The 251,475-nt window shown below is 43.9% G+C and overlaps 5 protein-coding genes and 1 non-coding gene across 15 annotated transcripts; 3 read left to right on the top strand and 3 right to left on the bottom strand.

Moving 5' to 3' along the window:
• The first annotated feature begins 51,941 nt into the window (after nt 1–51,941).
• Nucleotides 51,942–57,255, top strand: TOR1B (torsin family 1 member B). 2 transcript variants are annotated; one of them, XM_063082012.1, is made up of 5 exons: nt 51,942–52,143; nt 52,739–53,004; nt 54,351–54,526; nt 54,970–55,097; nt 55,418–57,255. In XM_063082012.1, the coding sequence occupies exons 1-5, from the start codon at nt 51,942–51,944 to the stop codon at nt 55,657–55,659; spliced, it is 1,014 nt and encodes a 337-aa protein (XP_062938082.1). In that variant the 3' UTR covers nt 55,660–57,255. The 2 variants fall into 2 exon arrangements, with proteins under 2 accessions (XP_062938082.1, XP_062938083.1); XM_063082013.1 differs by lacking the exon at nt 55,418–57,255 and having other exon boundaries at nt 54,897–55,062.
• A 2,572-nt stretch (nt 57,256–59,827) lies between these two features.
• Nucleotides 59,828–67,385, bottom strand: TOR1A (torsin family 1 member A). The gene is made up of 5 exons (XM_063082239.1): nt 67,171–67,385; nt 66,247–66,512; nt 64,042–64,217; nt 63,817–63,944; nt 59,828–60,433 (listed from the first exon to the last, which is right to left on the bottom strand). Exons 1-5 carry the CDS (start codon nt 67,349–67,351, stop codon nt 60,183–60,185), a joined length of 1,002 nt encoding a protein of 333 aa, XP_062938309.1. The 5' UTR covers nt 67,352–67,385; the 3' UTR covers nt 59,828–60,182.
• Nucleotides 67,386–69,211: 1,826 nt separating this feature from the next.
• C17H9orf78 (chromosome 17 C9orf78 homolog) lies at nt 69,212–74,448 on the bottom strand. Its single transcript, XM_063082426.1, has 9 exons — nt 74,289–74,448; nt 73,895–73,954; nt 72,916–72,967; nt 72,711–72,781; nt 72,105–72,182; nt 71,349–71,546; nt 70,477–70,613; nt 70,269–70,367; nt 69,212–69,830 (listed from the first exon to the last, which is right to left on the bottom strand). The coding sequence occupies exons 1-9, from the start codon at nt 74,369–74,371 to the stop codon at nt 69,739–69,741; spliced, it is 870 nt and encodes a 289-aa protein (XP_062938496.1). The 5' UTR covers nt 74,372–74,448; the 3' UTR covers nt 69,212–69,738.
• A 134-nt stretch (nt 74,449–74,582) lies between these two features.
• USP20 (ubiquitin specific peptidase 20) lies at nt 74,583–113,062 on the top strand. Of its 5 annotated transcripts, XM_063081770.1 has the most exons (26): nt 74,674–74,788; nt 86,752–86,862; nt 88,794–88,890; nt 92,723–92,776; nt 93,595–93,657; nt 94,039–94,170; nt 95,127–95,223; nt 95,719–95,788; nt 97,372–97,485; nt 98,962–99,040; nt 101,832–102,279; nt 102,837–102,977; nt 103,301–103,416; nt 103,613–103,785; nt 104,434–104,528; nt 106,630–106,663; nt 106,829–106,874; nt 107,615–107,795; nt 107,886–108,012; nt 108,356–108,525; nt 108,611–108,692; nt 109,588–109,696; nt 110,653–110,755; nt 112,005–112,076; nt 112,568–112,744; nt 112,903–113,062. In XM_063081770.1, the coding sequence occupies exons 3-25, from the start codon at nt 88,810–88,812 to the stop codon at nt 112,726–112,728; spliced, it is 2,748 nt and encodes a 915-aa protein (XP_062937840.1). In that variant the 5' UTR covers nt 74,674–74,788; nt 86,752–86,862; nt 88,794–88,809; the 3' UTR covers nt 112,729–112,744; nt 112,903–113,062. The 5 variants fall into 5 exon arrangements, with proteins under 5 accessions (XP_062937837.1, XP_062937840.1, XP_062937836.1 ...); XM_063081767.1 differs by lacking the exon at nt 74,674–74,788 and adding an exon at nt 74,583–74,667 and having other exon boundaries at nt 112,568–113,062; XM_063081766.1 differs by having other exon boundaries at nt 112,568–113,062.
• A 4,539-nt stretch (nt 113,063–117,601) lies between these two features.
• FNBP1 (formin binding protein 1) lies at nt 117,602–244,341 on the bottom strand. Of its 5 annotated transcripts, XM_063081787.1 has the most exons (17): nt 244,173–244,341; nt 200,325–200,440; nt 191,863–191,919; nt 191,029–191,176; nt 177,445–177,507; nt 176,521–176,625; nt 151,383–151,511; nt 150,328–150,474; nt 144,522–144,719; nt 143,421–143,603; nt 136,886–136,900; nt 132,755–132,864; nt 128,286–128,418; nt 126,721–126,842; nt 126,267–126,406; nt 124,386–124,544; nt 117,602–120,556 (listed from the first exon to the last, which is right to left on the bottom strand). In XM_063081787.1, the coding sequence occupies exons 1-17, from the start codon at nt 244,194–244,196 to the stop codon at nt 120,549–120,551; spliced, it is 1,857 nt and encodes a 618-aa protein (XP_062937857.1). In that variant the 5' UTR covers nt 244,197–244,341; the 3' UTR covers nt 117,602–120,548. The 5 variants fall into 5 exon arrangements, with proteins under 5 accessions (XP_062937857.1, XP_062937855.1, XP_062937856.1 ...); XM_063081785.1 differs by lacking the exon at nt 117,602–120,556 and having other exon boundaries at nt 121,202–124,544; XM_063081786.1 differs by lacking the exon at nt 117,602–120,556 and having other exon boundaries at nt 121,202–124,544; nt 126,267–126,403.
• TRNAI-GAU (transfer RNA isoleucine (anticodon GAU)) lies at nt 159,316–159,390 on the top strand. The gene has a single exon. It is a non-coding gene; the product is annotated as a tRNA-Ile (tRNA).
• Nucleotides 244,342–251,475: the final 7,134 nt, after the last annotated feature.

Here is a 251,475-nt window from a genome sequence, read left to right as displayed (position 1 = left end):
TAGGCTGGACACTGGAACAGCCATGCCTACATTGACATGACTGTGCTGTTTGTGGTAGGCTGAAAAATGCCGCCCACCCCAGACATCCACATTCCAATCCTTAGAACTTATGAATATGATTTTTTATCTTTTAATTCTATTTTTTTTGTTAATTAATTATTATTATTATTACTTTACATTCTAAGATGTTGCAGAGCAATTAGGGGCAGGGGAAGAGGAAGAGGGGGAGGGAGATAGGGTGGGAGGAAGAGGAGGGGGCATAGTCGAGGCCCATGGCATCCCCATCATTCCGGCAGGGGAGCCCAGGGGGCTTCCAGTGGCGGCTCAGTCATGGCTTGACTGGATGTAGACTTTGGGGTGGTGTGGCTGAGGCCCTCAGCAACCCCCGCCAACCTGGGAGCCCGGGACGCTTCTGGCGACCGTCTGGTGATCGTGGCTTGGCTGCATGCGGATATCGGATGTCAAGGGATGTGGCTAAGGCCCTCGGTCCCCCGCCACCCCTGCTTGGGACCCCGAGGGGCTCCCAGTCCTTCTAGGTTATATAGGTGTTCTTTGGCGGTGTTAGACCTTTACTGGTTACTATCTGAACTTCGTCTCTGATCTGTGGGCTTTTTATTTTTTCTTTCAGTTTCGTGTTGGATTATTCACTGTTCTCTCCACTTAAACTCTGCACTGGAACTAATTTGTTGTCCTTTGGTTACTTCTAAAATGGAGGAACTTTCTGTAGGAACCAGCATTTGAGCCCTTGGTTGAGCTAAATTGCTGCTTTGCTGCTGATTCCCTGGGGAAGGCGTTTTGTGCCGCTCAGGTTTTAATTGTTGACCTTGTAATCACTTCTGGGTCTTGTGAGGTCTGGTACACCTGGGTTGTGCGGAAACTCTGGTCTGGGCCTGAGTCTTTTCAGCAAGCAGCCTCCCCTGCAGTTCTATATTCCTGACCAGTCTCCACTGAGTGGGCCTGTGCTGATTGGGGCAGATCAGCTGTGCATGCTGTGCCCCAGTGTTATACTGGTGGGCCCGTCTCCCCTACCACCTGTGCTCCAAACACTTCCCATGAGACGGGCCATGTGCTGGTCCCATGTGGTGACTCGCTGGCCTCTGAGTGGCTCCTTTTTTCAGTTGTCTGTGGCCCCTTGCTCCTATGTGTGTCCGCAGGAACCCTGCTAGTGGTCTTGCTAGCCTGGGGGCCACCAAGGCCCTCTTCTCCCCTGCCACCTCCAAGCAACTTCATAGGAAGGGCACAGATGCAGCTTTTGCCAGCTCTGTGTGCTCGCCAGGGCCAGCCTTGAAGTGGTCGAGCTCAAAATGGTCAGATCAGTTCTTTCTTTCTCTCATTGTGGCTTCTCCTGCCTTCATGAACTCCGTGTCTCTCTCTTTTTCTTCCCCGAGCTCTAGCAGCCCCAGCTTGGCTGTCGTTGCTTTTTGATGGTTGTAAATTGGTGGATTGTGGGAGAGAGTGACACTGGGGACCATTTATTCTGCCATCTTGACCGGACGTCTCCAACTTATGAATATGTTACTTTACGTGGCAAAAGGGCCTTTGCAGATAGAATTTAGTAAGGATCCTGAGGTGGGGATTATCCTAGATTATCTGGCTGAGCCCCATGTAATCACAGGGACCCTTCTAAGAGGGAGGCAGTAGAATTACAGAAAAGATATAAAAACAGAAGTAGAATTAAGAGAGAAGATGTTCAGGACAGAGCAGAGATAAAAGAAAAGAAAGCATGCTATGCCGATAGCTTTGAAAAGGAGGAGGCTTCGCGAGCCAAGGAGTGCGGGCCCTAGAAGCTGGCAAAGCGGAGGAGACCGATTCTCCCCTGCGGACCCCAAAGGAAGCAGCCTGGCCCACACTCTTTTTTCTTCCTTTGGTGGCTGGCACTTTGATATCAGCCTAGTGAGACCCATTTCAGACTCAAACCTCCAGAAATGTAAGGTGACAAAATTGTATTATTTTAAGCCATTAAATTTGTGGTGATTTGTCACAGCGGCATTAGGAAACCAGCACACTATTCTATTCCACTGTTGTCTTTCGCTTGGGTTGGCTTTTCTGGGAAACTCTCAGGCAAATGGTTTGATTGTTGATTACAAGATCTTCCTGAAAGATGCATCAACTCTTCAGTAGAAAGCATCAGCAGGTTTGAGCCCTGAGATTCTTTGAATCCCTCATCTCAAAATCCTCACCTCACTATGTCCCGCCCCTTCTCCAGGTTCTGGGTGGGACCTCGGCAAAGGCAGGGATCTCATACATGGCTCTTGCTCATTTCGTTTGGCCAACACTTTGGCTTTGCTACGGGATGCCCTGGGGAAGTGGGGACGAGAGAAAAATCAGTTTCCCATGCCTGCTCCACTCTTGGGCCTGACCAGGTCCTCAGGGACAGCACCTGCCCAGAGGGACAGCAGTGTTCACTTGGCCCATGCCCCAAAGCAGCAGAGATGGAGGGAAAGACTGGACAGAGCCAGACTCAGCTGGCGTTGAATCCCAGAGCCAGCCCTCCAGGGCAGCTGTAAAACACAGGTGACTGTCAGTCCCCGTAGCAGTTGTGGGAACTAAAAAGAACCGTGCCTGCAAGACATAACTGTGAAGCACCAGGCACACAGTAGGCCATCCATCAGTATGAGCCTCTGAGCCTCAGTTTCCTCCTCAAAATGGGGATAATGATCCTACCTAGCGGGGTTGTCAGAGGGGAAACTCCGAGAAAACCCTGCCCTTGCAGCTGGGGACAGTGTGTGTGGGTGGGGTGGGGAGGGCAGTTTCTTGCTTGTTTGCTATGTGCCAAGCATCCTTTTATCTAGACGAAGATGTGCTTGATAAACCAACACCCATGTTTCTAGAACACGGGGCTGCTGAGCTGGGCTATCCTGGCCCTACAAGATAAAAGGTAGGTCACCATAAGCGATGGGACATGGAAAGTATGGGACGTCCTGAAACGTGTTTTATCTCTGGCTACATGTCAGAAGAGCTGTGCAGGCGGGCTCCTTGCTGATACTCCTGTCTGAGAATGGAGGACGCCTGCCTCACCTGCCCCCAGCTTGGCGGAACCTCTAGGGGTAGCTGTCTTCCTTGTCAAAAAGCTCCATTATGAGGTTAGGGTCTGGCAGCTGTACCACCCCCAGAACTGTGGCCCAGGCAAAGCCTGAGGGGGGCCCCTCAGTGTCTGTCGCTCTCTGGACTGCGGGAGTGGTTGTTTTTCTGAAACAAGAAGATAGAAACCTTCCCAGCAGAGGCTTGGAAAACCAGCCTGGGCAAAGGGCAGACTATTACCTGCTGTCACCTTGAACCAAAAATAAGAGGGACTTTGTAGGGAAATTCTCATGACTGATGTGCGTGACTTCACAGTAGGAATCCTTCCCTCACCCTCTGCTGAAATGAACCAGTTAAGCCAAGGCCTGGCAAGAAGGAGTAAACCTACTCTGATCTTTGGCCAAGAATTTCCCTAAAGGTGCCCTCAATCAAGGGAAGCAGCTGCTGTTGCTTTGGGTGGTGTTGGGGACAGTGATGTTACTCTTCTCTTAGCTTCAGTTTCTTTGCCTGTAAAATGGGACAGGATTCTTTGCCTGCAGAATGGGATTTTCTTGTAAAAGGGAGACTAGGGATGGTGTGTGCAAAGCACTGGGGAGTGGGGGACACTGAGGCCCACGGGAACCATAGCAGGGTGTGCACAAAAATGAGGGCCAGAGAAGCTCCTGGAAATATTTTATATCTTAACCTGGGTGATGGTTACACAGGTGGATACACATGTAAAAATTCACTGAGAAGTGTCTTTAAACCTTGTTACTTTACCGTATTTCTTTTTTCATTCACAAAAGTAAGTTCTCCCCATCACAATTCTACAACCCTGAGCAAAGAGGAGCTGCTGTGTCTACAGTCACCATGTAGCTTATTCCAGCTCCTCTCCTTGGCATTTCCTGAGGATCAGAAACCGAGCTCTTCAAGCTAGTTAATTTCTGCAACATCAGAGGAGGATTAGAGAGAGCAGGAAGTGGCCCCACCTCAGCTGATGGTTCCTGACCTGCTGGAGTATTGCCAGGCTTTCTGCAGCCAGGGATGGGGAAATAAATGCACAATGATTAAAAAAAAAAAAAAAGACTGTATCTGAAGCAAGCTTTTAAGTCAGACTTGTACTGTAGTCATCACTGTGGCATCAAGCCTCATTTAAGAAGCAGTGTTTACGAAATGCGGTTTGCGGTCTGCAGACACAGCGCTGCACAAACATAGGTCAGTGAGTGCTTTCAGATGGCTCCGCAGCCCCTCCTGGGGCAGAGGCCCACCAGGTGGGAGCCCCTGGACTCCCTCAGAATGAGCAATTCAAGGAAGGACTGCTGTTTTTGTCTGCCAGCTTATCTCTCCCTCCCATCTTCTTCTGGGAAATCATATCCTTTTTTTCCAGGAACTCTATTGACTGTAATTCTGAAGGGGGTGCCAAAAGGAGAACTCCATCCTTTTGGTGTGTGGTGGCCACGTGACCCAGGCCAGCCAATTACAAAGGGTCTGGCATCTGGCCATGGTGATTGGTCGAAGCAGAGCCAATCAGAGACCTTCCCTGGGAGTTTCTATTCTGACACTGATAGAGAGCTCCCTGTTGGCTCTGGGACCTGGCTGTTGGCCTGAAGCTGTGAGGCCATGCCCCCTCCCCACATGACGGGAGTCTGTATCCAGGAAGAGGGAAGGAGGCCCCAGCCTCTGAGTCACCCAGGCTTACAAGTCTAGGGGTTTCCTTTTTTGCTTAAACAAAACACCAGTCAAATTACATCCTTGTTTTGCTCCAAACCCTGCAGTGGCTCCCATGTCACTCCAAGTAAAAGCCTAAGTCCGGACAATGGCCCATGGCCCTGTCCTCTCTGGTCCCCATTTTCTCTCTGAACTCCTCTTTTATTCCTTCCCCTCATTCACTGGGCCCAGCCACTCAGCCCTCCTTACCAGTCCTCAGTCATATTGAACACAGTCCTGCCTCTGGGCCTGTGCTCTGCCAGGAATACTCTTCCCCCAGGTATCCGCTGGGCTGACACACTATCTCCTCCAAATCTTTGCTTAAATCTCACCTTCTCAGTGAGGCTCACCCCGACCACCTCATCACTCTGCAGTCTGCCCCACCCACACACTCCTGAGGCCACCCCCTGCCTCTACTTTTCTTTCCATAGCATGTATCACCCATGACACACCATCTAGCTTATTTATTATCCTTACTGCCTAAAACCTGGCTTCCTAGGGTAGGGGTCTTGGTTCACTGATGGACCATGGGCACCAGTACCAGGCCTGGCCATATACCCACATCCACAATTTGCTGAGTTAAGTTGATCCGAGCTAATTCAATTTGGATTTTCTTTTCCTAATAACCAAAAGAACTTAGACCGAGATAAATGAAAATCTCCACTCCTCTTCCAGCAGTTTGGCTCTGGATCCTGACTCCTGCCTGTCTACTTCCTGGAACACCCAGGGGAGCCTGGCTGACTGTTTCCTGATGGGGAGAGAGCCAGGGAAGAAGCCTGTGTGTCTCTAAGTGGGACTGGCTGCCGGGCAGGCTGAGACCAGAACAAGACAACTGGGGTGTTGCCTCAAGGCACCAGCCTTTGGTAACCATTCAGTTAGGTCTGGAAAGGACGGTGCCTTTTAAATTTAGTTTGCATGTTGACAGCACAAGCACCCATCAGTCAGTGTAGAAACACGGAAGCTGGCATTTGCATGGTATAATGGTTAGGACTGGAAACTGCCCCATCAGTAAACCTGGCCCCCCATGCCCAGCCTGGCCCCAGATACCCATTCCTGAGACAGCCAAGATGGCCTTCAGGAATGACACCAGCCTTCTTAAGGACAGCAGCCAGATGGGGTGATGGCCACAGGGTCACTGGGCACAGACATCATTGGATTTAAGGCAGGTATGACTAGTTGACCCATTTTAGAGATGTGAGGCCTGAGGCCCGGGTTGACAGTTGTACTTGCTCTGGTCCCACAGCTGGCCTTTGGAAGAGGTGGACATCGCTGTCACAGAGGCAGCACTGCTCTAGTTGTGGGCCCAGGGGCTGATGCCCGTGGCTCCTTGTACGTGGCAAGCACTCAAGAGACGGCAGCCTTTAATGTCTGACGTCAGTTTCCCTCCGTTCTCTAATTTCATGACTTTTGGACTCAGGAAATGCCATGTGAGCTCTTCCCCTCTTGGGAATGAAGAAAAGCAGGGCTGCTCAGCTGTGAAGTCCAGTGGTACGAAAAGACTGGATATCCACACAGTGGATTATTACTCAGCCATAAAAAGGAACGGTGTCCTGATCCATCTACAACATGGACAAGCCTGGAAGACATTATGCTAAGAATGAAGCCAGACACAAAGGTCACATATTTTATGATTCCATTTTTATGAAATATCGAGAATAAGTAAACCCATCGAGATAGAAGGCAGATGGGTGGTTGCCGGGGGTAGGAGGAGGGAGGAATAGGTGTGACTGCTGAATGCATGTGAGGTTTCCTTCTGGGATGATGAGAGAGTTCTGGAGATGGATCGTGGTGCTGGTTGCACAATGTTGTGACTGTACTAATGACACTGAATTGTACACTTTAAAATGGTTAGTTTTATGTTAAAAAGAAAAAAGAAAAGCCTCTAGAACCCCTGTCTTGTTCGCGGCTGTATTTACAGTTCCCGACATGGTGTGTGCACAGAGCCATGCTCAGTAAATATTTGTTGAAAGACGGGTCGCCTGAATGTGTGCATGCGACACTGGTGAGTTCCCGGGGCCGGCTGCGGTGCCGTCTTCTTCTGTCTCTGGAGAGACAAACACGCTGGCAGCTGCCAGAGCTCCGACAGCAGGCAGCCCCTGACGGAGCCCATCTGCTGCTCCCCGGACTCCGGGTACTGATGTGCAGAGCTGCAGTCAGGCAGGGGGCATTTCCTGGATGCAGCTCTGGGACAGGACCCAGATGATGGGAGAGGCAGATCGGCAGGAGGGAGAGGGGAAATGTTTGTCTCAGCACAAACCACTGCCATGACATTTCCAGGGAAGCTTCTGTCTCCTTGAGTGTGGCTCCCGGCAGAGGCTGCAGAGTCAGGGGGAGCCAAGAGCCCCCATGCCCAGACTGCCCAGGCACCAACCAGGCCCCCGTGGAGGAGCCCCACACCCACACGCACGCTGCCCACGGGTGCCGCTTTCCGTGGGCTGCAGCGCAGCTGGGCGATTCTGGTGCACAGCTCTCAAACACATCAGGGACCCATTTCCTAGGAGTCCTGAGGCTTTGCATCCCTTGGATCGGGTTCAGCTGGTGATGGCTCCTGGGACAGCTGGCAGGAAGATGAGAACCCCTCCCACTTCTTCAGCTGCCTCCAGGACCCCAAACAACCTCGGTTCTTCTAAAAGGCACCACCCCCTTTCCCTCGGGGCCTTGGTCATGAGATGGTATTTTATGACTGTTCTTTTACTAATCATCCAAGTATGCCAGATGCTGAAATCGTCAAGGGGACGAAATGTGCGCTTCCTCCTTTACCTCTGAGGCGAAGGTCGTCTCTGCAAGTCCCTGATGGTCCGTCTCAATTGCAGCCTGGCCAGGCAGGGGGGCCTCACCACTCACAGTAACAGTAACAGCAGCAGCAACAGCCATCTGTTCGGCACCTCCTCTGGGCCAGGCACCCTTTAGGTGCTTGGTGTATAAACTCGGCTTGTTGTATCTTCAGCATCATCTCCTTGTGTTGTAGAGCATTATCAGGCCCATTTTACAGATAGAGAAATAGGCTCCGGGCTATGAATAGCCTTATCAAAGGTCACAGATCTGGACAGAGGTAGAGCTATTCTCAAGCCAGAGCCTGAGCTCTTGACCCCCCCCCCCCCCCCCCCCCCGGCAGAGCTGAGGTTTGAATTCAGGCCAGCTGTTCCCTTCTTGCACAACTTTTCGTTATTCAGAATTCCTTATGCTGAGCTGGATCTGGCCACCGAGAATACGCACATTCCCTTCTCCGGCCCACTGCCCGTCAGCAACTGGAGGACACCACCAGGGACACCTTGAATCTTGTCTTCTGGGCAAAACAACTGCCACCCATGAGCTCGTGCTGGAGCTCATGCTTTCCAGCCCCTGCGACCATCACCAGATCATTCCAGTTTCTAAAGGTCCCTCTTAAGAGGAGCCATGCCCCATGTGCCACTGGCCCAGATCAGACCAGAGGGGACCACCATCCCTTGCTGAAGACCCCTGACTGCTACAAGCATAGGAAGAATGGTGACTCCAAGCAGGTCTGGCCACATAGTTTGTGGAGCCCGGTGCAAAATGAACATGCAAAGTGAAACGCAGAGTCCCATGTTTGAAAGCGAGAAGGGTTTTCCAGGCAGGGGCTGCAAACCATTAAACCAAATGTGGGGCCCTTCTAAGCAGGAGGCCCCAAGTGACTGCACGAAGCTGGCCCTTATTCTGAGCTCAGGGTGACTCAACATAAGGCAAGTAAGGAAGGCATCTCCTAATTAAAACCAACACAAAGATAACATCAGAAATAGCTAAAGACACGATCAGAGCTTGATAGGGCCTTTTATCCTCTCTGCCTAAAATACTGGATGCCAACAATTTATTATGAATAATAACATGAGCAATAATAGCGGCTAGCATTTTTTTGTGCTTCATCTGAGCCAAGCACCATGCAATTTCTTTTTTTTTAAATAACACTTTTATAACACTTATCATGTGCCTGGGAGATATTAAACTTATTTAATTTTCATATCAACCAGGTGACTTAGGGACGATTACTATTCCCATTTGACAGATGAGAAAGCTGAGGTATTGTTTTAGTCTGTTTTGTTTTGCTATAACAGAACTACCTGAGACTGGGTAATTTATAAAGAACAGAGGTTTATTTGGCTTATGATTCTGGGACAGCTGCACCTGGCACGGGCCTCAGGCTGCTTCTACTCATGGTGGAAAGCAGCAGGCAGCCGGTGGGTACAAGCAGATCACATGGTGAGAGGAAGCAGGAGAGAGAGAGAAGAGGTGCCAGGGTCTTTTAAACCAGCTCCTGCGGGAACTAATAGAGCAAGAACTCACTCATTAATCCTCCCTCCCCCAGGGAGAATATTAATACATTCATAAGGGATCTGCCCCAATGACTCAATCAGTTTCCAATATGGCCACATTGGGGATCAAATTTCCACATGAGTTTTGGAGGGGACAACGCATCCAAACTGCATCATTCCACCCCTGGCCCCCCAAAACTCATGTCCCTCTCACATGCAAAATACAATCATTCCATTCCAACAGCCCAAAAGTCTTAGCTTGCTCCAGCACCAACTTAAAAGTCCGAAGTCCAAAGTCTCATCTGAGACCAAAAGCAAAAATCCTTCCAGCTGTGAACCTGTAAAAACAAAACCAAATTTATCTACTGCCAAGATACAATGGTGGAACTGGCATTGGGTACACGTTCCCATTCCGAAAGGGAGGAATCGGCCAGAAGAAAGGAGAAAAAGGTCCCAAACAAGTCCGAAACCCAGCAGGGCAGACATTATGTCTTAAACCTCCAAAATAATCTTCTTTGACTCCAAGTCCTGCATCCTGGGCACAAATGGGCATCTGGGCCCCCAAAGCATCAGGCAGCCTCACTCCCACAGCTCTGCCAGGCACAGCCCAGTGGGCTGTGCTGGTGCCTGCAACTTTTCCAGGCCTGCATTGCACATTACCAGTGGCCCTACAGTTCTGGGGTCCTGGTGGCAGCCCCTCTGCCTTGGCTCTACTAGACATTTCCATGGTGGAGGCTCCCTGTAGGGGCTCTGACCCCACTTTCCTGCTCAGCATTGCTCTAGTAGATGGCCTTTGAGGTGGCTCCACCCCTGCGACAGGTCTCTGCCCGGGCCCTCAGGCTTTTTCATACATTCTCTGGAATCTGGGTGGAGGCTGCCATGCCTCCACTGCTCTTGTGTCTTGCCGGCCTGCAAACTTAACACCAGGTGGATGCCACAAAGGTTTCAGGCTTAAATTCTCCAGAGCTGCTGCACGAACCACACTTGGGGGGGCCATTTGAGGCAGGGCTGTTCCAGCCAGAGTAGCTGGGATGGAGGACGTAGGTTCCCAAAGGCAGCTGTGCCCCAGGTCTGTCCTCTGGAACAACTCAGTCCTTCTAGGCCTCAGGGCCCATGATGGGCAGGGCACCCTTCCAGACTTCTCAAATGCCTTTAGCATTTTTCTCTCATTGTCTTGGCTCTTAGCATCTGGCTGCCACATCACCAAACTAATGGCTTTAGCAACCAGTTTATCTGCTTCACCCTGTGTTTTTCTCCTGCTATCCACTTCTCTAACACATGGCCAGGTTGCAAATTTTCCAAATCTTTATGCTCTGCTTCCCTTTTAAATGTTGGCTTTACATTATGTCTTTGCCACCATAACTCAGAGTAGGCTGTTAAAAGTAACCATGCAGCTTCCTTAATACTTTGCTGCTTGGAAATTTCTTTTGCCCAACATTCTAGCTCACAACTCTTAAGTCCCACCTTCCACAAAGTCCAAGGGCATGGACACAATGCAGCCAAGGTCTTTGCTATGGTATAGCAAGGGTGATCTTTTTTCCAATTCCTGATAAGTTCCTCATTTCTATCCGAGACCTCATCATCTGCATGGTCTTTGCTGTCCATATTTCTATCAGCATTCTGGTCACAACCATTTAACCAGTCTCTAAAATCTTCCAAACTTTCCCTCATCTTTATGTATTCTTCTAAGTCCTCCAAACTCCTCCAATGTTTGCCCATTACCCAGTTCCAAAGCTGCATCCACATTTTCAGGTATCTGTATAGCAACACCCCACTCCTGGTACCAATTTTCTGTTTTAGTCTGTTTTGTGTTGCTATAACAGGACTACCTGAGACTGGGTAATTTATAAAGAACAGAACAATTTATATAATTTACAAATTATATAAATTAATAATTTATTTGGCTTATGATTCTGGGACAGCTGCATCTGGCACTGACCTCAGGCTGCTTTGGGTACAAGCAGATCACGTGGTGAGAGGAAGCAAGAAAGAGAGAGAGAGGAGATGCCGGGGTCTTTTAAACAACCAGCTCCCACAGGAACTAATAGAGCGAGAACTCACTCATTAATCCCCCCTCCCCCAGGGAGAGCATTAAGCCATTCATGAGGGATCTGCCCCAATGATTCAATCAGTTTCCAACACTGCCACATTGGGAATCAAATTTCCACATGAGTTTTGAAGGGGACAACACATCCAAACTCGATCAGGTATGGAGCAGTTGAGTAATTTGCCCAAGCACAACACTAGTAAGTGGTCTCACAGCAACCTTTGGAGTGAGTGGTCACAGCAGTCACAGAGGATTCCTGAGGTTCAGGGAGGAGAATAAGCCACAGTACAGTAATCACAAGTGGAGGACTCAAATCCAGAGCCATGCAGTTGCACAGCCTATGCTCCGAGCCCCTTTTGCAGCATGGCCCTCACCAAAGACCCTGGTAACATGCCTGTAGGGAGCCAAATAGTGTTCCCCCAAAAGATATGTCTGAGTATTAACCCCTGGTACCTGTGAATGTGACCTTATTTGGAAATAGAATCTTCATTAGGTAGGGTTCTCTAGAGAAGCAGAACCAACACACACACACACACACACACACACACACACACACACACAGACACACACACACACACATATCTCCTTTTATGTGAAAATTATATAAAAGTAGACTTATTATCATTCATAATTGGTTCATGTGATTACAGGGGTTGAGAATTCCCATGATCTGCTGTCTGCAAGCTGGAGGCCCCAGAAAGCCAGTGGCAGAACTCAATCCAAATCCAAAGGCCTGGGAATTAGGAGAGCCGATGATGTACATTCCAGCCTGAGGGCAGGAGAAGATGAGATGAGATATCCCAGCTCAAGCAGTGAGGCAGGAAAAAAGGGGCGAGTTCCTTCCTCCTCTGCGTTTTGTCCTGCTCAGGCCCTCAGCCGTTGGATGAGGCCTGCAATGGAGAAGATGCTCTGCTGCACTCACAGATTCAAGTGCTGATCTCATCTGGAAACACGCTCACAGACACACCCCGGAATAATGTTTAATCTGGGTACCCTATGGCCAAGCAAATTGACACATAAAATTCACCATCACAAGTCTGTTCCTTGTCAGCTTGGCACTCATACACACCTCCTAAACCATACTTAATCTCCAACAAAGACAGCAGCAATGTCATAATTCCACCTAACATGACACGACTCTCCTGCACGCATCTGAATATGCACTGATCCCTTCCCCAGAAGAGGAGGCAACATCCCTGAGTGACGTTTACTCTCCTCCTTAATATCCTGTGGTTTGAATATTACGATACAAAATCAGTCCATCTTCTGTAACATGATAAGGGAATAAGAGAGATAAGAAAACAAAGACACACATACGCACATCTATAGCAAAGTAAGGAGGAAACGCTAACAACAATTACAGTCCTTCTCTCTATAACTGGTCACATGGTCATGGCTGGCGTTTATAACTACTTTCATCTACTACCCATTCTGTATTTCCTGTGCCTTCAGCAAGCACCTTAGCTGGTCGTGGTTCTTTACCTGGTGGGGTGACCCAGTCCTTCATTCCTGAAGGGTCTGGCTACCAACAGTCCTACCCAGGTTAGGCTGCTATCGTTTTCCTTTGACCTTAATCACAGGGTATGGTGATACTCAGAGATGCGCTAAAGCAGCTCCTGCATTCCAGACATTGCCTTTCTTACCTCCATCGTGCAGTAGCAGTTCAACTTCCCCTCAGTATTCAGCCACCCAAGCCAGCACTGTAACTCCTTTCTCGGCCTGGCGATTCAGAGAAATGAGGAGCCCAAAGTGTTGGTGACAGTCTTAACTTCCAACTCAATGGAATCATCGTTGTGCCTCCTGGTGGCAACATTCCTCCTTCGGCAACTAAGACCTCTAGGCCAGCAGAGCACAGTAACAGGAATGAGAAGAAAAATTCAGCTAGTGGGTCACTAGGGGTGATGGTGAGTAGCGCCACTCCCATTGCTGCCCCTTGATTTCTGGGCCTGTGAACCTGGCTATCAGAGCAATATCACCATAGGTTGGGTGCTGATGCAGAGCAGAGACAACTTTCTGGAGAACTTTGTCCCAGCCCGACAAGCTGGTGCTGTAACTGAGTCTTCAAAAGGCCCTTCCACCATTCTATCAAGCCAGCAGCTTCAGGATGATGGGCAACAAGGTAAGACCAGTGAATTCCACGAGTCTTTCTTTGGCTGTGAAGTGAGTTCCTTGATCAGAAACAATGCTGCATGGAATACCAAGATGGTGGATACAGCATTCTGTAAGTCCAGGGATGGTAGTTAAAAGGCAGAAGCATCATGTGTAGGGAAGGCAAATCCATATCCAGAGTAAGTGTCTATTCCAGTAAGAACAAAGCACCTCCCTTTCCACGACGGAAATGGTCCAGTGTAATCAACCTACCACCATGTAACTGGCTGATCACCCCAGGGAATGGTGCCATATTGGGGGCTCAGTGTTAGTCTCTGTTACTGGCAGATTGGACAGTCAGCAGTGGCCCAAACCAGGTTGGCGTTGCTGAGTGGATGCCTATGTTGCTGAGCCCATGTGTCACCTCTGTCCCTGCCACCATGGCCACTTTGTTCATGAGCCCATTGGAGGATGAGTGGCTGGAGCAGGAGGCTGAGCAGTACGCACAGAATGGGTCATCCTGTCCACTTGAGTATTCAAATCCTCCTCTGCTGAGGTCATCCTTTGGTGAGCACTCACATGGGACACAAATATCTTCACTTTTTTTAACATTTAGAGCGGTCTATCCACATACCTCTTTCCCAAATTTCTTTGTCGCCAGTGTTCCAATCATGTTCCTTCCAAGCCCCTGAACTTCTGGCCAAACCATTGGCCACAGCCCATGAATTGGTGGCATACAATTGCACCTCTGGCCATTTCACCTTCCAAACAAAATGCATAACCAGGTGCCCTGCTCAAAGATCATAATGGGCAGCTCAGGTTGCCCATGGTAACTTGGTGGCCCATGGTCAAGTGTTCAGCCTCTGCTAAGGCCACTAGCAGGCCAAGAGCTGTCTCTCAAAAGGAGAGTAGTTATCTGTGGAGAATGGTAGAGCCTTGCTCTGAAATTCTAAAGGCCTGTCCTGCGATTCACCTGTAGGGGCCTGCCAGCGCTCCAGACAGCATCCCTACCTGACACTGACACCTCAAGCACCACTGGATCTGCTGGATCGTGTGGCCAAGCAGCAGAGCAGCTTGCACAGCAGCCTGGACCTGTTGCAGTGCCTTCTCCCCTTCTGGACCCCACTCAGTACTAGCAGCTTTTTGGTTCCCTCAGTAAATGGGCTGAAGTAACATGCCCGAATGAGGAATATGTTGCCTCCAAAATCTAAATAGGCCCCTCTTTCTTGGTTGTGGGAGGAGTCAGATGCAACAATTTATCCTTCGCCTTAGAAGGGACATCTGGATATACCCCACACCACTGGACTCCAAAAAATTTTACTGAGGTACAAGGCTACAAGGCCCCTGAGTTTTAGTTGAATTTATTTCCAACTCTGACGTGCAAATGTCTTACCAATAAGTCTAGGAGTACTTGTTTCTTCATGCTCACTAGCTCTAAACAGCATAATGTCATCAGTGTAACAAACCAGTGTGGTATCTTGTGGAAGGGAAAGATCCCTGGGAACTAAGTTATGACATGGGGCTGAAGAGTTCATATGTCCCTGAGGTAGGATAGTGAGGCTAGTCTTGCAAGCTGAAAGCAAACTGCTTCTGGTGGGTCTAATGGACAGGGATGGGGAAAAAAACATTTGCCAGAGGGCCAGCCCGTGGCTCACTTGGGAGAGAGTGGTGCTGATAACACCAAGGCCACAGGTTTGGATCCCATATAGGGATGGCTGGTTTGCTCACTTGGGAGAGCGTGGTGCTGACAACACCAAGTCAAGGGTTAAGATCCCCTTACCAGTCATCTTTAAAAAAAAAAATTTCCAGAGCACTGGCTGCATACCAGGTACCAGGGGTGTGTTAATTTGCTCAAGCAATGAAACCACATCTGGGCAGTGCAGTTCTATACAAAGAAATGGGCTAATGTCACTTAATTTTCACTGTGCAATAAAGTGTTCTAGGACTTATGCCTTTCTGGTTTGCTATTTTTTTTTTAAGACATGTGATAGAAAGGTCACAGATGTGATTAGATTCTCAGATGAAGCACATGCCTATCAATTGAGACCCCAACACTTGTGAATCAAGATGCTGAAGCCACCTTTGAGGTAAAGTCCAAATCATGAGCTGATTTCGAGCAATTTGGTTTTAAAGGTCGAAAGAACAGCAAAAATTCCTCTTCCCATCTGTGATAATAATGTCAAACTAGGGGTTGAGTTTTATAGTTTGAAAGTGCTTATTTTCTGTGACAGCCTTGTGCATTAAATCTTCTTACCTACTTTTGGAGAAGGAGAAACTGAGACCTGGAGAGGCCAAGAAACCTGCCCACGATGGCCTAGCAGCTGAGAAGCAAGGAGGAGCACAAGCCCTGAGCCAGTGCCTGGTTACTGTCAGGCGCCACCACTTCCTAGCTGAGCTCCATAGTGAGCCTCACTTCCTCCATCTCTAAAATGGGTGTGATAATGGACCTTCCTTCTAGGATTACTGAGATAATCCAGGTAGCACAGAATGGTGCCTGGCATTAAATGTAAACCATCAATGCTTTTGGTATTGCTGCTGTTATTTTAACAATGGAGATTCAACCAGGCCAGTTTCATTCCAGAGGCAAAGCTTTTATGCAGAGGACATGCTTTTATCCAGTCCAACCAGCTAGAAATGAGCACACCAACATTCACTCTGGGAGATTCGACAAATACACAGCAGCCACCTAGGTCACACGAGGACGTTGACTCATCCGCCCCCCTTGCATCTAAAATCAGATGGGTGTGTAACAGGTGAGGACAGAAGCACAGAAGAGAAATGGGGGCTTTGGGTGGGTCCCCCAGGAACCCGATTGGCTGGTTGGAAGCCAGAGGGAGTACTGGACAAGGCCCAGAAGATAAAGAATGGGTGGACTGGACAGCAGGCTCCATACAGAAGCAGACGCATCTCCCCAGAGAAGCAGCCCCAGGCAGTTCCCATGTGCTGGGGCAGTAGCTCCTCACCTGGTCCCACCACCATGGCCACAACTGATGGGACAGGGGAGACCACCTGACCCCAGGAAGCTAGTGTTGAGCCTGGTCAGCAGCCAAGGAAATCAACAGCCTGGCGAGGGCCCTGCCCCAACAGGCCCTCCCCTGGTGTGAACTGAAGGTGCCCAGCAGGAGACGGAAAGGCGGCGCAGCTGAGAGGAGACTGGGCTCGGGCTGAGCGCAAGGGACACACGTGCCTAGCGATGACCAAGAGCCCCTCGGGAAATCCACTTTGGATCCTGATGGGCCCTGGGGTCCCCACTAGTGTCCCGTGCCCCGTGAGGCTTTGGACCCAGAGCATCCTCACAGTGATCCCCTTTATCCTGGGGTCCTCAGTGCACTTTTGCCCCAGCAAAGCAAAGAGACTAAGGAACTGCCGCAAACCAGGGCTAGTTTGTGCCACCTGCCACCTGCTCTGTTGGATGTTCGGGTCTTGTTTGTCCTCTGGGTACTGCAGGGTAAGAGGACATTTTCTATGCAAGCCTCTCACTGCTTCCCTGTCTCCCCCAGACCCTAACCCCACCACCATGAAGGCCTCCCTGCTCTCCCCTGGCCCCAAGAGCCTGCTCCTCCGTGGCGCAGAGAACACTGTGGACCCAGAGGAGCCCCTGTCACCAGCAGCCCCCACCTCGCTGAGTGTTTCCTGCCAGGCATAAGACCTGGCCAAAGAGAACAGGCTCTTCCCCACCAGACAGGGTAGCAGACAGACAATCCTTCAGCGTGGGCTAGAACACAAGCTGGGCAATAAAACTAATGATAGTAATTATTATATAACAATATTAATGATAATAATAGCTAACATTACTGCCAAACACTGTGCCCAGTGCTTTCTAAGCTCATTGTCTTCTTGTAGCAATCCTAGGAGGTGGGTCTGTTATTATCCTCATTTTAGAGATGAGGAAATTGAGGTTCAGAGGAGCATTGTGAGTCAGCCAATGTCTGTGCTAAACCACGGTGATGTATGTGAGACTCGGCTGGGAAGGGGCTATTGCCCAGAGCAGGGTGTGGGAGACCCACCGAGTTGATCTCCCAAGCTGAGCCTACCTGGTTGCTCTGACCTCACCCAGGGTCTCTGCTTCCCAATCTGGACTATCTCAGAACCACAGTAAATGAGCACATGCACTATAATCAGCTGCTCAGTCCAGGGCACAGGGCTGGGGACTGGTGTCCCTGAAGGGTTCTGGAGCCTGGAGAGGACCAACTATGTCCCTTGCTATCGCCCCACCCTCACTCCCCACCCCAGGCACAAGCTGCAGCCAGGGACCTGGGCAGCCCAGCTTGACAAGTCCTAGGAGGCCCTGACCCACCTACCTCATCATCAGCAACCCACCCAGCCCTCGGGGACAGCATGGCTTTTAACGTCTGAATTGCACAACATCACCCTAGAGGAGAAAATGCTTCCTCCTCCTGGCTGAACGCCGTCTTTGCACCCAGTCTTCAGAAGTTCCCCAGCTCTGTGCACATGAAACTACACACCTGGAGCAGGTGGAAAGAGCACGTCTATGATGAGAAAGCCAGGGCAAGTCCTTGCAGAAAACAGGATGCAGGAAGCCCCGGGAGAACAGCCATGAGTGTGGAAGGCGGGGCCCAGCAGAGGTGTCCCAGGGGCTGGTTTGGACTCTCTCTCTTCTAGGCAGTCTCCTCTGAGCCAGCTTTGACCCTCCCTCCCACCTCTTACCCTGTCCCCAGGCGCCTCAGCCTGAGCTCATCAGGCAATGACTTCAGCGATGTCACACCAGAGGCCTTGGCTGGCTTGACATCCAAGGGGCTTCAGGCTTCTTGCTTTCTCCTGTCTTGCATGCATGACTCAGGCTGGGACACACCAGACTGTGGTCAGAGTGGTGAGGCTCTCCGTTTTTGCACAATCGCTTTCCTCACTCAAACCGCAGGCCATGTGGGGCCCCTCCTCTGCCTCTCGACCTGCGGCCAGGGTTCAGACGCTGGGCAGACAAAGACCCTCTCTGCCCAGGGTCAGGACCAACCCTCAGGAAATTGCCGCAGTGAGGAAAGCTTTCTCCAGAGGCACGTACTAGTCTTGCATTGCTGGGTTCCCTCAGAGCTCCTCTGTCATCCCTGCCCCCACTCATCCTTCCCCCTCCTGCCTCCCCCACCCACTCCCCCCTTTTCCTCCTCTGCAAACAAATAAGTGACCTCATAGCCAAATTCAGCTCGTTAGTGATGGGACATATGATTTTTTCCGAACGGGGGCTGTATTTCTGAAAATGAAAGCCTGATGATACATCATGTGTTCATTCATTCATTCTTCATTCATTCATTCAGGGAGAGGCAGTAGAGCGGTTAAGAGCACGGGTTCAGGGGTCAGACAACCTGTGGGTGGGTCCCCGCTCCACCCCTTGCTACCTTTGCCACCATGCATGGGCCAGTGGCTTCTCCATCATTCCTCTGTTCCCGCATCTGGGCTGTGGTTCATACTCGCGAGGACTGGCAGGACGCTCAGTGCATGAGGATCCAGCTCGGGGCAAGATGATGATTAGCTGAGGTGCTGAGCACCGAGGGAGCTGGCACTTTTCTGAGAACAGGAGGGAGCCTTCGGGGAGTCTCGTGCAGGGCAGTGACAGGATCAGGTCTCTGGCTGCTGGGGGGAGGGGGCGAGAGAGGAAAGGGGAGGAGCTAGGGGACAAGAGAGGAGAGGGGACAAGTGAGGATCTGGTGCTGTTGCCCAGATGAGAGGTGATAGAGACAGGGAAGCAAGAAGACACATGTCAGTAAAGTCAGAGCGGTTACCTCCAGGCCAAGGAAGGGTTTTGACTGGGGTAGAATATGAGGGAACTTTCTGGAAAAATTACGGTGTCTCCATTGGGTGTTAGTTACAGGGCTATCTACATAGGTAAATAATTCACTGAGCTGTGAACTTAAGTTTGTGCATTTTACTGTAGGTGAATTGTATGTCAATAAAAAAATAACATAAAATTCCAATGTTGAGGTCTTTGACTTGAACAGGGGAGGTGCTATGTACTGTGATGGGAAGCCTGGAAGAAGCACTGATTTGGGAGAAGAGATTAAGAATTCAGTTCTGTGCTTAACCAGTTGCTGTGCATTTAAGTTGTTCCCAGTGCACTCCCAGTGTAAGCTGTGCTGACATGAGCATTTTTGTGCATTCAGAAGTGGAATTTCTGGGTCAACATGTAGGCCTGTCTTTAAGACCTTTGATTCACATTGCTCGCAAGGTTTTATCAATTTACTCTCCTACCACCATTCATTCATTTGTTCATTCATTCATTCACTAAGCGCCAACTATGTGCCACACCCTGTTCTGGGTACTAGGGACTCAGTAGTAAACAAGACAGGGAGGTCGCTGCCTGGCCCCTCCACGGAGCTTACAGGGTAAAGTGTGGGGTAGCGGGAAGAGGGACCCTCTTATTCAGAGGCATCTTTCCAACCCTAAAGAGGTGCACAGACTGGAAACACTTGCCCACAACCTTGGCATGTAACCAAGGACCCTGGAAGGAGGTTCAGGCACCCCAAAAGAGATGGAGAAAAGCTCCCTGCCCTGCTGTCTGCCTGTCTTAGTCAGCTCAGGCTGCCATAACAAATGGCCAAAAACTGGGTGCTGAACCAACAGGAATTTATTTCTCGCATTTCTGGAGGCTAGAAGTGCAATATCCAGGTGCTCTCTCACTGTGTCCTCACATGGTGGGGAGAGAGGGGGAAGCAAGCTTTCTGTGTCTGTTTTTCCGAGGGTGCTAATCCCATCATGAGGGCCCCACCCTCACAACTTCAGCTAACCTAATTGAAAGAAAGTGAGCCGAGATGCCGGGTACTGTTCAAGCTTTATTAAAGAAGGAAATCTGCTGGGCTGTGCTCAGAGTGGCAGGCAGCCCAGGGCTGCCCTGAAAAGGGGACAGCACCAGGTGTGGGGGTGGTAGAGCTTATATAGTGCACCAAGGGCTGGCTGATACCATCAAGGAGGGGCATTATGCTAATGTGGATTGGGGTGGAGAACTGCGTCCTTGTGGAAGCAAAAGGGGTTTCTGTTTAAGTCAGGAGGCTTCTTGTAAAGGGGGGGAGGAGGAGGTGGGCGGCACCATTTTGTACTTGGGCTTGTCTAAAGTGGCGCTGGTTATGTTGCAGACCTATTATTCCTGCCTTTTAAGTATAGGAAAAAGGGTGGAGGTCTCATTCTTCTGAAGGTACTTCCTGCTGGAGATGGGCGAAGATATGGAAAAAATAAAATATTTATGTCGGTGGGTAAAACCATTAGGTGGTGGGGTATTGGTTTCATGTGGGGAGGCTGTATTCCTCTGGGGAAGGGTCGCTGGTTCTAAGGGGCTGATATCCTCCTTGCAGGGACAATTCAGTGACCTTTTGGTTGGTGAAAGCCTGTATACATTCCTGCAAGAAAGTAGAGAAACACCAAAAGAGACAGGGACCAAAAAGTAGGATGAGGCACAGTTAGGGGCCCTAGTAGGGGCATAGGCCAGGGTATCCAAAGGTTCAGTGAAATGGTTTAAGCAGTTTTGGATCACCCTGGACTCATTTATGCAATAATGGCATTCCTCCCCCAAGAAGAGGCAGGTGCCTTCCTTCTCAGCTGTAAGGAAGTAAAGGACCTGACGGTTCTGTAAAGCAACTGTTGACTGTCGCGAGTGAGATGACCTGTCACTGGAGGGAGGAGATGCTGTCTATGCTTAGTTTTTCTGAGAGTTTTTGATAGAATGGAGAGGCAGTAGCAGGGTCCGCTATGCCAGTTCCAGTTGCAGGAAGGATCCCTGCCCCAAATAAAAGGTACAATTAGTGCCCTACGGGAGTGGGGGGCTCTTCCTGAAGGGGGGGCAAAGTTAGTCCCAGTCCCGTCTCCATCTCTCCATCTGTCTGGAGGGTGATGTCAGGGATGAGCCAAAAGAATATGCAAGAAGTCACATTAGGGGACAGGCAACAGGATAATGTAGTTTTACAAAGGAAATATATCCCAGTTTTAGGGCGTGGATGAGGAGGGTAAGTGAGTGGTAGCGTTTGGTGTTAGTGAGGCAGAGTGTGGGCACAACGCTGACAGTCCCCACTGAGGTGACATTAGAGGAAAGTGAAGAGACATTTGTGGAAACGTTGCAGGCTGCATTGACAGGGAGGGCGGTGACCACAAAAAGTTTCTCGCAAAGTGGGAGACAGATGAGTCACTCAGGGACCATTCTGATTTGCTAAGGACTGCATCATCCCTGAGGACCTGGAACCTCCATGTTCCAGGTAAGGGGGAGCATTGAGGTAGAAGGAAAAAGAAGGGAAGGATGAGAAGGGTTAGGGAGCCAAAAGAATTTAAAGGGGACATTTGTGGAATATACTAAAAAGCATGTGTACTTCACAGGGCCTGGTTTTCCAAAGTCTTGCAGTTTCAAATACTGACCTTGTGGAGGACTGGAAATTTTCCTCAGGCTATAAGTCTCTGGTGTAATATAAAGATTTGTGGCACAGCAAGGTTACTGGCTCAGGGACAGACTAGTTACTGATTGTTATGTAAAGATACTGAGAAATGCTGTAAGAAGGAATGTTTGCTAAGATCAAGCTGTTGTTGATAGGAACATTTAATTGTTACTGGGATGTCATCTGGCTTGTTTCACTGAAAGTTACCAGCCTATATTGTTAAACTATAAACCCACCTATGTCTCTTCCTGTAACTTCCTGGTCTGGAAAATAAATGCAAGAAGAGAACCCCAATTTGGGGTTAATTTCCCGAGGAAGGGATGCCTCTTGCTTGAGTGTACCCAAGGGAAGTTAACCACTTTGGGGCTTCTCACTGCTCAGAAGATATGGGCTCTGAGTAATCCTTTGCATCTCCATCACCCAGGAGAAGAGGGGTGACAAATCCGTGGGGGGCAAAGCCACACAAAGGAACAGACATTGCCACAGTGAAATTATTAAGAAGCATCCTACTGATAGGAGGTAAAGAAGTGCCAGGAGAAATCTTCCTATAATGTTATAATGTTTTGGGGCAGCTGCTGCCAATCCTGTAGCAGGTACTAGAAGAGATAGTGTAATAGTAGCTCTTGTGTGAAGGACGTGACGCGGGCCTGCAGGAGTGAGAGGATAATCGCTGGGGGAAAGATCATCCTTCTTCAGGGACTGGGGGAAGACTGGAGGTCCTGGAGATTTTCAGTTTTGTGGATCCTAAAATGGTTGAAGTGTGAGGAGATGTTGGGTTGGGGGTTGAGCAGAGGGACCCCTCTGGCTTGGTGTCAACAAATTTTTGGGTAAAGTCTCAGGTGCTAGTTTTACCAAGGACAAGTGATACCAGGGGGCCTTTCCTAGTACTTTTACTGCCATAGGGGTGGCAAGAAGTACCGTACAAGGCCCTTCCCAACATGGCGAGAGAGGCTTTGGGATTCGGGTTTTAATATACACTTGCTGTCCCGGGCTCAGTTTAAAGTCTGAGAGGGTGTTGGGGAAAGGGTGAGGTAATAGAAGGTTGGCCTGTTCCCTAAGAAGATCCCTAATGAGTGAAAGAGTAGGGAGATTCTGGCCTAAAGGCGATGAGCTGGCAGGGAGAGGTGTGGGAGTGAAGGGCCGACCGTACATAAGTTTGAGGGAGCTGAGGCCTGTGGGCTTTCGGGGGGCAGCCCACAGGTGAGTGACTGGTGGGGAGGCCAAAACAAGGGATGATTTCTGAGGTGAGAGCATGTGTTACTGCTGTAGCATCCTCTGATGCGCAGGGAAAAGCCTCAATCCAACCCGAAAAGGTATCTACTAAGGTTAGAAGATAGCGTGTCCTTTTGTGGGAGAGTAATATAAGGGCCGAGGAAGGCGTAGTAGGGGTTCACAGCCTGTATGAACTGAATTATGGAAATCTAAAAAGATTTGCTCAGCTTCTGTGGTAGGGAGGATGTAGCGACCAGCCAGAGTATACCAGTTGTCCTTTCTCTGTGCCCCCAACTGTTGGAGGGGTTGTATGTCTTGGGGTGTGTATTGGGATAAGGGCGTATGGGCCATGACAAGGACCTGAGCAGGAGAGGAAGAGTCGGGGGTGGGGGGCTGGTGATTGAACAGCCTGTTTTGTGGTTAGATCTACCAGTTTGTTTCCCTGAGCTATGGGGTCATTGGAGGTTTGGTGTCCTCTGCAGTGTATAACCCCAGCCTCCTTTGGGAGTTGTGCAGCCTCTATAGCTTGTGTTAGATTTACTGTGGCATAACCTGCCCAGGGGGCAGTCGTGGAGGTGGCACTCGCATCTATGAACCGTGTAATGGGATGCAGGGAAATGTGTGGAAAAGGATTAAGAAAGAGGTCTAAGGCCTCCATGCAATTGTGTTCTAAGGGTCATGAGTGTTTTGGGATGAGAGTGGCTGGATATAAGGGACGGCAAGGTTTAAAGGAGAACTGGGAGTTTTCAGTGAAAGTAAAGTGAATAAGTTGTAGGCAGGAAAGGGAGAAAATTGACTTGGCCTTATGGCTGAGAAGGCCTTGACTGTTTGCTGTTTAAAAGTTAGTTTAGAGCTTTCTTGTGCTAAAAGGGCAGCTGCCGCCAAGGCCCGTAAACAGGGGCCCATTCTCGAGATGTGGCGTCTGGTTGTTTAGAGAGGTTTGCAACTGGGGAGAAAATATCTCCTGCCTTTTGTCCCAAAACCCCGACTGCCAATCTTTGGCATATAGGATAAAAGGATGAGATGGGTTTGAGAGGGATAGAGCTGGGGCTGCAAGGAGAGTGGCTTTTAATCACTGGAACAGAGAACAAATGGGCTTTGTGGAATCTAAGGGAATGGCAGAATCCCCTTTGGCTGTCCCATAAAGTGGCTTTGCTGGCACATCAAAGTTAGGAATCCATAGGTGAAGATGCCCTGCAAGTCCCAAGAAAGAAAGGATTTCATCCTTTGTGGTAGGAGTAGGGAGTTCAGAAATTAGAACTCTTGAACTGAGGGAGAAGAAATCTGGGCCTTGCTGGGGGACATTCGATATCCCCTGGAGGCCAGGAAATTAAGGAGAGTGACAGTGCGGGCCTGTGAATCCTCATAGGAGGGGTTACAAAGGAGGAGGTCATCCACATATTGTATTAAAGTGCTAGAGGTTGGGAGGGGGTTCAGATAAGTCTTGAGCTAAGGTCTGGTTGAAAAAGTGGGGGCTATCCCGAAACCCCTGAAGTAGTACTGTCCAAGTAAGTTGTTGGGAACGACACGTGTCAGGATCAGTCCTGTACTAAATGGTATGAATGACACGTGTCAGGATCAGTCCTGTACTAAACAGCTTGAGCCATTAGGCTTTATAACCAGAAGGATGGGTGTATTGGAAGGCAAGTGGGTAGGCCGTGAGAGATGAGAAGAAAAGAGTTTGTGTACGACGGGTTTTAAGCCTATTAGGCGTTTGTTAGCGATGGGGTACTGTGGGACATTAGGGAACAAAGAGAGGTTCAGCAATTTAACAAAGACAGGGGAATGGCTCGTAGCAATGGAGGGAGAAGAAGCATCCCATACCAGGGATTAACCTTGTCCAAGGGAGAGGGGAAGGTGGAAGCCCCAGGGCCCAGGTCTGGGTGCAGCCTGTAGCAGGAGTATTGTAGCTAGAGTTAAGGTGTTTAGGGTAAGAGTAGCTTTGACTTTGAAAAGAATGTCCCATCTCAGTAAGGGGGCTGGGCATTGAGGCATTTTTAAGAATTTGTATGTGAATTGGGTGTGATGGAGGGTGCAGGAAAGGGCTTGAGTGATCGGTGGGTGGTATTCTGATCCTGTGACCCCCTACTATTGTGGTAGAGGACGGGGTTGTTGGTCCTGCATACTTAGGAAGGGAAAACTAAATGGCCCCTGTATCAATGGCAAAAGAGATCGGCTTACCTGCTACAAGGCCAGTTACCCTGGGCTCACTGATCTCCGTGGGGGCCTCCAGCCCTGGGCATTGTCCGTCCTCCTCCTGGGCAAAGCCAAGAAGCTCTGGTAGGGATGGCTGTGAAGCCAAAGGCTGTAGGTTGGGGACTGGGCCACTCCCTCTCTGGCGAGTGGCATAGTCAATCCCCCAGTGACCTGGCCATTTGCAGTGAGGACAGGTTACAACAGGCCCATGCCAAGGGGCCCGGTTGACTGCATTTGAAGCAGTTCCTGGCTGGCTTGCCCCTAGAGTGTGTGAGCCTCGGATGGCATTAGCCAGGAGCCGGTATTTGGCCTGATCTCTTTTATAGTTTTTTTAATATCAGAGGCTGATTGGGTAATGAAATGAGAGTGTAAAAGGGCCATGCCTGCAGGGGAGTTTGGATCTATACATGTGTGTTCATGTAAAACCTCAGAGAGGCTTAGGAACTCACTGGGATTTTCAGTGGCTCTCTGTGTGATTTCTCTAAGCTTGTCATAATTGACTGACTTGTGAGTAGCCTTTTGGAGGCCGTGAAGTAGGTGTGTGATCATGTTATCCTGGAGATCCCAATCCCCGTGGCTGGCCTGGTAGTTCCAATTTGGGTCCATGCAGGGAACAGCAATGGCTCCCACAGGCCACCTATTATTTTGAGCATGTACCTGAGATGCCATCCAGACCTGCTCCCTGTACATGGACTCAGACAATTCCTTCCATCCCAGCCACTTCACAGAAGGGATACAAAAAGCTGGAGCTGAGGCAGGGTTGTTACCTGATGAAGGTGGAGAAGGGGAGGAGTTGGGCTGAGGACGAGCATCTGGAGTCCATGTGTGGGGACGAGAGAGAAATGTGGAGGGCTGACGGACCAGAAGATTGGTCCAAATCTGGAAGGAGAGGTCGAGCATGAGCTAGGAGAATTTGAGACATAGGACAGTTTTGACAGAGAGAAGAATGCTTTCAGAGATAGGAGAAGGCCCGAGCAAGGAACCTCTACAGCTTTTGCCATTTTGGTGAGTGTCTAAATCGAGTGCTGTCTTGTGGCCACTGGGATCCATTGTAACGAGGCATTTGAGTTTTAATGTCTCCCTGGAGGCTGAGAAATTGGCCAGGAGACGGCCCAGAGGCATAAAGTGGCCCAGAGGCGTAGAGCACGGAGTACAGTAGAAAATGAGACATTTAGGTTCAATGTCTCCCTGGAGGCAAAGAAATTGGCCAGGAGATGGCTCAAGGGCATAGAGAGTGTTGGTTTGGATTGTGAGGATCCCCTGTAGAGGGTGAGAAAGGGCAGTCAGTCCTGGTAGAAGAGTGCCAGCAAAAGGCATCCCCTTTGGTGCCCACCTTCTTTTCGAGAGAAAAGCCAATGACCAACCAGAGGAGCATCCTCCAATAGCTGGGGGGCACGAGAAGAGTTCCCTTGGCCAGATGCCTGGGCTTCGTAGAGACCAAAGTCATAGAGTAGTCAGGGGAACTGTAGATGTAAGCAGGATAGACCCACTGACTCATCCTGAATTGAGGCCGGTGTTGGATCTGTTGGTCTGAAATGGCAAAACTAGAGTCCCGGAGGCATCCGGTTTTGGCAGGTCCAGGAAGGGTGGCTGAGGGCCAATCACCCCGAGAGAGGGGATCGTCCACAATGTAGGCCAAAACCCTTCCCGGGTTTTGGCACCGTAATGAAAGAAAGTGAGGCAAGATGCCGGGTCCCATTCAAGCTTTATTAAAGAAAGAAATCTGCTGGGCTGTGCTCAGAGTGGCAGGCAGCCCAGGGCTGCCCTGAAAAGGGGACAGCACCAGGTGTGGGGGTGGTAAAGCTTATATAGTGCACCAAGGGCTGGCTGATACCATCAAGGAGGGTCATTACGCTAATGTGGATCGGGGTGGAGAACTGCGTCCTTGTGGAAGCAAAAGGGGTTTCTGTTTAAGTCAGGAGGCTTCTCCGAAAGGGAAGGGGGAAGGGGAGGGGGAGAGGTGGGCGGCGCCATCTCATACTTGGGCTTGTCTAAAGTGGCACTGGTTATGTTGCAGATCTATTACTAATCACCTCCCAAAGGCCCATCTCCAATACCATTGCATTGGGCTTAGGAGTTCAACATATGAATTCTGGGGGGACATGGTTCAGTCTGTTAAAGGAAATTCCAGGTTCCACTGCCTAAATCTGGGTTCTTGGTGTCTGTTCTTGGTGAACAAAGAATTGGGTGAGACACGCCAGAGGTGAAATGCAAAGAGCAGTTTTATTTAGCAAAGTGAGAATACACTCTGGAGAGGAAGGAGCAGGCTCGAGCAAGAGAGTGGCTCAAGAGCCCCAACAGATACATTCCTGGGGGTTTAAGTCCTCTTAGCTGGATTCGTGTCATTTGGTCATTGGCTGAGCCCTGAGTGTAGTCTCTGTTGATTGGCACCCTAGTTTGTGAGAGCTCATTTGTCCAACCAAATGGTGCCCAACATGGGGGTGGAGCTCCCTGTCTGGAATTGTCTGTCCTGTGGCTGGCTGCTTTGCACATGTGCATGCCTATGTCCTCGGGGAACCAGTTGCCCCATCTGCAAATAACCAGGTTTCCTCCTCCTGCTCTTGTCTCTATCTAGCTTCCTGCCTCAACTCCATAGCAATGCCCCAATGTGTGTCTGCCCTGCCCACATTCCCCTCCCTCTCAGAACTGCAGCCCACACCAGCAAAGGGAGGCCAAGCTCCATGTGAGTTTCCAAGTGCTATCCAAGAGACATTTAATGAGCCTGTGTGCCAGGCATGGAACTGGGTGTGGGGTACAGTAGTGAACAAAGAAGTGGGGCCCCTGCCCACCCCCTTCCCCACAGCTGGAGGGATGAGGCACAACTAGTGGGAGCCATCCACCAGAAGCAGGTTCATTCTGCCCAGTAACTGTTCTGGAATGTCCTTCAAGCCCCCTTTCCCAGATAGGGAAGAGAGAACTGGTTCCTTTGAAGTTATCAGAGCTCAGTTCCATAAACTTGCAGTCTCTTTTGTTAGTAAAACACTTCTTAAGATGAGATCATTTAATCATTTGTGTGTTAGATGCAATTCACAACTACTCCCCCCACCAACCCCACCTAGGCCCACTGCCTCGTGTCCCTGGAAGGCAGGGGGTCTCCCTCCAAGTCTATGGCCTGCTGACCTGTCCTGTGGTCAAGGGATTCATCTCTATGTAATGACATGGACAGATGGCCAAATATTGTCACTTTTTTTTTTTTTTTTTTGGTGGCTAGCCAGTGTGAGGATCCAAACCCATGACCTTTGTGTTATAAGGCTGTGCTCTAATCACCTGAGCTAACTGGCTAGCTCCCATTGTCACATTTCTTAAAAGACAATAGCTACTGTATCAATCCCTTTTTTGTAAAAACAAAAGCAAACATGCACACATAAGTACAGCTGCACATTTGTAGAAACACAGAGAAAGGTCTGGAAGGAGGAGCACCCAGGGCAGTGAGAGTGTTCATCTCAGGGGACAAGGACCAGTGAAGGCAGGTGGGAGACCTTCTCTCTCTAACGGACACACATCTGCATTGCTGGAAACTTTCATCACGGGCTCATATTCCACACCATGCAGCCTTGCTTTATGTATGAGTTAGGATTCTCCAGAGAAACAGCCCACAGGAGAGAGAGAGACGAGGGTACTGAAAGGAAAAACCCTGGCCCGAGTGCAAAAATAAAACACACCAGCAGACAAGGGCTCAAGCACAGTGCATCAGGCAGGCAAAACCTGAGCGCGCCGCTGCCCTCTGGAGACTGGGAGCAGCAGCAGGGAGAGTCGGGTGGGCCTTTTATATCCAGCCAGGCTGAGCTGGACGGTTCCTATTGGCTAAGAAGGAAGGGGAGGGGAGCCAGCGGGGGTTAAGCTGAGCTGGGACTTTCCTATAGGTGGGGAAATTCACGTGGCGGGAAGGTGACTGGTCGTGATGGAAATGGGGGAGGGGGGGTTGTGGTCCTCTGAAGATGTGCTCTTCTAGGGACCCCAAACCTTCCGCAGCCATTTTGAGTGTTCTTCCTGTCCACCAGCTGCCATCTTAGGCTGACACCGGTCAAAACATCATCGCCTAACAGGTACTTCAGAAAGTTCGTGAAAAAACAGAATCAAAGATAACACACGGGCTGGTGATCGGCAGCAGCCCGAGCAAGGCTCCCACCCCGGTTAGTACCTGCGCTCCATTGCTCAGTGCCTTTCAAGACATACCTGATGTCTGAAGTGGGAGACAAGGCGACTGGGGACACCGCGGCGGCGCAGGGCGCCCGGCCGAGCAGGGCTCCCCGAGCTGCATGTCGTTTGCTCTCGGCTCTGGCGCCCACCTGCATCCGCCTTGCGCCGTCCTGGGCTCGGACCTCCTGGCATGGCCTGAGGGACTGCGGGTGCTGCCCCGTGCAGAACCGGACATTCATGACAGGGGTGCCATTTGGAGCACAGCGGCTGACAGGACAGGGCCCGCGATGGGACCCGAGGCGTGGGGTCTGCAGAGCAAGCCGCAGAGCAGGCGCTTCAGGCCGTGGCTCCCAGACTCAGCCGACCTGGGGTGCAGGGCCGCGGTGTGGCAGGTTCCCGGACCCCGCTTTCCTCACCTACCGAGCCCGGGGCATGGAAGCTCGGCCCTGCCGAGGACGCCACCTCGTCTCCCCCACAAGATGCGGGCGGTGTCGCTGCTGGCCTGTCCTGAGGGTCACACGGCGCTGTCCCAGGCGCCGTCTGGGGCAGGTTCCCACGAGACTAGCAGTTTTCATTAATTTCGGTTCAATTCAGTTTAGCTTCCCGGGACAACAAAATGCAAGACTGAATCCTTGAGTGGATTATGGATTTAAAAATTACTCTAAAGGACATTTTGGGGGTAATGGGAAAGACTTGAGTGTGGACTGCATAATAGATAATATTATTGCACTGTATTTAAAGGGGGTATGATAATGGTATTGTGGTTTTGCAGGAGATGTCCTTAACGTTAGGAGATACGATGGAGGGGTTAGGGTTAACGTTTAATAATCTCTGCAAAGTACTTTCAAATGGGTCAGTTAAAAAAAAAAAAAAAAAAAAGAAAAGAGAAAAAGGAGAGAAAGAGGGGCCAGTGTGGGAAAGCACTGACTTTTGGTGACTCCAGGTGAAGGATACGTGGTTGTCCATCACAGTATCCTTTCTACTCTTCTGTGGATGCAATTATTTTCCACAAATAAAATGCTATCAATTTTCTCAAAAGGACATTCCTGCTTCGTTGTTGGGAACTCCTCTCCGCTTCTCTCCCTTCCCCTGCGTCGCTCTCAGGATCTGCTGTTGTGGATTAAACAGATGCTGTGGGCTAGCCCGGGAGCCTGGCACGCTTCACAGTGCTGTTCCCAGGGAGAACTGCTACAAGCAAACTTTCAGCACCCCACGCCACCCCGGTTGGCTGGCACAGCCTGGATGCTGGGTCAGAAACAGGTCACTGGGGCCAGCCCGTGGCTCACTTGGAAGAGCCTGGTGCTGACAACACCAAGTCAAGGGTTAAGATCCCCTTCCTGGTCATCTTTAGAAAACAAACAGACAAACAAAAGAACAGGTGACTGTGGCCATTGCTGACCACCGCCCTCCAGCCTCAACCAGAAGACCCTCTGAGCAATTTCCCCAAGCAAAGTGCACACTTTGACTAGAACAATAAGTATCTCCACCTCATTGAGACTAGCTTCATCGAACCACCTTAGTTTAGTCTAGAATCATGCCTCTCAAAATTTGGGGAGATGGACACAGTACGCTTTGATTCTTTTTTGTGTGTGTGTGGCTGGCCAGTACCGGGTGGACACAGTACCCTCGGAGACTCTGTTAATACTACAGAACTTCTCCCATAAAACACACGCATTTTGCATGTCATGTCAAGGGACTAACAGCAGTTGTGAAGTCCACCCACTGGGCCCAGGTTACAATTTGCTAGGCTAGACAAAAATTGGAAACAAGCTAAATGTCCATCAGCTGGTGAGGGGATAGAAAAATTGTGACATAACCTTACAACGGAGTACTACTCAGCAGTGAAAAGGAGCCATCTTCAGACACATGCTACAGCATAGACGAACCTCAGAAATATCATGCTCAGGGAAAGGAGACAGACACGAGAGATGTCACATTGTACAGTCTGTTTATATGAAATATCCAGAAAAGGCAAAACTCTGAAGACAGAAGGTGTATTAGTGGTTGCCTGGGTTGGGAGCTGGGGGGTGGGGACAGGAATTAACAGTAAGTTGCATGACGTATACTGGGTTGATGAAAACGTTTTAAAACTGATTTGTGGTGGAGGTTGCACTACAGTATGTTTGTAAATTGACCAAAAATCACTTGAAAAGGGTGAATTATATGCTATGCATATATGCCTCAATAATGTTATTTTTAAAGTTCACTGGGCTAGAACATGTTGACTGATTTTTTAAAAAATATATATAATGTCACAGAACTTTATGTTTGAAAGGCTAGCCTGTGTCCGGCAAGCACATAGGGCCTCATAATTCAAACCCACATGACCTTGTCCCAGCCCTCGTCTTTGCCTTTGAATCCTCACCATGCACGTGCTCTGCCTCGACTGGGCCGGAAGTCCCTCTGGGAAGGGGTGGTGTCCTTTTTTGCTCACCATTGTATCCCAGGGCCAGCACAGAGCCAGCACAGGGCAGCTGCTTGCTAAATACTTGTCTACGGAATTAAAGAAGGAATGAATGATGTCATCTCCTTCTTTGAAAAGTGGCAGGGCTTCTAGCTGCTCCTTTTACAGGTCATCAACGTCTAACCACTTTCTTTTCCACCACTGGGTACCTGGGAATATCTTTATCCCTTACGAGAACACTAAGCTCTGTTCACCATGTTTCTGGTTTGAAACTTCAGCCTTGCTCCCTGGAATTGCTTACCTTAGAAGAGTTTGGGCCTTAGGGTCTACTGTTCCTACTATTTTTTCCAAAGCCAGGGCTTCGTGTATGTAATCTCATTTAATCCTTGCAACGGTCCTATGGAATAGGTACTATTATTACCCCTAGTTTACAGATCATAAAACTGAGGCCTAGAGAGGTTAAGACAGGCACCCAGAGTCAGAAAGCTGGTCAGGAGCAAAGGCAGGATGTGAACTCAGAGCCTTTATGCCAAAGCCCAGGCACTTCACACTACAGTTCAGACTAACCACGGATCATTCCAGCGTCCAGAAGGTGCACACACCTTTGGGCCATTCAGTGGACAGGAGTGGAATGATATCAGTTAGACGCTGGGATGGAAAGTGGAATCTCTGAACTCCTGTGACACCTGTTTTAAGCCTAACAGCTGCATCTTGGGTAATTTCAAGGACAAAAAAAAAAGGGTGCTTTATCAACACCTGTGAGTGGTATTTCTCTTTCAACTAGGGGTTCTTTTGATACCTGGCTGCTGTTTTCTTACCTCTTCTTGCCTCTCACCTTCTCAAATAAATTCTCTTCCTCTGCTTCTCTTTGTAAAAATTTATTCTTCCTGGGGTCAAGTTGCTGGAGGAATCCCACATCCCTCGTGCAGAGCTCTGTATTCTAACCCTGGGTCCTGGCCCCATCTAGTGGCTAGACTTGGGAAGTACCAGCCTCCGTCTGACCAGCTGGACGTGAGTCAGAGTTTGGGGGAGATCAGTGCTTTCTAGACTTTCTCTCATGCACAGAAACAGCAAGGCTCTTCAGGGTACCAGAGGCCAGATTCTCCAGAGGTGTTTAAGCTGCACTTACGGAGGCCTTAACTCTTTCTTTAAAGTATAAACTACATCATCACATATAGGGGAAGTGATGTAACACCTGTTTACTCCCCACCTGGATTTAGTAAATGCTGTATTTGCTTCAGATTCCCGTATCTGTGATAAAACTAATGCTGAAATAAAGTAAAGGGGTAACCGGGGTCCTGAGGCGTGGAGCTGGGGGAAGCCACACCCATCCGCAACCAGGTAAAGAGCACAGCAGAAACACCATTTCCACGTGGGCAGCCGTCCACAGCCACCACAATGGCCACGGCTGACTCAAAAGCGGCTAGTCTCTATAGCAGCAGTCACAGCCACCGTGCAGATGGCACGCCAGACTCTCAACTGCATTGACACAAGGAGAGGCACCAGTGGAGACCAAAAAAAAAAAAAAAAAAGAGGTCCTCTCTCTCCACAAAGCACACTCCAGAGTAACAGAAGAAGCATCTGATTTACGATAATAGGGGAGGACTTGATCACACCTGTCTCAGTCCTGGACAGACCATCTAGGCAACAACCAACAGAGGAACAGTTCATCTGTCAGATGGAGAGAGGGTTAACAAATCTATGGTTATTAGAGGGGGAAGGGAGAGACTGGATAAAGGACATAAAGAATAAGTATGATTTATAGCAATGAATATGCTAACAAAAAATGTAAAATATATTAAAAAAACAAACAAAAAAACCCCAAAAGTTTCCAGGCCCATCTCTTTGGCCTTCCTCTCCAAAAGTCATCTGCACGCCTAAGCTGAAGTATGTCAGTTCCTTCTCATGTCTCCTTGTGCATATGCGTGGGTTCCTATAGGGCAGGACTCTACACCCACCTTGCCATGAATGGGTTACAGGTGGGCAGATGAGAAGGGCCTGGGGCAGCCAGAACTGTGGGACGTCACCTCCTCCAGCAGTTTCCTCCACTAACACCAGTAAGCTGTACTAACACTTTCATTTTCTACATGTGCCGTTATGTGATAAAGGCTTAAAGAGTGAAATGTCTGGGTTGCAAGGCACACACATCTTCATCTTCACCAGACGTTGCCAAACTGGTCTTGCCTTTTATCTTAACTCTCCGGCTTCAGGGGCTCTTGCTGCCCAAAGAAACTTGGGTAACTGACACCCCCTGGGTATGTAGCTTAGGACTCAAGAGCATCCAGCCATTGATTCATTTCATAAATATTTTTTGACATCTGTTGTGCCTTGAGTAATAAAGTCCTTTGTCTCTGACCCAGGAGGCTCGTGTTTTTGCCAGCCTCTATGAGACTGGCAGGCTGCCCTGTGAGCTTGCAATCAGGTGAAATCTCAGACTCTTCCCAGTTCTTGACAAGACACCCCCCTTTTCCCAACAACAGCAAAGCACTTCCCCAAGCCCTGGAGGGTACAAAAGAGGAGGGTCAGCCTTGGCCTCTTTGGAGGGGCTCACGGCCAAAAGAGGAGCTTTGGCACCACACCCTGCTTTTTTCTCAGTAGCGTCTGTCAGCATCTGGAATTATCACAGCAGTGTATTTGTCCCTTTGTCTGTCTACCACAGCCCCATGAGAGGAGGTGCCTGGTGGTCTTGTTTGCCCACGCACAGTGCCTGGCAGATTGAGGGGTGCTCAGAGAGCACCGCATGAGTGAGTGAACGAACAAACTTAGATGTTGAAACCAGGACTGCAGAGGGAGAACAGCCTGGCAGGTGTAGAGACTTTACAGTGAGGAGAGTGGGAGGTCAGATGGTTCACTGTGTACATGCTGATGTCCCTACGGAGTGGGCACCGCACTGTTGCCTGCACTGATGGAGAAAGGGGGAATCTGACCCACAGAAGCCAACGCATGTGAGGTGGATCTATACTAGGTTCCGTTTGTGGGGACTGCCCTTCACTCGTGCCATAGTGATGGAGGCAGCCGTGTTTGTTCTGTGTGATGCTGCCCCCACCCACGCCACAGATGACTGGATCAACGGGTGCCTGAGCCAAGCTGGGTCAGTCAATTCCTTTCCCAGAGACTTTGGGATCGGAATTGTGTGTGAGAGAGAGCAAGGATGGTCTGCGGGTGTCTGCACCAGCACACGTAAAGCCAGACACTCACTCGACTTCCTGGCGGAGGCAGAGGCTGCTGCTGTGCAGAGAAGAACGGAGCGGATCCACAGACAGAAGGCGATGAGAGAGAAGGAGGCAGACAGGTGGCACTTCCTTGGACCTGAGGATCCAGCTGCCTTTTTCTGCTTCATCCAGCTCTAATGTTTTACTTGAAAACTAAAGTCCCTATGGATGTGATTTATAAACCACCTTCTCCAACCTTGCATTTAGACCTCAGTGATGTGTGATCAAATTTGAGCAGCAGATTTCCTTTCGCCATTATATTTTGCTTATTAAGTGGGTTGGAAACCCTTGAGTCTAAGTCCATTGGTAGGTCAAAGGGGATGCGTGGGTCTCAGGGGGAGAAGACGCTAGCTTGGATTAACCAGGTTCTGCAGAGAATTCGCATGTGAACCACTGAGACTTGACTGAAAATAAATAATGGCGAAGGTGACACGGCCTATAATGGCTGTTATGGTCTGAGTGTTTGTTCCCTCCAAAGTTCACATGGAAGCTGGATCTCCAATGTGGCAGTGTTGAAAGCTGGGGCCTTTAGGAGGTGATTGGATCATGAGAACTATGCCCTCATGAATGGATGAATCCATTCAGAGATTAATAGTTTAATGATTTAGTGGGTTATCGGGGAGTAGATAACCTGGGGCTTCACAAGGAGAGGAAGAAAGCATGTGGAAATGGACTAATACAGTGGCATAGCTGGGTTTCAGATCAATTATTCCCAAGTCCAATTCCCAAATTCCAATTTCCAATTTGGGAAATTCCCAAATTTCCGATTGAAGGAAAAACAAACGTCAAATTTATGGTGAAGCTTGCGTGGAAGAATAGTGAAATCACTGATGCTTTACGAAAACTTTATGGAGACAATGCCCCCAAGGAATCAGCAGTTTATAAATAGATAATTTGTTTTAAGAAGAAATGAAGGGCCGACCCCGTGGCGCACTCGGGACAGTGCGGCGCTGGGAGCGCAGCAGCGCTCCAGCCGTGGGTTCAGATCCTATATACAGATGGCCGGTGCACTCGTGGTGTGGCTGGTCACAAAAAAGACAAAAAAAAAAAAGAAGAAGAAATGAAGGGCTGCCGGTTAGCTCAGTCGGTTAGAGTGTGATGTTACAACCCCAGGGTCAAGGGTTCGGATCCCTGTACCAGCCACCCACCCTCCCCTGCCCCCCCAAAAAGAAGGGATGAGAACATGTTGAAATTCACAGCCGCCTACCATCTACAACAATTTGAAGGGAAGAAAGGTCATCTTGTTTGTGCCCTAATTGAAGAGAACTGACGATTAATGGCAGAAACAATAGCCAACACCATAGACAACTGGTTCAGCTGACACAATTCTGACCGAAAAATTCAAGTTGAGCAAACTTTCTACTTGATGGGTGCCCAAACTCTTGCACCCAGATCAGCTGCCGCCAAGAGCAGAGCTTTCCATGGAAAGTTTAAACAAGTGGGACCAAGATCCTGAAGCATTTCTTTGAAGAGTTGTAACGGGAAATGAAACACGACTACCAATCCTGAAGACAAAGGACCATCAAAGCCATGGCTCCCAAGAGGTGGAAGTGGTCCAGTCAAAGCAAAAGTGGACTGGTCAAGAGCAAAGGTCATGGAAGCTGTTTTGGGGGATGCTCAAGGCATTTTGCTTGTTGGCTTTCTGGAGCGTCAAAGAACAACATCTGCTTATTATGAAAGTATTTTGAGAAAGTCAGCCAAAGCTTTAGCAGAAACATGCCCTGGGAAGCTGCAGCAGAGAGTCCTTCTCCACCACAGCCAGGCAACTGTGCTTCCCTCTCATGAAACAAGGGCAGTTTTGGGAGAGTTTTGATGGAAACCGTTAGGCATCCAACTCACAGTCCTGATTTGGCTACTTCTCACTTCTTTTTGTTTCCTAATCTTAAAACATCTTTAAAGGACATCCATTTTTCTTCAGTTAATAATGTAAAAAAGACTGCCCTGATGTGGTTAAATTCCCAGGACACTCAGTTCTTTAGGGATGGACCACATGGCTGGTATCATCACTGACAAAAGTGTCATGAACTTAATGGAGCTTATGTTGAGAAATAAAGTTTACATTTTTAATTTTTATCCTTTAATTCCATTTTCCCAAGAGCTTTTTGAAGACCACTTGTATTTCAACAATATTGTATTTATAATGAATTCTCCATGGGGCAGCAGGTCAGTGCCAGGTGAGGTTGGTGGAACTTAGAGGCAAGAAGCTTGGAGGGATTGTAAAAGTGAAGTGGAAGAATATTTGCCTGTATTTCCCCCACAACAGCTCTGATCACACTTGACTGTAATTGCTGGGGACTTGCCCTGGCCACCACCTCACTAGATGGACGCACCGGGGGGTGGTGCTAAGTTTTTCTTATCAACTGTTGAATCCCAGCGAGGACTTGGAGGCCCTCAACCACTAGGAGATGGGTGAGTGCCCTTCCAACATGAGTACAACAGACCATGGTGACCCAGAGTTCAAGGAGAGGACTCTGGAAGTCCAGGTCCTCCCCATACCCTGCGTGTCTGTCTCTCCACATTCACACCCCAGACCGTGACAACTTGTTTACTAGTCTGTCCTGCCCAAGCCTCTGCTGAGGTGCCCTCTGCACTCATCATCTCAAATGACCCTCAGGCCACTCTGCAGACAGGGCCTTTTCATCCACCCATGCTGCAAATGAGGAAACTGAGGCCAAGAGAGGTGGAGTAACCTGCCCAGGGTCATGTTTATGGTCATGACAGAGGCGGAATTTGAGCCCAGGCCATTTGTCTTCTGCCTGTTGGGCTGCTGGAGGAGACAGAGGGGCAGGAGAGTGGGGCGGGAGCCCAGACGGGGCCTCCCACAGGCCTGGGCATCCCCTGGCTCCCCAGCTTTGTGCTGTAGGAACTTCTTCGGGCAGGTTCTTTAGCCTCTCTGCTTCTCACTTTCTTTGCCTGTAAAATGGGGATTTCCGCTGCTACCTCACACAGTCGCTTTAGAATTAAATGTGATAATAACTGTAATGTACCCACAACCTGGCATTTAGCAAGCTCTTAAACAAAATAATACATAATATATAGTGACAGTATCTAAAATATATGTAATAGTCTATAAAAAAGCATACTTATCTACAGTGACAGAAAGCAGATCGGTGGTTGGGAGGGGAGAGATGAGAGAATGACAAAATGCCATGAGGACTGTTTGGGGGTGGTTTGGTGGGTGTACGCATCTGTCAAAACATATTCAGCTGTACACTTTCAATACGTGCCGTTTGTTCTCCTATGTCAATTATACCTCAGCAAGGCTGTTTGATAGCACATGCACTATTCTACAACCATTAAGATTTCACAGAAACAAGCTGTGTGTTACTGGTACACAGAATAGCAAACGAGAAAAGGAGAACTACTACCATGGACCCCGCGAGAGCCCATCTGAATAACATAGACACGAAGATTTGGAGCCAAACAGGGCTTCATATAAACTGCTGGCATTTTAACTTCTCCAGGCGTTTGCACTTTTTCTGTTGTCATTATTCTTTCGTGTGTGACCATCCTAAGGTGACACATAGCAGCGGCAGGGTCGGGATTTGAACTCGTCCCTGTGTCGAGACCTGCAGCTCGCCAGCGCCCTCTGGTGCCTCCCTCGGGTGGGCACCGGCAGCCTGCCAGCCTGGGCGCTCCCGGGTCTGTCCGCGCGCTGACACCCGCTCCTGCAGTCCTCAAGTCCGCCGCCGTGGGAGGCAGGTGCGGACCGGGGGCGCTGTCTCTGGTCCTGAAAACCCCAGCCCGCCGCGAAACCAAAGTGCAGAGCCCTATCCGCAGACGAATCACCCTTCCAAGGCGTTCCTGGTTCCTCTGTCAATTTATGACGGCCTCCCTGGAGGAGTCCGGCGGGTGGTTTTGAATGTTTCGTGATTACGGTTTAAACGTCGTAGGCAATTCTCCAAAACAGCAATGATAGAAAGAGTCAAGGAGAGCGGGGATGGGCGGGGGAGAGGGGGTGGGAAGAAGGTGCTGGCCTTCTAGTGACAGCCACCAAGGCTCGGACAATTCATCAAAGCAACTATACAGTCTTAAAATAGAATGTGGGCCTAAATAGACAGAACCACCCTCCCCATAAGATTTGTAACAAAAGTTAATACGAATGGAGTTAGTAGTTCTAATGGCAGGTTGGACCCGAGAGCCCTATCAGTGCTAGCAAGATGGCAGAACTCATACACAATAGCTTCAGAGTTGTCCTACAAGAGCGATGGCACCTTACGATGTCTAAGGAAAATATGACACTCCCTCAGCTGCCTGAAGGACAGTGTTACAGCTATTAATCAAAAAGAAAAACCACAGGCCCTTCCCTCCACTTGATTTATTGTCTGCAGTAGTAAATTGTCTAGTTATGTCTTATAGACTTCAAAGTGTTGGGAAGGAAGTTCTCATTTAAGGGCAATTTATCTTAATATCCTATAAATTATACTAATTTTGTCAATTTGAAGTATATGTTGTTATATAAAAATTTTTAACTTTTTTTTTAAAGAGAGGGAATGGGGCACAAAATTGTCAGATCATCATGTAATGGGGGAGGGGCAATTTCTGGGGCTCAGGTATGTCTAGATGACCCAGAGAGCTCTCAGTGAAGGGTTTTGAGGCCTTTTTCCTTTGCTATCTTCCCACCCTCCATGGATTCCAGTGGCAAACTTTGAGATAAATGATCAAATGACAAATCAAGCAATTTTCACACTTTTAAGAGGACAAAATGTTATACAAGTACGTAGAGTAGCAAAACCAGTGGTTGCTACCCCGCCCATGGCTAGTTGATCCAAGGTCAATCTGACCCAGGTTAGGCCAACCAAATCATCTCTCCGTGCACTTGAAATTGGACACAAGCACGCAGGTATGGGAAGTTACCAAACCTGATCCACCTGTAGGCAGTGCAGTGCCCATATAACAGGTCCCCAAACTCCTGCCATTGACTCCTACACACCCTACCCCTGCACCCTCCTCCCCCCAAGATGTGGTCATTCAGCATTTTTTATGTTTTCATGAGTCACTCTGTATTACACTAATAAGCCCTAGAATAACCCAAGTCAGGGTCACCTTCTGTTGTTTGGAAATGAGAGCCTCATGATAGAGCGACTGGTACCTGGGAGAGTGGGAGACAAGCAACAGATGCTCAGGAAAATGCAGGAATTTGAAATTGATTACTGCACCCATGTGGAGACAAATGCAGGGAGTCACCCCCTTCCTCCCCATCCTTCTTCCAGGAGAAGCTAGTAGCAAAATCTACGGTGAGCAAATACCAGCTGGACCCCCTGGGGACCAGGTGCACATTGAGGGTGAACTCCAGGGCCCTGGGAAGCTGCTGCTTCAGACCTATGTAAGAGGATGAGAGAGGCCAAGACCCCTCTTCCCACCACCACCATCATGGAAGGTGATAGAGTTTGGAGTCTGGAAGCTATTTGAGTCATGGGGGTGGATCCCTCATGAATGGATTAATGCTCTCTCTAGGGGGTGGGGGGACTGAATGAGATCTCACTCTATTAGTTCCTGCAAGAGCTGGTTGTTTAAAGGAACCTGGCACCTCCTCTCTCTCTCTCTCTCTCTCTCTCTCACCCTCTCACCATGTGATGTGTTCATACCCACCGGCTGCCTGCCACTTTCCACCATGAGTAGAAGCAGCCTGAGGCCCGTACCAAATTCAGTTGTCCCAGAATCGTAAGCCAAATAAAACTCTCTTCTTTATAAATTACCCAGTTTCAGGTATTCAGCTATAGCAACACAAAATGGACTAATACAGAAGGGCAGTGGCTCCTAACATACATGCAAATCTTGACACCTTGCCTCAGAGACTCCCAGGCCTTTCTGTGAAAAATCACCTGGAAAAATCTCCTACTGCATCCAAAAGGCCAAGACCCTTGGCAAACTAGTTCAGAGGTGGATTTTATGGATGCTAGACTACGTCATGGTTTAATGCCATTTTTCCAGGCCCCTGACAGAGAAAAAGTGACATGCAGACAATGGATGGAGGCTATCTGGGGGACCTGGAGGACTTGGCAGATCTGGAACTCTAGACCTGCAGAAATGTCCCCACAGCTGTGCTTTCCCTGCATCCACCTGTAGCCTGTGGCTCATCCAGATCCCAGATTCGGCCTCAGCATGGCCATGGTGAAGGGTGAAATGTAGGATCTGCGCAGGAAAGAGGAACTGTGGGAATCCACTATTTTACACAATCGGGCAATCCAGGGGGATGTAAGCTATAAATGTTGAAAGTTATTACTGACCAAGGAGAGCAGGTGGAATTGAGGGCTGTGGGGATGTGCAGGAGAGTCTGCGTTCAGAGGCCAGCTCAGGGGCTCAGGTGGCTGGGGGTTAGGCAGCTTTTGGGGCTGGTTAATGTACACATGGACCAAACGCCAACCCTGTCACATGACATCAAAGGGCCCTTGGCATAGGTAAAGCTGGAGCTGCACACTGAAGGAAGTGATCCCCCAGGGGACACACAGGTTTTCCAAGTACACAGCATGAATAACGTAAAGGGAATCAATTTTCAGGTCTTCAGCTTTCACTGAACTCTTTCCTAAAATTGAACTGCCTCCTCTTTTCCAATCTACTCTTTTCTCACTTTACAGAGGAAAGGTCAGCTCTCAACCACCCCAGCTCTGACACCCACAAGAGGGGATCAGCAAAGCCTCCTTCAACCAAGGCCCTTACCCACCCCCCAGCCAACTCACCAATGGACATATTGATTATTGATCAAAGTTTTAAAAAGCATATCTGCTGTGTTTGCAAGTTGCAATCATTGTAGTGATGACTCAATCCAGAATTTTAACATTGGGAGGCTCGTGGCCATAGGAACTTTAAAATTTTGTTTTTGAATTTTTAATTGTGGTAAAATGCATATAACATAAAGTTTGCCATCTTAACCATTTCTAAGCGTGCAGTTCAACAAGGTTAAGTACATTCTGAATATCTCCAGAACTCTTCTCATGCTCCAAACCGGAACTCTGCACCCAGGAAACACTCAGTCCCATTCCCTGTCCCCTACCTCCTGGCATCCATCATTATAATTTCTATCTCTATGAATTTGACTATTCTGGGGACCTCATAGAAGTGGAATCATACAATAGTTGCCTTTCTATGACTGGTTTATTTCCCTTAGCATAATGATCAGAGGAATTTTTGACATACTTTAAAATTCCACTATATTCAGTTATGTGTTGCTTAACGACAGAGATTTATTCTGAGAAATGCATCGTTAGGCAATTTTGTCATTGTGCAAAACATCTTACGGTGTACTTACACAACTCAAGATGGTAGGCCCTGCTGCACGCCTGGGCTATTATGGTATAGCCTATTGCTCCGACCACTGTTGTAAATGCAATTTGTCATTGACCAAAATGTCATTATGCAGTGCATGACTGTATTTCTACTTTTGTTGCAGAGATACACAACAGGTGGTCATTAAAAGATTGTTTTATTGCTTCATGTATCAACTTGAAATGTGTAAAGGGATGCCTAATTTTTCAAAATTGTTTTAGGGAAAAAAATTGCTGAAGACTATTGGCTTAAAGGAAGGCTTTCAAACACTGAGAAGTATGAATGGCCGGGCTGATCCTGTGCCCGTCCCCCTGTCCCCTGACTGTACCGCCCTCTCCCATTGCCCATAGACCCCTCTCCCTCACTGCGAGCTAGAGATTGGCAGAGGACAAGCTGATCTTAAGTACCTTCCTGGCTGCACACAGTGGGCTTGGCATGGTGGGTGGGAGCAGCCACGATCAAAACAAAAAGAAGTTCTTGGATGCCAGGGGGAACCAGGGTGGGGGCAAAAAAAGCTTTAGAGACCAAGAAGGTGGGATTATCACAGCAAGCTTGGACTTCCCAAATGTCCCTGCATACAAGACACATCTGAGGGTTCTTGTTCAATACCCCAAATCCCTGCCCTCGCCCTGACCTCTGAATCAGTCTCCTGGGGAGACTGAGGGAGGAGCTGAGACTCTGTGCGTGCTGCAAGCACCCAGGTGAAACCTGGCATCAGGTGAGTCTGGGAAAGCCTTGGTCAGTGGGAGCCAACCCCAAGGCAGAGGTTCCTAGAGTCTGAGTAAGTGGGACAGGAGCACCTGGGACCACAGGAAGCAGTGTCTAAGGAGGCTGAGGGTTCCACCTGTGACAATCCCTCGGCTGAGTGGCTCCCTCTTGCCTCCAGGCCCAGAAGGGCTCTGTGCCTCTCCTCAGTCCACAGCTGATCAGCAGCAGTGGTGGTAAGAGTAACAGGAAGAATGAAACAAAGAGAACCAACGTTAGTGAGCCTGTGCCCAGCGCTCTCTCTTCACGGTCTCGTAGAATTCTCACAAGGTGGTTGGTGTGGATTGTGTCCCCCAAGGTTTATGTATTAGCAGCTCGATCCCCACTGTGACTGTTAAGAGGGTGGGAAATCCTATACGGGAATTGAGAGGTGGGGCCTTGAAGAGGTGATTAGATTCTGAGGACCATGCCTAGTGAATGGATTAATAATGGTGGTCAGGGACTTGGTTCTGAGGACTTTAAAAGGAGAGCAGACACTCTCTCTGCTCTGCCATTTTCTGCCATGTGAGACCTCTGCAGGGCTGTAAGGCCACCCTCAAAAAAGACCTTCACCAGATGTGTTTTTTTGGACTTCCCAGCCTCTGGAACTGAAAGGAATAAATTTCATTTTCTTATAAATTACCCAGTTCCAGGTATTTTGTTATAAGCAACAGAAACAGACTCATATAGTGGTACAATAAGAAATAAATTTGGTCTTTGAGTCTGGTTCCTGGCACAGAGCTCCTAAAACCCCTGGAATTTCCAGAGTGACCGGAGTGTCCTTTGTTATTCATATGAGCCCCTTTCGAGATCCAGATCCGTCTGAGTTTATACTCCTGCAATGACTTGGGGTGAGAGCCCTAGAGAACATTAGGACCAGAACTTTCAGCCTCACCCACCGACCTCTGGGGAGGGAGAGGGGGCTGGAGATTGGCGTCTATGAAAACTGGAACAGTAAGATTCGGAGAGCTCCTGGGCTGGATGTGCTGGGAGGGAGGGTGCCCAGGGACAGCATGGAAGCTCCGTGCCCCTCCCCGATACCCTGCCCTGAGCATCTCTTCCATTTGCTTGTTCCTGAGTTGTATCCTTTATAGTAAACCAGTAATAGTAAGTAAATTGCCTTCCGGAGTCCTGTGAGTCATCCTAGTGAATTATCAGACCTGAGTGGGAGGTCATGAAAACCCCTGATGTTTAGCTGGTTGGTCAGAAGTACAGGTGGCATCTGAAGTGGGGCACTCTAGTGGGACTGAGCTTTAACCTGTGGGGTCTGCACTAACTCCAGATAGTTGGTACCTGGAAAACCAGAGGGAGGATCAGAGAGTTGGTGTCAGAGAATCAGACACCCTGTGCAGCAAGTACTATATATATATCCCATTTTACAGGAGAGAAAACTGAGGTTACTAAAATATTTCTTGAAATTGCTCCATTGCAAACACCCTGATTCAGGCCACCACCATTCCCTGCCTGGACCACTGTTGCAGCCTCCAGAGTGAACCTTTCCAAATGAGGTGGGTTCATCTCTCCCCTGCTTAAAGGCTTCTCACAGCTTCCCGTGGCTCATAAGGAAATGACCACAATTCCCAAGCTGACCCGCAGGCCCCACCCGAGCCGCAGCCCCGCCAGCCTCGCTGTGTCAGCCCCTGCAGCTGCTCCGCTGGCAGGCCCTGCCTCCCCGGTACCTGTCCTGTCCACTCCCACTCATCCGCTGGGGCCGGTGGGACGGGCTCGTCCTCCAGGAAGCCTCTGTGTCCCCCCAACTCCCTGTAGCTCTCCTTCAAAGTCCACCCTCACAGGAATTATGGGGCCGTTTGCCTAATGTCACCTCCCATCCTGAATGAGGTGGGGCCCCTCCGTCTTGGGCCCAGAGAAGACTCTTGGTAAATGTGGGTCGAGAGAAGGAAGCTTGGAGCGTCACCCTGTTTGTTCAAGGTGAGAGACTGACATTTGTCTACAGTAACAAGGCAAACTGTCTTTTTAAAAACAAAAACAAAAACAAAACAAAAAATAATATATTGCTTTAAAGCAACTGAGTATCAATCTGTTAAAAATTAAAATAAACAAGGCTAACATAAAAATAAAATAAACAAAAATTAAATAAGAATTAAAGTAAAATATCCAGGAGCTGGCTGGTTAGCTCAGTAGGTTAGAGCCTGGTGCTGATAAAACCAGGGTCCAGGGTTCAGTCCCCGTACCTGCCAGCCACCAAAGAAACAAAGAAAAATACTCATCAGTTAAAATAAACATGGACTAAATGCAAACAAATATAAAACCAAGGTAGGCTATGAATTAGATAAAGAAAAGAAAAAAAAAATTCACTGTCGGGGACGTAGAAACCGAAAGGCCCAACCAACAGGATTTGGAAAGAGTGGTTTTTGACAAACGGTCACAGTCCAGACCATGGCCGGTCACTGGCTGTCCCTCTGCTGTGAAAGCCTGTGGACTGTGGGTAGGTTGCAGACAGGTAACTAACCCCTGGACGGCCCGACCAGCTGCAAACCACCTGTGCGAGCGGCTGCTCTGCGACTCCTGCTCGGAAACCTCGGCGCGTGCTGGAGAGAACGCGCCCGCCCTGCCCCCTCCCCGTCCTGCTGTCATCCGTGTCAACAGTCGAGGACACCCCACGTGTGGCGTGGGCAATGCGGGCGGCGGGAACCGCGATCGGAAGAATCCCGCGGCGCTTCTGCACCGGGGGCCCTGGGACTTCTGAGGGTCCCTGCAAGTGCAGATTTCCCAGCTGTGACCCTGAAATGGGACCGACCAGATCTGCAATGGCAGAAGAGCCCCCAAGCCTCCCAGGACGACGCGGGGCGCGGGCGGCCTCGGTGGCCGCGTTTCTTTCGTCCCCCGCCGAGTAGCCCCACCGGGGGTGCCGGTGTGCCCGGGGGCTCGGCCGGGGAGAGAACGAAGCCGAGGTCACCGCAGCGCCCCCGCACGCGCCCAGGGGACACGAGCTCCGCACTGAAGCCGCTGCGTGCGTCTGGTCTAAGGCTGCTGCCCCAAGCCCCGAGGCTCAGAGAGGGTGCGTGACCTGCCCCGGGTCACACAGGAAACATGACAGAGCCGGAATGTGCACCCAGGTGTCTGCTTCTGGAGCCAGCATTTTGCAAGATTCTCTGCCCAACAGAAGGGAGTGTGTTCCTCACAAATATTTGTTTAACACCTGCTGTGGACACTCTGCACCGGGTGAATGTGACAACACCCTGCCCTCGAAGTTATGTGCACTTGAGCGAATAAGGAAACGAACTCTGTTATGGAGTGTGGGAAACCCAGAGAGGCGGAGGGGATGTGGGGAGGGGGGGACACCTGCTAAAGGCAGCCAGTTAAGGGGAAAAGGCCAGGCCTGGAGCCCTGGAAGATTGCCCCGTTGAACCTGGGTTCAGTTGTATCATCCGAGGGAGTGTCTTAGCCTCTCCCCGTAGGTCCCTCACCTGTAAACTGAAACACCTGTCTCACAGGGCATCACAAGGACAACGCCTGCACAATTTTAGGTGCTCATTCAATGTGAGTTCCTTTCCTTTATAAGGAAGTAAAGGCCTGAGGAAAGGCATGTGCAGAAAAGGGGGTTTCCTGTGAGACCCAGACGTCCTTAAACAGGACATCCTGACATTTGTGTGGACTGTCCTTCCTGGTGGGGACAGGCCTTTGCTCTTCAGGGGCTTAAGCATCCCTGGCCCCTAGATCAGCGCCCACCCTCTTCGAGAGTCTTCTATCCTTGAACTCTAAACACATTCAATTCTTTATTGAGCATGTACTGGGCACAGTTCTATGAATTAGAGATAAAGAGGACAAAAGCCAAGGTCCCTGCCCTCCTGAAGCTCTCAGGCCAGTGGGAGAGATGGACAATTAACAAGGAGACAGGAGAGGTGGTGCCTGGGGGTTACCTGAGATTGGGTGGAGGGATTTGAGCTGAGGCCCGCAAGCTTTTAGCCAGGTGGGCTTCGGAGGCAGGAGAGAGAAGGGGGCTGTGGGCCTGAGAACCAGCGGGTACCTAGGATGGGAAAAGGTCTGAGCAGAAGGCAGGGCACATCATGTAGGGCTGTGAGATCCGAGGAAGAAGGGTGGAGTTCTTCCTAAGGGCTTTGGGAAGCCATCGACAGGTTCAAAGTGGGAGTGACAGGATCCAGTTTGTTGTAAAAAGACCACATGTATCTGTTGTAGGGAGAATGGCATCAGAGAGGACAAGAATGGACACAGGGACCACCTACGGGGCTACTGTGATCATCCATGTGACAGACGATGGTGGCTTGGATAGGGGAGGTGGCCATGGAGATGGAGACCACCGAACAGTTGCTGGAGATGTTTTGGGGATGGGGCAATGACCTGCTGGTGGATTAGAAGTGGAGGGTGGGAGAGAAAAGAACCAGGACAACCCCTAGGTTTGGAGCTGAGCAATGGTGGAAGATGGTTCTACTGTCTGGGATAGGGACCACTGAGGGAGGGACGTGTTTGGAGAAAACAGTCAAGACTTCTATTTTGACTGTGTGGATGTGGAGCTGTCTGGTGAATGGCCAAGTGGCGCTGTCCAGTGTGCGGCCAGTTACAGGGGCTGGAGGGAGAAAGCTGGGGGCCTCTCGCCCAGGGAGAGGAGATAGAGAAAGGTCTGAGGACTAGGACTAGGTCTAGGACTGCTCCTAAGGGCCACTGAGGATTGTGGAGTGGGGACATAGGGAAGCCGCAGCAGCTGAGGAGGAAGCCAGCCAGCCAGAGAACCAGGCTCCAGATCAATAGCAAAGTCCTCCCCTAGCAGCTGCTAATCCAGGAAGGAGTTTCAACCACTTCCAATAAATAGCATAAAGCTGACGGGCAGGATGAAGGATAAATGCCTGATCGTCAGGCTATGACTTGGGGCAGGAGTCTTTACATATTTTTGCTCACACATTAGGTTGACATTAACAATTTTCATCATAAGTTTAAATGGTCACGAAAGACACAATTTCCTGTCTGTTGTAAGGATCAACATTTTATGATACCACTGCGTCACTGATCTTCTAGGTGTACTCAATAGAATCTAAGTGACATAGCAATTTTAGCTGCCATCATCCATTTATAATGTACATGAACAAGTCAGATATTTACAATCTTTTTGTACTTGAACCCATATTTCCATTCCCCTCCCCCATCAAATGTCATCCTAATGAAATGTATCTTTTTGCATAACAGTCTTTTATTGGTCATCCTATCTTATTTCTCTGCAACAAAGATATGCATATACTATAAACTAAAATTTAATTTGAAATTTTTTCTGGTAATCACAAAGCCTTAAGTGTTAAAACATTTCTTTTGGATTATTTTTAGCATACAATTGCTTAAAACAACATAAATGTGTTACAAGTTTTGTATGAATAATTACTAAACAAAGAATTACAATTTTATGGAAAATTATGTCTTAATGTAGTAGATGGGGTTCTCTCTCTTTTTCCTTTCCATTTACTTCATAGATCCACAGGGGGAAATTACTAAGTGAGTTTTACTGTTTCCAAGGAGCCAGAGGCCAGCGGAAAAGAGGAGATGAGAAGAGAGAGGTTGAGTTTCTGGAACTGTGATCCTTAGAGCGACCCATTCTTCGTGCCCTTGGGAAGTCCTCACCTATTCCCGGGGGTTCACTTGCCCCAGGCTGAAGATGGCTGGCCTTGGGCAGGGAAAGGGCCACCACAATGGTTGCCACCCCCACCCCCTAAAAGTGGAGCTGTGGCAGCACCTCTCCCAGGGCCATTTGACAGGTTTTATCCACCAGGGCATAAATGAATGGGCAACCTGGCTACCAGCTCCCCATTATCTGCCTAATCTAATCAGTTCTCCACCTGGCTCTGAGGACAGAGAGGCTGCCTCAGGTTAGTCCAACGTGTTCCCTGGGGTGCAGCTATGAGAGAGGAAGGGGAGCTCTGTGGTCTCTAGGGGCTTTTCAGTGTGGGGGTAGAGTAGGGAGGGGAAATCGGAGGTCGGGATTATCTAAATCACAGAATCTGATTCCTTCTTTCTCTTCCTAGGTGAGTGGCGCTAGACATGTGATGTCATCTCTCTTGGCCTCAGTTTCCCCATCTGTAAAGTTGGGATCACAACAGTCCCTTCTTCTTGGAGTCGTTGGGGATACCTATGAGCTGAGGCGTGTAGAGCACTTAGTACTGCATACAGTAAGAGCTCAGCAAGAGCCACTTGCTCTGTCACCTCCTTTGACCTTCTCAATAGTCCTGTGAAGTTCACAAGTCAGGAGAGACTATTCAGGCCACTAGTATCGGAAAGGAAATGTTTGTTGCCTGTAAGGACTGTTAAGGTGCTGGAACGATTCCATGAATGGTCCTTAGATCTGAAATAACAAAAAGCTCACTAACTGGCATTTATGACTGTAATGATAACACACAATAGCGTTATCACTAACAGTGTCCTGCAAGAAACAAGTGGATTAGTGCTATGGTTTGAATGTTTGTGTCCCCTCCAAAACTCATGTTGAAACTCAGTCCTCATTGTGGTGGTATGAAGAGGCAGGGGCTTTGGGAGGTGTGTTAGTCTGTTTTGTGTTGCTACAACAGAAACACCTGAGACTGGGTAACTTATAAAGAACAGAGGTTTATTTGGCTTACGATTCTGGGACAGCTGCATCTGGCACGGGCCTCAGGCTGATTCCACTCATGGTGGAAAGCAGCAGGCAGCGGTGGGTACAAACAGATCACATGGCAAGAGGAAGCAAGAGAGAGAGATAGAGGAAGTGCCAGGTCCCTTTAAGCAACCAGCTCTCATGGGAACTAATAGAGCGAGAACTCACTCATTAATCCCCCCTCCCCCAGAGAGAGCATTAATCCATTCATGAGGGATCCGCCCCATGACTCAATCAGTTTCCAACACTGCCACACTGGGGATCAAATTTCCACATGAGTTCTGGTAGGACTAAGCATCCAAACTCCATCAGGAGGTAATTAGGCCATGAGGGGTCTGCCGTTATGAATGGGATTGGCTGTCTTGTAAATGGGCTTGAGGGAACTAGCTAGGCCTTTTTTGCCTTTCCATTGCCTGACATGAGAGGACACAGTGTTCCTCCCCTCTGGAGGACAACACAGCAACAAGGTGCCATCTCGGAAGCAGAGAGCAAAGAGAAGTGCCTTGACCTTGGACTTCCTAGCCTCTAGAACTGTGAGAAACAAATTTCTATTGTTTATAAATTGCTCAGTCTGTGCTATTTTGTTATAGCAGCATGAACAGACTAAGACAATTGGCATCAGAACAATGGAGTGCATCAGAGTGCTCATCCCCCCTTCCCCAGGGTGCTCCCCACCTTCTCAACCACAGCAGCCCATCCTTAGTCACCCATCCTCTCTCCACTTCCAGAATAACTCTCAAATGCCCTTTCCTCCCTCCTTCCCACTGCCTCTGCTCCACTTCAGGCCACCATCTTCTCTCTCCCGGAATACTGCTCCAGGCTTGGAACCAGTATTCCCTCCATAGTCTTGGCACCTCCAACCCCAGTACATGGCCAGGGTGGTCTGAACAATCCCTGCCAAAAGCTCTACCATGGCCCCAAAGGCCTCTCTCTAGCATGGGTCAGGCCTTGATGGTCTGGCCCCTGCCCTGCACTCCAGTCTGCCCTATCCCATCTTCACCTCATACCCCAGCAGACTGAGCCACATGGGGCTGGCTCCCTATGTGCCTGGCTCTCACTCCCCGTCCATTGTATGTGCTAACCCCTGCCTGCAGTGTTCAGCCTGACCACCTTCACGCCTCCCCTCCTTACTTGCCCCAATCTTCTTGGGTAATTTTTATTCATTCTTTAGGCCACAACTGAGCTATGGAGGAGAGGAGAGTCTTCCCCATCCCCAGGTCAGGTGAGATGCCTCCTCTGTGGGTTCCACATCACAGCCCTGGCCACACTGATGTAAACTGTCTGCTTGCTTTTCTGTCTTCTGCACTAGACTTAGAACTCTGCAAGGGCAGGGATCATGTCTGTCCTATATCCTGCTGTATTCCCAGCATATAGCACCGGGTCTGACGTGGAGCCAGTTTTCATTAAATAGTTATTGCTATATCAGCTGATGGATGAATTCAACAAATTTTGTCAAAGCCTAGGCCAAGGTTACGTGGACCACCACAATAGCTTCCTCACTAGCACCCTACCCTTTTTCTTTCCCTTGTGAACCCAGCAGCTAGAATGATCTCTGACCTGACCATGTTGCTTCCCTCTTTAAAACCTTCTGAGCTTCCCTATAACTGCCCAGAACAGAGGTCAAACTCCTTCCAGCACTTGCAAGGTCTCCGTCTTCCATTTTCTGCCTAGTTCTCCACCCTCATCTCTCACCACCCTTCGCCATGTGAAATACTTTGGGTTCCCCAAACTGTCTGTTGACCTAAAAAGAAACTGAGGCCCAGTATATATAGCAAGGATTTATTGAGCCAAAATGACTATTGCAAAGGGGAGACACATAGTCAGGTTACCCCGAGAATTATATTCCTAAGAGGGCCAGCAGCACTTGGCATTTTATAATCACAAAAAGGGGAGAAATCGAAGGAGAGAGGGAGGACAGCCCTCCTAACCACTCCGTCAGGTTTTCTATTGGTTGTGCATGACATACACTTGGGGTTGTCACCAAGTTACATCCTACATGCAGGGATCTAAGGCAAGGGTTACAAGAAGCATCTTAGTTTATGGCTTTCTGGAACCATTATGTTTGCTTCTCAGTAAAACGGTCCAGGCCAGGTGGCCACGACTGCTGTCACCCCAGATCTCCTAACACACAGCAGTTCAGCTGACCTGCTCTGCACTCTCGCCGGGCGAACCCCGTTACTCCCCAGCTCGGACCACAGCCTTGCGCGCCCCGCGGCCCTGACTGCCCCAGCCGCTCAGCCACGGTCCCGGCCCCTCGTCTGACTCCCGCGCAGCCCACGGGCTCTGAGGGGCCAGCTCTGCCTCCCCCTCTGCCATCCGCCACACGCGTGAGCCCGCGGAACGAAAGGATGAACTTCCGGGTTTGCCTGGGCACGCCCGGCAGGTGGGCAGAGCTGAGAAACGCTCACTTTAGCTCCGGGAGAAGGGAGGGGAGAGATGACAAAGCAAAGTATGGGGGCTCTGAGACGCTCTTAAGAAAACAAAACGGTAAAAGCTAGAGGTGGGTTCCGGGGACGCTGAGAACCACTAAGACACCTTCGTGCCACTCACAAAGATGGCGGCTCACAGCCCCGCCTCTCCGACCCTCACCAACATGGCCGCCCCGGAGGTGGGGAGGTCGGCGAGGCGGAAGTGACGCAGGGAAACCGGAAGTTCATGTTGCTTCCCGGGCTCCCGGCGCACGGGCTGCAAGGCGGGCGATGCGGCGGGCGGGGCGGCTCCGGGGCGCCGGGGCGCTGCTGCCGCTGCTGCTGGCGGCCCGAGCGGCGGCGGCGTTCGAACCCGTCAGCGTGGGCATCGCCCTCGGGGCCGCGTCGGCTCTCACCGGCTACCTGTCATACACGGACTTCTTCTGCCGCTTCTCCGAGTGCTGCCGCAAGGAGCAGCCGCTCAACGCGTCGGGTACGGCGGGCGCGCGGCAGCCGGTCGGTGTCACTGTGCTCGGGGGTGGGCGGGAGGGCGGACGGGGCAGCGTGCGAGTCGTTCGCGGGAACACTGCGAGCAGTGCCTTCGGAAGCGGTCTCCAGATGGCGGGCCCGGCCCGAGTACGTTTCTGAATGTTCGCGATCCTTGGGATTACAGCGAGAAGAAACGGAAAGGAGCCCGGCCAGGCCCTGTGTGTCACCCCTCTTAAGCAGTTTTCAGACGTGCAGCGTCCGCCCAGAAGGCACACATTTGGCCCTTGGTTTTCTTACAAGCCAGCAGGGGTGGCTGGGGAAGTAGCATGGAGCTCAGTCAAGAGAGGCTTCGTGCTTGGAGGAATAAGCACTGTTAGCTTCCTTCTCAGACACTTAAGTGTTAAGGAGGAGCTCCACATCATGCGTTTATGTGGAAGTGGCAGCATTTGGTTCTGCCTCAGTGTTGGGCCTGGGGGTTGGCAGACCCTGCTGGATCACTCGCTAATCTGCCTCTCACGTTGGCCAGCTGGGAAAGTGCTGCTTTTCTGGTGCACTTTTAACGTGTGTTTTTCTCTTTGTTCTGGGGCTGGCTCCTGCAGCCCTCAAGCTGGACTTGGACGAGAAGCTGTTTGGACAGCATCTGGCCACGGAAGTGATTCTCAAGGCAGTGACTGGCTTCAGGAACAACAAAAATCCCAAGAAACCACTGACCCTTTCCTTACACGGCTGGGCTGGCACAGGCAAGAATTTTGTCAGCCAAATTCTGGCTGAAAATCTTCATTCAAAAGGCCTGAAGAGTAACTTTGTCCACCTGTTTGTATCAACTCTGCACTTCCCTCATGAGCAGAAGATAAAACTGTACCAGGCAAGAGAACCCACTCTTATCTGGTCCCAGGCCACTTGGACTGGTCTGGGCCACCTGCTCACTAACTCTGGCCTCCGCTTCTCTTTTCTTTGCATTGCAAGAGCACCAGGCAGCACTGCGTTAAGGCGCACTTAGTCCCAGGTGGTTACAAAGCTCTTCTACAACTTTTTTCAAAAGTAGATTCCAAAATAATCCAGTGGGTAGGGGATGTTACTTCCATTAAAAGATGGAGCCAGGAGAGGCAAGGTGACTTGCTCCTTACAATCTTTGTGACCTTGTGGCAGAGCAGAAACTTGAACTCAAATCTCCCAGATCCCAGTTTACATAGTAACCACATTGTGCAGTGAACGAACACACTTGACATTCCCAGCAGAGCACTTGGTGTTAGGTGGGGCAGTCTTACACAATTTGCTTGTGCATGGCTTCATTTAATGCTCCCCATCTATGGTGCAGCCTCCGCTTTGCATCTTGCAACAGTAGACCACAGAATTTTTTCTCCTAAGTACCTTTGATTCCCTTTGTTTCTCTCATCCCTCGAGGCTCCGGCATTGTTTTCTTCAAAGAAAGCTTCAAAGAACTGAACCTGGAGACTGTTTCTCCTTTTGAGATATTCTTCCCACATTTAACTTCTATTAAGTTGTTCAGTAGGGTTAATTCTCATTTAAATGAATGTCATCCTTGTCAAGGTTAGTACTCCTACTGTTAGGTGGAGACTGATATAAGAAACAGAAACTTAACAAGGAAGTGAAAGTGATTATTTGCCACAGACTGTAAGGCAGGGCAGAGTGCCAAAAAGAAGGAATAATGTTCTTGTTTTCCAAATTCTTTCATATAGCTCTAGAAATATAGTAAGATAGATGAGGGTGGCCCTGGGGAAGCTGCATGGTCATGGCATTTCATGTTTTGGGGTTGAGGGTTTGTTGCTTGGGTGTCTTTTTGTTTGTTTCCGGACAGCACTGGAACAAATGCTTTTCACGAAGTGTCCTCTGGGCCAGCTCCTTTGTTTGTTGCACCAGAGCAAGGCATTGGCCTTGAGCTCTGTGCAGGTCTTATCTAGTTCCTTATTTCTCAGTGTGTTTGGTGATATTAACTAGAGATTTCAATCCACAGTGAGAGGAAAGCTATGGATGGGTTAACAATGAATGATAAATATTCATGTATCTTGTACCTCTTATACCTTTGAGAAAGCTGTTTACCCAGTGGATGGAGGTGGGAGCAGTTTCTGAGAGTTCTTTGTTAAGCACCCGCGCGAGTGGCTCTTCTGTCTTTGGGAACGTGAGGAGCGTTTCAGCCCCTGGGTGCACCCCTGGAGACTCCACATCCTATTTCTTTTACGGTTGATCTAGGACCAGTTACAGGAGTGGATCCGTGGCAATGTGAGTGCATGTGCCAGCTCGCTTTTCATATTTGACGAGATGGATAAGTTGCACCCTGGGGTCATCGACGCAATCAAACCATTTCTCGACTACTACGAGCAGGTTGATGGGGTGTCTTACCGAAAGGCCATCTTCATCTTTCTCAGGTCAGCAGGTGGCAGTTTCTTGGTGCACAGCCCTTAACTCTCCCAGTGCTAGAGTGAGGTCCTGGTGACCACCAGCATTGTGTTTACCAGGGACAAAAGTGCCAGCCTGGCAAAAGTCACTTCCTTACTTTTTATACTTCTCGGTTGCCTATGTCAGCATGGCACAGAACGTGGGCAAGGGAAGTGAGCTAAAGAAATAACCGCTGATAACAGGCAGTTTTATTAATTGCATGTTGTTTCTGAGGGTTATGATAAGTCATAGCATTATCCAGTAAGTTCTGAAGAAAAAGATTTTAAGTTCCTTGAGGGCAGACACTTTTTCTGTCTAGTAGCACTTAGTAAATATTCCTTGATTATGAACGAACCTCAGAGAAGGAGCATTTCCTGATGAGACACAGAAGTCTTCATGGTGACTGTAATCTTCGTTTCTCTGGCAAACTCAGCAACGCGGGCGGGGACCTCATAACTAAGACGGCTCTCGACTTTTGGCGGGCAGGAAGAAAGAGGGAAGACATTCAGCTGAAGGACCTGGAACCCGTGCTGTCTGTCGGAGTCTTCAATAATAAACACAGTGAGTCCACCAGGGTGGGGACGCCCTTAGCTCTGCCAGCAGACAGCTGCCTTCTCTTTCATTGAGTGTTTCCCAAAGCTGCAGTATCTGCTTGCCTCTGGCTTTGCTGAAGTAGGGAATTCTCTTATGGCATTCCATTCTAGAAACGAGTTAGCAGGTGTCTGGCTGAGTCTTACATCAGGATTGTGGCACACTGACAGAGAATATTTTGAGGGATAAGGACAGGAAGGATGTGCTGTAGGTTGGGATTGGGAGCTCCTGTAAGAGTTTGGCCAGGAGATAGTGAGGGGCAGGAAACCCAGCTGTGTCTTGTTTTGCAGGTGGCCTGTGGCACAGTGGACTGATTGATAGAAACCTCATCGATTACTTTATCCCCTTCCTGCCCCTGGAGTACAGACATGTGAAAATGTGTGTGAGGGCAGAAATGAGGGCCCGCGGCTCTGCTGTAGATGAAGACATTGTCACAAAGGTGACAGAGGAAATGACCTTTTTCCCCAAAGATGAGAAAATCTACTCAGACAAGGGCTGCAAGACTGTGCAGTCGCGGCTAGATTTCCACTGAGCTCTTGTCCAGATGGGGTAAGGGCAGCTGAGAAGGTCAGCACACCAGGGCCTTGACTTTTGGAAGCACCTTGAAGACCTCTTTGGGGTTTTGCATATTTGCACCTGTGGACTTTCAGGATATTGACGATTCCAAGACTTGCCTTTTGAAAAGATGCTCATCTGTCAAGTGCACTTTCATTTTGCAGCACGACAGCAGTCCAGCTGTTAATTGCAGTTGAAGATGAACTTGTAAAATCCCCTTTACACTTACCGATACTGCCTGGACAAAAGTGCCTGAAAACAGCTGTGTGTGGGAGGCCCGAGGATTGTTTCTGACCCATAGTATTCATATCTCAGGAGCTGCTGTTACGACTCCGGGGCTCAAGGGGCCACTGCAGTCTGGAGCATTAGGCTTTCACCTGCCAAAAACATCTTCTACTCTGTTTCTTTTTCTTGCACAGATAGCATTCACTGACTTGAAGTATTTTCAGTTAAAATCAGGGGTGCCTGCAGGTGTGGACAGTATCCCGGGGGAGGACGTGGCCCTGCACATTGAGCACTCTTGACCTGGGGTGAGCTGTCTGCATGTGGGATGGGGTCTCCATCCGAGGCCTCAGCGGCAGCCTGGGACACATGAACCCTTTCCATTTGTCCATTTGCTCTGGCTACTGGTCACAGCCCTGGCCGTGGACTTCCCTCGCCCATCTCTCACTGTATCCGTCCCAGCCTTCTTCACACCACATCTTCTCCTGAACTTCAGTCACTACTAGGTTTCCCCCTAACCCATGTCATCACTAGAGTCAAATCAGAATGAGACTGTTGGCTTTGAATCTGAGTCCTGGGTTCCCGTGGAGAAATGTTTGTCTGTTACACTTTATACGTGGGTCAGTCTCTTGCTTTACTCCACAGAACTGTTTGAAATCTGTAGGACACATGCATTCTCCATGGATGACATGTGCCCAGACTGAGCAGGCAGCTTGCAGATTCTGCACTGCCCAAGAAGGGGAAGTATCGTACACTAGAAATACTAGAATTTTCAAAGATACATATATTTTTTATAATGTTTTTACTTCTGAATCTTAGACAATAGAAATATAGGACATTGCTTATTTTAGAACATGGGAAGGACACAAAATATAATAACTGCTTATTGCTTTCTCCGATAATCTTAAGTGGTGTGAATTTTATTGTTAAATACGTGGTAATATGTGGTCACAATTGTAAATCGAACAAGGTCAGTGGCTGGTCCTGGGTGTCATCCAGTAATGACAGCCTGTGTGGCAGCACCAGGCTTGTCTGCCCTGATCCTTGGGAAATGAGACTTAGACTCTACTGTGATTTATTCTGTGACTGTCCCATGGTTGCAACACAACTGCAGACATGTAATTAGAACAGTGTGCAGCATTTTGATATGAAAATGTGTTAGAATGAATTTGACATGGAAATGCTTTACAGTGTATCATGCGTAGCCTTTAAAAAACACCAGGGAGAGGCTTAAAATTTTTAGTACATATTCTTAAATTTGAGCTACATTATATTTCTTTTATAACCCTTTGGTTGTGTGGTCAAGAGGAGACAAGATTTTGTTTACAGTGATGCAATAAACTCAACACGTGTTGGCCACCTTTGGACTGCTAATACTCATTTATACCTTGAAAAGGCCACGGTTGACTGTGGCCCATCTCCCACACCCCCCTCATAAGATGTGGACAAGAGCTTGAATTGCCCACAGAATATAAAATAATGAAGCTTAACTTTTATCATGTGAGATGTCACTAGCATCTTTTTTCCTATTTATTTGGTAACAAAGTTTGCATTCAGAGTAAAGCTCAGGTGTCGTTAGACTTACAGCACCCTGGACATGCAGGGTGGCAGTCTTTGCATAACATAGAAGCAGTATCTATATTAAAGGCTGTTATCCCCAAACAAATATGAAGTTAAATTGAATCAGGTGAGGGTTATTTTCATCAGAAAGAGATGGACAGCTAGCAAATACATTCTCCTAAAATTATTGTAGGCGGGAAATTGAGGCACTGGGAAAATCTGACTCACTGCTGACATCCTGAACCCGGGCTCGGTCACTGCTGACATCCTGAACCCGGGCTCGGTCACTGCTGACATCCTGAACCCGGGCTCGGTCACTGCTGACATCCTGAACCCGGGCTCGGTCACTGCTGACATCCTGAACCCGGGCTCGGTCACTGCTGACATCCTGAACCCGGGCTCGGTCACTGCTGACATCCTGAACCCGGGCTCGGTCACTGCTGACATCCTGAACCCGGGCTCGGTCACTGCTGACATCCTGAACCCGGGCTCGGTCACTGCTGACATCCTGAACCCGGGCTCAGGTGACGAGACCTCACTGCTGAGTCTTCCCACCCAGAATTGGTAAACAATGAAATCCTCGCTATGTTAATCAGGTCTCAGCTTAATCCCACTTAACCTGGCATCTTTTCTCTTGTCAGTGACTTAAAACCGACCCTCTTCACAGGACTAAGGATTAGCTGACTTTCTAGAAAGTTCAAACCCTCACCATCACCCCGCCCACTCCCTCCGTTTCTCAACTGCAGGTACTCTAGTCCTAGGAGACTGACTTTCTAGGTTTAGTTCTCAGCCTGATGCTTTTCTACTGTACCCCTAACTGCCTCATGTACTAAGACTGAACTTTCCAAAATTCAGTCAGGGGACCTGTGTTCCCTAATTAGGGACTCCTAGGTGCTGGGCCTGCCATCTTCAAATGAATTATTAGACCTAATCTGGGACTCCTGGGGACATGACTGACAACAGACAATTCAGCTCAAAACTGAGAACTTCCTGACACTTGGAGCCATCCTTGGGAGGCGTGGGCCTCCCTAACAAATAAGGGACGCCTGTACAGGCCAGATAGCCGTGAGGCAGAGCGTCCCCCTTAGCCCAGCAGCTGGGCTCCCCTTCTATGCCTGCTAAACTCCACCCCTGCAAGTGCACTGCCCGGCAGCCACGCCCCATGGGAGCCCTGCCCCGTTTGTAGGCACATGGCGTGTTGCATAGAACAAGATACATTTAGTCTCCTACAGTTCTGTACTCCTGCCTGGCATCTCAGCTGGACTTGAACTCCATGGCTGCGTGTCTGGAGCTCCATGAACCCTGGCAACAGAATGTGATACCACATGCATGGGCGAGGAGCCAGAGCTGTCTGAGGGTCTTCAGAGTCCCTCCGTTAGGCTTCCTTTCATTCCAACCTTGACTGCATCTGCTAGGTCTGCACTCACAGCTTAAGCTCATATGGCCTGCAGGAGAGGGTGTTTTTCCCTCTTAAATATTGCATTCACATGTCCAAGCTCCAGAATTCCACCCCTGTACCAGCCAGCCGCCACCAAAAAAAAATGTATTCACAAATTACATGAAATTTTATTGTAAAATGGTAGCTTTTTGTATTTATAAATAAAAACAGTGTTCTCAGCCTGCTCAGAAGGGGCAGCTAAGCTTTTCTAGAAGGTTTTGGGAGTTCTGATTTAACATAACAAAAACCAGGGAGAAAAGAAGTTTGTTTTTGTTTTTAAAAGACAACTGGTAAGGGGATCTTAACCCTTGACTTGGTGTTGTCAGCACCACGCTCTCCCAAGTGAGCTAATCGGCCATCCCTATATAGGGATCTGAACCTGTGGCCTTGGTGTTATGAGCACCACACTCTCCCAAGTGAGCAATGGGCTGGCCCTTGAAGTTTTTTTTTAAATGTGGGAAATTCACCACTCAACAATTCAGAATCCAGTACAGAGAGCGCATGGCTCATTCGCGAATGGGAAGTAGAGAGGGGCCTCCCCTGCAAAGTGGATGACTGGCCAGTGACATGCTGGAAACACTTTTCTTTCAGGACTCTGGTTCTGACAAATGCCACAGTGTTACTACGACCACTCCCATGGTTCACACTGTTATAAAGATGCAAACCTTCGGAAAGCCCTTTTCAGGCTTATCTGCTTCCTGAGCACTCCACTTACATACTTCTGTTATCCAAATACGTCATTGCCCCTGGCGGCGTGGCTCTGGTCCTCCTGAGACAGATCTGGCTACTGCTCTAGCCTCTGCCCCTAGTGATGCCACCTAGAGAATAAATGCCAAGGATTGTGCTTGGGCTTTTCTGCAGTAAAGACATATCACAGCATATATCATAATGATGGGAACTTAAAAAAACACACAAAGCCAACAGCTTAGAATCTGAGAGGTTTCTCATAATGTTAAAAACCATTTTAAATAAAGTCACATTTTTAGTAAAACTTATGCATCCTTCCTTGAAACAGAAACACTTGAAATTAAAACATAATTTTAAAAAATTCATGAGCCCTGGCATGAGTGGGCTGGGAGCTAGCTACTTCCTCCTCTGAAGGCTGGGGAGGCTGCATGGCTGTGTCCGTGGTCCCGATGCCCAGGAGGATTCCTGTCACATCAAACAGGAAACATTCATTATTTTACTCCTCTTCTGGGGAAAGAAGCTGGGGGCGGAGGCCTGGAAAAGGACTGAGTGTTGAGTTTCTTCACCAACTCAAAGCAATGACTCTTGGGCTATCAATCATCGTAGTAATAATCCAACTTAGTGAACACAGTTTTGCAGCCTTTATCAGAGAAAACTCTCTCCTCTTTGGGGAAAAACGTCATCTCCTCAGCCACTCTGCTCACAATGTCCTCATCGACCTCATAGCCCCGGGACTGCATTTCCACACGGATGCACATTTTCAGGTGTTTGTACTCCAGGGGGAGGAAGGGAACAAAATAATCAATGAGATTCCGGTCAATTAAGCTGCTGTGCCAGAAGCCACCTGCAAAAAAGAAAACAGGTGCTGTTTACTGCACCCATCCACCCAACCAACACACACCACCTGGGTGTCGACTCGGTCCAGGCCCGCGCCGGGTGCTGGAGGTGGAGCCGTGCACCCTGCCCTAGGGGAGCTCCTGAGCCAGCGAGGGAGGCAGATGATAACCACTGAGCTCACTGATAAACGTCTGTAAGTTGTGATACTTCTATGATGGCAAAGAGCAGAGGACATGACAGTGGAAAGCGACACCTTCTTCACACGATGGTTAGGGGAGGCCTCTCAAGGTGTGACTTAGGGGTAGAGTTGGGAGAGAGTGTGCCTGGGGCTGGGGGGAACGGGCAGAGAAGCACAGTGGGAAGGAAGCGGATTCACAGGGGCAGAGTTTCAGAGAAAGCCAAGGGTGAGGGCAGGTCTCAAGGGACGGCTCTCCCAGCCACTCCCTTCCTTGCGGGAATGTTCCACTCACTAGAGTTTCAGCAGCTGGGAAGAACCACAGGACAGAAACCTACTGCTGCTACCAGTGCGTCTAAGCCATACGGAGCAGCCCGTGGGACCCCAAACTAGAATCCTCGAGGGCACTCGCGTGGGAAGGCAATGGGATGACATGCCATAAGGGCATCGCCTTGGCCATGTGTTCTTACCCCCTGATGAGGACTGGCTCTGCACCTGCCCAACCCACCCCTCCCAGGTTCCTGGAACTCTTGACCCAGGACACGTTCCCTCCTCTGAGATGACACAGCATCCGCTGGATCACCCATGAGCCCACAAGTTGTCTTCAGGTGAATGTTTCCTGCCTGCTTTGCCATTTAATTCCTGTGACTTGGCTTCCTAACACAAGCTGCTTAAATAATGGGGTTTATACTTTTCATTCCCACACAAGCTCACTGGGACAGCTCATTCTTGAAGGCCTGGTCTGTGCCAGGCATGCCCTGGGCACTTGGGATACAGCAGAGCCAGACAGACACAGATGCAGCCCTTGTGGGTTTACTGTTTTGGGTGAGGAGACACTCAACAAGCCAGTGAATTAGCAGCATGGGGTAGTGCTGGCGGCGTGAATGCTGCCCAGCAGAACAGGTGGGGAGAGCAGAGGCTAAGCAGTAAGCGTGCTCAGGCACGGCCCGGCTGGGCAGGTGACCTCTGAGCAGAGCCTGAAGGACAAGGACCCAACCACATAAGACCCGAGAAGCGTGCCAGCAGAACAAGTGCTCTCAGATGTTCTTGTGGCTTTAAAAACCTCTTGTGCTGACTCCCAGACTTATACCCTCAGCCTCCCTGCAGCTCCACCGGAACAGCCAATCCTCTGCTCACACCCTTGTGTGGGGGCCCCAAATGCTCCCTGAATGGGCCCTTCCCCACAGCCCTGCCCACCTGTCCCCCCTGTAAATGGCAGGGCCACTCCAAATGCTCAAGCCCCTCATTCCTACATATGGCACTGCAGAAAATCTTACGGTTTCTACCTTCAGAATACATCCAGAATCCAACCACGCCTCACCACCCCACAGCCACCACACTGGTCTCCCTGCCCCTTCCCCCCCTTAGGCTATTCAGCAGCAGCCAGGTAAGTCAAACCAAGTCAGCTCATGTCACCGCCTGCTTAAAACCCACAAGGGGCTCTGTCTTTTACATGCAATAAAGCACAAGGCCTCAGTGTGGCCCACCAGGCCTTCCATGATCTGCTCCCCAGCCCCAAATCTCACCCCGTTTCTCTCATGTGTTCATCCCAGACCAGCCCCAGTGACCCCAAGTCCACGCCCACCTCAGGGCCCTTGTACGTGCTTTTCCCTCTGATGGAATGCTTTTCCCTCAGACATCCACGTGGCTCACTCCCTGGGTTCAGCTCAAATGCCACTCTCACAGGGAGCCTTCCCTGACCACTCTCCTTAAGAGTACAGCCTAACCTTGTCACCCCCAAACCCTTTCTTGGTTTGTCCATTGGGGGCAACAAAGATAAAAATGTGTGTGTGTGTGTGTGCGCATGTGCGTGTATCTCCCCCCATCTGATATGTGTGTGTGTGTGCGCGCGTGTGCGTGTATCTCCCCCCATCTGATGTGTGTGTGTGCGCGCGTGTATCTCCCCCATCTGATATGTGTGTGTGCGTGCGCACGTGCGTGTATCTCCCCCCATCTGATGTGTGTGTGTGTGTGCGCGTGCGTGTATCTCCCCCCATCTGATACCTGTTTTTTATTTATTATTATGAAGATGTAACTCCATGAAGGCAAGAATTTCTGTTTTGTTCACTGCTGTGTCCCAGTTCCTGGACCAGTGCCTGACACCTAGTAGGTAATAAATATTTGTTAAACAAATGTTCCACCACCTGCCTGAGGCCCAGTCAGTAAGCAGACAAGCCAGGTCTGTGGGACCCCAAGCTTGCGCCCTGGAATTCCTCTGTGACCTCCACAGTGTGGGTTCCAGGCAGCTGGCCTCATCTGCCGCAGCATTTCTCTGTTGCATATGTTCATGTTTTTTGGCATGCTGAGAGACCGTTCAACATATTACAAAATACTTGCCTTTCCTCAGTAATATTCCATTTGCACAGATTTAAAAAAAACCGAAAAACCCCTACTGTTCACATAACATGAATTTCTTGGCAAGACTGTTTTGAATGAGATCTTTTGTTCCGTCACCTCAAGAACATGAGCAAAGACTGGAACATCCAACCTGTGTGAGCTACGGGTGTCAGCCAGTGAGTCAGCCCCCACCAAGATGGCTTTCCCCTTCCCAGGGTTCAGGATCCAAGGCCTGCGTGACAGTCCCAGGAGGGGCAGTGAGCTAAAAGTTAAAACCTCAGGTTCAGGAATCAGAAATACCAAACAGACTGCATGGCCCTGGGAACGCTGCTACATCTCTCTGAGCCTCCGTTTCCTCATCTGTAAGATAGGGATGATAACAGTTTCTAACCTACAAGGTCATGGTAACAATTAAATGAAATATGCAGGGGCAGTGTTTCACAAAGTGCCCGGTACAGAGTAAGGGCCCAAACACGGTTTGCCTCTTATTCTCAGGTACAGAACGTCAGAGTTGCAGGGCAACGCAGAGAAAGGAAGGGACCTGACAGGTCACCTCCTCCCCTGAGCTGCTCACAGCAATCTGCCTTGTTCAACCACCTGTTTTTCTTCTACAGGAAAATCATACAGCCGAAGAAAACGGGGAACTAATTTTCAAGATCTCAATCAATAATTTCCCTTTAAAACAGCGCTTCTCAAACTTTAGTGTTCGTGAAAGTCACCTGGAGTTTAACACAGATTCCCCTCAGGAATTGTGCCTCAGAAAGGGACTGAGGATCTGCATTTCTACCCAGCTCCCAGGTGATGGTGACGGTGACGCTATAACACTTAGGGAGCAGGATTATGACCAAGATGGGGCTAGCTGTGGATGGCCTACTTACTGTTCTTGTTATTGAAGACTGACACGGACAAGGCGTGCTCCATGTCTTTGAGCTTGATTTCTTCCCTCTGCCTTCCATTCCTCCAGAAATCTAAAGCCACGTCTGTGATCCGTTCTGCTCCAGCATTGCTGCAAAACAATTCCAGTGAGTAAGGTCTGGGTTTTCTCTCGGAGCTCACCGGCTTGGGCTCAGAGCTCTTCAGTTGTGTCCCAGTCCTGCCCATACCTGAGAAATATGAAGATGGCTTTCTGGTACGAGACCCCGTCCACCAGGTCATAGTAGTCGAGGAAAGGTTTGATGGCATCTATAAGGCCAGCATGCATCTTATCCATTTCGTCAAATATGAAGATGGACCTCGCACAGGCACTCACGTTGCCCCGAATCCACATCTGTAACTGATCCTGAATTACCAGGGGAAAATGTCAAGACAAAGATCTCAGCAAGCACAACTGAAACAACTTTTACTGCTAAGAAAAGGATTGCTCTTACCAAGTGCTATGTGCTCAGCACTGTGCTGAGAACCTTCCACACATGCTCTTTTGCTTCTCATAACAACCCCCTGTAGTGGGCATTATCATACCCACTTTCCAGACGAGGAAACTGAGGCAGAAAGAGCTTAATCAACTCGCTCAAGATTATAAAATTTGTATGTGGCACAGCTGGGATCTGAACCCGGCCCTGATTGATTCCAAAGCCCCACACTTGAATTATAATTCCTGTGCTGTGAGATGCCACATCACTGCTGTTAGCGAGTTGCTGGTCTTTGTCATCACAATGGCGATGTTAATACATATGCTGTGTACACCAATCTTCTTGGAAGAAGGCAGAGACCAAGTGACCTACTCTCTCATTCAATCCACAGAATAGCCTGGAGTAGCAGCCCTGACTTTCAGGTGGGAGGAGGAGTGGAAGCAGGCTCCCTGACGCAGGGCACTGGGCCCACGAGTTCACCTGCTTTGAGGTGAGTGTGATGAGTGACACTCCTGAGTTTCTCACACAACGCCTGGAGGCTTCTGAAATAAATTTGCCTAACCAGAAGTAGTTCATAAAAACATATTTAAGTACTTTTTATAATACTAAGCAATCAAGATAAAGAGTAAAGACCCTTTGAAGCCTTTTAATCAGAAAATTGAACTATGGTTCATACGTGATCTATAGATATTTTTCTCTCACAGAGGTGGGGAAATTAGCTATTGGTTTTCTAAGGAAGACTCTGGAAGTTACAGTGTAGGTCTCAACTTATCATTTTGGATTTTACTTGGCTACTATGCCCACAGTTACAGTGTTCCATCTTTGTACTAATCTGAGCAGTAATTCTGCTCTCTAGGTATGAACTAGCCTCAATTTACAGAGGAGGATCCTTACAAGAGCTGAAGTGGCTTGCCTGAGGACACAAGGCGAGTGACTGTTTAAACAAGGACTTACTCAGATCTGTGAGGTTCCAACAGCCAAGGTTTTCCACTCTGTTACCGTGACTTATATGAAATAACTGAGAACACGTATTAAGTGTTCACTATGGGCAAGACACTACTCTAAGCACTACTCACAGGACGTTTTACTGTGACCTCCCCAGTCCCATCAAGGTGGTTACAGATAAAGATACTGAGGCACAGAGAGGTTAAGTAACTTGCTCAAATCCACAGTTATTAAGTTAATAGAGTGTAAATCCTAACTAGGATAACTGACTCATCCTGATTTTCTTAAAACTGTCCCGATTTTAGCACTGAAAGTCCAGCATCCTGGGAACCCCTGGACAGTTGGTGACCTTGATGCTCACCCAGGAGGAAGGAAAATGTGTTCACATGGGTGAGGGATAAATATCTCACTGTTTTGCCCACCTTGTAGGTCTGTTACGCAGATCCTAAAAGGCAATAGTTAACATGTATTTGAACACTCACGTGCCAGGCATCGTTACACACTTGACAGACAGAGCTCGTTGAATTCTCACAAGCACTGTTTTGTAATGAAGAACCTGAGTCTCAGAGAGGTCAGGTGAGTTTCCCAAGACTACACAGCTAGTAGGTGGGAGAGTTAGGACTCAAATCCAGGTGTGTTTGCCACCAAAGCCCAGGCTGTTAATTGTTGCAAACTGCTTTTACAGTTTAAGTTAAACCTAGGCCTCTCTACCAATGTTTCCTCTTTCACAAAATGAGTGAGATTTCTTCATCTTTAAGTTGAATTTTATTATGTCTATCTCTACAACTCTATTACCTCACTGAGTGTCACTAGGCCTGTTTTCAGAAAGCTTCACAAAGCTTTGATGCTTCGTGCATCTCAAGCCCTCTGTAACTGCCACACCTGTCAAAGGGGGACTGACATACGGAGCCATTTTCAGACTCATTCATTTCAGCAAGGAATTCCCAAATGCCATCCCATGACAAACCCCAAACCCAGCGTCATCCAGGAAGGATTCCAAACTTCTGTCCTTGCCTTATACAGAGTGATGTTCGAGGCATGTGGAAAATGCAGCGTGGCCACAAACAAGTGGACATAGTCACTGTTCAGACCACCCTCATAAATATTCTCCGCGATGATCTTGCTGACAAAATTTTTGCCAGTGCCCGTCCACCCGTGTAGGGAGAGGGTGAGAGGTTTCTTGGGCTTCGGGTTGCTTATGAAACCAGACACAGCATTTAAGATGACTTTCTTTGCAAGATGCTGTCCAAAGAGCTTGGTGTCCAGATCCTTCTGCAGCGCTGGGAAAGACAAAGCCAGTCAGGAGAGGGGCAGAAAGAGCTGGCGAAATTTAGCTACGCGTGCAGGCTCATGCGAAAGCCGGCAAAGCCAGCTAAGCCCTCTTCAAGCACCTTGTGAAAGGCCGAGGTGCCCAGGGCTCTCAGCACCTGGCCCAGAGGGCAACGGTGGTCCAGGAAGCCCTCTGCCAGCTGCTCCTGCCTGTTCTAAAGCCCTGGCCCGGCTCCTTCCTGAAACGGCCCTTGGCTCCAGTATTGCTGCCCCCACTTTGCACCCCTAACCCCTCTCTGCTCCTCCCACCCCGAGGCAGGGCAGGGAAGGGGCGCAGTTGGGCCAGCCTTGGTCTGCCCCGCGAGTCTCCCCAACATCCTTCCTGTTTCCAGCTGGGAAGGAGGCAGAACTCTCTCCGGAGGACGTTTACAACCGGTCTACACCTCCAGCTTCTGAGTGGAGCCTGCAGCTCGTCCCAGGTCTCCGGCCAAAGTCCGGCCCGTGTGTGGTCGTGGCCGGGGCGCCAGGCCCCATCTGCAGCCCGGGCCGCTCGGCTTCCTGGGTCGGGCCCCGGCCGGTCTCAGCTCTGCTCAGGCCCGGCCCCCCTGGGACCTGACCCCCCACCCCAGCCCAGCCCAGCTCCAGCGCCGGTCCCCAGACCCCTCCTACCCTCTCGGCTGAGGCTCCGCTTCTGGCCGCAGCACTCGGCAAAGAGGCAATAGAGACGCGGGTAGGAGATGTAGCTGGTGAGGACGCCGGCCAGGGCCAGTCCCAGGCTGATGGGCTCCAGCGCCCGCACCACCAACGGCGCCAGCAGCAGCAGGCCCACCGTAGCCCGGCCCGGCTTCATGCCCCGACCCGCGCCGCCCGGCAAGTTCTCGCGCTGGACGGGGACCCGCGCTACCGCCAGGCCCGCGCTTCCGGTTCCTCCCCGTCGTGGGCGCCATCTTTGTCGGGGGCAGCCTCCTCCCGGGGTCGGCGGCCGCCATCTTTACTAGGGGCAGAGCCTTTGCTTGCTTGGTTCTGCGAAGCTGCTGTTGGCAACGCTTTTTGTTTTGTTTTTTTAGATAATAAATTTTATTATTTAGAACAGTTTAGATTTACAGAAAAATCTAGAAGCTACTACGGAGAGTTCCCATATACCATTCCCTGCACATAATTTCCCCTATTCTTAAAATCTCACATTAGTATGCTACATTTGTTTCAATTGAGTCATTAATTGCCATATTATTATTAACTAAAGCCCATAGTATTAAGATTTCCTTCCTTTTTTTAAAAAAAAGATGACCGGTATGGGGATCTTAACCCTTGACTTGGTGTTGTCAGCACCACGCTCTCCCAAGTGAGCCACCGGCGGGCCCAAGATTTCCTTCCTTTTACTTAATGTATTTTTCTGCTCCAGGATTCCATCCAGGAGACCACATATCGTTTAATTGTGTGTCTCCTTAGCCGACTCCTGTGACACTTTCTCAGACTTTCCTTATTTTTGATGACCTTGGTAGTTTTGAGGAGTACTGATCAAATCTTTGAAGGATGACCCTCTATTGGAATTTGTCTGCTTTCCTCATGACTAGACTAGGGTTATGGGTTTTTGGAAGGAAGATTACAGAAGTAAAGTGCTAAGATCTGGGTGGTAGGTGTGCTCTTTGCTACTGAGTTGTCATTTCTTTCAGGCCATCTCATCTGACAAAGAAATGTCTGTGTATATACTGATCAGTGTATGTACAGATATCTATAAATATTTCTGTATGTAACAATCTGTACCTATATTAGGGTCAACATGAGTTCATACTGTCATCTCCAACTCCAGTCCATTAAATGGATCATTTGAACCTCCTCCCCTTGCTTATCTGTAAATTCCAAATAGTGAGAAATCTGGCTCCCACCATCTGGCAGCCATTTGTAAGATGGGCAGAAGGCTACCCTTTCTCCAGCGAAGGAAACTCTGGCAAGCAGTAACTGAGCATCAACCACTATTTCCCCATCCACCCCATAAATATTTGTTGTGTTACTATGTGCCAGGGGATGTGCTAGACCCTCAGTATTCATCTTGGTTACCATCGTACTGCATCATGGGCACCTGATAAATGCCTAAATATTCTGGAAACATTTTTTAAGGTTCAACTTTTTCATACTGTATTTAAAAAAAGTTTTGAGCACCGATTATAAGCCAAGCACTACATATGACCTCTAATCCTTACAATACTGGAGGTAGGGATCATTCATTCATTTGAGCATTGTCTATGTCAGGTTGTGGGCTCTGCCCTGGGGATTCAAACAAAAAAAGCAGCACAAATGGTTCCTGCCTCCCTGACCTTGCATTCTAGTGGAGGAAAAATCTTTTTCATTTTAGATGAGAAAACTGAGGCTCAGAGGGAAAGGGATTTGTCTAAGGACACAATTTGTAAGCTGTGAGCAGAGATCAGATCTGACTCCAGAGCCAAACCTCTGTAACCACAATACCTGCTCTAAGTCAGCCCAGAAGTCAACTGACCTGCTCTGTCCTTAGCCTGACCCATGTACATGCCTCACAAAAAATGACAGCACAGGTGGGAAGGTACCTGACAGCTAGAAGGTTGGAGCATGTCTATATCTTTTGAACTAAATGAGAAAATCTATCTCAGTAATTCAGTTTTACATTTGAGCTACCCAACCCTTGGACTCTGAAAACATTAAGTGATGTTGGTGTAAGGAAACACAATACACACAATTAGGTTGGATTCATTTAGTATTTAAAAATTAAATTCTAAGTGATAAGAAATGTAGTTTTTGCTTTTTCATTTTTAATGAAAAGAAACAGATATCTTTGCAAAAGTCATAAAATGCCAGTATCCCTTTGATCCAGTATCTTGGATTTTTCTGCTATCAGCTGGACCTGCTCTAAACAATAAGGATGCATTTCTGAGCCCTGTTTCAAATATCTGAAAAAGACATGATGGCATATACAATAATAAAAACACAATCTAAAGGGCATTATCACACCATGAACACACAGCTCTTTCCTCCTGACCCAGAACAAATACTGAGAGAAAGTTAACATATTTACAAACAAGTTTTAATAATGCTCACAGGAACAGAGTTCATCTCCAAGTAGGAAAACTGCACATTGTTTTGTTTCAAAATGTTAGTCTGTTTTTGGAACTGTCTGCTAGTAAATGAGCAGGCTTCTCTCCAGGAAGCCTTTTCTCATGGGAGGGAGGGTAGGGAAGGTGCTATTTACATCACACTGTGCACACCTCAGTACCGCCTGTTCATCTTCTTGAACTTCTCATAGTGGTAGTCATCAGTGGCCTTCTCGTTAGCAGGACGTTTGCGGTTAGGAGGGGACCCTGAAAAGGAAAAGACCAGGAAAGGCTCTTTGCCATGCCGAAACCACCACCAGACTACTCCACACAGGCAAGGACCAAGCCTGTCTCATTCCCCACTGGAGTCCCAGCACCTAACCCCGTGCACAAGAACATACAAAGACCTCGGTAAATACCTGTTACTTGTAAATAACTTCTAGTTTTGCTTATTATAAAGTTTCTAATTCTAGAGGCTCTACTATGCTTGACAGCCTAGTGAACCCTGAGAGGTAGTTTCTATTAATATACCCATTTTATAGATGAGGAAACTGAGGCTTGGAGAGGGGAATGCACATGGTCATGGTCCAGTGTGTGGCCCTGGCCCCAAAGCCCAAGCTCAGCCCCTTACCGACCCCATCCTGCCTCCATTGGCCCCTGAGCACTGACTGCTTGGGGCAGCCCAGAGGCCTCTGCTGTACTCACGCTCAGGTTCTGGCTTCTCTGTGTCACCCACTCTTAAGGGCCGGGCTTTGGGCTCTTCTTTGTTTCTCCGTATGGGGGCATTGAGCTCCTCATGATAAACTGGACCAAAAGAGATAGGCAACACATCAGACAGAATATGGAGTTCCTGGGGACCTCAACCCAATGAGGTGGGGGGCCAGGGCAGACTTGCTTTCCCAGAGATGCTTACATCTGTTGTGCTGTACATAATTCACAGCCATGTTGGTAGGCACAAAGGATGTCTCACTATCTTTCTTCTTGTTCTGCTGCTCTGCCAGCAGACGGGCCTTGGCATCCTCCGTGGAAATGATATTTTTAATTTTAGCACTATGGGAAGAAAGGAGCCACACCACACATTAGATCACAGTACCTTTGGTACTCACACAGAATTGACTGGTGAGGCTGGCAGCCCACCATTGCTTAAGGAAATCATCTGTCATGGGGCACTGCTCTCCACAGTTTATCAAGCTCCCTTACAGTCACATTCTTTTGGAGAGCAGGACTTATTCTCCTCTCCTGATGAAGAGGAAATCAAGCCTCAAAGAAGTAAAGTGAATTGCCTAAGGCTCAAAGCTAGTAAGGCCGGAAAAGAGCTGATGACTCAGAAGTCTCCCAATTCTCTGCTACATCCAAAGATGATTTTGACCATTGTGTTTCTTCCATAACAATCCCCCTTTAAAGCAGATATTTTGTAGTTAAAATGAAAGGAGGATCATTGGGAGAGGTGGTCAGTGAGCCATCAACATGGTTCCTGCTAGAAGAAAAGAGAAAAACAAAGGGCCTGATTAGAACAGCTGGGGAGCTGTGAACAAGGGCTAAAGAAACACTTCTGCTCTCAGTGGTCAGGGTCTCTTAAGACTCTTCAACTACTCTGATCAAGCCTTCAGAGACACTTCTTTGGACAACCTGCCAGAGAGAATACAATTTATGTGTGAGAATACAGTTTTGGGTTTCCAAACAGACAGGTAAAAAATGGTCCCAGTGACTTTTAAATGGAAAGCAGAGTGCTGTTCCTTTTGCCTAGGGGGCAGAAAGAGGCAGGACCACGAGTCTGAAACGTACTCAATGCCCAGGTCCACTTCGGGGATGCCGCTCAGCATCTGGTTGGAAAGCATCTCCTCAGTCTTCTTTGCTGAGGAAACACGGATATTTTCTGGAAGTTCATAAAGACAGTCCTCTGCATTCTTTGGCTTGACTTTCTGTTCCTCATGTTCCACAATCCCTTTTCTCTTCTTTAACTCTGTCTCAATGTACTTCATCCTGAAATGAAAAACTCACAGGCCTCAGAGAGGGGCAGGAAGCTCACCATAGGCATCTTCTAATTAGTGGTTCCCGACACTGGCCCACAGACTGGTGAAGATCTATTAGGAAATTTTCATCAGTTCATGGAAAAATGAGAAAAGTAAAAATAACTTGAATTTTCTTTATAAAGTTAGAAAATTTCAACCTAAAGCATCAACCTATATAATAAGATTATATCCTACTAATCTATTGGAGTTATGATATATAAGGTTCTCTGAACACATAAAGATGGTAGTTTAATAGCCTTATTAGCAAAATAAAAAGTGTGCAATTCCATGTTTATCCCTGTAATGTTGTGGGGAAATATTACTGGCCAAGGAATCTAAAATCCCAGGAACCACGCTTCTAAACAACGATTAAGAGGTTTTCAAAGTTCTCAAGCCTGGGAGGTGGAGAGAGAAGGGCCAACATTGACATCTTCTAGAAAACTCTAGAAATGTCATATGTAACTAAACCTCTTGGACTCTATCCGGCTGGAGCCCAGCCCCAATTGCTCACAGCCAGAGGGACACCTACATGTCTGCGTCCTCGTCCCTGCGGTTGGTTTCTGCAGAAAATGATGTCCCCAGGTGGAGGTCTTCTTCTTCGCTGATCCTGAAGGAAGACAACAGTGAGGCAGAGCTTTAAAGTCAAAACTCAATGAGGCTGGATTTTATGTTATAAGAATAGAGCAAGGACACAGCAAAAAAGTATAATATCCTGTCTATGGTTGGTAAAAAAAAGAAATATATGATATGTAAACAGAGAAAACTCTAGAAATAAGTGGCCAAACTGTTGGCCTATGGGGATACCTCTGGGAAATGAGTGACTACTTTAATTTTTTAAACTTTTTAATTGTTTGAATGTATTATTTTTGTAACTGTGTTTCCACACAAAACTTTCACATAGGTTTGCAAGACAATAAACAACACATCTTTATAAAAGGCATCTTTCCACTTGCTCTAAGCTAATTTTTAGAGTTTTCATTCTCTTTCCCTTTAAACAACATATTCTTTGCAAAGCACAAAGTCCACTTCAAGATTTTCTATTCAAGCTGCTGCTGTAGGCTGGAGCCCTGTGAGGACACACAGACCCAGGCAGGGGCTAAAGGCGAATTTACATCTCACCATGTCTTGCACTTACTTATCTTTGCCCCTTTCTTTCAGTTTCTTCATGTCCACCATACCGCCTGTCTTCATCTGAAAGGGATCGTCCTACGGAAAGCAAACACAGCTTAGGGGAAGCATCTATATAATTGGCAGTGGAATTTATTTTTTTTTTAAGGAAACACAATCACCCACTGAGTGGCCACATCCTCCTACTGTCCTGGGAAGACCCAATAACTTACCACTAGAGTGGTCTCTTCTTGTACCTTCTCTCCCACCAGTAGGGCCACAGCACTGAGCAAAACCCAAAAAGGAAGAGAGAGAGAGAGAGAGAGAGAGAGAAATGGCACAATTCAGAGATGAAGAGGCACACTCAAGAGGTTTGTAGGTTGCAACATTAGTGCAATAGGGAGATTTGAGGGGTAGGCGCAAAGTCAGCTGGAAAAGCCTAAGGAATATAACAGAGCTCAGCAAACACTGTAGATGGTGAGTGAAGTGGCACACTTTCCTGTAAAGCCATTTGACATTATCTTGGCCTGGAAATCTCATTTCTAAATTTTGCCATCAGGGAAAATGCAGCTAAAGACAACTGTAAGAGAGTATCTGTTGCAGCCTTATTTGATGGTGAAAATTTACAAAAGGATCTACATGTCCCAAAATAGGGGATTTGTTAACAAATTATGGTTCATACATCTAGTGGAATACTATGCAGCCACTAAAAAGGTTTTCTGAAAAATATTCCACAGTATGGGTGCATGCCCACAATGTTATAACGAGTTGAAAACAGTAGGAAATAAAAGTATATATAAAGTTGCTCACAATCTTTATAAAAGAGATAAAGGAAACAGATTAGAAAAAAATATTTCATGTTAATACTGGTTATGTCTGGATGGGTACTGTTTATTTTCTTGATTATACTTGTAAAATTTTCTAAAGTTTTAATAATCAATGTACATTCCACAATTAATCAGATACAAGAAAAACAGAAGTTAGTGACCACCTGTTTCTGTACCTCTGGAGCACACCCCAAGACCACACAGCTCGGGGCATGTCCTGATTAAACGTTTGCAAAAAAAGCTAGTCTCCTCTTCGGGCAGTGGAAAGTGTACAGTGTGTCAAGAGAAGAGGCCATGTCTGAGGAGAGATTTGTGACAGCGACCCGGGCGGGGGAGTGTCTCTGTCATCCCCACCTTCTCCTCCTCCTCCCCCCGCGGTACCCACCTCACCCCATTGGGCCTCTTCCTCAGGTTCTGCACCTCTCGGGTCTCTTCCAGTTTTAATCTGAAAGAAAGTAACGCATAGACTGAGAGATCCTTCGCGGAACCCAGAGCCAACAAGCAGCAGACACCTTCGAGGGCACCACTGCCTCGCTGCTGAGCCGCAGGCACAGTGGTCCAGGGGGTGACCCTGCGCCTAGACCCAACCAGAGTCAGATCCACGGCGCATCCCGGGCGCACCTCCCTCAACCGTGCGGCGGCCTCATGCCCAACAACCTCAATTTCTTCGTCCGCAGAAAAAAACACCTCCGCTCACAGTTCATAGTGTCAGAGAGGCGCCCGGCCGGTGGTGAGCCCCTCGAGCCGGTCTCTCCTTTTCTCTCCCGCCCTAAACTCACCGAACCTCTTCTGAGTCCTGCTCATCCTCCTCCGACTCCGAGTCGGCCCGGCGCCGACGGAAAGTCTTCCCGGTGACCGGCATAGCAGTGCCAGCCCGCAGTCCAGCCGTCGCGCCGCGGCGCTGCGTCCCTGATTACTTCCGGCGCGCGTTGGTGCGATCAGAGCGCCGGCGCCGCCCGGCCGCGCCCCCGGCACGCACGGTCCCGTGGCCCCGCCCCGCCCCGTGGCCACGCCCCCACCTCCGTGGCGTCGGCCTCTTACGATTGGATAGCTGAGGGGGAGGGGGCGGGGCGCGGCCGGCCGGGCCCCACGACCCTTCGCGGCGCCGCTGAGGGCGCGCTTGAGTGACAGGCGGCGGCGGCGCGGTTGTGACGGCAGGTGAGTTCCGGGCCGCCGCCGGCTGCTTCAGGGGGCCGGGCTTCCCGAGCAGGGGCGACCCCAGCTCCTCTCCGGGCCCGCGGGGTCTGGCCCTGCCAGGTGCGCCATCTGCCGCAGCCAGGTGAGCGGAGCCTGGGAAGCCCTGGCCGCCGCCGCCCCTCTCCCTTCCCCCGGTCAGCGCCCCACCCTCTAGGGCCCCGACGCCCCGCTTCGAGCTCCCCCAGGGCCTCGCGGCCTCTGCGGAGCAGGGGCCTCCCGTTTATTTCTGCCGGGGCCTGTCTCAGCGTTGAAAGCTTGCGCGTGGCGTCTCGGGGCGCTAACTGATTTCCTCCGACTTCTGGGCCCTGATGTGCATTTTTTCTTTAGGGACAAAAGATGACCGCTTCTAAGCGGCGGTGGATGAAAGCCCCAGCGCCGACCGCCGCTCTGATAATGGCCTCCAGCCACTTCTCCCGGGGAGAGGCGCGTCTGGTGTTTTGCAGCCTCGGGAGGGTTTGAGGCCAGAGGGCTCCTTCTCGGATGCTTGCCGGCCGCCTCCCCGGACCTCCACGGGTCTTGTTTTTTTTTTTTTTTTTGTCCTTTTGTCAGGAGGACTGTCCCTCTGCGTTCCCCCCCAGCCACCCCGAAGATGCTGGGAGGATAAAGTTTATTTGAAAAACGGGTGTCAGCAAGCTCTTAGGAAATAACTAAATGCGTAAATAATGGCTCGTAGAGTCTTTAACAAAGCCTTAAGTAATAGTAGTTTTCCTTTTCTCAATATGGATCGGCTCTTTCCTTTGAAAGAAGTGCCAGTTATTAAGCGCTTACTGTGGGGCAGGCACTGGGCTGAGCATTATCTCACTGAATTCTCCGCACAATCCTACGAAATAGAGTCAATCATTTTTCATTTCCAAGTGAGGATACCGAGACACAGAGAGGCAATACGTGTTTCAGGGTACACAGCTGAAAGGTGGAGCAGGGATCATTCGATCTCTTGTGCATGTTTGCACAGTACCTGGCACAGTATGAGGTCGGTAAATGTTTGCCGCCCTCTGTTATTACATCTTATAGTCTGGAGGGGAGGGGCTAATGTAGTCTGTATTTGGTTCCCTCTTCTGGAAGATCATTTTGAAGGAGGGCAGCATTTCCGGAATGCCTTACTTTTCTCTGAGATTGTTGTTCTTTTCCTTGGACGGGGACAAATAGACTCAGGACTTCTTGGAACCGCCTTGTGGCTTTGGTTAAAAGCTGTACGTTAAAAGTCTCAAAGTCTTGCCCTTTGCAGATTGTTCAGCCAAACCCGGATGCACATGGCATTCATGTCCCTGACAGCTGAAGGAGAGGCTCCTTGGGAATTGTTGGAAGAACCCAGGGAGTCAAGTCTGCAGCTCTTGCACTGTGAGATGGCTCTGAATTTGCCCATTCAGCAGCCCTCCCACCAGGGGGGCACTGGCCACCACTAAGGAAAGGCCAGAAGGTCAGGGACCTTATCTCATCTGAAGTCCCGGGGAGGAGCATCTGGTACAAATGAGCTGCCCCCACCCCATCCCATCTTTGCTCTGTGAAGCCAGAGTACCCAGTGATACCCAGCACCTGCACTGTGGCAGATCTAATTGAGTCTTGTTTAGCAAAAGTGATGCAGAAAAAGTGCCAGCAGTGAATCTGGTATGGGTGGTTGGGTTGAGGAACTACAGTCCCTCTAAGTCTCGCTGCGCCTTTTCTTGGGGGGGGGGGCGGGGGGCAGAGGATGAGACTACTCTCAGAGGGAGATTCCAGGAAATTTAGGTTCTATGCAGATAAAAGATGAGTCTTAGGTTTTGGTTTTGTTTGGAAGTTTGGTTGCTTAAGGAAATGTACAAGTTTGGCCTGGGTTTGGGCTGCTTTGCTGGGTGGATTTGGGATCCAGCAAAGTGATAAGGTTCGCAGCCCAGCCACAGTAAGTATTCAATAAATGCTTGTTGGGCCAGTTTATTTATTCAGCAGATATATACTGAGCATCTCCTGTATGAAGCAGACACTGTTCTAGGTGCTTGAAATAGGGTATTTCAGAAAGTTCATGGAAAAATAGAATTAAAAGATAACACACATCTCTATGAATTTTTTGAAGTACCTTTGTATGTCAGCAAAAGAGACAAAAGATCCCTGATCTAGTGGAGTTTATGTTCTAATAACTTAATAAAGTTCGTAAAGTATGTTAGAAGATAAGTGCTATAGAAAAGAGAAAAAATAGAGCAAGGCAAGAGAATCAGCAGTAGGAGGGAGGATTGAGTTGCAGATTGTGATTTGGTTGGTATATGACAAATGAAGCAGTAGGTCCTGGGTTCACATCCCAGTTCCACCAGCTTGCCATGTGACTCTGGGCAGGAACTTTCCCATCTCTGGACTCTTTCTCCACTGGAGTCCCTGCTGTGCCATTTACTGGCAGTATGACCTTTGGCATGAACCTCTCTGACCCTCAACTGCTTAGTGGTCTTAGAGGTTGTTAGGCCTCACTTTCGTTCTTCTTCTTTTTTTTTTTTACAAAAGCATTTATTCAGAGTGTATACTCTGAGCACAAGTCCCAATAGTGGAGTATATAACAGTGATGGAAGAGCCAAGCTTTTCAACTTATGACAATAACAAACAAAAATCCAGCTGGTTCACATTAGCATGAAAAGAGGACACTTGAAGAAGACATGAAAGTTGACAACAAATATTTAAAGACATAGAAAAGTGACAGTTCTCTTTAGCTCTGGAGAGCAGAAATGGATCAATACATAGAAATTTCAGGAAAGCCAATTTCCATTTATTATAAAGACTTTGAAACAGTAAGAGCTGTCACCTGGGAAGAGGGTGATTTTATCATTAATAACTATGCTCAAACTAGGTTTGAATGACCAACAGAGTAGAGCCCCACCGTAGGAGGAAGACGCATGATTCCTAAACCTCTGAGCTCTGCAGCTCAGTAGCTGTGTGACCTCAGCCAGTTAATCCTCCTCTTTTGAGATGGAGGTGGAGTCAGCTTGTAGCGTTGCCATCTCCCAGGTGGTTGTGAGGATCCAGTGGAGTCACATGGGTGGGAGCTCATGACCAAGCAGTTAGGGTCGGTTCCAGTACTTGGGGCCCTTTGGGGGCAGCAGGGGACAAGGTGGGTAGGGCTGGAGAGTGGATGAGGAGAGTTGGAGGTGTTTGGGGAGCAGGGCTTGTCAAGGCAGGGGGAGGCCTGAGGGATCTCCTTTGTGTCAGAAGGATGGTGGACTCAGGGAAGAGGTGGGGTGTGTTTGGAATTTAGGGAGAATGGAGTTGTTTGGAGGTAGAATGGAGAGAGTAGAGCAGGGCGGAAGGAAGGGTTCATGTTCTGAGGGGCAGAGGGACACGTGGAGGGGTACGGGCACACATGTGCAGGGATGGGTGTGTGGGGATCAGTGTGGGCAGGGCTCGTGGGCATCCTTGCATGGGTAGGAGGCTCAGCAGAGTCACCTTCCCCATCCTGAGGAGCTGACTGATTCCTCTTTGGGAGGAGGAGGATGTAGCCAGAACCTCTGGGAAAATGAATGACAGGCACTTGAGGCAGCCAGTCCAGATGTGCTGCCTGACCATCCCTCTCCAGGCCCTGCTCCTCAGCTTTGCCCCTGTGGTGGGTGGCACTTTCCTCCTCACTCAGGCATGGGGTCGGGGGTGCCTGCCCTTAATCAGGGTGAGCAGGAATGGTGGGCCCTTTGCTGGATGTGCCAGACTGCCTTCTCTCTTCTGCACTTGTGCCCCAAGAGAGGAGGGTCTGGTGGGTCAGGAGGGAGGGGTGTGACCCGCCAGCTGTGGGACAGGCACCTCGCAGACTCAGCACAGTAGGTCCAGCTGCTCTCAAAGGGGTCTGAACCCAGGGTCTCGTTCTTTCAGCAGCACAGGGATCTTTTCCTTTTAGCCTTTATTAAATGCCTGCTATACGCACTCCATTTATTTGCACAGAAGCATGGGTGCGAAGGGCAGTGGATGCAGACACGACCTGTTCACTTTCAGCTGTGTCACTTTCTTGTTGTGTGATCTCAGGCAAGTGGCTTTGGTCTCAGAGCTTCTGCTCTTCCTCTATAAGATGAGAAACAGCTGTCCTTGCCTGAGAGGGATGGGTGACGCTGGGCACTGTGCCCCACTCAGAGTAGGTCCTGGATCCTGTGCCTGGGTTTCATTTTCCAAAAGACTCCCTCCCTGCTCCCATCTCAGATGAGAGAAAGGGAATCTCTTTTAAAACTTTTTTCTTTCTTCGTGGCTGCCTGGTAAGGGTATCTGAACCCTTCACCTTGGTGTTTTAACATTGCGCTCTAACCAACTGAGCTAACCAGCCAGCTGCTAAAAACTCCATTTTGAAAGAAATCAAACTTAAAGAAAAATTACAAGAATAACACAATGAACTCCCATTTGCCCATCACCTAGATTCACCAGTTATTAACCTTGTGCCTTATTTGCTGTAACTCTCTTTTTCTACACACTTAATGTCATCATAATTATTATTACTGCTGGTGCATGTAACAGTAAGCTGCAGACACATATCTCACATATCTCAGGGGGAATTGTCTAAGGATGAGAATATTATGTCACAGAACTAGAGAATGATTTTCATCCTCAGAAGCTTTAATGTTGATGTAATACTGTGTTCATTCTCCTGGGCTGCTGTAACAAAGTACCACAACTGGGTGGCTTCAACAACAGAAACTTATTTTCTCACAGTGCTGGAGGCTAGAAGTCTAAGATCAAGATGCCAGTGGGTTAGGTTTCTTCCGAGGACTCTCTCCTTGACTTGCAGATGGCTGACTTCTCAGCTGTGTCCTCACGTGGTCTTTTCTCTGTGTGTGTGCATCCTGGCGCCTCTCTGTGCGTCCACATTTCATCTCATAAGGATACAGTCAGATTAGATTAGGGCCTACCCTAAAGATCTCATTTTAACTTAATTTTATCTTTAAAGACCTTATCCAAATACAATTACATTCTGAGGTACTGGTGGTTAGGATTTCAACCTAAGATTTTGGAGGGGAAACACAATTCAGACCGTAACAAATGCTGTTATCTAACGTGTAGTCCATATTCAAATTTGCCAATTGTCTCAGTAATGTTCTTTACGGCATTGTCCCCCTTGGTCACTGATCCAGTTTTGTCATGTCTCTTTAGTGTCATGTCTCTTTAGCATGTTTTATCTGGGGCAGTTTCTAAGCCTCTGTTGACACAGAAACTTTTCAAGTCGCTGGAAAGCAGAGGTGCTTAGCAAAGGTTAGGGTTCACAGGTGCCAGCTGCCTCAGAACAGGAAAGCTGTCCAAGGCTCTGCTCTAGTCCAGGGGGTTGCCTTTCCTGGCTTTTTCTTTCCTGTCAAAAGCACTAGGAAGTGAGCTTGGATCTTAAAAAGTAGCTTGGGAGGATCAGAGCTACCATGTCTCAGTCACCTGCTGTGTGTCCGACTAGGTCAACAATGCACCTTTTTTTTTTTTTGTAAAGATGACCGGTAAGGGGATCTTAACCCATGGCTTTGGTGTTGTCAGCACCATGCTCTCCCAAGTGAGCTAACCGGCCATCCCTATATAGGGATCCAAACCTGCGGCCTTGATATTATCAGCACCACACTCTCCCAAGTGAGCCATGGGCCAGCCCTCAGCACTGCACCTTTGATTTGCTGGGCTGGTCAGCCTGCGGGCTCTGAGGGAGGGGTCCTTCTGTCTGAGCTCAGGCATGTGACTTCCATTCCTACCAGTTTCAGTTTCCTGATCTATAAATACAGCCAGAGACACAAATTATAGTACCAAACATTTTTTGAGCCTTCTTGCCATGCAGAACAATAGAAAATCTGAGCCACCCTGAAAGTCCACTGACCAGAAGTCATTATGCCAAGTGTTTCCTGTGTGTTGGCCTATTCATCCTCTCAGTAAGCCTGGTTGCTGTCATTCTTTCCATTTTATGGATGAGGAAACTGAGGATTGATGATTTCTCTAAAGTCACAAACTTGCTAGTGACAGAGTGAACTGTTGAACCTAGGGCTAGCTGTCTCTGTCACTGCCTTACGTAATTACAAGCATCTTCTTGATTTTTATTTCATTTTATGTTTGTCTCTTTTCCAGCTTCTACAGAGGTGTATATCAATTTTATTACAACCAAACAAAAATATCTGTTTCTATTTTCAGGACAGGTAGGAGAAGATGAAAAATTTTAATCCAATCTAAAGGTACATAAAGCAAAAATGGATATTAAGAGCAAGTCTTGGACCAAATGAGTCACGTGGAAAGGTGTGCTTTTAAGCTGTCCAGATAGCAGCTCAGGTGTTTCCTCTTTTGGGGTCCTGGGACCACTCGGGTACTGCTGCCCCTTTTCTGAAAACCTGTTTGAGTGACTAGACTTCGAGTGTCTCATTCACACTATGTGCCTGGCAGAGAAGACTGGGGAGCTCTGGGTGACAGAGGCTGTGTCCCCCAGACTGCCCTCAGGGGTTCTGGGGAAGAGCAATGTACCAAGGAATCCAGGTACATGCTCTTTTTATTTTCTTATTTTGAAAACTAAAAGTAATTAAAGGTAAACTATTAGGTAAACTATTAGGTTATTTATTACAAAAGCAACACAAGTTCATTGTAGAAAATGCAAATAAGCAAAAAAGGAGGAAGTAAAATCCATCCCATCCTCCAGAGGTGGTGACAGTGTTCTTTCTCTGGGTGTAAAACACAACATTATTTCACCAAAATGGGTTTTACTAAAATGGTGTCATGTAACTTTTTACTTTTGATTTGTTCAGCAAATAATTACTGAGAAGTTACTGTGTCCTAGGTGCTGTTTTAGGTATTTGGGACACAGAGTGAGCACGAGGGACATCCCTGCCCTCAGGGGGCCTACATTTTTAAACATTTTTTTGGCAGCTGGCTGATACAGGGATTAAACCCCAGACCTTGGTGTTACAGCATCATGCTCTAACCAACTGAGCTGACCGTCAAGCTCACTTCAGAGGAGACGGACAAGAAAATGGATAAGTGACCAAAATGATGACAGCCTGCCAAATAAGGGCCGGGGCAGACAGAAGGCCTTCCTTGGAAGAGGGGATAATGGCCTAGGATGGGACTGGGTTCAACAGGGTGGCCAGGCTGTTCAGGGGACAGTGAAGCTGAGACCTGTAGGATGAGAGAGGACAGAGATACAGTGACCAGCATCTTTCCTGGTCATTGAGTATTTCATGTCATGATAGTCTCCCCTGCCATCTTTTTCAAATCTTTTTAGTAGTGTCATACTAAACCTTTCTGCAACTCTTTTTAAAATTATTTTTGTGAGTTGTGGTAAAATACACATAATATAAAATTTACCATCTTAACCATTTTTAAGTGTACAGTTAAGTGGCATTAAGTACATTCACGTCGTTGTGCAGCCATCACTACCATCCATTTCCAGAACTCTTTATCTTGCAAAAGTGAGCCCCATTATACAACTCTCTATTCCCTGCTTCCCCCAGCCCTTGGCAACCACCATTCTACTTTCAGTCTATAAATCTGACTACTCGAGGGACTTCATATAAGTGGAATCAGACAGTATCTGCCTTTTCACAAAGAGGCTTCTTTCACTGAACATAATGTCCTCAAGGCTCATCCATGTTATAGCATGTGTCAGAATTTCCTTCCTTTTTTAGGCTGAATAATATTCCGTTGTATGGATAGACCACATTTTGTCTATCCGTTCATTCCTCAGTAGGCACTTAGGTTGCTTCTATGTCTTGGCTGTTGCAAATAATGCTGCTGTGAACATGGGTGTACAAATATCTCTTCAAATCCCTGCTTTCAGTGCTTTTGGGTACATACCCAGAAGTGGAATTATTAATAGTATGGTAATTACACTTTACAACTTTTCAGGTACCACCACACTGTTTTCCATAGCAGCTGTATCATTTTACATTCCCATCAGCACTGCACAAGGGTTCCGATTTGTCCGTTGCCAGCATGCACTTCTTGTGGTGGCTGTCCTAATGGGTGTGAGGTGGCGTGGCTTGTTTTATTACTCGGTGTTGTTCTGAGATTTCTCAATGGTGATGATAAGTCTCAGTCATTTGTATAAAGTGTGATTATGTTTTTTCAGTATTTTAAATCACCTGTATGGAGGTTTAATTTATATCCAATAAAATGTAGCCTTATGAGAGTTTTGTCAAATGGTGCCTCTTTGCAATCAATCTCCCTCTCCCCATCCTAGCTCTAGGCAACCATTGAACTGCCTTCTGTCACTATAGATTAGTTTGCTTTTTCTAAAATTTTATATAAATGGAATCATGTACTATATATTTTTGGAGGGGGGTGCTGGCTTCTTTCGCTCAGCATCACTATTTTGAGATTCATCCATATTATGTGTATCAGTAGTTTGTTACCTTTGATTGATGAGTAATATTAGTTTGTATGGATATACCACAATTTGTCCATTCAACAAGTTGATGGTTATTTGGGTTGTTTTCAGTTTTTGTCTATTCTGATTTAAAATGCTTTTGATCTACTTTACATAATTTATATACAACAAAATGCATACACTTTAAAGATATAGTTCTTAAGATTTGATAGACATATAGAGCTGATTAAACCACACCGTAATCAAGATCTAGGACATTCCAATACCACAGAAAGTTCCCTCTTGCCTCTTTGCAGTGTATCCCCACCCTTTGCCTCAGGTACCTGATCCAATTTCTATTCACCATGGGTTAGTTTTGTCTGTCATATAACATGACTTTTTGCTCAGTTTAATGTTTCTGGAATTTATCCGTATTGTGCATATCGGCAGTTCTTTCTTATTGCTGTCTAGTACTCCATTATGTGAGTATACAGGTGGTTTGCTTTATTCTCCTGTAGGGCATTTGGGTTGTTTCCAATTTTGGGCTCTTATTGCATAAAGCTGCTATGAATGTATGTAATTCTTTGTGTAGACATATGTTTTTATGTTTTAATATCTAAGAATGGAATTACAATATCATATTGATAGGTGTGAATTTAACTTTGTGGAAAACTGCCGAACTGTTTTCCAAAGCTTTTTATACCGTTTTACATTCCCATCAGAATATATGAGAATTCCTTCCCATTTTCAGCAATGCTTGGTATTGTGGGTCTTTTAGTTTTAGGTCTTCTGGGGGTGTAAGGTGTTTTCTCATGATTTTAACTTGCATTTCTCTGATGACTAATGATGTTAAGCTTGTTTTCATGTGCTTGTTAACCTTTCGTAATTGATGAAGTAATTGTTCAATCATTTGCCCATTTAAAAAAACTGGGTCATTTATTCTTTTGGGGGCTATAAGAGTTCTTTTATATATTTTGGATACAGCCCTTTGTCAGATATGAGTAGTGTGGACATTTTCTCCCAGTCTGTGGCTTGCCTTTTCTTTCTTTTTTTGCAGCTAGCTGGTGTGGGGGTCTGAACCTTTGACCGTGGTGTTATAACACCATGCTCTAACCAGCTGAACTGTCTGGCCAGCCTGGCTTTTTCATTTTCTTAACAGTGTCTTTTGAAAAGAAAAATGTTTTACTTTGACAAAGTCCAGTTTATCAGTGTTTCTTTTTGTAATTAATGCCTTTTGTGCCCTTTGCCTACTTTAAAGTTGTGAAGATTTTTTCCTGTATTTTACTCCAGAAGTTTTAGGGTTTTACTTCCTTTTTTTTTTTTAAAGTCTGTGATCCATTTCTGGTTAATTTTTATGTGTGATAGGAGGTAGGGGTTGGTGTTCATTTTTTTTTCCATGTGAAAATCATTCTAATATCATTTTCTGAAAAAGTCATCTTTTGCCCATTGAATTACATCAGTACCTTTGTTGAAAGTCAATTGGTCATATTCGTGCAGGTCTAATTCTAGACTGTCTGTTCTGTTTTGTTGAGTTGTATGTCTGTGTTTGAGCCAATGCCACACTGTCTTGATTATTGTAGCTTTATAAAAAGTCTTTTTTTTTTTTTTTTTAAAGATGACCGGTAAGGGGATCTTAACCCTTGACTTGGTGTTGTCAACACCACGCTCTCCCAAGTGAGCTAACCAGCCATCCCTATATAGGGATCCAAACCCATGGCCTTGTTGTTATCAGCACCACACTCTCCTAAGTGAGCCACGGGCTGGCCCTTATAAAGAGTCTTGAAGTCAGGTGGTATAAGTCTTCCAACTTTGTTATTTTTCAAAATTGTTTTGGATATTGTAGCTCTTTTGTGTTTCTGTACATATTTTAGAATCAACCTGACAATACCTACAAAAAAGCCTGCCAGAATTTTGACTAAGATTGCCTTGAATCTGTAGACAGTTCGGGAAGAATGGACGTCTTAACAATATTGAGTCTGCTAATCCATGAACATGGTATATCTCTCCATTTATTCAGATCTAATATAATTTAATGAATAGGAAGATTCAATACTCATCATCATTTTTTTCCTGAATTTATTTATTTGTTTTTTGCAGTTGGCCAGTATGGGAATCCAAACCCTTGATCTTGGTGCTATCAGCACTGCATTCTAACCAACATCATCATTTTTAGTGTTTGTGTGATACAACAGTGTGTTGCGTCATTATTTATCCAATTGCCTGTTGTTCACTTAGATTATGTCCAGTTTCCCCCTGGTGTAACAGTGAATATCTTTGTTATTCTGTCTTTGCACACAACCTTGACTATTTACTTAGAATAAATCTGGAGCCAAGTTAACCCTCTTGACTGTTCTTTTCTATTTGCCTTATTTATTTATTTATTTTTTTGGTGGCTGGCTGGAGAAGGAGCTATTTGCCTTTTTTAAACTGTTGGTGATTTGTGTGCAGTTGGATATGGAATGTCAGTGATCCAGGCTTGCTTTCAGGAGTCCCAACAGCATGGTGACTTAGAACAGGGGGCAAACTATGGCAATGGGCTAGGTTTGTTTCATATGGCCCATGAACTAAGCATTTTTTTTTTTTTTTTTTTTGGTGGCTAGCCAGTATGGGGATCTGAACCCTTGACCTTGGTGTTATCAGCACCATGCTCTCCCTAAGAATTTTTTAAAATATATTATTTTTAAAGGATTAGGGGGAGAAAAAAGACTGTGTGCCAAAGGTTGATGTGGCCTGTAAAATCTAAGATATTTACTTCCTGTCCCTTTGAAAAAGTTTCCCAACCCCAATTTACTAGCCAAGTTCCTTAGTTACTTAAGCTCCAATTCTGTTTCTTCATCTGTAAGATGGGGATAGTGAGAGTACATTGACGGTTATTAGCCACAGGGCTTTGTTTTTCTCTCTGAATTCCCAGGAACTTAAGTCCAATTGCACTTGTGAATCAAGAGTGGGCCTGTCACCATCATCCTGGTCCTGGGCATCAAGGTCATAACCGGGCTCCCCAGCTGTCCCGCTAGAGAGATGTGGCACATACCAGAGACACTAAAAAACTACGTACTGCAGCTTAAAATAGCATAGGACTAGCGCCAACCCAGGGCACTTGGCCTGAGCAGAAACTGAAAAAACTAAAAACCTGGCTTCAAGTTAGGAGGTTTGGAATTTAGAACCTTGAACCCCATCATTGTCATGTGACTGTTTTAAATGTTAGCGTCTAATTGCCTCTCCCTCTTTGAACTGCCCACGTCTGGGAGACTGTGTCCTGTCAAGAAGGGGGGTAGTTGTGACATGTTGATCAACCTGGGTGTGCCTGTAGCCTGGGGTTGCTTAAGGCTTGTGGGCCAGGGGTTTTGAGCAGCACAGGATCCTTGTAAGGCTCAAAGGATGATCTGAGGGGCCCAGTGGCATGTGTAAAAGGGGCTGGGCCTTCCTGTCTGGAGGGTTGACGGACTGTGGTAGCTTGAGGAGGCAATAGAAAGAGGCTCTGCGGCCCACTCCTGCAGACCCTTGAAGGTTTCCTCTCCAGGGGATCATAAAGGTAATGTCCCAGCATTTGACTAGTGGAGGGTCAGCAGCCCCTGGGAGGGGCGACCGCATTTACCACTTCTGCCTAAGCCTTCTGTAGCTGTCCTGGAAGTGGTGTGTTTTTGTTGTACCTGGGGGTGCGACTTGGGGGTGTGTCTAGCCAGATATCCCAAATATCCCAAAATTCATTTGCCCCTCCTAGGAGGAATTCTGGCCTACTTTTAGCCTCTAAGAGTGATTTTAAAACAACAGAACTGAATGAAATGTGCTCATTCATCCCTCAGGTTCCTTGCCAGAGGCTTCCACTCCCTCCAGACCACCCAGCTCATCACTCACAGTTGTCTGAGGAGAATGCGGATGCTGGCTGCCTCCTGCGGGCGCTGCTGTGCCAAGAGGTAGGCCCACAGCCTGCTCCCCAAAGGACCAAGGAGCAAGTAGGCATTTTTCTCCTTAGGTGAAATAATGGAATTTGGCTATGGGGTTGTTTATTTTTCATGTCCTTATCTCTTAGAAAAACCTACGTGGATGAAATGTGATTTCATGTGTGTCTGGGATTTGCTACAAAAGCAGGAGGATGTAGGAGGTCAGGATGAAGCAAGATGGGCCATGATTGTTCACTTGTGAAGCTGGGTGCACGAGAGTACACTATACTCTTCTGCCTACCTTTTTTTTTTCCCTTTGGCAGCTGGCCAGGACAGGGATCAAACACTTGATAGCACTGCACTCTGAGCTAACCAGCCAGGCCCTCGGTTCTGCCAGCATTTGCATGTTTAAATTTTCTATAAATTAAAAAGAGAGAGCAAGTCAATGGGGTGCTAAGAGTCTGACCAACTTGGGTTTCAGCCTTAATTCTATCCTTCCTATCTGTGAGACCTCAAACAAGAAGGAACCTCTATTTCCTTGTCTGTGAAATGGAGCTAATCACAGATACCTCAAAGATTGCCAGGAGAGCTTTTAATGAAATAATGCATGGAAAGCACTCAGCCTGTTACTTGACACCTAACCAGTGCCAGTAACTCGTGTTCTGGCTGGGAGTTTGGGCCAGTTGACCCCTGGCTGACCATTTGGGGTGGGTAGTAGGATCAGAGGAGGAGCCCGGGGTCCACCTCCTGAATTGGGTGGACATACAGCCTCCATCTTTGATTGAACTGCTCTTGGCTCCATCTTTGGTTGGTTTGGACCTTTCTTGGCAGCAGTTTGGAGCTAGTATCAGCAGTCAGATTCCTCGATATGATATTGCTAAAATATCAGGTAGCTGAAGCATTTATTTAGTTACTTATTTTTAAATATTTCCTTTTGAAATAATTATAGATTCACAGGAAGTGGCAAAAATGTACCAGAAGATCCCAAGTACCCTTCACCCGGTTTCCTCAGGGATAACCCATCTTTGATATGTCTGTGATACAACCAGGAAAGTGACGTCGGTACAGATATCACAGAGCTTATTTAGATTTCACCAGTTCTATAGGCACTTATTTGTGTCTTCAGTTCTATGCAGTCTTGACACACAGTTAGATTCACCACACAATCAAGGTACAGAGCAGTTCGCCACCATTGAGGAGTGTGTATTATTTAAACAAAGGCAACAAAGCTATTTTTTTTTTCATTACTTGAAACCTATTACCCAGATATACCACTGTTGACATTTTGTTGAACACTTTTCCTGACTGTGCTCTAAGCTGTTCGCCTGCCCTTCTCTCCGACTCTCCTTGTTCTCAGACTGTTTGGAGGCAGTGCCACTTTGCCTGCCTGTTCTGCTGTTCCAGTAGGTGGAGGTCTCACAGGCAGTGAGAGAAGTGGCCTGCGGGGTTCGTGGTCTCAGGTCTTGCTTGCTCACAGAAGACCGGAGTCAGCATCTGCCGCTTGCTCTTTGAACCCAGCCTTCCCATGCTGCCCCTTGTCCACCTGCCCCCCTTGGGTAGAGTCATCTCCAAGACATGATTTGGCCTCCTTCTAAAAAGCATCCACAGTTCTGGATTCTCTGGCGTGCAGCTCCCTGACTGTAGGCAAGACTTGCATCTTCCCTACCAGGGATTCTAATCATCACCCCTCACACTCGGCCAGGGGTTCTCCCTGCGTGAGACCCTGGGCCAGTCATCTGACATACCTTGTCTCCAGGAATCCTCAGAGCAACCCATGGGGGCAGCTATTATCTTCTCAGACAAGGAGTGTGATGCTCAGAGAGGTTAAGTGGCTTCCCTGGTCACTGGCTGGTGTGTGGCAGAGCCAGGACATGGGGCCAAAGTTGTTCACTTAACCACTAGCCTCCCCCGCCTCCCACCAGCAGTGGCCACTGTTAACCCAGGATTCCTGTGTCTTCTTGTAGGTGATTCCAGGCCAGAATGGGAGACTCCAGGGACCTTTGTCCTCACCTTGACTCCATAGGGGAAGTGACCAAGGAGGACTTGCTGCTCAAATCTAAGGTAAAGGTCAGACCTTACAGGGCTGCGGCATTCCTGGGTAGGCCATTTCGGAAGCAGTGGAAGAGCTGGCCCTGACGGTCTCCACTTAGGCTCTGCATAGATGAGGGTGCTGGCGGCCATCTGGGAGGCCTCCTTCCGGGGCTGCATCCAAACAACTATTAATTATAGCCTAGACCAGGCTGTTTGGGAGCCACTAATGCTCTCTGTCCATTAGCTGTTTGGGGAGGGGGTGCACTGAGGCAGGGAGTGCAGGCTGCTTTCAGAGCCCATAGGCATTTTTGCAGCCAGACCCGAGGAGGCTCAGGGAGGCCTGTGCGGGAAGGCGGGCCTCTTCTCTGAGTGGGAGGATGTGTTGTGTCATCCTGTTTTTGTTAAGTTGAACTTTTTTGAAAAGGTAGCACTTTCTTGTGGTTCAGAAATGGAACAACGTAAGAAAGTAAGAGTCGAAGTCCCCTCCCACCCCATGCCCACCCTTCCCATCCACCCTTAGGTAGCCACTTATATTAATTTGTTTTGTATCTTTTCAGAGTTTCTTTATACGAAATCCAGTAGATACAGTCACTTTTAATTTTGCCCTTTCTTACATAAATGCTGGCATACTGTTGAAGCTGTTTTGTACCTTGCTTTATCCACATAATGATGTATCTTGGAGCTCTTTCGACCTCAGTACGTAGATACAGCTTTTTCCTTCTTTGTCCTGAAGTTGCATCATGTTCCATTGTGTGGGCATAACTGACCCTCTGTGGGCTCCTTGCAGCCTCTCGCCGGTACAAGCGATGCTGCAATGAGTGGCCTCGTAGAGATCTCATCGTGGACATGGGCAGAACCATGCATGGGGCACATTGCCAGCAGTGGGATGATTGGGTCGGATTCCTAGACATATTACCAGGTCTCCTTTCCAGGCACCTAAGGCTGGTCATTTGGCCTCACTGTGTCGGTAGGTCCTTGGTGGGCTTTGGCCTGAGATGGTTTAGTCATGGGCCTGGTGGGAGTGTCCATAGCTGTTTTTGTTTATTTTATTTTTTGGTAGTTCGCCAGTACAGAGATGGAACCCTGGACCTTGGTGCTATCAGCACCACACTCTAACTAATTGAGATAAGTTGCCACCCCCATAGCTGCTTTTGAAGTGATGCCAAATCTCATGTAGCATGAAGGAGGGACAGAATGAGGCTCGGGTGCATTTGCATGGTTGGATGCTGGGGTTTTTCCCGAGTCTGCACCAAGGAATAAGTGAGACCGACCTGGAGAGTTTCTCCTCAAAGAAGACAGGAATTAGAGGAATCTGAGAGCAGGGAGGAGATGAACCAGGTGAGAGGAGGGATGTAGAGCACTGGCAGATGTGGGCTGGGACCGGCAGCCTCTGAGAAGCGTGTTAGTGCCCCAGGAGCAGGGAGACCGAGAGTGTGGGGCAGCTCCGGGCCTGCGCGTCAGAGTCTTCAGCACCTGTCTAGGTATCCAGAAAGTTATAAAGTAAAACCAGCGCTGTTTTAAGATACTCATAAGGGGCAAGGATATGAGCAGGCAGCTCACAATGAAGGAAATGCAAATAGCCACGAAACTTGGGAAAGGTTGCTTAACTTCGCTGGTGGTCAAGGATGTTGCCCATTTTTCAGATGGGCAGAAACAGAGACTGATCACATTCAGAGCTGACAGTTATGGAGAAAAATGGACCCCTCACTTTGTGGTGGGGCTGGGAATCCCTGTAACCTTTAGAGAAGCAATTCCACTCTGCGAATTTATCCAGTAGAGATGTAAGTACCACTTAAAAGTTACAGCAGTATTTATGAGCATTACTTGTAAAAGGGAAAAACTGGTGACAGTCTGAATATCCATCAAGAAGAGAATGGTGGCTAAATTATAGTGTGTCCATAGTGTGGGACACTGTGCAGTTACTGCAAAGCATGAGGTGTGGTCTCTATGTACAAACTTAGAAGGATGACCATGCATAGGTGACAAAAGCATGTTACAGAGAAATATGTATTGTATGTCTTATTTTTACTGAAAATCACCCCCCTGAGATCTGTGCCTGTATGTTTGTATAAGGAGAATGTATGGAGGGACAGATTCAAATCATTACAGTGTATCTGAGGGATCTTCAAAAAGTTCATGGAAAGATTAATATTATCTTTTTTTTTTCTGCCCCCCTTATTGCACAGCCTTCTCCTCTCTGTGTCTGTCTTTGAAAGATTAATATTATGTTTTAATTCTATTTTTCCACAAACTTTTTGAAGCACATGTATATGTATTATATATTATATACTGTACTTTAACTCATATGCAGTATGTACATATATCATTTGAATTGTTACAGCAAGCATACAATACTTTTATAATTCAAATGACTGAAAGGAAAAAAAACATCTGGGAAGATGGAGTGAATTGTGAAATCAGAAAATGTAAATTCAGAAAGGTCATGGGCTGTGGCTTTTGAGTCTGCTGTGCAGACTGACTGGTCTCTTGTCACCCGACAGCATCCTTGATGGGAGACAGACCCTAAATCACAGAGTGTGGGTCTCAGCTCTGTTGTACGGGATGAGCTGCTTCCCCTCAAGCCTATTGAGAGTTCTGTGTTCAGCCTTTTTATAGATACAGCCAGAACCTGGGTTTAGTGAGAATGAGAGGTTTCTGTGGAGGCCTGGGAGCTGACATGGCCACCCTCGGGGGAAACTAGCCTTTCTTGGTGACAGATTTGATGACCTTCCTTCTTTGGGGCCCAAGCTCCTTGGCTTCACCTTTTGATCATGTTCTATGTCAGGGGTATGAACCTCTGAGTCCCTGTTTCTCATCTGTGAAAAGGGGATCTTGGGGGACCTGCCGCACAGACTGGTGGGGATCACATAAGCAATGTGGAAAGGACTTAGCTGGATACTTGGTTCCCTGTAATCCCTCACCAGGTGTCAGCTGTCACTCTGATTAAGCCTGGTGATACAGCTGCTGTCAGAGACTATTATTTAGAACTCTTCTTCCAACTGATGGAAGCATATCAGGTGTTGTAGGATCTCAGTTGGCAGTTGCTGTGACAAAGAGACCCTGAAATACAGTGACTTGAATGAGATAGAAGTGTGTTTTTCTCTCATAGAGCAGACCAGAGGTAGGTAGGCCTGGTAGGGCACTCTGCTGTTCTCAACACATGGCTTCCATCTCTGAGTCCAAGGTGGTTGCCTCAGCTCCTGCCATCACATCTACATTCCTGCCAATGGTAAGAAGAGAAAGAGCAGGGGTAGCACACAGCTCAGAAGTGGAACGTGTCACTTTAGTTGTCATCTCGTTGACTAGAACTGAACCATACGATCACAGTGGTAGCTGGGAAACATAGTCTTTAGCTGGCTGGCTATGTGCTCAGCTAAAATTCATGCATTCTATTATTAGAGCAAGAAGGGGAGAAAGGATGCTGGTAGACAAGGAGCAGGCTCTGTCATCCAGAGCACTGGAAACCCAGGGGTGTTTTGTGGTCGACAGATATATTCATCTAATTTGTACCAGGCCCTGTGAATTCCCAGGGGTGGACAAAATGGTCCACCCCACCTCATGGAGCCCACAGTCTAAGCGGGGAGACAAGCTTAAATAAGTACAATAAAGGAAGAATAAAAGAGGTGATGAGAGAGTATATTATGGGGTCTGTTTGTTGAAGTTTTAAAAGATTTTATTTGAAAATGTTTTTACAGGCGCATGATAAAAAAACATTCAAAGTCAAGTGTAAAGTGCCTCTGGGGACCTAATTTAGATGGGTGGGCCACCTTAGACCCTCAGCGATGAGTAAGCACCAGCCAGGAGTGTGGCGCCCAGCCCCCCAGGGCTGCTCTCACTTACTCTCTCTCTCTGACTCCTGCAGGGAACGTGTCAGTCATGTGGTGTCAGCGGGCCCAACCTGTGGGCCTGTCTCCAGGTAAAGGACCCTGCAGCCATTGTGGGTGTGAGCTTGGTTTAGACTCTGGGCTGGGAATGTCTGTCCCCAGTGGGCACTGTGGGAAGCCTTGGTCAGGGGCACAGGGCATCAGAGTCAGCGAGTCCATCAACAATGGCAAGAGAACAGAGCAGGGAGGAGAAGGCTCTGGGCTGAATGATCCTGTTTTCCTAAGAGACTGAGTTCTGTATTCGCATTGGCACATGTGTGGTGACAGACATCTTGGCTGTGAGCCCTGGCCCTGCTTCTAGCGTCAATCTCTCCCTGAGCCAGTCTTGTCTCTTCCCTGGGCCCCTGTTCCCCCATCTGTGGAGTAGGGGCCATAGCACTGAGTTATCTGTGCTATGGCCCCTACTGTCTCACCATTCTTGTTTTGTATACCTGATGTCCATTCAGCATCTGCCAGTAGAAAATGGCTACGAGCCCCAGGATCCCCCACCAAAAATGTGGTTCCTGATAACTAGAAAGAAGCTGGGTTTTGGTGGAGGGAGAGGGTCTGGACCCCAAGCAGCCAGGCCCCACTACAACCCTTCCTGGGCTTCTAGCAGGACAGCAGTAGCCCAGGACGCACTGTCCCTCTCCCTTGGAGGGCAGGGGCAGCATTTATGGTGGCCATCCCTGCCCAACATGAACTTCAGGGGTATAGTCCTGTGTTCCTTTAGGATGGCAGAGCCTCAATCCCTTTTGGGTTCTGTTGGGTAGAGATAGGGAACACTGACTTTGGGTGGAGTCAGAGAATCGTTGCATTGACACTGTCCTCTTGGCCAGCCCCAGTCCACTCTGCTTCCCTCTTTCCCCAGGTCGCCTGCCCCTATGTTGGCTGCGGAGAATCCTTTGCTGACCATAGCACCATTCATGCCCAGGTGAGTGTGGCAGCCAAGAACATGGGCTCTACAGTCAGACAGCCTGGGGTTCAACTGCAGCTCCAGCTGCTTGCTCTGGGCCTCACAGGCTCCAGCTGCTTGCTCCGGGCCTCAAAGGCTGGGGCTATATAATGGGGGTAATCATAGCAGTGTTGCTGCAAAGAAGTGAGAGGATGCAGGTAAAACACTTTGACATGCACCTGTTGGATATATGGTAACTCTAGGTGTTCCCGGCTGGTGGAAGAGCAAAAACTGACCTTCCAGCCTCTGTCCTGATGGGGCCTCTTTCTGAGGTTGGAGAGCAGAGGCAGCTCCAGTGCAGGTTTGGGGCACCTGTTAGGCCAGTGTATTCTTGACCTTATTTTGGATTTTACCCTCTAGGCCAAAAACCACAACTTGACAGTGAACCTGACCACGTTCCGGGTGTGGTGTTATGCCTGTGAAAAGGAAGTGTTCCTGGAGCATCGGCAGGCGGCCCCCCTGCCAGGCTCCTTGCCCAAGTTCTCAGAGCAGGTAAGCGGGCGCAGTGGTGACACTGTGTTGAGGATGGGGGCAGTGTGACCCGAGTATAGGTGGAACATGGGTCAGTGGGTCCCAGACATAGTCTGTTCTTGGGTCAGTGTGTTTTCAGGTGACTTTGAGGAGCTCATGTCAGCAAATGCTCACTGAGCCCAGCTGTGTGCCCAGGGCTCTGTGAGGAGGTAAGGTGACGCAGAGGTGACTCAGAGTAGGGCCTCCCTTAAGGAGCTCATGGGACGTGGGGCGGCTATAAGTGCAGAGGATGGGATGGGTCCTGGGCTGTGTAGACCCTTCCAGGTCTCATGGGGAGGGCAGAACAGGGTCGCAGATGGCCCCTGGCAATCCCAGATCTAAAACATATCCTAAGGGATTTGCAGTAGTCACTGCAGTGTGCTTCTCTGTGGGAAATACCCAGAAACCACCTGGTGATGTGTCAACCAGAGAAGGGCCCTCAGAGCAGCAGGGTACTGTGCAGCTCTCATCCCCGTTTAGACAGTCACATGATAGGTGCTCAGTACATGTGTGAACATGGTGGATGTTGTGAAACAAAAAACAGGCTATAAAACAACCCACACAATATCCCACTTTTATGTGTATATGTGTATTAACAGTTAAAAGTCTACATATATTCATGTAGACTTTTAACAGTGTTTCTGTCAGTGGTGTTTTAATTTACATGTCTGTTTTTTCCCAAATTTATCATAAGTAACAAATCATAAGTACCATGCGCTAACCAATTGTGCCACTGGAGCTCCTAACATAAATCATTAGCATTCATTATTGCAAATAAAAAATATGTTGGGGAGTTTCCAGGGCGAAGCTACCAATCCCAGTCTTTCCACAATGTCCTCTGCTCAGGTGGGTGGCTTGGTCCAGGCTCAGGGCTATGGGGCTGGGCTTCCCTCCCTCCCCATCCTCCTGGCTTTCCTCACTCTGGGTCTTTAACACAGGACTCTCCGCCACCCTGCCACCCTCTGAAAGCTGTCCCTATTGCTGTGGCTGACGAGGGAGAGTCTGAGTCAGAGGACGATGACCTGAAACCTCGAGGTAATGGTCCCAGGACAGGGAAGCTGTTGGGCCAGGCGGGGCCTCTGTTAGAGGTGGGAAGTTCTGGGGTCTTTGTCTCTGCTTGCACCAGCTGCCACAGGCATGGAAGGGCAGGGTGACAGATAACCTGTGCTGCGAGCCGGCCTCCCTTAGAGGGCCAGCCAGCCCACTCAGCTGAGGTTCTAGACACTTGGCTATGCTCATCCCCTCTCTCAGCAACGTGACCTTGAGCAGGCTAGCCCCTCCCTGCATGCGCTTCTCGTCTGTATGGTGGGGACAGAGGGCCTGGCTGCATGGGGGCGAAGGAGTCCATCTATTTAATACTGTAGCTGTCATGAGCAAGAACCACATTCACTTCCTTGGAAGATTTCCATGTCCTTCTTTGGGTGGGTCCTGGGGTTGAGGGCCACATCTCAGCTCCAAGTGTGACCTGTGAGGTTTCCTCACCAGCACAGGGCACTCACCTCTCCCTCCCCTGATGTGTTTGTTTCCCAGGCCTCACAGGCATGAAGAACGTTGGGAATTCTTGCTACATGAATGCTGCCCTGCAGGCCCTGTCCAACTGGTAGGTCGTCACGTACCTGAGGGGTAGGGGCTGGGAGCTGTCCTGGCAAAGCCCTGGAAACAGCAGCAGCAGCCCCCAACCCATGTTGGATGTGTTGCCTGCAGACATGTGTACAGGATACACATGAAAATTCCTAAAAATCGCTCATGCCCTTTGACCCAGCAATCCCCCCAGTCGGGATTTATCCTAAAGAGATAACCAGAGATGTTGAGAAAGTTGTGTATATGTGTAAGGAGGTTCATCAGTCTTTTGTTTTTATTTATTCATTTTTTTGGCAGCTGGCCCATACAGGGATCCAACCCCTTGGCCTTGGTGTTATCAGCACCACACTCCTCTCCCAAGTGTGCTAACTGGCCAGCCCCTCATCACTCTTGTTCATTGGAAACAATTTAAAGGCCTATTTGCAAGGGAGTAGAAATTCATTGTTGCCCAGCCTTACAGCGAGTGCAGGAAGAAAAGATGCAAGGCAATGTTTTTGAAATAGGGAGGGGTTCAGAGTCTGAGAAGTAGGCAAAAAAGGAGACTATAAAGCTCTATATGGTGTGGTCCCGTTTTTAGGGGAAATGTTGTTCTCCATTGAGGATACACTGTCAACTCCATGAGGCCAGGGACATTTCCCATGCCTGACACAGGGTCTCCAACCTAGTAGGGATTCAGTATATCCCTGAGGGAAGGAGGGAGGGAAGGAATGGGTGTGTGTGCATAGAAAAGTCTGGAAGGACAAGTCTCAAAATGTTCAAAGTAGCTATCTTCAGGTGGCAGGATGAAGGTCAATTATTATTGTTTGCTTATCTATATTTTATAATTTTTTGACAATAAATGTATATTTTTTATGTAATAAGGTAACTTTTAAAAACACAAGTGAAGAGTAAGTGGGGAAGACACCTTCAGGCCCAGGAAGGTTTCTGCACCATGGGCCAGTGGGAGGAGCAGGAGCTGCTTCCTCTTGTGTATGCCGCAGCTGTCCCCTGGCCTCACGGCCCTCCAGTGGAAAGCTTACATCTGCCCCAGGGGAAAAGGGAGGTCCATTCATTTCTCAGGGCTGCCATAGCAAAGTACCACAGACTGGGCGGCTTCAGCAACAGAAATTTATTTCTCACACTTCTAGAGGCTGGGAGTCTAAAATCAAGGTGTCAGCAGGGCTGGTTCCTTCTGAAGCCTCTTCCTTGGCTTGTAGATGGCTGGCCACTCCTTGAGTCCTCACATGGTCTTCCCTCTGTGTGCATGTGTGTCTGGTGTTTCCAAATTTCCTCCTTTTATAAGGACATCAGTCAGATTGGATTAGGGTCCACCCTAATGGCCTCATTGTAACTTAACTACCTCTTTAAAGACTCTGTCTCCAAATATAGTCACATGCTAAAGTACTGGGTGTTAGGATTTCCACATATGGATTTTGGGGGGACACAGTGCAGCCCATATAGGTGGGATCCTTCTAGTCATCTGCAGGCATTTCTAGATCCTGGGGGCCTCTGTGCATCCGCACGAGCACTCAGGGCTTTTGCTTTTCTACCCAGCTCTTCCTAAACAATGCCACATCCCTCTTCTTTTCTCTTCTGTCCTGGCCCCCTCTCCCTGCCCCCCAGCCCTCCACTGACCCAGTTCTTCTTGGAGTGTGGAGGCCTGGTGCGCACAGACAAGAAGCCAGCCCTGTGCAAGAGTTACCAGAAGCTGGTCTCTGAGGTCTGGCACAAGAAACGGTGAGTGACCGAGTCCCTGACCTCGGGCAGGTTTGTGTGTAGCTTTTCTGTCAGCCCCCTTGATGGAGCACTTCGTGGATTCAGCCCCAAGCTGAACACGTGCCTTTACTTTTCCCATGTAACGCTTACAGCAAGCCTGCTTTCAAATGGGGAAACTGAGGTACAGAGAGCTCCAAGTGTCTTACTCAAGGTCACATGAAAGGTGAGCTAGAATTTGAAGATGTCTATGCTGAGGGACGTGCTGTGACCGGTCCTGGGTCTCAGCCATGAGAGAGAGAGAGAGAGAGAGAGAGAGAGGGAGGGAGGGAGGGAGGGAGGGAGGGAGGGAGAGAGAGAGAGAGAGAGAGAGTGTGTGTGTGTGTGATGACTGTGTGTGTGTGTGTGTGTGTGTGTATGTGTATGATGACTGTGTGTGTGTGTGTGTGTGTGTGGTGACTGTGTGTGTGTGTGTGTGTGTGTGTGTGTGTGTGGTGACTGTGTGTGTGTGTGTGTGTGTGTGTGTGTGTATGTGTGTGTGTGTGTGTGTGTTCGCTCATAAGAGGGTGGCTGTTGCTGACTGGCAGAGGCTTCTGGCTCAGTGTGATGTGAAGTGAAAGACCGGAAGCTTGGGGTCAATCTGTTTCTCCAGGAAAAGTCAAAGTTGGGAATAATATTTTTATTTTATTTATTTATTTTTTTTTTTTAAAGATGACCGGTAAGGGGATCTTAACCCTTGACTTGGTGTTGTCAGCACCACGCTCAGCCAGTGAGCGAACCGGCCATCCGTATATGGGATCCGAACCTGAGGCCTTGGTGTTATCAGCACCACACTCTCCCGAGTGAGCCACGGGCCGGCCCGGGAATAATATTTTTAATTTAATTTTTTTTACGTAGTTCTTTCCTGGTAAGGTTGGGAATAATTTAAAGTGAGTGCATAGAAATGTATTAAGTGTAGAAGCTGATTTAAAAACAGTATGACATAATATAATTCCTATAGTGTAACAAGCCACGTTTGTTTAAGTATATACCTGTATGTACTTTTGTATATGTGTCTGTATTTTCACAGAAAGATCTGGAAATCTTAATGCAAGTTATCTCTGGGTGGTTGCATTAGTGGTGGTGTTTCTTTGTTGTGCTTTTGTGAAATTTTAGATTTCTCAATAATGGACATGTGTTGCATTTGAAATGAGAAAAACCACAGTAAATGTTTTAGAATGAAAACTCGTAATGTGTGAAGTGGGCTTGTCATGGACAAGCGGGAAATGATGCCATCCTGGTGAGCGCTCTCGTCCTGGACCAAGGCAGCCATGACTTGACATTTTCCTTCTTGACTGTAGTGACATGTGAGCTTGTTGGGGCTCCTGGCCTGGTGGCACCTCCCAAGATTTTGGGAGATGCCTCTGAGTCTGGTCCAGCCATCCTGGCTGCCTGCCTGCTTCTCAGGATTGAGCAGCTCAAGATAGGCCACCTGTACTAACAGGTGTGGTCTTCCTACAGGCCAAGCTACGTGATCCCCACCAGCCTGTCTCACGGGATCAAGTTGGTCAACCCAATGTTCCGAGGCTATGCCCAGCAGGTAGGCCATCTGAGCTGCCCAGGGGACACCCAGGGCGGTTACCTACCAGGCCTGGCTTTGAAGCCAAAACCAGAGTGGAAAACAGCAGCAGCAGCTGAGTGTTGCTGAGGGATCACATGGCCCAGGCTGTCATGGCCTAAGCCCTTCGCATGTGGGAGGACGTGGGAGCCTCTCAGCAACCTTCTGGTGTTTAACCCCATCTTATTTATTTCTTTTTCAAAATGAAAGAAGGAAAATTTTATTAATTAACTTAAGAGAAAAAAAACTCACACACTTGCTTTAACCCCACTTTATAGATGGGGAGACTGAGGCTCGGGGCCATGTCGCGTTCCCAAATCACATAGCAGGTGAATGATGAAGGGGAAATTTGGACTCAGGCAGCCTCGCTGCAGTATCCATGCCCCTCAGTTCTGCATTCAGAGCAGCACATGGTTTCTTGTTCCCCAAACCACAGGCAGAGTTGTACCTTTATTAAAGTAAAAGTTTTTATTAAAAACTTTAATCCAGAGAATCCCCTCAAAACCAACCGTATCTTTCTGTGTTATAAAATTGCAAGACCAGGACGAAGCAAGTGCAGCTGCATGTGCCTCTTTTTTTTTTTTTTTTTTTTTCCTGACTGGTAAGGGGATTGCAACCCTCGGCACGGTGTTGTCCGCACCACGCTCACCCAGTGAGTGCACCAGCCATCCCTATATAGGATCCGAACTCGCAGCCTCGGTGCTAACAGCACTGCACTCTCCCGAGTGAGCCACGGGGCCAGCCCTGCGTGTGCCTCTTTGCCCCCAGCTGAGGCTCCTGTGGTCCCGTCCTGTCCCAGACTGCCGTGTGGCAGGAGCGTCCCCACTGGCTGGCAGAGGAGCTGGGCTCCCAAGTGTGGGGTTTGCATGTAGAACAGCAGTCATTCAGAGGATGCCTCTGACTCTCTCCTCCTGTCCCTGTCTCTGCCCGCCATCCTGTCCCAGGTTGAGGGCTGCTAGGCACTCTTCTGCTCACACCTGTGCTTGGAGGAACACCAGGCTTCTGCCTAAGAAGCCCAGTGACACCTGAGCACCCTTCTTTTTTGGGGAGTGACAACATCCACAGTGATCCAAATTCACAGTAGCCATTTATTACATGACGTGCCACAGCAGTATGGCCCTGTTTAATCCTTACAGTACTCTCATGCGGTGGGCACTGTCATCATCCCCATGTTACAGGGAAGGAGGTGAGTCTCAGAGAGGTCCCATGCCTCACTCAGGTCACATAGCACAGAGTGGCAGGGATGGTTTTCGGGCCTAGCTGAGCATGTCTCTCATTGTACTGCTGCCCTCAGCTCTGGGTGAGGACACCATTACATAAGGCCACACGGCTGCTGCATGACATCCATCTGGACTCCAGGAGAAGCATTCCTTTCTCTGACTCTTGGACATAATGCAGGGGCTGTTTCTGAGTCTGAAACGCAGAGGCAGCTGTGGTCCTCTCTTAATGGCAAAGGATGCTTTCGTGCTTCTGCATGGATTGAGATTTTGGTGAGGAACACATAGTACTTCTGTTAAAAGGAAGGCCCAGAGGGAGAAGTAGGTGGCATATTGAAGACCTGTTTCTTTTTTTTTTTTTTTTTTATTTTTTATTTTTTATTTTTATTTTTTTTATGAAGACCTGTTTCTTGAAAGGACCTTTCAGTGTGTCCTGATGTGACATAAGCCAGTGGTCAGTTCCTCTGATCTTGGAGTCTGACACTTTGCCTGAGGAAATCTGCCCTGAGCCCTCCCTTCCCTCTGCTAGGACCGAGAGAGACAGGCTCCTCCCTGTTATTTGTGGTGTGGAGCTGGCTCCGGCTGCTGCATGACCCCTGCCCCCTCTGGGTCAGGACTTGGGCCGGGGGTGCTGCTTCTGACACCTGGGTCAGGAACTGGCAGGGGTGGGGCTGGACTTGGAATCCAGGTTCTCCTCTGGTGGCCCAGCACTACTCCAAGTGTTCCCAGCTATTGGGGTTGGCTGCTGTCGCTATCCTCTGGCCTTCCAGAGCACCTCCTGCACAAGTGCGTGGCTCAGCTGGGCCCAGTGGATGAATCAGCCAGAACCCTGCTGCCCTGGCTTCCTGCTGGCCTGGTGACCTGGTCCTAGAGTGGTCAGAAAAAAACTGTCACTACTGTGACTTGAGACCCAGTCCTCCTGAAAAGGCAGCTTGGTCCCGGTTATGCCCAGGCCTGCAGGAAGGTGAGGTCCTGCCTCCAGGGCCTGTGCTTGTGTCACAGTGTCATAGTGGCAAGGGAAAGTGTGGGCACCCACAGCTGAGGGGACAAGGGAGGGCATGTGGGGGCTGGTGGCAGGATGGGAGAGCAGGGATAGCCCAGGGAAGGGGCAGGCACAGAGGTGGCCTGGCCTGTGGGGAGCGCACAGCTCAGCTGAGCCCTGTCAGAGTCAGGCCCCCTCATCCCTCCCCAGGCTCCTGCCTGCCCCCACCGGCCTCTGCTTTAGAGAGCAAGGTACCTGGAGAGGCTGAACATGCCACCTCCTCTCTCCCCGCCCACACTGAGCTCGATGCAGTCGCAGGTGACTCCGAGCACGAGCTGGGGAGTTGGATGGACCTAGGTGTGCATCTGGCTCTGCCACCTTATGGCTGTGTGTCTTGGGAGGAGTTCCTTAGCCTCTTTGAGCCTCAGTGTCCTCTTTGGTAGAATGGGGATTAGGACAGGAGTGCCATGGGAAGCTGCTGCAAGGGACCGGGGACCTGCCAGGCACTGGCTGGCTTCCTCGATGGCGGCAGCAGTGGGCACTTGAGGCTGGTTTCTCCTGTCCCCTGCTCCAGGACACCCAGGAGTTCCTGCGCTGCCTTATGGATCAGCTGCATGAAGAGCTCAAGGAGCCAGTGGTGCCAGCGGTGGCAGCACTAACAGAGGCTCGGGACTCGGACTCAAGCGACACAGATGAGAAACGGGAGGGCGACCGGAGCCCATCAGAGGACGAGTTCCTGTCCTGTGATTCAAACAGCGACCGGGGTGAGGGTGATGGGCAGAGTCATGGCGGGGGCACTTCGCAGGCCGAGACAGAGCTGCTGATTCCAGACGAGGCAGGCCGCGCCATCTCCGAGAAGGAGCGGATGAAGGACCGCAAGTTCTCCTGGGGCCAGCAGCGCACGAACTCAGAGCAAGTGGACGAGGATGCTGATGTGGACACCGCCATGGCCACCCTTTACAACCAGCCCACGGAGTCTCAGCCACCATCACCACGGTCCCCCAGCCCCTGCCGGACACCAGGTATCAGACGGCTGGGAGCTGTGCAGGACAGCTGGGAGGAGTCACATCCTCGTTTGTCTAGTACCTACTGGGTACCAAATGCCAGCACGCAGTAGCCCACCCTAGGGGTGGGTTCCACCACTAGACTCAGGATACAGGTGAGAGGTCAGCCTCAGAGAGGCTGAGTGATGTGTCCAGGTTCACTTAGCTAATAAGGCTGGAGCCCAATTCTGAGTCCTGCCGCAGAGCCCTGAGCTCTCAGCTGGAAATCTAAGGGATGACACCATCCTGGTATGTTTGTTGGGGCCAGGGTTGGGCACAGGACAGAAGATACACATTGGGTTCAGGCTGGCTCAGTTGGTTAGAATGTGGTATTAATCTCACCAAGGTCAAGGGTTCTGAGCCCCATACTGGCCAGCTGCCAAAAGCAAAACCTGTCCCCATTGGGTTCAGGGCGTAGTCCCACGAGGAGATGCTGACAGGTCCTCTTCTGGCCTGGGCCCCAGAGCTGGCATGAGGACTCCCAGCCTGGCTGCCTTGGCTGCTGTGACCCAGCACAGTCCCCTCTCTGCCCCCAGAGCCAGACAATGATGCCCACCTACGCAGCTCCTCTCGCCCCTGCAGCCCTGTCCACTACCGCGAGGGCCATGCCAAGCTGTCCAGTAGCCCTCCTCGTGCCAGCCCCGTGAGGATGGGGCCATCGTATGTGCTCAAGAAAGGTGCGGAGGTGCGGCGGGAGGGCAGACCAGCTCGGGCCAAGCTCGGAACCATGCCCGTGGCTGCCGTTTCCAGCACTTGTTGCCAGGGGCTGGGCTGTGTGCCCTTCATGCAGTGTCTCTGAGCCCTTATAGCACCCCTGAGCAGTGAGTGGGCGAGCCCCATTTTACAGTGGATGATGACAAGGGTCAAGGAGGTGAAGTGCATACCCAGTCATATGACCCAAAGATTCCACCCCACTTCCTGGCAGAGGAAGCCCAGGTGCCTATTCCCTGCCCCAACCAGGCAGGCGGAGGCTGAGCCTAGTCCTGTGCTGTGCCCCCAGCCCAGGTACTGAGCACTGGGAGCCGGAGGCGGAAGGAGCAGCGCTACCGCAGTGTCATCTCGGACATCTTCGACGGCTCCATCCTCAGCCTCGTGCAGTGTCTCACCTGTGACCGGGTGGGTACCCCCGGAATAGGGGGTGGGGCGGGCTCTCCACCTGGTGCTCCCTGCCTCTCTCCAGGGGAGGGCCATGGTTGTAGGGCTACCCTGTCCAGGGCCTGGGGAGCTGGCACCCTGCCCCTGACTTTCCAGCTGGGGTTTGGAGTGCAGATGCTGCCAGAGATGGGCACCAGGCTGACCTTCAACCCCACAGGTGTCCACCACAGTTGAGACATTCCAGGACTTGTCACTACCCATTCCTGGCAAGGAGGATTTGGCCAAGCTCCACTCGGCCATCTACCAGAACGTGCCAGCCAAGCCTGGCGCCTGTGGGGACAGTTACACCGCCCAGGGCTGGCTGGCCTTCATTGTGGAGTACATCCGACGGTATGCCCACATTCCTGTCTACCTTCCCAGCAGCCAGAGACACAAGTGGGGTCCTGTCCTGGCTCTCTTGGGCAGAGACAGACCACGCAACAAAGCACAAGCATTTGCAGGGACCAGGGGAGTCCAGAAGGGAGCTGGGGGCTGATGGATGCATAGGAGCTTGCTTAATTTGGGAGGAGGGGTCCTTGGCCACTTTGGGAGAGCCTGGATCAGATGGTCACATGGAGATGGAGGGCAGGTGACAGTGGGGAGACTGACGAAGTGGCAGGTGGAAGGGAAGGTGACAGAACACAGCCTGGCCCTGGCAGAAGAGCAGCGGGCAGCATTCCCAGCCCCTGCTGCCTGCCACAATGCCTTCTCCACTTACCTGACACCAGGAACCTGTATGGCCACCAGGAGGAGGGGACAGCATACTGTGCCCCTCACAGATGAGGAAGGCGAGGCTTGGGAGAGGTGATGTCATTCGCCCGAGGACAGGGAGGTGTCTGGCTCCAGGCCTCTGCCCCCTACCCACCATGCCAAGCTGCCTCTCTGGTCCTTCAGTGTCCTTTTGGGGCTCAGGCCTGGACAGACCTCAGCCACAGTTCCCCCAAGTCTTTTTCTTGCCCAGGCCCTGGCAGCACCCCAGTGTCCCCTTTCTGTCTCTAGGTTTGTGGTGTCCTGTACCCCCAGCTGGTTTTGGGGGCCTGTAGTCACCCTGGAAGACTGCCTTGCTGCCTTTTTTGCTGCTGATGAGCTGAAGGGTGAGTGGCCTGGCTTGAGTGGGCGGGGTTGCTGGGGGGAGGCTCGTGTGCAGACCCCCACTGCCCAGGCCTCAGGCCAGTGTGCAACCCAGGGCTTTTAGGACACACAGCTAGACTTTGCTTCCAAAGTTAAACCCATAAGATTCCCACTCCTGCCACCTGCCAAGGTGAGCCTGGACTCTGTGTTCTCCCAACCCAACTGCCTTATGACTCATGGGATTAATTTATTTTTATTTTTTACCAATTTGGTGGGCAAAAATGATCAGTGCTTTAATTTTGCATTTCTTTGATGGTAGATGAGTTTGATCATTTTTCATTAAGTATATTGGCTGTTTGTATTTCTCTTTTCAAAACTTCCCATTACTATGCTTTTCGTATTTTTCTGCTGTTTGACATCTTATTAATCTTTGGGGAAACTTTTTTTCCCGTTTTCAATGTGCTAAAATATAACATAAAATTTACCACTGAACCATTTCTAATGTGATTTTTAAGGAAGTATACAATCCAGTGGCATTAAGTACGTTCACATTGCTGTGGAGTCATCACCACTGTCTATCTCCAGAATGTTTTCATCTTGCAAAACTGAAACGCTGTATCCATTAAACGGTTCTCTATGCCCCCTCCCCAAGCCCCTGGCAGCCACACAGCTCTACTTTCCCTCTCTGTGAATCTGACTACTATAGGGGCCTCACATAAGTGGACTCATAATGCTTGCCTTTTGGTGACTGATTTACTGAGCATGATGTCCTCAAGTTTCATCCATGTTGTAGTGTATGTCAGAATTTCCGTCCACTTTTAATCTGCATAATATTCCGTTGTATGGATAGACCACATTTTGTCTGTCCATCCTTTCAGACATCAGTGGACGCTTGGGTTGCCTCGGTGTTTGAGCTATTGTGAATCACGCGCTGTGACCATGGGTGTGCAGAGATCTCTTCTCTCAGCCCTGCTAGGCATGTACCCAGATGAGGGAGTGCCAGATCACGTGGCAGTTCTATTTCTAATTTTTCGAGGAACTTCCTTACGGTGTTCCATTGTATGTGTGGATTCCCGCCAATAGTGCGAGGGTTCCAATTTCTGCACGTCCTCCCCAGCACTTGCTGTTTTCTGTTGTTTTTTTACAGTAGCAAACCCAGTGGGTGTGAGGTGGTATCTCGTTACCGTTTTGATTTGTGTTTTCCTAGTGACCAGTCGTGAGGAGCACCTTTTTGTGTGCTTGTTGGCCATTTGTGTATCTTCTTTGGAGAAATGTCAGTTCATGTCCTTTGCCCATTTTGTAATAGGGTTATTTTGTTGTTGCTCTTGTTGAGCTGTGGGAGTTCTTTATATATTCTGGATATTAACCCCTTATCAGATACATGATTTGTAAGTATTTTGTCTGATTCTGTGGATTGCTTTTCATTGTGTTGATTGTGGCCTTTGACTCACAGAAGTTTTTAATTTTGATTTAGTCCACTTTATCTGCTTTTACTTTGATTGCCTGTGCCTTTGGTATTGTATCCAAGAAGTGACTGCCAAATTCAGAATCATGGTTTTTCTCTATGTTTTGTCGCGAGTTTAATAGTTTTAGCTCCTACATTTAGGTCTTTGATCCATGTTGAGTTAATTTTCATATGTGGTATAAGGTAAGGAAGAGACTCTTTTTTTTTTTTTTTTTTTTAAAGATGACCGGTAAGGGGATCTTAACCCTTGACTTGGTGTTGTCAGCACCACGCTCACCCAGTGAGCTAACCGGCCATCCCTATATGGGATCCGAACCCGTGGCCTTGGTATTATCAGCACTGCACTCTCCCGCGTGAGCCACAGGCTGGCCCAGGAAGAGACTCTTTATACATTAAAGATTTTAATACATTTTCTGTGTTTAATGTTGCATCTCCCTCCCATTTTGCCTTTTAATTTTGTTTCTGATGGTGTCTGTAGAGGAGTTTAAGTGTTTCTAGGATCAAATATATCCCTTTTCCTTTTTATGATCCTGTCTTTGGGGTCCATCCAGAGTCTTCCCTCCCTTCAGGACCTGCTGGGTTTTATTTCTTATGCATGAATCATTATATTCACTTTTTCTGTCCCTGCTAACCCCTGGCCCTTTGTTTTGCTGCTCTAGGTGACAACATGTACAGCTGTGAGCGGTGTAAGAAGTAAGTGTGTGCAACCCGGGGTCCCTCCTAAGTGTCCATTTCCCCCTATTTTCCCTGGCCTCCTCCAGAGGCCCTGACCCCATAAGTGGCCAGGTGGGAGGGCTGCTCGCCTGGGTCCACCCCTCCGCTGGACACTGACATCACTGGCTCGTGCTTCGTCCCCAGGCTGCGCAACGGCGTGAAGTACTGTAAGGTCCTGCGGCTGCCTGAGGTGAGTGGAGCGGCCTTGGCAGGCTGCTCCCCGACTCTGCGCTGAGGCCCCGTGGAGATTCTGTTGCTTTGGCTGAGAGGCATCCTGGGAAGGGCACAGGGTGCAGTTTTCAGTTTGTAACTCTCTCGGCATGTTTTGTGAGTGCCCAGCGGGAAGCAGGCATGGGAGCCACTGAGAGTGCCACCTTGAGTGAGACTGATGTGGCCCCTGTGGAGATCAGAGTGGCAGGAGGGCAGTCATCCCGTCCAGGGCTGTTGGGAAGTAAGTGGGGGGAGTGGGGAAGGAACAGAGGGCAAACTCAGCAGGGATGGGTTTGGCTGAACCAGTGGAGGCCATGTGGCTGGAGCAAGAGAGTGGCCCGAGACACGGGCTCCTGGGATGGTCCTGCGCGGGTTTGGGGACCTTGTGGAGAAGCCTTCTAAAGTCAGTGCCCACAGACTGGTTGTCAGAGTTCTTTGGACATTGAAGTTGAAGGGCTGGTGACAGCATCAGCTTCCCGTACAGACCTACCCAGCTCGCAGGCCAGTCTCCCTCAGTGGCAGAGCCTGTAAGTGATCCATGTGCCTTATGGTGAGCCTGGTCTGGCTTCCATGTGGAATTATTTGATTTGTTCAGATGGAGTTGGTGGGCATGACCCCATCAGCTGGTCTAGGCCTCTTTGCAAGGCCTCAGCTGTGAGGTTTCTTGTTGTTTCTGCCTACATGAACCTGGAGTGACTGGTGCCTCCCACTCCCCCTCAGATCCTGTGCATTCACCTGAAGCGCTTTCGGCACGAGGTGATGTACTCCTTCAAGATCAGCAGCCATGTCTCCTTCCCCCTCGAGGGACTTGACCTGCGCCCCTTCCTTGCCAAGGAGTGCACGTCCCAGATCACCACCTACGACCTGCTCTCAGTCATCTGCCACCACGGCACGGCAGGCAGTGAGTCTGGCCAACCACCCTGATGGGCGCCGCCTCCCCCCACCATCCTCTCTCCCAGGTTCCTGTAACCTGCCTGCTGTGCCCCCGCAGGTGGGCACTACGTTGCCTACTGCCAGAATGTGATCAATGGGCAGTGGTACGAGTTTGACGACCAGTACGTCACTGAGGTCCACGAGACCGTGGTGCAGAACGCTGAGGCCTATGTGCTCTTCTACAGGTAGGTGCCATGGGGTCCGGCTGGACAACAGGGAGTGTCACCTGACCCTTGCCCTGTGACCTGGTGGGCCTGGGCATCCTGCTGCTGGAAGGGTTTTAAGCCAGGGGAGTGAGGATTTGTATTTTTAACAAAGCCCTCTGGCTGCTGTGGCGAAACCAGGAAGTCAGGCTGGAGATGCTGCAGCAGTCCCCGTGGGGGGAGTGGTGTGGCTGCTGAGATGCAGGGGTCACTGAGGGGTTCAGGAAAGGCACTGGCAGTCTGGGTGGCCCCGGTCACACCACGGTGGGGGGAGGCTCTGCACATGCCCCGGACATGGCACATCTGCTTGCCCCACCTGCCCAAGGAAGAGCAGTGAGGAGGCCGTGCGGGAGCGGCAGCAGGTGGTGTCCCTGGCCGCCATGCGGGAGCCCAGCCTTCTGCGGTTCTACGTGTCCCGCGAGTGGCTCAACAAGTTCAACACCTTCGCGGAGCCAGGGCCCATCACCAACCACACCTTCCTCTGCTCCCATGGAGGTGAGGCACCCTTGCCGTGGCAGGAGTGCGGGGTAGGTGCAGGTGGGCGGGCCCTGGCACTCCCTCCCTGTGCCTTCCTCCGCAGGCATCCCGCCCAATAAGTACCACTACATCGACGACCTGGTGGTCATCCTACCCCAGAACGTCTGGGAGCATCTCTACAACAGGTAAGGTGTCCTGGAGGCCAGCCTGCCTCTATGCTGGCCGGGGCTTGGTGGGCAGGAAGGAGGTGGGAGAAGGATGCCACAGGACCCCTGCCATCCCCCAGCCAGGCAGCCCTGCCTTTGGTTGTCTCATTGGTAAAAACACATGGCATTTGTGGGAATACAGTTAGATCCTTCTAGTCACAAAGGACAGAAACGGGCTTGAGCAAAAATGGGAAGTCCTGGGCACTGTGGGCTTGGGCTAGCATGATGGTGGAAGCTGCTGTGGCCTGGGGGCCTCCAGGGTCAAGTCTGTCAACACCAAGAGCAGGTGGCTCTCCCAGGTCTGGGTCACTCTGCGGCTAGGTGGGTAGGCTCTGCCACAGCCACCGGCGTGGCCAGACAGTTTGGGAAGGAGGGACCCGTAAGGGGTCGCTGCCCTGGCATCACTGGCCTGGCTCTGCTGTGTCCAGTAGCAAGACAGGAACAGATCACCTGGCCCAGCTGCCAGGGGTAGGTCAGAAATGCACAGGGAGATGTGTCCCCACATCCTGTTAGGGTTCCCCAGGCTTGAAACACATACTGTGCTATCTGCAGCCTCCCCATAACATTGTCCTCAGGGTCTGTCTGAGGAAGCTCTTGGCCAGCACAGCTCCTACCCCATAGCAGGGACAGGAAGTGAGCACCAATCTGTCCTTCATCCATGAGCAGGTGCTCTGTAGGGTCTTGTGCACATGCAGGAGCCCTTGCCAGCTCTGTGGCACCTACAGTCCAGTGAGGACACCAGATGGGGACACAAGCCATGCAACAGGGTGCTGAGGGGCACCCCACGGGCAGGGCTGGGGTGTGGCTGCTACCTCTTTTCCCTGGGGCCCGCCCCTCAGGGCTGGTGTTTCTCTCCCTGCTGCTCTGGGTGCAGGTTTGGGGGCGGCCCCGCCGTGAACCATCTGTACGTGTGCTCCATCTGCCAGGTGGAGATCGAGGCACTGGCTAAGCGCAGGAGGATTGAGATCGACACCTTCATTAAGGTGCACTGGTGGGGAGGGTGGTGGCTCTGGACACATGGGGACCTGGGACAAAAGAGCCGAGTGCAATTAGGAAGAACGCTCTTCTTCAGCAGTGTTCTGTGGGAGGCCAGCATGGTCAGAGGACTTTTCCTGGCAGGAGGGGTTGGGTTTAGTAAATTCAGGCTCATCTCCTTGGTGTACCATTGAGCACCTGCTAAAGGAATAGGGTAGATGTATTTTCTCAACCTTGGCTCTGCTGTTTTGGGCTGAGTAATTCTTTATTGTGGGGGCTGTCCTGCACATTGTTGGATGTTTATCAGCGTCCCTGGCCTCCACCCACTAGATGCCAGTGACAACCCAAATCACCTTCAGGCATTGCCCCCTGGGGGCAGAGTCTGCCCAGCTGAGAATTGCTGGGCTCCACAAACTGAGTGGGAAGGTGCCAAGATAAGCAGGAAGAGACAAAAGCAAGCTGCAGAGCAGGACCCACAGGGCAGTGCCATTTAGAAAATGGCCTCTGCAGCAGGAGCCACATGAGGGCAAGGCTCCCAATCACACTCCCTCCCTGCAGTGCTGCTTATAATGGGGGGATGCAGGGACCACCTGACATTCAGCAGCAGAGGGCCAGGCAAGAGACACTAAGGAACTCCTGTACTTTGTGGTCATTGAAAAAAGATGCTGTCAGAATAGTTCAAAATGTGAGCAAGTAGCCATGTCCTGCTAAGTGGGGAAAGTAGCACCTACCGTGTGATGTCAGCTGGGCTAGAAGACAGTTCCTGAAAAGAGATTCACCAGAGCGCTACCGGCGGTCGTCTCTGAGTGGTGGGATTGTTCATTTCTTTGACATTGTCTGGGTGTTCTCGGTTTTCTACTGTGAGTGTCTAGTATGTTTGTAGGGGTCAGGGGTGAGGACTGGGCGGGGGCGTTTGTGCTGATGGGAGGTGCGAGGCTGACCTGCCCTCGCCCCACCTGCACAGCTGAACAAGGCGTTCCAGGCTGAGGAGTCGCCAGGTGTCATCTACTGCATCAGCATGCAGTGGTTCCGTGAGTGGGAAGCCTTCGTCAAGGGGAAGGACAATGGTAAGTCAAGCAGCCCTGGTGCCTGGCACTTAGCCTGCCCACAGCAGCGGCTGCTGACAGATGAGCATGCTGCGCAGTGGCCCCTGGATCCCCGCAGGGTGCCCAGGGTCTGTGCCTGCGGCAGGTCTTCGGTGCCACTTCTCTGCAGTGAGCAGAGGACACAGTGCTCTTGCAGTCCCAAGCTGCCTGCTCTCCAGAGCCCGGCCTCCCCGCTGCGGGGAGTGACAGGAAGCCATTGCTCTGCCCTGCCCGCTCCACTTCCTGCTGGCGCCCAGGGCAGGCTGTGCTTCCTCCTGCAAGGCCCTTTACTCAGAGGTGTCCGTTGCCCTAAACGATAGATTGTAGTTGATAGATGGGTGTGGCCTCTCAGGAAAGGACCCCCTAGCTTTACAGAGGTGGGAATAGGCCCCATCTCCAGGGATCTCCCAGGGTCCCCCCAGTCCCCAGCAAAGAGCAGCATAGCCGGGCTTTGGCCTGGATGTGGCCATCCTCAAACCTCACATTTGGGCTCCCAGACTGGCACTTGGGGGCCTGGCAGGGTGAGCAGAGCCAGTGGGTTTTGTGCACTGGACATTTGCCCTTCATTTGGAGTGCAAGCACCACTACTGCTTGGGAAGGGAAGGGCCCTCGCTGCCATCCAGCCCCTGCAGGTCAGGGAGGGTGCTGGGGTCATCCAGCGGTGTCTCTAGTGTAGGCCAAGGCAGTCAGGGGAGGCTGTGGTTGAGAACACGGCTCTGGCTTCCTAGCCCTGGTGCGACTCTGGCTTTGCCTCTGCCAGCTCTGCCCTGGGCAGTTTACTTAACCTGTTCTAAGCCTCGGTTTCCATCTCCGTAAAGTTCTCGTCTCACATGCTTCCCGGGGATTAAACAAGACAAGATGACACGTGGGGAGGGGCTCAGTGAGCAGCAGCTGTGGGTGGAGATCAGGGCATTGCCCACCTGCCACCGGCTCCTGCCACCACCATTCTGGAGCCAGAAGCTGTTGAGTGCATCCTAGAGATTACCTCCGCCCATCTAAGGGTGCCGTAAACCCCTCCTCACTGTGGGACTGACACGGGGGGCGTTTGGTGCTCCAAGGGCCTCACCTGTTAATGACTTCACGCTGACCCCAAGGCCCAGGGCAGCCTCTGCAGGACTGCAGGTGTTGAGTCTTGCTTGAGGTGGCTCTGCTGTCTGGAGGGTGGGGGTTGTGGCAGAGGCTATGGTGGGAGAAGCCCACAGGCACTGAGCCTGAGCTGCATCCATTCCAGAGCCCCCCGGGCCCATTGACAACAGCAGGATCGTGCAGGTCAAAGGAAGTGGCCACGTCCAACTGAAGCAGGGTGAGTTTCACCCGGCTCTGGCCCTGGCCCCTGGGCCAGGCCAGGCTCCCCACTGCTTCTCCTGGCTGTAGGCTGCTGCCAACTCCCGGTCCTTCTTGGAGCCCCCTTGCCCCTGTCTTAGAGTTGGTCAAGTCAAGGCCCAACAGCTGGCCTCTGTGTGGGTCCTCCAGGCCTCCCACCTCCTACCTCTCACACTACCCGCCTCTTCCACCTTCTGATGGCCTTGTCGTGCCCCTTACATCAACCCTATCCCCTGGGAAACAAGGGACAGCAGCCAGAGTTGTGTCCTCTGGGGCCCTCAGCAGAATGACATTTCTCTGGAAAATCCTGAGATTTCCGTCTGACGGCTTTGCATAGAAGCCCGTGCTTGCTGTTCCTGCCCTTGGGGGCCTGGCCATCTGGAGCCCCCACTGCTCAGGGTGGACCCCACTCCTCCTCACAGCGAGGTGAGCCACGGCCCCTGGCCCAGGTGTGCCTCTTGTGCCCTGCAGGAGCTGACTACGGGCAGATTTCCGAAGAGACCTGGATTTACCTGAACAACCTGTATGGAGGTGGCCCCGAGATCGCCATCCGACAGAGCGTGGCCCAGCTCCAGGACATGGAGAACCTGCATGGGGAGCAGAAAATCGAAGCTGAGACCCGGGCTGTGTGACATGGGGGGCCAGTCTGTGAGTCACCTGGCTGGGTCCCCTCCTCCCTCTCCAGAGACCCTCTTGTGTCCTTCTGCGTGTCCGAAGAGCGTGTCCCTGAGCACACCTTCCACGAGGCTGCAAGGAAGAAGCCTGTCAGTGGCCTCGTCTTGCTGAGTGCCTGGGTGTTCCCACAGGGCCAGCATCTGTCCCTCCTCCCTGCAGAGGCTGCACTTGTGCCCAGAAGAGAGGCCGCCGCTGGGGACACCCAGATGTGTAAAGAGGCAGAACAGTGGGTTCGGTCACAGTGAGTAACGCTGCAGCTAGGAAATACATTCACTTCGGCTTTTTCAATGACCAAGACTCTGACATGAATTTGGGTCTTTGTCCTGGTAGTGCCCACATCAGTCACTCTCATTGTTGTGTCCCCCACGTCTGCCCTCCTGCTAGCTCAGGCCCAGCGTCTGTCCTTGGAGCCTGATGCCACCCCTCATCAGAGGCTGTGGCCTGGGCCAGAGGTCAGGAGCAACTGCTGCTGCACAGGCATTTGCCACTGTGCAGGTGGCCCAGCACCCCAGAGACATGCCAAGGGATGTGGTCAGAGGTGGCCAGTGGAGTGGCTGACCGCTCGGGCCGTGAGGTGCCCCTGCTTGTCCTTTCTGATGGCCATGCTTCACCCCACACTTCCTGTCACCAGAAAGGTTCCTCAAGCCCTGGGCTGCTCTCAGTGCTCTTCCTGCGGCCTGAAGACTCTGGACTTCCGAGGGGGTTTGGGTTTGTCAGTAGGGGGTGTTTCTAGGGGTGGCTGGCCCCCTTGCCCCGGTCCACTGAGCCCGCTGTGGATTGGCTGTAAGTTGCAGCCAAGCATTCGTCCTCGTGGAATATCTGTTGAGCCCCCACCAGGGTCCCAGGTGATGGAACAGAAATACCTCACATTGCTGTCATTTGCTGCTAGAGCAGCTTCCCTGGGGGCCCGTACTAGAGAGAACATACTTTCCCTTTCTCTCCACACTTGAGCTGTGTAAAGCCCCTGCCCCAGGGAGGTGCGTGCTGGGGACAGCTCTTATGAGTGGATCCCTGGAAGTGTCTCAGAGCAAGGCCACAGCTGGGGCACTGGGACCTGCTGAGCACATCGAGGCTGAGTCTGGATGAAGGAGCTAGGTCGAGGTGCTTACTTCATCCACGTCAAAGCAGATGGTGGGCAGGGGGAAGATGTCCTAGGGTCCCCCGAACTACTGTTGCCTTCAGTCTCCTAAAAGGAGACAGTGGTAGAAGTTCCAGCAGGCAGTTGTAGCAGAGGCTGAAGCCTCACTTCTGGGATCTTGTTTGACCTGGCTCCTGTCCCTCCCCGCCGAGGCAGGCAGCACGTGGAGTGAAGCCACAGCCGCTGCTGGAGCTGCTTGCTGTTGGCCTCGGTCCTTTGCAGGTAGCCCCACATTGCACTGCTGGTCTTGCCCCATGTCTGCACGGTCTAGTTTCTGTGCAGAATGTCATAATAAACACAGATGCACTCCCTGCAGCCCACGCTGTTGTCTCTGAATTCACTGCAGTTAATTTTGTCACTGGAGGGAAAGTGGAGCTCTGCCTGCCATGGGGGAAGGCCTATCTTTTGCCTCACAGGCCACAGAGCCATAGCAATTCATGTTACAAATGGCTGGGCACGGGCAGGGGTGTCAGCATGTCCTTCTGGAACCAGAGACCATCTGGAGGTTGCCTGAGGGAAGCGGAAGAGGAGGCCGAGCTGCTCACGATGCCTGTCGGCGCGTCCTTCCTTCCTGGAACCAGCCCAGGCTAGTGTATGCCATGGGTGGTCCCCACAGGCACCATGCCACCTGGCCGGACGCAGCAAGCAGGGACTGCCTCCCCCCGGATCCTAGGCTGCAGGCGGGGATGGCCCTTTCCACGCAGAGGCTGGTGGCTCCAGCTCAGCACCGTGGCTTTGGTGCCACACTGTGAGCTCCCTGATGTTCAGTGACACTAGTGTTTCCTACCCGTGTGTTTTGTGGGGTCAGTTTTTACTTTTGGGGCTTTGTTGGGGAAGACAAGAAATTGAGCTTTTTGTATACTGTGAAATCCCATCAAACATGAGTGTACAGAAGGGTGTCCAACGTGAAGAGTCAATGAACGGTGGCTCAGTGCCCACCCCAGGTACACAGCATGACCGGGTCCCACAGAAACCCCTTGGGGCCCTCCAGACCAGCCTGCCACCTCGCCCCACCCCAGAGCTATTTCCTTGCCTGCATTTCACTCGTCCCTCCCTTCTCTTTACAGTTACACCACGTGTGTGTGTGTGTGTGTGCATGTGTCTGTAAGCGATATATTTAGCTTTGCTCACATACATATGTGGAATCCCATGGTATTTTGTGGTTGACCTTTCTTATTTAACATGGAAGGTGAGAATGAGAAAGTTTTGTCTGGAGGATTTATCTCAGGTTTGGAGACATTCATTTCTTGTACTACAGGAAGGTGAGAGAAATAGGAAGGTGCCACTTTGCCTTAAAATGCTTGCTTTATATTTTTTCTTAAAATACCCAGCTTTTAGGGGCTCAAACTTAGATGCTGGAATCTGAAGACAAAACATGAGTCTGTGGTTGTTTACCTCAAACCAAGTGGAGACAGGAAGTGCTCAGTGGCCAGGGAGGCCGGCCAAGTCTTCTTTGCCCAGTGTGCTGTCCTCACGGTTGCTGAGCCTGGGAATGGCTCTGGCAGCACCTTTTAGAGGAACCAGAAAGCCACCCCCACAGAGTGGGGGAGTTTGTGTGCCACCTGCCGCCTGTATGTGCAGGTCTTTCCATCTGCCCGTGGCTCTGCTCACAGACCTGCCAGGTGCAGCCACCCTTAGGAAGACTGTCCTTTCCTACCCTTGTTCTCTTTTCAATTCGGTGCAAACAAACTACCCAGGAAGTCTTTCACTACCTAATTTAGAGCCCCCAAAAGCCTTGGGGGAACCCCACCTCCGTCCGGCTCCTCCCTGCTACAACTTTACCTGCAGAAAGAGAAACGTGCTCGCCGTGGCAAGGGCGAGATGGTGCAGAAGAAATGAACACCTTTAAGGGCAGGTATGAAAAAGCAATAAACCTTTTGGACCAAGTATGTTCTGGAAAGCTGTCCCAGGGATGTGTTGGGATGCAGTCTCCAGGGCTTTGACACCAAAGACCAGCCCGGACGAGGAGTGTTAGGAGAGCGGGAGCTGGGGATGGGGTTCTGAAGGACTCGGGCAGGGCTCGGCCTGCCGTGGTGAGGACATGCAGACAGTGAGGGGCAGGTGGGTGCTGCGCCTGTCCTGGAACTGCCCTGAGGAGCCTTCCCCACTCCCCAGCTGCTTCCGGGGGCGCACCTGACCCCGCCTCTGCCCTACTCCATTCCCAGCCACCCCTTAGGGACGCTCCCTGCTCTGTCCTCTCCCACGCTCTGCCTTCTGCTCCCACTAGGGGTCGCCACCGCCTCCACTGCCTCAGGCCTGGGCGAGGGAGGCCCAGGGCAGGTGGGGGTGGCCAGGGGTGCCTGGGATGGGCTGGAATTTCCAAACCTACTGGAGGAGCCTGACCCACAGGTCTGCATCCTCACCGGAGTCTCTGAGTCAGAAGTTTCCTGCTGTTTGAATCTGAGACTTCCCAGTGCACAGAAAATGAATTGTGTGGCAACACAGCTCCTCGTTGCTTCCGCTGTCTCCAAGCCACGTGGAATGGTGGCCCAAACCGAGGAAGCCCAGAGAGGTGGGGTCATGCGCCCCAAGTCAGCGAACACGCAGCTGCAGGCTCCTCAGCCGGGGCTGGAGAGGCTCTTCAGGGGAGGAAAGTCCTAGGGGAGACAGGTGGGAACATCCCAGCTCTTACCCACAGACTGTCAGAGACTGAAATATGACAAAGTCCAGGAAGAACATGCTGGAAATACTCTTCCTAAGTCAATCTTTTGCCGACAACCTGGACAGAGGGTTTCAGTTAGGACAATAACAGATCCGCCTTGTTCTCTTGTACCACACTGTCTCTTACCGAGAACCATGAATTCTTGAGGGTTTGGAAGCTTTGGCTCCCTAATCCCATGCTCCCCAGGTGCTAATGGCAACCGCCTTTGCTGAGGAGTTGGCGGGTGAAGACCTCGCTTTAAAAGCCAGTCAGGTGCACTTGTGAAAGGCTAAGCCTGACCTCTGACGACCTCACCTCCCAGCCCTCAGCAAGTGAGCTGACGACACTTGGCATTAGCAGTGCTGCCCTGCCCACACCTGATGTAGCTGCTGCTGTTTCACTGCCTGGACAACTATCTTCCTGAAACAGTTCTAGAAAACCTTAGGAAACAGAGGTGGGGACACAAACCAATCATAGCTTCCCCCAGAAGCCTGGGCTGAAGTTTTCAGAGCTGGCCTGCAAACAGGGCCTCCCAATGCACACATCCAATGGGTGCCGGGCACAAAGCCCCTGCCCTTTAAAGTTGTCCTGAAACAGCCCGATGCTGCCTGCAGTGTCACAGAAACTGGTGGTGAGCCAAGCTCCCGAGAGCATGGGCTTGAGCGCTTGTGACACCTGATCATCAATGAAACTCCAACACGCTCCGATTTCATCACCTCCCCTGTTTCCCCAACCTCCATGCAATAGGGTCCCTGAAAAGCTAGAGTAGCTGCCAACTGAATTTGCTTGCAAAAAATTCTTAGTCATGAGGAGCCTCCCAAATCCTTGGACTGAATCAACCTGAATTTCACATCACCAGTGTCTGGCCAGGGCGGGTGTGGTGGGGTAGTTGCAAGCCTCTCCCTGAGCAGACTTGGGTTTACACGGCCAATTAGTGCGGACCAGAGGCCAGATCCCAGCCCGGGGGGACAACTGCTGACGACACAACTGCTTCCATCACTAGGGTCACCTCTTCATGCAACAAAACAGTCTTGTGATACTGTGCCAGAAGTTATACTTTTATTTAACATTTAGAGGATTAACATATAATTACAAGGTCCACATAAGCCTTCCAATGGAAGCACATTATTTGGTTTAATTCCATCTCCAGAGACAAATGGGCGATTCCAGGACCTTTACCATGGTAATGAGCCTTTACAACAATGAAATGCCTCCAAAGTTTAGAATTAGTGCAACACACACACACGAAAGTTTAAAGGTGCTTAACATCAGGTTAAAATAGAATTTTGGATTATTTTTTAAATAAATTTTTGGATGATATAAGCACAGGAGGCAGAGCCAATATGAAACATAAAATCAGAATTTCTGGAACAATACTTAGCATTAACGTAACATGTTGTGTAAACTTTCTTCTATAGTTACAGATGTTACCAAAAGACATTAGAGGCCTTTGTGCTGAGCTGGTTATAGACAAGCTACTGGCTCATCTCCGAGATGAGCACGGTAAAAACCCAAAGGAAAATCCCATTACGGCTTTCTATGCCACCTTATTTTTTCCCATCCTGCAAAGGAACAAATGGCAAATGACAAGTCCCTCCCTCTCATTTTGTTCGTAAGTCATTTTCAGGGCAGGCTCTTTTAAAACTAGTCATACTCACAACACAACGTTCTAGCACTGGTGGAGAAATGGCAGGCAGCAGACACGGGGCAGGAGTGCGCAGCTCATGGGGAATCCCATGTTTCTACTCTGTGTGAACCGCTCCATAATGACATATAAGTGATCTCACAGTGGGAGTCCCAGAGTAAATGATACACCTCAACTGTCGTGTAATAACTTTAATAAGCCCAGCTGCCGCAGCACTGCTCTTCCCACAGAGCCACACAGACCGGCGGCGAAGTAGACACCAAGGGTAAACATCTAAAAGCACTCATTATCCATTCTTTTTTGGACACAGGTGGCAGAGAAGGGGGAAAAGGTGCAGGGGATACAAGAGGATACAAGCACGTCCTATACTGGGTTTAACAGACATAAAAAGAACAAATTACTGCAGCTTAAACCTTTTCCCCTATGTTGCAAGAAATTAATCTATCCTGACCCATAATATGAAAGATGCAATGCACATGCATTACCAAGGCTCTAAAATCAGATTTTAAAAAACCATTTAGCATCCTTGTGGAGAGTGGTTAGCTTGACTCGGCAAAGTTCAGAAGTTCCTGGAGATAGACCTGGTGGCCCCACTGACAGAGGAGCCCTTTGTGGAGCTGCTGGGACTGCCCTATTGACCATGCACCTGTTGGTTTGCAGGGACGGAGGTGAGGCCCTGACTCCTCTCACCCGTTAGCGTCCTGACTTCAGTTTCATCTGCCAAGCCGGTCCTCTTGCGTGACTGATGAGGGTGCCACAGTCGGGTCACCCGCTGCAGGGAACGGAAGCCCGTTGCTCACGTGTCAGTCCTGAGGCTCTCCAGCAGGTAGTTTTCAGACCCCTGGGCTTAGCCTCACTTCCGGGGAAGGAAGAGTGAGAGAAAGCTCATGCTCACTGCTTTGTAAACCTGAAGCCGCTTCCTCTTCAACGGCTTGCCCTTGGCGTTCCCTTGCTTGGTGGTTTCTAGCCACCAAGGGTTGACCGAGCTGCTCCTGAAGGGTGGTGTGTGGTCAACCCTGGTTTGCTGAGGAGTCGCTTTCTAATCTCCACATGTGGGATGAACCATGAACAAAGGCCCAACTTAGGACCTGTCGTTTCCATCCTGTCCCTTTGGCTCCTATAAGACTTTGTCTTAGATTCATAAATGTCAAGAACTGAGGATGCTTGAGGTGGCCACATAGTTACCAAAAGCCAAACAGAAGGATAAAGATGGCTGACCTCATCCCTAGCCTTCTGCTGGCGATCTCGCTTGTAGAAACTCACAGCCAATTATTTCTCTTGACTGATTCTGCACCAAATAAAAAGAGAAGCTGCACCGCTCCAAGGCGCGAGTGGCCACAGGCTACGTGACCTCGGCTTTCCCTCAAAGACCCATAAGGGGAAGGAAACTTAGCTCAAAAAGCAAACTCGATTAGTTTCGCATGGCCTGAAGAACACGTGACAAAACACAGAAGCTGTGGCCGCAGGATCACTTGAAGGACCACAAGAGGCACAGGGTCTTTGGTGATGAAAGCACTAAAATCCTAAGATGCTACTCTTGGGATTCATGGAAAGAGGAGGAAGTTTCACTTTGCAATGAGCTAGTGCAGATGCGAGATGCTCATTCAGAAAGCACCACGATCTGCAGTTCTCATGGACTGGGAAATGGTGGGGTGGGGATGTTCCTCACGGAAGGTGGACACAGGCAAGACAGCAGGGCTGGCCCACAAGCCAGTGTGACTGCCCAGGCCACTGGAGACAGGGCTCCAAACAATGTGGGTGTGTGCACACCCCAGTGCGTGCCACGACGCTGTCAGGCTGAGAAAACACTGAAAGGGTCAGTGCTTAGCATGAGGTGCGAGCCCACAACCAGAAAAGGCTCAGGGACTACTTCACAGCCTCAGGCACAGAGGAAGTGTTTCCACCGTGACAATCACGTCACGACGGTTGGGTGCTCAGTCCACCTGGTGTGCGTCTGACCCTCCTTGTCCAGATTCTTAGTCTCCCCAGGAGACCAGGGGTGAAGTTTTCACAAAAGGCACAGTGTGAAATGCAGAAGGACGGGCCAGGACGAGCCCCGGGTGGACTGAGGGCCCGGGAGGAGCAGGGCGGGGTGGGCACGGGGTCCTGCTGTCTTCACGGCCTGCACAGGTGGAGGTGGGGAGAGAACTGTCCCCCACCGGGTGGCCGGCCTGGGCCACGCGCGGAGCGGAGCCACGAGTAGCATGCTGCGAAAGGAAGAGAAAGCAAGAGGCAGGCGGCTGTGCGGGCTGCCACCGGCCGCAGGAGCAGTCTGTCGGCAGCAGGGCGCAGCAGGCCAGACCCACAGGCTTCTCCTCGAAGGCTCCCGAGGCTCTCGCTCCACACACCACCTTTAGGAATCTACAACATAAAAAGAAAGAGAAAGAAAAACTCTCTGTTAGAGAAGGCAGCAGGTTAGAGGCGGGCCTTTTGCTCTTGGCTGCAAACTGCACCGCCCTGGGGGGCAGGGAGGGGGTGGGGGAGAGGAGGGGGTTTTTAGAGCAATTGGTTACTGCAGGGCACGTCTGAGATAAGGAACTTTCACGGCTTCATCTCCCATCTAGTCTTTACTCGAGGGTCACCCACCCCAACACATCTAATAAATTTCGTTTTGAGAGAAAGAAAGATATGGCTCAGTTTCCCAGAATGGTGCAAGAAACACAAAGATGGATTCTCTCAGCTTGAAGCTCTTGGTTCTTTAGGAATAAAATGTAAAATCTTTGATGAATAGTAAGACTTGTCATTCTGTTCATTCAGCAATAAACAGTGAAAGTTCTTCATCTTGAAGAGGTAGAAAATAAACAAGAGAAACACGCTTTTCAAGCCCTTAAGTACACACAGGATAAGAAACAGGGAAGATGTCACCATTTGGGGGGCAGGGGGTAGAATTTTTAAAAAGCGTTTGGCTAGAAAATTCCCCATGACTGAAGATGAAAGAGTTAAATACTCATATTACACAGAATAATTTTCTTGGAAAGGTGAAAAATCACTTAAAATACACAACACTGAGAAAAATATAAGTTTATTAAAGAGGCAAATATGAGGGTACAACTAAAAGATGCCAGACAGATTCTTTTCTTTTAGGATAAGAACAGAAAGAAACAATCACGTTGGCTGTATTCAAACGAAACTTACTCAGAACCCAAGTGTCTATAATAAACTCAAGTGTGGAGCAGCCGGCAGGGGACTGAGCTGCCAGCGTAGCTGCTTCCCCAGCAGTTATAGAAACAAAAAGATGAGTAGGCAGCAGATAACCAATGAAACACACAGGTAAAAGAGAAAAAGGTTAAAACAGCCAATTCAAGTAATCCTTTTAGTTTTAAAATTGCAGTATATACAAATATATTCTGTGGGGGGGAATTATGGACATGTTTAACAGAAAGCAATTTTAAAAAACAAAAACAAAACTGCAAAAGAAGAAAGTCATAATTCAGTTGACCGATTGGAAGGTACTCTATCTAAATATTTTGGCAATTCTTAAATAAGCACATCGTAGACACCATGCACGCACACGCAAAATGCACCGCCGTTATTAAAAATAGAACAACTGCTTTGCGTTATGGACATCAGAAAGCAGCAGCCCTGCCCAAATCAGATGGATTTAAGGAGGGTGGTGATTGGGGGTGGTGGTGGATAGATTTATAAACAAAGTAGGGAGGAAAGGCTTCTACATACACATTATTAACCTCCCAGTGTATCTTTTCAATAAAAGAAAACTTTATAAATAGGTGAGATTTTGCTTTTTTTATTTCAACAGTGAACTGTTGGAAGAAAAAACAAAGTATACTCTGGTGGAAATGGAAATCCCTGATTGGGAATTGTTTCAGTGTTTTCTAACACTTCATGCATTGACTAGATGGAACTGCAACTACAAAATACCTTTCACTGTTTAGTCAATATTACATAGACTCATCCGCTTAGGTACCGAAGCGTACAACCTAATGATCATAAATTTAAAATAATGATCCTATATAAATGCGTCCAAACTGAAGCCCTCCCCATGCCCCGCAAAACCAGCTGAGACATTTTCTGAATCAAATTTGCACAACTCTAAAGAAACATAACCCACAACTGCAAAGAACACCAGGCTTTAAAAAGGCTAATATTGTCTTGCCCCATTTCAGACTTTTTCAGTGTTTAGTTTGTCCCCTCCAGTAGTTCACAGTCTGGAAATGAGTTCATCATGGGATAGAAAGGATATTTTTTTGTCTTAGGTCTCCCATTCACTTGGTTACACGCATAAAGCGGGCAAACTCCTACTGCTCATTAAAACAGATCCCCGTGGTTTAAGGCTCAGCTGAGTTTCCTGCTGTAATATTTACAAGGCAGAACTGAACCAATCCCCCTGAAGAGGCCTGGGGTCAGGATGAGAAGCTTTATCAATACTATGTCAGCAAAGGTACTCAAAAGAAATTTGAATTACAAAGTTAATATATATTTAAAGTATTAGGCTGACCAAGGTCAGCTTCCTGCTTTTGATATTGCACCGTGTGAGATGTAGCCTCTGGGAGCTGGGTGAAGCGTACATGTGACCTCTCTATACTGTCTTTGCAATTTCCTGACAGTCTGTCATTTTTTCAAAATCAAAAGTGTTCTTTAAAAAATCAAGCTGTGATTAAGTAAAGATAACTAACTTCCATTTTAGTGGCCTTTGTGAAATTTAAGCAAACTTGCTGCTAGCATCTTGAAACACAGCAACAAGCACCCATAACTCCTGCCAGGTTCTAGGCCCTGGGTGTGCTGCTGTCATTTTTAAAATCAGCTCTAAGTTGACTTGAATTTACAAAATGAGCTCACAATATAGGGGCAAGGAGCTAACTTCCTACTTAAAAGTGGAAAGGACATTAATAATTTTCAATGTCAAATAAAAAGAGAATCTTAATGGGATGCCTTCATTCTGGCCCATTTACAGCTGGTTCTCTGTGATCTCGGGTTAGATTCTCACGGTGAAGACAAACACTGGGCTTGGTAACCAGCTATGCATGTGACCAACTTCACTATCCACCCTCCCACATCGGTGCCAATTTAAAAATGCAAATTCCCATGTGGCCCAGATTTCTTTAAAGAGGGTGAGACATTTTATTTTATTCTGGCTACAGTTAATCGTATAAAATGAGCCAGAAATTCTACAACAATTTCCAGTAAATTCAGACTTTGGGTCTTAAAGAGGCCAATGATTTAAAAAAAAAAAAAAAAAAAAATCCCCCCTTTAAAGACTGATGTGCAGAGGTCTGTGTCTGTGTGTGGAAGCCGTTGTCCCCACACCAACCTCTATTTATAGCCCCACCTGGGCAAGTGTGAACTGAATACAGCTCCCCTTGCCACAAAACCTCCAACAGAAACAGAACTGAGCGTGAGAAAATTACAGCCAAGGGAGCTGAGGCGTGGATGGGCCTTGTTTCATACAACCTGGTCTAAACAGCATTCGCACATCTGGTCGTCATCTCGGTGGAGGCTGGAGGATCAGTAATGTCACATAAAAATCAACTGGTTAATTGACCAAACTTTTCCAGGTTTCAATCGGTTGTTTGAGATCATATAGACATAGCAGGATAATCATGAAGATCTAACAATGATGTCAACCATATTTAAATAAAAATACACCCTTTTGGTACCAATATAAGAATCTTTCTTACTTTACTCAAGGAGGGGAAGATTTTATTTCTTATGACTTCTTCCCAAGTGAATGATTGTAAAATTTAACAAACTAGCACAGTTCAATTTATTAAGTTACAAAAAGTAACACCCTAACCTAGTTCAATTATGGTGGATGCTGGACATAAACAAGAGAACTGAAGTCTTCTGAACCCCCATGATGTGTGAGGACTTTTTAATTCAGAAATATTGATTAGAAGCTAGAATGCAACTTTTTTTTTTTATCTGCAGATGCTGCCAAAAGAAGAAATGTTTATCAGATTTTGAATGACACAGTTGCAAATTGGCAGTTGGCAGCTTTCCACGTAAAATTTCATCAGCAAGTGAACCTTGATTATAGTCAAAACTAGACAAGGAAATTCGGGTGTGCGACGCCCGCGAGTCCACGGTGACACTGCACGAGACGCGCACTGTGGTGCTCTCCGTCCAGTCTGTTGAAGGACTGCCTGTAACAGTCACAGTTGTGGGGACAAACAACTCCAATTTTTTTTTTTAAGTTTTTTTTTTAAGTGGTATTAAATATAAGTCTTAGCACCTTTGGTGTTTTTGTCCAAATAGACTTCGACGTAGGAGGTGGGGACGTAACCTTCTTCGTCTTCGCTTCTCCGAATGCGGGTCCACCCGTCACCTCTGTCTTCCTCTATGACAAACAATGTTTCTCCTTCAACTACAGAAATGGTTCCTTCATTGTGACCTGAAGAAGCAATATCAGAAGAGTTTAAGGTTTCTTGTCAAGTCCAGGTAGAGAACAGACAGAGACCTCTGTGATGTAAGAGGGTGGCAGAAGCTGAGCTGCCTACCAAATCCATCTCCCTTGGACCTGTCGGCCTCATTGCTCTGGAACTTTCTCTGCCACCCGGAAGCTTCCAGGCCCTCACCTTCTGTCTGTCTGAGGAGCCTTCCCTAGTACTGCAGGGGCCTCTTTTCCCCCCTTCCCAGGACGGCAAGCATCTCCCCCAGGGTGGGGCTTCGGTCCCCTGCCCCGCTCTTCCTCTGTGTCCCTTGGAGTGAGAACACCCCGAGGCTTCACGTGCATGTCTCTAGACTGTCCTCGTGTCACTTTCCCCATTCGGGCACTTCTCACAGCTAAGGGCCACCTTCCCGCCACCTGCCGCACACTCCCACCTCGAGGCTGCCCTGGCACCTGAGATGCAACGCGGGTGAACCTGAACTCATGGGTCTTCCTCCCAAACTAGATCCTCCCCCTACTCTCCCGCATCATTGGACATCTCGATTGTCCCACGAGTGAAACTTTGGGAACCATCTTTGATGTCCTCTCCTCTTTGTTCCCGACTTCCAACCAGCCCTGCGTCTGAGCAGTTGGTCAAGCGCAGCGTTTCTATGCACATTCCTTAACCGAGGCCCCCAAGACCATTCGCAAAGATAATTTCAAAGGACTAGTCCCCGCTCCCCAAAGAGTTTTCTGAAAGGCAGGTTATCAGGGAGCCATTAACAGCGGTCACACGGCTGGTGGGGGGGACAGCTTAGGTATGAGGTAAAACTGGGGACATTTAATGTGGTTCTGCTTGCTTGTCACAGTGAACATCTATTCTATTAAAGGCTCTGAAAAGTCCTGTAGTAAGAAAATTGATAAAATCCATTCATCCCAGGACTTCCCAGACTTCCCAGAGCTGTGACAGCTTTGTTCCGAGCATCCCTGTTAACGTCCTGCAGGACACTGTTTCACGGTTCGTCGGTTTAGAAGCACTCGGCTAGGCTCTACCGATTCTTTGTTTTCAAGTTGCTCCTACACATCTGACAATAAGTCTCCTAAGCTCCTAAGGAACAGCTGTGACCACGTCGATGACCTGCTCAGATACTTTCAATAGCTCCTCAATGTTTGCCAAATCAAATCCAAATCCAAATGCGTCTCTCCCCTCCCCTCCCCCACGGGCACATATTCCACTGCTACCACCTGTGGCATAAAGCTCCAGCCACACAAACCCATGCTTTCCTCACCTCCGCGTCTGGAGACACCCATGGCTCTGATACGTCTCAGCAAGGAAGGGCTCTCATTTTCCTGCGGACACCCCCGTCCCTTGCACCCGTCTCTGCTAAACACTGCAAGCTGCCCTCTCCTCGGTTTCCCTACGGGCAGGAGCCACTCCACACCACCCGTGTCCCACCCCTTCAGTGGCCTCTACAAGACAGCTCTATAAATATTAAACGATGGATGAAATGGTCATTATTCCACACCATTCACCGCAGTTACGCTCTTTGATAGTTGTTAAGTTACAGGGATCAACAGTCAAAATATACAGCCACACACACACCAAATAATAATAATGCTGTAAAACAAAAGAGTAATATAGAAAGATCTGGAAGGATTCTACAGAAAGTTCTGATCCCAGAAAGAGAAGAGAGACTGGGACTCAGTTTACACAAGGCAGGGCACCAGGCTGACATGAAGCATCACCTTCAAACGTGTAGAGAGCTTTGCAAGTCCCTATGGCAGGGAGGGGTTCCTCGTCATCAAAGTCGTCATCAAAATCCGGGGCCAGCACCTTCACCTCGCTCTCCTGACTTTGCTCCTCTGTGTAACTGCCATCTGGGCTGCTCAAGAAAGGAAGACACACAGCAACTATAGCGACTGACACCAAGGAGGAGTCGGATTCGGTCCCTGTACCCACAAAGTGCTTGCAACCCCTGCGTGTTGTAATTAGACCATCTTAAGTCACCCCACGTGCTCAGATCACCATCCCATGTTGAACTATACATTTGCACCATGGGAAAAATCAGAGGACAATTGTAACAGGCATTTTGGTATCTAACAAGTGCCCTATGCTCAGTTACAGATTCCAGCATTTAGAAATAAATGCAAAGCAAATTTGCTCCTTTGGCAGAAAGCAGGCGCTGTACAGATACTGTACCTCTCCCGGTCCTGAGCGCAGTTGTTGACTGTCGGTGGGTTTTGGCTGTCGTACATCCCACTCTGTCGGCGGGCCTGTTCACTCCGCGCTGGGAGTCTGCCTTCAACCTCAGCCAGCCAGGCCTGCAAACGAAAGCAATGGAAGACTCCAGCCTACACCCATCTGAAGGCCAGACCAGCGAATCTTAAAGCCCCAAACTCAGGGGCTGCTCACCGGTCACTGAAGCCCATGTGAGCATGTCCACATGGGGCAGAGCATCCACTTTATCTGCATTCGACCATATAAATGTGCTCAGAGGCAACTGCCTCAATTTCACCCAAAGCTGGAGAAGTAGAAGCAAACTCGTATTTACATAATTATCTACAATGTAACAGAAATGTGGACTGTGTTATACTCTTGGGCTTTCAGCCGCATGATCTTGGACAAGTCACTTATATTTCCCTGGGGTTCCAAATATTCTGTGACCATGAGGTTACCCCAGGAAACTGTAGGTCCTGCTGCACTTGAGCAGTGACTCAGTTTGAAAGTCGCACTTCCCATGATTTAGGTGTGTAACCTTTTTTTTTTTAAATAGTGATGAAACTTGTACAAAGGAAATCAAAGTGGATAAGATGATCTTCAGCAACATTTGAAATAGTGTAAAGATGGCAAAGGAAAAAAATGATCAGAAAAGGACCTTTCTAGGTTCTAAAAGCTCAACTGAACATGAAAAATTTACTGACCAGTTCTAAAAAGAGTGAAAAAGCCATATTTGACCCTTCATTGACAGAAACGGTCTAAATTAATAATGAGTTACTAATTTGTTGCTCCACGCTCTGTAGTCTTTATTTATTTATTTATTATTATTTTTTTAAAGATGGCCGCTAAGGGGATCTTAACCCTTGACTTGCTGTTGTCAGCACCACGCTCAGCCAGTGAGCCAACCAGCCATCCCTATATGGGATCCGAACCCGCGGCCTTGGTGTCGTCAGCACCGCACTGTCCCAGTGAGCCACAGGCCGGCCCCCGCTCTGTAGTCTTTAAATTTGGGAGGGAGCAGAAGGAAGCCTTTTTTGTTCATAACCTTTGAATGCTCCCCTCTCTCCTTAAAACATTTCTGTTTCTGTTCATTTCTCATTTGTGCTTCCTACTGCTTTTCACATATATAACCTTTTCATAATGGGTCCTCTGAAAGAACTATAACATGTTTCAGTTGATTTTTTAATTGCCTTTTCGACTCACTAAGGTGATTGATGACTCTGCGCCCACAATTGTATTAACGTGAGATAAAGTAGCACCAACTTAAGTGAAACACTTACATTAAAAAGCCACACTGTATACAAATACAACTTTAAACTGTCAGTTTTAAGAGACATGATTAAAATAGGATATGCTGAAAAGCAGAACGTTCAATGGATGACAGTGTAGTTTTCCTTTTACCATAGACCGCGGAACGGCCTGACGTTCCCAGCCGTAGCTCTCCCAGTGAAAGAACTGCTGGCGTTCTACAACACCACGCACGGAATGACACCTGTCCGTCTTTCTGTTTGTCTCCAACAGAGCTTCTCAATTGCAACTTTTCATACCTCAAATTTCTGGGCCTCTAGTCGCAGTTTTTCTACGTTTTGGCTGACTTCTGTTAATTTGTGATCCAAACTGGCTGGGTCTCCCATCTGAGGATTCTTTAGGTAGACGTCTTTCATTTTTGTTATGGCATCTCTGGGAAAAAGAACGAGCAGAACATGATAAAAATTTCTGTTGTCAGCACATTATACTCTCCTGTCACTCTGAAAAACATGTGAATGGAAACGGGGGGTGATCACATCTGAGTGTGGGTTTGAAGGGACCACTGGAGCCAGCTGTCATTCTAAAAATTCTCTGTAAGAATTCTGCTGCCAAGGTATGTGTAGTCCAGAGATCTATTTTCAAATTTCAGTTGCCTTTTCTGAATGGTCTTCAGCAAATAAGAAACAAATTAATCCTGCCCCTCCCTTTGCCCCAAACAATAATAAAAACAAACAAGACCCAGGTATTTCCGTGTGTACATTCTTCATGCAAACCAAAGCGACGACTGGCATCTGGGGTCCTGTGGGCTGCGATATGCTCACCTCATGAAGAAGCACAGGTAAGTGCTTTGGAAATGTCACTGCATACCATTTCAGCTGTTAAGAAACTGAATCCACAGCTGGTATCCACGAGAGGCAGGCAACAGAACCCTCAAACTACACACGCTACACCCTTCCTGAAATCGTGTTTTGGAAGCAGCCCACGGCAGCCTGAGGGAGGCATCGCTGGGCAAGTCTGCAGGCCTGTTTGGGAGCTGTCTTTAGGATCAAAGAGCTCTACTAACTTTAACCCTAAGCTTCCAGATACTTTCGGTAGGCTTCCAGTTGTTAGCTCTGCCAGGGGTAAGAAGCCAACTTTAATAAGTGACCACAAACCAACAGATGTATTTTGAGTCATGGGAGATAGTTAAAGTGCAAATAGAGCAAGAACAGAAAGAGAGTTTCCATGAGTTCTCACCGCCCCCCTCTACTTGCACTTGAGCCCACACATTCTGCCTCCCCCTGTTGTCAGTGATAACCTCCAGCCCTCCCCAGGGCCGAGCAGAGCCCGAGCTCATGTGGACTCCCAGCCCCTGACCTTGATCCTTTTCCTTCCTTTCTCTTTTTTCTCCAGAGCGTGTGCCACTTTCCAACATTACATAATTCATTTATTATTATGCTCATTGTTTACTGTGTCTCCACTATAATTGAAGCTCTTGGAGGAAGCTCTACAAGCGCAAGTTATTTTGTTAACTTGATGTATCCTAAATGTCAGGACAGGACCCGGCATATAGTAGATGCGCAATAGATATTTGTTAAACAAATAAATGTTCTTACAACAAATAAGCTGTAATGTTGTCCACCCTCATTACATCTTTACAAAATCCCTCTTTTGTCTTCATGGCTCACACCTCCAGCTGCTGCCCTTATTTCTCAGCAAAACTTCTCAAAAGAGTTGTCTAAATGCGTTATCTTCAGCCTCCCTCCTCCCAGTCTCTCCTGATTAACCTGTCCAAAAGTTTATCAGTTTTATTGATCTTTCTAGGGAACCAACTTGTTTGTTTTATAATTCTTTTTTTTCATTTATTTATGATGTGTAAAATGGTATGTATTTATCATGTACAAGAGGATGCCTCGAAGTATGTATTCACTGTGGAATGGCTGAACTAGGTAGTTAACAAATGCAGTGCCTCACGTAGTTATCACTTCTGTGGTGAGAACACTTCATACCCACTCTCCCAGTATTTTTCAAGAATACAATATATAGTCATTAACTATAGCCACTGTGCTGCGTAATAGATTAAGGAACCAACTTTTGGATCTGTCGATTCTCTGTGTTAAGCTGTATATTTCTAAATTGAATTAATGTACACTGTTTCTTTTATCATTTCCTTTCTTCTATTTTCTTTGAGTTTAATTTGCTGTTCTTTTTCTAGCTTCCTGAGATGGATCCTTGGCTCACTGAATTTTAACTTTGTTTTTAACATGCATCAAGAGCTGTACATTTTTCTTTATAACCATGTTTTAATGACATCCCAGAAACTTAATATGTAGGATGTATGTTAAAGTTCAGTTCTGTTTCATATACTTTCTAATATCTACTATGATTTCTTCTTTATTCTATGGGTTATTTACATCTACATTTCTTAATTTCTAAATTTCTGTTATTGGTATCCAGCTTAATTGCAGAGTCCAAATAACATACCTAGAATGATATCTCTCCTTTCACGTTTGTTGAGATTGACTTTATGAAACCAGGATATGCTCAATTTTTGGAAAAAAAATTTTTTTTCTGTTTTTCTCTTTTGGAAATGTTTTTATATGGGCTTGAAAAGGATGTGTATCCTGCAATTGTCAGAGATATACATACATATTAATTAGGTGAACTTCACTAATTGTATTATTCGAATCTTCTATACTGACGTCCTTTGAGCAGTTTCTTTTTTTTTGCCTGAAAGTCAGTCCCGTCATACCAGTTTTCTTTTGGTTGGCATTTGCACGGAATATCTTCTCTTCCATGCTTTTACTTTCAGCCTTTCTATACCTTATGAGTTAGATGCATCTTTTGCAGATGGCACACAGGTGGAATTTTTTTTGTTTTCTGTCCAGTCTGAGAATCTCTGTCTTTTAGTTGGAAGAACTAGTCTGCTTACATTCAACATATTGATCCATTTTACTTATAAACATTTATATGCCAAGCACTATTCTAAGCATGTTACATACAAACAGGGCATATTGATCCTCTTTTAAAGATGAGGAAACCATGCATGAAGGGGTTAAGGACCGCATCCAAAGTCCAGAGTAGTAAGTGTTGGAGCAGGCTATGGGCCCAGAGTGTCTGGTACTTGGCATTTGAAATCTACCATCCTACCTCGTGCTTTTGATTTGTCCTGCCTGTTCTATATTTTTTTCTCTCCTTTCTTGTGTTTTTGGATTGATACTTAAAAAAAAATTTTTTTTCCCAGATCATGACACTTTTCTACTCAGTCTTTTTATTTATTTTCTATTCTTCCTGCACAAAATAAAAGTTGTATCAGGACAGAGGTTTTTGTATGTTTTGTTCATTGCTTTATCCTCAGTGCCTAGAATACTTCCTTGTACACAGTACATGCTCAATAAACAGTCATTAAGTGAATGGTTGAATACGATTTGCCTTATTACCAGCAAGGGCTGTCATAAAGGTTAAAAAGTTAAACACGTTCCATGACCATGACTCAAGTGACACAGAAATTTGTTTTACATGATATGGGACCACTAGAGAGAAAGAGTAGGTCTGCTTTGTCTGTCAACAACCTCTAAAATGTCATTTCAGATACGAGAGTCATAACTTCTTACTCCTGTAGAAAATATAACTGCTCATTTATTAAACAGCACAAAGTTTACAATACCTTTTTTATGTTTGTTCTCACAGGTAATAACAACTACAAAGTAAAATTTCCATTTCATAAAGTATACTTTCTTTTTTCTTTTTTGTTTTGGTGGCTGGCCGGTATGGGGATCTGAACTCATCACCTTGGTTAGGCTGCACTCTAACCAAATGAGCTAACCAGCCAGCCCATAAAGTATACTTGTAATACAAAACTAGAATGAAGTTAATTATATGTGTTCCTATTTTTTATACATTGTAACAATGTTTATAAAATGACCTACTTTTTTCAAGAGTTGCTCTACCTTGGGTAAAAGAAGTTTAAAAAAAAAAACGAACCACCTTTCTTTGCATGTACTTAAAATGTAATGCCTTACTAATTTTGTTTGTTTGTTGCATAACCAAATTTTAACTCAGCTTTAATATAACTATCTTATGCAGGATCACTGTTTGGCATATCTACAGAGCACAAAATCTCAACTTATCTTTTAAGTTCAGATCTCAAACAAATGACTCACCTCATTCACTCAGGGAGAACCCATCAGGTGAGAGACCACTGATAAAGTGGCTTTTCAATCCGCATTATTAGCAAACATCTTCTAAATGATGTGAAAGCATTATAGGTTATAAATGTGGGAAGGGAAGCTCAAACGAGAGGAGACAGCGAATCTTTTTTTACTTTGTTTCTTGCATGAGCACTAACCTACCATCTCTAAGATGAAACTTACAGAACATTCAGGAAACTGGGAACCGCTGCAGTGGGAGCTTCCTGCACATCCTTCTCAAGAGTGAGTGAACATTGGCACCTCTGAGGGTATGTGTAAGACACACTGTAATTCGTTTTCTGGATACCATCAATACACTCTTTAAAAAGAAAAGACTTGAGAACTAATTCTCTCTTCTTCATGTGCATAAGAAGCTCACCTGTTCACTCATGATAATAGAGGTAATCATAAGTACTTTTCTCCCAAATAAAGCCTATTTGTAAAACGGTATCTCACAGGCTACAATAAAGCAATCCAGTAGACTATGACAAAATGACAAAATGCACTGCTGAAATAATCCCTTTCAAATCTATTTTAGGATCTCCCATTTCTCCAAACTGAACTTGAAGTTCTTAATAAGTCATATCGATCCACTCTACCTTTGATCCACCTCCTTTTGAATTTCTTTATTTAATTCATCGACTTTCTGTTGTAGCTTTTTCCTCCTTTGTTCAGGTGGGAGGTTGCTAAAATCCTCTGGTGTTGCACCCTGCAAATGCAAATGTAAATGAGAAGACAGAAAGTTCCACCCTTGAGAGAAGATCCCGAGCCAAGCCTTCAGACAGAGGGGATGCAGACGTGGCTTCATGAAATAAATTAAGCTCTTTCCCACCGCACCCAGCTGCGTTGCAAAAATTGATGCATGCAAACTGCAAAGGTCCCACAACCCATTCCATATTCCATTACCGTGGCCAAAATGCCTCTGAAAAGGCAAGGAGCAATGCTGCAGGAAGGAGAGAGAGGAAGAAATACTTCTGACTCCAAAGAGAATCCATGAAAAACAAATATTGACACAGATTCTTCATTTTTCTACAAAGGGTTACCATCAATGTCTGTGGCAACACTGAAAGTTTAAGGAAGTTTATGATTCCTTAATATAAACCCATCAAATGCTTCGTGTCGAAGGTACTTTTTTTCCTAGTCTGAGTATTCCTTCCTGTCTCTTCACAGAAGGCTGAGGCTGAAAGTTTTCATCCTTGTGAAATGACAGATGGGACATCGTGTTCCTCAGAGAATGTGGATGAAAAGAACATTTAAAAAATATATATATCATCCTCTGTCCCCCACCCCCCACCCTTCCCTCTAAAAGTCTGGTTCCTACTTTTGAGCACCTTTAGGGTAGTATCTGAGAATTCAGATAGAATGCCCTCCCTGACCTCAAAATCAACTTCGCACATGTATGAAATCAAACTCCCCTGTTTTTAATATCGGAAGAAGTATGTTTTGATATCTTGATTCCCTTTTCAGAACAATTGCTATTGTTCCTTTGTGCATGTGCTTTAAGCAGAAAACGTCAACAGTGCGTTTCCAGACTCTGACATTCGCTTACTTGTTAGAAAGTTGTGGTATCAAGGGCTTTTACTTAAGTGAGGCTATTTTCATAAAGAAAGAGAAATTTATTCAAACAACCAGGGATAAGCCAAGGAATTTAGAAATGAGATCTTACTTTAAAGCCTCAATTCTTTTAAAACAAGGGCAAGACTGGCTTGAGGGTAGGTGGAAAGGGACCCAGATACTGTAATTCCAGAATCATGTTGAAATTTGCCAAGCAGCTTACACGGGGGCTTGTGACTGGGGTTCCTAGGCTGATTATGACAAAATGCCAGGCTGAAAAAAGACCACACAAACAGTTTATCACAAATAGCTTTCGGCTAATGTCCTCAAAGACAAGCCAGTAAGACACGCTGACTGCTTGTGTGTGTGTGTGCGTGTGTGTGTGCGTGTGTGTGTGTGCGTGTGCGTGTGCATGTGTGTGTGTGTGCATGTGTGTGTGTGTGCATGTGTGTGTGTGTGCGTGCGTGCATGTGTGTGTGTGTGTGTCTCCATCTGTGTGTGCATGTGGCGTGTGTGGAGAGATAAGATCTGAGTGAAACCAAGGTGGGAGTACCTATTCCTAATGCCAAACCAAGGAAGTTTAATTTGACTCTAAAACTGAGAAGCAAAACCAATCTTCAGTGTAAAAATAGATTAAAAATGTCTTTTCTTTTTCATATGCTACAGTGTTACAATATTTGAAACTGTAATTATTATCTGCTTTTCAGTTTCTTCAATGCAATCGTTGAGCTAGAAAGAAAATACTTTGTGCTCATGCTGAATTTACTTAAAGCAGATCAATATGTATTCTAGAGTTGAGTTTTTTTTTTAAAGCTGGAATGCAACAAAACACCATGCATGATATAGCACTTCAGAAGTCAGGAAATCTAGTGAGTGGTCAGTGTTAATTCTGTTAATATTTACTGAACCTTACTATGTGCTATGAGTCCAATAGAACTTTCTACGATGATGGGAATGTTCTATAGCTGCACTTGAAATGTGGTAGTGCAACTATGAAACTGCATTTCTAGAATTTATTCAATTTTAAATAATTAAAATTTAAATAGCCAGATGTGGTGAATGGCTACCATACGGAACTGTACAGCTCTAGGGTGTGGACAGGTATGAGATTTACATCACTGCATAAACAGCTGCAAAGAAATCTGTAAGTAAAACACACTGTACTGATACCCTAAACAACAACAACAAAAATACAACACTGATTATTTATAAAAGCTAAAACAAATAATAAACAAATGAATTATCTTCAATTGATCAGAAGTTAGTCTAATTGGCCATTTAGGTCCTTTTCCATTGACATGCTGTGCTCCTGTGTTGTTATCTAAAAACTAATCTCACTAACTATGTCTCAAACCAAGTTCACATTGCCTTTGCAGGTTCAGGTCAACAGCTTCTTACAGACCCAAAGAAATTTAAGTTCTCTGGAAATACTTCAAAAGGCCATTTCATCTAATTAGCCTTTTAAAGCTTGAATTCTTCTAAGCAATACTCTGACCTATGATTCATTTTGTCATGAAGGAATTTTTATTTCTAGTTCTGAGTCAGAATAGATTTTTCTGAAATCTTTGGTGTGGCCCAGTTTACAAAGAGACTGGCCACCCCAGGTAGAACTGGTATTGGATGAGTGGGTCCTGTGCGTATGTGTATGTTTATAATGGCTGGAGTTCTGTAAGATAATCTTGTTTTATATTTCAATGGAATCAGACACTTACTCCTAGGCAACTCCCCATAAAGAGCACAAGCCCCATGTAAAACTGCTTTTGGGGATTCTCTTTTTCCTTTTACACCCAAGCCATCTTTGTGAGACACTTCACTTTTTTCTTTTTTTCTTTCTTTTGGAGGCTGGCCAGTACGGGGATCTGAACTCATGACCTTGGTGTTAAAACACCACGTTCTAACCAGCTGAGCTAACCGGCCAGCCCCTTCACATCTGTATTGACTTCAAAGTAGTGGTATAAAGCAACAATTCAATACCAAGTTGGTAAAATCATTTATATCTAAAACAGAAAGACTTCCTAAAAATACTACCTTTGCTGCAAGCACCCAGCCAAAGAATGAATGAATATAGAGTAAGAAAGAAACCCTGGTATCTAAGAAAGACTCCTAGTCAATTGATCCAGTTTCTTTCAAATCTCTTTCCTCATTGTAGAGACCTTAATCAATGACTATTCTCAAGATTTTATTTCACAGCTTAAGAAATGTTTAATAAAATATTGTTTTTCATTAGGGTTGGTTCAGTTGCCAAATTCTGAGTCAGGTTGAAAAAATTACGTATGTACATATATATAAATGTATATATAAAAGTCACCATAAAATACTATCCTAGGTTATCAACAGCAGTGCACGTGGGCTGATCTCACTCCTAGTTGGATTGTCTCAGTTCATCCCTGTCGGTTATTTTAGGACATTCTCAGCTGTGGCATTTGAGAAGACTGTGTAACTTTTATAAATATTTGAAGTATAGTTAGGGGTTATGTTGGTTAAGAGTTTCTTTTAATAAATGTAATAATTAGTTTGGTTACTAGGGCTACATAATTAAGTAGAAACAACACAGAGGACTAAGTAAGTAATTCTAAAAAGGCTTAGGAGGCTCTTTTCACTGTCCATAAAATCATCTGTGGCCTCTCGAATCAGCTATGCACAAAGCACCAACATATGTAGCCAGCACCTGAAAGATTTCATAATTTCCAGTTCTCACAGGTTGCCTTAAACCCGGGCAGCTGCTGCAGGCTGCTATCATTCCTGCATCTGTCCTTCAGGTTTCTAGTATTTTTCACCTACTTCTACAGCTCCCAGAGAGGAGCATTTTTCAACTATTAAATTTACTTTTATTCAAACTGATCCAATAAATAACCCCTAATACTTAACATTTATGTTCATATTTATATAGACAGTTTATCAACATGTGTCATCCTCTTAAGGCCCCAATAATAAAACCAAATCATCAGTTAAGTGTTAATTTTCTTAGCAACTTGAAAAGGTTAAGATCACTTCTATTATATTCCAGATCTTTGTATTCCAAAGGTCTAATAAAGAAACACCAACAAAAACACACACAAGAAAAACACAAATCAACAGTTAACTCTGAAGATAGGTTGTGCATGGCACAGCACCCACAAAACACACACCAAAGCACCTGATTAGACTCAGGACATGCATGGAATAATTGTGCTTACCAGCTTGAGAGAAAGCTTCATGTAAAAATTGAAGAGGTAACAGGGGGAAAGAGAAAGAGAGAGAGAAAAAAAAACAACATCACATCAGAAGAAGAGGAACTCGGTCAGTTCCACTGTACTAACATAACATATAAATTCACCTGTCGATTTGTGAAAATGGCTTGCAGCGGATCTGTGCAAAAGTTCACAAGAGGGGCTGATCCCTAGTGAAACTTTTCGTAGGCTGCCACATTGCCAGAGCAAAGACAAGGACAGAAAAGGAGAGTTTTGTTACAGTTCTGTATTGGTCCCCTCAGCCTAGATGTCAACTAAGGCAAGCTTGCAGTCGGAGGCATGTAATGACCATGGAAGATAAAAATAATCACACACCCTTTGTTCACCAAGTTTCGCATGGAAAGTTTTACAAAGACTTAAAAAAGTCTGAACACCAATTACTTCCACAACACGCAAGTAATATTTTTATCTCAAGAAGCTCTAATCAATATGAACACTGGCATTTCTTAAAGGCATTAGGGCAAACTCTGAAATTGGTGAATGGTAACCAAGGACTAGAAGTTGCTCTAAGAAACTACCTGCAGGAGGCAGGAGGCAGGAGGCCCCTCGGTGCCCAGGTGGGGGCAGAAGGCCGATGCTTTGTCCCACCTGAGCACCAAGAGCCTGCCTGCTCAGTGGGGGGCGTCTCAAGACCAAGGCTTTCTATTGAACTCTGAGCCCTACCCACACGGGTTACATGGCATTTGAAGAATTATCAAGAGCTGCTGCTCTTGAAAGTTACCAGTAGGAAATAGGTAGCCAACTGTCTCAACCACCAAGGAGTGCTCCTTGCTGTGGATTACCTGATAACCATCAGGCCACAGCAGCTGCAATCCTGCTGGGCGTGGAGGTGAGAAAGGCATGGTGATTACTGGACCTAAAACAGGTTAATAGGCATCTCGAAATTAGAAAAAGAAACGCTTGGTTTTTCATCAACAGGTGAGACCTGCTCTGTGGCTATAAAGCAGGATTCTGAGAGTTCGGTGCATATTACTTAGCTGCTACCAATCCTAAAAGTTCAGGCAACTGGCAATAGGATCCAAAAATAGTTTGGAGACAAAATACCAAAGAAAGTGCCCTTCCATTTTAAATTGGAGGGGGAGGTTTAAGAATTTCTTAACCAGATTTAAAAAACTCAATTCTTAGCTTAAGATTGATTCAAAGTTGATATTTCTTTGTAAATAGGCAACAACCTTTCAAAGAAATTGTCCCTATGAGGAAAAAGGAGACTTTTAAAGAAAGAAATAGCGAGACAAACTTTCGAGGGGGAACAGAAAGGTGTATGCAGTCACATTCATGACTGTTCTGATGTGGACAGTTTCTTTGAACTAGTTCAGCCCTCCTGTGAACTTTAGCAAAGACTTACTCATCGTGATTTGAGTTCGTTGTGCATACAGACAACACTTATGGTGCACAGCAGAAAACCTTCCAAATATCTTACCTACAAAGCACACTATACAGATATTTTCTCACGCATTATTGTCTAAACATTCCTAATTCAAAGAACAAACATTTGAACTGGGTACACTATTTTCTCTCTATTTGGCTACTTCCGTTACTCAAAGTTATGTTCTTAAGCATTCTAAAAACAGAATTCTAATATCAAAATATTGTATAGGAAGATTACCACTTCATAATAAGAAGTTATCAGGATTAGACATAAACCCAAAACATATAGGAAATATCGGATTCTCAGGCAAATTCAATTTTCCGAAGTGGACAGTGATGGATAATCTACAAGAAGCACCGTCACGGTAAATGGAATTCTTTTTAATGATTACAAACTGGTTTTTGGTCTTAGCCAGCCAGCCAATGAGGTCACTTACAATTAGAAAGGTAATCATTGGCGAAAAGAATAATTTTAAGGATTTCATTCAGTGCATTGCTAGACACCTGAAGAACTAAAAAGCTGTCAGTTTCAGGCAACAAAGAGCCTTGGGAGCCACAAGCATCAATAACACATGAGGGGACACAACTAGCGGGTCCATGTGTTATTGGACAGTCACAGGCACTAACCTCAAGTAAAAAGAAAGGGGACAGTAAAAATAAATATGTAAGTAAATATTTAAGGAAAATCATTTTACTACTCTATGAAATTGCTCATGATTCACTGATTTTGTTTTGTTCTCCAAGTTTTATGGCATTAACTCCCATATAGATCTACTTGCCACGAACGTGGATGTCAATAATCGTGCTACACAACAGCTCTGTACAGCGTTGTTCTCCTGTGACCACACTTTGCAGCCATGTTTTATGCGCAAAATTCTGCTGTAAAATCATAGCCAGTGACATCTCAGACAGCAGTCACAATCCCTTTAGAGATTTTACCAGAAGTAGAATGAAAAGTGGGGAGGGAAGAGGTGGGAACGAGCTCAACCCACTGATGATATCAGGAAGTTTGATGATTATTAGGAAGTTTTGTTCCTTTTTTCACGCAAGTTTTTTGGATGGAGTAGCCTAGAGTTGAATTCATGTGATTAGACTTTTCTTCCAGTGTCCAGTTCTCTCAATTGAGAATTTCATTTCATGTTGTGGAAGCATGACAGTGCATTTGGGTCCCCAGTCTTGGTGGGGTTAGTGGCTGTGCCATGACTGTATGACCTGCCCATCACAGGTAGACTTACAACATAGTCCCTAGCCTCAAAGGCATACGTGGGTTTCCCTATAGTCCTCTTCATGAGTTCTTTGTGAAAACAGAAAGACTGAGTCTGCCAATAATCAGCAAGAAAACAAGATAAAATAAATAAAATTAAAGTAACAATAGATTGTAACATCTGACAAACAACTCGTAAGGACTTTCAAATTTTTTTGATTAAGTTTGATGGTATTTTTGCATACAGTTAACTCTAAACTATAGGAAAAAATATGTCCATATTTTGGATATAGAAGTCCCTTGCACGGGCTAGAAAGAGAAATCTTAAGACAGTAAAATTACAGTTTATAGACTGCAAAATTGAGAACATACAATCTAATCTCATTTTTCTTTGACTTAAGTAAGGATGAAATAATGGTTAATGCTCTGGTGGCATACCAATCTTTAAAGATGTTCAGTAAAACAACATTTTCATATAAATGTCAATGGCTTACAACAAAAAATATTTTATCCTATTTAATTATTTAGAACAACATCAGTTATGCTAAGAAATGTTTACTCAGGATTTACACACTCTCGTAATTAAAACAAATTATTGAAATCTAAGTCTGAAAGCTGCAAGACATTAAAAGCCTTATTAAAATCACAAATTTGTTACTCTCCTAGAATGCTTTTTCTAACTAAATTATCTTTGAAATAATAGTCTTAAGTTAAAAAGTAAAATAAATAAAATGGTAGCAAGGACTGTATCATTTTGGTCATGGAGTCTATAAACCACACACCTTCCATGTTGAGATTGCTTTAAAATTGAATTTATTTCCCCAAACTTTATATTTGTTGTTTTGAATTTCCCAATCTTACTTCTATGATGTATTTCCTTTTTCTTTTTCTTTTTTGTACTGCTAATTTCTAGAAGGAAGAATATCAAATCTGACCCTCACTAAGAACAGACTGACCCAGAATGAGGGAGGCAAAAATATTTTTCTGTTTCTTTACTAACGCTTCTAGTCTGTGTGTGTGTCTGTGTGTGTGTGTGTGTGTGTGTGTGTGTCCGTGTGTGTATGTGTGTGTGTATGTGTGTGTGGTTTACTCTCAGGAAAACACACTCACCATTTAGGAATTTTTTTAAAACAAAAATTTGCTGAGTACATATTTGAGGAGTTAAAATAAAATTCATTTTGCTGATTATGGTAAAAAAAGGGTTTTCCTCTAAATCATCAAAATAACCAGTTTCCCATTTCATTGTTTCTTTGTCTTTAGGTATTGTACTTTTTTCTAAACATTTTTTTGTACATATTGATTAATGAAATTCTTTGGTCTTTTCCTAAATATTTAATACCATGAAACACAGATTCAGAAACCATTTGCAACCAATGGACCATGCAATCTTGAGAGAAGACTAGAACAAACACACAAACAAATGGTGAACAATCATGAATATTCGACATATTTCACCATGAGAGTCCAAAAGACAAATGCAGGATGTTTACTATAAATATAATAAATGAGTGCCTGGTAAAGGTTTTGGAAGAGGCAGAGATGGGTTAACTGACTTACAATTAATATAAAACTTTACAGTCTAGCAAAAACACCCTGGGTCCTGTGTTGGGACATTCTTTGATGGACAGTGAGTGGAGTTCTTTTTTTTTTTTTTTTAAAGATGACCGGTAAAGGGATCTCAACCCTTGACTTGGTGTTGTCAGCACCACGCTCTCCCATGAGCGAGGGCCACGTGCCAGCCCGTGAGTGGAGTTCTGAAAGGCAGCCCAATCGAACCAGGAAGCTGCCGACTCCTTAGCAAGTCCTAACAGCAGAGCTTAACATAATCCACCATCCACTTTTGAAGCTATACTCAGCCTTCTAACAATGGATCTCTTGACAGGTTTAGGAAATTATGTTCCTAATTCTTAAACTAATATGCTAGGTAGCCTTAAAATAAGACAATTTCCAAAGACTAAAAAGAGTAAGCCTTACTGAAGGTAAAGAGAGGAAAAAAAAAAAAAAAAAAAAAAAAAAAGATAATGTAACCAACTGTATTCTTTGCATAAAAATTTGAGATTCTTTTATTAAAGGAACTCTGCATATAAAAAAACATTTTTGTCCCTTGTTTTTAAAGGTAACAAGCTAGTTATATATATTTACGTTCCTTTTTGCACAGACTACTTTTTGTAGTCTCAAAGAAATATGATTGTTGGGTTAACAATGACTGCTGTTACTCTTACTGGTAACCAGCTGTTGATTCCAAATCTGAGGAAACCTCTCTTCTAGTTAATTGGTTACGTTTTAAAATCTCCTCCCATGTCAATGTCAGCTGAGACTCGAGACTAAAAAACAAAACTTGGGAACTTTTAGTTTAGAACTAATGCTGGGCTTGCCTTTACCTGCAAATGTAGCTTAAGAGCCTAAAAGCTGGCATCCAATTTTGGCTTTAGGAATAACTTCACTATCAGGCACTGTATGTAAAAGAGCAACCCAACTCCAGTTGACTGGAGATTCCAGGAGAAGGGAAAAGTAAAAATTATGTTTGTGCAAGAAAGCATTCCACTGCAACTATATTGCAACTCCCACAGGACAGAATTTTTTTTTTTAAAGATGACCGGTAAGGGGATCTTAACCCTTGGCTTGGTGTTGTCAGCACCACGCTCTCCCAAGCAAGCCAACCGGCCGTCCCTATATAGGGATCCGAACCCGTGGCCTTGGTGTTATCAGCACCGCACTCTCCCTAGTGAGCCACAGGCCGGCCCCCACAGGACAGAATTTTAAAAAGCTTATTGGATGTGTTCATGTACTAAGTATCTTTTTGATTCTTGATTGCTACATATTATTATTCATTCTAAAAGATATTTTGGGAAGGCTTAGACTAGACTGACCATTTAGATTTATTCGGGAGTCTACAAATTACTTTATTCCAGTCTTTTTCTATAAACCAAACTAGTATCTACTCTGGATACTAGTATCTACATTGGATACTACACTGGATACATTGGCTGCATCGATTCCATCACACTGTGACTTAAGCACATGCAGTCTTAATTAGAATGGCAAACTTGAGTCTCACAACATCCACTTACGAGTCACATATCATGACAGATTTTCCGTGAGTGTCGATGTCACAGACTCTCATAAAGCACACTCCCTAGCTTTAAATCCTGGCTCTACTATCTTCCTAACTTCATCATTTTATGCCTCAATTTCCTTAACAGTAAAATAAGGCAATGTTGGCACCTAGGCTTCGTAGGGTGGTTGCAAAAAAGTGAGTGAGCACACAGCGTAAAGCCTGGCACATAGCAAGCACTCGGTAAGTGTCAGCTACTGTTATCTCACTCTTTAAAGAGAAATACCGCATGAGACCTTCTCCAGGCAACAGAGATTTTATCAACATCTTATAATTTCACTAAAATATCTAGTGAAACCACTGTGACTTACGACATTTCCCATTCGAACCCTGAGGTCTAGCTCCCCGAGAAGTATCTGCATCACACTCACATTGTTTCAGTAATTATTAAGCAAATATTTTTGACTCTACAGGCACTTACAATTCCTCATCTCACATGTCGCTAGTTTGAGAACGAGAATCTAAGTTTCCTTTTTTGGTAAGATCAAGGTAAAAAATTAATAACTTGGATGCTTTAAAGAGAAAGTTTGGGAAACTCCTTCCCAAATGTACTACAGACAAAAAAATCTCTGGGCTGGCTGGGTTTTTTTCCTTCTCTTCATCCTGCTTTCTTCTTTCTTTCTTCCTCTTTCTGTCTTCTTTCTAGCTGTAATGAATCATAAGTTCTTTTTTCTTTTTTTTTCCTTACGTTATGGGAAAACACAATGGATTCATTCACAAACAAAATAAATTATGCAGAACAAAACATGCAACAAAAGCGCGCAAGAGAGACAGGATTCCAGAGCAGAACTTACCCCACGCTTTAGGCTCCTGAAGCAGTGGATTTTGGGTTTGGAGGTCATGAACTCGTTGAAGCGATGGGAGAGGGGTTCCTTTTGCTGCTTGGGAGACTGGGGGCCGTTGGGAACAGCAGAGGGTGAGGCAGAGGCAGGGGGAGGAGGGGGAGGCTGATGGGGGGATGTTAAAAGGGACACAAGCTACGTGTAAGAGATGGAGCAGTGACAGAGTAAAAACCAGAAACAAGAAGATAAGACACAAAACAAAAATAAGCATCAAATAATATTTGAAATACAAAGCAAGTAAAACACAAACAATTAAATATTTAGGCCATGGTCCAAAAGAAAACATGTAGAATATGTTAAATGAAGAATAGGATGAAAGTGGGAGGTTTAGTAAGTAATGCAACAGGAGAGCAAGAAATACTTGACAAGAAGCTCATGCAGACTTTCCCATGCAAAGTACAGCTCTAATTAGTTATTCTAAACCAGTTCAAGTCAGAAGGGTAAATATTTCTATGCCACCTAAACTGACACAGCTTGATGGGAGAAAATGAAAGACCTTAAATGCTAAGCAAGACAATCTTTTTAAATTAAACATCAAATCATTCTAAGGTTAAGGCAGTAATGCTGCCTTGATCACATTTTATTGTCCCAGGTTAATGCTGCCATGCACCTAAGTATCACACTATAAAAAGGAAATGAAAAATGTTTATGGATACACATGTTAATATGAATTCAAAACCAAGTCATTAACCCATGGCAATTAGATGGGCCAATAAATTGTTACAGAAATTCTGCGCTATGTCCTCACTATCCACCGAGGTAGCCAGCAGTCTAGATTTAGGAGTGAAAGACATGTTGCAAAACGGCTGAGAGGTCAGTAAACTGTTAGTGTGGGTGACACGGTACAAGTGATAATGCATCTGAAATAAGACAAAGGGCCATGGCAAAGGAACCACCACCAAAAAGAAATACTGTTTTAAAAGAAAGGAGCACACTAACTTCTTCTTGCATTCTGAAACTATAGGTTTAAGATCTTTTTTTAAGACTAAAAGATAAAGTAAAAATCTCCACAGTTTATAAAATTCATTTCACACTGGCTCCAACCATCAGTACCTTATTTTTTTTGATGAACGGCCATAACTTTCCTTTGGATTTGCCACCAAATTTGAGCTCTGGTTTGCCTTCTCCTTTAGAATTTGAAAGGCTGTTATCTGACACAGTGCGCTTCATTGGTTGAGTGTAATCTTCAAATTCAATGTCTCCGGGAGGTTCAAACCCAGATTTATAAGCTTCTATTACCAGCTGTGAATCCTGAAATTATACCCATGGACACATAAATACATTCAAATTCACGAAAATGTTTTTTACACAATGAATTATGATGGACCACATACAGATCACATTTTAAGGAAATTATATTGATTGATATTAGATTTTTTCTAGTAACATTTTTATCACTAGAAAAAATAAGTACACAGTTGACCCTTGAACAACTCATGGGTTAGAGGTGCTGATGCCCTCTCCCCCTGCCACAGAGTCAAAAATTTATGTACAACTTTTGACTCCCCCAAAACTTAACTACTAATAGCCTACTGTTGACTGGAAGCCTTACCTGTAACATACATGTTGTTAATACATATTTTGTATGTTATACGTATTATACACTATATTCTTACAACAAAATAAGCTAAAGAAAAAAGGTAATTGAGAAAATCATAAGGAAGAGGAAATACATTTACAGTACTGTACGTATATTTATTGGGGAAAAATATGCGTGCATATAAGTGGACCCACGCAGTTCAAACCCACACTGTTCGAGGGTCAACTGTAATTTGTAAAGCTATATCTCTTGTTGAGATTTGAAGACGCTTTCTTTCTCTTTTTCTCTTCTTTTCCCAGCTTTATCAACTGAACAAGATACTTTCAATATCCATTTTTCTACATTTGGAGAAACAAATATTAGTTAAGAACTAGTTTGTTAGAAAGCAGAAAAATCAATGGGCAATGATGATGCAATTCCTTTGAAAAACAGTAATACAAAAGTCTGTTTCCCATCAGAAGTTCTTAAAGCAATTCAGCGTATACAAAGTGAGAGCAAAGAGGAGGTGAGCTCTCTAATTTCTTGGATCACAGTGGTTCAAAGATATTAATTTACTGCTTAATTTTCCTTTATGTATATTTGTTCATAGTCTCCTGCTAGAATGTAAAGTCTCTTCTCTTTTTTCTCTACTGTATTACTAGTACCTAGATGCTGCTAGGTACTCATAATGGTGTACAATGATGCTTCCTGAATAAATCAATAAACTGAATGCACACTTTATGGTTTGTACTCTCCTAGGAACTTTGGATTCAACAACTTCTTAGGGAGCCAGAGTCAGGTGGTAGAGACAAATGCATAATGAAATTACAACCAGAGTGTTGTGGATACACAGATCAATTGATCAACAGATAATTACAAAAACACATGTGACTGTGATAACAATCTAACTCAATGATCATCTGATATTTTAAATACTACTGGAAAAGACAACTTGAAAAACTTCAGGTTCTTAATATGAAATCACATTTTAATTAGCCATAGCCATTTTATTTATTTATTTATTTATTTATTTATTATTTATTTATTTATTTTCGTCTTTTTTCGTGACCAGTAAGGGGATCGCAACCCTTGGCTTGGTGTCGCCCGCACCGCGCTCAGCCAGTGAGCGCACGGGCCATCCCTATACAGGATCCGAACCCATGGCGGGAGTGCCGCTGCGCTCCCAAGAGCTGCACTCTCCCGAGTGTGCCACGGGGCCGGCCCAGCCATAGCCATTTTAGCTAATACTTAATTTGTAGGTGTGCCACATACTGCTGATTGTCTTCCAATAGCCAATCACCCTTCCTTCTCAGTAATAAGAATGGATTTTAAGTTGGGTACATTGCCTCTCAGCTGAAAGGCTTGATTGCCTCGCCTTTGTTCAGTAAGAGGTGGCCACATGACCAAGTTTTTCCCTCTGAGATGTAGTCAGAAGTATAGTGTGCAATTTTAGGAAGTCTCTTTAAAGCAATGGCATGGGCCCTTCCCCATATTCTGCTCTCTGGAATCCGGATGTGATGGTCGGAGCCCCAGGAGCCATACTGGACCACGAGTTTAAGGTCACATCATCAAAAGCAGTGAACTGGAAGGAGTCTGGGTCCATGAGGACGTATGAGGGACCCTCTACCTCTAGACATCTTTTACAGGAGAGAAAAAATTCACCACCTTGTTTAAGACACTATTGTTCTTGCTATATGAAGCTAAACCTATATTAGCAGATTCAGTTCCATAATCATTTTTAGTGCGCCAGTGAGTACATTGATTTATTCTAGTAAAAATATGATAATTTGGTCTAAATGGAAACTAACCTTACATAAATAAAACAGTTTTCACTTTTACGTCATCATGTGATATAGAAAATGCACTTTAAGAGAGATAGCCATGTCCAGTGTGTTGGAGGGTGAGTAACAGAGCCAGGAGCTTCCTATCCCCCCATCCCATTTAAATAATTGTTAAACCACCTCCTTCAAGTCTTCACTCAAATGTGACTTCCTGAAATAACACCTCATCCCCAACCCCACCCCACACAGGCCCTTCCTATTATCACCCTGTCCTTTATCTCTTCCAAAATCTCACCGTGTTTTCAACTCTAAAAAATGTTCTCATTTCTTTTATTACTGTCTGTCTCCCCTTTAAAACAGAGCCTGGCACTTGTGAATGAGTAAGTGGATTCAAATTGTGCCAGAAACTGTGCTTGTTTAGAAATAAAAAGAACAGGGTGGTGGGGTTTAGAGGAAAGAACACAGACTTTGGAGCCACATGGACAGATTCTCTGTGTAACCCTGGACAAGACTGTAACCACTCTGAGTTTAGGGTGAAGACAACAGGCCTGGAATGAAGCAGGTGTTCAGTACATACTCAGTGAACCACTTTATAAAAGTACTGTCAACTTTTCTCAAAACGAAGTTTTAAAAAAGGATATAAATAACAGCAATTAAACACAAATATGCAGCGATAAAGAGGGTACAATGAAATGAAAGCTACAATAAAAACACCTAAGATCAAAGCAGCAAGACTGTAGTGAATGCTGCCAAGAACAGAATCTGAAAAGATAATCTTGAAAAACACACGTAAAACACAGCAGGAATGTTTGGAAAGATGAAGCAAATGTACAAGGAAAAATGTCGATTAGGATTAAGAAAGATCTGACCTTTTAATTATCGAAGAAGATACAGCAAAACGAAACATTTGTTCATTAAAATAAAGATCTAAAGGGAGTGAGCCAGGCAGTTATCTGTGGGAAGAATATTCCAGGCAGAGGAGAGAGCAAGGTAGGCGTGTGCCTGGAACTCTCAAGGAACACCAAGGAGGCCATTGTGGCTAGAACACCGCGGAGAACAGAGGACAGGGGACGTCAGAAAAATAAACGGGAGGACAGAGGGGAGGGCGCTCCAGATGGTTTAGGGCTTTGCAGTTCCAGATGACGGGGACACCCCTGGAGGGTCCTGAGCAGGGGAGGGACATGATCTGATCTTTAAAAGGATCTCTCTGGCCCTCTCGTCTGTCTCTGTGTTAACAATGTAGGGCGTGGGGGTGGGGTAAGCGCCAAGGGGAGGAGGCTAGTTAGATGCCTTTTGCAGTGGTCCAGACTGCTCCTGCCTCATCCAGGATGAGGGAGGCCTTGGGATCAGGAGTGGAACAGTGGAGGAGGCGAGAGCTGGTTGGCCTCTGAATGTATTTTGAAGGTGTAAATTAATATGGGTGTGAGAAAAAGGGAGATATCACGGAAGACTCCAAGATTTGAGCAACTGGAAGGATGGAAAGGCCATTAGTGGAGACACTGAAGACTATGGGAAGCAGGTTGGGTGAGGAAGAGCAGGAGCTGCGTTTTGGATGTGTTAAGTCCGAGGAACAGCCACTTGGCATCTGAATACATGCACCTGCAGTGTGGGGCAGAGGCCCCAGCTGGAAACGTAACATGTGTAAGTTAGTACTGAGATGGGACCAGAGTCCACCAACCACTTAAAGACGTGAATATGGCAAGTAAAGAGGTCCAAGATCTAAGCCCTGGAGTACTCCAAAGTTAAACGGTAGGAAGAAGAAAAAGAATAAGAAAAGGAGGCAGACCGCTGAGAAGGGAAAAAGCCACCACCGTGCGAGTTCCTGGATCCAATGTGGCGGAGACGCAGGTAGGAGGGAGGTCTGGTGGGAATCAGTACCGCTAACAGTTCAAGTCAGATGAAGAAGACTTAGAACAGACCCTTGGATTTAACAACATGAAGATCATGGGTGAAAAAGAATTATCAGTGATATAGTGAAAAACTAGGCTCCCGTAATGGGAGGAAAAAATCCTATAGGTCTAGTTGGCTCACAATTTCCCAACTGAAACTGATAAAGGGGAAACCATCATTTAGATATAAACTTGTGAAACTGTAAAGTTTTCAAGGAAAAAGAAATTTCCAAGACTTTAATATAAAAAATTAAAATCAAGCTTTCAGATTTTAATCAATGTTAGAAGTCCATGAGGCCAAAAGAAAGGCCAGCATTCATGTAGAGGTGACCTTGCTTTTGAAAGCATAACTTATAAACCCCACTAGAAGTCTCTCCCTTTAAAAGATTCCCCTCGTGTAATTTATTGGTAACTATTGAAATTTTAAATAGGGTGAACAGAGAAAGGCTCACTGAGACTATTTCTTCTGTGATGCTCGAAACAGATAAAGAAAACCATCAAATAAAAATTCCAGCTCAAGAAAAAGATGGTCTAATCGCCTCTGGAAGAAAACTTACTGGTATGATGTAGTGTGGGGAGTGGGAAGGAAGTACCAGTAATCCAGGAGCATCAGTCATTTTTCCCTAAAAAGTTAGGTGAAATCACCGATACCCATTAGCTGTATAGGTATCAACGAAACAGGGAGGAGGAATCCTAAAATCAGAACAAAACAAAACACCTGCTACCTGGAACCTTTCCCTCCTTCAAATATTTACCATTTAACATGGAAGCATGTGTGCACATTGGACCGACAAAAACTTTTTACACAGACAGCCTTAAATGTTTGTACATATCAAATGTTCTTAGAGCAATGAAGAATTTGCATGCTGACAACCAGGAGATCTAGTTGCAAGGGAAAGACTGCTTCAGTCCCTTCCTTGGACTCATATTTTAAGAAGCCCTTATGACAGAATATTTATGGCATAACTTTTATGTTAAATATTTGTTTTTGCAAGTTAATAACAATTTGTAAAAGCCTATGCTGGTGTCCTAATTGATATTTTTGTTGAGGGCAATAGGTTTCTAGGAAAGGAATTCAAACAGATAATACAGGTGGTATTCTCAAATGGAGATTTTGCCCACCAGGGGACATTTGGCAATGTCTGGAGACACTTTTGATTGTCACAACTAGGAGAGTGCTTAACTGGCATCTGCTGGGTAGAAGTCAGGGATACTGCTAAACATCCTACAATGCACTGGACAATCCCCCACAATAAAGAATTATCTGGCCTAAAAGGTCAATAGTGCTCTGAAGAAACTGTCTCAGAGGAAACACTTCCCAAATGAAGGTAACACCACCAATATCAAAAGGCTTTGCCTTTTTCCAGAAATCAATCAGATCCAAAGTTGGGAGGGTTACTCAGGCAACTCACAAGAACACCCTTCAATTTAATTCTGTAATATCTCAGACAATTTACTTCTGAAGTGTTTTTTGCAAAAGGAATTAGCTAAATCCAAAACAGAGGGCTTAACAAAAGAACTCTCAAGTGGTGCTGCTGTTGAAAAGTACTGCGACCACCGAAATCCCTACCACGAGATGACTAACTGAGGTCACTGGGGAAGGGGCAGGTGGAGAAGTCATGGAACCACAAACACTCAGTTGTAAATTAAGCACAAACTACAGCACTTACATTGTTCTGATCGATTGATTCAGCGGCCTTTACTATTCCATCCAAGCACTTCCCGATAATTGGGATCACCTGCCGATCGACCTCTGCATACGTCTTCATTGACTCTCCCATTCTCACAATCCTCCTTTCCTCCATCTCTTGTATTTTCTGCAACATTAGATTTTTTGTAAAATAAATTTGGCCTGCTATTATTTAAGGAAGTTGTTTTTCAGCACCATTGTTACCTCTAATAAATTTTCTAGGAGGGAAAAGGCATTAGACTTTGACCCAGCTGTATGCAGAGTTTATAAATTGTTTGGCTCCCAAATGTATGCTTTACACAATTCCATTTCAACATCAATGAGAACCCCAAACTCAGAATTTTATTGTTAATACTATTTGCTAATACACTTCAAACATTTTCTCCATCTTTGATCCACTACTTTGCCTTTTACAAAAAGCATAGTATTTGGTTATTTGTCACAACTTAATACAGTTGAGATATAACTAGTGCACCTTCCTTCTACAATTTGAAAGTTCTTGTTTACCACGTGTGCAGATGCCAAGAAGCAAATATTTATTTTTTTCTACAAATGAACTTGAAATTGTAAAAGATTCCCCAAATGGGGAACATGTATATATCTTTTGTCATACCATTTTTGACAACCTAAAGTAGCCAAAAGAAAATAATCCAAAGGAAAGAACTGTTGTTTTTTTCAAACCTACAACTGTATGAATGTTTCATTGACTCCTAAAATAAAGTTAGCATTTTTGTAACCAGGACAGTTGTTTAAGCAAAGAGAGCATTAACCTAAGAATCACAGATCAAGACTGGCAAAAAAATAGTTGCAGGTACAAACTGAGGAAGTTTATGAAGGCCACTGATAGATCTTGAGATTAATATTATATTTCATTTTATTGCTAGTCGGTGCTGGGTCTAGACTACTTTAAAAATTATTTAGTGGAAATTTGGAATTATATAAACACCTAGAATACAAACCCAGCAGTCATGATTCAGCAGCAATGTGTTTGTAAGCAAAGCAGAACATGAAATCTGAGCAATTTGAATGACTTACCTGAAAGATGTTAGGTATGTGAGTGTGGTAATACTCATGCTGCTCGTGGTTGAATTTCTGGAGGATTGATGAGTAGTCTGCTTTGCTGTCCTCTGCCATTTGGTGACGTATTTGAGCTTGTTGTCGGGCCTTAGGACAAAAATGAGAGTACCCCCACGTTTATACATCATAAATAAAAGCCTAGGCATAATAGATAAAAACCTAGAACTACACACTGGGGAGACTAGGAGCCAAATTTACCTCAAAAGTATTGTATGTAGCAGGTGCTGTTTTGGGGGGTGGGTGCCACTGTCCTGTACGGGGATCCAAACCCTTGACACTGGTGTTACAACACGGCACTCTTTAACCAACTGAGCTAACTGGCCAGCCCTAGATGCTACTTTTTAAAAATCGTTTTGAATTTGAATTTACTTTAGGTAAGGGACGTGTAGCTTGTCACGGATCCCACCGCTCTCTGTTGTCGTCACTTGGCACGCACTTTCTAGTTTGACACAAGGGCCACCACCCTCTACTGTCTGCACTTTGGACAGTTCACATATCTATGTTACCCGGATGGCCCTTGTGGGAGCCTCAGCTCGTACATATAATATGTTCTTTTTGAGTAGGGGAGGATTGAACCAAACTTTTTTTATCTGATTCTCAATGGGGTTCACAAACTAAAAAGACATATGAAACACTGATCTAACTGGAACTTTCTAAAACTCTTTATTATGTTTACTTTTAGTCTATACTTTAAAGAAGCAGTAAGTATGGCACCCTCTTTATGCTTTTTATGGTTTTTTGGGTGCAATTTTGTATTTTACTGCATTACTTTTCACCTAAAAAAATCAATAAAACATAAATTTGTTTCTTTCTTCTAATTTATATTTTGGTTAATCACATACCTAAAAACATTGAGGAGGGGGAAATTATGGACAAGATGCTGAATTGATTTTAAAGCTCAAACAAGAATGTCTGTAAACTCTAAAGTCATCCACAAACATAAGAGATTGTACACCGTTAATACCACCTAAGATTCATGTAGCACTTTGGCAGTGTCTTGATGAACGTTATCTCATGAATCTCTTCTACAATCTGAGGTCCACACAGGGCCACCTACGCCCTGCCAGATGAAGATATGGCTCGATCCTCAGATGACTCGGCAAACTCACTACATTGAGCCAAAAACACAGCAGGGAAAGGACCATGTTCCAACCTAACCAAGGCAACTTTTTGTTTGTTGCTTATTTTTGTTCTGTCTTACTGAACCAATATTATAGAAAACCAAGTCCTAAGAGTGACAGAAAAAAAGAAAGCACATGGACACGCTCAGAGGTAAACACCAAGGAGAAACGCTGAAGTGGTCTGTCCCGTTCTGTCTGACGGTAACATCCAGCATCAGGTTTTTATCATCTTAACGTTCTTTGTCGGTTTCCTGCCTGTGTGACTTGGACCTTCACCCCGATTCTCACTTCCTCGACTCGTCTGACTCATGTGTGTATTGGTGAAAGCCCAAGGTGGTAATTCACAGTTGCTTTCTTCATTTGCTTCCCTATTCATACATAAACACTTCCCAAATGAAGGTAACAATATCAATATTTCCAAACGAATTTCCTTATTATCTGAGGTGTTTTAGTTTCTTCAGGCCTTTAGGTATCTCAGCACCATTTTAGCCGCTTCTCATCTGCTGTCGGTTTATTCCGCCTGCTACATTCTTCCCCTGTGTTGGGGGCCTGCTGACTCCCCTCCTGTCCGTAAGCCTTGGCTTCCGTCTCTCACTGCGTCCACTAGAGAATATATCCGTCTAGTCCCCTAAATGTTAAGCACCCAACTACCCTCAAAAATCCAGCCCTTCCAATCTACAGTCGCCCTCCTTTGTTTAAATAACGGCTTTGCCACCTACATGCATTCCATCTGTTCCCCTAACGTCTCCAACACAGAAACCCCATGAACTCCTTCAATGCCTACAGTTTCATCATTTATCACTCTGTTATAAACATGAAAAAAACCCAAGGAAATTCCCGTATAGACCTCAAATTTCTAACATATTCTCTATTTCATTCACAAACCTTCCTCAGAAAGTCTCACAAAAATCCAAGGGGGGATTTCTTCATCTCTTCCGTAAAGAGCAGTAACAAGTGACAAGATAGAGAACTCTCTTATTAATTTTGGAGATTCTTAGTAAGTTTTTAGAATAGCTTAAGTTCTGAAACAGAGATCAGAATGTCATCATTATATATAATGTGTAAGAATGTACGTATACACACACACATACCACCACGAGTAGATAAACGCATCCTGACAATAACTCCACTCATAGCAACTGTACAATATTTTACTCATGAGAGCTGGTGTCCATCAGCATTTGATTGGAACGGGCTGTGATCCTTTCCCTCCCAGCTTCTCAGAATCCCTAATAATGTTTTAGCTTTGGCTGTATAATTGCTTTTGTATTAATTCTTAATTTCATGATGGCTTTACCCTGTTTATATGCAGTAATCCTGAAACAAAACTAGGGACCACTAGATATAAACTGTGGAAGAAGTTGAAATAAGAAATAACATGTCTATAATCTAGCCTGGAAAGTTAGCTTTCTAGAAGAAAATAAACCAGACAGACATACTTCAGAGGGAACAGGTCTACCTCTTATGTTAAAGAAGCATCATCTTTCAGGGAGTTTTTCTCGAATGCAAAAGCTTGGACATAGATTACAAAAGTCTATCTGTCTCTACAGTCCGTCCATCTTCTCTCTCTGTCTCTGTCTCTCACGCACTAAAATGATATGGGAACAGTTAAAAGCAGCAAGATAGTGCCATAAATCAAATTCTGCAAAGCCGCAGCGGGAAGACAGGACTGTCTTTTTCTCAGTCCCAGCATCCAGCTGCTTTGAATTAATATCCACTTCTGAATCTCAGGCCTAGGAATATGCCATTGTTCCAACCAAGTTTTACTGCGGAAAATTTATCTTTGTTTAGTAAGCAGTTATGTTTATTTTACAATGGAATTTAAGAGCCTTTCTCCAAAACTAGCATTGAGTCAGTTACTCATTACTACAAATATACTTTAAAAAACATTTTTAGGGCTGGCCCGTGGCTCACTCGGGAGAGTGTGGTGCTGATGACACCAAGGCCACGGGTTCAGATCCCTATATAGGGATGGCTGGTTAGCTCGCGTGGGAGAGCGTGGTGCTGACAACACCAAGTCAAGGGTTAAAATCCCCTTACCAGTCATCTTTAAGAAAAAAAAAAATTTTTTTTTTAAAGAATTTTCAAAAACTTATCTGGAATAAACGTTATGAAACTAAATATTTTAGAAAATGTATCTCCTAATATCTAAGGCTAAATGAAAATTATGAGCATCACGATTTCTCATTTCTTTTTAGGTCAGTCCAAAAATAGCAACTATTATCTCAAAGAAGTACACACAGCATTCCCATTTTAAACCACAGTTATTTCTTTTAATTAAATTAAATTTCCAATTCTAAGAATAAAAGACTGCGTTTTATAGCAACATTACTGTGGGGGAAGAAAGAGGAACAGAAAGTTGGGTTGTTTTTTTTTTTTATTTTAAATGGGTCAGAGTTACAGAATTTAGAGGTAATATTCTAAAAAGTCCAGAATGACTACAGTGCCTGAGGTGGTACATTACTGACATCTTCGAATAAAATCTAGACCACTTTTGTTGTAAATCAGAAAGACAGGCTTTAAATTTCAGGTTTTCTCTGACAAGCCCTCGGGAATCTCCCCAAATAAATCCAAATAGGCCTAAGTGCGCACTGCTTACGCATGACTTCACTTCTTGGTAATTCTGAACATGGTCCATTCTCAGTGTCCTTATGGAAGTAAAGCTGTGCTAACTAAAAGGTCAGAGCTGCAGTTTCTAAATCAAGAAAACAATATTTTAAAAACTGAACTGCAGCCCAATACTTTAAAATCCTAATGGGTTTAAAGACAAAAATACTGTAATCCATTTAGTTGGCTCAATGTAGATTATTAACATGGCCAAAATATGTAGCTATTTCCTGTTTAATTCAGCCTGCTGGCTGAGTCTTGATTGTCATAAGCAGAGAAAACTCACTCACTTTCATATAGGGAGCACGGTAGATTTGCTTACCAAGTTGTACCATAGCACCTTTTTTCAAGGTTGCCTATGGCTTTTGACTTTTTAACAAAATAAACAAATATAAATTGGTTCCATTTATATAGTGACTGAATAAATAGATAATGAGATTTCGTAATTTTTTGAACATGGCCTCAGACCTCTCAGAATTTTATACACTGCTATTCCTTGGATGAAAAAACTAGTTAATGCAGCAGTGTTCAGAGCTTTTGGAAAGTCATTTTTCCTTGGTTAAAAGGATATAACAAATTATAAATGCCCATCTTTTATTACCAAAAGTCTGGGGAGAACAATGAGGAATATTCTACCATTATCAATAGTAGCCCAAACAACAGTGAATGTTCTCTGGAGCAATTGCACGTTCAGTGTTTTATTTCATCATTGTCATAAGAAAGCTGTATTTGAGGCTGGATGGAAACGAGGGCTCAGTGTAGATTTTATTCCCATTCCTCCAAGAATGTGCTATTTTGCAGCACGAATAGGATGCCTGCAACTACTGCCCAATAACCAGCAACTTGCAGCAGCTCCGCTCAGCTGGCAGGTGGCCTGAAGCCCTCACAGGGCTGGAGGCACAGCAGGAACCCAGCAGGGCACTTGGCTCTTGTTTCTCAGCCCTCCTCAAACTACCTGAGCCACTGACATAATATTGTAGGTAAAATCAAGCTTGTAATGTAACAACCCGGGTTATCTGACCACCTTTCACCATCTTTAGTTCTTTTTTGTCCTGATTACAAAAACCTGTTTGCTGTAAATAATTCAAATTTACAGTTGTATGGTTTAAAAAGTAAAAGCTCCTGCACACTGCACCTCCTGGTAATCACAAGAGCTTTCTGACGTTTGGATGTGTCCAGACAAATGAGCAGCAGCAGAAGTATTTTCATAGCACACAAGTGAGGTAGACACCACTGTGCAGATGATCAACTTTCTAGGTCTTTTTGAGACAGAAAAAATACAAATACCTGAAACGTTGAGAATCCCTGAAAACCCTAATTGGTATACTACATTTCTCTAAGATTTGTCAATTATTAGGAGTAAAACTGGTTTTATCCTAATCTTTGATCCAGCAATTCAACTTCTAGAAACTTATCCTAATGAAATAATTTTAAATGTTCACAAAAGATAGTCATCATAGTATTGTTTATAATAGCTGATAATTCAAAATAATAACTTGAAACAAATGCCCGGTAATTTGATGGGTTAAATATTATGTCATACCCTTGATGGATTAATCTTTAGCCTATTTAAAAACATGTAAAAGAATAGTTGATGATAAGGGAAAGTGGAAACTATATATAATTTTTAAAAATTTTGAGAGGTTTCAAAACAGTATTTATAGAATAATTCCATTATTGTAAAAATGAAACACTTGAAAAGAGTGATTAAGGAATATTTCATTTTGCCAAAAAGATTAGTAAAAGAGACAAATTCTGATGCTGAATTCCAGAGACAGTGAAAGATTGAAGAGTTATGGCTTGCTTTTGAGGTCCAGTAAGGAAAAAAAGCTCTGAAAAGCTAATGTAGTAGGAGGGATATGAACAAGAAGGGATGAAAAAGCTCTTTGTCTCAAGCAATGTTGTTGTATGATAAATGGCATTGTTTAAATTTCCCAGCAAACTGTTGCATCTAGAATACATTTTCAAGTACAAGACTAAGAATGCATTTAAAAATTCCTATTCAAGACAGAGTGCTGCAAGTTTTTGTTGGAGACTTCCAGGCCGGGGACTTGCCAAAACAATAAGTCTGTCTTTGATAAATTATAAGGGCAGCTAAAATACAAAGCAGAGAAAAACTTCAAAATAAGTTAACCAAAGAAATGTGCTTGAAACATTCCAGCAATTTCCTGACTTTTTTTTTTTTAAACAATCTTACAAATTTCTAGCCCCGGTAATGTAGGTTACTTTGGTGTTTGGTCACTGAAATAGAAGGAGAGAATACAGAAAGATAGCAAATGAGACCAGCATCTCAATCCCACACGGGCCATTCACTTGCTAAACAGTTGTAAGAAAAAGCCTTCTGTGTCCCTATACCCTGGTTGCCTTATTTGAAAAGTGGAATTTGAAATATCTATTTACTCATGGTGAGTGACAATTTCTGCTAAAGAAGCAGCCAATGCTGATGTCGTTTATCTTGAAATTGGCATACCTCCATGGTAGGCTGGTGAAAACAAATTTGGTATGAGCTCAGAGATCTTAATAAGTTATAAATCATGCTCCCCAAGACTTGGCCCTCTTCTACTCCCCGGTTTGTAATGTACTGTCATTGGCAAGAGACTTGAGTTTTTTGTTATGGTGGGCTTGAAACTGATTATTCCTTTCCCTTCCCCTCTCTCTTTAACTTCAACCCAGAACATGACACTCACGAGGTTTCATATATGTAGAACTAAAGACCATGGCCTGGATTCAGGCTAGAAGTTAATATCCATATGATTACCATTCTCCATTGCTGTGAAGTTATTATGAAGAACAGAAATAGTTAAAGCACTCTGTCAATGCAGTTCTAGAAAAGATATATTCCTTAGCAGAGTAAAAAAAAAGTTATTCATATCGCACAACCCAGGGGAAAGAAACAAAATACCATACTACTATTTCTGAAGAAATCTGAAGTTTTTGGTGGTCGGTTAGCAGCTGTTCATCCTCAGTCTCCAAGTCACAATAGATGTTTAATCAAGAAGGTTTAATACTGAAAATTTTACACATGTTATTCAGTGATACACTGCCAATGAGGTCAAGACATGAGACTATGAGCCCTTCTTCCATCTTAACCTCAGTGTTAACTTCATCTGCTTTCTTTAAGCTGGGCAATGCCTAGCAAAATGTCTCCTAGTAACCAGAGAAGATGGTGAGGGAGCTTGTTTAGGTCTCAGGCTATGGAGTGGAGTGGGGGGTTTTGTTTGTCCTCTGAAAAACAAAACCGTAAGCCTGTGCATACTGTACAGATGGTGCAAGAATCCCTAAGCCAAGAAATTAACATAAAAATCTGTTCCAGGTTGACTGGCAGAAACAATATAAAACCTTGCTGGGGGGATATCTCCACAATCCTGCTTTTATAAGCTTCTCAGAGAAAAAACAATCTCTGTTGAAGGTATGCTCATACAAAAAAGATAATAATAATAATAATAAATGCACAAGAAATAAACCACAATGAGAACTGACACATAGAGAGAAAAATTATCACCATAAGAACGTGAGCTAAAAGAAAAATTCGAAAAATATACATATAAGAAAAGAATATTTAAAATGATTAAGGAAATAGAAACAATAGAAATCACAAGGAAATAATAAGAACTATAAATACAGATCAGGCACATCTGAAAAAGAATCAAATGGAACTTCTAGAAATGAAAAATGCAGTCACTGAAATTGAAAAACTCGATAGATGAGTTAAATAACAGAATAATTAAAGAGAACTCATGAAATAGCTGACAAAGTTGCACAGAATGTAACAGATAGAGATCAAGAAATGAAATGTATGAAAAAGAACTTAAGAGGCATGGGGAACAGAATGAGAAGTTTCACACACACCTAATATGAGTCCCAGAACCAATGATATTAATAACAACAGGTAATATCTGAAGAGTTAATACCTGAGGGCTTTCCTATATTTATGAAAGGAACAAATCCTCCAGGAACCACAAGCAGAGTAAATTAAAAATTTAAAGTTTATATTTTGAAAGATCATAGTGATGCCACAAAACACCAAAGGCAAAGGCAAGGGAAGAAAATCAAATATCTACAAAGGCATGCAACTGAACAGACAAGAGGGACAACTGACAATGGAAGACAGTGGAATGATATTTTCAAAATGTTTAGAGAAAATAATTATCAGGATTGGGGCTGGCTGGTTAGCTCATTTGGTTAGAGCGTGGTGCTGATAACACCAAGGCCAAGGGTTTGGATCCCCTTACCAGCCAGCTGCAAAAAGAAAAAGAAAAAAAGAAAAAGAAAGAAAGAAAGAAAGAAAAGAAATATCAGTTTAGAATTCTATATCTAGCTAAACTATCATGGGTAAAGACATTTCAGATAAAGAAATAATTTACCACTCACAGACCCTCACGGAAGAAAATCAAAAGAACCTAGCACCGAGGAAGAAGGAAATTTAACTCAGAAAGGAGTGATATGCAAGAAGTAACACCACTTGCCCTGCTTATCACATGGCTACAGCTGTGGACAGGCAGTGAACAATGGCTGCCCATCTTAGATGGGACCTGTTCCTTCCAGTCCAGTATAGTCCCCACCTCTTCTTATTGGGCCTTTTGCTAATTGTTATTTGTCATCTTACTCCAACCTACCAGTTTCACTCACATCTATTACGTCCTGAGGCAAGAACAGTGGTTAACAGGAGGGAGCTCAGTTAATACAATCCACTCGTAAAGACATATGATAAACTGGCAAGAGCACTGAACTTGAGGCACAGAAACATGCATCAGTCCTGGCTGTCCCATATCCAGCAGGGCCACATTAGGCTAATGGTAATTTAACATTTTATAGCCTCACTCTTTTCTTCTATAAAGGGATAAAAGAATTATGAAGAGGATTAAAAACTCTCTGGAAAACATAAAATACTTTTCCAGTGTACATTTTTTGAGGAGTAGGTTCAGTAGCATTTCACCAGGGTCATATTCATCCCATCTGGCTTTTAATATCCTTCATAAACTATTCCCATGTCACCTCTCCAGCAAGATCCTACTGAGTCCCCTGTGCTATCAGGCAGGTCAGCATCAGCAACATGTCTCCCTCGCTGCCCCAGGTGAAATCCTTGCCACCTCAGCTGCTTTCTTTCTGCTCCATTTTTTCATTTTCTACCCATCCTTCATATTCTAGCCCTAATTCTTCCTTCCTATCCCAGCATCCTTAATCTGCACACATCTGTCTCAGATGCAGAATTCATGAGCAACCCTTGAGTTCCTAGTGTTTGCTGACCATAGGATCAAGTGACTTCACATGTGATGTACCTTATTATCATTTTTTAATTGTTATTGTTCTGATTGTTGTCAGCACTCAGTTGGGCATGTTACATACAATACTCTATCTTATTACAGGGATCCAAACCTGTGACCTTGGTGTTATAAGGCTGCATTCTAACCAACTGAGCGAACCAGCCAGCCTCTTATTTTCCAATTAACTCAAGTTTTCCTTGCCTCTCCATTGCATCATCATCTGATGACTGGGGCCCTCATGAAAGGTACCTGTTATAATCCTATTGGTGGCATGTGCTCTTTGTTGAATACATGTTCCTGTTGAATGCCTAGATGCCTGGAATGTTCAAAAAATACTCAGTCGATTAATAGTAGATTGAGAAGAACTGAGAAGGGAGAAGCCAGAAGTAATCCAAGAAGGACACAAACAGGCAAAATACAGAAGACACTAACAGTGTCAACCAATTAACTGCAGTCCAAAATAGGCCAGTACTTTACAAAGATGACATACCACTACTAAAACATCACAACCAGCTTTTGAGATGTATAATCGTATCCTCATTTTACAGAACAGGAAACAGGCTCAGAGATTAAGTAAACTGCCTCATATCATACCATTAGTAAGTGGTAGAACCAAGATTTGAACCCACCTCAATGTAATAGAAAGGTTAGGAACAAACTCTTGGCCATGAGCTAGGCCACTTACTATCAGTGAAAATTAAAATACTTTATTAAATGAGTTACCGTATGAAAGCATTTAGAACAGTTCAGGGTACATAGTAAGTGCTAAGTGTTTAAAGCCTGTCTCTCTCTCTCTCTCTCTCTCTCTCTCTCTCACACACACACACACACACACACACACACACACACAAATAAATGTCTCAGGGAATTCATTTCTATCTTCGGATCTAGGGTATAAGAATGACCTATCATCTTACTCTGCTCTGCTGCTATTTTGCACATTAACTTACAGGCTTGTGAATGATTGTGCTTTTAAGAGTAAATATAAACTCTACAGACATGACTGCTTACAAGATAGATACAAACAAGAAAATAACAAAAGTGTCTTTTCTAGAATCTTTGATTTGAACAATGATCTACTTATAAAAGAATAATTACAGCAACAATATCTATTTTTTGACATTCCCTTTTAAATTCTATATGTTTTCTGGTTTTTTTTTTTTTAAATAAAAAGCATTTTAAACTTTTTAAGTTTAAAAGATTAAGCTGCAGTTGCAAAATTTATTTCCTGCATTCATACCAACCACTTCCTCTTTTAAAAAAAATTTTGTTTTTTAAGTTGTTACAGTGAACAATTCCTTCAGATAACTGGAGGCAGACTTTCTATATAAGACAGAAATGTGGGGAAAGCACTAAAGATTAACATGTTCAATAAAGATGTCAACCTAGTAGTTACAGCAATGGCAAACAAAAAATTTCATAGTACAATTCCTTATTCGTACAATAACTAAAGTAGTCATCTTGCGAGAGACTGTTTCCCCAAATGGTAAAAAAATGTAATGCTCTGTTACTCAGCTGGCTTCATTGAGGATAGAACCAAGCCCATCCTGCCTGAGCTCCAGGGAGTCAGCAGCACAGATTCAAACTGAAGAAAACTTCCTAAACTACTAAATTTAATTTGTTTTCTTGAGATAATTACCAAACTGGTAATCATCCAAAGTAAATTCCTTTATTCTTGCTTAAAACTGGCATAGATTCCTTACTGTAATTTTATTTTTCTCTTTAAAATATTCTATTATATAATATAGAACACATTAAAAAGTACATGTTTACTATATTGTAATTTTAAAAACATGAAATTTCATCTTTTATCACATACTTCTTAGAATTCCACCTTAATTCATAAATGACTCAGGATTTCCCTTTCTACTTCACAATAGAGTAATCTGTGTAGAATTAAAAAGCTAATAACATTCAAATATTTTTAGAAGTCATAACAACATACAAAAATGGAAAGCAAACTCCCAAGAAACTAATATGCCATTCAGTGCTCATGGTCAGGATTTTAATTTAATTTGACTTTTAAAACATTTCCTGGAATCGGGTTATACAATAAAAATTGTGATTAAGCCAGAAATAAGGAAACCTCTCACATTATATAGAGAACTCTTCTGGCTAGTCCACACTCATAATTGCAATGAATCTGAATGAAGAAGCCCTGTTAATTTTTCATAGTAAGCAATTGCCCATAAATTGAGAATCTACAGTAAAAGAATCATATAAGTGAAATGAAACTAGAACTACAAGAAAAGGAAGAAATTGATACTGGAGTTTAAAAAACATAACTTGAACTCAACTAACAATTTCTGCAGCTGTTGGTAACCACTAACTGCAGTTTCTGTTAAACAATATCCTATTTTGCGTTTAGAAATTATGTAAGAGCCAACAGTCACAAGGCAAGGGTGAATTAGAGAAAGGGAATTATTCATTGCCTGACATGGATGAACTCAGTTTAATGCATGCATTTACAAAACACTGTTCTCTCTGTTCAGAAATATTAGTTCACATTCCATTCATTTTGATAACCTTTTCCTTTTTCATACCAATACCACACTAAACCAGCTGCAGCACTATCAGAACACAAGGACTAGGCACTGCCTGCCACCCGGGTTTGTCTACCATGGTATTACTCCAAAGCAGAGTGACAGACAAATCCTGATTTTAAAGTCTATGTCATCAAAATGCCATTCAAGAGTTGTGTAGGGGGCAAATGGGAAAATTCACAATATAGTAAACTAAGTATTAGGAAGAAAACGAAAGGCAAGTACCATGAAGTTAAGAATTGTGTTGTTATATGTTGGTATCTAAGCCACCCCCACACCTCACCAGCAGACAGTCAATGAATAATGGGTGAATAAACGAGTGAATGAATGTGAACATTTCACAACTTAGGAATTCCATCAACAAGTTAAATTTTTAAAAAGAATAAGACCATGAAGCCATTATTCCATTAGAATTCCCTTAAATTAAAAATAAATAAATAAATAAGTTTGGGGTAACTCATTTTGGGTCTATGGGAAACTAGAAAGACAAATTCAGATTTTAGTTGAATAAAGAGCTGTACCAAGCAGATGTAAACTGCAAGAAAAAAAATTGTTAGAAACATTTTTATAAAATAAATTAATGGTTACTTAGAATTCTGATTCTTATCTTCAAAAACAATCTCCAAACTACATAAGATTGGGCTGTTGACTCTTAAAAAATAGTCTCCTAAAAGACTGCCTCTTCAATAAATGGTGCTGGGAAAACTGGACATCCATATGTAAAAGAATGAAACTAGACTGGTACCTCTTGCTAGATATATATCAAAGTCAACTCAAAATGGATTAAAGACTTAAATATGAGTCCTGAAGCTATAAAACTCCTGAAAGAAAACATAGGGGAAACACTTCAGGAAGCAGGACTGGGCAAAGTTTTTATGAGTAAGACCCCAAAAGCTGGTACCAGCCAGCCACCAAAAACCCCCCTCCAAAAAAACAACAACAAAAAAGACCCCAAAAGCACAGGCAACAAAAGCAAAAATAAGCAAATGGGATTACACCAAACTAAAAAGCTTCTGCACAGCAAAATAAACAATTAACAGAGGAAAAAGACAACCTACAAAAAGGGAGAAAATATTTGCAAACTATGCTTCTGACAAGGGATTAGTATCCAGAATATACAAGGAACTCAAATAACCTAACAGTAAAAAAATGAGTAACTGGATTAAAAAATGGACAGAGGAACTGAAAAGGCATTTCTCAAAGGAAGGTATACAAATGGCCAACAGACAATTGAACAAATGTTCAACGTCACTAAGCATCAGGGAAATGCAAGTCAAAACCACATTGAGATATCATTTCACCCCAGTTAGATGGGCTACTATCAAAAAGACAGAGAATAACAAATGCTGACAAGGATGTGGAGAAAGGGGAACTCTCCTGCACTGTTGGTGGGACTGTAAGTTAGCGCAGCCATTATGGAAAATAGTATGGAGGTTCCTCAGACAGCTAGAGATAGAACTGCTACATGATCCAGCAACCCCTCTTCTGGGTGTATACCCAAAGGAAAGGAAATCATCATGTTGAAGGGATACCTGCACTCCCATGTTTATTACAACTCTATTTACAACAGCCAAGATAGGGAACCAGCCTAAATGTCCATTGACAAGTGACTGGGTAAGTAAAATGTGGCATATATACACAATGGAATACTACTCTGCCATAAAAAAGAATGAAATTCTGCCATTTGGATGAACTTAGGGAAAATTACATTAAGTGAAATAAGTCGGGCACGGAAAGAGAAATACTGCACGTCCTCACTTATAAGTGGGAGCTAAAAAAAATTAAGAAAGAAAGAAAGAAAGATACATCAATCACAATAACTTGTTGAATTTTAAAAAGGAGAGAACAGAACTGAGGCCAACAGAAGTGCAAAAGGGGGAGGGGGGACTGATTACATTATGTAATGTTGAAAATACTAATTATCCTGATTTAAGCATCACATTGCACACAGGCATTAATATTCAATGCTGTACCCCACAAATATGTACAATGAATTATGTTTCAATAAAAAAATTAAAAATTAAAAAAAAAAAGAAAGTCTCCAATTTCTCCACACACTACACTCCAAATCCACACACACACACAAACCATGGAGTGCACATGCATAGTTTAATTGCTCAAGGTGACAATGAACAATGTCCTTTCATGCCAGGTCAATTCTGATGGCTTGGGGCTTCTCAGAGATGTGGCCACAGACAGGCCAGGCTCTTCATACTCCTAAGTGTGATCCTTATAAACTTGGAAACTCATATTCTGGTTGTCAGGGCCTTTTCCAATTGCATAATAATATTTTAATAGCAACGAAGAAAAATTTTAAATAAAAGATCACCCACATATCAATTAAAGGTATTCAAAAAGGGTTTATTGGGATAAGTAAAGATTTTTAAAATAGGACACAAAAAACAGTAAGCATAAAAGATTGATAAACTGGACTTCATGAAAATTGATAACTTCTGTTCATAAAAAGAAACCAGACACAAAATTATACTGTATACTGTATAATTACGCACACACACATACACTCATATAAGAACACCTACAAGTCAGAAAAAAAGAGGTTATTCAATGGTAGATAATGGTGTATGAAAAGATGCTTAACATCATTTCTCAATCAAGGAAATATAAATGCAAACTACAACCACCACAAGATTCCATTTCATGCCCATCAGAACGGCTAAAATAAAATGACTGACAATACCAAGTGTTGGTGAGGATGAGGAACAACTGTTGAAGGGAGCATCGATTGATACCACCACTTTGTCAAGCTTTTTGACAGCATCTACCAATGCTAGACACATGCCTATCATCCAGCAATTCCACTCCTACATGTATACCCAAGAAAAATGAGAGACTATGTCCATTAAGAGACATGTGTAAGAATTTTCATAGTAGCTTTGTTTGTAATAGCTCCAAACTGGAAACAACCTCATCAACAGGAAGATGGATAAGCAAATTATGGTACAGCCACAAAATGGAATGTCACATGACAACTAAAAATGGACTATAGGAAATACCACCACATGCAACAAAAATACGAATCTCGCAAACAGTGTTGAGTTAAAGAAGCCAGACACAAAAGAACATGTACTGTATAATTTCTATGAAGTACAGAAATAGGTAAAACTAATACAAGTATAGGATAGAGGTCAGAATAATAGTTACCTTTGGGGTAGAGGCAGTATTTAAGGGAGCCTGATGGGGTCCTAAAAAGGTCCCCCATTCTGATTGGTGATTATATTATTTCATGAATAATGAAAAATTCATTGAGATGTCCACTTAAGATGTGGCCACTTCACTTTATGCAAATTACACATCAATAAAAACCTATTTTAAAAAGGTCCAGAAGGAAGCCATTAAGGGGTAAATGTAATTACCTTTGAAGAGGGTCTGGAAAGGCAAAAAATACTTTAGTTTTATCTCAGTGTTTTAACTTGTTTCTTTGCGTTTTCTTTTTTTTTTTTAAACAAGAGAATCCTATATCTGTGTAAGACACACAGAGTTTAATTTTCCCATGTTCCCTTGCAGTCCTTTTTTGACTTCTCAATATTACAAAACAGACAGGCTATCTTTTCCACCTCATTAAAAGGGGGGAGCATCTGTTTTTACCTTCAACTTAAGCACGTGGGTTATGAGCCACCAGATGACCAATTCTAGCATATATTGGTTCTTTTACAAACCCAGAACTCCAAATCACTCAGACTTGTATGAAGTCTTCAAACTCAAAACTCTCTGACAGCAGCATCTTGGCCAAGGAAAAGAGACTGCATAGTTCCCTGCGTTTTCATTGCCAATAAAAACCATTCCATTAAACGTATTTCCTTTCCTCATTGTTCCTCTATGGAGCATGGCATCCTCATGACATCCAAATACAGACTCTTGCCCGGAGACAAAACTGCCAGTTTTTTATTATGTCTCCTTTACTTTTAGTTAAACTGGGTGACTCAAGGATAACAGATATCCTCTTGTAAGGTAACTACTAAACATCTGACCACACACTGGCATCTAACACTAAGCAAAAGCCTACTGCTGTCCCAGGGTAGACCTGGACCAATGTAGGTGATTTGAACACAGTGCTTGTGAAAAGTGTGGTCTCAGCCCGTATGTGCAACCATTTTTTTTTTTGGCAGCTGGCCCTAAGGGGATCTGAACCCTTGACCTTGGTGTTATCAACACTGTGCTCTAACAAACTGAGCTAACCAGGCAGTCTGGAACATTTGACTCTTCAAAAAGAAAAGAAGAAAAATCAGGCTCATACCCAGATCTTAAATAGTTCAGAAACTGCTTACAGTTCACATCAAGTGTATCGTCAAGCACAGAACACTATTTAGACAAATCCATGCTACAGCCATGATGTCTTTGTAAACACAGGCATATCATTCCAAGTGTTGTGTGGCTGACTGCTAGGAAAAGGAGGATGAGCTATTTCGAATACAATTAGATAATTTAATCATTTGCGGAAACTGGGGAAAAGACATTTGTTTTAGAGTCAAAGGCTGTCAGAAATCATAATGGGAAATTAGATTAAATAGCGATAAGAACTGAGACACTGCCTCCATTGAGAATGACATTGACATAAGGCTTCATAGCAATAAAGTAGAAAACAGACATAACATTCAAACTACTGCATGTTTTGGGAAATTATAGTGTTTGAAGTGACATATGAAGGAAAATAACTTAAGAATTTCAATGTTTAGACACTGCTCTTTCAGCTTTAATATTTGTGATGCCCAAGTCAGATCATTTATCATATCCTTGGGGAGGAGATAAATGGTAGTATCATAAAAACAACAAAAGATGCTCTTAGTATAAGAAAAAACACTGCATCTTTGAAAATATTAAAGTAATTGAGGATAGCAATTCAATCTGGCGTACATATCAAAAGTCTTAAAATTGCCTTTGGATCCAGCAATTGCACTTTTGTTAAGTTAGCTGCCTTGGATCCAACCCACGAGAGAAAAACAAAAAAAAAAATTCATCCTGGAAATTTCTGAACCACAAAGGTCCAGAACTTATGAGCATGTGTGGACCCCAAACCTTAAGTTGAAGATTTAGACCAATGCATTTCTGGCTTAGAAGGGACCCCAGGTAATGCCAGCTTCTTGGAGAAGCCACGTTAAACCTGGGCCTCAATCACCATAGAAATTCCAAGGAAATCACATTCATAATCACACAGTCTGCTGTGGGCCTCATATGTTTCTCTGCTGTGATTTGTACATTCTTATATGACCGGAATATGGGGAATGATGTTAGTAGAACACAGAAGTCTTGCTGGTCTGTATGCAATTTTTCACAGCACATTCATATTTGGAAGCAATCTTGGGCAAGCTTTCTGACAACAGCAAGCCTTAGCAATATCATGAAGATGTTAAGAAAAAGGCTAAAAACCTATAGAATTGCAAGTAGCAGCTGGCTTTGCGCCTTCAGAAAGTACTACAATCTCCACTATGTTGAACTATCTGGAGAAGCTGGGACTATGAATGAAAAAATTGGGAAGATATTTCCTCCTGTATTACAATAATAGATAAATGCAGAAAGCTACAACCTGGATCAGATTTTTAATTTTGATGAAAGTACTCTCTATCAGCAGTGTATGTTCTCACGGACCCACATCACCAAGGAGGGAAGGCAAGGAACTCTGATGCTCTGTGCAATGCAGGGGAAGAAGAGGGAAAGAAACAGAAAAAGTGAGCCCAATAGAAGATGCAAAATAAGATGGTACCCATGAATCCAACCTCTCCAGGGGAAAGACAAAGATTGTCGGGCTGGATTAAAACAGAAATCATCCATATTTCATTTGCAAGAGACGAATCTAAACATGAAGACAAATGAAAGTGAAAAGCCAAAGTATGGGGAAGGTTTGCCAGGCAAACATTAACCTAAAGAGATCTGGTCTATATCACGTAAAATAGCCTTTGGAACAAAGCATGACTGGGAAAAAAGAGGACCACTGTGTATGGATGAAAAATTAAATCACACTGAAGATATGACAAATCTGAACTCTGTTTAACAGAATAACTTAATAAAAGCAAAATTGGCAGAAAATGATAAAGCTTCCACTATTATCATCATAAGAGTTAACTTATGGATTTCTGGCCACACCCCATAAATGGTTTAGAATCCCTTTTACATATTAACTTAATTAATATTCACACCAATCCTCTTCCTCTATTTTACAGACAAGGAAAGTAAGGCACAAGGAAGTTGCACCTCTCTCTCAGAAAATGTTAGAACAAGTTGACAAAAAATTAATGATAGGAGGATTTGAATAACACAGTCAACAAGCTTGACTTAATGAAAACATCAGAGTCTACAACTGAGAACTGGAGGATACACACTCTTTTCAACTAATTCTAGAACATTTATAAAAACGAACTGCGTACTAGGCCATAAGACAAGTCTCGACATATATAGAAGACTCAGGCTCATAGAGACTTCCTAGGACCACAATGCAATTAAATGAGAAGCCAGTAACGAAGAGATTAGTTTAAGATGTCACACATTTGGAATTTAAGTCCATGCTTCTAAATAAGTCCTAGGTGAGAGATTAAATACTAAAAGAGATGAAAAGTATCTGGAAATGAACAATAATGATACTACTACATACGAAAAATGGTGAGATGCAGATAAAACAGTACTTCCGTGGGAAATTTGTAATCTTAATGCTTATATTAGAAAAGGAGGAAGGCTGAGGTAAGCATCTGAAGAAAGATCTTTTTTAAAGGGCAATAGAATAAATCCTAAGACAATGACAGAAGAAGGAGACCAGGGAGAGGAAGGGGAGGCGGGGGAAGGCTGCAGGGGTAGATGGGGGAGGAGGAGGAATAAATAAAAACAGAAAAGAGAGGCTCCACAGAGATAAATTTTGGTTCTCAGGTTCTTAGAAAATACTAATAAAAACAACTTTAAAAAAACCGATCCAGAAAAAAATGAAAAAACAAAGTATAAATGATACTAGGAATTAATGGGGGGCATATTAATATTTTCTCTTCAGCCTCTGGACTGTTTACCTTATTCCTTGCTGCAGTGTTCCCAAGTAACAGCAGAGATAGAGTTACCCTTTCTAAACTAGTGGCTGTCACTTCAAGCATTGGAGGTGTCGTGCTGGTAAACCTGTCAAGGTCTGAAAAATCTGCTGGAAAAGATACAATAGATTCCATTTGGTCTCTCTTTGGAGCTAAGCTCCATATGCTGTCTATATTGTTACGATTAAGAGAAAAATAGACAGAGAAAAGTTGGATATTCCAATATTCTTTGGTTTTGTAGTTCTGTTTAATCTGCTGCTCTTATGGCCAGGTTTCTTTTTACATCATGACACTGGATTTGAGAACTTCGAGTTTCCAAATAAAGTAGTATTAATGGCCATTATCATTAATGGCCTTATTGGAACAGTCCTCTCAGAGTTGTGGTTGTAGAGCTGCTCTCTTACCTCATCATCGATTGGCACACTGTATTTTTTTCATTTTTTATTGTAACTCTCCTATGCCATTAAAATAATTGGGATCCTGTGATGATGGGAATCAGAAGAATTTTTGCCTTTATGTGCAGGAAACATCAACTTCAGAGAGTTCCAGAAGACAGTGAACAGTCTCAGAGTCTCATTCCTATGCACAGAGTTTCTCAAGAGGATGGAGCTAGTTATCTGTTGTCTGTAGCCCCGTTTGATAATGGAAGATTATACAGTGAAGAGACAATCTCTGGCAAGTTTTTCGTAAAAAAATGTTTCAGTGCCTAGTCTGGAAAATTACAGTTTCGGTTTGAAACTTTAAAATATATGTTCCCCATATCTGTGTTCTTCATTTTCATAATGAAGCACATTGCTATGTAGTTGTGTGCATATCAATATAGTTATAGGAAGTTCCAGTCCACAGTCCATCTAAAGGACCAAACTGCCTTACACATCTCAAGGAATTCAGCTGATGAAATCATCTGAACTTATCAAGGAATAAAATCCTAATGTTCTAGAGACTTTATTTTCACATATTTGTTAAAAGCTGGATGATATTATGAAAATGTCTTCAAGAAATTATTTAAGTATATAGATCAGCGCTTCTAACAGGTAAAATACTGAAATAAGCTGCCTGTGATAGGTGCAGATTATATTTTTAAGTTTTGTAGAACACTGCAAAATAACCAGAGAAAATATGTGTAATATATGGAACAAGTATGTTGATACAAATTTGGTGGGACTTGAATAAATATTTGAGAAAAGATCTGGTTCACTTATACTCCATATACTATATTATCATAGCACTAGGTGCCTTGTATTTTAAATCTGTGACAAACCATGACAAATTTTTACAGAGAAAGTATTGTAAAATGAAGAATCTATGTATTTCTAAAGGCTGCATTGCTGTAAATTTAATTGTTAAAGTTCTGCTGAGTTTAGAGTTTTGAAGGCATTCTCTCTTCAATTAAGAAATTTTTATAATTGAATGATTTAAATTGGAGAGATATTAAAATAAAATGTTTATATATGTTAAAAAACGAAACTTTCCCACAAAGAAGTATTATAAAATATTTAAGGGATAGTTAATTTCATCTTATACATATTGTTTCAAAAAAAAGAGCAAACACTCTAAAACTCCTAAGTAAAGCACAGTAGAACAGACAAGAAAGGAAAATTATAGACAAATTTCAATGAATATAGACCATTTTAATGAAAAATCTTAAGTAAAACATTAACAAAAAAATTTAACTACGTATAAAAAATATTACATCATAATCTAGTTGAGTTTGTCCCAGGAACACTAACTTGGTTCAGTGTAAGAAAATTGATTTATGTCATGTGCCACATTAATGAATTAAAGGAAGCAGAAAAAATATTTAATGATATTCAATAGCAAGTCAAGCTTTTAAAAAAATCTCTTGGAAAAAATAGGAAAAGAAGGAAAATCCTTTAATCCAATAAAGGGGATATTAAAATCATTCACATAAAATGGAGAGACATTTGAAGCACTCTCTTTGTCATCAAGAACAAGATAAGGAAGTCTACAAGGACTCTTTCTGCTCAGCACAGTGGAGGTCACAGCCAGCAGAGTAAGATAAGAAAAACAAATAAAAGGCATATTGATGGGAAAAGAAGAAATAAAACTATTACCTGCTGGTATGTGCCAATATGACTGTCTCTACAGAAAAAACAAAATAGAAATAAAAAGAGAGTTGAGGAAGGCACCTGGCTCTAATATTAATATAAAAATGTCATGTGTCCTATACTCCACATGAATTAAGTCTCAAAAACATAGCGTTGAATTAAAAAAAAAAAAAATCAGAAGGAAATGAACAAAAGTATGATTTTATTTATATAAAGGTAAAAAAGAGAAAAAACTATAAAATTTATTTTTGGCAATACATCCACAAGCTATAAGAATAGCAAGGGAATGATTAATGGCCATTTCAGGATAAAGTTTACCTGTGGGTGGGGATAAGGAGAAGGGATACAGTCAGCGACCGGGCCTTCCAAGGCACCACTACGGTTCCACTCCTTAAGACAGGTTGTAGATAAACAGGTGCTCCTTTTGTTATTATTCTTTACACTGTCCATCTATAGTATGCATTTTGTTTTAAAGAAAAGTCTCCGGCTCTCAGCCCCATTCGTTGGCGCGGTACGCGGAGCTCCGGGGTCCGCTCCCTGCCGGCTAAGCGGGTCCTTATCCTGTGTCCTGCCGAGGACCCGTTGGCGGCCTGCTGGAGCCTGTGCACCCTTCTTGAACTAATGGCTTTTAACGCATAGACGAGAACACTTGATTTACAAAGGAAACCGGCTCCTTTCCAAGCCGGTTGCCTTTGCGGTGTGGCGCTATGTGTATATCTTTATTAAAGTGCGTTGAACAGCAAGACTGGCGGCGAAATCTGTTTCCTTCTTGAAAGCTCAGCATCATTCGTCGAAACTTTAATTCACTGTACTTTCAATCTTTTGGTGGGAAGGTGTTTTGAATTATTGCACTGATTTTCTCTGTCCTCGTCCTGGAATGCACGTTATTCGTGTTTGGACCTCTGGAACTGATTTATTTCCTGAACTTCTCTCTCCTGTTTTTATGTTCTTGCTCTTATTTTGTATTTTGGGAAATGGTCTTGACATTGTCTTTCAACTCTCCAATTTTTGTTCTTGTTTCTACTATTATATATTTCCAAGTATGTTGCTTTTCTCTGTTCCTTTCTTTTAACCAGTTCTTCGTATTTTCACTCGCAGAGTCATTACCTATACAATTATTTTGTGTTTCAGTGGAGAGCTATGCATCTTCTACAGCATACCCTTCCAGCTTATCAGATTCTAGCCCTGTTCATTCACTTTGAGCTGTTTAGCAACTTTTTGTACGTTGCAGGTTACTGATAGAAGTAAATCTTTCCTTTTTAAAAATTAATATTTTTTTTTTACATTCTAAGATGTTGTGGAGCAGTTGTGGGGAGGAGGACAGGGGAAAGGGAAGGGAAATAGCATGGGAGAACGAGGAAGAAGGGGGACCTGGTGGAGGCCATTGGCACCCCCCTCATTCCTGCAGGGGAGACCAGGGGTCTTCCAGCCGCAGCTGGGTTGTTGCTGTGCTAGAGACAGTTGTCAAGGGGCATGGCTGAAGCCCTGGGCCCTCCACTGCCCTGCCTTGGGGTGATGTGCCTGAGACCTAGGCGCCCCCTCCTCCCTGGCTTGGGAGCCCAGGGAGGGGGCTTCTGATCCTTTTAGGTTTTATGGATGTTCTTTGGTGATGTTAGACCTTTACTGGTTAATGTCAAACCTTGTCTCTGATCTGTGGGTATTTTGTTTTTTCTTTCAGTTTTGTGTTGGATTATTCGCTGTTCCCACTGCTTAAACTCTGCACTGTAACTATTTTGTTGTCCTTTGGTTACTTCTAAAATGAGGGAACTTCCTAAATTAACCAGAACTTGAGCCCCGTGGTTGAGCTAAATTGCTGCTTTGCTGCTGATTCTCTGGGGAAGGCTTTTTGTGCAGTTCAGGTTTTAGTTGTTGACCTTGTAAGCGCATCTGGGTCTTGTGAGGTCTGGTACACTTGGGGTGTGTGGATGCTCTGGTCTGGGCCTGAGTCTTTTCAGTAAACTGCACCCCCTGCAGTTCTATATTCCTGACAGCCTACACTGAGTGGGCCTGTGCTAATTGGAGGACAGATCAGCTGTCCGTGCTGTGCCCCAGTGTTCTCCTGGTGGGCCCATCTCCCCCACCGCCCACACTCCAAACACTTCCCAATGGACAGGTCATGCGCAAGTCCCTTGCGATGACTCACCAGCCTCCGAGTGGCTCCTTTTTTCAGCTGTCTGTGGCGCCTCACTCCCATGTAGATCCATGGGAACCCTCTTAGTGGTCCTACTGGCCGGGGGGCCACCAAGGCCCTCTTCTCCCCTGCTGCCTCCAAGCGACTTCATACAAGGGCACAGCTGCGGCTTTTGCCAGCTCTTGCTCTGTGTGCTCACCAGCTCCAGCCTTGAAGCCGCTGGGGCTCAAAATGGTGGGAGCAATCCTTTTTCTCATCATGGCTTCTCCTGCCTTCATGCACTCTGTAGGTCTCTCCTCCTCTTACTCTGAGCTCTAGTGGCCCCAGCTTGGCTGTCATTGCTTTTTAATAGTTGTGAATTGGTTGATTTGTGGGTGAGAGTGACTCTGGAGACCATCTATTCTGCTGTCCTTTTTTATTTTTCAAAGATGACCGGTAAGGGGATCTTAACTCTTGACTTGGTGTTGTCAGCACCACAGTCTCCCATGAGAGCTAACTGGCCATCCATATATATGGATCTGAACCCGTGGCCTTGGTGTTATCAGCACCACATTCTCCCAAGTGAGCCACAGGCCGGCCCTTATTCTGCCATCTTGACCAGAAGCCTCTAAATCTGTCCTTTCTGGTAGTGATTGTAATTAACTCCTCTCCCTCCTGGGGATCAGTCTCCATTTTCATTTCACTTCCATATTCCTTTACTCCATATAAATTTATACTGTTTTGATGCTTCCTTTGAACAGATTTTAAAATCTAATCGGTACCCTTTATCATATGAATAAAATAAATTCCTTAACATATCTTTGTCATATAAAAAATAAAAATAAAAAAAAAACAAAGAAAAGTCTCCGAAAGGTAAATACCAAGGCATTAACAATAGTTGGAATTTTTTTTTTTTTTTTGGAGGTTGGCTGGTGTAAGAGTTGGATTTTTAAATGTCTTTTCCCCCTTCGGCTGTTTGTACTTTCAGATATTTCTACAATGAGCATAAATAGTTTTTATAATAAGAAAAGTCCATAAAAGTAATTTCTTTTTTAAAAAAATCCTTAAATGAATAAATAGCACTCCAGTGCTGGCTGGTTAGCTCAGCTGGTTAGAGCACAGCCTTATAACTCCAACGTCATGGGTTCAGATCCCCGCGCTGACCAGCCACACACACAAAGCACTCCAATTTTACATTTAGGATAATAAAATATTTGATGAAGAATACATACACTTGTGCCATATCTATATGACAGATATACTGTTCACCTCATTTAAACTAAAATGTTTTTAAAAATAAACTTTGGCTCAATCTAACTTATTTTAATTGAATAATGTTTTAAATACTTTGGGAAGTTGGCTATTTAACGGGAACTTATGGTGAATTCATGGTAGTTATGGCTACTTTATCAGCAAATTAATATGTCTTTTGGTAAAGTAAATATCCCCACTTCAGAACAAATACAGATCTTGAGTATTTTAATATATTAAATAATTTTAGAGAAAGGCATACTAATATATAGCTAGTCTTTAGTTGAGGAATTTGGCAGATTTGGGCAAACACTGATTCACACTGTGTCCCAGCTAAACTAATCTCCAATTAATCTGGCAAAAGGGAAAGAAATCCATGAAAACACAGGGCTTTGCCCCATGTGAAAGCATGAGGCTGTGAATATCCAAATAGCCCTGGGCAGTGATGAATGAATACTTTTATGTAACAGCCTAATTCTGTTTACTCTATATTGTTGACTTTTATAAAAAGAAAATTCAACTTCTAGGGAAAAATCACATATTGAGCCACGGGGAGATACAGTACCAGCTTTATAATATTCCTAATTGCCAATACAAGTCCATTTGGAGAAGAGCTATTGAGAGGGCTTAGAAATGCAAGCCTTCCACGACAACCTCGCGGTTACCAACCTGAATGAATCAATCAGAAGTTAGGCAAGCCATATGAGACTCTTTATCTTTTTAAAGGAACCATTATAAGCAGCCAAGCTCTTCCAGATGGCGCTGAACCGTCCGTTTCGGCTCTCAAGAAATTGACTTTCTCTTTGAAAAGCCATTAAAAAAGAGCCACAGCCTCCTGAAACCACCCTCCTACGATCTGTTCACGGTCTGAGTCTCCATGTTATCATTCTGGTAACTAAACAAATAAACTCTTCAAATCCCAACACCGAAGATTCCCCAGATTTTAGCATCTGGTCCCCACAATGGCTGACATAAAATGAAAACGATCTCCAGTCAAATGCCCTTTTGTGGCTATATCACAAAGGGAAGTTGGGGACAGGATGTCTGCAGGGGCAGTCTGTGATGGACACTTACAGGGAAATGAAAGAAAGCCTTTCATTTTCCCTTACCTTTTCCACATCTGCTTTCGTAACATTGATGTCCGCGTCCATTTTCTCAAAGTACTGCTGTGCCCTGTCAGCCTCTTTGCAGTCCCTCTCAAATCGTCTTTTACTCTAAAAGCAGAGGAGAGGAAAGTAATTATTTATGTGCACTCCACAAAAATGTACAAGGAAATGTTAAAATAAAAAAAAAATTTTTTTTTTTTTTTTTTGTCTTTTTCGTGACCGGCTCTCAGCCAGTGAGTGCACCGGTCATTCCTATATAGGATCCGAACCTGCGGCGGGAGCGTCGCTGCGCTCCCAGCGCCGCACTCTCCCGAGTGCGCCACGGGCTCGGCCCATAAAAAAAAATTTTTTAAGCAATTATTTATGAAAACATGAGAGTCCTATGAGAAGATATAATTTCATCTAAATCCCTCAATGAACATTCTTTTCTGAACTGATTTGTTATATGTCATAATTTCAGGAAGTTATTTTATTTATTTATTTATTTTTAAAGATGACCGATAAGGGGATCTTAACTTTTGACTTGGTGTTGTCAGCACCACGCTCTTCCAAGTGAGCTAACCGGCCATCCCTATATGGGATCCGAACCCGTGGCCTTGATGTTATCAGCACCACACTCCCCCGAGTAAGCCAGGGGCCGGCCCCAGGAAGTTATTTTAAAACCTGCATTTGTTTTAATCAAAGCTGTCTAATCTCTGTTCTTTCCATATGATTTTTAGAAAAACACTCTACTTGAGCTCTTTTGGCTCAACATTTTACTCTAGATAATGGTTGTAGAAACAAATTAAATTCAAATGAGAAAAATCTATGATGCTTCTTTAGTGCTTTTGTTTTTATGTTTTTTACTTACTGATCAATTTAAGCTTAATTTAAATTCAAATTAGGAAATCTATAAAGACATTTCTTTAGCTGTTTGTTTTCACTTACTGATTCGAGTTGCTTCCAGCAAGTTTCTATGTGCTGCTGTGCTTTACGTCCATCATGAAAGTTCTGGAAAGGGGAAAACACCAGCGATTAAGACCCCTTCTTTCTCATATAAACACAAAAAACCTCATCCACTTAAATAACATTTATTTATTTATTTATTTATTTATTTATTTTATTTTATTTTATTTTTTTAAAGATGACCGGTAAGGGGATCTTAACCCTTGACTTGGTGTTGTCAGCACCACACTCAGCCAGTGAGCGAACCGGCCATCTGTATATGGGATCCGAACCCAGGGCTTTGGTGTTATCAGCACCGCACTCTCCCGAGTGAGCCACGGGCTGGCCCTCACTTCAATAACATTTAAATATGGAACATCCAATATGTGCAGTCCAAAGAAATTTCAGTTAAAAAACAAAGGGGAAATGAAAAAACAAAAAACAAAAACAAAACAGAGTTCCCTTTATTCCCTTTAAAACTCTAGCTACAATAATTTTGAATTCAAAGGAAGACATATATATATATACTACCCGTAAAAACAACAGGAATGTTTTGTTGAGATAGCAATCACTTCCATCATCTTTTTAACTGCTTTGAGATATAATTCACATACTACATGATTGACTGTTTTAAATTGTATAGTTCACTGGCTTTTAGTAGAGTCACAAAACTATGCTACCACCACTACAACCAATCTTAGCACATTTTCATTACCCCAAAAAGAAGGCCTGTACCTCTTAATGGGCACCCTCCAATCTCCCCAACCTCCCAGCCCCAGGTAACCACCATTTTACTTTCTTTCTCTCTGGGTTTGCCTGTTCTAGATGTTTCATGTGAATGGACTCACACAGTAGGAGGACGTTTGTGATTGGCACGTTTTCATTATCTCATAATGTCCACTCAGTATGATGTTCTCACGGTTTGTCCGTATTGTTACTTTCATCAGTACTTCATTCCTTTTTATTGCCAAATGATTACGCCATGGTGTGCCTATACCACGTTTTATTTATCCATTCGTCAGTTGATGGGACATTTGGATCACTCCCAGGTTTGGGTTATTATGAATAATGCTGCTACAAACATTTGTGTAAAAGTTTTGTGTGGATGGATGTTTTCATTACATAGATCTTTTCAAATGTAAATATTAAATTCACCTCCTTGCTATCTGCAAAGGCCCTGAGGCAGGCACATGTCTGGTGTTAACCAGCAAGGACACCAGGGAACTAGCTCAGTGTGAGCTTCAAGGAAGATATTAGGGGAGGGGTCAGAGAAGAGAGGGGGAGATTGTGTAGGGTCTTGTAGGCTTTTTTGTCTGAATGAGCTGGAGCCAGCAGCTGATTCTGAGTTGTGAAGAGAAGACTCCAGATAGGAGACCATTGTAACAACCCTGGAGATGACGGTGACTTTGGACCAGATGGTAGCAGTACACGTGGTGAGAGGGGGTCAGATTCTGGATATCATTTGACCAGTCATGGTGAGAGGGGGTCAGATTCTGGATATCATTTGACCAGTCAAACCGCCAGGATTTTCTGGGGGAAGGATGGCAGATGAGGTAGGGAGACGTCCAGGGTGACTCTGAGGTTGCTGGTCTGAGCATTAGCAGGAGAGGAAGACACCAAGAGAAGCGGGACTGAGAAGGGAAGATCAGACATGTAGTTTTAGACATGCTAAGGTTGATATTTCTATGAGACTCCCACATGCAGGGTCTGATATGTACTTGGATGTATGGATGCGTCTGAGTTCAGGGCAGGGTGAGCACTAAAGTGGGTAGTTAAAGCCAGGAAACTGGATGAGATCACCAAGGAAGACAGATTCCAAAGAAAGAAATGAGAAACATACAGAAGTATTTTAAAAAAGAAAAAAAAAGTGTCTTTTTTAATTCAGTGGCTTAAAATCACCAGTTCCCTAAATCCTTTCATATACTTCCACAGCAACATCACTAACTCAGTCAACGTCCTGGGAATTTCCTAGATTTATTCTCCACCCTGCTCTGCGTCCCCAGACCTGCATGAACACGTGGTTCTGGAGAGATTTGCCACAGGGAGGATCTGGCCTGTCAGCGGGCAGGAATTAGGACCTGTAGCTTCCCCTACCTGACACGATACGGGCTGGCTGAGTCCCCTGACCAAAGGCCACAGCTCAGGTCAGGCAGCTCCCTCAGTATAGCTCATCTGTGAAGTTCCTGCAAGGCTCGCCCTTGCCCCTTGAGTTCTAGGGGCTGCAGCAGGTCCTCCCTGTGACTAGCCCCAGGGTCCAGACCGTCCCTCAGTGCTGCTCCTGAACCCTATCCACAAGGTTGTAAACTCTCCTTTTAATAAACGAACTTCCCGGGAGGGGACAAAGGGTACAGAAGTAATTTCTGGTAATGGGTATGCCACCAGTATGAATCTGGCCGCCACATCATGGGCACATTGGGCGACAATCAGCTTTGTATCTCATGAATATTCGTAATAAATAAATAAATAAATAAATAAACGACCTTCCTGCAGTGGCTGGTTTGAATGTGCTGTCTGTTTTCTGACTGACAGGTCAGTGAGCACGGGGGTAGGAGTGCTCTACGGTAACGTGCAAGAACGGCAGGAGCCATGTCCCCCTAAACCAAGGGCTTAGCGAGTCACAGGAGACAGCTGACTACTGGCGAAGGCTCGGGAGAAGGAGAGAAAATCAGGTGGTTTTTTTTTTTTTAAAGAACAGTGCTCCTTTATAAGGGAATGTTTTTCTGTCTCTCTTTTGAGGTCACGTTTCACTCTTTTAAGCACCTCTTTGCTGTCAGTTCTGTCCATCCAGCCATTTTCTGCTCTCTTACGAACCCAAGGGGAGCCCCTGGGGCTTTGTTTTTCAACTTTCATAAAGGCCACAGGGATAAAACAAAAAAGAGAGAGTCTAAAGCTAGGAATAAAAAGCTAGAGAGGATCAAGGCTGTGGAAGAATGAAGCAAGAGAGCTGAGGGAGGGCTAGGAAAACTGAACCCTGGAGGAAGTCTATAAAACGCAAGCAGGTTTTCTGAAAGCCGCATAAATCATTTGAAAAAAGAACGGAGGGAAGGAGGTAGGGAGGTCCTCAGGGGAAGAGAGACAGAGAGACAGACAGAGGGGCAGAAGAACAGGCTGGGGAGAATCCCCAGGACAGACAAAAGGGCCCATTGCAAACCACCTGGGTTAAACTGTCCTTTTGGTGAGGCCCTTTGGTCCTGAAAGCCCCTTGTCTGGTGGCTTCTCTAACTGCCGAAAGAACTATCCCCATTTCCCAGACAGGACCACAGTGTTCTGCAGTTTGCTGAAGGGATACTACCATTCCCAAAACTTTTACTTTGAGATTCAATGACAGGCACAAAAAGAAAAAGAAAACTCAGCACCAAATTCAGAGCTGGGCTGTAGGTGTATGCTCTGTCCTCTACAGCAACTCTTAAAATAAACATTTTAGCAAAAACCGAAAGCTCCCTTCCAGCCTAGGGCAGTAATGTGGGTGGAGAGAGGAAATGTATACAGAAGTACATGCAGACAATGACAGACACGGTACAGGACAGGTTGCTTCGGCTTTATTATAAAAGGTGGGAAAAAAGGAATATTTTAGAAGCACTAGGAATGATTTTGATTGAAAACCCATATAGTAAATTCTCTAGCCACTCCTTAATTTACATGCTTAATAAACATGCATTTATTTTTAAAGCATGGGGTGTAGCTTGACTTTACTGGGGAGCTTTCTCCCATGAAGACTACCCAGTCACATGCCTCACCCCCATTATTGAACAATTACCTGAAGCTGCAATTACAACCCTATCATTTCATGCAGTTTAAGAAGAGACCTAGGTGACAGTGATTTTCCTTCCAGTCTTTTTTTCACAGTACGTGGCCTTCCATAATTTATTCGACATGCAAAAAACTTTCTGCGCTGCGTGATCCCTTAGGGAACTATGGGATGGAACAAAAGCCCCCTTTACCATCCTGTGCATACTGTGACCTGGATAGCAGGGGTCATTTGTAATCAGCTCTCTCTTCCCTCCTTTAAAGGGAAAAGCTACTTTAACAGTTACAAAGTTAAACAAATAAACCAGCTTGCTAGATGTATTTGTTGTTTATTAACAAACAACAGCAGAACATTTCTTCTCTGGACAGTGAGCAAGTATGTGTCTAAAAAGTGTGCCTCCGAGCTCTAAAGAAAGGAGGGATTGTTCTCGGGACAAAGATAATAAGCGCTTCTTTCGGAGCCACGGAGTGAAGTCATCACAACTTTTTTCCTATCAGAAAAGAGACAGGAAATGCCATCTCTAGAGACCCAGAGAAATGCTCTTTACTTTCTCTGTAGTTAGATGCTTTCCATTTCTTTTAAAACATAAAACAGACTTTTAATAAAATGCTTAATGGTATCTGGAGTGACAATTACATTTACTTTCAAGTTTTTAGCTGAACTTTAGTCTACAGAGCTAAAATCATCCTTCAAAAATTCTTTTTAGAAATCTCCCTGTGACCAGGGATAGCTGAGATTAAAAAAAAAAAAAAAAAAAAATCATAGAGACCCTAAAATAAGCAGGCATTCACCTAAAGAAAATGAAGACAGAGCTTTAGAGAAGACCTGACTGTACTACAGGAAATCAGGCTGAGCAGACAGACTCTGAGGTTTACTATACATCCGCTGCAATTAGGGACATTTATACAATAGAGAGTGTGAAACCATTTATATATATAAAACAATAACAGTTAAAAAAAAAAGCAAAAATATGGCAATGATGTGAGAAAAGCAATTTCCAAAAAAAAAAAAAAAAAAAGAATAAACACTCAACTGAGAACAGCCAACCATCTGGAATTTTAAATAAAACTCAGATTCCACAGATGAAAACAAAGGAACACAAAGACTTGAAAAGGGCAAAGAAAGGAGGAGTCCAGAAAACACGTCTGTGACAAATACTGCAATTTCCTCTAAACCCACAGTGTAGTGGAGTTGAACACAAGCAGTTTCCAAACCTAACTTGGGATTCTCAGTTTTAATTTAACTATGCGAAATCTGTGAGGTGCAGCTATTGACATGGACCAGTGGGACAACGGTGAGACCCCTCAGTCCTGTGCAAGCGAGCATTTCACACTCCACTTCCTTCCCAAACCAGAAACCTGAAACATTCATGACGGGGCATGCATGCTGCTTTTATTTAGTAAGGTCTATTTTCCCCAATTCTTTTATAGTAAAAACACCTCAATGAACTTGTTTCAGGTTTCCTAAAATGCCTACCTACCAGTGTCATGCTCAGTTGCTTAACTTCACCCATAACACTGACCACCCTGGCACTGGGCACGGGACCCCACACATGGCCCCAGGTCAAGCCCACGCAGCAGATGAGGGCAAGGTTCCTCCCCTCTTTCCGGGGCTGCTCCTTGGCTCACTGCTGTTCCTCTGTTACTCTTTTTTGTTTCTTTGTTTTTGTTTTTCTCTCTGTTACTCTTAAGAGGGCTTGTGCCAGCCAGAACAGTTCACATCCAGAAATTTACCTGGACTTCAGTAGTCTTTTATCTGTTCAAAATAATCCCATCTTCAAATTCCTTAAAAGCCTAATTCCTTCCTCTGTAGAATATAATTCTTAGGATGAAAGGATTAACTTAAAATAATCAATATTAAGCATGGAACGACTCATGTCTTTCACCTGATCCCTTCCCAGGAAATAAAGCTGTTACTTTCAAACCGAACAAGAAGAATCTCCATCTGCAAGAGGAGTGTGCCAGGTGGATGGGTGAAACTTGTGGGACAGTAATCCCTCCCTGGGCTGAAAGGTCTTAAAGTCTAAATCAGTCATTCATTCATCACGTGTTAACTGCACGCCCACATGTGCACAGGGCTGCTCTGGGTACCAGCAAAGAAGTGTGAATAGAACAAAGTCCCCCATCCTCGAGAAACTTGGTAGACCCAGTGGTAAGAGAAATAGGGTAAGGGAAAAGAGAGGGATGGGTGCGGGTGGAGGTGGCTATTTTAGACAGGCGGACTGGGATGACATTTGAGTAGTGACTTGAATAAAACATAGACATGAATTTGCAAAGTCTGGGGAAACACCTTCTGAGCAGCAGAAAGAGCAAATGCAGATGCTCTGAGTGTGAAAGGGATGCCAGATGCCAGTGCCACTGGACTGAGGAGAAGGGACAGGCAGGAGAAGTGGGCAGGGGGCTTGACCATGGATGGCCTCACCAGCCAGCGTGAGCACGATGGAAAGCTCCCGGAAGACTTAGGAAGGGAAGTGGCGTGGTCTGCTCTGCACTGCTACGAGGTCGAGAATGTACCGAATGGGGCACAAGCCGCACAGCACGGGCAGGGAGGGGCTGCTGCACTTGCACCCTCCCTAAGGGACAGCTGGTGGAGGCTTGGAGATGGAGGTGGACAGCCGGACCACTGGCCACAGGCAAGCATGGAGGGAGATGGAAGGAGAGTGATGCATAGGAGGCTCGGTAAGCCCTCCAGGAGAGAGGGGAGGACGAACTGGATGAGGGCTAGATGCGGAAGTGGTGAGACGTGTTTGGATCCAGAACGTTTACAGAAGGCAGAGCCAACGGGACTTAATCACAGACAAGAGATGGGGTGAAAAAGAAAAGTCCTGGGTCACTCTAGGTTTTTGGTCAGAGCAGCTATGCTAAAAAGGGGTGCCATGTATTGAGAACTGGAGGAAGTACAGATTGGAATGGGGCATGGTAAAGGAGTCTGTAGGATCAAAAGTTTGTTTTTGGATGGGTAAACAGGCCACAGCATCGCACAGCTCTGGGGCGTCATCACGCTGTTGCTGGACCCCGGCCTTGCAGACAATGGTCCCCAGCCTTGATAAAGACCATAAATAGGACCTATCCAATACCTAATTTTAAAAAGAACGTTATAGCTTTTAGCGTAGTATCATTTTCAAACATTTCAGAAACCTTGGGAAAAATTTTTAAGTGATCAATTTTAAAGTAATGTGAGGTCTGTAAGCATACTCTGAGGTTTATAAAAATTTTAGTGAGTCATTGCAGGTATTGTATAATTGTTTCCTCTAGAACTCTTTAGATAACTACTGCCAAAAAGTGATTCTGCTCTTGGCCAACATTTTGTGAGTAATAAACCGTATTTTCCACCTGCGGGGAGATGTTTTCTTGGAGTTCCTGCAAATGCTGGTGAGAACCTCCTAGTTCTCCTGGAGCTACAAATCTCCATAAATTCCTCATATGTGGTTAATAGTGATCATTGTGGATAACTCTACACAGACTCAAAGGCTGGAGCTTAACCAAACAACCTTTAAAATTCTTTAATAACTTAATTCAACATGCAAAAGTTGTTAATAAGAGTGTATTTACAGTTGTACTTGGGAGGAATATATCAGTTATCAAATTCTGAATTACTCACATCTCAAATAAGCCAAGTCACATCCAGGTTGGTCATTTCAGTGACATTTGGGAATCTCATCTATAATTCTATTAAAGACCTTTAATCTTATAAATGATCAGAGCTTTATCAAGAACCATAAGTCATGTTTGTTTAATTATATGTTTTGACCTCATATTCTCACTTCTGGGAATTTAGCTTGGGGAAACAATCTCACCCCATACACAAAGCAAATAGCTATAAAAGTAAAGTGTTCACTGTGGTATTGTTTATATAATTAACTAAATGAATGAATAAATAAATAACTGGTAATAGCCTATAGATCAAACAATAAAGAACTAGTTAAGTGAATTATAATAGTGTTAGAATAATATTCAGCTACTAAAATTCTAATTATTAAAACTATACATGTTCAGGCAGAAACATGGAAAGCGCTTCTGATATTAAATAGAGAATTAAGAAGAATATAAAATTATATCTATACTAGAACTAGAACTCTGATATATATATAAATCTAAAAATGAGGGCTGGCCAGTTAGCTCAGTTGGTTAGAGCACAGTGTTATAACACTAAGGTCAAGGGTTCAGATCCCCATACAGATGAGCTGCCAAAAAAAAAAAAAAAAAAAGACATAAGGAAGGAAACTTGGAAAAGTGAGGATTTTGATTTATAAGGGATTGTTAGTTTTTGTTCTTTAATTCAATTTTAGTAAGAAAAATTAGGATTTTGACTTATAAGGGATTGTTAGTTTTTGTTTTTTAATTCAGTTTTAGTAATATTCTTTTAAAATTTTGGTAATTTGCAAATGAATCACAGCACTATCCCTCCTGTGCCCCCCACCCCCAAAATGGAGAGTAAAAAGAAAGAAATGTAACTTCTTTTTGTATGTGTTCAGCCTAAAATGATGATAAATACAATAATGACTGTGAATTTGTAAAAATCTAGAAAAACCAGGCAAGCATAAAATTTCCAGTTCCCTACATTAAAACTCATCACGTTGCCTCATGAAGACCTGTTGATTTCCCAGTTGTTTCTACGCATTATCATAGAATGCCAATAAATCCTGGACATTTTCGCAGGGAACAGATTTATTGATAACTTATGTTCATGGTCAAGAGACTGAGGACAGAGTACAGGATCTGTAACTGTATACTTTGATCTATATTCACCCCCAAAGACTCCCCACTGATTCCATTATTTCTAAAGAGAAGGTGCCAAAAATGCAGTTAGTTGCCTAAGGTGAAGCCCATTAGGTAAAAAAAATTAGGAGCCCCCCCCCCCCCCCCGTCATGCTGGAATTCTAGGAGTGTTCATCTTTTCCTAATGAGAACTGATGCAGGCGGGAAAGAAACTAAGCTCTTGCAGAGGGCAAGGTCCTCTTTTTAAAGAATTTGCTTTAAAAAAAATCAACATGCTCTCATCAAAATGAGTCTACAGATTTGTGTGTCAGGATAAAGACACTGGTTATTCATAATATTTTGAGAGTGAAAAGCATTATGATATGAAAATATAGTATATGTGCTGCATAAAAAGCATCTTTCCTCCTAAAAAATAAATAGCAAGTACCAGCTTACTTTACAATAGGAGATTTGAAGACTTAAAGATCAAACAGCTGGCTCATTGTCATGCTATGGCCCCAAAGTGGAGAATCACATTCCCTGCCTCTACCTTTATTCTACTTCCTTTCAAATTCATACAAAAAGGGAAGGAAACATCATCTTCTGCATAGTGAGCTACTTTTCACTGTGCTGACTTAGAGGTTCATCTATCCAAACACAGCGAAGTCTACATGAAAATTAACTTACTACCAGTATTCTAAACTGAACTTGGACATTCTCTCTACATGCAGTGACAAGGTCTAGTGATCCTGTACATTCTAAGTCTTCCCTTTGGGCAGACAGGATTCTGCCACTGTGTCAAATGGCCCCGCATGTGTTATACTGATGGTAAGAATGGTACTTAAGCAAGGCATATTTCTAGTCAGCCACGAGAAACAGTAGCCAGGTGTGAAATTTTGAAAGCAGCTTGTTTTCAATGCCATCTACCAATTCAACCTTTTCGGAAAAGTCATTTCAAGTTCACTGGAAAACTACATATGGTCACAAGGAGGCCCATACACGCTCTTGTTTTCTGTAATAAACCCTAATTAAGAAGCTCTGAGGTAGAAATGAGATTTTGTGTTGAGAAACAGAATGACCATAAGAAGAGCCATGGATATGCAGTGTCTATACATCAGTACTCCTAAGCGTAACGCCAGGTGGTTTGTATTTGTCTTCTCGCAATCGTCCTTACAACTTTCTACGGTAGTTATGATCAGTCCTCAGTTTACAGCTGGGGGCGCTGCCAGGAATCCTGAGCAGGGTTGCTGGCTGGAATGCCTATGTCCTTTCCTCTCCTTTCCCCACTGTCTAGCAGGTAGCTCCAGCTCCGTGGACATAGTACTACTGATTTTTGCTCTCCCCTCTCCTAAGAAAGACTGGACGTACGCTGTCAGCCCTTTGTCCCAGCACAGCGAAAAGGTGAGTGGATTTGGCATCGGAAGACCTGGATTGGAGTTCTAGCTCTGTTGTGCTGATCGGCCCATAACTCATCTCACCAGAAAACAGAAATTAAAACATGCTCTCGCTGTTTTAAGTCATCCTTAAGGGCTGGTTGGTTAGCTCAGTTGGTTAGAGCACAGCTTTGTGACACTTAGGTCAAGGGTTCAGTTCCCCATACTCGCCAGCTGACAAAAAAAAAGTCAACCTTACAAAAATTAGAGGGCTTACTAAGAAAAGTGACGGTAGCCAAGAGTAAAAGCTCTAAAGAAGAAATATTGGTTACTATGACAAAATCTCAATGGCTCCTTTTCTACGGCTGATTGAAGATGTTCACATGATTTACTTCCTTGAATGTAAGTTAAGGAAAACAGCTCAATGGAAACAAAACCAAACCATGCAGGTGAACATGCGAGACAGGCTCGAGACCAGCTCACTTCACCTTCCTGTGCTCCAGGCTCCTTACCGCTAAAGTGTGTAAAATAACAGGCTCCATCCCCGAGGGATGTTGTGAGGCTGAACGTAAAGTACAGTCATGTTAGCCATTACAATCTATAAAAACGAACTTTGAGGCTAAGCAGATAATCCAGTATTATCAGAATAGTTTTTAAAATTGCAGTGTATTAACATATAATGCCACATTATGCAGTCATTCAAAATAATGGTAATGGGAGGGGGGTAATGAGAAATTGGTAAAGGGCCACAAAAAGTGATTATGTTGTGTAACGTTGAATATACTAATTATCCTGATTTGAGCATCACATATCGCACACAGGTATTCATATTCAACGCTGTACCGCACAGGTATGTACAATCAATTATGTTGTTTCAATAAATTAAAAGAAGGAAAAAGATAAAATAAAATAGTTAATTTTTCAAAAAACAAACAAAAGCCACAAAATAATGGTAACTATTATGTAGAAAAAAGGAAAAATGTTCATGAGGCATTAAAATGCCATAAATATGCATTTGTTTACTGATATCCTTCCTAGTATCTCAAAAGGTTTCACAATTTTCTCAAATGTCATTTTTAATTTAATTACAGAACGCTTCAGGAGAGCATGGTGTTTGAAGTTCCTCCCAACAGAACACCTGACTCAAAGATCTGTACATGTAATTTTCCCAAAAATAAAAGGAGCGCCATGTATTGGAAGATATTATTTAATGTGTATCTGTACCACCTATAATTTACTCCATAGATTACTATAATTTCTGATTAAAAAAAAGGAACAGAACTCAAAATACAGATACAGCTGACTATAAAAAAGATGATTAACAGTGAATAAATAAAATAAAACAACTCAATCATAACACAGCAAAGTAATACAAGGATCCTCAGCTAGTAAACAAAGTCTAATTGAGAAATAAGCTGACTCTAAGACTGCTGCTTCTAATTCTCAATTACTTCTTTTGTTCCACCAGTATTTATTGGGAGCCTGCTTTGTGCGACACTGGGCCCTATTCTGGGTATTTGGAATACAAAGGTGGACAAGAGAATCCCTGCCCTCATGGAGCTTACATTCTAGTGTGGAGTGAAAGAAAAACATATAAAGTGAATACATAAAATGCTAGATGCTGGCAAGTACAATGGAAAAACAGTGGGAGGGGAAGGTGGTGAGAATGGAGTGGGGAAGGGGGGTTAAGGGACTTTGTAATGTTAAATAATATGAGAAGGTGACATTCCTGAGAAGGAAGTCAGGAAGTGAGCTTCTGCAGATATCTGAGGAAAAGGCCTTCTAAGAAGGAAAAAGCCAGTGCAAAGGCCCTCAGTCAGGAGCACATCGGGCATGGGGGAGGAGCAGCAAGGAGAGGAATTTGGAAAAGTAGCAGGAAGCCAGGTTATGTGGCTTCACATCTCATGATTCACTCCAGAAATAGAGTTTACACATGTATTTCCTACTAAGGTAAATGCACAGAGTTTTTGTTGAGGGAGTTGGCTAAAATATGAAACTATACGGGTGGAGGAAGGTCAATCAGGAGACACAAAGCATCGACCAAAGTAACAAACAAAAAGATGACATAAACTTTTGCAAGGTCAAGGGAAGTTCAGAAACCAGGAGAGCAGTCCAGTATCATGTTAAGATTTGTTTTACTTATTTTATCATTATATTAGATACTTGTACTTCATTCTGAACTTTAGTACTCTGTTTCACTGCTTCCTTTCCATCACATAAAAGAAAATATCTTCTTTAATGAATGCTCTAGCAGAGGTTGTCATCTACTTTAGGGGTCCAGTGCAGGGTTTCTCAACCTTGGCACTGTGGACATTTTGGGTCAGGTAATTCTTTGTTTTAGAGGCTGCTCTGTGCATTGTAGGATGTTTAAGAGCATCCCTGGCCTCTACTCACTAGATACCTGTAGCAACCCCCCAGGTACAATCCCCCCAGACAACCAAAAATGTCTCCAGACATTGACAAATATTGCTGGAGTGGGGAATGAAATTGTCCCTGGTTGAAAATCACTGCTCTAAATGTGAATAGATCAATATTCTTCATCTCAGTTTGTTGTTGTTGTTTTGTTTTAAACCAATGGGTTGATATTAAGGACTTATCGCTTCGTAACTTTTATACATTTCCAAAGCCATGTGCTACATATGTATAAAGAACTAAATTCAGAAGTTCCAAACACCTTCCTGTCCCAGGACCTTTGCACTGGCTGCTCCTGGTTGAATGCTTGTCCCAGACAACTCCTACTCATCCCTCAAGTGTTGCTAAGGCCTTAACTGCTAAGCCGCCTTAGAAGCTTTTCCCTGATCCTGGAGCATAAGTATGTTAGGTATTCCTATGGAATTCTGTCATAGCACCTGTACTCTTACTTTGTAGCAACTATAGTAATTGCAACTGAATAATTATTTTTGTCAGCATTATTTAATGTCTCCTCTATTTTAGCAGGAACCGTATCTATCTTGTTGGCTCATGTATCTCCAGGGCACTAAGAGAATTATTGTGGACCCAAATTTATATAAACAAGTACATCACTTATCAACTTTGGTACTTTTTACTAATAAGAAATTATTATGTACTTCACAAGCAATCAAAATGCAATGATACAGATGATGGCTTAAGGATAAATCTCTTAAGGCAAAATTTTGACTATGAATACACTTTATTTTGAGTACATATTTTTCTCTTTGGTTAACAATAAAAGCTATGAAAAGACAACAATGGTGGCAAAAGGAACAGTAAATTCTGCTTTGTTAGATGGCAGTGAATGAGTCAAGAAACGAATGGATGTAGCTGAGGTAGTCTTTCTGGTTTCTTGACCTCCTTATAAGCATTTATTTTAACGCTAATTCTACACAGCATATATCATATTATATTGCTTACTCTTTTTATGTCTGCCATTCTCAAATATATTTAAATTCCTCAAAGAGATTCATATTCTGGTGTCCACAGATGAGTTTAGAGTATCTGAGAGACCCTTAAAGTTTCAAGTAGAGACCTAGAAACACTTTCTAGGAACAAGGTCCACAACTTTTATGTGATTCTCAAAGGTGTCAGTTTAAGACCCACCATCTTGGGCCAGCCCGTGGCTCACTTGGAGAGCGTGGTGCTGACAACACCAAGTCAAGGGTTAAGATTCCCTTCCTGGTCACCTTTAAAAAAATTTTTTTAAAAGACCCACCATCTTATATGTTTCTATTTAATTTTCCATCTTCTGGGGATATTCTCATTATCTTTGGTCCATCTTTTAGGAAGAAAAATAAAATAAAATTTTTATTACCGATTTCCTCTCCTGCTTCAGTTCCTGAACATAGCGTGCTAAGTCCACAATGATCTGTGAGGTCATGTTCTCAGAGATAACTTCATGCTGCCCAGCATAATCGTTCATTTCGTTCAGGGTGGAAAGGAAAGCTTTACATGACGTATACCTATGGGACAGAGCACACACCGCTTTTCAAGCAAGGCCACATCCATTCTAACACTGCTTTATGTCAATGAAACATTAATTAAAATCAGGTTAATTCTCATCGACCTCCCATCGGAGCTGATGATTCATTACACATAGAGTGTCCTCATTAAAATGGTTCGGAATTAATTACAACTGAAGCACTTTTCATTTTGTGAAACTGAACTCCCCTGTGTAATGCAGTATTTGGCTTTGCTAATATTTAGTCCAGATATAATCCAAAATATATACATATGCTACATGTACTAATGTAATGGATATTTAGGTCTGAATTAGAGACAAAACACTTTGGGCTGTCCATGTTAAGATGCCTTAATTGCTGAACGGAATGGACATATTTCTTGGATAAATGAGTAGTGGTATAACAGGGATTCCGAATACTACAAAATCAAACCAAAACTCTAGAGTGCAGAATCCATCCTTCCTGTACTTGCTTGGATTATATTCTAAACTTCTCCTAATTACTTTAATTGAAACAATCTGGAACAGGTCTAGTGACACAGTATAAGTTGAGCATATTTTTATTGTTCTCCCCCAATTTAAAAACTGACACAAATGTGAACGATAAATGCCCCTTATTGTTATAGATGTACATTTCTCCTTTCCCTGCACAATCACCAGCAGCACAATTATCAATGGTAAACATACTTGTACTCTTCTTCCTCCTTCGAGTTCTTTTTAGGTTGGTATTTCTTCGAAAGATTCCTAAAATGAAAATGCAGACATGTCACCTTGTATAGAAAGATAACTGAGAAATCAGGAGTGAAAGATGAAATTAGTGCTTTTGTTTACAAGTTAAAAAAAGAAAAAAAATTCACAAAATGTCCACAGCTGAAATCCATTTATTCCCTTCACTTTTTCAACATGTGTGATGAAGTTCCTGTTATTAAAGACTCACATGGCTTTTTAGCTTTTACTTCAAAGGCACATCAAATAAGAACAGAAACGGTTGCTTGCTGGTCACTTAACTGGATGTTAGCACCTGACTTTGTTTAACTGGAGAGTACAGACCACGTGTAAATATACAGTGGCTTTCATTTGCAGCACTGAGCTGAGGGCAGTTTTTCTCATCAGGCCACCATTCCCTCGTGGTTAACCTTAGACAGGCATTATTGCTCCAAATCCAAAGAAAACTGTGTCCAAATATTTAAACTAAAAATCAAAGTGTCAAGGGCATGAGTCTAAGACTGTGTGGCTGCCCCACCAAAGAGCTGATAAAAACGACCTGTGAGTAACTCTTCTTGAGGGAAATAGAGACAATATTTGGGGGGTATCCATGGTAAGACATTTAACTAGGAAAACTTTTAATCTGCCTAGCAGGTGTGCACTGAACACACTCGGATTAGCCAAAATCACTCTAGTGTCTCTTCCTAATCACATCTCCAGGTTAAGAATCTAAATACTTTTGTCACCATCCAGCACACTTAAATACACACAGAAACTATGAGGCAATCATGAAAAAAGAAAACTCTCTAACACCAATCCTGCTGGCTGATTTTTTGTGGGTCCTGACTTCAGGCTACTGTGGTTTGAGAAGTGACCACAGGATGCTGACTAACAATCCATGGCGGGACCCCTCACTTGTCATCACCTTGGTATTCACTTCCTTGTTTATTCCTATTGCTGTTCCTCTTTTACAGCAGGTACCTTTACTATTTCACATTTTATGTTTACTTTTTTTCATTGCCCCAACATCGACAGATTTGCCTAGGAGAATATGTGATAACAAATTCACGATTTTGATCATGGTACCTTTTACGTGCAAAGCGAAATGTGGCTTCAACTCTAACAAATGTACCAGATGATGTGAGAAGCAATGGGCTTTGGTAAAAAGGACATTGCTCTGGGAATCAAGAGCCCTTGTGCCATGAGCAAGTCAGCGCCTCCAGGTCCTCATCCGAAAGTCGGAGGGGGATGGACAACACGTCTATTGTCCCTTCTAGTTTTGAAATTCTGAGGGAATATATACCATTCAGTAGGATATCAACTGTTGTGATTATTCAAAAAATGAAGATGTGAATTTATAACAATTTAGAAATCACAGACCAACTGATGAAATAAGAACGTATTCCCTGGAAGGTTGCTATGACGGGGGCACACCCTTCAGGGTATAAGCTACACCATGTTTTCTCTACTGATGCTGTGGATACATATAGCACAGTTTATCTAATAAATCTAGCAATATTTCCTTAAGGGGTGTGCCTTAGAGAAAAAATACGGGAAAAAGGAGAAATATTTTATGCTGAAAGCTCAGTACAGTTTCTTGAGTTGGTTTATCACAACCACTCCTTAGAAGGTAGATGTAGTAAAAACAATACCACAAGTATCAGGAATGAAAGGGGAATGTGTGCAAACAAATTACATAATCGACAAATGACTTCCCAAGTATATTTAGAGTGGCACATACGGGAGACTGGAGTACTGGAAAAGCCTAGTAGCTACATGTGAAATATTTTTAGTACATGATTTTAAATATTTTTAGCAGCCAAAAATGTCATTTAAATTTTACATCTACTTGAAGGAAACCTAGCTTGAACAGATCCAGGTAGGACCAGCTTTTTTTATTGTTCCCCTTTCCCAGCCAAATCCTAAACAGGAGATGAAAGACCCTTTGTGGGTGATAACTGTACACACCATCAAGTTCTGATAAATGAGTATCACATTGACAGTGTTAGCATTCAAAATGCTTCTTAAAAGCACTATGAATAATTCACTCGAAAAATACCAACAGAGACCTAAAAGCTAAAGAGACCTAGAAGTGAACTTCAGGTCTGAGGATATTTCTCTCAAGGACCACTACAAAAAAGATCAACTTTCCGTTTCCATTCTCTAGGGACAGGCTCTCTCACTCTATTTGTATGAAGCTATTTAAAAAACAAGCAAGCAAATAAACCACAAAATATCATCTTTAAATTTATGGAGTCTTTCTGAGAAATCTGAACTGTTTTCTGTAATCAACTTGCTCTTCAGGTAGACTAATTAAAAGGTAAGAGAAAAATATACACCCTTTAATAAGGATGCTGGATTTAGACTTGTTTGATTCTAAGACCACAGGGAGGTTTTTAAAAATGAGATACTTGGGCCCCATTCCAGACCCTCTGAAATAGAAGGTCCAGGGTGGGGCCCAGGAATGTTTTGGGTTATTTTTTTTTCTTTATTTTTTAAAAAGCTCACCACAAGATTTCCGGATGAAGATGGTAGAATAAAATTCGATCAGATAATTGTGCTCTCCCAACAACAAAAGATGAAAAACAAAAGCCAGGGAATTTTTCAACAGCAGAAAATAAACAAAGAAAGGAGTCTAACCTCAGTCCACACACTTTGGAAAGTAGTGACCAGGAAGAGGGACAGAAGATTCTGGGAGAATGGACCCTCACAGTCACAGGAAGGGAGGTAAGTCCACAAACCCTGAAAATCGATTCAGACAGAAGTAAATTGAGTGGTTAGAAATAGTGAAAGAAGAACTCAGATAGGAAGACGTCCACACTGACCACCCAGGTGGATTCCAAGAGTTGGGAAGGAGCAGGGGCTTGCCACCTGGATCTACACCTTCCAGGTCGCCAAGCTGAATGCATGGGGAGAACCACCCCAAACCTAGGGATTCCAGAGGACTAGGATATATCTTTGGCCAAATGGAGTAAACCCCCAAACAGAACCTCTAACAAAGTTTCAGAAGAGACAGCAGACCTCAAAGCCGGGCCCTTTCCACACCGTGACTCTAACACACCCTCAGCTTTCAGCAACCCGGGCAGAACATGCAATAATACCCCAGCCTCAAATGGAACTCAGAGGAAAGACTGACGGAACCAGAAAAGGAAGAAAGCACGGCAGGGAACATTCACCTGCCCTTCATCAGAGCAAGCGGGCACTGGTGTTGCTTACATTAATAACAAAAATGTGCCAGGTGTCCACCCCAGAACTTTACATGCTTTATCTCAATAAGTCCCCTCAACAACCTTATATGGTAGGGGTTATTACCACTTCACTAAACCACCCACAGGTAACACAGAGAGAGGAAAGAAGGAAGGGAGGGGGAGGAAGAAAACAACAGAGAAAAACCCAGTCTGGAAAAAAACATGTAAGAAAAATAAGAAGAATCAAACTCCTCCAGACGATTTTACACTATAAACAAACTTAATAAAAACAGAAAGCCAATAAAGCAAGAATCCCAAGACTGGGATAAAACAGAGTGGGACGAAAAGGGAGATACACAGCTAAGGAAATGAACTGAGGACTAAAACATACCACTATAGAACTACTAAGTAAACTAGGCTGGATATCCCCTTTAATAGAGGAAAGGTCTGAAATAACCTTAGTGTGAAAACCACTAACATAATCAGGAAAAAAGAGGATCTAAACAACAAGAAGATGTAATATGAGAATTACTTGTATCTCTGAAGTATATAACCCCGTAAGCAGAATAGAAAAAAACATCCAAAAATAATCGAAGAAAGTTCTCCTGAAATAAATGAATAGAATGTGCATATGAAAGGGCTCTAAGGAAAACTGATTGAGACTGGTCAACACCAAGAAGAGCATGGTGAAGTTATCAAACTGCTAAGCTGAACAAATATTCTTCACGTATTTACTCAGAAAGAGCCAAGTTGCCCATAAAGAAAAAAAACTGGGGTGGCCCCAGACTGTTCCATCAAAAGACAATGCAGTAACAACATTTGGAGGGAAAGAAAGTATGACAGGAGAACGACCAAGGCAAAGTGTTCTTCCAGTACAGTGGCATTCGCACGCACAAGACAACCCGAGGAACATGCCGTAAGCTCCGAGTAGGGGGGACATCCACTTTGATGCCAAGAAACAAGTGGAGAAGCTGTGGAAGGAGGAATGGTGCTGTGCATAAATCGACACTTAAATACAGAACTAAGCCAAGTTAACTGAGGGAGTCAAGCGACAGAACCAAATCATATAACTCAATTAGAAGAGGAAGCAAAACTTGCAAATATCATTTTCTTTATCTCTCATAGCAGTGAGTCAACTGAGCCTGTTTCAAATTGCAACACGGAATTTAAAAAAACACACATATGTAGCAATGACATCCTACAAGTTTTTCATAATCTTTTTGATAAATCTTATAAGAGATTAATATTTAAAGTTCAGTAAATCCCTCACTTTAACGTCCTTTTTCACTGCTGAAGTATTTTAAATTTAATTCTCTATATGTATGACATATACAACGTGCAATATGTTTTATAAAATGATTCCTACCTAGTTACCCTTTATAGTGAGCTCCAATAAAAACAGACCAGAACCTGAATGGTTGGTTAAAAAAAAAGAAAGTATAGGGCCGGCCCGTGGCTCACTCGGTAGAGTGCGGTGCTGATAACACCAAGGCCCTGGGTTCGGTTCCCATATACGGATGGCCGGTTGGCTCACTGGCTGAGTGTGGTGCTGACAACACCAAGTCAAGGGTTAAGATCCCCTTACCGGTCATCTTTAAAAAAAAAATAAATAATAAATAAATAAATAAATAAAAAAGAAAGTATAAATGGCTCAAATATATAAAAAGATGCTCAACCTCATTCATACTAAGAGAAATGCAAATTAACACCCAAAGGTACCAACTTTTACATATCAAGTTGGCAAAGATCAAAGAGTTTGGTACCATGAAGCACCAGTGAGGCTGAGGTTACGCAGGCACCGCGCCACACCGCTGATAGTGTCAAGGGCCATGGCCTCTAAGCAGGGCAGCCTGGCAGTCTCCACCGGAATCACAAGTGTTACATTAGGTACCTCACCTCCAGATATGCTGGCCTAGGCGGTGGTAATTCAAAGTCATTCGTTACAACTTTGTTCACAGTTGCAAACAATTGGAAAAATCAAAATGTGCATCAATCCAGTACAATACAGTAAAGTTGTAAAAATAAAAATGAATGCTTGCAACTATCTCCAGGATGCAGAAAAGCAAGGGGCATACCAAAGTTCTGGCAAGTGAGGAGGAAAACACACACATATTTGCCTATATATGCATAAAGTCTCTCTGGAAGGATGCGTAAGAAACTGAAAACATTGGTTGTCCCCAAGAAGGGAGACTACTGGACAGGGGTAGGAGAAGGGACACCTCACTGTGTACCATTTTATACCGTTAGGATTTTTAATCATATAAAGTCATTACCTGGTCATAACAAATAATTTAGTTTTTTAAAAAAAAGAAATAGGGCCGGCCCGTGGCTCACTCGGGAGAATGCGGTGCTGATAACACCAAGGCCCTGGGTTCGGATCCCTATATAGGGATGGCCGGGTAGCTCACTTGGGAGAGCATGGTGCTGACAACACCGAGTCAAGGGTTAAGATCCCCTTACCGGTCACAAAAAAAAAAAAAAAAAAAAAAAAAAGCTAATGGCAATTAATAATCGAGTCTCCTATACAGATCATATATGCTGTTTTAGAATTATATGCGAAGAAAAAACAAACACAAGAAAAAAAATTATATTAGGAATTTCACCCTACACTGCCTTGAATTGATAGTAACCTATGGCAGAGGTTGACAAGCTTTTTCTGTAAAGGACCAGACAGTAAATATTTCAGACATGCGGGCGACTGCAGTCTCTGTTGCAGCTACTCAGCTGCCAGTTGTCTTGCAAAAGCAGCCACAGACAATACATAAATGAGTAGGCGCGGCCATGTTCCGATAAAATTTTATTTACAAAACTAAGCAGTGGATGGATTTGGTTCATGAGAGATACGGGAGGCCAGATCATGTAAGGTTTTATAGAACCTTCACTGTAAGGATTTTGGATTTACTCAGAATGAAATGGGGAGTTATTGAAATTTTGAATAGACGGACACCGTAATCTGGCTGCATTATAGAAAACAGACAGACAATATAGGACAAGGGTAGACTACAGGAAACCAGTTAGAAGACTCATAATCATCCAAGCAAGAGATAATGGTGACTTGGACCACAGTAGTAGCAGCGGAAGTGATAAGAAGTGGCCGGATCCTGGATAAATCTGGAGAGTAGAGTCTCCAGCATTTCCTGACGAATATGAGAGAAAGAGGGAAGCCAAAGATGACTGCGAGGTTTTTGACCTAAGCCAGGAGGGATGCAGCTGCCCTCAAGTGAAGGGGGAAAGCTGGGCCATGGAGAAGCAGATTTTGAGCTGGGGAGGTCAGGAGTTTGGTTTCAGGCATGCTACATTTCAGATGTTTTTTAGGCATCTAAGTGGAGATTGTGAGCAAGCTATTTCTGGAATTCAGGAAAGAGGTCTGGCTTGGAGATCTGTATCTGTGAGTCACTGTCATACAGATCCTACCTAAAGCCATGAGACAGTTGAGATTATCGAGAGTACAGACTGAGAAGGGAGAATGACCAAGAACTGGGTGCTGGGCACACCAATGTGAAGAAGTGGTGGGAAAGGAGGAGCCAGCAGGGGAGTCTGGAAGGAGCTTCCAGGGAGGTAGCAGAACGCCAGGAGACCATGCTGAGGCTGCTGTGGAACCCTCTTCACAGTTTATGACTAACAGTGCAATATTTAAATAATCAACAGGAAGCAGACCGTGTTCCATTCCTACTTTCACTTCTAACAGCCTTAAAGTGGTAACGAGGCTGACATGCACACAGGGCACTAGAAACCGATCTGGATCCTTGAGTTATAAAAATTATTTCATTGAGCCATGTTTTACATTTTATTTACTCAATAGACACAAGACTTGTCATCCATAAAAATATTCCATACGTACCACTTAGGTGCTTATTTAAACAACAACAAAAAACCTATAAGAACCTGCATTCTTTCAAGGACACATGACCTTATGCAGATGGTCTTTGGATTAAGACTAAATATTCCTAAACCCAAAATCATCTATATCCTTAACAAGTCTTAAAACAAAATGCTTAAACCAATTCAACTACACAACAAGAAATAATTAAAGATTTTGCATGCTACTTCGAGTTCAAGCTTTGTTCTACCAGCAACTTTTAAATATTTTAGATAAAAATAAATTTCTTGGATAATTTCATCATTAAAGATTTAAGGAGGGGGGGCTGGCCAGTTAGCCCAGTTGGTTAGACCATAGCCTTATAACACCGAGATCACAGGTTTGGATCCCTGTACTGTCCAGCTACTTCCCCAAAAAAGATTTAAGGAGGTCCAAAGTACATGTGAAATACTGCTCCGTAGTCTCTCTCACACACTGCTGGAGGGAGTGAGAATTAGTACAAGGACTTTGGAAAACCGTTTGACCCTATCTACTAAAGCTAAACATACCCAGCAATTTCACACCTAAGTATATACCAAGAAATGTGTTGAGATATGCACCAAAGCCTTGTACAAAAATGCTTGTAGAAGTGCTATTCATTATATCCCCAAGTTGGAAACAACCAATTGCCCAGTGGCTGTAAAACGGATGAGCTCTGGTACACATATACAAAATACTAAATAGCAATGAAAATAAGCAAACTACCACCTCTAGCAACATGGATAAATCTCACAAACAAAATGTAGAACAAAAGAAGCCAGATACAAAAGAATGCATACCAAGTGATTATGTTCATGTAAAGTTCAAAAACAGGCACTACTAACCCATGCTGGTAGAAGTCAGGAGAGTGACTTGGGGTCAGGGGGCGGAGGGTATGGTTGTGAACTAGAAGAGACTAGGAGGCTTCTGAGGCTAGTCATTTTCTGTTTCTTGACCTGGGTGCTGGTTACATGTGTGTGTTCATGTTGTGAAAATTTATGGAGCTGTATACTTATGATTTGTGCACTTCTCTGTACATATATTTCAATAAAAAGTTTACTGAAAAACAGTCTGCTCCAAAATTCAGCAAATATCCTTTTTAAAATACTGAGCCTAGGGCTGGCTGGTTAGCTCAGTTGATTAGAGTGCCATGTTATAACATCAAGGTCAAGGGTTCCGATCCCTGTACTGGCCAGCAGCAAAAAACAAAAAATACTGAGCCTAAAAGCAATTCTTTAGTTTTTACTTTTACTGTTCTATGAAAATTAATTTTCTGAATTAAAAGTGATTGTTTCTATTGAAATATTACCTTACCTAAAAGAGAAAAATATTTAAAGGATTATATATTTATACTATAAAATGAGAATGTTATCCTTACACCATTTTGCAGTTAACAATCTTTTTCAATATCAACTTACCTGAGTTGTTTCGCATAGCTGAGTTCAATCTCTGTCCTTTCCTTTACAAATTTGATGTATTTCTCAAGAATATCAATTCCCCACTGTGTGTGTTTTTCTAAGTTGTCAAACTGATCCTGTTTAAAAAAAAAGAGAGAGTTTACAGTCTTTCTCTGTGAGTAACATAATTTCAGCGAACAATTCTCTTAACAATATATTGCTACACAGAAAGTAGTGCAAATATTTTCCATGATTATACTTGGGTGCTTTTTTGTGGAGCAGTTTTAAATCAACATTACCAAATTTGGTTTGAAAACTGCCTGGAGTACTGAACTCTGACCCATTCATTCATGTTTCCTATTCCTTTTAGAAACATGGTTTTTGGAATTAATGTCCCACTGCAAAGGAAAATGTCTTTCCCAGATGCCAAAAACCGACAGGTGAAATACACACACGCGCACACGTGCACGCACACACACACACACACACACACAGCCATGCTATTAGCACCTTAACTGTTATCTCTAGGTAATCGTGCAAAACAGCTAATTAAACTGGGGACATGGAAGTAGGAGGAGAAAAGAGTTACAAGATTCTTCTTTCTTCAAATGAAGAACTCTCATAGACTTAATTCATTCAAACATATATCAAGCCCACACTGTATGCCAGGAACAGTGCTTGGAGCTGAGGAACCAAGATGAACAGCAGTACAGGCCTAACTTGCAGAACGTGGTTCCCAGTCTGGAAGAATGAGAAGGGGCAGGTATCTAGCAACAGCAAATACACAGGCATGTCCAGGACTGTTTGAGTACAAGGTTTGTCCTGATTGAGTACAAGGTGGGGTTGAGGTGGGGCAAAACAGAATGGGGGAGTGGGTGATGAGACTAGAGACAGTCCATGGCCAGATCACCCAAGACCTCAAACAACGAGCTAAGGAGCTTAGACTCTCCAGTAGGCACAAGTAGGTCTACAAGAGTGGCATGACCATAGATATACTTAGAATCATCACGGGACGGAAGTTAGGAGAATGTTCCAGTAGTCTAGATGAGAGAAAACAGGGGCAGAAGAGTTTTAGAGGCATTTAACAAATAGAATCAATTAGTCTTACTAACTGATTGGATGGATGAGGAGGCTGGGAAGGATACGAGAAACAGGGAGGACTCCAGAGTGGTTTTGCTTCCTGTGACTAGATAGATGGGAAGTCTGGGGTGAAAATGAAATGTAGTTTTGATATGGTGAATGAGGGACTGGTATGTCCAGAGGAGAGCTGGAAAAACAGATCTACTCAGAGCTCAAGGAGGGAGGCCAGTGAGCCGGTGGATCTGAAGCAACAGCCAAGGATCAGAGTGCCAAAGACGATTGCAACTCTGCATAGAATTAGTAGAGGGGCTGGCCCAGGAAGGGGAGCCCAGATAGGACAATAGAAGTGAGCCAGAGAGAGCATTAGCACATCACTGGAAAGAGAGAATTTCAAGTGAGGCAAAGATGGATGGTTTGCTCTCTCCTGAGAAGAAACAGGGACAGTGGATGAAGGTTCTAGCCCCCGCAATGGGACTTCACAGAAACAGGCCACGAAACAACCCAAAGTTTTAGTCATTTGCCTATAGGATGCAGATACAGTCTCTGCCAAATTTCACAAATCAGTCATGAGGATCATGCAAAATGGGGAAATGCCAAATCGAATATAAAAACACAAAGCTACTATTTAATCCTAGCACATGTATGTGCAATCTAACAGTACACATTCAGTGTCATACTTCAGGCTGTTGTTTTTAACCACTTAATTGAGGTATGGCTGATATAAAAAAGTTGTACATATTTAATGTATACAACTTGATGAGTTTGGAGATAAGGATACACCACCAATCACCACAGTCTACCCCATAAATATATTTGTCACCTCCAAAAGTTTCCTCTCACCCTTTTATTATTTTTTGTGTGTGATATGAACACTTAAAATACCCTCTTTGCAAAGTATGTAATACAGTATTGTTAACTGTAGGCAACATGCTGTACATTCAGCTTGTTTTGCAAATCTAGCATTTTAAATCCAGCATCAATTTTAAGTCTGTCATTGTGCTTTGACTCTATTTTTCATTCAAAGCAGTGCAAACTGTAAAAGGGGTACATTTTCCATATAATCCAAACTTGGGAGCGGGTGGGTGGGCAGGCAAGTAACAGAATCAATAACACTTTCTCAAACTAGAGAAATCCTCTTCTGAAGAAAACTAATTTCCTTAATCTTACTGCCACCTAGGCCCACAGAACAATTGGAGAAACATCATCTTATGAAATTAAGGTCTTATTTTACTAAAATGTTTCTCTAATTGAAAATAATCACTGTAAAATCTTTATCTTTATAAGTTTTAATATTATCATAAAAATAAGGGACAAATATTTAAAGTTGTCATTGATTCTTGGTCCTCAATAATATATGCCACAACCCCCTGGATTCCATCTCAAGAAACACTGCTCAGAAGATTATTTATGTTATCTACAAAGACAAGGGTTGTCAAGCAAATCAGGAGTGTAAACAAGACTGTAGGTCTCTTTAAACTATTTGGGAGAACAAATATACAAACAATTCAAGTAAGGATTACAAATCATTCTTAGCAATTTAGAGCAAGTCTTCTTTAAAGCCCTCTGCTAAGCAGTAACCCTTTGTTGATCTAGCTTCATAGCAACTATATTTATTTTTTAAATGATAAACAACCCTCCCTCTATTTAAGAGCCCTCCCCTCTGTGTAATCCCCATCCTCTCCAAAGCCTTGGTTGTTTTCAGCAGTTAGAGGTGCTGCTTTGAAAACTTGCTAAGAACACACATATGCTCCTAGATTCTATGTGTCCTGTTAGCAATCTGACTACATACTTTTTCCTATTAGCTTGCAATTCTTTTTAGCCCTGATGTATACAATATAAACCAACAGCTTTTGATACCAAAGCCCATAAAAACAAAACAAAACCATCTACATTTGGGTTTTTTTTTGTCATTTTCTCGTGACCGGCACTCAGCCAGTGAGTGCACCGGTCAGCGGGAGTGTTGCCGCGCTCCCAGCGCAGCACTCTACCGAGTGCGCCACGGGCTCGGCCCAAAACCATCTACATTTGAATTGAGTTCACTTTAAAAATTACTGACCTCAAACCAACAATGTTTTCAATAAAGTTGTCTGTATTCAAGACCATTCTGCAAGCTATAATAAAGCACTTATGAAAATGACAGGGTCCGAGTAAGATAGAAGATAATAATGAAAACTTTTTGCAGTAACAAATAAATTAGTGCTTGCTTGCTCCTATGGCACAGCTCTTTTTATACTACATAAGTTGCCTCTGGTGATGCCACACTACTCTTGCTGTCACATGGATCACTGCAGCATGGACGTTTTTGACAATAGCTAAAAGAAAATTCAAAACAGATGAAAAACTAATCAACCCACTTACATTCTTTACTAAAATGTGGAAAACTTAATGTAAAAAAATTCCAAATCCTAAAAAGACTCTTTTGTGAGCAAATATTATAAATGGTCCTCTAAAATATAGCCTTTGCAACTTTGGGGATGGTTCCATTATCAAAAATGTATCCCTTCCCGCTTGACGTCACAGGACAGTGGTTCTGAGGACCCCTTTGCCCTCTTACAAATCATTGAGGATCCCAAGTATTTACTCTATCAGATATTAAAAACGGAGAAATGTTTCTTAATATGTATTAATTCATTTAAAAAACAATAAATCCATTACATGTTAATGTAAATGGCATATTTTTTATTTTTAAAAACTGTGCTTTCCAAAGCAAAACAAAAAATAGTGGGAAGAGTGGCACTGTTTCACATTTTTGCAAATCTCTTTAATGTCTGGCTTAATAGAAGACAGCTGGAATCTCATAAATGCTTCTGCATTCAATCTACTGCAATTCCTTACTTTGGTTGAAGTATATGAAAAAAATACACACAAAAAAAATACAGCTTCATAGAGATATGTAGTTAGAAAACAGAGGAGTACTTCAATACCCTTCTTAGATAATTGTAAATATTCTTTGATACCACATCAAAACTTGACAAGTAGTAGTTTCTCAAAGGCTAATTGCAATATGAAATCTGAAACCATAGCAATGAACTTTCATACTTGGTTACAATAAAATCCACCATGCGTGATTGTACAACATCATTGGTTGGTCATTTAGAAAATATTATCTCACTGATATATGCTGATCTTTCAAGTGTTGGCAAGTTTCATTACAGAATATCAAAAAATCACATTTGTTTATATCACTACCCATCTCATCTTTTCTGATGAGTCTTTAAATATTCGGAAGCTGTCAAGCTCACAGTGGAAATACAAATTTCCCAAAATTCTAATCTTAAAAGCTAGAATTTTATCTCTGGCAACAAATATTATCAGTTGTTGAAGTGACAGGCTCACTTTATTCATTTTGGAGTAAATGTTTGCCAAATCCTCAAGAGTTTGTCAATCGTACTCTGAAGTAAAAATGATGTCCCCTGAAAAAAGCAGCTAGTTCTGCCTAGAACTCAATCAATCACATAAGTATTTTGGTATGCACTAAAGTGGTTTATGCATACTTCCTATCTTACCACACATGCTACTAAAAAGATGTATATTCAAGGGTCAAGATTTAATAAAATTAATAATCTTCACTGATTCATCAAGGACATTTTAAAATAAAACCAAAATTTTTGTAGTTACATTAGTAGCTAATGGTGAAGAATTCAGTAACTACCAGTGCAGTTTGGAGTCACAGCCCTGACTCCTGTGAAGGTGCCAGTAGTTTTACCCACCACTGCTTTTGCACCATCAGTGCGAATGTCAACACAGTGAAAAAGACAACCATTATGACAATAGTTCTGACATTGTGGACTCCATGAGAAGGTTTCAGGAACCTCCAGAGGTCCAAGGACCACACTTTAAAATTTTTATTTCAAAGCTGCACATTTCCAAGGATTAAGAAAGTCAGGTAACAACCTAATGGAAAATAATGTTTAATTTATAAGTGCACACTATATATACACACTCTCAACTATTAACTCTAAAATTATCAAGAGAACTGCAAATGAATGTTTCCAGGTAGCTGGTTACAACCTGATGGTACCTTTCAAGAACATCCCTAAAGCCCTCTCACCTTGATTTCACACTGCTCTTTGATTCAAACCAACCAAAGGTTTGTGCCAGGAGCTTTCAGCTATGAGAGACTGAATAAGCTGAAAAGACTGAAAAAGAAAAGTACAATTATGTAGTTGCTGATTTTATAATTATTTTCAGGTCTGGTTTTATGTACTATACAGTGATTATAGTCCTTTACACACTGAAGATTGAATAAGTATGACCATATTACCGGTCTTCTTCCATCTGTGCTATGTAGACTTCTAATTTAGGATACTCTAATTTTTATTTTTATTTTTTTTATTTTTTATTTTTTTTTAATTTTATTTTGTCGATATACATTGTGGCTGATTATTGCTCCCCATCACCAAAACCTCCCTCCCTTCTCCCTCCCCCCCTCCCCCCCAACAATGTCCTTTCTGTTTGCTTGTCGTATCAACTTCAAATAATTGTGGTTGTTATATCTTCTTCCCCCCCCCCCGGTTTGTGTGTGTGTGTGTGTGTGTGTGTGTGAATTTATATATTAATTTTTAGCTCCCACCAATAAGTGAGAACATGTGGTATTTCTCTTTCTGTGCCTGACTTGTTTCACTTAATATAATTCTCTCAAGATCCATCCATGGCAGTACTTCATTCGTTTTTATAGCTGAGTAGTATTCCATTGTGTAGATGTACCACATTTTCCGTATCCACTCATCCGATGATGGGCATTTGGGCTGGTTCCAACTCTTGGCTATTGTAAAGAGTGCTGCGATAAACATTGGGAAACAGGTATACCTTCGACTTGATGATTTCCATTCCTCTGGGTATATTCCCAACAGTGGGATAGCTGGGTCGTATGGTAGATCTATCTGCAATTGTTTGAGGAACCTCCATACCATTTTCCATAGAGGCTGCACCATTTTGCAGTCCCACCAACAATGTATGAGAGTTCCTTTTTCTCCGCAGCCTCGCCAGCATTTATCGTTCATAGTCTTTTGGATTTTAGCCATCCTAACTGGGGTTAGATGGTATCTCAATGTGGTTTTGATTTGCATTTCCCGGATGCTGAGTGATGTTGAGCACTTTTTCATATGTCTGTTAGCCATTTGTATATCTTCCTTAGATAAATGCCTACTTAGCTCTTTTGCCCATTTTTTAATTGGGTTGCTTGTTTTCTTCTTGTACAGTTGTTTGAGTTCCTTATATATTCTGGATATTAATCCTTTGTCAGATATATATTTTGCAAATATTTTCTCCCACTCTGTTGGTTGTCTTTTAACTCTTTTAATTGTTTCTTTTGCTGTGCAGAAGCTTTTTAGTTTGATATAATCCCAATTGTTTATTTTTCCTTTGGTTGCCCGTGCTTTTGGGGTCGTATTCATGAAGTCTGTGCCCAGTCCTATTTCCTGAAGTGTTTCTCCTATGTTTTCTTTAAGAAGTTTTATTGTTTCAGGGTGTATATTTAAATCCTTAATCCATTTTGAGTTGATTTTAGTATACGGCGAGAGGTATGGATCTAGTTTCATTCTCCTGCATATGGATATCCAGTTATCCCAGCACCATTTGCTGAAGAGGCAGTCCCTTCCCCAGTGAATAGGCTTGGTGCCTTTGTCAAAGATCAGCTGACAGTAAGTGTGTGGGTTGATTTCTGGATTCTCTATTCTATTCCATTGGTCAGTGTGTCTGTTTTTATGCCAGTACCATACTGTTTTGGTTATTATAGCTTTGTAGTATAGCTTAAAGTCAGGTAGTGTTATGCCTCCAGCTTTATTTTTTTTGCTCAGCATTGCTTTGGCTATGCGTGGTCTTTTATTGTTCCATATAAATGTCTGGATAGTTTTTTCCATTTCTGAGAAAAATGTCTTTGGAATTTTGATGGGGATTGCATTGAATTTGTATATCACTTTGGGTAGTATGGACATTTTCACTATGTTGATTCTTCCAATCCAAGAGCATGGGATATCTTTCCATCTTCTTGTATCCTCTCTAATTTCTCTCAGCAGTGGTTTGTAGTTCTCATTATAGAGATTTTTCACCTCCTTGGTTAACTCAATTCCTAAGTATTTTATTTTTTTGGTGGCTAATGTAAATGCGCAGGCTTTCTTGATTTCTCTTTCTGCATGTTCACTATTGGAGAAAAGAAATGCTACTGATTTTTGTGTGTTGATTTTGTATCCTGTTACTGTGCTAAAATCATTTATCAATTCCAGCAGTTTTTTTTGTAGAGGTTTTAGGCTGTTCGATATATAGGATCATGTCATCTGCAAACAGGGACAGTTTGACTTCATCTTTTCCAATCTGAATGCCCTTTATTTCCTTCTCTTCTCTGATTGCTCTGGCTAGTACTTCCAACACTATGTTGAATAGGAGTGGTGAGAGTGGGCATCCTTGTCTAGTTCCTGTTCTTAAAGGAATAGCTTTCAGCTTTTCCCCATTCAGGATGATATTGGCTGTGGGTTTGGCATATATGGCTTTAATTATGTTGAGATACTTTCCCTCTATACCTAACTTATAGAGGGTCTTTGTCATGAATGAGTGCTGAACTTTATCAAATGCTTTTTCAGCATCTATAGAGATGATCATATGGTCCTTGTGTTTGAGTTTATTAATATGGTAGGATACTCTAATTTTTGATAAGGTCTCTTTTCTAAGGACTTGGGCACTTTGAGAAGCAGACCTTAAATGGCTCTATTTAAACAGAATCCCTTAGGATAACATTACTGGCATTAACTACCTCTTATCTTTGAGAGAAAGTGTCAGTGGTATTGATTTACCCAAAGACTAACTGTAAGAAAACCTCCATTTAAGAAGTCAATTTGGTTCTGACTATTAAAACAGCTGTACATACATACAGAAACAAAAAAACGTTTAAAAACTTTACAAAAACGTGTCATCACAAATAGCACCTGAAATTATACTTTTCCAGATTTTAACTAAGATTTAAATTAATTTCCACAAATTGTGAATTTTTCTCATACATTATGTTAAAAGCAGAAATACCCAAATATATTTTTAATTCTAAAAGTGCCAAACCTTGAAGTGATGAAAAATTGTAACTCAAGTAACCTCATTGTTTACCCACAGAAAAAATAGATAAAATGTGAAAGGCAGAAGTAGGTCTATTTCAAGGAGCACAGATACCCTATGTTTTGGCAATACAAGTAGATACAGATTACATAAAATCATATATTCATCTGCTGTTTCTGAAATTGGTTGTTGTGTTAGGGTTGTGTGCTGTCTGGGTTGAAAATGCCTGGTAAAGCAGGAACCTGTGATGTAATTGACAAAATAGAGACTCCAACATCAGTGTCACAGTTGAGCAGTCAAGTTAACACAACAGATTTTAATTAAAAAGGGAAAGCACAGAAAATGAAAGGCCTTACTGAATTCAGAATCCTTTAAAATGCAATTCTACAACTTGCCATTAAAACAGGTATAAATTCAGGCTTATTTGCTGTAATCAGCCATAAATCTGTTTTTGTGTTGTGAAAGTGAAAATACGAAGGAATTATTGTATGTTCATGGCTCTTTCCCGCTGCTGCAGTCTAACCACAATAGATAAGAATGTATGCAAACACAAGATGAAAGTATGTATACGGGTTAAAAAATAATTAAACAAACAAAAAACCTTAGCTGAAGTTTAAGAGGCAACAGCACACAGATGAAGTTAGTAATAGAAAGAAAGTGGAAAGACAGAACACAAAAAGTTGCACTTTCGTGTTTTTGTAACAATAATTATATTGTGTAAAAGGGCAATAAGGAGGCAGATACTAGATGACAACAAACAGAAGGACACAGAAAGTGGAAGGCTCAGGGCTAATGAATGCAGGGACGCCCTAAGCCAAGTACAACACAATTTTACATTGCATCCTGAAATAAAAGGAGAGGAGAGAAATTATAACCTGTAGAAAAAGCACCAAAATTTTGACTATGCTGGAGTCCTAGAAGATGAGATTTGGAGGGGAAACTGCTAGGGAATGTATTTCTTTAAGAAACTGCAATTAGCTTCCAGCCTCTTTCAAAGTTTTTAGAACACCTTAGTCACTTTTAGCTCCTCTCTCTGTTCCCCTGGATACAGTAAAAGCAACAAACAAACAAACAAACAAACACAAACATCTGTAACTGTCCCAAGCATCCTCAGTGAAGTGATGGTAAACAATAAGATTTTCAAGGGAAAAAAAAAAACCCAGATTAAAAAGTGCTTATTTTTCACTTAAAAAATACCCCCTAATTTAAAAAATATTTTAAAAATTACTCTTCCAGGGCTGGCCAGTTAGCTCAGAATGCAGTGCTATAAGGCCAAGGTCAAGGGTTCAGATCCCCTTCCTGGCCAGCTGCCAAAAAAACCCCAAACAATTACTCTTCCAGATAGATTGTCATCTTCAATAGAAAAGTATAAAGGATGATGAGGCTATAAAAATTAGTCTCAGAAGAATGGGTCTAACTTGTAATTGTGGCAGGCTAATCAGCTCTAATGAAGATAGAAATGAATCCCAGAAAGCAAAATCTTGCTCTTAATAATAAAAAATGCTCTATTTCATTGTGACAGAAAGCAAGAGGGGCTTAGTGAGTTGTGACTGTAAGATGCACACGTCTTTACGACAAATATTTATATCATTGGTGTCTGGCTTCAACCTGGAAATGGAATCTACTTGTTTATTTCCTGGTTTCTCTGCGTAGGCTGGACAATGAAGGCTGTCTACATATGAACTGGTCTCTTTCCTGAGCCTGCTCAGTCAGCAGGTGAGAAGGTTCGGTCGGCTTCTCGACCTCCAGCTGTCCTGCATCCATCCTGGAGAACTAACTGCCTCTCAAACAGCCCACACTATTTCCGCAAGTGATTCTCTCTCCCAGGAAACAAAGTTTAAAACCAACGATAAGGGGAAAAAAGAGGGAGACAAAGAGAGGGAAAAAAAAAAAAAAAAAAAAACCACACTAAATATCAGGAAGAACTTTGAAGGCAATCCAAAGTCTAGAGAAGAGCCAAGTATACAAGTTAAATTGTTTTCTTTTGTTTTTTGGTGGCTGGCCAGTATGGGGATCCGAACCCTTGACCTTGGTGTTATCCCCACCATGCTCTAACCAACAAAGCTAACCAGCCAGCCCCACAAGCTAAATTTTTAATGAGAAGAAAAAGCTAGATCTGTAAATTGTCGGGTTAGGCAATTGTATTGTTAGGCAATTCATAATTAAAGCCAAAACGTTTCATTATTTTATTTATACTAAGTTTCCATTTGTATTGTCAGGGCTAGGGCTTAGACCCTTCAAACCCTCTGTACAGACTGGGTCACAGACCCCCCATGCAGGTACATGCTAGGTAATTGGGAAAGATCCCAGGAGCCATTGGCAGAGGACAGGAGCAGAGTCCTCAGCAGTAGTAGCAGTGAGCTCTCGGGGCATCCAGGGACACTGGCAGAAACAGCCTCTAGCAGCAGCAGCGACCTCCCCTTGACCCCTGGGGGCATCCCATGGGTGGGGGAGGTGGCCCATGGATCAGAGCCACTCATCCTTTATACTTAAGTGCATAACCCAGGACACCTGGGTGCACATGCGCAATTACATTAGACAATAACCAAGGAACACCTGGGCGCACGTGCATATTTACATCAAATGCTTGGCAAGATTCTGAATATCTGAGGGGCCCTGACCATTTTCCTTCACTTTCCTTACATAAGTAAAGGTTAAGCAAACACATAAGCGATGTCCCTTTCTAAAAAAAGAAATCCAAATTGTCAACCCCACTGCCACAGGTGAGCATCTGACCCAACGACCCACATGACAGGATACACAGGACCAATCAAAAACTCCCTGGGAATAGGTGCTGAAGCTAAGAGGTAAAAACTAGTAAGTGGCAATTTTTGTCCATGTGTCATGCCAAATTCGGGAAAAAAATCACTAGTCTGCAGAGATGAACGGTAAAGAAGATGCAAGACATTACCCTGGGCATTCAAAATGGATGTACCTGTGAGCTTACCACTTCATTCAAGTCCTCTGAGATACTGGCCTGTTCTTCCAGCCCCTGGTTCTGTAAGATATCCCTTGGCTGACAATCCAGCAGCCAGCCCCCACCATCCCTTCTTCCCTTTGGCAGAGCACCTGTCCTACCTGTCCTATTACAAGATCATTTCACCCATCTCGCTTGCAGCTACGACATGGGCATGAGACATCATCCTGGCTAACGAGATGAGGGGATATCTATGAGACAGGCACTGAGAAAGGTTTTCCTCCACCAATGAACCTGTCCTCTTCACTCCTTGACTTTGTCATAGCTGCCGGTAATGATTGGAATTCCTGCAACCATGAGAAAGCATTGCTGATATGCTGGGAATGGCAGAGCCAAAAGATGGAAAGCACTGGGCTTTTTGATGATGTGTGCTAAGCACTGGAATTATAGTGGAAAATAGCAGAGTTTTAATGGGGGTTAAAATAAAAAGGCAGTTGGGGCATATAATTGTGGGATGCAAGCTAGATATGAGATTAAGGAAAGCCTTTCAGAGGAAGTGATTTCTAAACCAAGATGAGAATGGTAAGTAAATGTCAGCCAGGCAAAACAGGGTGAAGCTCCCGAAGGTGGAATGTGGACTCATTCCAGGCAGAAGGAAGGGAATGTGCCATGGCCTGAGGAGGGAAAGAATGTGGCAAGTTGAAGGAAGTGGAAGATATCCATGTACCTGGAGTCAGAAGATACTGGGAAAGGGCTAGATCAGTGAGGGTCACGGAGACCACAGCCAGGATGTCACTGGACTGGTGATTTCAGAATTGGTGGTGCGTGTTTGCCAACTAATACAATCCCTTTTTCTGAGACTGCTATGTGAGTGACAGCCTGTGTTTTTAAATTATTTAATGAGGTTTAAAGATATAATCTATGATTCTGAAAAGAGGTTTTTTGTTTTGTTTTTACTATACGAAGCTCACTTTCTCATTAAACAAGAGAAACTGAATTTTTTAGAAAAATCAAAAGCCGTATAGACCAATATTTTCTTCCATTTAGGCCAATAATCCAGACCCAGCAGTTCTAAATTCCATCTTCCTAAACATTCCTGAGCAAGAGAGTATAACAAAAGAGCTTTGGACTTGGAGCCTGGACACTTGGGTTCGAATTCTGACTCTAACAGTTATGTCATGTTACTTTGGGCAAGATTCTTCCTTTCCTTAAGCCTCAGTTTCCTCATCTGGAAAACGAGAAAAGTCTCCCCCTACCTCATACAGGTTCTTTAAAAAGAAATGACATAATGTACATAAATGTAAGATTTTGTTATTCAAGCTGTTAATATTATGAAATATAACTTATTTAGTTCCGTATTCCAAAAAAACAGCTGTTTCACAGTGACACTCTCAGAAGAGGAATAAAAATGAGAACATGGGCTTAACAGGAAGGAACAATCAGACACAAAGGCTGGAGTTTAAAATGACCTGTTGAGGTAAATACTAGAAGAGGGGTCATTATGGCTATCTTAATGCAGGCCCATGAAAATCCAAAATCAAAAATATCCTGAAAACCAAAAGCTCTTTCTAACTCATCTGGTGACAAAACTTACCTGAGTCTATTTGGTCTCTATTTATCCCACTTACTGTAATTATTCATACTTTTCAGGGCAGAAATATTGTTACATGATATATGACATATTTATCATAGTTTCTTTCTAAATTCTAAAATATTTGGAATTCCAAAACACATTTGACCCCAAAGATTTTGGATAATGGATTGTGGACCTAATTTAGGGAAATTAATTGCTCAATAAGACACAATAGTAAAAATAAAAAGTATAAGGATTGGAAAAGAACTACAGTGGTCATTACTCACAGATGATATAATTAACTATGTAGCATAGACAAAAAAACATATCCACTGATAAATTATTAGAACTAAGAGTTGAAAAGAGTTTAACAAGATTGCTGGATATAAAACTAATATATAGAATGCAATTGCTTTTCTCTATACAGAACATGAAATATTAAAAACAATATAGTTTACAAGAGCATGAAAAATTCGAAAGACAGAAAAAATCTTAAAAGATGCGCAGGAACTTCATGGAGAAAATTATAAAACTAAGACATCTGCTATGGTTTGAATGTATATGTCCCTTCAAAATTCATGTTGGAACAACCTCCAAGGTGACGGTATTAAGAGATAGGGCACTTGGGAGGTGATTAAACCATGAGGGCGCAGTCCTCATACGGGATAGATTAATGCCCTTACAAAAGAGGCTTCGGAGAGCTGCTTTTGCCCTTCTGTCCTTTCTGCCTTCTGAGGACACCTAGATGGCACCATCTACAAGGTCTGAGCCTTCGCCAGTCACTGAATCTGTTGGCACCGTGATCTTGAACTTCCCAGCCTCCAGACCATGAGAAATAAATTTCTGTTTTTTATAAATTACCAAGTTTCAGGTGCTTTGTGTTTTGTTTTTTTCTTTTTCTTTTTTTATTGTAATATAGTTGATTGTACATATCTCTGGGGTACAGAGTTGAATATCATTACCTGTGTGCAATACGTCACGCTCAAATCAGGATAATTAGTGTATTCATCATTATACAATGTAAATATTTTTTGACTTCAGGTATTTTATAGCAGCACAAATAGACTAAGATGACATTAAAGAAAACCAGCATAAATAGAGAAATATATCATGTTCATGGACTGGAAGGCTATATATTGTAAATATATTGGTTGTCTCCCAAATTACCTATAGATTCAATGCAGTGCCAATTAAAACCACGAAAAGATTTTTAGAGAACATAATTCTAAGGTTTAAATTGAGTTGCAAAGGTCAACTAATAGCCAAAACACTCTTGAAGAAGAACAGGGTATACCAGATACTGAGTTATTATAAAGTGTTAATTAAGAGGCTGTGCAGTATTGGCAAGGGACAGAAACACAGACAAATACAAAGAACAGAATGGCCAGGAACAGGTCTGTGAAAAAGACTCGATTTAGGATAGCAGTAGTCACATGGAAAAGATGCAGAGTTTAATGGCTAAGGCTCTGGGCTTTGGAGCTAGGATGATTTGGCTTAAATTTTGGCTCTTTGACATACCAGCTATGTCAGCTATGTCACATAGAGCAAGTTTTTTGTTGTTGTTGTTTGGTTGCTGGCCGGTATGGGGATCTAAACCCATGACCTTGGTGTTATAAGGCTGCGCTCTAACCAACTGAGCTAACCAACCAGCCATAGAGCAAGTTATTTAACCTCTCTGTGTTTTTTTTTTTAATCTCAAAAATGGAGATAAAAGCAAAATCTATTTGTAGAGTTGATATAAGGATTACATAAGTTATCTCATGCTCAGAACACTGCCTGGCAGGCACGTGGTGAGCCCTCAGTAGATGTTAATGTTGTCATCATCACCACCTCCATCACAGACCAACGGGGAAAGGACAGGCTGTTCAATAAAAGGCGCAGGGATAATTAATATCTAAATTATTGGATAAAAATGAAATGGAACTTCTATTTCTTACAATATTGAAAAAAAACAAAACAAAACTGATTCTAGGTAAATTAAAGACCTGAATGTAAAAGGTAAGACTATAATACTTTCAGGAGACAATATAGGATAATATTTTTCTGATCTTGAGGTAGGAAATAATTTTTAAACAGGACACCAAAAGCATGCACCATTATGAAAAAATTGATAAATTTGACCATATAAAAACTAAAAACTTCTGTTGGTGAAAAGATACTACAAGGAAAGTAAAAAGATAAAGTACTAACTGGGAGAAGGTATTTGTAGGATCAACAGAGGACTGATATGTAGACTATAGAAAGAACTTCTTCAAATCAATTGTTTTAAAAGCAGTCAAATAACCCAATGGGAAAATGGGCAAAAATAATGAATAAGAATTTTAAGCAATAAATAATATTTTGCTTTGTTAGTAATCAAGGAAATACATATTAAAACCCCAATGAAATACCATTTCACATCCACCTGTCTGGCAAAAATTTTAAATCATAAAACATCAAATGTTAGCAAGGGTGGAGTAGAATAGAATACTCAGACACTGCTGCAGACCTTAGAAAACAGATTGGTTTTACCTAGTAAAGGTGAACCTGTGCCCCTTGTATGATGACCCAGCAATTTCTGTAGGTATATATCATAAGGTTTTGGACCTACACAATAAACTCTTGCTCATGTGCACCAAGAGAAATGCATAGCAGCATAATTCATAGCAGCAAAATACTGGAAACAACCCAACTGTCTGTCCATTTGATTCCATTTATATAAAGTCCCAAAACAGGCAAAATGAAACAATGTAGTTTTTACCAATACATTCATAAGTGATGAAAAACTATAAAGAAAAACAAAAGAATATTTTTAATACAAAATTGTGCATAACACTTGATTAGGATGAAGAGCCTGAGAGGCAGATGTGATCAGAAAGGGACCACAGGGAGGTTGTGGAGTAATGTTCTGTTTCTTTGCCTGGGTAGCATGTACATGGGTGTTCATTTACTGCTATTTTTGTACACATCTTTCCATACATACACATTTTCATACATTCTTTTGTAACATGCCATAATTATTTGTTAGTTTACAATTGGGTTCATGGGAAAATCTTTAGGATAAGAGAAACTTAAGATTACTTGAACCCCTGCCAACTGGAGATCAAAAATAAAGATAAAACATTTATGAAAGAAAAGTCAATAAAAAAATCTATTACATAAAGTATTGAACTATTACTTTTTCCTTGATTGATGTATTTCCTATTTTTTTCCCATCAAAAATATAAAATGATCTTCAGAAAATGGGCACCATTTAATATCCAAGTATGGATTGATTATTGATTGCAAAAAAGACTTCACACTTAGGTAAAAAAAAAAATCTATTTAAAAAATCCAGGACTACTATTATCTAAAATATATTTTTCATATACCACCATAGAAATATAATAGATAACAAGTAAAAATGTTCATGAAAGTTATGAGAACAGAAAATATTACAGTAAGTAACATATACTGTTTCTACTCTATGCCAAAAATATATCATCCATCCAACAAATATTTTATTGAGTACCTACTATGTGCCAAACACTATTTTAGGAACTGAGGACATAGAAGTAAAGAGAAGACACCAATTCCCAATTGTCGTGGAGCTTACACTCTAGTAGATCTTTACTGTATGAAGCTATAAGGAAATCTCAGAAATATTAATTCAAAATAAATTTGTTTACATTCCCAAAAAGAGAACTACTAGGTCTCTGAATATGAACATCTTAACCCCCTTGATACCTATTAGCAGGAGTGACCGGCATGACAGTAAAAATATTTAACAATCAAGTATCAACAGACTCCCCATCCAATCAGAACACAGCCAGCTGTTCTGGGGCATCCTGGCTAAAAATCCACCCTTGCCTACTGCCCAAGTCTTTCTACAAAAGTGAACCAATTACACACCCACCAACAGTGAACAAGGATCTCTACCTTGCCGGACCCTGGCCAGAATTGAAAACTACCATTCTCCAAAAAAATACCCCCATCAAACAAAAAAAGGCACTTTGCTTATTTGGCACACAAACTGCTTTATTGTGCATTTATTTGATTATTTATGAAATTAACCTTTTTAGACATGTTCATTAGCCTTTGAAATTTCTCCTGTAACTGTTCTCTTAATCTTTGTTCATTTATCTATTAGAAACTTTGTATTTATCTTTTTTTACATAAACTCTTCATACACGAAGATAATTAACTAACATTTTGAATAAATGTTTTTCTTAGTTTGATTTAAAATTTTATTTATTATTATTATAGACTGAATATTTATGTCCCCCTAAAATTCATATGTTGAAACCTAATCCCCAATGTGGTGGTATTTGAAGGTGGGCCTTTGGGAGGTGATTATGTCATGAGGGTGGGGCCCTCATGAATGGGATTAGTGCCCTTATATAACAGAGACTCCAGAGAGCTCCCCTCCCCCATGTGAGGCTATAGTGAGAAGACAGCTGTCTATGAACCAGAAAGTGGGTCCTCAATAGACACTGAATCTGCTGGTCCCTTAGTCTTGGACCTCCCAGCCTCCAGAACTGTGAGCAATAAATTTCTGTTGTTTATAAGCCACCCAGTTCATGGTGTTCTCTTATAGCAGCTGAACAGACTAAGACTATTATATTTTTTGACATAAAAAAACATAAATATGTGGTGACCTCAGGGGATTAGAATTGTGAAGTTTCCTCATCCCATTTTACACTTCTCTATGTGTTCCACACTTTCTTCAAGGAATATTTTTGTGATTATCAATGTAGTACAATACTAATTTAACTCATGACTTATTATTTTAAGGACAACTAAGGAACTAACATAAGGGAATATCTATTAATGGAAATAATGTCTACCTTCATTTTACTGTATTACCATTTCTTTCTAGTAATTCATGATAAAATAGCATAAATACTGCCATTTTATTCAAGCTTGAAATTTCTACTAAAAGGAAAAATGTCCTACTGAAATATCATTTAACATTAAGTAGAAACTCAGGATTCATTTTCCACGGTCTTTTCCTCTAGATTTTAAAATCTACTGCCAATGCTGCCACCTTTGTGACCCTCCATTTACTACCAGGTGCTCCTGGCACCTACTGTTCATGTGGTTCTAATACAGTTATTTCTTTTGCTGTGTCCGATTCACCACATCCTGCGCCATCAGTCAAGACTGACACTGCACATACCACCCTGGGTGTCCTTTGATTAATATTTGCTGAATGCATAAATGAGTCAATGGAAACCTCTGCTACTGAGTTCCTTCTAGACCCCAGTTGGAGTCAGTTTTGTTCACATACGTAGTTTATTATTCTAGGTTTCAGTGTGCCAGCCACTCCGCAAGGTGCTGTGAACAACAGACGAGTACTCTCGTGGAGCTTTTTAAAATGTTATTTATGGGGGCTGGCTGGTTAGCTCAGTTGGATAGACTGTAGTGCTGATAATACCTAGGTCCAGGGTCTAATCCCTGTGCAGGCCAGCTGCAAAAAAGTAAAAAAAAGAAAAAATTATTTATGAAGAGCACGCAATAACATGAGAATTTTCCATATATAAGATAAGTCTTTTTTTTTTTTTTAACTTCAGTCACATCAAGTCCCTGAGATTGGGTGCATAAAAGTTTTAAAAAAAAATCTCTAGCACTGGCTGCCTTCCCTAAGCTGTTGTTAAAGAATGTGTGATATATAAGTGTTTATATACCTATAAACCTAGCAGAAGTGTTTTCTTTCCATTAGTTATACATGGATAGTCCCGCTTAATAACTGAAACTATTCAGGTTTTAAGAATAAACATTAACAGACATCTCAAAGAAATCCCTACGTTTGACTCCGTTTTTGAGTGGTTGTAAATTGTTTCTAGCTTCATCTTACTTCAATGTTTTGAACTCCTATTTCTGTGTTGCAAATTTCTTTTGGGCAAATGCTAATATAACCAACACACAAATACTATGCTTTAAAAACAGACCACATCCAGCCACCAAAAATAAAACATAAAAAGGTAAATTAAATAAATAGATAAATAAAACAGACCAAAATGAGAATACTGAAATTCTACTGATACTGTTTATTGACTCTTGGTATCCATTCTCACCTCTTTTAAGTTTCTACTTTATCATAAGAGCTGAAAGCCTAAAAACAGCATTTCTCAGGCTCTTATATTTAGATCTGGGTTTGGGTTTTCTAAGCAGGATGGGCTCTCACAAGATCTGGAAGGCAAAAATGAGGCAGTGAAAAAAAGAAAAAAAAAAAAAAAGTACCACCCTGGTAGAGCTACTGGGCCATAAAATGAGATAATGTAAGTAAAGTGCTTAAAACTGGCCCCAGCTACATAAATAGCTATTATTACTGACAAGTAAACATCATAGCAGTATCACAATACAAGCCAAATGATTAACATTTGTACCGTAAAAGAATAAGTAAAACCATCTTTATAACTAGGTTCCGTTTCAGTAAGGAATCCCACACTGCGGTGGTTGTGGCCAAAGCTCTGAGTCTAAGAACAGAATGCCCTGTGGTCCAGGGATATTTGACAGAACCATAGGAAACCCCTAATTGACAGGGAAGTGCCCATATTTCAGAAATTCTTCAAAGCATTATGCCAATACAAGGGATTTTATTGGTCTGGGAGGTGCTTACAAGTTGGTGGTCAATGTAACTGCCTACAGCTTTTGGAAGAGGTGCTAATGGTTTAATTCCATAATATCTTATTTTGCTGTCAATATAAATTAGACTAGTCTTTTTCCTTTTTCTGCAAATACAAGGAAAGATTTTGTAAGAGTGTTTGAAATCGACATCACCTATGCTGAGCTCTCAGTCTCTTGAGTGCATTATTCAAGTCATGGATAATAATAATAATAATAATAATAATAATAATAATAATAATAATAATAATAATAATAAATAATAATAATAATAATAGCTACCACTTCTAGTGTCCTTAGTATGTGCCAGGCTCTGCTCCAAGCAACTTAAATATTTTATTTAATCCTCACAACCATCCTACGAAATAGACACTATTAATATGCCCTTACTTGAGATGGGTAAAGTGAGGTATAGAAAAGTTAAAGGACTTGCTGAAGGTCACACAACTATTAACCGGAAGAGATGAGAACTGAACCCAGAGCTCTAGAGTTTTGCGCTTAACCAATATGCTTAAGATGATCTTTGCTCTCGATTTCTTCTACTATTGGTTGTCCACATTCAGCTAGGCTCATTATGAACTTTACATCTTTTTGCCCCCATAAACAATCCCATAGCAGAATCAGTACTATGTCCATTTTTTGACATAAGGGCACAGAGCAAGGTATAAGTGGTAGAATTGCAACGTGAACCCAGCTGGGATTCCAAAGTCTATAATTTTAGCCTCTACAGAGAAGGAAAAAAAGTCAGAAAACATTCATGAAAAGAAGTTGCTAAGAGCTAAAGACTCATCTGCTCTGCTGGGGGGTGGGATGGTATTTTGTGGTAGTCACTGGAGTAAAAAGTCTACTAACCATTATGGATTAAGTGGGTGTGTCTATTTGAACATCTTAAATGGAGAGGAGGGAACCCAATCATAAGAATAGTAGTATATTCCTGAATATTCAACTTTAAAGTTTTGTTTGTTTGTTTGTTTGTTTTGTCTTCTTCGTGACCGGCACTCAGCCAGTGAGTGCACCGGCCAGCTTATACAGCCTATATAGGATCCGAACCCGCAGCGGGAGCGTCGTCTCACTCCCAGCGCAGCATTCTCCTGAGTGCACCACGGGCTCGGCCCTCAACTTTAAAGTTTAATGCAAATTCTAAAATGTAAAATTTTAAATGTCTACTATAGTTATCTCACAAAATATTAAAACAAAATTACTGGCCAAGATCAAGGGTTCAGATCCCCATACCAGTCAGCTATCCAAAAAAAAAAAAAAGGATTACATTTTTTCTATGTCCTTCAGGTAATGCAATGCAAATTTCCATATCATTTTAAACCTACATTTATTCTAGGTAAAGGGAATAAATTCCAAGGATACGAAAAGAGGTTGCCTTATAATAAATAACACCCAATGGTACTACAAATAGCAATGAAAACAATAGTCGTTAACAAAGTTATTAACCTTGTTCTTCTCATCTCAGTCACCAAAAGCACCTCCAACATAGAATTTTGCTTGAAAAATTGTTTACTTATTAAAAATAAATATGAATAGAAATGCATTCCAAGTGAGAAGACCATAGACTCATTATTGTAATATAACACTATTATGAATTTGAGCTTTTTAATATTTCTGAAAACACACCTTTCTCTTTCATACAAAGAGAAAATATTTAACTCATAAATGGAATCATCAGAAAGAGCTGATTTTATGAAATCATACATCAGTAAAACATTATCCCCTGGGAAAAAAATATGTCATTTGAAAAGGCAGGGGGAAAAAATATCAATGCAGATTCTTTTAAGTTTAAAATAAGAAACTGTACACAATTTTTTTCCTTTGCAATAGCAAATTGCTCCAACAACATATCCAAGGAGACTCAAGATCTTTATACCTAAAGACCTTAGTTACTGCACTGATTTGTTTTTAATTTTTTAATTAATAGACAATATTTTTAGAGCAGTTTCAGGTTTACAGAAAAATTGAGCAGAAAGTACAGGATTCCCATATACTTCTCCACCCCCCGACCCCCCCAGTTTCTGCCATTATTAACTTCTTGCACTAGTGTGATGAATCTGTTACAATTGATAATCTAACATTGACACATTATTAACTAAAGTCCACAGTTCACATTACAGTTCACTTTGCTTTGTCTTAGTGCTATACAGTTCTATGGGTTTTCCCAAATTGATAATACGCATCTACCATCATAGTATCATACAGAATCATTTCGTTGCCCTAAAAATCCCCTGTGCTCCATTTACTCATCTCTTCCTCTCCTCCTTGCCCCCCACCCCCCAACCACTGATCTTTTTACTGTCTCTATAGTTTTGCCTTTTCCAGAATGTCATGTAGTTGGGATGACAGGCTTTTTGGACTGGTTTTTTCACTTAGCAGTATGCATTTAAGGTTCTTCCACGTCTTTTCATGGCTTGATAGCTCAATTTCATTTTATTGCTGATTAATATTCCACTGTCTGGATGTAACACAGTTTGTTTATCCATTCACCCACTGAAGGACATCTTGGTTGCTTCTGAATTTTGGCAATTATGAACAAAGCTGCTATAAACATCCATGTGCAGGTCTGCACTGATATTTTACTTTCTTTTTCTTTTTTTGGCAGCTGGTTAATATGGGAATCCAGACCCTTGACCTTGGTGTTATAACACCGTGCCCTGACTAACTGTGCTAACCGGCTAGCCCTGATATTTCTGATATTTTACCTACAAAACAATAAGTTATTTTTTATTCCTGAGATTGTCCTCTTTATGTCTTTATTTTTAAAAAGGAACGTTGGCTGGCTGGTTGGCTCATAGGTTAGAGCACAGCCTTATAACCCCAAGGTCATGAGTTCGGATCCCTACACCAGCTAGCCGCCAAAAAACATAAAAAGAAACATTGATAAAATGATTATAGTACTACTTAAAAAGCCCAGACCCTACAGGAAAGTCAGGATTTCCTCAAACTAAAAAATTGTTCTTTTGGATGGCTCTCTCAGCACTATTAAGCATTTATAAGAAATGTTAATGAACAAAAAGGTCATGTAGCCTTCATTTAAGAATTATGAATAATTTAATGTGTGGTAACTTGCATGCCGTGTAATTTTTTTTTTCTGGCAGTATTTGTAGAGATAGCAAAAACTAGCAAGACAACATTCACTTCTCCAGGGAAGTCTCTTAGAACTCCCTGGCCTTAGTCAGCTCCTCCATATATGGTCTCAAAATATCACGCACCTTTCTTTTGTGGCATATCCACGTTTATCTGTGTAGTTATTCAATTCATGTCTATCTTCACAATCAGACCATAAGGTCTATGAGGACAGACGCTGTGTCTGTTTGTGCTCACTCCTCTAGTCCCCCAGTGCTTATAGAAAGAATGAATATTTTGGCAAAAGTACTATTTTAACAATATCTAAAGAGCCATTGTTACTGAGAAATTTCTTAAACTTATAAATGTATTTCTAGTGTTGAGAAGACTCAAATGATGTTTTATACATAGCTATTAAAAAAATTGTAGAAAGAAGAGAGAAAAGAAAATTTTATATTGAGACCTTACATATAATATATACAGAATACCTAGATTGTTTTCAATGCAGTCAAAACAGTCCACTTTTATATACACAGTGCTATGGATTGAATTGTGTCCCCCCAACGTTTATATATTAGAAATTCAAGGGCCGGCCCATGGCTCACTTGGGAGAGTGTGGTGCTGATAGCACCAAGTCAAGGGTTAAGATCCCCTTACTGGTCATCTTTTTAAAAAAAAAGAAAAAGAAATTCAATCTCCACTGTGACAGTGTTAAGAGGGTGGGAAACCCTATTATGGTAATTGAAAGGTGGGGCCTCAAAGAGGTGATTCGATTGTGAGGACCATGCCCTAATGAATAGATTCATTCACTGATGATTTAATGGTGGTCATGGGCGTGGTTCTGACGACTTTAAAAGGAGAGCATGTGAGAAGCTCTCTCTCTCTCTTGCTTCTGACTTTCTCACAATGTAATACCCAGCATCGCTGAAGTCACCACCAAAGAAGGTCGTCACCAGATGTGTTCCCTGGACTTTGGACTTCCCAGCCTCTGAAACTGTAAGCAATAAATATTGTTTCTTTACAAATTACCTAGTTTCAGGCATTTCTGCTACAAGCAACAGAAATAGACTAATACACATGGTTATTTGCCACCTACAAAAATAAGAATACAATGTAGCTAAATTATACCAGAATTTCTACAAACGCTGAAAACTCTGTCCCTTAAAAACCTGAAGTAGAGGCTTTATTTCAAGTAAGCAAGAATCATATTTTGCTAGCTAGAAATAATAATACATCAAAAAAAAAAAAAAGAGAGAGAGAGAGATCAAATCATATTTTCCCCCATACAAGTTGATTTTTTGGATTAAACTAATCATTAGGTTGCACTGGTTTCATGAAATGTCTAAAACAGATCTTCATGACTACTCCAGCTGGAACCAAAATCTGCCACATAAATTCAAATTTGGCAATATTTAACTGGAAAAAAATAAACAATACCACCCCTGCTTGTTTTGTTGTTTGTTTTGGTCTTAGGAGTGATGGCTGGCTGGAGAGAAATCTCAAGTTTCTCAAGCTGGTCAAATGCACAATGCTGATTTTATCAATACAAACACTGGACTATTATCACAGGACCCCAGCAGATTAAAAACAGAACCAAAAAAGTCTACAAAACTTTAGAGTAACCACTACAGTCCCCTTTAAAGCTGTATTGATTTGCCTTTCAGGCAACAGAACCTAATTAAACACATTTCTTCTCAATGTGAATACTAAGAGGGAAATTCCCACTAAGAGGAAAATTGGCTATCAAAACATGGATAGCAGTGACTCTGCCTAGGAGACATGACTTATGTTTATGTTCATGTCAATAATACACATATACATGTACTTTCTCATTTAATCAGAGTACTCTAAAATTGCCTTTTAACTTTTCTTGTGTTAGGCTTTTGTTTATTTGTTTGTTTACCAAGTATTGCTTATTGAGAACAGCAACACAATAACTTTAAAACTATTATTTCTGTAACACTTAATCTACCACATATCAACATAAAACCAAAAGGCACTGAAAACTTATCAACACCAACAAAAGTTACCAATAGGAATAGTAAATTAATATGCTATGCCAACTCACAGAGATACAGTTCAATTCAAACCTTAAGTTTCTTGTATTCTGCTCTGAATGCCTTAATAGATCCAAGGGAGTTTAATACTCAAGAACTTTGAAAAGCTGCTGTTTTTTCAAGTGGCAGGCAGCTTTCAGACCTTCATTCCCGCTACAGGAAAAATAAAGAATATAAAACGAGATTGGCCCCTGTAGATTGCGAATGTCAGCACATAGTCAGATTTAGTTCTAACATCCTGTAGTACCAAAACTAATTAAAATCACTATTAAACTGATACACATAGATTCCCACCCTCTGTTTAAAAAAGAAAAACAAGACACTTCTCCAAAACAATATCAAATTGCTGGTTATTTTTTCAAAGTACTTCTGATATAGGATAGCATCAAACTGGTCATTCCCAACAGATGGGTTTCAGCTAATGACAAATTATTATAGCAATTTCTAGAAATCTCACCCCTATTAAACTTAAGGACAGTTGTCAAGCTGTTTCATATCTATTCCCCATGGCACCTAGCTCAGTGCCTTGCACAATACATGTTTGTAGAAGTGGGTTACAACACAGGTAAACTGAATGATGTTTATAGTCAATCTAACTAGAGTGATTTAAAAGAAGAACCAAATAGTTATTTTCTGCCACACGCTGTAATTACAAAAGGTATTAAAAAAAAAGTCAGCCTTAAATACTCACTGCAAATTCCACTGTCTGCTACTTCAGCTATCACTCCATATGCTTTGAGAAGACTACCATTAGCCAACTTGACTAAAAGCCACTAAATACTGGTTTTAGTAGATAGCTTTACTGATTTGGTGGAAATCAATTTGTAGGGAGAACAATTCCCAATTAATTCTTTGAGCTTGGTTTAATGTTGTGGGTGTATTTTAAAATAGCACCTAATCTGCCCTTATAAACTGTGTCGCAACAAGAGTACTTAGACAATCGTTAAGGAGAGTTCAAACACAACACAGCAATCCTTTCATTACTAGGGAGAAAATTAATAGAACAATTCCAAAAAGTTAATGATCAATTGTGTTATACAGCATTTACATCAGCTTCTAAATTTCCAAAGACTAAGGAGCGTCCCAAATTAGCTCTTTGTCATCTTAGAGATAACTAAGATGCCCAGTACTAATCTGTTTTTTTTTTTAATTGAGGTGAAATACACAGAACATAAAATTAACCATTTTTTAAAGTGAACAGTTCTGTGGCATTTAGTACAGTCACCATGTGGTACATCCACCATTTCTATCTAGTTCTATCTAGTTCCAAAACATTTTCATTATCTCAAAGTAGAAAGATGTACTATTAAGCAGCTACTCCCTACTGGCAAACACCAATCCCCCAGCCCCTGGCAAATACCAATCTGTTTTCAGTCTCTATGGATTTATCTCTTCTGGATATTTTAAATGAAATCATATAATATGTGAGCTTTTGTGTCTGGCTTCTGTCACTTAGAATAATGTTTTTGAGGTTCATGCAAGTTGTAGCATGATCAGTACTTCGTTCCTTATTACGGCTCAATAACATTCCATTGTATGGATATACCACATTTTCTTTATCCATTCACCCTTCCATGGACTTTCGGGTTGTTTCCACCTTTTGGCTACTGTGAATAGTGCTACTATGAACATTCCCATACAAGTATTTGTTTAAATACCTATTTGCAATTCTGTTGGGTTTATACCTAGGAGTGCAATTTCTGGATCATATGGTAAATTCTATGTTTCAGTTAACTGCCAAATGATTTCCCCAGAGGCTGACCATTTTACATTCCCACCAGCAATGTACAGGGGCTCCAATTTCTTTCTTTCTTTTTTTTTTTTTGTGTGTGTGTCTTTTTCGTGACCGGCACTCAGCCAGTGAGTGCACCGGCCAGTCCTATATAGGATCCGAACCCGCGGTGGGAGCATCACCGCGCTCCCAGCGCCGCATTCTCCCGAGCGCTCCACGGGCTCGGCCCGCTCCAATTTCTCCACAGTCTCCAACACTTGTTACTTTCCTATACTCTTCTGATCATACTCACCCTAATAGGTGTGCAGGAGTATCTCATGTTGGTTTGATTTGCATTTCCTGAATGAATAATGATGTTCGGCATCTTCTTATGCGTTTGTTAGCCATTTGTATATCTTCTTTGGAGAAATAATCTGCTTTTATCCCCACTTCCATGACATTAAGTAAAAATAATCTTTACTATCTTTAAAACTGACCCCCACATGTGTACTTTCAGAATCTATGTTTGGAAGTCACATGAATTACAGAACAGCCTGAATTGGTGTGTTGTCAAAGGACAAAATCTAAGGCCAGTGTGAGCTTGGCAACTTTTATGTTCACTGAGCATCTACTATGTGAGAGGTGCTATTCTAGGTGCTGTTGACACGGCCTCAAATGAAACAAATAACAATCCTTGACCTCATGGAGCTTATCTCTCAAAGAAAGTTTGATAAATACTAAATCTATTAACTTAAAAAATGAAAACCATAAAAATGACTAACTTGAGGTTTTTGCATTAATATTTAAAATATACAATCCACAAACAGGTCCTGTAAGGTGCTAGTGCACAGATATTAAGTAACATTGAAGGAATATCTTACTTTTACTGTTAAGAGTACTGTTTGGCCCCGCGCTGGCCAGCCACCAGGGGAAAAAAAAGAAAAGAATACTGCTTGGTATATTAATCAGGCACATCTTACATAATTACAACTAGTAAATACACAAATTTACTACAAGTTTACAAAGTTCTGGGTCCAAAAATATAGAGCAGCATACTTTGTCTTAATATCCTCAAGAAAAAGATGTGAAATAGCACTCTCCTTTTTATACCAAAAATAAACCCAAGTTTTAGAAATATAACTGCTATTTTATATCAAGTTACATGATTATAAACTACTGTTTTTAAAGATACTTTTTCAGTAAGGGCATGACAAAAAGAACACAGGTGTATAGTCAATCTAAATTTAGAATAGTATGACATTAAAAGAAACATTTTATCTAAGTTTAATTGTTTTCTAATGAAACATTCTCAGAGGGCCAGCTGGTTAGCTCAGTTGGTTAGAGTGCATTCTTACAAGAGCATGATGAAGGATTTGGATCCCTGTACCAACCAGCTGCCAAAATTAAATAAATAAATAGAGTATAGTGGAGAGTACTTTGGCAGCACCTACGTCCCCAGCATTGATCCTCCAAATATACTTACACATATGCCGAATTATTAATCAGTACTATTTTTACTAGCAAAATATATTGAAAACAATCCAAATGACCACGAACAAGTTTCAGTATATCTGTAAAACCGAATTGCATGTAACCATTAATTAAGAATATTTACACTAAGAAGGGTGAGGCAGCTAAGGAAGAAAAACCCTACCAAGATGTTATAAGTGATAAAAAGGAAGGCACCAAAAGGTGTGAATAGTTCTAACGTTTGGGGGAGTGGGAGCATTTATTTATAAATGTGTGTTTTTTGTTTGTTTGGTTGGGTTTTTTTGGCAGCTGGCTGGTATAGGGATCGAACCCTGGACCTTAGTGTTAACAGCACCACGATCTAATCAACTGAGCTAACCAGCCAGCCCTATTTATAAGTGTTTGATAGCTCTCTGGAATAATTCATAAGAAACCAGTAACAGTAGATGCCTCCGAGGCAGGAAAGGGGGTGACAGGAATTATGTACAAACCATATGCAGGTGTTGCCTATTCAAAAATACGTAAACAAATAAGAATAAATCATGCTTTTGACTTCCCCAATTTTGCTTTAAAAAAAATCATGACTTTTCCCTTCCTCAATTTTGCTTCTTTAACAGAGCCGTCTTCTATCACGTCTGAACTCTCAGAGTTCATTCAAGTGTGTAACTGCAAAGAAGGGATATCAGGAGGACAAAACTACAGGGAGTAGGGTGAGTTGAAGGGGGTGAATGAAGCAGCCTGTGGCAAGAGCACTCCTAGCAGAGGGCAAAGCGGGACAAAGGAGTTTAAAGTCCCCAGGCGGAAGCAGGCTGCTGTGTTGGGGGATGGGGGAAAGACCAGCAACATCCAGGGGCTTGTCTAAATTTAGCTTTTACTCTGATGGGAAGACCTTGTAGGGTTTCTGCTCAGGTCTGAGCCCACCCACTCCATATTAGGTAATACAGGTTCTAAGTGTTCTCCCAACAGTACCCACTTGGTGATGCCTATAGGCTCCCACATATGGGTCATCTTTTTTATTCTGAGCACTTAGCATTTTCCCCCGAGCTCAACCTTCTACTCTCATTAGCATATCCCACATTCCCTCTAGTCTCTTTCTTTTCTCCTTTACTTTCTTTACTTTTACCCCATGTGAATGCTTCATCCCTTGGACTGGCCCACAATTCAAAGACTACCAAGTACACAGTGTATAAAATAGTATCCTTTAATCTCCCTTTGAGTGACCTTGTTCTCTGCCACGAATAGTCTTTAGCTTGGCTTACATTTGCAGTCATTTACCAGTCAGCCCCCTCACTCCAAGCATGTGAGCTGGGTGGGGTCCATAGCTCAAGCAAATATTATTTATTTTTAAATAAACAGATCTTTATAGACTATCACACATTGGCGACAACTAACTAAACAGTGCTAATGGAGATTATCCTTTGCCCGTTTGTACAATTAACTTTTCACATTTCCAATCTTTCTTTAATAATTAAATGATAATTTATATGTCTTTTGAAGTTATCAGAAACAATATTTACCTCACCCAACTGCTTCCAACTTCTCTCTAGGGTTTTCGTCTTTGTCTAATTGGCTGCTCCACTTCCTCAGACAGTTATGGCATTTAATAATCCAAGGAAATCCAGAAAGTGGAGACGGAAGCCATCGTGTCATCCTGCTTTTTATTTGCATCAGGTGGTTGAATACTTTGATCAAATGAAGCAGGTGACTGCCTTAAGTTTTTCTGGAATAATATGATTTACCTACCTTATTTACTTGCTGATCTACTAAAGTAACAAAATAAATCAAACAATAAGCCTTTCAGGTTTCTCAGCCAAACAATTTTTGTTCAGCAGAACAGTTCCTGATATTTTTGCCTATGGAGTCACACCCAAGACATTCAATCTATGTACAAGGAAGGTGCCTAATGATTCTATTCATGCATCACTTTTTGAATTGTTGAACCCTTTACAAACTTCCTACTAATATTATTAGCATTTCTTTGAGCTACAATGTGGGAACTGTACATAAAAATCTCTAAATAGAGTTTCTAGCTTTAGAAGTAGTTATTCTATTATAATTGACATTGACGTATTCTCTGTTATGAATCAGTATTCCCAGGACAACTTCTTCAGTGTCATTTGATCCTGGAACTCAGACCACCTTAGAACACTTGATGTGAAGGCACTTGAGGTCACACAGTGTAGTTTACACCCAATTCATTGATCACTTCTACAGTACCTCTAACAAGGAAGTGCTCACTCAGTTTCTTCTTGACATGGAATTCAAGACATGAGTGAAATATCATAACAACTTATAAACATGTGGAGCTGAATAAAGACGGCCAGTGCTAATGTATCTTATTGTGTCAGACATGTACTGCTCTAAGTATTCATTAACTCACTTAATATTCTCCTTAATCCTAAAAGGTAGGCACTGTTATTATCCCCATTTTACAGATAAAGGAACTGAGGTGAAATAACTTGTCCAAAATTACTCAGCTGGTTAGTATCAGGCTATGAACCAAGTCACCTGGCTCCAGACCTATACTTCTGAACAATATGACACACTGACTAAATTGTAGAAATTTTATAAGACTAAAATAAAAGAATTTTTAAATAAACAGCCTTTAGAGACTGTCTAGCCCAAGCCTGTCATTCAGGGAGTTAATACACAGAATGAATGAGTAGCAGAGAGAGAACCAGATACATATGCCTAACTTTAGTACAGCAGATTTATAGCCTCCAGAACAGCGATTCCATTGCACAACTAAAGCTATGGCAAGTTTTGCATTTTATTTGGTAGTCCTCAAAACAACTCTTCTGAAGTAGATTAGCATGGCTTGTATTTCAAAGAAGATGAAATGAAAGTTATGGGGGGAAATGGCAAAACCATTTCTTACAGAAGGGAATAACAAGGAAATGTCCTCTTCTGTGACTCAATGGTTAAGGCAATAATGTAAAAACCCTGGGATTTTATGAAGAATAACGCAGAATCACCGTATCCAAAGTGTACAATCTTGTGACAAGAACCTTAGAACAAACTTAGTTTAAGGAATTTGGCTTTTTTTCTATAATAAGTTTTAATTAATGTCTTCATGTCAGAATTTCCTACCTTTCTATTCTATCACCTCAAGAGAAAATGAGTATAAAAACTTCTTAAATGTTCCTCAACTTTTCAATTTCATATTCTAAGTGATCTCTTCAAAGGAAAATGATCTTATTTTATCTTTAAACTAGAATAAAAGGACACATGGTAGCCCTGTCCTTTAATTAATAAAGAACGGATAGTGTTACTACTATCTACATCCAGGGATATTGTTCCAGTTACTACTGCTGTATGATAAATCACCCCCCAAACTTAGTGGAAAAGAACCATTTTTTTATGGATAAAAAATTCAGGCAGGGGCCGGCCTGTGGCTCACTTGGGAGAGTGTGGTGTTGATAACACCAAGGCCACAGGTTCGGATCCCTATATAGGGATGGCCGGTTAGCTCACCTGGGAGAGCATGGTGCTGACAACACCAAGTCAAGGGTTAAGATCCCCTTAACCAGTCATCTCTAAAAAAAAAAAAATTCAGGCAGGGACAACTTGTCTCTGATCCATCATGGCTAGGACCTCAGCAGGGAAGGCTTGAAGGCTGGGGGGACTCAACTGCTGGGGGCTAGAATCATCTGGAAGTCCTTTGCTCATGTGGCTGGCAGCTGACTGTTGGCTGATACCTCAATTGGGCTGTCAACAGAAACCTCTACAGTTGACTTCTCCATATGGTCTCTCTATATACACTGCTTGGACTTCCTAAAATTATGGTGGCTGGGTTCTAAGAATAAACATCCCAAAAGAGCAAAGCAAAAGTGCATGGCATTGGGGCCGGCCCATGGCTCACTTGGGAGAGTGTGGTGCTGATAACACCAAGGCCACGGGTTTGGATCCCTATATAGGGATGGCCAGTTAGCTCACTGGGTGAGCGTGGTGCTGACAACACCAAGTCAAGGGTTAAGATCCCCTTACCAGTCATCTTAAGAAAAGAAAAAGAAAGTGCACGGCATATTTACAGTCCTACATCACTTTCACCATGCTCTGTTGGTCAACGCAATCACAAAGATCTGTCTAGGACCAAGGAAGGGACATAGCTCCCTCCCACCACTCAGCAGGAGGAGTCTTGAGGTCACATTGTAAGATGAGCATGTGAGATGAAAGATATTGTTGTGGACATCTGTGCAAAATAGAATCTGACACACATGTGAAGTAGTTCTCCAAAAATCTGATGTATTTGTTGATGTAGTATTAACAATTTTAAATTATCTCTGAGAAAGATGAAGAGAAAAATAAAACAATATCAGTTACAAGAGAAATCTCAGTCTACAAGGTATAAATTCAGTAAGTCTAAACTTCTGTTCATCTCTTTAAGTCAGAATGGGCACAGGAAGCTTTTAAAGGAATAGAGTCTACATGATTATACTGTCTGCAAAAACCTATTAAAATGATGCATGTGTGACATTCATTTCTGATTACTACCAAAAACTAAATGCCCATCAGTGGCCATTTATTTTTATTTTTTTCATTTATGACTTGGTACATTAGTTTTACTTCTAAGCATATCAAAGCTTCAAGTTCCACATACTTTGCTCTCAAAACAATCTACAAAATCAATTAAGTCTTATTAGTCTACACCCCTGCCAATCTAAAACAAGTTTCACATGATTCTTCATAAGATAAACACTTCAGCAGAGAGCTCAGCTAGTGTCCAAAAGGGCAACATACTATGACAGTTGTCCTAAGCAACAGAGTTCTAAAGTGCTCAGAGGGATACAACTATGCCAAGAGCTTAGAATTTTAGCATCTTAATTCTAGCTTTTCCGATTATCCAAATATATATCTCCAGCCTGGATCTTTTCCTGGGACTCTAGATGCATATATTTAACTATCTACTAAATATTAGATACTTAGATACCTAACAGGCATCATGTAAACTGTCCAGCACTAAACTTCTATTCCCCCCATCAACCCCAATCTTACTGTTCTCAGTCTCTCACTCTCTTATTTTTCTCCATAGTATTTATCATTATCTGATGTATTATAAATACAGATCACACATTTAAGTGCAAAATTTTTTTACTATTTGGTTCACTGCCATTTTCCCTTTGCCTAGAATAACACCTGGCACATAGTAGGTGGTCAATAATCTTTTTCAGGCTAGCTGGTTAGCTCGGTTGGTTAGAGTGTGGTGTTATAACATCAAGGTCAATGGTTTGGATCCCCATACCAAATAGCTGCAAAAAAAAAAAAAAAAAAAAATTCAAATAAATTAATGAATGATGACTTATCTGGGTACCTGAGTAAATCACAACTAAAAACTATAAGGAACAAAGAATACCTTAAAAAGGTTATAACGTTTGACAGTGGCTGACTGGGTAAGAAAGTAGGTCCAAAATACTGCTAGATTTTAAATTTGTTATAAAGAATAAAAATAGGCAAAAACAGAATATATGAGGAGGAATCAAAGTGTTAAATAGTGTTACCTAAGCCACTCAGATTTACCTAGGAGAGCTTTTAAAATGACAGAGTCTCAAAAAAAAAAAAATAATAATAATAATAATAAATAATAAAATTACAGACCCTCAGACTTGCCAGTTTGGAAAATGCAGGAAAGTAATGAACTGATGAATATCCAACATCCAATCTGGGTACCTGAATATAATCTCAGGGATGCAAGACTGAATAGAGATTAGAATTAAAACGATCTAAACATAACTAATTATGCTGTAATCTGCCTAAAGAAAGAATGGGTTAACAGAAAAAGAATCATCTACATAGCATCTATAAAATAGACTCAATGCTATCCTCAACGTAGATCTATCCCTCTAGAGGAGATAGATGCCTTAGTCTCCAATAGCTTGGTGTCACTAGCCATTAAATTCATCCAATTCTATTTTGATTTTATGCTCTCCAAGAAACTTCATATAGAATTTAGCTTTCCACAGAGATTAGCCTACAGGGAGAGAAGGTACAGATCAGCAAATATGAATATCCAGTCTCCTTATGAATGTACTTCTCACTATAGGTTCAAAATTTGCATTCTGTTTTATTCATCAGTCTTGGGAATTTGGTTAGGGTAAGTCACCTCCAGCCATACTGAAAATACTAATCCTGATAACCCTATCAAGGTTGTGCCAGTTGAGCAGAAACAGAGAGGACAGGAAAGAAGTGATGGTAGGTTTGGGTTTTGTGCCCACCTGGTGAAAAAATGGACTGGAAGTTGATATACTATTTAACCCCCCAAGTCAAAGCAATGAACCTGCCTCACCTTCCCCACCCTCTGGCTCACCCTCAAGATGTTCACTGCTAAGCCTTCTTTAGGCATCCAAGGCTTCCTAGCAGTTCATTTTAATCTAATTCGACCCACATGAAAATGCTAGGGGTTGTGATATGTGGAAAGGCTCTCTACCCAGCCCACTCCATCTATCCAGACAGCTGATGAGGCTAGGATGGCCTGCAGCTATCTAGCTTCTTTCCAACCTTTCCACACTGCATTGATACTGAAAAACTGGCACCATAGCTACCTGCTTTCAGCAATTCAAGGGTATCTCACATGCTGTCAGGGTGAAGCCACAGTCCTCACACAGTTTTAGCTCTTCTACCTTTTCTGGTTCCTCTTAAAGCCCCATCACACGCTCTGCTCATTTGAGAGCTCCATGTCCTCTGACACTTCTCGGCCTTTGGACATGCCATTTACTCCTCTTCTGGAAGGCTCAGTCTAGATCCACCCCCCACACTTAACTTCCACCTTTATCTGCCTAACTTACTAGTCCTTCAGGACTCCACTTGGCTGCCACTTCTTCCCCAACTGAGTTATGCTCCTGTGTACACATTTCTATGCAGTCACACTACCTCAGTTGTTATCACACTGTACTGTAATTTCTCATATATGTTTCTGTACCTCTACCAGCCTATAAATTACTTAAGAGCAAGAACCATGTGTTGGCACTTAGCAGATGCTCAAAAAATACATACTGTGGATAAAATATGTAAGTCTCAAGCATACTCTTCATATCTGTATCTCTTATCTGGTATAATGTAATTTTTATAATTTCATTTGGTTTCCTCTTTCATATACGAAGTCATAATTATTTGCCACCAACACCACCACACCTCTTGCCAAAAATGGTGATGACAATTAAAACTAAATCTATCTTAATGACAGGGAGAATTTTCATGTACATCTTAGTATCTTTTGAAAACTGACAGTGCAAATATATAACCTATTTTTAAGGATAAGCAAAATTTAAATTTAAAAATTCAGAGTCATGGTGAAAAATATATTTTGCATACACATACAAACTCATGAAATCCAAATGTCTTCACCCAAACATTGCCAGAAATTTGCATACATACCTGTCCTAATGCAAATATTTTTAAACCTCTTATTATCTTTGCTAAGAAGAAATTAATCTCAAACTAAGCTGATATGTAGAATAATTCATTAGATACCTTAAGCAGCAAATATCCAGCTTCTGGGGTGGGAGGTGGCATAATGTGATTTTAGTAGAACTTTTTTTCAAAAGAGAACTATTTCCCCCTAGGGATAAATTAAAATTATATCTCAAGTAAACCTAAGTAAATTGCTAAAAATTAGTATAGTTAGTATTTTAGAGCAGTTTATATAAATATTTTTTAAGTGCTGGCCAGTTAGCTCATTTGGTTAGATAGTCTTGTAACACAAAGGTCACAGGTTCAGATCCCCATACAGGCCAGCTGCCAAAAAAGAAAAAAAAAAATTAAAAAAAAAAAATCTATATTTATATGTATAAATACTTTTTTAAAAAAGAAATAAACATGCAGTTGATATGGCCTCCTGAAATTCCATTTTTCTTTCCAAACCAATGATTTCAGGCATTTTCTCAATATTAGGTTATTTTATTTTATTGTTAACATGCACACAGAATTTTAATCAAAGGAAAGACTTCACTGTGAAAACTAGATGGCTAGGACAGTGAACTGCTCATCTTTCATGAGTCTTGCTTGCAGCAGGAGAGTTCTACAATTTGTTCCCAAGGAACAGGGGTTTTTTCCCCCCCCTTAACCTTCTCCATTATTACAATAATATGTATTTATTCATCAGCTCTCGTCCAACAATCTCAAAGCACTGTATAAATAAGCACTCATCTTTATGCCTTCTTGTGAAGAGAAAGTCAAGCATCGTCATACCACACTTTATAGATCAGGAAAGCAATGAACAGAGATGCAAGGACCTGCCCAACACTAATAAAAGTTAGATTAGGCAAGTGATACAACCTCCAGGGCCACCCCACTCAACTGGGAGCGCCCACATCACTTCTCCCAAGAGCCCATCTGGTATATTTTAATACATCTCAGGAACCCACTCTCAACTTTGACTGTGCAAATAGAAGTATAAGGGGCAATAATTTCCTTTAAAGGTGCCAAATTTTCTTTTGTAATAGATACGAGAGAAAAATATCTGGATTTTTTTTTTTTTTTTTTTTTTTTTGGCAGCTGGCCAGTACGGGCACCTGAACTCTTGACCTTGGTGTTATAACACCATGCTCTAACCAACTGAGCTAACCAGCCAGCCCTTTTATTTCTTATTCCTAAAAATGCTGAACCAAAATGTTGAAAGTTCTTATGTTATCAAGAGCACCTGCAAGGTGGCCAATCCCTGTATTCCTCCTTGTCCGTTCTCAATTTAGTTGAAAACACTTTCACGCTTTAGTCAGACAAAAAATCGGAAACTTGATACTACTCCTACTCATGAATACCCATATACATTAATTTATTTAAATTAGAGAAAAAAATAACTTTAGATTTGAAGGGACGAGGGTATCACAAGACATCTGTGAAACATCTTAGAATATAAGCTTCATTCATGACTGTTTCTGCTGGGTCTGCAGCACTCAGCGGTGTCAGTCATCGATTCTCAATGATTCTCAATATCAGTAACATCAAATGTCTTACAAAGCAAAGCCTACAGCAGTGACAGGGGAAATATGAGTGATGAGGATGAAGGGAACTGAGAGCTGCTAATACAGAAGATGCAGTTTCTTAACTACCATGGGATTTGGTTGGTGTCAGAAAAAGAGACCGTATTTAAATGCTGGCAGTAGCACTCACTGTTTGCGTAAGCCTGGTTAACTTCACCTTTCTGAGACTCATCTCTGTGAGGTTACGAAAGGATGTGTTTAAACCCCCTAATAAAGCTGCATTAGGCTCTTAACAAATGTTGGTTCTCTTCTACTTTTGTATTTTAAAAGGTGGGGGAGGGCTAGGTGGTTAGGTCATTTGGTTAGAGCACGGGTTATAAGACCAAGGTCAAGGGTTCAGATCCCCATAATGGCCAGCCATCAAAGAAAATAAACTTAAAAAGATGTGGTGGTGGGGGAATTTGGGTTCTAAATATGATTCCTCATGAAAGCAAGGCGGCGGAAAAGCATTATAATGTGTAGTGGAGAAGACTGAGGACTCCAACAGAATATGTGGGAGAAAAAAGATAAAACAAGAATGCCAAAAATTGAAAATTCTGGAAGCTGGGTAATAAGTACATAGGGGTTCATTTATTTTCTCTAGATTAAGTATGTCTGAAATTTTCTATAATAAAAAGTTCAACAGTAATAATAATTTTTAAAGGAATCAACTTTTAAAAAGGACAAGGTAGAGAACTTGAGGGTACCAAAGACCCAGGATTGAATCCCTGCTCTCTAATCTGTGAACGTGGGCAGGTTATTTTACCTTTCTGAGCTTCAATTTCCTCTCCTATAAAAGGGGATAATAACGGTGTGGTCAATGTGGAGATGTGCCAAAAAAGGACTCGGGGCCCAGTTGCAAGAAATGTGGTTAGCAGACAGCCTACTTAGGGTTGTGAGTTCAGGTCATGCTCTTCCTGTATGACCCACAGCCAATGACTGAGTAAGAGGGTAGCCAAGATCACACTCTTCTTGGGGCAGACCTTGGCCAATGAATGAGCAAGGCAGAGGTACAGGGGCCTGCCCATTTTCGCCCAAAGTGAGACTCCTCGATGGGTAATCTTTGCTCTGGAGCTCCTCATTAGCCTGGCAGCGACTTTGTCAGGTCTGCATCATGATCATGGTCTGACGGCTTCCTCCCTTTTTCTTCCTTTCACAGGTGTTGCTCCCCCGTAAACCTTCTGCACTCCTGACTCCATCTCAGCATCTTCTTCCTGGATGCTGTCACAAATGGTACTTACGTCCCTGGGTTGTTGTGAAGAATAAATGAGAAGATGGATGTAAAACACTTTGCATGGCACCTGGGACATGGTAAGCACTCAGTAAATAGCAATGACGACAATTATTCAACAGTGTTTAAGAAAATAGGGCCGAGCCCGTGGCGCACTCGGGAGAGTGTGGCGCTGGGATTGCAGCGACGCTCCCGCCGCGGGTTCGGATCCTGTATAGGTAATGGTTGGTGCACTCACTGGCTGAGTACTGGTCACGTAAAAGACATAAAAAAAAAAAAAAAAAAGAAAGAAAATAGGGCATGGTGCATGTGAAAATATTATAAGAGGTACAGAGTTTATACAATTATAAGCTATTTCCATTTTTAGAACTCATACAGAGAACACAAATGGAAACTGTAGCTGCTGAACTATACATACTGAAACCATAGACAATAGTCTAAGATCTAATTCTTACTAAAAAAAACTAATTCCAATTACTAGAATGGTATGTTTTAATTTTTTAAGAAACACCATACAGTTTATGTGTGGCTTTTGCAACAAGAAAATGGAAGTTCCATCTACCTTTTTTTGTGGCTGGTGGTGGTGGTTTGAATGTATTCCTGGTATTAAACAAATGAGGTTGTTAAACTTTACATAAATTTAACATAGAATTTTACAAGTAGGAAGAAGTTTATAAATTAAAAGTTAGTCCCAATTGGAAGACATGATCAACCAATATTAAAAAACTTTTATAACCCCCAAATTACTCTCTAATATAATGTATATATTTGGCCTCTTATTTTTAAAATTTTGTCTAGACACATCACTAGGCTCAAGCTAGTATGAATGTACATTACTAAAACAGGAAACAAATATTTTGTTATAAGCACTAATTCCAAAAGTTTCACACCCACATTCTAAAATCTAATTAGATTAATAACCCAGGGCATTCAAGTATTCTTGGTAGCTAGCAATTTTTAAGTGTCAAAATAAAGCCTTATTTTTAAACGTGGGTGGTGTTGATGAAACAAGTATGAGTAATACTTGCAGGAAACACAATATTAGTTTCAGCTAGGAAGTGGGTGATATTTGAACAGTCCTTCAAAGAAGCGCTTTCCATGTCCCACCAATGTAAAGCATGGGTTGTACTGTGCTCACACAGTAAGCACAGACACTTACAAAACTCCCTTGTGGTGCTCAAAACACAGTTTTTCCCACCAAAAGTGCAGTTTACACAAATTTCCATGATTATGTCTAATGTACCAAGTGAAGGCAATGAGCTAATGTATAAACATCACCACAAAATCGCCAGACTTTTCATGTTTTTTAAAAATATTTACTAACCAGAAAAGACTGTGTGCAAAACTCACTCTAATGGAGAAGTAGGGATGACAAAATTAAATTTGATTTAGTTTATCTTTTGAGGTAGTTCGATACCTGCCACAATTTGGGGAGTATTATCTCCCCTGTTGGTCTTGGCTATGGTTATCCCAAGTAAATCTCTGAAGGGTTAAGAATAAAGAACAGTAGGAAAACTTGAACTGTTGTTAATACTATACTACAACTTAGTAATCAAGGGCAGTGAGAAGAGGTAATAATTCCCCAAAACCTGGAAGAATTAATAGTCAATTACTTCAAAATTAAAAAATAATCACTATTGCCTACTTAAAAAATTTAACACACTATAAAGTAAACACACACATACATATCAGGCATAAGTATCATGAATGGCAGAGAAGGAATAACTTTTCAAACCCTTCTTTAAAAGTAAAAAAAGGTACCCAGACCATGTGTATTTGGGGGCAGGTAATATACAGAAATTTCTGTACCTTCTACTCAATTTTGCTGTAAACCTAAAACTGCTTTAAAAAGTAATCATTTCCTTTAAAAAAGGTGTCTAGAATTATAAAAAATGTTTATAATTGCCAAAGTGCAGAAAGATGTTATAATTACCTTCCTATTATTTTTTTTAAATTGTTCAAAGAAAAGGAAAAAAGAATACATTCATTCATTCAATAAACATTTATTGAGTTTCTATACTGAGTCAGCCATTGCTCCCAATACAAATGGTAGATAATTTACATGGCTGCCTCTTAAAAGTGCATACCACAGTCAATGTCACCATATTCAAGATAGTTGAGTGTGTATTATAAGCATGGTTCTAAAAACACAGGTTAAAAAAAATTATACACAATCAACACAGGTAGCTTCCTACTATGCTAACCAATATGTATTATTCATGTCTCTCTGTTCTTTTTCTTATATGTTGGGCTACTTCAATTCTCATTAGCACCAGAGCAAAGAGAGAACTGTGGCAGAGAGGACACTAGGAGACAACAAAATAAGGTCTGTCACTGGGTAATTAGTTAGCTGCAACAGTAGAATAATTATGAGGAAAACGAAAATTTCCAGTGGATTTATTCATAATTCACACAAATGAGCAAGCTAATAAAAAACTGAACTGACACTTCAGTAGCCTGTCATTCCCTTCCCATAAGTGAAGAAAAAAAAAAAAAAACACACATTCAAATGTAATAAACTCTTGCTTTGCTGTTTTTCCAACGACCATTCACAATTTCACCAAGTCAGTGAACATATTTACCTTATTAACGATGCCACTTTAAAGAAGTCCTGAGTAGATGCATTTTGGTTAATCTTACACAGAAACATAAATTTCTCTTCTGACTATGATGTTGCAGGTTAGAAGTAAAACCTATTGTATATGCTTTCACTGAAATAAGTAGATATCCTTCAAAGTGTGTAATGTGACTTACAGCAGACTCTTACCTCAGTGTCTTACACACAGTAGTTGCTCAATAAAAATTTTTAAACTTGATTAAAAGGCAATGTTATGAAGAGTTGTACAGAAATAATTTTATTATAATCTATTCACTTTAAAATGGCCATTTATACTTTGTTATGATCCATGGATACAAGAATAGAAAGCCACAATTTAAACATAAACTAGTCCAATAGTTATTATAAATTATGAGTTTTGAGTTCGTTTTTATAGCTGTTTGATAGCTTCCTGATATTTCATGATTTCTCAAAAATGTCCTGGAATATGAAAGTTTACTCCTATAAAGAAGTTAAAAGGAAAAAAAAAAAGAGGTTTTACTCTCTACAAAGCAGGATGTGGCTTAAGAGTAGGCCTTTAATGTAAAGTGCATGTTAGAAACATTTAGTTTTCAAAAGACTATATGTACTTTGAGTAAAGTCCTAAAATGTGCGTAAAACTTGATAGTATTTGTGGAGGTCCACAAAAGCTGCAGCCACCTGTTACAAATAACTCATGGCACCTAAACCATAGCTGTCTCTCTCAATCTAGAAATATAACTCTGCCAAGTTAGGCTTTAGCACCCCATCATTATCTCATTATACGTGCATGATCCCAAAGCCACCGTTCAAGGAAAACCCTCAATCACTGCCCTCCTCTGGGCTACCAAATGTACCACACACCACCAAGTCTCTGACCACCAGAAAAATGGGGATTTATTTTTCAGAATCCTTCATTACTCCAGGTTTTTAATCTCAAAACTACTAATAAAATAAGGCAACTGAAAACAGACATTTTGTTGCCTTGAATGCCTTTGCATTTCACCTTAAAACTGAGATTTTGTACTTCTCTGGGTAATGCAATAATGTGCTCATTCCTTTCCCTCTATTAAACTATAAGCTACTCAAAGGCAAAGGCTGATACTCACAGGACTGCCTTTTTTTTTTTTTTTTTTTAACTCTTCACTGCCGTATACTTACATATAGAGAACTGATAATTGATTCATTCTTCCTCATATAGTTATCAAGTGAAAAAAATTTCAAAATAGTTCATACCTTTCTCCCTTACAAATATTTCCTAATTATTTTCATTGTAGAAAATTTCAAGCATATACAGTAGAAAAAATAGTATCATGAACCCTTCTGTACCCATCACCCAGCTTCAACAATTACCAATTGGTATGGGTTGAATGCTTGTCCCCTCCAAAGCTCATGTGGAAGACTGATCCCCCAAGTGGTGGTGTTGAAAAATGGGCCCTTTAGGAGGTGATTGATCATGAGAGCCTGCACTCATGAATGGGTTATTCCATTAATGGGGTAATAAAGTATTGGGTTATGGGTGTGGAGTGGTGGCTTTATAAGGGGAACATATGAAAGCACTTTTCCCCTCCTTGCCATGTGATATCCTGGGTCGCCACGGGACTCTGTAGAGACTCCCCACCAAGAAGAGGGCCCTCACCAGATGGGGCTCCTGGACCTTGGACTTCACAGCCTCCAAAATTGTAAGAAATAGATTGTTTCTTTATAAATTACACAGTTTCAGGAATTGTTATAGGCAACAGAAAAACAAACTAATACACCAATTCATGACCAATTTTGTTTCAATATCTCCTATCCTCCACCACCCCAAATTATTTTGAAGCAAATCTGAAATTCTATATCATTCATATATATGCCAATTCCCATTTATTTTCAACAACTCCTATCCTTGCCTTCCTTCCCACCCGTCCACTCCAGAAAAGAAATGAACACAATGATGCAGGCAATTGGAGCTATTTTATCAGTTCTCACAGCCACCTCCTCTTTTCCAGATTACCTTCTATAACATTCACCAACATCACTATGAAATGTCCACCATTGTGTTCAATCCCTGTTTCACTCTGAAGTATACTGTATTTTTTCTTCCATAATTCCATTCTCTTGTTTGAACAAGTGAAAATAATTGTGCCAAAATTTCTAATCTCTTGATAAAGATTATTACTTCTGATTTGTTTCCCCACCCAAAATAAGCTAAAAAGAGCTACAAGGAGTGGAAGGGGAATAGAAAAGGCAAGAAATACAGCACGTAAAGTGATAGATTTTTGCCCAAATAGGTGTGTGCAAGTATTTAAAACGATCTGTAATTTTATTTTCATCATGAATAGTTATAAACATCAGAAGAAATTTTGCCATGAATCCCTTTAGACAGAGGATGTTTATAAAATGAATTATCTTAAGGGAGTTATTGCCCTCGGGATTTTGGTATTAATAACAGTAGCTGCTTCTAAGCATAACAAATAGTTATGTAAAAACAATTAAAGCCAAGAAAATAATAATAATAATAATAAGGGAGGATGCGCTCTGTTTCTGCAACTGCTCTAACCTTGTTTCATTTTGACGTGAGCTTTCTCGGCCTCATCTCAGCTCGCAACCACCGCCCCACACTTTATCCTCCACACCCTTTGCAAATGGAATTCCGAAAGGTAGTGGGCAGGCGCTTTAAAGTTCATAATGGGAAATGGCTCACCTTGAGAGCATTTCAGGACTAAAATTGAGATTTCCTCCACTCCTTTTCCGGCCCCTGCGCTGCCCATCCCTTGCCCAGTGATTTCCCCAGGAATCCAGTTGAAGGCAAAGCAACCTTCCCGGGGACGGCCTGTGAGCTGCCTCGGCACCCCCTGTCGCCCTCGGTCCGGGAAGAGCTTCCAGACACCCGGCGGCCTGTTTGCCCGGCCGTACCCCCCAGGCTAAGATCCTGGCGAGGCGCCCCTCATCGCCAACCCTCCCATTTGAAACTGTTTCCTCTGAGCAGCCGTTAAAGAGTTATTCGCCCGCGAACGCCCCTTCCTGGGAGTGACAGCCTGAGATGTCCCCCGAACTCCTGCTACTTTCCCCCTCGGGGCCAAGCACCGCAGTCCCCACGTCAGATTCTGGGTCTCAGCTGCCTCTCAAGAACGACAAGCGCGCCCCGAACCGCCGCGGATCAAAAGTCCTCGCCCGCGGAGCGAGGACGCCACTTCTCGTCCCCGGCGCCCCATCCGCCGGCACCTCCACCCGAGAAGGCAGCCCTGGGGGCCGGGGCCCCCGGATGGATAAAGCCGCCCGCACGGCGCGGGCCCCCACGCCCCATCCAAGCCTGTCCCCGGGCACCGCTTACCCGCCCCGAGGCAGGAGGGTCTTCCCGACGCCCCCCGCCGGCCGCCGGGGTCCCCGGACCCACACCTCCTCTTCAGGCCGCCGGGGTGACCCGATCCGCGTCCCCTCCTCGGGCTGCCGGGGGACCCAGGCCCGCGGCCCCTCCTCACGCGGGCGGGGGGCGGGGACCCGCACCACCCCCTTTGCCTCCGAGGGGCGAACCGGCTCGCAGCTCCGCATCGGCCGAGGCCGGCGAGGGGCACTGGGGCTCGCGCCTCCTCCGCAGGCCGCGGGGCCCAGCCCCTCACTCACCCAGAGCTCGGTGCCCCAGCTCATGGTGCAGGGGGCGGGAAGGGGCGCTCCGCGCGGCGGGCCGGCTCTCCGGTCCTCCTCCCGGGCGAGCCCTTCGCCCCTCGAGGTCCCCGCGACCGCGAAAAGTCCGGTGCCCGCGCGGCCGCCGCCTCCTCCGACTCGCCGCTCCTAGCCCCGGGTCTCCTCGGCGGCTCCTCCTCCTCGTCGCTCCACAGCAAAATGGCCCGAGGAAGCAGCAGCCGCGGCAGCCGCAGCGCCCGCCCGCCCCACGCCGGAGAGCGAGGGAGGCGGAGGGAGGCGGCGCCGGGCGGGGCGGGGCCGGCCTGACAGCTCGAGCACGCGCATGCGCGGGCCCCGCCCCCACCCGGACCCCGCCCACCCTCCTCCCGGCCCGGGCCCCGCCCACCCTCCCCCGGCCTGGCCCGGCCCCCGCCCCCTCCCACCCTCCCCCGGGCTCTCTTCGCCCGGGCCGGGGCGCCTCCGGGTCCGGAAGGACGCGGAGGGAGGCGGGAGGGACGGGGGGACTTGAAAACCCGACTGCTGCTCCCATCAATTCTTTATTACTTATTAGCAACCACGCTTTCAGCTTTCAGGACAACCACCCGTCTTTGAACATAGCCGGCCTCGGTTATTGCGATGCTCTGCGGAGCTCTGAGCTGCTCCACTGCGCCGGGCGCCGCTTTGGATTTAAGGACAATACTTTCCCTGGCCGCCGTTCAGGAGGAGCCCGGCAGCCTCGCGCGGTTGGAGTGGGGCCTGGAACGTGATGTCTGTGCGCTGTACATGCAGGGATGTCGAGGCAAATAGAGATCAGGCAGCCTCGAGTGGCTGGGGAAGGAATCCAGGGGCGTACACCCAGTGATTTCTAATCTCTGAAACCAGTGATTTCCAACCTGTTCGACCAAGAAACTCTCAGACATGAAATCGCGTTACCGCTTAGTGGGTAAAAAGCAAAGGCGCTGGGGTCCACAGATAACTTGTATCAAATCCGGCCTCCTGGACGTACTAGCTGGGCAGCCTTGGACAATGCCTCCACCTCTAGAAGCACTGAGCAATCTCACTGTGTGGTGGTGAGGGTCAAGGAAATGAGCACCTGTTACCTGGCCTATGGTTGGTAAACTGAGAGTTCATTTTATCTGTAGATACTGACTCCCTCACTCTCTACTCCAAAGGTGTGCAAAAATATTATTCCTGACAAGCTATGGGGAATATTTGGAGCTCCAGCTGTTTTCTCTGAATCACTAGGCCCTTTTCCCACAACCTTTCTTTCTCCCTCAGTTAATACTATTACTGGATCCTTTTCTGAGTAACCATGGACTCCTCAAATGGGCTCCATTTAAATAAATATTTCACAATGATGCATTTCTCCAATCCTACCCCCACACCCTCAACCTGCTTATCATTCTCCTCCACGCAACAGTGGAGCTGAAAACCCTCGCAGATAAGTGTCCAAGTCTACTTCCTTTGTTGGACAGTTACAATAAATTTAAACTGTCAGAACTGTTTTGGTCTGTCTTTTTTCAGTTACACCCCCCCCCCCAAGCTCTGCCATTCCCCGTTTTTGTGTTTGTTTAAACATTCTGCTCTCACAGTTACCAGGTCTGAGTACTCTTTAGAGACTGCTAGATATATGAGTAGAACGGCCAGCCACCTACCTCCCAAGGCAGATTAATAACCAGGGTGAGTTGGAAATTCAAACAATGCTGCACAGTTTAGTCTGCTAAAATTTGGATATGGTAAATGAAATATAGGTTATCTAAAAAGACCTTGCCTTGGTAATCACCTCCATTTCTCTTCCTGCCACGGCTTGAATATTTTTTCAAATACAGTGATCTAATCTTGAATGAGTTCTTGGAGACTTCTCAAAATCAGTGACCACTTGCGAAAATATGCTAATCAGGAGGTAAAACAACATGTTGCCTTAAGGAAGAGAAAGAAGGGGAAGAAGAGGAAGGAACATTAAGAGAAAAAAAGAGACCACATGAAGATGCAACTTTTTAAGGTGATTAAGCAGGAAATTGTTAGTTATAGGAACCCATTAGAAGCTGCAGTAGAACTATATAGAACTGAGTTAATTATACCACACTGCAAATATCATTGAGACAGAGTAACTGGAAACTGGTGGTAAGTGGAAAATGTTTGAAAGTGTCAGAATCTTCAAAAAAAATAAAGGAGAAAGACTATTAATCTTGAGGCAATGAAAATAACAGGGTTTTGGATAAAGTGAAATAAGCTAGCAGGGAAAAAAGATAAAACAAATACAGCACAGTATTTTTTAAAATGAACTAAATCTGTTTCAGTTTCCCTTAGAGTAAGAGGGAGTCATTGTAAGACAAGGAATTCTCACTACAGTATTAACAAACTATTGTGCCCTGACCTACTTAGGAATCATTTTTCACCAGGGGTATTCTAAACCATGTCTGCGTAAATGCTGGAATTACCTAGGGGGTCAGTATGGGTTATGTACACCCGTTTCACCTCTCAGCAATATCTAGAGAACACTGATTTACAAAGTTATGATCTTTGTGGGTGACTATATACATTACCACTGAATAATTTGACCACATGGACAATATTTGCACTGAAATAAGGTATCTGGACCAACAGAACAGAGACCCTATATAGGTTGCTGTGCACATTGTTAGAAACAAACAATTATTATGAGGCTTTTTGGCAATTCTAAGCTTGCTTGCAATTAATAAACACCTAATTCAGGGATTTAGATGTACAGATATCTATATATCCACTACTTATTAGGTGTGTAGACTTTGGCAAGATCCTTAAATTCACTGAGCTTCACTTTCCTCATTCATAAAACAGGGACTTCATAGATCATTATGAAATGATGAAGCTGGGGATGAGTACAGGCTTTTTGATGTTAGCCAGATTTGGATAGCTATAGTGCTTTGGCTGAATCACTTTCCTTCTCTATACCTCAGTTTCCTCCTCTTTAAAATGTAAATATCCCCAAAGAGAGACCTTTAATATATATATATATGAAAATAATGCTACTTCAAAGGTTATTGTGAAGGTTAAAAGGAAGAATACATGTAAAATGCTTAGCACATAACAAGGGCACAAGTATCAGTTCCCTTTCCCTTCCTCCTGTTTTCTGGAGGATTTTTACTTGTATAAAAGAAAGCAAACCTTTAAGCATTTCTGATGCAGCAAGACAGGTTGCCTGAACTACAGTTTATTGGTTGTCTATTGGTGAAGTACTCCTAATGAAATGCTCAGAATTTTTTTTCTTTAAAATAGCCAACCATCTGTTTTTAGCTTAAAATTTCCCATTTCTTTAGCATTCAAAGTATTTACTAACGACCCAAGAAAGCAGTCAGATGGAAAAAGTTGGAGTAGGATAAAACTACTAACTCTATAGTGAGTAGAATTTTAAAACTGCCACCAATTTTTATACCTGATAATTGAATTCCCCTGAAGGTCTGTAAAGATGTGCATAAAATTAGGAAAAACTGGCTGTCCTGTAGCTGAGCAAGTTATACACTGTGCCATCACACTGAGAAGTGATTTTGAAGTTCATCTCTAACCTGCAGGATTCAGGGTGTGTCAGGGCCTGGCTTTTCAATGAAGATCACTTTCTGCCAAAAGATGCTATATTAGTCCCTTTTCTGTTGCTTCTAACGAAATACTTGAAACTGGGTAATTTATAAGAAAACAAATTTATTTCTTACAGTTTTGGAGGCTGGAAAGTCCAAGGTCAAGGGGCACATCTGGTGAGAGTCTTCTTGGGAAGACTCTCTACAGAGTCCAGTGGAGATGCAGGGTATTACAAGGCGAGCTAATGCAGTTCTTCCTTCTTCCTTTCCAGTAATAACCTATTCATCCATTAACCCATTAATCCATGAATGGATTAATCTATGCATGAGGGCATAGCCCCCATGGTCCAATCACCTCTTAAAGACCCTCACCTTTCAAATACCATATTGGGGATTAAGCTCCAACATGAGCTTGGCGGGGACATTCAAACCATGGCAGATGCTCTTAAAGGCTTCCCCCACATCCCAAGAAATGCATGAAAACCTTAACTGCAATCCTGGAGGAAATGGTGTTTTAAGTCAAAGAACGAAAGTGACATTTGACTTCTGAATGTATTTGCAGACCCAATTTGACCTTTAGTTCCCTGTACTGTGTTTATAGAGGTTTTTGGTCTGAAATATCGACACTTTTAATAAGAAAAACAAATGGCAATTATACCTTATTAAAGCTGAAATATGTTGACCCATTAATTACTTAAAAGATTTCTGGAAATGTCTAAAATGACAAATGTTATTAATAGCACTAGGTTCAAATTATACATTCTGCTACTAGTGGCAACCTTTAGTTCATCCTGCAAAGTAAGAGAAAATAGAAAAATAAAATGCAATTGACTAAGAGAGTAAGGCTAAAAGCCAAGTTTAGGAGATCAGTCTTTTGAGCCCTTCCAGGCTTTTTCAGTCAATACCTTGAAGTTTAATGCCCCTTTGAAAATGTTGCCAGGGAGAAGCAGGCATAACTTGTTCTGTTACTCAACATGTCTGTTTCCAGTTACAGTATCATGATTATGCAAATAATCTTTTCTTCAAACTCTGAAATGACATGCCTAAATATAATTGCCACAGTAGCAGTTTTCTCAGAATTTAAAAAGTAACTATTAAATTTAGCAGAGTTTAACCTTTGTAAAAAAGTAACTGTCTAAAAAATGTTCCACATTGTCTTTGTAGCCAATTTTCCTCATTCTTATTCCTCTCAACTCCAAAATAATGATTGGTACAATATAACTCTGAAGTGTGAGAAGGAAGATATTCCTCTCAACCCCCTGGGCTGGCTGGTTAGCTCAGTTAGTTAGATCACAGCCTTGTAACACCAAGGTCAAGGGTTCGTACAGAACAGCTGCCAAAGGGGGTGGGGTATAGAAGCATAATTCATAGATACAGAAGTCTTTTTTTTTTTTGGGGGGGGGGGTAGCTGGCCAGTATGGGGCTCAAACCCTGGACCTTGGTGTTATCAGCACCACGCTCTAACCAACTGAGCTAACCAGCCAGCCCCATAATTCCCAAGTATAAAAGAAGCAAGAAATCACAAGAAACCAACTTTAAGCCCTTGTAAAACTGTTTTCCAGAACTAAAAAACAAAAGTCTTCTATTTTGAAACTATTTTAATGTTTCATCACTATTATATTATTGAATGGAATAAAGACTCTACCTGCTCATTCTGTTTTTAGTATTATATTCAAATTTAAAACCAGATTCTCAAAAATGGAACCTAACTTTATTTTAGTTATTTTTTATTTTTTGGCAGCTGGCCAGTATGGGGATCTGATCTCTGACCTTGGTGTTATAAGGCAGCACTCTAACCAACTGGACACCTAACTTTAAAAAGTAAAAAATAGGGGGCTGGCCCATGGCTTACTTGGGAGAGTGTGGCGCTGATAACCCCACGGCCCTGGGTTCGGACCCCCATATAGGGATGGCCGGTTAGCTCACTTGGGAGAGCGTGGTGCTGACAACACCAAATCAAGGGTTAAGATCCCCTTACTGGTTGTCTTTTTGAGGACAAAAAAAAAAAGTAAAAAATAAAAAGACTCCAAAGCATTGCAAACTGTCTTTGCACTTAAAAAGTGAAATTGCAGTTAAAAATCATCTTCCCCTTTAACTTAGTTTCATACTGAAGTGACAATCAGTTAACTGTCTTTAGTGTTTCCTCTTGATACCTAAAAGAAAATACCACTTATTTTACATTCATACTATGTTCTCTCAAATTGATTTTTAAAATGCTTTCTGAAAGTTTCTCTAGCATTTCATTTAATAACACACTGGTTACTCAGACTTTGGGCTTTACCTTTTTAAAAAACTAAATAAGAATTTAGAGAGCCATGTGCAGTATACTGGAAAAAGTACAGATCCAATTCTGAAACCTCTGAGGCTCCAGTCCTGATTTTAAAGATGTTTGCCAAAAATTGCCCAACTAGTTGTGTGATCTTGAGCAAGTCATTTAAGTTCTCTGGATTTGTTTCCACATCTGTTAAATATGGTGGATGGATCTGTTGATTATCTAAGGACTCTTCAAGCCTAATATGCAAATTATTTTTCTTCACCACAATTCTCTAACACATTCAGAGATTATGTGCTGAGCTTTGTCAAGAGAGCTTGGATGAGAATTCCAGTTGGATTATTATAAATGATTAGGCTGCCCTTGAATAAATTAATGTAACCAAGCCTCATCAAAAAAAAAAAAGGAAATAATAATATATTTTTTATTTTTGTAATCTTAAATCATATAATATATACAAAAAATACTTAACAGAATACTTAGCATATTTAATTTTTAGTAAATAAATCTATTATCTCCCTATGTGGATTCACAAAATAATAATTATAGGTTTTTATTGTTTCTTTACCTGTGAAAGGATCAGATGAAAATTATTTTCAAACATGTAAGACCATATATTCATAATAGATGGCCAAAGATCAGAGGTTGGGGAAGGGGACATTCTCCCCACCTAGTAATCATTGCCTTTCTCCTGAGTGATAATCGCTGGTATTTTAAGATTAACTACAATTTTCCTGGCCCCACCTACCTTAGTGCCCTACTTTTGTCCTTGGAGAGGGTGTGCCAGAACTGGCTTTTTAATCAAGGGAAGAATTCATAGATTTATGACTTTTACTAAGATCCCATAACTAAAAAAAAATCCAGGACTTCCCCCCCCCCACTTCTGTACTTTCCCAATTGATTTTTTTAACCTGAGTGTAGCACCATTAAAATATATCATCTTAATTTCAGTTTCTAGTTGCAGTTAACAACTTTAAGAATCCGTTTGTGTCAGGAAACACTAGTACACTGATGGTCACTTGGTATTGGGATTCCTGGTGGTTTTTATTTTCTCCTCTTTAAATATTACACCAAAAACAAAAACGTGCATTACTTGTGCGGCAGGCTAAAAAAAAGAATCTAGGAACTAAATAAACCTGGCTGATCTATCTGCAATTTATTTTTATTTTAGGGGGGTGGGGCAGGCCAGTGTGGAGATCCGAATCCTTGTCCCTTAAAGGGACGCGCCAGCCAGTCCCTTTAACTTCTAAAGATTAGTAGCCAATAAAGTTTTCATACAGAATTAAGAGAAAAACGAGAAAAACTCAGACTGTAGCGATCGGATAAAATAGCACGAGGCAATATAAGACAGCGGTTAACCGTTCCCATGTGATTCCCCGTTCAACCTAGAACAAGTGACCTAATTTCTCAGAGCTCCAGTTTACTTACCTGTAAAGTGGGGATAACGATAATACCTACCTCCTATCTCATTAGAATG

This window comes from Cynocephalus volans, chromosome 17 (assembly GCF_027409185.1).
Source record: "Cynocephalus volans isolate mCynVol1 chromosome 17, mCynVol1.pri, whole genome shotgun sequence".
In the NCBI taxonomy this organism is placed as follows: Eukaryota; Metazoa; Chordata; class Mammalia; order Dermoptera; family Cynocephalidae; genus Cynocephalus; species Cynocephalus volans.
Note: the sequence above shows the minus strand (reverse complement) of the source record. Positions and strands in the feature narration are given on the sequence as shown.

Excerpts from the sequence above, each read along its gene's own strand:
- TOR1A (XM_063082239.1), bottom strand. The coding sequence starts at position 67,351 with ATGAAGCCGGGCCGGGCTACGGTGGGCCTGCTGCTGCTGGCGCCGTTG. Across the intron at positions 64,218-66,246 it reads CGAACATCACTCTGTATAAG|GATCAGTTACAGATGTGGAT; the intron begins GCAAGGACAGAA and ends CTGGTAATTCAG. Across the intron at positions 63,945-64,041 it reads GCCATCTTCATATTTCTCAG|CAATGCTGGAGCAGAACGGA; the intron begins GTATGGGCAGGA and ends ATTGTTTTGCAG.
- USP20 (XM_063081767.1), top strand. The coding sequence starts at position 88,810 with ATGGGAGACTCCAGGGACCTTTGTCCTCACCTTGACTCCATAGGGGAA. Across the intron at positions 95,789-97,371 it reads CTGCAGGCCCTGTCCAACTG|CCCTCCACTGACCCAGTTCT; the intron begins GTAGGTCGTCAC and ends CCTGCCCCCCAG. Across the intron at positions 106,664-106,828 it reads AGCTGTGAGCGGTGTAAGAA|GCTGCGCAACGGCGTGAAGT; the intron begins GTAAGTGTGTGC and ends CTTCGTCCCCAG.
- TOR1B (XM_063082012.1), top strand. The coding sequence starts at position 51,942 with ATGCGGCGGGCGGGGCGGCTCCGGGGCGCCGGGGCGCTGCTGCCGCTG. Across the intron at positions 53,005-54,350 it reads AGAAGATAAAACTGTACCAG|GACCAGTTACAGGAGTGGAT; the intron begins GCAAGAGAACCC and ends CGGTTGATCTAG. Across the intron at positions 55,098-55,417 it reads AGTCTTCAATAATAAACACA|GTGGCCTGTGGCACAGTGGA; the intron begins GTGAGTCCACCA and ends CTTGTTTTGCAG.
- FNBP1 (XM_063081785.1), bottom strand. The coding sequence starts at position 244,196 with ATGAGCTGGGGCACCGAGCTCTGG. Across the intron at positions 191,920-200,324 it reads AGCTATGCGAAACAACTCAG|GAATCTTTCGAAGAAATACC; the intron begins GTAAGTTGATAT and ends TTTTCATTTTAG. Across the intron at positions 126,843-128,285 it reads TAGAGGCCCAGAAATTTGAG|GCCTGGCTGGCTGAGGTTGA; the intron begins GTATGAAAAGTT and ends TTTCGTTTGCAG.
- C17H9orf78 (XM_063082426.1), bottom strand. The coding sequence starts at position 74,371 with ATGCCGGTCACCGGGAAGACTTTCCGTCGGCGCCGGGCCGACTCGGAG. Across the intron at positions 72,782-72,915 it reads AAGAAGAGACCACTCTAGTG|GACGATCCCTTTCAGATGAA; the intron begins GTAAGTTATTGG and ends TGCTTTCCGTAG. Across the intron at positions 69,831-70,268 it reads AGAGAAGCCAGAACCTGAGC|GGTCCCCTCCTAACCGCAAA; the intron begins GTGAGTACAGCA and ends TTTCCTTTTCAG.